The 259,455-nt window shown below is 42.2% G+C and overlaps 1 protein-coding gene across 1 annotated transcript; it reads right to left on the reverse strand.

The window, feature by feature from the left end:
* Positions 1-84,271: 84,271 nt before the first annotated feature.
* On the reverse strand, positions 84,272-233,285 carry LRRC1 (leucine rich repeat containing 1). Its single transcript, XM_055123441.1, has 14 exons — positions 233,029-233,285; positions 174,338-174,455; positions 143,354-143,432; positions 139,210-139,299; positions 120,592-120,648; positions 120,278-120,341; positions 119,550-119,624; positions 117,515-117,659; positions 114,251-114,369; positions 113,174-113,257; positions 103,154-103,269; positions 89,140-89,312; positions 87,606-87,742; positions 84,272-85,776 (listed from the first exon to the last, which is right to left on the reverse strand). The coding sequence occupies exons 1-14, from the start codon at positions 233,185-233,187 to the stop codon at positions 85,618-85,620; spliced, it is 1,575 nt and encodes a 524-aa protein (XP_054979416.1). The 5' UTR covers positions 233,188-233,285; the 3' UTR covers positions 84,272-85,617.
* Positions 233,286-259,455: the final 26,170 nt, after the last annotated feature.

Below are 259,455 nucleotides of genomic sequence, written 5' to 3' on the forward strand. Positions count from 1 at the left end.
GTTGGACTGCAGCTGGGGAGCCTCTGGAATCATCCTCGAAGTGCAGGGGACGGATGCTGAGGGTATCAACTCAAGGTCTCACATACACCAAATCTGTGGTCTACTATGTGAGTCACATCCATGAGCCCTGAAAGTAACTCTTAGGGGTACCCACTATGTTGGTGAACAGACTTTCATCAGCCAAGGCTGGCAAGCACCCTCCTTTGAAAAGTCACTATTAGCATCTGTCCCTTGGCCTGAGTCTGCGTTTTGCTCTGGTTTGATGTACCCCATAGCAAATGGCTGGGATTGCCTGGCAGACTGTTCTTCATCTTTAAACGCCTTTGGGAGCCAAAATAAAAGCAAACCAGAGTCATTTCTGGCTTGCAAGTCAGTTCCTGGCCACAGAGCAACAAGAATAAGAGCTTTCGCTTGATGATGTCGGCAGTGCACTCGGCGGCCTCGTGTGGCTGTGAGCTGACACGCAGAACAACCCTCCTCAATCAAGCTGTCCTGAGATCTCTCCTCTCCAGCACAAGCGTCATTATCACCAGTTCCGGGCAGGCACTTTGCAACGTTGCTATGGGAATTACACTGAGGATAATCACTTGTGAACCAGACACAGGCTTCAACAGCCTACTCCAGTCCAATGTTGCTTTTGCCCACTTAGAACACAATGCAGAGAAAGGGCAGAGCACGGGGTTCACAGGCTCGCCCCATCAATGGCCTCCCCCTCCCTCTCCAGCCAAGTCACTGCTCTCTCTGGTCATGCTGGCTAGAGACTCCTTTCCTTGCCTTTTTAGGTTTTCGTCCTGAAGTTGTCACTACTCTTTCCCATGCCTGTGAATCTGAACAAGGCTTTTCTAGGTCTGTTTTCCACCTGGAAGTGGGTCAGAGGGTGTAAAGCTAATAGGGATAATGACTGACTCCAAATTTCCATGCTACAAATTTTTGAAAACAAAATTTTAAGGACAAAACTCCAAAAATCCAACTTTTGTGGCCAGAAGTCCATGATATTGGAGATCTGTGTTCTCTCATGAATCAATCACCCTGAAATGATGTTTAAATTTAAGGGCAGGAGCAACAGTCAAGGGTTTAAGGCACTTGTTTTGCATGTGATTATACTCAGTTAGATCCTGGCACCTCCATGAGTGACCCTGGAGCACAGAGCCAGGAGTAAGCACAGTCAGGTATGGTCCAAACCCCTTCAAAATATTAAATTTTAAATCATCCATTAAATAACGTCAGATGTCCAGACAACAAAGAGTTTCAGATCTCAAGCCTCTAGCTGTGTCTTAAAGAACAGTCCATATAGCACTTTGGGTGTGGATCAGATAACAAGACTTTGCAAAAACCTAATTTTGGTTCTTCAAAAGTCCACTCAAAGGGGAAAAAAAAGAGGAAGAAGAAAAGAAATCTGGTTTAAAGGAAAACAGCCACAACGCCTCAGGTCTTCTGCTGGGAGAGACTGACACCTTGTGGCCGTCACTGTGCACCCATGCTAGAGAAGGAGCTCATGTCACAAGGTTCCAGCATCTTGGCACGTTTATCTAATCTAGAACTGCAGACTTATTTGGAAAGGAATTAAGACATAAATGCAAGAGAAGAGAAATAGGGAGAATGACAGCCTTATAAAACTGTTCTGAATATTATAATTTTAGCCTGAGCATGACACTCACTTCTTTTTAATTGTTTTGGGTTTGGGGCCACACCAGCCTGTGCTCAGGGCTGACTCCTGGCTCTGTGATTATATATCATTCCTGGCAGGGCTCAGTGGACCATATGAGATGCCAGGGATCAAACCCAGGATGGCTGAATGTAAAGTCAGTGCCTTAGCAGTGAACTTTCACTCTGGTCCCTTACTAATGGTGCCTATGGTTGCCTTCTACTAGATTAAGAAATGTATGCTTACTCCTAGCTTGCTAGGGAATTTTATATATTTCAACAATAAATCAATGTCTTAGTGATATTGATTATTCTATGTCTGATCAGGCTGGATCGATAGCACAGTCGGTTAGGTTTGCCTAGCACTCGGGCAACCCAGGTTTGATTCCTCCACCCCTCTCGGAAAGCCCAGCAAGTAACCAAGAGTATCCCACCTGCACAGCAGAGCCTGGCAAGCTACCCATGGTGCATTTGATATGCCAAAAACAGTAACAACAAGTCTCACAATGGAGATGTTACTGGTGTCCGCTTGAGCAAATTGATGAGGAACGGGATGACAGTGATACAGTGATGTCTGATCAGTTTTTTTCACATCCAGAGATTTTCATTGCACTTTTACTTATTATTGCAAACACTTAAGCACATCTATAATATTTTCTGATATAAATCCTTTCTTTGGATAGAACACTTTGTATTTACATAGGTTAAACTCATTTAGCAATCAATCATCACAATCTGAATTTTATTGATTTATTTTATGATAATTCCATTTGCCATTCCTTTCAGTTTTGTTTGGAGTTAGTAGTATGAAATAAATTTGTTATATATCTGCCAAAGGGGCTAGTTTGGGAAATCTGAGGACACTGGTGGAGGGAAGGGGACATTGATAGTGGGATTAGTATCAAAACATTGTGTGATTGAAACAACTCTATTACAAACAATTCTGTAAATTACATATTCCTAATACAAATTCCAGGAGCTTGGTCTTATAATCTCTGGATGTTGGCCATTGGTGGAATTACACGGCACCAGGGACAGTTTATGGGTGTGGCTGCCAAACTACTGGAAAATGGGGGGGTCTGGGTGGAGAAGGCCCAGTCCCAATCTTAACAGGCTTGGAGATCTCAGCCCTGGGTCCTGCACACTTGGGTTCCTCTGCCGGTCCCTTCATGCATGAGGCTCATCCAAATGTGTGGAGAGTGGCCTTGAGCATGGCTATGGCTGGGTTCCAGAGGTCTTCAACATCTAATAGCCTTGTTCTCCCTCTTGGAGAACCTGACAAGCTACCAAGAGTCTATTGCCCCCACGGGAGAGCCTTGCAAGCTCCCCATGACGTATTCATATCCCCAATACAGTAAGTATACATTACCTCTTGGAGAGCCTGGCCAGCTACTGAGAATATTCTGCCTGCACGGCAGAGCCTGGGAAGCTACCCGTGGCGTATTTGATATGCCAAAAACAGTAACGATAGGTCTCATTCCCCTGACCCTGAAAGAGCCTCCAGTTGTTGGGAAAAACAATAAGTAAGGAGAGGCTGCTAAAATCTCAGGGCTGAGTGTAATAGAGACTGGTGCCTGTTCAAGTAAATCGACGAACAACGGGATGATAGTAACACAGTGATACAGTCCATATATGTGTGTATATATATATACACACATTATATATGTATACACATATATATCACATATATAATTGTTTATATATATATATAATTTTATGTTCTTGCCCATGTTGAGCAGTTGGATTGTTTCCAAATCCTGGCTACTGTAAATAACTCTGCAATGAACATAGGCATGCGTGTATTCTTACAAATTAAATTTTCCATATTACTCAGTTTGATCGCAGATAGGAAAACTCATTTTAATATGATTTTTGTTTTGGGGTCACACTCAGCTGTGCTCAGGGGTTACTCCTGATTCTTCAATCAGAAATCACTCCTGGCAGTGCTTGGGGGACCATATGGGATGCCAGTGATCGAACTTGGGCCTGCTGTATGTAAAGCAAATGCTCTACCCACTGTACTATTACTCTAGCCCAGAAAACTCTTTTAAACTTTACTCATTGTGTATAAGATTATAATCTGTTAGTATTATATTCTTAGAGAAAATTAAGGTAGTGGACAATATGAGAGAAAATGATAAATATTAAGACAGGAAGATGAGAGAGAAGGAGAGAGAAAGAAGGGGAGAGGGGGGGAGAGGAGAGAGAGAGGAGAGAGAGAGAGAATGTGCAGAAGCTGATTCAGGCTTGCAGAGACAAATTCCAAAGCAGAAAGCTAGAGAAATCATGTTAGTAGCAGGAGGAAGGCCATTTCCTTTCCCTGCACAGCTGCTACACAAAGCCAGACACAATGATCCAGGAGTGTTTAAGGTCATTACTGGGTGACATATTTTGCTCCTCTGGCTGGTCTCTCAAACTGCAAGTTTTGTTTTTTGTGGCACCCCAAATCGAGATGGATTGTGACAAATGTGGAGCTATGTGTTCTCTACAGAGAAGAACAGACTTCCAAGGAAACACTGTCAAGAATTTAATTTACTATGTCTCGTGAACTCTTCCTAGCCCTTGCTTCCTAATAATTAGTTCTGCTACATACACAATTGGGAATTTTTTAAACTATACTTAATACTGGCAATAAACCAAACCTTAAAATAAAATGTATAATGTGATAGAAAGCATATTTCCTGTACTCTAACTTTTTCTACTTATTTGGGGTAGAAGTCATAAATCCAATCTTCTCCACACCCACTCACTTCCACTCATCTGCTGCTTATTTAATCAGGCTCTAATGTTTATCCATCAAAGGAGGATACCAGTGACCCACTCTGTCTCTTTGAGGGATCAAAAAAGATCCAATGATCTTTACAGTTTAAAAACTGTAAAGTTTCCTGAAAGATACTTTAAAAATATGAAATCACAAATAAACTCACCCTGGACAAATATGCCTGGACAAGCATGCCATGAAAAAGACAAAGTCACTTAGGAAAGACTGTTGAAAGCAGAGAAAGCATTCCATAGCAGCCCAGACCTGCCTCGAGTCTGGGAGAAATTTCTCAGAAACCCTGTGGGATGCCTGTGTAAAACCCTACTCTCGGGCTGTGTAAGCCCCTCATGCACGCGAGGATTACATGTGAAAGGATGTTTGCGGGCTCTCCAGGTGGCTCTCTCTTTTGCAACCTGCATTGGGTACTCTTGAGCCATTTCTCCACCCGGGACAGCTGTTGCCTTGGACCGACAAAGGAAAATTGAGAGCCAAGCTGGTTGCTGATTAGTTGCCGTTTATTCTATCTCTCGTCTCTCCCAGCTCTCTCCAACCCTCTTTCTCTCTGTGTGTTTCTATATCTCTCTAACTATACAATTCTTTCTTCCTGCTATATCTGTCTCTTCTCTCTCTCTCTCTCTCTCTCTGCTGTCTCTCTTCTTCTTCTTCTTCTCTCCTTCTCCTTCAATCTTTCCGGCAATCTTAATCAATCCCTTTCTCCCTGCAGCCACTCTTTTTTATCCTCTCACCATGCCTCCCAACCACACTTCCCCATGGGAAGCGCAATCAAAAATGTTTTTCCAGACTTCCCAACCACCTGCAGCCCACAAGAGCAAAACAGCCCTTTTAGGCTTATAGGGTGACTGTCCTGGGAACATCTTACCACAGACTCAAACTACAGTGATCAAGCCGGATCAATCATTCTTAACCCCAACAGGGTTCAAATCTAGTTATTACTTTTGGATCATGACAGAATTTGTCCATGACCAAGCTCTTAACTTATAGTTAAGTACTAGGGAACTTTGGCCAAGTCCATTTAGATGCAAGGGTAGCTCATAGCTCACTGGGTCCATCCAGTCCCTAGTCGGGACCCTGCTTTGGGAGATCTAGGAAGTGAGGTCAACAGAAGCTTAAGTCGAGAGAGCAGATGTCCAGGAGGTATATTATCTGGAGTCAATTAACTCCCAAGCCACAGGTTTGTCTTTTATCTCTCTTCCTGTCTCCATACAAAAAGCAATTGCTGGGCCAGAGCGATAATACAGTGGGGAGGGCGCTTGCCTTGCACGCAACCCCAGCATCCCATATGGTCCCCTGAGCACTGCCAGGATTAATTCCTGAGTGCAGAGCCAGGAGTAACCCCTGATCATTGCTGGGCGTGACCCAAAAAGAAAAAGCAATTGCTCTAAAGCTCTGAAATAACTAACCACACAAGGAACATTAAGGAGAAGAGAAAGACAATATTTACAAGTCAGAGTCTGACCAGGAGACAAAGGTAATTGACAGGTTGGGAGGGCAATCAATAAACACAAGCTCCCAGAGGCCAGGGAGGAAGGGTAAGCCAACGTTATCCTACAGATGCCTAGATATACCATTGGCAACAGACATGAAAGTTTGCTTTTGGGCTATGCAGATATTTGTCCTTTCTTCATTCGAGCAAGTTGTGCTTAGGTGGTCTGATTTCAAACTATTTTCAAATTACTATGGGAAAAATTGAATATGCCCTTCCACATGGTCCAAATGTGAATGAGAAGTGGCTTATTGGAGCTGTCAGAGAGAAACCAAGTAAGCCGCTGTTCTAAGTTCCTATCTTGATCCTGGGATGTGTCCCACTCATGCTCTTATGACTCAGGCCACAGAACAAGGATCCTGGAGAAAGTAAGAGGTTTTTCCCAGGCCCTGGAAACCTCTGGATCTCAAGTGAACATTTGATTCCACAGACACAGACGGCCATAGATTGAGGGGATGAATCACAGTGACCTCACCCAGTGAGATGTTTTTCCAGTTCTGTGGGATAACTCCGCTCCCACACATGACTGGGCGAGTTGTTTTAAAATCTGGAAGTTTGAGAACTACATACAATGTTAGTCTGAAGCTTAGAACAAATCCTAAAATGTTGTCTAAAAAATAAGAAGTTGGACAAGCAGTCTCTAAGAAGTTCCTTCCAAAATTATGCTATTGGGTTTTTCTTTCATTGATTAACTATGTAAAAAGTGGATCTAAACGTGAGTTCATGAACCTCAACAGAGGAGAAAAAATAGAGCTCTAAGACAATAGCACATGGGTTTCATTTATACTTTAGCATATCTTTTAAATTGAATGTTTTATGATATATAAAATAAAGGACTACCATATACAGTTAAATATTTTGTAGATTTGCAGGATACATTTAAAATATTCATTAATAAAATGCTTTATTCCCCACAAAAAAATACTTGAAGAACATGGAAAGATTATTCAGAGACCATATTGTCCAATTAGTTCATGTAAAAACCACGCATTGCCTGACAAGTTAATTAATAAATACTAAAGGCTTCCTTTAATCTCAAGTTTAGATCTGTCAAAGACTAAAACTAAAATTCTAGGATAGCATTCAGGTATCCAGCCCATGTCAGGGCTCCTTCCCAGAGTCGAGATTCTAACCAGACCCCAGGGCAGCCAGTTTTCATCCTTGACCTGCAGGGGACAGGAGTTGAGGCACACCGTGTGCACCCCAAGCTGCAACATTCTGGACACCCTCTGCTTATCCCATTCAGGTATCCGGACCACGTTAGGGCTCCTTCCCAGAGCAGTGGCTGCATTAGCGGCCTCAAGTTATACTCTCCCCTCCATATCCCATAAGAACCATAAGTTACCCTCTTAGTTGGAAATTTCACTAGGATAGCTTAACCACCAGAAACACATTAGCCAATAACCCATTAAACCCACCTCAATTAATACTGCATCATAAACAGAATAGTAACAGTGAGTGTGAAGGGCTAAGCCACATAGGTCACTATGGTAAAACAACGCAGAACCCCACCAAGCTTACTTATTGAAGAGGCTAGCCCAAAGACCCCAACAGCAATGAAGTGCTAGATAACCTTTCTGACAAGGAATTTGGAAGGCAGCTACTGAGGATGCTTAGGGAGCTAAAAGAAACAATGGAAAGCAATGCCAATAATATACAAGAGGATTCGAAGGTAGAAATGCAGAAAATGAAAACAAAATTACAAACGGAAATGTCAGACCTGAAAAACCTGGTAGGTGAATTTAAAAACTCAGTGGAAGGTCTCAGCAGCAGAGTAACAGCTGCTGAGGACAGAATCAATGAGCTCAAAGATAAAGTCCAGAGGCTCTCTAGACAAGAACAGAAAATGGAAAAGAGACTGACAATCCGGAAACAGATGGCAAAAGAAGATCGTGGTGAAGCCAAGAGGAGTAATATAAGAATTATTGGATTCCCAGAGGGACAGGAAGAAAACCCTGATGAAGAAGAAACTATCAAAGACATCATTGCTATGATGTTCCCAGAGCTTAAGAAAACATGTGACCACATTCAGGAGGCCTGAAGCTAGAAGAAATTCAAATAAAAATACCCGAAGACACATCCTGATCAAAACGACCAAAACCTTAGATAGAGACAAAATCCTGAAAGCAGCAACATCAAAGAAAGAAATTGCCTATCAAGGAGCATCTTTAAGATTCACAGCTGACTTGTCTGATGAAACCCTCATGGCCCAAAAACAGTTGTGGGATATAGAGAAAAAACTCAAAGAAATAAATGCCTCACAAAAAATACTTTGCCCAGCTAGACTCTCATTCAAAACAGAAGAAACAAAACTGTTTCACAGATAAACAACAGCTCAGGAACTTCATAGACTCAAAACCATGATTACAAGAACTGAATGGGCTACTTGAAGACAAGACAGGACCCTCAAATACACCAAATTTCAGCAGAAAAATGGGACAAAACCCCATAACAATAATCTCTCTCAACATCAATGGGCGAAACACACCAATTAAGGGGCTGGAGTGGTAGCACAGCCGTTTGCCTTGCAAGCGGCCGACCCGGGTTCAATTCCCAGCATCCCATACAGTCCCCTGAGCACCGCCAGGGGTGATTCCTGAGTGCAGAGCCAGGAGTAACCCCTGTGCATTGCTGGGTGTGATCCAAAAAGCAAAAGATAAATAAATAAACAAAAAAATAAATAAACACACTAATTAAAAGACAGAGTGCCAGGATGGATGGGAAAATTGAACCCAATATTCTGCTGCCTGCAAGAAACACATCTCAACAGTCAGAGCAAACACAGGCTCAAAGTCAAAGGCTGGAAAACAATCCTACAGGCAAACAACTCCCATTAAAAAAAATGGAGTAGCCATCCTAGTAACATTGATTTCAGACTGAAGAAAGTCACAAGAGACAGTGAAGGTCATTTCTTATTGATAAAAGGATCTGTACAACAGGAAGAACTTACAATACTAAATATATATGTACCTAATGAGGGACCAGCAAAGTATTTAAAACAACTACTCATATACTCGAAGAAAGACACTAATAGCAACACGATAGCAGTGGGGGACTTTAACACCGCTTTATTACCTCTTGATAGATCAACTAGACTCAAGCTTAGCAAGGATATACAGCATCTGAGGGAAGAAATGGAAGAAAGAGACTTAGTAGATATATGCAGGACACTTCATCCTCAAAAAGCTGAATACACAATCTTCTCAAGTGTGCATGGAACATTCTCCAAGATAGACCACATGCTGAGCCACAAAACATACCTTTATAAAATTAAGAAGATAGAGATTGTATCAATAATCTTCTCAGACTATGATGCACTGAAATTAGAAATAAATCACACACATAAACAGAAAACTAAATCAAACACCTAGAAATTAAATAGCTCACTATTGGACAATGAGTGGCTTAGAAAGAAAATAAAAGAGGAAATCAAAAGATTCCTGGAAACAAATGAAAATGAGGACAGGAGTTACCAAAATTATGGGACACAGCACAGGCTGTGTTAAGAGGAAAGTTTATAGCTCTACAAGCATTCCTCAGAAAGGAGGAGTGAGCCCACATGAGGAACCTAACCTCACAGCTTAAGAGCTTGGAGATGACCAACAAAAGGAGCCCAATCCGAACAGGAGGAAGGAAAATAATTGAACTCAGAACAGAAATTAACGACATGGAAACCAAAAAAAAAAAAAAATCCAAAAGATCAATGAAACCAAGAGCTAGTTCTTTGAGAAAATAAACAAGATCCATAAACCTCTAGCAAGACTCACCAAAAAAGGGAGAGAGAAAGCCCTAATAAACCAAATCAGAAATGAAAAAAGGGACACTACAACAGAAACTACAGAAATTCAAAGAATCCTCAGAGATTACTTTGAGAATCTTTATGCCAGGAAACATGAAAACCTTGAGGAAATGGATGAATTCCTAGATTCCTATAGCCTCCATAGGCTGAACCAGGAATACCTGGAATACCTGAACAGACCTATCATTATCAAGGAAATTTAAATGGTAATTAAAAAGTCTCCCCAAGCACAAAAGTCCTAGCCAGATGGATTCACCAGTGAATTCTTCCAAATCCTTAAAGAAGACTTATTCTCAAACCTCTTTAAGCTTTTCCAGAAAATTGAAGTATCAAAAACACTTCCAAACAGTTTCTATGAAGCAAATATCACCCTGATACCAAAAGTAGACAGAGATTGCACAAAGAAAGAGAATTAAAGACTGATATCCCTGATGAACACAGATGCAAAGATCCTCAACAAAATATTAGCAAATAGAATCTAACGACTCATCAAAAAGATCATATACCATGACCAACTAGGATTTATCCCAGGGATGCAAGGATGGTTTAACATTCGCAAGTCAATGAGCATAATTCATCATATCAATAAAAGAAATAATAAAAACCATATGATCATATCAATAGATGCAGAGACAGCATTTGAAACGACCCAGCACCCATTTATGATGAAAACTCTCAGCAAAATGGGCATCGAAGGAACTTTCCTCAATATAGTCAAAGCCATCTACCACAAGCCCACAGCAAGTATCGCTCTCAATGGGGAAAAACTAAAAGCCTTCCCTCTAAGATGGGGCACAAGACAAGGTTGCCCGCTTTCGCCACTCCTATTCAATATAGTACTGGAAGTTCTGGCCACAGCAGTTAGACAAGAAAAAGATATCAAGGGCATACAGATAGGAAAAGAAGAGGTCAAGTTATCACTGTTTTTAGATGATATGATACTATACTTAGAAAACCCTAAAGACTCTACAGAAATGCTTCTAGAAACAATAGGTCGATATAGTAAAGTGGCAGGCTACAAAATCAACACCCAAAAGTCCATGGCTTTCTTATATACAAATAATGGAAGAGAAGAAAGAGACATTTAAAAAAATCCTGTTCACAATGGTGCCTCAGAAAATCAAGTACCTTGGAATTAGCTTAACCAAAGAGGTGAAGGACCTATACAAGGAAAATTACAAAACACTACTTCAAGAAATAAAGGAGGACACTAGGAAATGGAGACACATCCTGCTCATGGATAGGGAGAATTAACATTATCAAAATGGCAATACTGCCCAAAGCACATACAAATTTCATGCAGTCCCTATCAGGATACCCATGACATTTTTCAAAGAAATAGACAAAACACTCCTGAAACTCATATGGAATAATAAACCCCCATGAATAGATAAAGCAATCCTTGGGAAAAAGAAGATGGGTGGCATCACCTTCTCCAACTTCAAACTCTACTACAAAGCAGTAGTAATTAAAAAAGCATAGTATTGGGCTAGAAACAGACCTGCATACCAATGGAACAGAGATGAGTATCCTGTATCCAAATATATGGCCACTTTATCTTTGACAAAGGAGCAAGAAATCTGAAGTGGAACAAGGAAAGCACCTTCAACAAGTGATGCTGGGAAAACTGGATAGCTACCTAAAAAAAATGAACTCTGACCTCTGTCTAATGACAGGCAAAAAGTTAGATCAAAGTGTATTAAAGACCTTAATATCAGACATGAATCTATAAGGTACATAAAGGAAAATGTAGGCAGAACTCTCCAAGACATTGAAGCTAAAAGCATCTTTAAGGATGAAACAGCACTGACCATGAAAGTGGAAGCAAACATAAGCAAATGGGACTACATCAAACTAAGAAGCTTCTGCACTTCAAAAGAAACAGTGACCAAAATACAGAAAGAGCCCACAGAATGGGAAGGAATATTTACCCAATATCCATCTGATAAGGGATTAATATCCAGGGTATATAAGACACTAGAAGAATTGTATAAGAAAAAGACCTCCAACCCCATCAAAAAATGGGGAGAAGAAATGAACAGAAGGTTCCTCAAAAAAGAAATACAAATGGCCAAAAGGCACATAAAAAAATGCTCCACATCGCTAGTCATCAGAGAGATGCAAATCAAAACAACAATGAGATATCATCTCACACCACAGAGACTGGCACACATTCAAAAGAGCAAAAGCAACCAGTGCTGGCATGGATGTGGGGAAAAAGGGATACTCTTTCACTGTTGGTGGGAATGCCAACTGGTCCAGCCTTTCTGGAAAACAATATGGACAGTCCTTCAAAAGCTAGAAATCAAGCTTCCATATGACCCTGCAATACCTCTTCTGGGAATATATCCCAAGGATGCAAAAAAGCACAGTCAAAATGACATCTGTACCTATATGTTCATTGCAGCACTGTTCACAATAGCCAAAATCTGGAAACAACCCAAGTGCCCTAGAACAGATGACTGGTTAAAGAAACTTTGGTACATCTACATAATGGAATACTACACAGCTGCTAGGAGAGATGAAGTCATGAAATTTACTTATAAATGGATAGACATGGAGAATATCATGCTAAGTGAAATGAGTCAAAAAGAGAGGGACAGACATAGAAGAACTGCACTCATTTGTGGAGTATAGAATAATATCACATGAAGCTGATACCCAAGGACAGTAGATACAAGGGCCAGGAGGGATGCCCCATAGCTGGAAGCCTACTTCATGAGCAGAGGAATCAATCAGGATGGGAGATGCATGCCAAAAGTAGATAATTGACCAAACATGATGACCTCTCAGTGTCTGTGTTGGAAGCCATAATGTCCCAAAGTTGAGAGATAGTAAGAGGAATATTGTCTGCCATGGAGGCAGGGGGAGGGTGAGAAAGAGGGGGGGTTATACCGGGGATATTGGTGGTGGGGAATGTGCACTGGTGGAGGGATGGGTGCTTGATCATTGTGTGATTATAACCCAAATATGAAAGCTTATAACTATTTCACAGTGATTCAATAAAGTTTAAGTAAATAAATAAATAAAAATAAAATTCTAGGACTTTTATCCTTAAAGTGACCAGTAAGATGGTGAAAAGGGCAAAATTTCCTGCCCCTATGCCAGTCTGTCTTCACCAGGGCTCCTCAGAAGCAGGGTGGGTTGAGTTTCTCTTCCCGCTCTAAGCAGAGCCCAAGCAGCTGAAATCCTCCAGAACCCAGCGCAGCCACGCTCAAATTCTCCAGAACCCAGCGCAGCCCTGCTCAAGGCCACTCTCCACATGCTCAGACGAGCCTCACACATGAAGAAACCAGCAGAGGAACCCAGTTACGCGGGACCCGTGTCTGAGATCTCCAAGCCTGCTTGGACTGCAACTGGGCCTCCTCACCCAGATCCCTAGTTTTCCAGCAGCTTGGCAGTCATACCCACACACTGCCCCCGTGCCATGAAATCTCATCAATGGCCAAGATCCAGAGACTATAAAAGAAAGCTCAAGCAGAGATTTCACAGTATTTCCTGAAGTGCATGGCTACATTCTCGGCCTCCTGACCTCTTATACTTTAGCCCACTGATATACCTAAAGCAGCACACATGTATTTGGTTTTAACATACTTGCTTGTATTCTCTTATATACAGGCTAAAATGGCTCCAGAATGAAATACAAAAACCTTCATACACTTCCCTCTTATTGTGGTGGGAAAATGCTAGCTGTTTGGGTGGGTGTTTGAATATTATCTGTAATGAACTATTGTGGACAACTTTATGAAAATGTATACAAATCGCAAAAAAAAAGAAAGATGGTAAAAGAGCAATAATACAATCAATCAGGTCTCAAGACAGAGCTAATCACACTTGGTCTAGTGGTCTTACAGACATTTGCAGGTAAGACATGAAGCAGCATGAAAAACTATGAAAATTAAAATGTCACATATTGACTCTCTGTGTATTCAATGAAATTCATATTCTGGAGGACTCAGGTGGTAGAGCACATGGGTTCAATGGCCCCCACCTCATGTTGCCCACACACCACCACCACCACATGTTATGGCATGGCAGCCCCTTAGAACCAAGTTACAGTTAGGTTACCCTTGAATCCAAAGTCTAGGAAATGCAAGAACTTGATCTTCAGAATGGCACATTCAAAAGCAGAGAAGTTAACAGGGTGACTACATCCTCATCACAGAGTGCAGCTCTGTCTGTGCTACCCTGATGCATCGAGGGAGTGCCAACAGGAGCATGGGGACACACCATAAGCTCAGACAGCAGGAAGAAACCTCTACCCTGTTACATGTATGACTTACTGTTATTGCATGATTCATTCTCTGGAAGGAGGCGCCCTGTAAAGGTGAGTCATCAGCAGAATCATATGAGCCAGGTCCTGAGATAGAGCCTTCCTGTGAGGCAAAAATGAACGCAGCATATCCCTTTTATTATATGAGTTTCACTTCAGAATTTTAAACAAATAAATATTACTTTTACATTTCTCTATGTACGTCTTTGGGTAGACTCAGACTCCAGAGCCATGATGCTCATTTCCTCCACATTCAGTGACCACAGTTGGAATGACTGAGTGGCCTGGACGTGAGTCACTGGGTAAATTGCTTGGTAGAAGCATTGTAAATTCCACTCCTCAGCTAGTTCCAGGGAAAACGCTAAAGGTGAATTGCAAAAGGTTTTCAAACTTGAACTTCAGTTAAGACAGGTAATTAGTACAAGTAATTTCAAACAGGAAATTTTTACTATTAATCGACTTTTTTTAACTTTTATAAAGGCTCTGTGATTTACAATACTGTAAATTTACAGTCCGGTTGTGATTTACAATATTGTGATTTTCCCTATGGATAATTATACCATTACCAGTGTGCCCACCACCCTCCTCCAATAACCCTAATTCCCCTTGCTTTTCATCAACCCTCCATCAGCTCAGTTGTGTGGATCCATTCTCCTGCTATTGCCTTTGGCACTTAGATGCTCCCTTGCTGTGTATCTTTAAGTCCCATGAGATTAATCTGTATCCCTTTCTTTGAGTTACTCAACATGGTATCATCTTAGCTCCATCCATTCCACTCTCTTAAAGGTCTATTACTAAATCCTGATTTGTATTACTAGCCTAAGAAACTCCTGCAGTATTTTTCCCATCTTCTGCTCATAATGTTGACAAACTATGTTTATTCAAAACACCCCACCATGTTACCAGCAAGGCAATCCATCGACCCACCACAGACAGGAAGGAAGGCAGCTGTCAAAACTGCTTGAATATTCTTCTAAATTAGAGCTTTGTCCTGTCAAATAGTCAGGACAAGTCTGCTCTAAAATATTGCCACATGCAGATATTTAAGTATTCTAAAACTTTAAAAGTCACAAGTGCCTTTAATTTGCATTATTTTCCTCTTATCCTAGATATAGGAAGCTGAGATTTCACATTCTCAAGAAAGTCACCAAACTAGGATGGGGGTAAACAGCTCCTGGGAGTAATTAAGAGTAATTAAGGGAGTCACCTGGCTGTTACCTTGACCCCTGTTCTGCCCACTTAAAAGCATCTCACGCCCAAAAACAGGCTACAAATCTAAACTACCTGGTTCCAAACCCTCATTTTCTCAGCTGAGAGCTATGTGACCTTTGCAGTCTTTGTAGCCTCTTGCTGTTTTAGTTTCAGTAGCTATTTTTATTTTTATTTTATTATTTTTTAAGCACCTATTTAAAAAAATTATTAAAGGGCCATGATCTACAAAATTGCTGATGGTTGAGTTTTAGGTATGCAATACTTCAACACCAATTGTTCCATCAGTGTTCCCAGGTTCCCTCCCACCCAGCCCCACTCCACTCCCACCGCCTGTCAGCTTGACAGGCACGTGACAAAGTTTCGGTGGTGGCCTCTGAGATCTCATATTTTCAGTGCCCTTGAGTCTGTACTTCAGGTGTTTGGCTCTCTGCTCATTCATATCACTGCTATAACTGAAGCCCTGATGCCTGTTCACCGGTACTTCTCATTCTCATCTCTGCCCCTGACGCCCTTGATCTCTTTCTTCTCTGTCTCCTCTCTAAATACTGGGGTCAAGAAATTGCTTATTTCCTGAGTCTCAGGCCAGGGCCGGTGCCAGCTCAAGCTCCGCCGAGATTCGACCCGGGTGGCCATGCCTTTGCACAGCCACTTTGCTGTTGAGTGAGCAGGATCCAGAGCCAGCTATATGACTTGGGGTTCCAGCGAGTGCTTGCAGCCATGTCTCCAGACTGTGAACTAAGCTTTTGCTACATGCTGCCCCAGGAAGGGAAATGACTCAATTTCCAATTTAAATCTCCCTGGACTTAATTACTAAAATACAGAAATCCTAAAACCGCGGTAGCGGCCGCGCAACTTTATATCTCTTCATTCTCATCAGTGGAAAACTAATTATCAAATATTTCCCTGTCAATAGGGCTGTATTCTTGGGGGATAAACTCCATCAAGAATAGTGAGTTCTGTGTTGAAACTCCAACAACAATAGTGAGTATTGTGTTGAAATATGGAATGTAATCAAGGTAAAGAGTAAAGGAAGTGAAAATTTTCAGTTATGCAGGGGGAGTGATTGTGGGGTGGGGCGTGGGATGTATACTGGTTTTTTTTTCTTTTTGGTGGTAGAATATAGGCACTGGTGAAAGGACGGGTGTTTGAGCATTGTAAAACTGAGACATAAGCCTGAGAACTTTGTAACTTTCCACATGGTGATTCAATAAAATGAATTTTTTTTTTAAAAAGAAATTGTCTATTTCCTTGCTAGACATTTTTTTCAGTCCTAGAGCGCAGCGCCACCTGGTGGTGTCCGAGATAATGCATTCAAGATGTTCGGGTACTTTGTAAAAAAATCAGCTCATGCGTTTCTAAATAAGCCACACGTGACATTAATTATTAATGGGAAAGTATAGCATTTGTAATTACGTTATTTCCTGCTGCTTCTTCCAGGCTCTTTTGGCCTCCCCCCTTGTAGGTGCGGTTACATTAAGTCTGCAGTCTTTCTTCATGGCTTCTCTCTGCCTGGCTGGCCTTGCTCCAGTTAGGAAAATCCCAACCTCCCTTTCAGACTTGTCTCATGGTCTGCCTTTTCTTTGTTTTGAGGGAGTGTTTTGGTTTTTCTTTGAGGCACTGTGACTTACAGTCCTGTTCCTGAGAGGGCTTCATGGATGTAAAACCACTGGCGTGCCCATCCCTTCCACTGCGGCCTGGTGCCTCTGTGCCAGCAGGGCAGATTCAGTTCTGTAGGCCAGTGTTCTTTTTTGTCGTCTCTGGCCCTTTGCTGCTATCTTCGTCTGATTCTTTTTACCACACATGTGAGGAACGCCACTCTGGTTCTGTTCCTCTCCTCTGACTGACTTCACTCAGGAGGGGATTTTAATCTTTTCCTGAACACCAACTATGACTTTGGGGATTTTTTTCCTTTTTTCTTTTTTTGGGTTGGGGATCACACTCAGAGGTGATCAGGGTTCATTCTTGGCTCCATGCTGATGAATCACTCTTGGCAGAGCCTGGGGAAACATTTGCATGTGCCAAGAATTGAACCCAGCTCAGTCATGTGCAAGGCAAGTGCCTTACCCATGCTACTATCTCTGTTCCATACATATTATATGCATATCCCTTAAAGCATTTGTCTCATTGATTTTTAATTATTTCTTTCAGATATATCTACATATTTTGCTAACTTCTAAAGGAATAGTGTCTGGAATAGTGCAGGTCTTAAAGCACCTGCCTTCGATCACTGGTCATGAGTTCAAATCCTTGGTGTCCCTCATGTGCTCAGAATAATCTTGGCAGCCATCTGCCATCTCTGACACCACAGATGCAAATTAAAATCATAACAATCAGAAAGATCAGGTGAATCACATATAATTTTTATATTTTCCAGTTGCCACATTAAAATTTAAGCAGGTAAAATGTATCTTAATAATCACTGTGACTGTCACTGTCATCTTGTTGTTCATTGATTTGCTCTAGTGGGTACCAGTAACGTCTCCATTGTGAGACTTGTTTTTACTGTTTTTGGCATATTGAATATGCCTTGGATAGCTTGCCAGGCTCTGCCATGTGGGCGGGATACTCTCGGTAGCTTGTCAGGCTTTCCGAGAGGGACAGAGGAATCAAACCAGGGTCAACTGCGTGCAAGGCAAACTCCCTACCTGCTGTGCTATCTCTCCAGTCCTTAATAATAAATCACATTAAATCCACTATATCCAAGTATTGTCATTTCCAAAATGATAACACTATTAAAGCTCCAGCGAGATAGTTCACATTATTCAATCTTCAAAATCCAGGATGTGTTTTATACTTATTACATAATTCAACTTAGCCATGTTTCAAAATACACAGTCATTATGTTACCAGTGTCAAAGACACAAGAAACATGGTTTATTCCACACTGCAGTTCAAAGGCAGAGTGTAAAGTTACACGCAACCCGGAGATTCTTCTTGCAGCGATTTATTGAGAAACCTTCTCATGCAAACGGAAAAGAAGACGAAGGAAGGAAGAGGAACCAGGGGGGAAACCACTAGCTAGGCAGCTTCCCTCCTTATATACCTCTCGCTGCTTGTTTACGCCCAAGTGTCTGCAGCTGATAGGCTAGTTACACCTTGTGGGCGTGACAGGACATCCTGTTTTTCAAAGCACGGTGAAATTAACAAGAACAGGTGTTGTTTATGAAGCACCCGGTCCTGTGGAGGCTCTCCACAGCAGAGTCTGGAAACTAGTGAACTTAGTAAATATACCATAAGAATGTCAGGGCCGAGAGATGGCACAGAGGGTAGGGTGCTTGCCTTGCCTGCAGCCAACCCATTTTGATTTTCAGCATCCAATATGGTCCCCTAAGCACCGCCAGAAGAGATTCCTGAGCACAGAGCCAGGAGTAACCCCTGAGAATTTTCAGGTGTGGGTCCAAAACAACAACAACAACAACAACAAAAAAAAAAAAGAATTTCCAAAAAGAATTACTTTAGGGGCCAGATAGTATAGGGGTTAGGATGCGACCTTGTAAAGTGTCTGATTCATTTTCTGGCACCACACAATCCCTAAAAGTCACATATGAGACCTTGGGGGTTCTCCCTCCCCCCAAGCATTGCCAGGTGTGGCCCTGGGGACCCCTAAATGCCTCTAGCTCTAGATAACTCCAGCACCATAGGACCAAGTGGCACCTCATCTTTCTGCCTCACACTAAGCTATCAGTTGTCCAAGAACTGGTAGAAGGGGCCCACAAGCATCTTGAGCACCACTTGGGAAGTAAAAAAAAATTTAAGTAAGAATGACAAGAAAAATGGCTTAAAGGGTTGGAGCACATGTTTGAATGCAGGAACTCTTCTGGTGCATTACCCAAACCTCATGGTTCCCTGAGGACCACTGAGTACTGCCTCTAAATAAGAAATGAATAAATCATTTAAGTTGACAGTGATGCTCCCTGGGAAATACTGTCCTTTGTATCATAAGCATTAGGGCCTGTGTAAATAAATATTTACAAAGAAGCCTCAAGCCAAGTATGTCCTGTAGATGAAAATAAAGAGCCTGGCAAATCTTACCAACTGACAATTTTTATTCTAAAATCTCTTTTTAGCAGTAAGTTTTATGCACATGTACTTCAATGTATTTAAATAATACTGTTAAAATTAGTCCTGTCAGACTCCTAATTATGCATCTCAATATCTTCTTATATTCTCGATTCATTTCTCACTTTATAAATGTCTTTCTTCTTTCAGCACAGTATATGCTTCAAAGGAAAAGACCACTTTTATTGACTCTTTAGGGCACATGGTTAACATCCTACGAACACATTTGTGAATTTGCAAACTTTAAAGAGCTTAGATCAATGAATATTTCATTGTTCTCTGGGTTAATGAATTTCAACTTTTAAAAATGTGCTTCAAAAACATGGAGTTCTTGGGTCTAGAGGGATAAAGTACTGAACCACCCTTTAAACTACAGATGTAAAGCATTTGCCTTGCATATACCCTGGTTCAACCCCAGGTGCCACATGCTCCCATGAGCACCATCTGGAGTGACCCCTGGTTACGGAACCAGGTGTAACCCCCAGCAATGCTGAGTATGACCTGAATCCTCCCCCAAACAAACAAACAAACAAATAAACAAAAAGCCCTGGGTGTTCGTCACTCTACATCTGTATGCTAAGTGTGTGGGTAGAGAACATTACAAAATAGGGGTCCCTGCTCAGAGTCTAATGCAGAGCAAGTTTCAAATTTAACCCCCAGTTCAAGAAGCATTCCTTACAGAATACTCCAGTGCTCAAGACTCGTGATGAAGAATGAGCAGTAATTCTGTCTCCCACATACTCCTTCTATGCACTTGAGTTTCCCAACAACCCAGGAAGGAGAAAGGCCAGGGAAGGTTCTGGTTCTCCTTCAAACACCTAGTAATTAAACATGCTATGAAGATCTAGGTAGTAAAAAGTAACCAAACTGATAGACAAAACTCAATGAGTGCCCCCAGACACACTTTCCACCAGTATGGCTCCACCTCTGACAGTGAAGCACTGCATTTTCCATGCCATGTGATTTTTAGCTTATGGAATTCTATTTACAATTGACTTCTGCTTATTTTTCCTTAAATTTTATCTGATGTGGTTAGTTCTTGGGATGGAGACAAAGCTGCCTCCTCCAGAATCCCAGGTAGGAAGACAACACAGAGTCCCAAAGAGTGGCCATCAGGGCATTTCTGTGGAATTTTCCTCTAACAACCTGTCTGTGAGGAACCCCTAAGTACACAGAAAAATTGTAGCAAGTCTCTCTTCCTACAACTGACACTTGGCTTCAAAAGGAAGGGAGAAAAAAAACAGAGGAAAGAGGAATTGCATTTTCAGGGATGGCCATTCAGCTGAAACTTCTAGAGTCAAGGCTGGTTAATTCTTATTTGCTGACATGCAGGCCTAATCTAAGTGTGCTTTTCACCCCCTACCAAGAACAGACAGAGGTGCACTGGCTCATTAAGCCTTCATTATTTTTTAGACTTTGATCTGGCAAAACTCTGTGAAATGACTAAACTCCACTGAGCGCGAGAGCTGAAACCAGCACGCTGGTTCACGCCTTAGTTTGTACTTTCAGTGGGTCGTGACTTCACCAGATCTGAGATTGAGGCTATCTTTGCATGAAAGAAAATTAGCTGTGTCATCTCAGGAAGGAAAAATTGGCTTCGTTCTCTGATTTGACTCAGAGACAGATGTTACAACACACCGCTTTCCCATTTACTGTGTGCTCCCTGAGCTGGAGGGAGAGTACAAGGGTTAAGACTTGCTTGTGTTGCTGATCTAATTCTGATCTCGGCAATTGTAGGATAACATAGCCACAAGGAGCTTAGGTTTATCCAACCTAAAGGTTTATCCAGTCACACCCATCAAGGTGCTCCCGAGTCACTACCACACACAGCCACAGTGGCTCCAGAGCACGGAACTCGGGCAGGGAGACAGAGCTGCCCAGAAAGCCCGTGAACACACACCCTTCGGTGTGCGTATTTTTTCAGGCAATGATGATTTTCTGAGCACAGCCAGGAGTGACCACTAAACCATTAGTACCCCCTCTGACCCCACCCCAAGCACCACTGGTGTGATCCAAAAGCATCCCCCAAAAGATATGATTTCTGCTTTCAGATACAGTTTCATTGGGGGAGTCAATACACATAGGTATGTGCATATGTAACAAATGAGAGTGAAACAATGATATAGAATCAATAAAGAGTGGCGAAGACAGCAGTTTCTCACGAGGAAAATTTGGATTAAAATCCTGGTTCTAACATTCTGAAAGTCAGGGTAAATTACTTAACCTTTTTAGATCTGTTTTTTGAGAATCGTCCATATTGTTTTCCAAAAGGGCTGAACCAGACGGCATACCCACCAGCAATGAAGGAGAGTCCCTTTCTCCCCACATCCTCGCCAACACCAGTTGCTTTTAGTTTTTTGGATGTGGGACAGTCTCTGTGGTGTGAGATGATATCTCATTGTTGTTTTGATCTGCATCTCCCTGATGATTAGTGATGTAGAGCATTTTCTCATGTGCCTCTTAGCCATTTGGATTTCTTCTTTGGGAAAGTTTCTGTTCATTTCATCACCCCCATTTTTTGATCAGGTTGACAGTTTTCTTCTTGTGGAGTTCAGCTAGTGCCTTGTATATCCCTGATATCCACCCCTTATCTGATGGGTATTGTGTAAATATTCTTTCCCATTCTGTAGACTGTCTTTGTACTTTCGTCACTGTTTCTTTTGAGGTGCAGAAGTTTCTTAGTTTAAGATAGTCCCATTTATTTATCTGTTTTCACTTGCAAAAAACCGGAGTGCCCAAAAAAAGATAAATGGTTAAAGAAACTTTGATACATCTACACAATGGAATACTATGCAGCTGTTCAGAGAGATGAAGTCATGAAATTTGCATATAAGTGGATCAACATGGAAAGTATCATGTTAAGTGAAATCAGCCAGAAAGAAAGAGACAGACATAGAAAGATCACACTCATCTGTGGAATATAAAGTAGCAGAATGGGACACTAACACCCAAGAGTAGTAGAGATAAGAACCAGAAGGTCTGCCCCACATCTTGGAAACTGGCCTCACATGCTGAGGAAAAAGGCAGTAGAGATAGAGAAGGGAACACATAGTAGAGAATTTTGGGAAGACGCACTCGGGTTGAAAGCTGCGTACCAAAAGTAGACTATAGACCGAACACAATGGCTGCTCAATACCTCTATTGCAAACTACAACATCCAACAGGAGAGAGAACAAAAGGGAATGCCCTGCCTCAGAGGCAAGGTGGGGTGGTGGGAGTTTGGGTGGGGGTGGTGGGAGGGATACTGGGAACATTGGTGGAGGAGAATGGGCACTGGTGGAGGGATGTAAACCAAATGCAAACATGAAAGTTCATAAGTTTGTAACTGTACCTCATGGTGATTCACTAATAAAAATTTTTTAAATAAAGAAAATAAAAATAATAAAAATTTTTTAAAAATAAGAATCACTTTTGGTAACGCTAGGGGGCAGTACAGAAATGGGATCAGATGTTGGTTGGCTTCTTGCAGGGCAAGCACCCTTCCAACTATACTACTGCTCCAGAACATCAATAACTACATTTAAGCCAAAATTAGGGACTGAAATGGCAAAAAGTACATAAAAAGTAACTAGTAAACAATTACTGAAGGCCAAGATAATAAGCATTCTATAAGAAAAAGTAGCACTGTAGCACTGTCTTCCCATTGTTCATCTATTTGCTCGGGCAGGCACCAGTAACATCTCCATTGTGAGACATGTTACTGTTTTTGATATATTGAATATGCCACAGGTAGCTTGCCAGGCTCTGCCACTCGGGCAGGATACTACTGGTAGCTTGCCGGGCTCTCCAAGAGGGGCAGAGAAACTGAACTTGGGTCGGCTGCGTGCAAAATAAACGCCCTACCCGCTATGCTATCACTCTAAGTAACCATGATGAATTAGTTAACCTAACAATCAGTAAAAATACTAACAGTTAATATTGATCTAACCAAATTTTTGTTCTAATTTATTTAAAGAATATAAAAATAGGGACTGGGATGATAGTGCAGTGGATAGGGTGCTTGCCTTCACACAGAAGACCCAGGTTCAATCCCTGGAATCCCATATTGTCTCCTCAGCATTGCTGGGTGTGACCCCAAAACAAAACAAAACAAAAATAAATATGAAAATACTAATTTGATTTGGTTTGCTGTTTTTGTTTTGGGTTGGTTGGTTGTTGCTGTTGGGGTTTTCATTTTCTTGTTTTTGTTTTAGAGGCACACCCAGCACTGTTTAGGGTTACTCCTGGTCTGCACTGAGAAATTACTGAGCAGTGCTTGGAGGACAATATTGGGTGCCAGGAATCAAATACAAGTCACCTATGGACAAGGCAAGCACCATATCTGCAGTACTATCTCTCCAGCCCCAAAATTACAAATCTGAAAAAATATCTGCACTTTCATATTCAAAGAATCCTTATTGACCAGAGTCAGAACATGGGATCATCCTAAATGTTCAGATGACTAACTAGATATAGCAGTGGTGACATATATACTCTATTGATAGTTGTCAGTAGTTTTCTTTTTTTTTTGGCTTTTGGGGTCACACCTGGTGATGCATAGGGGTTATTCCTGGATCATGTACTCAAGAATTACTCCTGGTGGTGCTCGGGAGACCATATGGGATGCTGGGAATCGAACCCGGGTTGGCCGTGTGCAAGGCAAACGCCCTACCCACTGTGCTATTGCTCCAGCCCCAGTACTTGTCAGTAATGTCTTAGAGATTAAAAGCTCCAAACATTTAGCAGTAACAAAGTTATGAGAGCCCAGTAAATCATAAATGTACTCTATAGAAATAAAAAATATTTCAAACTCAGCGCAGCTGGCTGGACGTGGCCACAGCTGACGAGGGAAGCTTGGGAAGCCAGGGGAGGCGCCATGTAGTTGCCAGGTTTCCCTGCAGACTTGAATGGTCTGATTTCTTAAAACTGTGCATGGATAGTTTGAAACTGTTTAAATAAAAATCACTCAGAATATAAAAAAATAATATATCCAGTTAAAAATACTGATCTGACTCCTTTAAAAAAATTTTTTATTGGGCTGGAGCGATAGCACAGTGGGTAGGGTGTTTGCCTTGCACGCGGCCCACCCAGGTTTGATTCCCATATCCCATATGGTCCCCCGAGCACTGCCAGGGGTAATTCTTGAGTGCATGATCCAGGAATAACCCCTGTGCATCTCCAGGTGTGACCCAAAAAGCCACTAGCCTAGCCCCCATTGCTTCTCATCTGTCGCTTCTCTTAACTCTTTTTAATATTTATATTCTTTCCACAAATAATTTTAGATGATGACTATATATACATACTATATGTTTATATACATATGTATATAGAGAGCTAAAACTTAAATACAAATATAGACATGAAAGCTTGTTACTATCTCACAGTGATTCAATAAAATTAAATATATATAGAAGGAAATAAAGCAGAAAAAAGAAGAACAAGATTACCAGATTCACAGTAACTTATCACCCTAGTGCCCCCACCCCTTAGAATTGTGGGGGATTGGTTTAATTTTGCTTTGTTTTACAGGGAGGAGATGGCTTTAACTCTTTCCAAATGTTAAAAAGGTGTCCTCTTATTTTGAAAAGCTGGAAACCACTGAACCAGAAAATTGTTTCTGACTCACAATTTCGAGCTCATCTACTTTGCAACAGTGAATCTATCTTGTTGATGCTCACACATCAGCTCTGCTGCTTCTCCCAAAAGAAAACCAAACTAAATCAAGTCCGTTATTTCTCCTGTACACCTGCAGGTGTTTTTGTGTTAATATATACACTCACATACAGAAGTGGAATGTCTGTGCTAAGGTCACTGATCCGTGTGAATTTCTATAAATGGAAATATCTGAGAGCCTGTTCCTCGGAGAAATAATCATTTCACATCTGGTATGCATTCTTCTTGTCTAAATAATAGATGCATATGTTTAGGAAACTGGTCACGATTGTGTGTGTGTGTGTGTGTGTGTGTGTGTGCATCTGACCTGGGTCACCACCAGAGACCTAGGCCAGCTAATCTGAGGATGTACTGCTGCTGTGTATCCAGAGGTGCTAGGGACCGGAAGGCCTGACCCCTCCTCTGCCCCACCATGCTCAGGGGCTTCCAAGCCTCCATCCAGCCATCCTGAAGACATGTAGGGTCAGGTTCAAAGTCATCTCAGGCCCAGTCTAAGAATTTTTTAAATAATATTCAATTTCCAGGTATACTATTAGCTCTAAATTATTAGTGTTCCGGTTCTTTGTACTTTCTCACATTTGCATTAATTGAACTAGAAGCTGAATCAACTGAGAATAATCCAGTCATGAATTTAAATAAGAAAATGCTTGGATTTTTATTGGTATCGCTGTTCTGTTGCTTTATTTTTCCAACGTGTATGTTTCCTTATAAATAGCTATAATTTATAGCTTGCTCATAGAACATTCACCAAAACATTAAGAAAGCTATTTGCTTTAGAAAATTGTAGGGGCCAGGGGCTGGAGCAACAGTACAGCTAGTAGGGCCTTTGCCTTGCACGCGGCTGACCCAGGTTTGATTCCCAGCATCCCATGTGGTCCTCTGAGCACTTCCAGGGGTGATTCCTGAGTGCAGAGCCAGGAGTAACCCCTGTGCCAGGTGTGACCAAAAAGAAAAAGAAATAAAATTGTAGGGGCCAAAGTGATAATACAGCAGGAAGGGTGCTTGCCTTGCATGTGGCTGAGCCCAGGTTCAATCCCCAGCACCATATATGGTCCTCCGGCCCCCAGGAGTAATCCCTGAGTGCAGGGTCTGGAGTAAACCCTGAGCACCAGCCCTAAAACCACCAGGAGAGGCCCCAAAGGAAAATAAAGCAAGCAAACAGACAAACAAAAATAGAAACGCATTTACTGGAAGAAAAGCATTTTGGAGGTGCATGTCTGAGTTTTCGATACCAGTGTATATCCAAGCAGTTATCCGAATACTGTCAAGTAGATATCTGAATACTGGCCTCTGAGCCTCTGGCCCAGAGTAATAGTGACGACATGCATTTTGCATATGTGGAAATCATTTTTAACCCAAGATAGAGCCGTTCCTGCCCAGGAGGCTTGTCTGCACACTAAGATTTAAGTAACTTTTGTATCCCCTTAACGTCCCCTTACCTAGAGGTACAGTACATCCAGTCAGCCGGTGGCCTAATGCCAAGCTAACTGTGAGCTCAATACTTATTTCCTTGCACCATCTCATCCCAAACAAGGCTGACTCTGTGATCTCAGCTAATTGCATATTTTTATTTGTCCTTTCTTCATTCCTTGTTCTTTATCCTACACAAACCTGCCTTCCACTTTATTTTTTTGTTTTCTGAAAAGCAGACCATCCAACACTGTAAAGTGTTAACATCTATATCACCTGAATTGTCTTCTTTGATTAATTTTTAACAATGATCCACATCTCAGAGTCTGTATTTAAAGTGAAGAAGACATATTCAGCCACTGACTGAGAGAGCTTGTGAATACAGAAAATCCCAAAAACCGAGGCCCAAAGAAAAGGAATGTTTCAAATTCATGTAAAGAAAAATTGCCAATGGCAGAGAGGCAGGAAGAAATGAAGAGTAAATCTGAGTAAACCTGGAGTAAACCCTGAGCATCAGCCCTAAGCACCACCAGAAGAGGCCCCAAAGGAAAAAAAGCAAGCAAACAGACAAACAAAGATAGAAACACATTTACTGAAAGAAAAGCATTTTGGAGGTGCATCCAGTTTTCGATACCAGTGTATATCCAAGTAGTTATCTGAGTACTGTCAAGTAGATATCTGAATACTGGCCTGCAAGTAGATATCTGAATACTGTTACCCTGCAAACAAAGAAAGTTTCCAAGTATTTTTTGTGAAGGGGTTCACAATAGATCACCACAAAATGAACCGCTTTAGTGTTATTTTTGGTTAAATACATTTTTGTGGATCATTCTGACCTAAAAACATCAAAGACCTAGCTGACTCAGAAGAATTTTCTACATCTACCTTAATTGCCAAAAAAGAACTCGGACAGCAGGCTTGTGCTGAAAGAGAGCCCTTACCAGAGATAACTGTTTTATCTGGAAGATTATTTGCACAGCATGGTACCTGATTGCCAAGCATACCTCCTCAAACATCTTGTGAATTACTCTCCTCCCCAACTCCCTTCTTTAGCTCAGGATGGTTAAAAAGACTCAATTGCCTGAGTGCCTTTGAAACTCATGTCTGTGTGGGTCTCCTGCACACAGATAATTGATTTTTTTCTTCAGTTAATCTGTTTTTGACAATTTAATTATAGGACCGGTCAAAGAAGGCAAAAGGGCAGGTGGGGAAAATTTCCCACCCCTTCATGTGAGAAAAAAAAGAAATGTCATTTCTTAAATTTGAAAAGGAGGAGGAGGAGGAAGAAGAGGATGAAGAGAAGGAGAAGGAGTAGAAGAAGGAGGAGGAGAAGGACGAGGGGGAGAGGAAGGAGGAGTAAGAAGAAATTATCACTATATCTGGCATATATATCAAGCACCTTAAGAAATGATGTTGATGATCGTGTTCTGAATAATTATGATACTTTCCATCAAAGCTAAGTACAGAATGGAAGTGAATAGATGGCTGTGCCCCTCAGTGTCAGCTCTCTGTGTGAGACAACAGGAGACCAAGTAAAATGTGGTTGGAGGCCACGCGGGGGAAGAGTGATACGTGCTGAATGTAGACTAGAGACTGAACACAATGGCCACTCAATACCTTTATTGCAAACAACAAGACCTAATTAGAGAGAGAGAACAAAAGGGAATACCCTGCCACAGTGGCAGGGTGGGGTGGGGGGTAGGTGGGATTGGGGGTGGGTGGGAGGGATGCTTGGTTTATTTGTGGTGGAGAATGAGCACTGGTGAAAGGATGGGTTCTCGAACTTTGTATGAGGAAAACATGAGCACAAAAATGTATAAATCTGTAACTGTACCTTCACGGTGATTCACTAATTAAAAAAAAAAAGGAACACCCTGCCACAGTGGCAGGGTGGGGTGGGGGAGATGGGATTGGGGGGTGGGAGGGATACTGGGTTTATTGGTGGTGGAGAATGGGCACTGGTGGAGGGATGGGTTCTCGAACATTGTATGAGGGAAACATGAGCACGAAAATGTATAAATCTGTAACTGTACCCTCACGGTGATTCACTAATTAAAAAATAAATAATTTTTTTTAAAAGGAGAGCAGAAGAGAGGAATGAAGGTTATTTGGACTATTATGACAGATGACTTAATTTATCCTTAAAGGAAAAGGGCGAAATGAGTGTTTATTTACTGGTTTTCAAAACAGCCTTACATCGTTTGTATCAATTTTTTTCTCCATTTTCCCCCCTGTAGTATCAATTTCTTAAAGCAGAATCAACAAGGCAGAAGCCACAAATTTTCTTTTATTGAAACATGTGGCCAGGTTGATGTCCCAAAAGTTTATGCCATTATACTTTGAACTGATTGACAAAACATAGTGTTGCCTGTTTTACATTCTAGCCAGTTTTATTATATTATACAAGAAGATCTGATTGACATTAAAAGTTTCATCATTTCTAAAATGGCAAATTAGCTCCCACTCTTTCTTGAAACTTCTACCTTTACTTTCCTCTTTTGCTTGATTTCTTCATTTCCAATCAGTATAAATTTTCTCCAAATTGAATAAGTATACTTCTATTCAAAATCATACAGTCAGATCTTGCGCGGGAAGGGAGATGTGTGCTGAAAGTAGACTAGAGACTGAACATGATGGCCACTCAATACCCCTATTGCAAACCACAACACCCAAAAGGAGAGAGAGAGAGAGAGAGAGAGAGAGAGAGAGAGAGAGAGAACAAATTGGAATGCCCTGTCACAGAGGCAGGGTGAGGTGGGGGGGATGGGATTGGGGGGTGGGAGGGATACTGGGTTCATTGGTGGTGGAAAATGGACACTGGTGGAGGGATGGGCTCTCAAACATTGAGGGAAACACAAGCACGAAAACGTGTAAATCTGTAACTGTACCCTCACGTTGACTCACTAATTTAAAAATAAATTTTTTAAAAATCATGCAGTCAGTGAAAATATATAATTTAAAGGAAAATGTGAACAAGATTGCTTTTAAAAATCATAACAAAGGCAGTGAACTAATCTAACTGCAATAACCAAGTATTCTGTCTCCCATTCTCCCTTTCACTACCTCATCTTTTGTTACTAAGGAATTAATAAAGTAACCAAAGAGAGTACTCTGTCTCTTTTCTTTTCTTCTCTCCCCTGTAGCTGGCTCACATTCTATTTTTCTGAGACCTAAAAGCTTTTGTAGAATTTCTCTTATTACTAAGGCACAAACAACTGGGATAAAAATAAAGTGACCTTATAAGTTACACCTGCATGCCTTTCTGAAAAGTTTCTATAACACTCATTAAGAAAATCATGTTTTCTCTATATTTGTTCTTTGAGATGACTAGAAGTTGTAAAATTTTAATAACAAGGGGGAAATCATCAATCCTTGCATATTTTATACTGACTTAATACAACTTGGGGATTGAAGGAGTCTTAATTACCAGGGGGTCCAAGTCTTTACCTAGAGATTCAGAGAAAAGAATCCAGAGCAAGCTCTATAGCCTACTCAAGATCTACAGCCAGTCAAGAGTAGATCTGAGGGTCACCATCTCCTGAGTCAGCCCCACTTATGTCCTTGTATCAGACAGATGCAGTGAGAGACACACACATATTCTGTGTGTAGATGGAGACAAATTTTCAGATATTAAAAGCACAAGACTAAGATTTAATTTTTAGAGACTGGAAATAATTAGTTTCCAAATATTTGGATCTGACTAAATCAACTATAGTGATAGTGTAAGTATGTGTTTAAACATACTCATCATGGCACATACACATGTGCATATACATGCATGTGTGTGCATGCACACACATCTCAATAGCCTATGAAGCCTGTTGACATCTGTGAGAATGCTTCTAAGTAGCAAGATAACAACATATTTGATCATAGATTGCTTTACCTTTAAGGACTGCTATATTTTCTTGTCACGTGGGTGTAGTTAATTCAGTGTCTCTGGAGATATGGCAGGCCTAATGCAAGCCTGCTGAAAGTAGCAATTGTGAAACTGTATACTTCCTGTAGGTCACAGTCCAAATCTTCTCTTTGTAGGTAGGTTCTTAAATTTCTCATTTAAAAAATTTCCAGGATTTTTTAAACAATTGGTGTTGACTTGTATAGACAAAAAATTACCAAGATGTGGTACTTCATTTGAACTGTAAGATAAAAAATAAATAATAGACAACTGCCAGACAGTGATAAATCAGAGTGATAACATTCACCTAACAATATTTAGTTCACATTGTCAGTGAAAAATATTCTAGGTGATAGGAAACCTCTCTAATCAATTATTTTCACTCTTGGCCATATTTACTCATGTACTTCCTTCTGACATTCAAAGTTGTCAACACTATAAACCTCATCTTATCTTGAAGAAAGATGCTTACACAAAGCTATTCCTTTAGAACAGTAAGTTTAAAAACTTATCACTGTATCATTGTCATCCCATTGTTCGTTGATTTACTTGAGCGGGCACCAACAACGTCTCTATTACACTCAGCCCTGATATTTTAGCAGCCTCTCCTCACTCATCTTTCCCAACGATTAGAGGTTCTTTCAGGGTCAGGGGAATGAAACCTATCATTACTGTTTTTGGCATATCGAATACGCCACGTGTAGCTTGCCAGGCTCTGCTGAGCGGGCAGGATACTCTCAGTAGCTTGCAGGCTCTCTGAGGGGTATGTATATATCTGTTACTATATTTGGGATATGAATACGCCACGGGGAGCTTGCCAGGCTCTCCAGAGCAGGCAATAGGCTCACGGTAGCTTGTCAGGATCTCCAAGAGGGAGAACTAGGCTATTTAATGTCCCACTCTCCACACGTTTGGACAAGCCTTACGCATGGGGGAGCCAGTAAAGGAACCCAGGTGTGCGGGACCGAGGCGAGATCTCCAAGGCTGCTCGGATCAGGACTGGGCCTCTTCCACCCAGATCCCCCATTTTCCAGTAAGCAATCACACCCAGAAACTGGCCCCAGTGCCATGTAATCCCATGATTGGCCAACATCCAGAGACTAAAACCAAGCTCCCGGAAGCTTGGTTTTATAACCAATAAAAATTTAAAACTTAATTTTTTAAAATAAGTATGCCCAAAAAAGGGTAAGCTGCTTGTAATTAGAACTAATTATTTAAATAAATCATTCAGAAAGGCCAAGAATGTGGCAGAGTGACTCAGCAATAAAGGCCTTGCATGTGTAAAGCACCTGGATTCAGTGTCAGGCACCACAATAAACAAATGAATAAATAAATAGGTAAATAATACAGAAAGTGATCCAGGGGGGTGCTGAGTCAAAATTTTGAACCTAGAGTTTCCAAAATAAAATATAATATGCTAAAGCAATCAATAAATAGTTGTATAGGCTAGGCAGTGATGAGAATAACAAATACTTTTAGGAAAAATATTTCTTTGGAAAACAGAAAAATATGTAATCACTATTTCACAAACAGCTTTATTTTGGAAAAACGTGTCCTAAATAAGAAGAAATACTATGTAAACAGGTGATAAAATTCGAATAAGATATTGCTGATTAAACCCTCAAAGTCAGTGTTTCTCAAGCATTTTCTTTGCTTTATTCCCTCCACACACAACCAAAGTCCGTTCAGCAAGTGTATTCTGATCATGGCCCCCTTCTAAACTTGTTCACTTCCTGTGATCTTCTATCTTACTGGTTACCCCCTATTCTCACGCTGTGTGCCCTCTGCGTATGTAATTCCCCTAGCATATTCTGGGGGTCCACAGGGGGACATAACCCTCTTGGTTGAGAAATATTGATCTAAGGTAAATTCCAGTAATAAACCAACCACTGGAAAGTCAAATCAATATTTTCTTAAACTTGAAGCCTAAAGAAGAGTGCACGGAATGATGTGCATGAATGTATTTTATCAAGGTAGTCTTAATGCCTCTGCACACAGATATTTTTGGCATCATTTCCCTGACAATTAAGAGATTTGATTAATCAGAGTATTTCAAGGCTATTTTTCCCCTCTTATAGCTCATTCCTGATGTGGTGAATGAAAAGTCCATTATCAAGTTCATCCACAAAAAAGTATTTCTTGATATTACCACTGCAACATTCTTTCAGACTCAAAAGGACCAGTCCTGAGAGGAGGCAATGAACCAATGTGCCCTACCATGAGTTAGGGGAAAGGACAACTCAAATCATGGATGATTAGCCATGCAATATGATCGTCTTCATACACATTATTTTGTACATGAACTAGAAACATTTTAGAGGTAATTATACAGCTAAAAGCAAAGAGTTTAAAATTAATCTCTGTTTAGAGTCTAGTATAGTCCATTTTAAAGGAAATATTCTCTTACATTCACATGTGGGAGCTCTATCTCCTTGGCATTTTGCTCTGGACTCATTCTTCCTTCCATTTTTCATTAGCTCAACTGAGCTTGTCAAAAATAAAATCACTATGAAAATGCTCCTCCCTTGTAATGAGCCCCATTGGGAAACTATGAGTTAGCTGTTATGAGATTTCAAAAACTGCTCATCCCTGCCCTGAGTAGCCAAATAGGTGAAAGAACTCCTCAGAATGAGTATCTAGATGCCACTGACTCAGCCCTAACTTCCAGTGGCATTGGGCATAGCTCAGGGCCCTTACAATGAAGTGCTTACAAATAGTAGTGCAGATGCCTAAAGTCTTTCCAATGCAAAAAACAAAAGAAAAAATAATATCTTGATTGCACACACACACACACACACACACACACACATGCGTGCACACCAATTTATTCATTCTGCCATTTTTCAGAAGCTATCTTTTAGAAATTGTCCTTCAAACCTGTAGGATATCATTGGTTTCTCCTTTCTCCCTTACTACAGAGAGCTTAAGTTTGTAGGGTTACACTCATTAAAGTTCCCTGAGGCACTTCCATTCCACTGTGTTTATCTGTAAACTCCTCTCTATGCTTTCTTCCCCAACCTGTCTATCGCCTTTTTCCCCTAATCAGACTCTGTTAAATTGTAAGGTCATATTTCTTAGAAATCTATGATTTTATATGTATGAGTGATATATAATACCCTTTCTCCTCTCCGTTTAATGCAGAGCTGCTAGCACACTTATAGAACATCTGAGGGGGGCAGGCATGGGGGGATACATTGAGGTAAGGACATAGGCATGATTGATCATTTACATAGCTAAAACATCTGGAAATTTACAAAGATAAAACTAGGAAATTTTCTTGGGCAGATAAACTTAAGGAGACACTCTGTCTCCCAGGGACATCTTCATTGCTTTTATCTTTCCCTCTAGTTGTATATGTTATCAATAGTTGCAGTTGTTTCGATAAACACAGTAAGAAACAAAGATCCCAACACTTAGTTCTCTGGGTTGAGAACAAGCAAGGCTTTTAACAGTTCTCTGGGCTCTGAGAGCAAGCACGGCTTTTACTGTAAATCCCAGACTCAGTCCTCAGGTCAGTTCAGTTTGTCCTTCACCATGGGGATCCTGTCTCTTAGGTTGCAACAGCTTGCATCAAGACCATGCATTTGTGCTTCATAGACTGTCCCATTTCAATGCCGGGTTGCTTTGCCACTTGCCCCAGATTCATCCCAGTTCCTCAGTGGGACATCCCTTTTGGGGTGTTAGGAACTACAGCAACCGAAGCATGAGTCAAGTAATTATGATGGCTGCCCAGGTGTTGGATAACAGTGGGTTGTCCTTGCTCCTCCCACAGTGAGCTTAGGCTTATTGAGTTACTCTTACAACAGTGCCCCTGAGGCACACCCAATTCCTTCAAGCACTAATAATCCTATATTGCTTTACTCTTTCCTTTATGTCACTTGCATTGTTTAGCAATGTCCTTTTTGTACAGATACAGGAAGACAGTTGGTGCTATGCTTTTGTAGCATGGAAATTAATTGACTCCAAATAATATTTACTCCTGAGCATCCATATTTACTTGACTTAAGCCTCAGTTGCCTTTAGTTCCTTGCAGTACAAAAGTAGGGCCCCTATGGAGGGACTGGATGAACCCAGAACAAGCTGTAAGCTACCCTACCATTGAAAGGAGATAAGCTAAACACCATAAGTTAAGAGCACGGTCATGGAACAAACTCTGTCATGACCCCAAAAGAAGTAACTGAATAAGGACCCTTCTAGGGTTAGGAAAGACTAACCTGGCCTGAGGACTGTAGTCTTGGATGTCCCCAGGAAAAGCCAAACTTTAAGCTTACTATATCTCTTACTGTGTTCATACAAAATGACTAGAAACATCATTAAGAAGTAAATTTACTATGATTGTTTAAATGAATTACCAGCTGAGGAAAGGAGAAAGCAATATACCCTTGGATGGAATCTTTAGCAGATCTCCTAGTAATCCTCAGATGAGATTTTGTCCTTGAGTTAATCTCCTAGAAATTCCCCTGAAGAAGTGGCTTTACCTCTGTTTATTGTTATGACAATGTTCAACCCCACTGATGTGTACCCCACCCTTCATGATTGCTATATAACTACACTGCAAGGGGAAAGAAGGGACTATGAGACCACGATAAGATAAGGAAGGGAATATAATGAAGGAGAGGACTTTGAGGTCTACTAGGAGACTAGGATGATGGAACTACATGACCAAGACTACAACCAAAACTACAACACGATTGTGCAGTAAGGGAGAGATCGGATTGCTCGGAGAAGACAGAAATAAACTAACTACCGACTAGCCTGGGGCCTTATTTCTCCGTTCCCCAGTCTTTTGTCCATCCATCCATCACCATGGGTGAGCCAGGGAAACAGCTCTCAGCCACTGAACGCTCAAGTCCCACTCACGTGCCACCATGCTTTTTCTTTGGAAACTCACACCTAACCTGAGCCATTGTTTTTACTACTGAAATGTGGGAAAATGTTAGTGATAGATCAGCATTGATGTCCACCCTAATACCAGCTGGTTCTCTATGCTTCCTTGGTGGAGTTAATATCCTCTGTTTGCATTCCTAGGAGATGTAGCTCAAAAGCAAGCAGTGTAGCTTTTTCCTTTAGAAGGATAAGACAGGCAGTGGCTCTGTTTGCAGCAGGGGTGCTGAGCTCATGCCAGGACTCTCCCAGCATGAGGACCAGCTGAAATTTAGCAGGATGGGAAGGAGTGTGGGGCCAGCAGGAGGGCCGTCTGGTGGAGAACAGCATTCATGAGGACATCCCAGGCCTGATTCTGGAAGGGGGAGCACAAATCTCAAAGTGCTTCTACTTCCATCCCCAGCATCTTAGAGAAACAGTGAATTTGGGCCCATTGTTTGAAATTTCTTTTATTTTGCAACAATTTCTGGAATCTTCCAGGCTATGTGTATAAATGTAATTGTATGAATCTGAGAGTGAGAGTCAGCTCCAGCACTGCCTTTGGAGATGCCGCTGAAATGTTTCATGCCAACCAATGGAAGGGCATATGCTGGTGAGAATGCCATGGCATGGAATTGCTTTAGGATATTCCCCTAAACAGATTTCTTACTACTTTCTTTTCCTGAGTGTGAGAGAGGCAAAGGGGGAGACAAATAGACAAACTACATGGATATGCATGACTTTTCTTTTATTTTTCTATTTAATAATTTATTGAATAATTTTTATTGGATAAGATAGACCATTACAAAGCTGTTCATAATGTGCCAACACCCATGCCTCAACCAGTGTACATTTTCCACCACAATGTCCCCTGTTTCCTCCCTCTTCCCCACTCCCCACTTAATGCCTGTCTCTATGGCAGGCACTTTTCTTTTCCTCTCTGTACTTTTGTGCAATATAGGTACTAAGAGGTCATTGTGTTTATTCAGGGCATTCAGTAATTTTACTGGGGAGGTAAGGCTGGTGTAGCTTTTTAATAGGGTGGCAGCTTTGGGGTGCGGACATCACTGCAGGCGCTTCCAGTATAGGGAAGTGGGGAGAGGCTGCCCAACCCAACTCCAAGAAAGTCTGAAGATTTCAGTCATAAAACTCACACATTTGAATTGTCAGTAGGGTCCATCCTGAGATGTAGAGCCTGGTTGGGGGCACGGCTGCTGTTTTAAATTATGAGAGCAAGCAGCTGGCAGAGGCACTGCGTGGTGGGCACCAGGCTAAACCCCCCCCCCCATTTACCCTGGTCTATTCAGCCTTGCATGGGTCAGAGATTAACTGTAGCTTTTGATCTCTTTCAGATTTATTATGGATCTCTGAAACACAGCCAATAAATGAGCTCGTATAGCTGAACCAGAGAAGAACTGTGGGCATGGCTCCCACTTACCTAACTTTTGGCTGTTTAATTTCTTGGGAAACTTGGTCCTGAGTTGTTTGGGTCTTTTTGGATATTAATCCTAAGTGTTTTAGGCTTCATCAGAGAATTGCCTCTTTCACCCTCCTAGAGAAGCTTATTGTGCCCTTGCTAGCATCCCTAATTTAGGTAAATCTTATCATTGCCCTTACTTTTGTATCTTACCTCTCATTGTCACAGTCCCCCAAGTCAGTCTTGATTATTTATAAGCCAAAACTTTCTGGTAATTCTAAACAGCTGGTCTCATCTCCATCCCTCTTCACAAAAGGTCAAAGAACCTGGGAATTTATAACCTGCGGGACAAATTTACACCTTAGCAAGAATTATCTCACACTGAAATTACATTCTGATAAAATAGACATACTAAAAACTTAAAAGTAAGATGCCCAAAACTAAAATAGTAGTTTTTTATAACTCATCTGACAGCTTGGAGTGGCATCAGAACCAGAACCAGATACAAGGCAGAACCAGCAGGGGAATAGTCTCTTTCCTGTATAACAAGTGTTTTGGAAACACCTGCTACTTCCCATGGGACTCCAAGTCCCTTGGTGTTTTGTAAGAGTAATCTGACTAAGCCACCAAGGTAAACAGAAGAAGAGGATGAAAAATACAAAGTACTGAGATGACTGAATGCACGTTCTCGATTATTTCAAGCAAAGGAAAGCTTCTCAGAGATTCACTGCTGAATTTGTCTACATAGTGACACAAAACTTAAATTTGAGGTAAAATTAGGTGAATGCCATTTCCAGAACTGGTGGAGCTGTGGCTCCCTTCTAAAACTTTTTCCCCTGTAACTAACAAGTGCATAAGCGTGCCTACCATTTCTGGTACCATTTTTTACTACCCAACAGGCACAGCAGATCCACGTCTAAAGAACCAGCAAAACAAGCACGCAGGCAGAAAGTATGCTGACCAGGGTACAGTAGGAAAGAATTTAATGCTCCTGTAGAAGCATAATTACTATTGAACAAATCAAAAATTGGGATTTCTTTTATATTTTTTTACAAATATGCCCTGGCTATTTTTAAAATAGAATGTTTTTAAATTTACTATTGGTTTACAATACTAGATAATTTCAGGAGTGCTGCTTTCTATGTCAAGTGTACCTCACCACATGTACCACCAAATATTCATGTTTTTCATCATCATTAAATTTATCTCCTCTGCCCATCCATCCCCCCATTGTCAATGTCAACCACTTTATTTTCTTTATATTCTAAGAGTTAATTTTATTGTTAATTAGCTTAGTTATATTCCATATACATGTGAAACCATTTCAACATGCATCTTTCACTTTATTTTGCTGAGAATTTTTACTTCAATGTCCATCTGCATGGTTATGAAAGTTATGATTCATTGAAAAGTTTTTAGAGGGCCAAATTTGGCCCAAAATACCCTCCACCAAAAAAAGTGTTTGTTTATTATTATGTTAAGTTTAATTAATTTTATTATTATGTTACTCTGTTAAGTTTATTTTAAGTTTAATTTATGTTAATAAATAATGTTATTCTGTTAAAATTTAATTTAAGTATATAAATTCATTTTCATCTATGATTCAGTCTTGCATATTTTAATTTGTATACATCTTGTGGTGATGGGGAATACTATAAACTCTTAAATGTATAGACCTCCTAATAGCTTAACCCTATCCTATAAGATACCATGTAAGAAGTTAGTGGTAGTTACCAGGGATAGAAAGACAACCTTCAAAGGAGAAAGTTCTTTCTCTAGGTGACTGGACAAAGACTTGCCCTTGAAGATCAGCCTATTCACCACATTCAGTTGTCTACTAGAAAATAAGTCTACAAAGCAATGAATCGGTGTGTTTAGTTTATTTCTATATATAAAACTAAAGCAGTGCTTGGAATACATCAAATGTATCGCAGTTCAACTTTACTGAAAGAATGAATGAATGAATGAATGAATGAATGAATGAATGAGGGACTGTACTATTCAGCTATTCCATAAACAATCCAGATTTATACTCCTACAGTTAATACTCCTCTCCCTAACACCCCCACCCCCGCTTTTTCTTTCTCTGTGAAACTTGGGCCAAATGTTACCTAATATCTGGTTACATTTTTCTTATTATTATCTCTCATATTATTCAGTATTTCTAAATCCAGAAGAGAATAGCCTTCCCATTCCTTCACTTTTTCCATCATGAAGTGAAATTATTTCCTCTTACCTTCCTCCACAGAGAGGATTGCTTTTAGGATTAAAATGTGCAATATTCAAAAGTGTTTAGAGTAATGCTTGACACACGCTAGAACAAAATGAATAGCTCTATATGTAATTACAGTAGTCAAGGTCAAAACTTTAATTACATTTCTTATTTACTTATTTTATTTATTTACTTATATATGTTTTGGGTATGTGATCATAAAGTATCATCAATATTATTAATAATAATTACATAGACCAGCACAGGTCTTGCAGGTAAACAGGGAAGCTACTGTCATTTCTTCCCTGTCAAAGAGGTTATTGAGTTTCAAAATACTAATCAAAATATAAAGGAGAGAGAGTAAAAGAACAATAATAACAGCAACAACAACTAGACAATCGAGAGTTGATCTGGAGCATCTAAGATCCAGGATGTTAGAGGAGACTTTAAATTCTCAGGGACTGTCCCTGGTACCATTTACATTTTTATTTAACTAAGGAGGAGGGCCTAGTCACTTCCTCCTCACTGCATGGTCCTTTGTAATGGAAGCATGACCAGAAAGAATTCCATTTCCTTTTCCCAGTTTCACTCCTTTCCCATTTAAGGTGCATCTTGTTGACTGATAATTCAGGAAAGTTGGCAAAATTATGCATTTTCTGGGTCCATTTCACCTAAACTGGTAATATAAATGTTTTGGAAACACAGCTGGACACTGTTGGTGGCAGACAAAGAGGAATGAATAAAGAGTTACCCTGAGTCTGCTCTGTGTTTGGTTTGGTATCAACAGTTGGGCACCAGAATCAAGCTACCAAGAGTTCAAACTCAGATTCCCACTTATTAAAGTTCTGGGATCCTGGGCAAGTTTCTCAATCTCTCAGAAACCCATGCCTTCTTACTATGAATTGAGAACAATAATTGTACTTATCTGTTAGGATTATTACAAATATCAATGTAGCCAATATTATTGGTGGGAATGCCGATTGGTCCAGCCTTTCTGGAAAACAATATGGACAGTCCTTCAAAAACTAGAAATTGAGCTTCCATATGACCCTGCAATACCACTTCTGGGAATATATCCCAAGGATTCAAAAAAGCACAGTCGAAATGACATGTGTACCTATATGTTCATTGCAGCACTGTTCACAATAGCCAAAATCTGGAAACAACCCAAGTGCCCTAGAACAGATGACTGGTTAAAGAAACTTTGGTACATCTACACAATGGAATACTATGCAATGGAATACTGTTGAGAGAGATGAAGTAATAAAATATGCTTGTCTCCATGGATAGACATGGGGAGTATCGTGCTAAGTGAAATGAGTCAGAAAGAGAGAGATAGACACAGAAGGACTGCACTCATTTGTGGAGTATAGAATAACATACATGAGGTTGACACCCAAGGACAATGGATACAAGGGCCAGAAGGATTTCCCCATATCTGGAAGCCTGCTTTATGAGCAGAGGGGAGAAGGCAACTGGAATGGAGAAGGGATCACTAAGAATATGATGACTGGAGGAATCAGTTGGGATGGGAGATGCATGCTGAAAGTAGGTAATGGACCAAACATGATGACCTGTCAGTGTCTATGTTAGAAGCCATAATGCCCAAAAGTAGAGAGAGATTGAGGAGAATATTGTCTGCCATGGAGGCAGGGAGAGGGTGGAAAAAAGGGGATATAACGGGAATATCAGTGGTGGGGAATGTGCACTCATGGAAGGATGGGAGTTTGATCATTGTGATATTATAACCCAAACATGAAAGCTTGTAACTATTTCACAATGATTCAATACAATTTTTTAAAAAGATCTGACTTGTAATACAAATAAAAAAAGAATAAAAATAAAAATAGAATATTACTGTTTAATAAAAAAGCTAAAGAAGACAGTATTTATGAAGGTCTTAGAATGATGTCTAATATGTAGTGAATGTTGCACATGTGTGTGCTATAATAAAGTGCACTGAATAGCATCTTTGGACTCAGGAATGAGCAATGGGATGACAATGACAATGACATATATAATTAGTTGTTCTCATATTTCACTACTTGAACTATTAATGGAGCAAGATGGGAGTGGGAAAGATGTGGGTTCTCACTCATCAGAGTCTCACAACCTTCCAGAGAGCAGATAGAGGAAAGGGGAGAAGGGAGAATAAAGTTTCTTTCAAGACCAAGTGTGGTTCATCCCTAAACAACATGAGTTTAACTCACTGTATGTGCCTACACCAATGTAGATTTTCTTCTAAACTGTTAATGTAAACTCGCAGTATCAATAAATACATACAGCACTATAAAAGTATTTTATCTTCTTTATAATTTCTTATTTTTTTCCAGCTTACTTTTACTTTATTGGAAGAATACAGTGTTTTATACATACACACATACACACATACAAATATATATATATATATACACACACATAAAAACTAGGAATTCCCTGTTATTGATAAGAATAGAAGAAGAGAAAAGCAGGAGTTCAGGAACTGTAAGAGTAGGTAGGGTGCTTGCAGAGAATGAGGTCAATCAAGGTTCAATCTCCCATGTGGTCCTCCAAGCACCACCAGAAGTAATTCCCAAGTGGAGGACCAGGACTGAGCCCTGAGCATTGCCCAAACACCAAAACAAAACAAAAAACCCAAACAATAAAGTGAGAGTCCAGTTCGGGAGGATCTGAGGTTAGGACAATAGCTCAAACGCCTGGAGCTATACCTGGCATGGAGGGGTCTTGGATTCAGTTCCCAGGACTGCCTCGTCCTCACATCAGCAAGGTGGCCCCAGGGGCCCCCATTTGGGTTAGAGCAGCACCAGGTAAAGGATGACTAAGATTGCTCCCAGAGTCCCTTGAGGAGTCAATCCCAAATTTGGGGGAGGAATAAAAGAGTACACATTGATTTTCCACTGTGCAATGGGTTAGTACCCCAATCTGCCTTTTCCTCAAGGGCCAACTGTATTTACCCATTTCCACTGACATGCTTGAAAATTTGAGATAATTCTTTACCCAGTATATGTAGCCTAAGTTAAAATATGGTTGAATGGTCACACCTACATACATGCACAACAAAGAGAGACGCCTGAGCTGCAGAAACCGGATTCTAGAGTCACTCCACATGACTTCAAGTGCTAAGCAGTGAGCTGAAAAAAGTATTTTCCACCTCCTTCACTGACAGAAAAAGGAGATAATCTGTTTCTGCCTGTCAAATTCTGTCTTGCCTCTCAGTAGACTGAGATATTTCTTATATTTTATTTATTATTTATTATATTTTATTTATTATTTATCAGCAACCTTTTCTTTTTCTGAAAATTATTAACTACAAGATCACAAATTTGTTAGTCAGGAATTAAAACACTTGTACAACCTCCAACTTCCAATATGCACCTTTTATTTAAAGAGGTTCGTGGCCTAAGCACTCAAAACTGAGTCTCAATGATTTATTTCTCATAAGGGTATAAAGAATCTGACCTTGTAGTCAAAAATCAGTAAACACAGTGGTGATACTCTGAGTGAAAAATCAGAAGAATGATAAGTCACAGAAGGAAACCCTAAACACTTTGAGTATTTGAACTAACATACTAAGTTGGAAATGGGCATATTAGAGATTCAAAGAAATAAAATAAAATTGAAAATGTGATGAAAGAACAAGTGATTATTCAAGTTCTGTAAAAAAGGACCAAATAGTTCTTCTGGAAATTCAATATATAGGTTGAATACATATGTTATAGATTACACTAGATATGGTTGATGAGAGACTGAACAAGGTGAAATTTGGACCTGAAGAAATTTTCCAGAAGGCATCATATAGAATGAATTGATTATTTTAATGGACAAAAAGTAAGGCAATATAATTCAGAAGAAGGTCGCTTGGAGAATGAGGAGGGACAATATTCTAGAATGATGACTTTTGAATGCTGAGGAAAGAATTTCTTCTAAGACCAGAAAACCCAATATAATACTGCAAAGCACCAGACTACAAAAATGACCTTAAATATTGCTCAGGGCAAGAGACTGTCTATAAGGAACATCCTGTTTATAGACTAGGCAGTCTAGAGACTGTCTCCAAGGAACATACAGTTTGACTAGCAGCTAATTCCTCACAGAGTAAGGAAACCAGTATCCTGTGGTATCATCAAAGAAGATAAAGAGAATCCAGAGCTAGGGGCTGGAGCGATAGAAACATCGGGTAGGGAGTTTGCCTTGCACACGGCCAACCCGAGATCGATCCCCAGCATCCCATATGGTCTCCCAAGCACCGCCAGGAGTAATTCCTGAGTGCAGAGCCAGGAGTAACACCTGTGCATCACCAGGTGTGACCGGAAAAGAAAAGAAAAGAAAAGAAAAGAAAAGAAAAGAAAAGAAAAGAAAAGAAAAGAAAAGAAAAGAAAAGAAAAGAAAAGAAAAGAAAAGAAAAGAAAAGAAAAGAAAAGAAAAGAAAAGAAAAGAAAAGAAAAGAAAATCCAGAACTAGCACAGGGGTTAAGTCACTTGCCTTGCATGTGGCAAACCCCAACCCGACTTCCTGGCACTGCATATGGTTCCCGTGAGCAGCCCCAGGAGTGGAATAGCGTTTTTACTCAGGTAGCTCTTAACTCTTACTTTGTTCAAGTGTATATATACCTAAATGTTAAGGGTCACGTTTTACATGACCCCAAGTATGTAGGTATTTAAGAATAGGAATATAGATCAAACTTTTATTAACAACAGAGCACAAGGTAATTTATCTTAAAACTTTTCAGACCGCCCACCCCCATTCAGTCACATGACCCCACTGTGGGTTGCCAACCATGGCTCTTCCAACGCCTCCTTCCTAGGGGACTTGTTAGCAAGCTCACCCACCACACTGACTGCCAGGTCAAACCTTTTCCTCTCTTTCCAGCTCAGCAGAGCAAATCCGCAGCTCTTGAGGAAAGGGGCAATGCTGGGAGGGAGACTATTGCTGGCCTTCTACCTGGTTCCCTCCTGATAGGACTGTCCACCCATTTTTCTTCAAAGATGCCCATCTGTGGCCACTAGGCGGAGCTGCAGCCCACAAGGATTTTACCTCTGAGACAGAAAAGGAACAGAGGTCAGCTAGTGGCCTGCCAGTGGTCAGACAGCTAGGGCTCCCTGGCACAACAAGCTTTCTTGTGGAAGGAATTCTTTGATGATATAGTCTAAAAATTAAATCAATAATTATAATCTTTTCACGAAGAACACAGAGTACCTACAGGATTACCTCTGCGGAGCAGGTCATTTGAAGTCTTTGTTCTCTCAAATAAAGGACAATAGGAAACACAGCTTGCTAAGGAAAAGCTTAAAAGGCATAACATAAAAGCTTAAATAATCTGCCCAATTAGTACATAGATTCACTGTGATTTGAGTCAAAATCCAAATGTATGTTTCTGTACATTGACAAGTTGCTTTGTGTTATTTTTATGATAAAAGAGTAGTGTATAAATCAACGTTCAGAGAAGCATGAATGTATACAGGCTTAAGTAGAGATGGAAAAATCTATTACAGGAAATCAGCTTGAATGATTTTACTTGACTGCAGAGACTAAGAAATCCAAACTTTAGGAGAGAAGATACATGTGACAGAACCCCAAAGGAACTAGCCCAGCTTTCCCTCTCGGGGAGAATTTTTCTCTCTCCTGGAGAAACCTCAGTTCTACGTGGAAATTCCTTCCAACAGATTAAATCTGTTTATCTGGGCTCCAGGGTAATCTGCATTACTTAAAATCAACTGATCAAAGGCGTTCACTACATCTGCAGTATTCCCTCATACAAACGGCTAGATTTCAGTTTGATCCTATAACGTGGATGGTCGCCTAAGTAAGTTGACAGATCACAAAAGTCATCACAAATAGACAAGACTTACAGCAGTTACAGAAAACCTGCAGGAGTTAAAGTTTATAGTAACATTAAGACTGGGTAGCAACATAACATGACATTGGGACACAAGAGAATGAACAACAGACTCACTGATATATGGGCACCTGAAAAATGACCCAGCAGATCAGTGAAGGAAAGGTAGATAGTAATTCAACAAACAGACCTAATCCTTCACCAAGGAGATGGGGAGCAGTGCCTCTCCCTCTATCTGATCTGTCACCCAGGGCTGAATCAGGAGTGCTGGAGTGCTGTCTCTACACCCCTGGAAAATATGCTCCAATGTGCTGGGTTGCATGCTGAGATTTCTTCCTGATTTATATTGGTGTGAAATATGTAAAAGATCTAGCGTAATGGCTAGATCCTGTTTGGATATGAAATATGTAAAGGGTCTAGCATAATGCACACATGCATGTACACACATTCCACGATGGTTAAGAAATTCAAACTTTTTTTTTCTTTTTATTTGGGGGTCATACCTGGCGATGCACAGGGGTCACTTCTGGCTCTACACTCAGGAATTACCCCTGGCGGTGCTCAGGGGATGCTGGGAATTGAATCCGGGTTCGCAGCATGCAAGGCAAATGCCCTACCCGCTGTGCTATCACTCCAGCCCCAAGAAATTCAAATTTTAATGAAAAAAATTTATTTAGAAGAGAACTGATTAATTAACTAAAATTAATTAATTAACTGATTAATTAAAGTAGAAGAAATTTTCTTTGGGCCATATAGATAGTATAGTGGTTAGGGCAATTGCCTTACACCTGGGTTTGATACCCAGACCAATATTATTGCCTGAGCATGTGACTCAAAAAAAAAAATAGAGAACAAAAAAGAGAGAGTGACGTATTTCTTCAGACAAACCATGAAAGAAAGCATTGCTTTATCTGACCACACTATTTTTTAAATGCATTCATTCTTTTTATCAAAAATGCCATAAAGAGAATGAAAAGAAAACATGCAAAATGGGAGAGCGCATTCGTAATACACCTTTTAAAAGACTAAAAAAAAGGGTTGGAGTGATTATACAGAAGTAAAGACTTGAAGAGCCAGAGAGAAGATATATCAGGTATGGCGTTTGTCTTGCATGTGGCTAATCTAAGTATGATATCCAGTACCACCAGGAGAGATCCCTGAGCACAGGACCGGGAGTAAGCCCCAAGTATTTTGGGGTGTGGCCCAAACACAAAGAAAAAAAAAAGAGCTGAAACTCTTGCTTGCATGCAGCCAATTCCCAATTCAATTCCTATTTTTTTTAACAAATAAATGTTTTTATTTATTTTTATTGATTTTTTGGTCACACCCAGCAATGCTCAGGGGTTACTCCTGGCGGTGCTCAGGGGACCATATGGGATGCCGGGGATTGAACCCAGGTCAGCCGCGTGCAAGGCAAACGCCCTACCCGCTGTGCTATCGCTCCAGCACCCCCAATTCAATTTCTGGCACTGCAGATGGTCTCCTGAGCACTGCCAGGAGTACTCCCTGAGCACAGAATTAGAAGGATCTCCTGAACTTCACTGGGTGCAACCTGCAACAATCCTTCCAAAAATAAATTGCAAAGAATTATGTAATAGGAAAAGAAAATTCTTTAAAACAGATGAACATAGGGACAGGAATTTCACAGAGAAGGAAGAAGAACACCTACAATTTCTATAAAAATGCCAATCTTATTCAGTTACAAAAATGCATATATCAGACAGCATAAAACCCCACAAATTACATTTCAGATATTATTTCGTACCCATTTGTAGTTTGATAAAACTGCAAGGTCTAATGGAACCCAACCGGAAGCCCAGCCTGCAAAGCACAGGCTCTTGCCCTTGAGCAGCTCTTCCGTTCCGCATGGTATTTTGATTTCTCATTTTATGCTCATTATCCTTTTTCAGGTACACATAACCTTGTGTCAATTGATATAAGACTAATTGTCGTCCAAGAAAGGGTACATTTTGACCAGCTGCAGCAGGGGTTGTGCTGTAGATGTGCTGTAGAGAGCGAGAGCGTACCTCTCTGCTCTCAGTGGATGGATGGGCCTCCCTCAAAGCGCGCGCGCGCGCGCACACACACACACACACACACACACACACACACACACACACGTGCGCACCCATTCCTGCTAGCTCACTCCTATGGAAACTGCTCTAAAAGCAGAGTCTGTTCCTAATCCAGGGCTTTCTCATTCTAATTTTCTCAAAACCAGTGTCCTTGGTCACACCCACTTGGCTGTGGAAGGAAGCCTTTCTGTGGCACAAACATACTTGCAGCCACCCCACTGAGACGTCACTGCCACGCCCACCCCTGCACCGCCTGCCCACACCTGTGCGCCTTCTGGCCTCTACCTGGGGCCTTTCTCCCTGTGCCTCCTGCCAGCAAGCGCTGCAGCTCCTGCTCTTGGAGGATCATTTATCCTCCGTGGCATTTTGGCTTTAAAAGGGAAGAGTTTTGGGGATACGTGGGGGCAGAGAATCGTTTACACTGGTGATGGGAGGGGTTGTTAAAATTATGTGCATGAGAAATCATTAACAGTACTGTATATCACAGAAATTTAGCAATAAAATCAATTAGAAACCTTTAATAAATAAAAATTTAAAGAAAAAATTATTTCAAATTCCATCCTCAGCATTCTATATGGTCCCCTGAGCCCAGGCAGATGTCATCCCTGAGTCCAGAGCCAGGAGTAAACCCTCAGCACAGCTGGGTGTGATTCAACCTGCAACTCTTGAAAAATGGGATGTCAAATCAAACTACTAAGTTCCACCCTGCCCCAACTATGACTATCACTATCATCCCGTTGTTCATCGATTTGCTCGAGTGGGCACCAGTAACGTCTCCATTGTAAGACTTGTTGTTACTGGTTTTTTTGCATATTGAATACACCACGGGGAGCTTGCCAGGCTCTGTCATGTGGGCGAGATACTCTCAGTAGCTTGGCAGGCTCTCCGAGAGGGACAGAGGAATCGAACCCAGGTCGGCCGCATACAAGGCTAACGCCATACCTGCTGTGCTATTGCTCCAGTCCATCCTGCCCCAACACTATCCAAAAGTCAGTCTTCTGAATCCTCTCAGAAGCTGAAAAGCATTTTTTATTTATTTATATGGAAAGTCCTTTACCTTTCTCAGACCAAAACAAAACCCAAAAAAAGAAAATAACAGTCTATTGAATCATAGCAAACTAGACACAAAACTAAAAATGAAACTCATACTAAGCTGGAATGATGGCATTAGTGCCAACTGCTCAAGTAGTTTCCAGGAAGTGGCCATGCCACTCTCTAGGAGATGCAGGGGCTGAGGGTCCCTGTTTCTGCCCCCAAACCAATCACAAATCCAAAACTGTATTTTCTGGCTACTGTTATAAAGGAAAATTCCCTCCATATTTCCTTTGGCTACTGAGAACTGATTCTAATGTAGATCTTTAATAGAAAACAAAGAGGTATAATGTGAACTTAACCTGGTCCTTTTTTTTTTTTTTGATTAGCCAAGTCATATATTATTCTAACGTTAAACTCTAAACAGACAGTAAGCCTCACAAAGTTACAATCCCAAAATGAATTTTCCTACATTGGGAGAGATGACAATGAGAATATCCTATATTTAGTTATTGGTAAGAAACTGTTGAAACAATGGATTATTTCAAGTTCTTCTTTCTTCATAACATTCAACAAATATGGCATTCCTTTAAAACAACTAGCGTAAACAATATATGGTTTATTAACATAGATGTCTACTAATGTAAAAAATCACAAGGGCGGCGCTCAAGGGAGAGGGAGATGTGATGTTGCGTCCTGTCATTCCTGTCATTCTGTTGTCCGAGGGCACTCCGGGCAGCTCTCTCTCGCATGCCTCTCACGTTGCCTCTCACATTGCCGCTCATGTTCGGTGTGCTCACGTTTGGTGCTCTCGAGCCACTGTGTACAGGACCGGATTGAAATGGCTCCTCCTTGTGCTCTGCTTCTGTGTGTGCTGCTGTGCTCTCTTCTGTCTGTCTCTCTGTCTCTGCCTCTGTAGTCTCTCCTTTGGTCTCTTTCGACCTCTCTCTCTGTCTCTGCTTCTGTGTCTTCTCTGTCCTTCTCCCGTGTTCTCTCGTGTGTCTCCTCTGTCTCTTTTCTCTTCTTCTTCTGTCTCCCTCAGTGCCCCCCAGTTTTAGTTCATATAGCAAATTAGATAGGGTGGTGACACAAAGGTGGGTTTAACATTAACAAATCAGCAAAGAAGGGTAAAACCATTTCTCGAGGAGATTAACAAAATCTTATCTAAGGATTTTTGATGAGATTACTAGGAGATCCGCTCAAGGGTGGAGTCCAAACAAGGGTGTGTCAGGGTGTGTCTCTTTTTTCCTTCCTCAGCTAGTAATCCACTTAAATAGTTATAGTAAATTTACTTCTAATATTTCTAGCAATGTCATTCTGTATGAGCACAGTAAGAGATATAAACTTAAAGTTTGGTTCTTCCTGAGGACATTCACTATATATTCCAGACCACAGTCCTCAGGACAGGTTAGTCTTCCTAACCCCAGCAGGGTCCTAGTCTCGTTGTTACTTTTGGATAATGACAGCATTTGTCTATGACCATGCACTCAACTTATGGTTGAGTATTGTGGCTCTCTGGCCTGGCCCATTTCGATGCCAGGGTAGCTCACAGCTTGCCCTTGGGTCCATTCCGTCCCTTGTTGGGACCTTGCTTTTTGGGTGCTAGGAACTAAGGGCAACTGAGTTGAGAAAGCAGATGCCCGGGAGTAAATATTATTGGAGTCAATCAGCTCCCAAGTTACAAAGCATAATATTAACTGTCTTCCTGTGTCCATACAGAAAGGCCATTGCTCTAAGATAAACTAAGTTCCCTGCGGCAAGGCTAAAAGGACAAACCCCATGTTATCCTACATACTAGAACTCTTAAATCATGAAATAAATTACAGGGATCACATTAAATAACAATTTCCGAAACATTATTTAGGACAATATAACATAGAAAATACTCTGATCAAAAAGAGACTAAAATAATTTTCCCAACATTATATTCTTGGTAAATATCTGAAAAAAGGTTATGAAATCCTCAGAAATCTAATTTCGAAGTTTCTATCCCAACTCTCTTTGAACCACAGTACCACAGTTATTTAATAATGTGATTAGATTATGCAGACAAGGAAAACATACATTTTCCTGCAACTCAACTGAATTCCTTGTAGGATACACCTCCTGACTTTAAAGTATTAGGCTTCAAACCTGAAAACTTTGTAACTGTTCTCACAGTGATTCAATAAAAAAGAAAGAAAGAAAGAAAGAAAGAAAGAAAGAAAGAAAGAAAGAAAGAAAGAAAGAAAGAAAGAAAGAAAGAAAGAAAGAAAGAAAGAAAGAAAGAAAGAAAGAAAAGTATAGGGAGACCATGAGGTGTAGACCAGCTTTCCTTAGGAAGATTTGGTCTTCGTGGCTGTATATACTATATTTCCGCAGATTCCCACAGTGCAGTGGATTTTCCAGAACTGTGTTTCCTTCTCATTCTGCACTGCAGAGCTGCAATGGAAAATAACAGAGTCCTCTTCTCAGAGACAGGTGATGTGTAGAAGCTATTCATAAAATACTAGTGCAGTGAGAAAACACTCTTCTTCACATTCTTGTGTTACCCTTTGTCACTCCAAGCAAATATCCTTCCATTCTCAAATTTTGTCACAGTTCAAAGGCACATTATTTTATCTTTTTCCTTTCCTTTAGTGAATGGACAGAAAAAAATCACTGGAATTTATCAATATTTCAGTTTTACAAGTTAAAAATATATGGGCAGGAAAAATGGTAATGGACTTATTGGACCATCCTGACGTGGGGAAATATAAGCATAAAGTGGCTTCTCTCCCCACTTCTCCAAGGTCCCTGATAGAAATTCAGGCAGTCCTTAAGATTTTCCCTGGTCATGACTGGAGAGTGTATGAGGTAAGGACATTTCTTGGCATATGATCCTGGTTCAAATTCCCAGCATTGCAAGTGGTCACATGAGCACTGCTAGGGATCACTCTTGAGCATAGAGCCATGGGCAGCCCCTGAGCACTGCTGGGTGTGCCCCCTCTGCAAGTATAAAAAAAAAAAGATTTTTCCTCCTCACTCATGGCTTTTGCAAATAGCCTCAGGAATACAAATTCCGAGTCTGAATGACCATCAGCTGTGAAGCTGGGCCTAATCTTCTTCATTCAGTCTGTCCTTCAAAGAAATCGCAGATCAGAGGGTTTCTCCTACCCTCTAGCTCCCTGATCCCTTCTCCCTGCCACCAGCCTGCTCACCTGTGTTAGTGCAGGAAAGCCCATGAGAAGAGGAGGCACTGTCTTCCCCACATGGCATCACTGTAAGGAACTTCCTGTACTCGAGATTGCACAGAGCTGATGGTTTCTGCTTCTCTCTTTGGTGCTTGTGTGGGTGTTTTGGCAATTCTGTCCCCCCCTTCAGATTGGACCTTCCTCCAGAACTTCTAACCCAGGATATACATCTCCATTCTGACTGGCTGCAAGAAACTGCAGGAATATAGGAGCCTCTTGAGCTTCTCCAGCCAAACCGAGCCCTCTTGAAACCAGGGGATCTCATGCAGGAGAAACCTGCATGCAGATCTCACCTGGATCTCAAGCAGGGAAAACCCATGACAAGGCCGAGTCTGGTCACCCAAGTTGATCCCCAAACAGCTCTCCTGTGTCTGCTGGCAGCTTTCTCAATGGGACCAGGACTGGGAAGGGGACAGTCGGCCTTCATCATGCTGATCTCAGAAGTAATCAGATTTATCTATCAGGGGTGGGAAGTACATTGAAACCCTCCAGGAGGACTTGGGAAAAGGAAAGATGTCTGCTTTCAGTGCTGGTGCGAGGAGGGAGGGACTCACGACCCACAGGCAACTCCAGCTATGTCTCCTCGTTTTCTAACCCTCCAACATTCCCCACTCTCGGTGCAGGTTAAAGATCAAGAAATCTTCAGTTCAATTCTGAGTCACTCATTTTTCTTACCTCCTGCACAAGTGAGGCCTGGCTCATAACTCACTCTAGGAGCTCTGGAGTCTCAGTGGCAGGTTCTGCTAAATAGCGCACCACAGGAGAGATGAAGATTTAGGGAGGTGACTCATGGGCTCAAGGCCAGGTCTGGCACCTGTGAGAACCCTAGTTGGATCCCTGGCACTGAAGGAATTTTTCAGCACCATCATGTGGGGCCCTAGTAGAGGGTTCCCTTCTTTGCCCCCATCAAGCTCTTCTAGAAATAGTTCTTGTTTAAAAAAAAAATAGTGAGGAGATTAGATGTGTGTGTAAAGCATAGCAGCTGGGCAAATCCTGAAAGAAAAGGAAAGCCAATAAGAGCATCCAAGCAGGAGGTGGCTGGGGCAGCAGGATTTCATGGAAAAACAGTACAGAACGTTGAGGCAGAACAGAGAGTGCACAGACAAGGACTTCACCAAGGCACACAAAGTGAGATTCAAGGGACAGGGTGTCACAACAGGTGGGATGTAAACACGATGGAGTAAGAGATAAACGGGCCTTGAGCAATAGCCTCCATCTGTTCTCACTCCTTGGCTCACTTGGAAGTGAAGTAGCCTAATCTGCTCCCTACTTTGTACATGTTCTATTCTCCTGGGTCAAGAGACGGATCTGGGAGGGATCAGAATGACCCTGTGTTGTTCCTGCCCACAAGAGTGTGTCTCGGGGAAGCAGGCATAAAGGGTTGGCTTGGCTAGAAGGTGAGCCCTGTCTGGGTCTGAGCTGTGACAGGGGGTGAGGACTTACCAGGGGGCCACAGTGAAAAGAGTAGCCAGAGGAGCTGGTCCACCAGAACATCTGGTCAGGCCCACTGTGGCTGCAGCTGAAGCCAAAGAGGCTGGTGGACAGCCGTGGGGGCTCAGATGTGCCCTGCTATGAATCATGAGCTAACTCAGAGCATTTGCTTCTTTCTTTGTTTTTAGCCATGTGGGGAGCGGGATGCTGGGCCACACCCAACTGTGCTCAGGCCTTACTCCTGCCTCTGTGCTCAGGGATCAGTCCCGGAGGCTCAGGGAACCTTATGTAGTACCGGGGATTGAATCCAGGTGGGCCGCGTGCAAGGCAAGCACCTTATCTGCTCTGCTATCATTCAGGCCCCTCACAGAGTTTTGAGATTAATCTTAGTTGTGATAGGAGATGAAGTGCAGGCTTCTGAGACTAGAAGCATCACCCTGTGAAGATTGCTGTCATCCCGGGCACAAATAGAGGACAGGGCAAAATTAAACTGCTTGCAAAACTGCTTGGATGAACACACCAGCTAGGAGACTAAATCAGCATGAACATCTCTATTTGTCACTTAGCACCCAAGAGCTCTAGGCAGAGTCCAACCACTACAGGGGGAAGGGGGCAAATCTGGACCACTTCCTGCCGAGTAAGTAGGTTTTTCTCCAAACCCTTCATCTATCTCTGTTCATTTAACTCTGCACACCTGCCTTCTCTCTATACCGTCCAGGCAAGTTGAATAGTCAAGGAACAACACAACTGAGTCGGGTGTTGGAACATTGTCTGACTAAACCCAATCATGAACAACTTTGTAACTGTGTGTCTCACTGTGATTCAATAAAAAACATAACTTTAAAAAATACGTCAGGAGCCTGAGAGGTAGTACAGCTGGTAAGGCACTTGCCACCTTAATTCCTGCCACTGGACCTTGCAAGGAGTGACCCCTGAGCACAGATCCCAGAGTAAGCCCTGAGCCAAGTGTAACCTAAAAACAAACCAAAAAAAGTATGACCAGAAAGGTCTAAATCATATACTCTCTAGTATTTACCGTTTACTATTTAACCGACCTCTAGGCTGAATAGATGTCTCTCAGCCTCAGGTCAGCTAGGGATCCAGGCAATAAAGGAGGTAGGCAGAGAGCTGGCACTTCTGTCATTTGACCCTGCATCTAGGTTAATGAAAGGGTCTCCATTACCCAACGGGGTGGGATGGAAGTACCAATGCAGCTGCTCTCAGGAGTTCAGTCTGATTCTTGTTGCTCTGTAGCTAAGAAAATAAAAAATAAAAAAATAAAACAAGAAATGTAGCCTCTCACCTCAGTCTGGGCCAGGATGCAGATTAAAATTCAGCCCTACTGCATTGCACTTCTTTTACAACACATGTATCCCTTTTGACATCTCTAAAACGAAGATTCATCTTGTTACCGTCAGCAGAAAATACAACTGAAGTTTGCACCTTTTTCCTAGAGATGATTTGCACCCATTTTTTTCCCCAGTCATTGCGGAGCATTCCCAGTATGAGACAACTGTCAATGAAATGTTTTCTTTGAGGGATGGAGAGATAGTACAGAGGTGGCTGCAGTAGAAACAATGATTTGAATCCCAGGCAAAAGATGGTTCTTGGGGTTACCCCTGGCTCTGCACTCAGGAATTACTCCTGGCGGTGCTCAGGGGACTATATGGGATGCTGGGAATCAAACCCAGATCGACCGCGTGCAGGGCCAGCACGCTACCTGCTGTGCTATCGCACCAGCCCCTACATGCATTTCTTGAATCTTCCTGGACATTAATTCTACCAAAGAACATCAAAACTATAACGATTTTGGTTCAGACCATGAGTCTTTCCATTGTGGCAAAAATTGATTTCTCTATCTAAATTCTGTTTATAAAACAATTCTATCCAAGAATCGAAGAGATAGTACACTTGAATGAACCTTGCATGAGGTTCATTCTGTACCCCATTGGGTTCTGAACCCTGCCAGGAGTGACTCTGGGTAAAGAGCCAGGAGTAAGACCTGAGAACTCCTGAGTGTGGCTCAAAACTTGTTTGTTTTTTAATTGTGTGCAAGTCAAATCAAAAGGTCCTCAAATAACCTTGCATGTGGAAGGTTCTGGGTTTGATTCTCAGTGGTGATTAAAGACAAACATTAAAAAGGGGAAACTCCAAACAATAATAGTGAGTTTTTTGTTTGAATGTAATCAAAGTAAAGAGAAAGTAAAGTGAAATTTATCAGTTACACGGGCAGAGTGGGGGGCTGGGGGGGGCAGGGGGATGAGGGTAGTTTTACTGTGGTTCTTGGTGGTGGAATATGTGCACTGGTGAAGGGAATGGGTGTTTGAGCATTATGTAACTGAGACTTAAGCCTGAAAGCTTTGTAACTTTCCACATGGTGATTCAATAAAAAAATAAAAATAAAAATAAATAAATAAAAATAAAAAATAAACAAAAAAAATGGTTCCCTGAGCACATAAGTGTGGCCCCTAAACCCAAAATTTGTATCACTTGTATCACTTGTCATCCCATTGTTCGTTTATTTGTTCGAGTGAGCGCCAGTAACATCTCCATTCATCCCTGTCCCGTGCTAGTATAGCCCAATGGCGTCTGTTCGCTCCAGGAACACGAAGAGCCTCAAACCATTCATTCAGGGTCTTGAAGAAGTCTGACCATCTCGTGGTTTTTGAATTCCCGTGGAATGCAGTTCATAACACCTCTAGTCCAGTGGTCATCTCTATATCGCATTCTGTGTCTGGCCCATCTGATTATTGATGCCTTGGCAAACAAGACAGCATCCCTGATTCTTGATCGTCGATGGAGGTTGGAACTCTGGATTCCTTCTCTCACTTGAGTGAAATGTGATACTCCAAGCATAGCTCTTTCAATTCCTCTTTGGAATACTTGAATAACATTCTTATCTGTTTTCGTAGGGCCCAGGTCTCTGAGGCGTATGTCAGTGCAAGAAGAATGGTGAAGTCGAAAAAATGTGCCCAGAGCTGGAGGTTCTTTGTCCTCTTAACGACTTCTTGGATGCTTTTGAAGGCGTTCCACGCTGCTCTCTTTCTCCTGCACAGTTCTGCCAGGTCATTTGTCAAGTTGAGTTCTCCACCTAGGTACATATAACTGATGCATTTGGAGATGTTCATTCCATTGAGGGCAATGGAACATCAGGAACTAGTCCATTTCTCATGAACATTGTTTTTGTGAGATTCAGCTACTGTCTGACCTTTCCACACTCACGGTTGAAGTTGGCCAGCATTTGTGCCTCTTGGCTGATATTTGGTGTTATGAGAATGATGTCATCAGCAAAGAGGAGGTGGTGTAGTTGTCTATCTTCACTCCCATTCTTTGCCATTCCAGTCATCACACGATGTTCTCGAGGGTGGCACTGAAGAGTTTCGGTGAAATTGTGTCGCCCTGCTGAACCCCTCTCTTTACATCGATGATCACTTCCCTGTAGAATGGTGAGATCCTGGTGGTGAATTTATAATATAGCTCACAGAGAACCCTGATGTACTGAGTTTGAATGACCTGCTTGGCTAGGGCTTCGATAACCGATTCAGTCTCAACAGAATCAAATGCCTTCTTAAAATCAATGAACGTTAGACAGAGCAGCATCTTAAACTCTCGGGAAACCTCAATGAGCTTGGTCACCATGTGGATATGGTCGATCGTGCTGAATCCTTTATGGAACTTAGATTGCTCACATGGTTGCCCTTCGTCTAGTGTTCTGCCAATCCTATTCAGGATGACTCGAGTGAATAACTCGTAGACAACAGACAAAAGGCAGATCGGGCGATAGTTGCCGATGTTGTGGATGTCTCCCTTCTTGTACATCAGGATGGTTCTGCTGATTTTCCATTGGGACAAAAACTTGCATTCGGACAGCCGAGCCAGTGTATTGATGAATACTGGCAGCAGATTCTTCAGGTGTTTGGGCCTGACCTTGTCTGGACTGGGTGCTGTATGTTTCTTTACAGATGAAATGGCGTGTTGAATTTTGGAAGGGAGAATGCTGGGAATGACATATCCATCCTGTGGAATTTGGTACGTGGGCAGGTGGATGTGGGTATCAAAGAGATCATAGAAGAAGTTGTGGATAATCTTTTCCATTGCCCTTCTGGGAGATGTGATAAATCCATAAGGGCATTGGAGTGCAGTCATCTTGGTCTTATAGTTGTCAAAGGACAGTCGGGTGTTGTGAATACTCTTCCAGCTTCTGCCACATCAGCCAACACTCCTGCTCTTCTCTCTTTGAGGTCTTTCTTTATTGTTTTCTGCACAATTTTGCGAGCTCGGATGTTAGCTTGTGATTGCCTGAGGCTCGCGCCAGACCACATTGGTGAATGAGCTCCAGAGTTTCCTTGTGGCTTTCTCTCTCTCAGAATTCCTCGCACAATCATGGAGGTGCTGAACCAATCAATCGTATTCCTCATCAATGTTGTCAACGACAGCATCTCCCCATATTACTGCAGTAGTGCTAAAGAGCTCCCAGTTGGTGGTCGCTCTGGGTGTTCTCTTCTTAAACTTTGCAGCCCTTTATCCCCACTCTATGAAGTAGAATTTCACACAAAGGAGATGGTGGTCTGATCTCGTTTGGAATTTTGGGATAACAGTGACATCGGTCAGGCAAAACCGTCAACTGAATATGATGTGGTCAATTTCATTGTGAAACTGTCCACCGGGAGACTCCCATGTCCAGCGTTTAGATTTGGCCTTCTGAAACTGTGAGCTACTGTGGATGGTCTTGCTTGACATGATCAACTCAGACAGGCACCCAGTTTGTTCCATTCTAGACCGTGGGTCCCAATGTGGTGTTCTTTGGATTACCTTCTAGGTCTTATCTTGACATTAAAATCACCGACAATGACCTTGTAGGAGGTGTGGTCTTCTTTATAGAACTTCTCCAGCTCCATGTAGAACTTCTCAATTTCTTCTTCATCGTAGTTGGATGTTGGTGTGTAGACGATGAAGATAGAAACTGCTGGAAAGGAGCCACATCTATTCAAATGCTTCGGGTTGTTACGCATTCGAATGAATCAATGCTCATGGCTAAGTTCATGTTGACAAGGACACCAACACCACCGACGCCTCTACTGTTGCATATTCCGAGGAACAGTTCTTTTCCAGTGTCAAAAACAGCATGATGTGTTCAATGCCTTCTTGTCTAGGTCTATCCAATGACATCATACTTGATCTTCCATGCTTGCTCCATCAGGTCCTCGATGGATGCTTCCAATGCCAGTGCACATGCTTCAAAAGTGCATACAGTCATTTTAGTACTTCATCGTTTTGGCAGCCTAGTTCCAAAACTAAAGAAATAAATGTTTTGCTTGAGATGTTTTAAAACCTCTCAGCACAGAGAACAGAAGGGAATGCCCTGCCACAGTGGCAGGGCGGGGTGGGGGGAGATGGGATCGGGGAGGGTGGGAGGGATGCTGGGTTTACTGGTGGTGGAGAATGGGCACTGGTGAAGGGATGGGTTCCCGAACTTTGTATGAGGGAAGCATAAGCACAAAAGTGTGTAAATCTGTAAATGTGCCCTCATGGTGATTCACGAATTAAAAATAAATAAATTAATTAAAAAAAAATAAAAAAAATAAAACCTCTCAGCACAGTTCATAATAGCTCCTCTTCAAATTCTCAAAGGAAATTGCCTCTTTTCTATTTGTCCTGGGGCAGAAAATTTGTAGGTTCTTCTAGCCACTTTGTAGGTGGGAGGCTCAAATATTACCCTGCCCTTCCCTGAGAGGCATAGCTTCTCTCACCCTCCTCTTTGGTTTTTGGACCACACTCAGCTGTTCTCAAGACTTATTCTTTGCTCTGCACTCAGAGGTCACTCCTGGCAGTGGTCAGGGAATCATATATGGTGCCAGGTATGGAACCCAGGTAGATTACATGCAAGGCAAATACCCTACCTGCTATATATCACTGTAGCCCTATAAAACATAGAGCTTTGATGCCAGCTGCCTTCTCTTATTTTCCAATTCTAGGATGCTTTTTCTCCTTTAGTGGTAAGCTCAAATATAATGCATCTATTTCTTCTTTGTGGATCTCATACTTAGAAGTATAACGCATTTTATAATGATGATGTCTTGCAATGGCCTGTAATATGGCAATAAAAGAAAAAGAAAATGAATATTACAGGCAGGTTAACTCTATTCCAGGGGTTAAAATATCCCTAGAAATTTGAAACTGGGAAAAAAGTGTAGCCCAGATTCTTCTCAGTATGAGCATTCAGTCATGTTGGAACAGCTGTTTTGAGGGGAACTATGGAGTGAGTTGGTGAGGTGAGAATTTGAGCCACTTAGCAGTGAACTCAGACCACACTACTGACACTCACTTAAGAGTGTCAGTGGGGTGGCAAGAGCTCATTCTGGTGTTGACTGGGTTAAACATGGCGGGCGGGGGGTGGCACAGGATGCTGCTCTAATCTGACTGAAGCCAGACATGTCAGCAACCATGTTTCTCCACCTTTCTTCCTCACAGACACACCTCTGAAGACTGGAGTAGACATCAGAGACTCCTCCTTGCTCCTCAGATAACTTATAAAATCTCTCCGCCTGGGTCTGTACTGTCCCTCAGACATACCATATTCTTTCTACTGGATATGAACCTGCAGAGCTCTTGGGGGAGAACACTCCAGACTGTCTGATAACACTATTGGGGCTTCCCAGTGTCCCAGAGGGAAGAGTCAGCACAGGTCCTCTGGAAGGGCTCTTGGAGGTCATGGTGCAGGCACTGAGAAGGAGGGTTACCTGACGAGCTCAGAAGGAACAGATGCCATCTTCCAAAGACCCATGAACCACTGATGCCAGCCCCAGCAGTCTCAAGACAAAACTCCATGCTCTGTCTATGACCTTGAACTTCTAACTCACTTTCCCAAGCTCTTATAAACCCAACCCATTTCCCCTAAATTAACCCTAGCTCCAACCTCAGAGTGGATTGGTTTTGTGAGACATGCATCCAACATCTCAATTTTCTAGTCCCTGATTTGAAAAATAAAGTTTTTTTCCTTGCATCAACTTTTTCTATTTTCTTTTCCTTTCTTCTTTCTCTTCTTTCTTCTCTTTCCTTTCTCTTTCTTTCTTTCTTTCTTTCTTTCTTTCTTTCTTTCTTTCTTTCTTTCTTTCTTTCTTTCTTTCTTTCTTTCTTTCTTCTTTCTTTCTTTCTTTCTTTCTTTCTTTCTTTCTTTCTTTCTTTCTTTCTTTCTTTCTTTCTTTCTTTCTTTTTCTGTTTATTTTTGTTGCTGTTTTTTTGTTTGTTTGGGGACCACATTAGGCAATCCTCAGTGGTCACTTCTAGCTCTTAGGAATTACTCATGGCCATGCATGGGGACTGTATAGGGTGCTGGGGATTGAACCCAGTTGTTTGCATTCAAAGCAAATATCCTACCCACTATACTATTGTTCTGGTATCCCCTTGGATCATCTCTTATCTTCTAAATATTTGCCTTCAGGTGATGAGCACCCAAGCTTGGATTTGGTCCCCTAGAATGTAAAATAGTAGATAGTCTATTTTACAGTAGGAGGGTCTTCAAATATTTGGTCTGTCCATGGTGGTCACACATCTAAGCACAGTCTTGAGAGTGAGGTGGTAAGGACGGCCTAGGATACAGTCACAAGGACAAAACTAAGGTGACATGGACAGAGGCAGTCATGATGGTAGAGGTGATGGTAAAGGTGTGTCCCTAATGTCTAGTTGGGACTGACTCATGAGACAGTGTGATCATGACCTGAACAGAAAGAAACCCCCACAAAAGACTTACTTTGGAGGAGTGAGCAGAGAAGATAAGCCCATGCAGATGCAGATTATGTTTGAGGGATCTGCTCATTAAAGCTAGAAGTAAAGGGTTCCAAAACGAATGGAAGAAACAGTTTTCTTTCTATGTTAAAACTGGTTTCTTAAACAGGCAATTAGGAATGAATGGACAGAGAAGAAGATCCCTATTGTGTGGGTACAAAAAATCATGTCAAAGTTAGCCAGTTGAAAATAAGCCTGACATCCCTGCCAACAGAATACAGTCCATGCTGAACAGCCAAATCTACTTTGTAAGTAAAAAGGTCCCCATGATGTCACCTTTCTTGACTCTCCTGGAAATCTGTCAGCTGCATCAATGGGACTCCAATTTCCCACTGTTGTTTTATCAAGTCTTCTCTTGGTCTTCAATCACCCTTCATTTCCTCTCTTGCAGTTTTCCTGCATTTCCCAGACATTAAATTTTTCTAATTCTTCTAGTTCCATGAGTGCATTCATGAGATACCCAGTTTCATGAATGAGCTCTGGAAAGAGACCTGTCAGCCTTGTCCAGTAATAGCCAGGTCTGACAGTTCCCAGCACACAACAGGAAGTCAGGAAATAGCAGTTGACAGATTGGCAGACTTTAGCAGGATGGTGAGGAGCTAAGCCCCGACTTGGACCTAGGTGAGACTTGGGAGTGCCAGGCAGCCTGGCACTCACCTGCAGAGCACCCACTGCTTCCAGGACTTGGCCCTTAGGTCTTACCTCTTACACAGTCTTCCCCCAAGATTCTCTGCCCTTTACTTTAGTCCTCTCTGTATTCCTCATGACTCTGAAATCCTTTTTAAAAATATCACATCAGTCCCTCTTACAAACAGCCTAAAGGCAGTTACATATCAGAGGAACTGTGTACTAAAAGGAGTAAGAACAGAGGCTGGAGAGAAATAGTTCAGAAGTGGGGACGGATGGCTTGCATGGAGCCAACCCAAAACAGCAGCCCCACATCTGAACTCTGAACCCCACCAGGAGTGTTCTCTGAGCACAAATCCAGGAGTAAGCCCTGAGAATAGCTGGGTATTACTCCCAACCAATAATCACTTTTATCACTTGTCATCCCGTTGCTCATTGATTTGCTTGAGAGGGCACCAGTAATGTCTCCATTCATCCCTGTCACATGCTAGTGTAGCCCATTGGCATCTGCTTGCCCCAAGAATATAAAAAGCCTCAAACCATTCATTCAGGGTCTTTACGAAGAAGTCTGACCATCTCATAGGTGGGTGGCCACGAGTTCTTTTGACGTCCCGTGGAATCCAGTCAGTAACATCTCTAGTACAGTGGTCATCTCCAAATCGCATTACATGTCTGGCCCATCTGATTTTTGATGCTTTGGCAAATGAGACAGAGGTCAGAACTTCGGACTTCATCTCTCACTTGAGTGAAATGTGATATTCCAAGCATAGCTCTTTCGATTCCCCTTTGGGATACCCGAATAGCGTTCTTATCCTGTTTTTGTAAGTCCCAGGTCTCTGAGGTGTATGTTAGTGCAAGAAGAGTGGTGGAGTTGAAAAGATGTGCCTGGAGCTGAAGATTCTTCATCTTCTTAACAACTTCTTCGACACTCTTGAAGGCAGTCCATGTGCTCTCTTCCTCCTGCACAGCTCAGGTGATAGGTTGTTCGTCATGTTGAGTTCTCGACCTAGGTACACATAACTGCTACATTCACAGATGTTCGTTCCATTGAGAGCTCATGGAACGTCAGAAACTAGTCTGTTTCTCATGAACATTGTTTTCATGAGGTGCAGCTGTAGTTCAACCTTTTCACTCACGGTTGAAGTCAGCCAGCATTTGTGCTGCTTGGCTAATGTTTGGTGTTATTAGAACGATGTCATCAGTTGAAGCGGAAGTGGTGTAGTTGCTGACTGTCTATCTTTACTCCCATTGCTTCCCATTACAGTCGTCATATGATATTCTCGAGGGTGGCACTGAAGAGTTTCGGTAAAATGGTGTCACCCTGCCGCCCTCTCTTTACGTCAATGATCACTTCCTTGTAGAATGGTGAGATCCTGGTGGTGAATCCGTAATACAGCTCATGGAGGATCCTGATATACTGAGTTTGAATGCCCTGCTTGGCTAGGGCTTCAATGACCACTTCAGTCTTAACAGAATCAAAGGCCTTGTTCGAATTAATGAATGTTAGACAGAGCAGCATCTTGAACGCTCGAGAAACCTCAATGAGCTTGGTCACCATGTGGATATGGTCGATCGTGCTGAATCCTCTTTGGAACCCGGCTTGCTCACATGGTTGCCCTTCGTCTAATATTCTGCCAATCCTATTCGGGATGATTCAAGTGAATAACTTGTAGATGACAGGCAACAGGTAGATCAGGCGATAGTTGCCGATGTTGTGGATGTCTCCCTTCTTGTACATCAGGATGGTTCTGCTGACTTTCCCTTGGGACAAAAACTTGCATTCAGACACGTAGCGTGTGAAGAGATGAGCCAGTGTATTGATGAGTACTGTCGGCAGATTCTTCAGATGTTCGGGTCTGACCTTGTCTGGACCAGGTGCTGTAAGCTTCTTTACCAACAAAATGGCATGTCGGATTTGGAAGGAAGAACGCTGGGAACAACTATCCATCCTGTGGAATTGGGTATGTGGGCAGGTGGGCATGGCTATCGAAGAGATCCGAGTTGAAGTCGTGGATAACCTTCTCCATTGCCCTTCTGGAAGATGTTTGTTGGTTATTATTGGTTATTATAATTGGTTGTTTTTTTTTTAATTCCCAACCAATAATAATAATCTAAAAATAAATCCATACCAGAAGAGTCACAATGACTTGAAAATTAAGACTACTGCTTTATCTGAGAGAAGTATCCAAAAGATTTATGTATCTCAAAATTCATATAATTCAGATTTTGTTTTTCCGTACAAATAAATTTGTTAGGGGACAAGTGTCCCTAGAAAGTTGAAACATACAAGCATCTTACTCTCAGGACCTTGTTAGGATGGTACTGATGGTTACAACCATGTCACCAACAATTTTCCTTTATCTATCTCAGGTTATACACAATTTGCTCAGCTAACTTAATGGTGCATCTGCTTATCAGCTACTTATATGATCTAAGCACCTACACTTAAGATTTACTCAGTTATAGGAAAAGTGTTTTTCTCCATTCTGCTGGAAGTTTCTGGTTCTTCCTTAGAATGTCTTATGTCTGTTTGATTTGGAGGCTTAAGTTTTCCAGCAAGACTCCAAACTGGAAAAGTTACATCTCTTGGCTATAAGATGTTTGCAAATGATCTTTGACTTTTTGGTCAGGGAAACTCCTGCCGTTCATTACATTAGTAACAGTATGATCATATGACTGGGGTAGCAGGCAGTTTTTTCTGACCACAAGATAACTTTTTCTCTGAAATATAAATAGCAGAAACATTCTAATCTGCAACTTAAAACACATTTTAAGGAGATTTTAATGGTTCAATTTTTTTATGCATAAAACAAGACAACTCTACAGAGCATTTGTCTGTAATGCACATGGCCACACGACCTCATATCTCTTCATTCTCAGCAATAGAAAACAAATTATCAAATGCTCCCTTTCCAGCAGGTCCGACTCTGGGGAGGGAAACTCCAAACAATAATAGTGAGTTTTTGTTTGAATGTAATCAAAGTAAAGAGAAATTAAAGTGAAATTTATCAGCTACACAGGTGGGGTGGGGGGTGGGGGGAGGTTTACTGTGGTTCTTGGTGGTGGAATATGTGCACTGGTGAAGGGATGGATGTTCGAGCATTATGTAACTGAAACTTAAGCCTGAAAGCTTTGTAACTTTCCACATGGTGATTCAATAATAATAAAAAACACACACACAAAATTACCCCCCTAGTGCAATCATATATTGATAATAATCATAGAGGCCTTTGCCTTTTGCAATATTTTAGCAAGATGGTATCTATTCCTTATTTCTCTGGACCATTTCTGGAAAAAAGCATATTGCAGGCATCAATCTTGCATTTTTTTTTAGTTAAGGAATGAAGAGACAGAAATTGCAGGAAATAAAAAAATGAGGTCATGCAACTATTTGTGGGATTTAGTAAAATTACTTTCAAATATGTTTCTAAAGTATGGTTGGGATGTGGCTCAGTGGTAGACTCACATGTCTATAGCTCTGGGTTTGACTCCCAGGAATAAAAATATAAATAAAATAAAATATTCATTAGGTGAGATCATCCATTCTTTTCCAGATCCTTATGAGTTTATTAGTAACTGTATCACCAGTAGTTTGTGTACTGATTTCACGAATCACAAAATCCTGTTGATCGTCGAGTGGCTTGAGCAGGCTCAGTAACCTCTACATTCTTCCTATCCCTGAGATTTTAGAAGCCTCTCTCTTCTCAGCCTTCCCAACGATGCCACATTGGAGGCTTTTTCAGGGTCAGGGGAATGAGATTCAGCTGGTTACTGGCTTTGGCATATAGATACACCAAGGGAAGCTTGCGAGGCTGTCCCATGTGGGCAGGAAGCTCTCAGTAGCTTGCGAGTTTCTCCCAGAGGGAAAAGTAGGTTATAGATATCGAGTGGCCGCAAAGCGGCCGGCTGTGTGCTTCTGGGAGCTTGCTTTTAAGTCTCTGGATGTTGGCCATTGATGGGATTACACACACCGGGGTTCCTCTGCCGGTACCTTCATGCATTAGGCCTGTCTGGATGTGTGGAGAGGGGCCTTGAGCATGGCTGTGGCTAGGTTCTGGTGGTCTTTGGCTGCCTGGAGCTCTGCTTGGGGCAGGGAGGGAAGCTGGAGCCCATCCCCTCCAAGGGGTCCCGGGGAAGACAGCCAGGCATGCGGGCAAGAGACTCTCTGCTGTGTACTGATTTGTGTACTGATTTAAGAGGTGAAAAATATAGGGGTCTCTATTGGAATAAAAAGTAGACTACAGAACTGAAAAAAAATACATATAGGATATGCTCCAGACTCCGAAGTAATATAGGGCTTTGGAGTCAGTAAGCTGTTTCATTAATAAATCAATGATTCCTAATTTTGGGTTGTGAGTTACACAAATAAAAATTGGATAAAAATTGCCCGAATTCCAGAAGATGAATCAAATAAAATTAAATTGATAGTCCCCAAATACCCTGAGTGTTTAGGCTCATTGAAGCAAATTCCATATTTGTGGGTGTGTGGTTGCACCCAGATCATATGTCTCACTCAGAGCTAGACACAGCACGGCCCAGTCATTGATGGACTATTTTTTTGGTTTTTTAAAATTAATTAATTTTTTAAAATTAATTTATTTTTTAATTAGTGAATCACTGTGAGGGTACAGTTACAGATTTATACATTTTTGTGCTCATGTTTCCCTCACACAAAGTTCGAGAACCCATCCCTTCACCAGTGCCCATTCTCCACCACACATAAACCCAGCATCCCTCCCACGCCCCCATCCCATCTCCACGCCCCCATCCCATCACCCTGCCACTGTGGCAGGGTATTCCCTTTTTTTCTCTCTCTATAATTAGGTGTTGTGGTTTGCAATAAAGGTGTTGAGTGGCCATTGTGTTCAGTCTCTAATCTACATTCAGCATGCATCACTCTTCCCCCACGTGGCCTCCAACCACATTTTACTTGGTGCTCCCTTCTCTATCTGAGTTGCCCTCTCCCCAGAATGTGAGGCCAGCTTCCAAGCCATGGAATCAACCTCCTGGTACTTATTTCTACTATTCTTGGGTGTTAGTCTCCTACTCGATAGACTGGTTTTGATTGCTGAATGTCTCCCTGGGAACAGACCTCCACTGAGGGGAGCTTTGCAGCTCAAGTATGAAGCTCTTTTCCTGGGGTTGCTACATCTAATTACAGGCTATGGGTATCAAGAGACCCTCCTTGCCTCATCTGGGTTCCCAAGTTCCCAGCTGGACAGGCTAAAGCTTGTGTTGCTACTGAACTGCCATTTGGTTCCTCCAGTCCAGGACAGCCCCCCTGCAGGTCAATCCATCTGCAGCTCAATTTCCCAGCCACTAACCTGGTAACAGTCAAGCCAAATCAGAAGAGTGAGTAGAGGCCCTCATAGAGTGACCAGAAAAACACTGATTCCACTCTCATGCAAAGAATGTGAAGAAAAGCTTTCTGGAGGCAGAAGTGAGAGTATGAAGCACCCGGAGAACAGAAACCACCGGTGGGGTTATACAACCCTCTTCAGTTGGCCTGAACTAAGGAGCTAGAAAGTTCAGACATGTTTGTCTTAGCTGTGCTTCTGGAAAATGCCCGGGTCCTATGGCTGACTCTGTTCTATATGGAATGCTGAGAAGCAGAGATGTTAGGTAGTCACTGGGTATGACATAACACTGTAATAAAGAAACTGAGTCCAACAAATTGTCCCGTGGCAGTAAAATAGGAACCCCCCACTCAAAACAGGCTTCATTGTCAGGGAGCCTATTCCCTGAGCCATTAATAGGGTGGAGGAATTCTACATGTGACTCTTACTTCATAACACTTTTCCTCAATAGTGATAAGAATCCTAAATTTTGTTTTCTACTGCAAAAATGAATTTCCACCATCAGCTTGACAATAAGCAAATTCCTTCCCTCTTCCTCATTAACAGTTTTCTTCCCCTCCCTCATGCCATCAGAGTTCACAACTGTCCTCTACATCCCATGTTTCCTTCCTTTCCCACCCTCACCCCAATACAACTTCTTACAGGTTGAACCATCCTAGAGATGTCAATCACCTGGTTAGACCCCACTCAGAGACTTCATTCCTCCTTGGCCATTTTCATTCAGCAGGACTCCTCCTGGCCCAGCTATAGGCCACTGGGCCAGAGGACATCTAACCTGGGGAACCAATCTGGAAATAGTACTGCAGTAACGTGCTTCTGTGTCTCTTTGCATCATTTCCACCCCATCTGATGTTTGATCTGAAGAGTTTTGCCAACACAGGCTTAGTTGCCACTGGAAGTTAAACAGGCCCAGTTCAAAAGCAAGTACTACACAGCTGGTACTGGCACTCTAATCATCCTATGGAAACCTCAGGTTTTAAAAAGAATTATAGTTTAGGTAATATGGTTACAATGCTGTTAAAGCTTATGATAGTGATGCCATAAGCTTTAATAGTCATTACACTCCATCACTACCAAAGTGCCCATGACCCTCCACCACTGTCCTTACGTCACCTATAGTCTGATCTTCATATCCCTCTACCTTTCTTCCCACTGTTCATTGATTCCATTGATAAATTTTGTATTCCAAGACACAAAAGTTGACATTATTCAATCTAGTCTATTCTTATTTCCTATCTCTGTATTCCACAGATAAGTGATATCATACAGTTTTTGGTTTTAATCCTATGACTTATTTTGCTTAACATGATACCCTCTAGTTCCATACATGTTGCAGTAAAGTGCATGATTTCATATTTTACATAATCACATTTATGCATTCATCTGTCATGGGACATTTGAATTGTTTCCACATCCCAGTTGTTACACTAAGCATAGATGAACATAGGTGAGCACATGCATCTTTTTGAATATGTTTGAGTTTTGTAAGATGAAGACATGCCAGGATGTCTTCACCAGAGCCCCCTCAGAGGGGAGCGGGTTGAGTCTCCGTCCCTGCCCCAAGCAGAGCCCCGGCAGAAAACCTCCAGAACCCAGATAGAGCCTTGCTCAAGGCCACTCTCCACATGCTTGGATGAGCCTCACCCGTGAAGGAACCGGCAGAGAACCCAGGTATGCAGGACCTGTGGCTGAGAACTCTAAACCTGCTAGGATCGGGACTGGGCCTCCTCCACCCAGGTCCCAGTTTTGCAGTAGCTTGGCAGTCACACCCACAAACTTCCCCCCAGACCCATATAATCTCATCAATGGCCAAGATCCACAGACTATATAACAAAGCTCTTGGGAGAGAGCGATGCAGAATCTCGCATGGCAGAGCCTGGCACGCTACCCGTGGAGTATTAGATATGTCAAAAACAGTAACAATAATGGCCCTTATTCCCGTGACCCTGAACGCGACAGGGATGAATGGAAATGTTACTGGTGCCTGCTCGAGCAAATCGATGAACAACAGGATGACAGTGATAGATTGATACAATGATGGGAGGTCTAGTCTTATTTCCTGATAAATCTCCATATTGTTTTCCATTGTTTGGAAGTGCTGAGAGTTCTGAGCATTAAAGAGTTCTGAGAATTAAAATGGAATTTTAACTCTGTATGTGTATGTATGCACTATGTAGGAACTAAACCTGGAAAATGCCTGTTGCACAACAACTCACTAGGTTAAACAGAGCTCTCCCTTCTTCTCATATTTATGATGAATCCAGTTGATTCCCCTGAGTGAGGGCAGGGCTTACCGACACACTCCTAACAAGAGAATCATTGGACCTTTACAATGGACCAAACCATTCTCATTAAACCCTCACTGAATAATTAGTTGCCTTTAATGCATCTCAGTTTTGCTCCTACTTTTGTTCTAGATTAACCTCTGGCCCATGAATTTCAACACAAAAAATAGTCTCTCTCAGTGCTGATCCAGTGCTTGTACCTGGCCAACATCATTTTCTGCAGGAGGTTTCTGAGCAGACGCGGGTATGGAGACAGCTTTTGAAGGATGCAGTATTAAGAAGGTGGTTGGGTTCACTTCAGGAAAACAAATGTAAGAGGAACAAAAGTCTAAAACTGATATATTTGGGATATAAAAATGGCAAAAATCAATGAAAATAGTTTTTAAAAAGTTTAAGGAGAAGCAGAACACAGGGGTCAAGGAAGGCAAAGGCCATTGGGATTCAAGTTGGAGACACTGATTCATTAGTCATTTGGTTATGACCAAAAAAATGGGAAAGACTGGACTTCATTGACTAGAGTGAAGGATAAGTACTGTGGCTGGGAATGCCTATTTCAGATGGAGCTATTCCCTACATCAAAGCTCCTTCTGCAGCTCTAGTAAATAGTGTGGGGCGAGCACTGGGATAAGCATTCCCACAAGGAGTTGGCTGACCACAGAGCCAGATGCAGCAGATTATCTTAAAAGGCAGGGACTGAATTGAAATGTCCACCAGGTTTTGCTAATATTTCAGAAATAATCTATTTTTACTCTTTATTTCTGGTATCAAATACAGAATATCACACATGAAAGGAAAATGTTCTACCAATAAGCCACATCACTGGCCCGATGGTGTTAATTATTTTGCAATATATAAATATATCAAATGAGCACATTGTGTGCCCCAGTGTATACTGTGTGCCAATTATATCTCAATAATGTTGGAATAAAATGTCCATTGGATAAAGCAATAAGGGCCTGCTGGGTAGAGAGGCATGTGAGGATCCAGAAGGGAAGAGAGGCAGAACAGAGTTCTTCCTTTCAGAAAACTTTGAAGAGAAGAAAAATAGAGATAGAGTCATGTGACATTGAGTATGTCACTCATTAATAGTGCATATGGTTGTTATCTACCAGACTAAGAAAGGTTAAAAAGTATAGTAATTAATCATCACAATTAACTTTTTATTGATATATTTTCTAATAATTTTAATTTCTTATCATTCTATTTGTCATTCCTTTAAGGCTTATTAGACCAAGTAATATGTAATATAATTTCTATATGCCTGCCATGGGACAGGGACATGGGTGGGGAGACTGATGTTGGAACATCTTATGCCTGAAACAACTCTATTATGAACAACTCTGTAAATCACAGTGTCTTAATAAAAAAGAAAATATAAGAAAAATAGTGAGAGAAGGGTATCTACCAGGAAAAAAATAGATCAAGTTTGATTGCCCATTTAGGATGGAACTTAAACAAATAGGGCCCAAGAAAGGATCTGAGGGCAAGCTCCTGTTCCCTGAAGGCTTTGAGAAGGATCCACAGGAGCCAAAAGTGGGGAAACAAAGCTGTGGATGGCAGGATTGAAGTGCAGCTGTCCCAGTGCAGACCAGCACAGCCCACTTGGGTTTTCCCTAACCACCACCTTTTGTGCCCCCACCCCAATAAGTAGATGGTATACTTTCTGCTGGCCAAAAAATATATTAGCTGGGATCAATGGACTGAAACAGAAACTAACAGAAACTCCAGTAAACTGTAAAATATCAAATCATATTTTAGATCTTGAGAGCCAGTTAGTCTCTGTACATAAATATAAGTGATCTTAGCTCTGTGCTAACAAAATTTGATTTTATAATAATAGCAAAGAGCCATAGTGTTAGGACTACAGTACTGCAATATTCTAGTGGGAGTAGAACCCAAAGACATCGATATAATTCTGAAATCAAATTACGGCTAAGAGAAGAGCTTCATTAAGAACAGCAATCACCAATGTGGGGACCAGGAGGCACTGCAGCATTTAGGGCTCACACTAAGCATGCGCCCAACCAGGGTTGGATTCTTGGCACCACATGGTCCCCCTAAGCATAACAGGATGCAGTCTGGAGGCCCCAAGCACCACAGAGTATGACCTGGAGGTCCCCAACACCACTGAGGCAGCCCAGGAATCTCAGGCTGCAGGACCCCAACAGCCTCAGGCCTCAGCCCCTGCATTTGAACCCTGTTCAAAATAAACACTGTATGCATATTTGGAAATGATGTGATAAAGATTAGTATTTCTCTTTAAATCTCTAGGAAAGTAGTTTTATTACATAGAAAGATTGCTCTAGACAATAAAGTAGTTTTTTTTAAAAAAAACTCAGTTATTATTGCTGGGGAGATGGCTCAGAGGGGTGGGAGCATGTCTTACAGGAGCAAGGCCCCAAGTTCAGTCCCCAGCCCTGCACACTCACACCCCAGCACTCAGCCCAGAGTTCTCACCACAGTGTACTAACACTGCTGCTTGCTGAGTGTAGTTGCTATAAAATAAGTAATAAAATAAACTGTATATACTCAGGTGTATTGATCAATATTGCCAAGGGACCATGCAGTATGGATAACAGAACCAGTATGGAGAACTCCCATGCTCTATCCCTTTGACCTCTCTCCCAAGTCCTGCAGGAAGATCCTCCTCATGATACAGGGAGGAGCCTGGGCTGAGGGGAAGTAATTCGAACTCAAGGCAGCTGAATGAAGCTTCCTGGCTTCCGCCTCCCAGGGAACAGAGATGATGGCAGTGCTGTCAGAGGAACCCATGTGAGGACTGAGATGCTGAGATGCTGGGAAAGAAAGATGGGAGCTTCCCACCTCCAGTCCAGGTGCAGTGACATGCTGTGGAACTGAGGGTCATGCACAGATCCACACATGAGCTGGTTCTGCTCCTGGGAAAATGGGGAGCATTTTCCCTTTTAGCCTGCCTGGACATCCCTTTTCCAGGGAAACAGCCTCCTTTTTGTTTTGTTTTGCTTTGCTTTTGGGGTCACACCCTCAATGCTTGGGGGTTACTTGTGGCTCTGTACTCAGGAATTACTCCTAGAGGTGCTCAGGGAACCATATGAGATGCTGGGGATTGAACTCAGGCCAGCTGTGTGCAACACAAACGTCCTAACCACTGTACTATTGCTCTGGCCCCAGCCTGTTTGTTTTGTTTTCCATCACTGGCTCTCCTCCCCTGAGCCACATTTGTTATGAATCGGGGCCTACCTGACCCAAGAGCTCACCACAAGGCTTTTCTACCTCCAGGTTGCACACATTTCAGACAGCAGGAAAAGAACTGGGGCCTCTGGAATACTAGCAGTGAGCTATGCCATCAAACCCACCCGACACTCTTGACATACTATCACCATTTTAGAGGTGAGATGACGGAGAGTTGGTGATGGTAAGAACCTCAACCTTCCATCTCAACAGGCCCATCCCCTCAGCTCCTGAACCTCTGCTTGCCGTCACACCCTACCAAGTGAGATTAGTTTCCAGCCTCCACGCCCAACCATTTCAGTTTCTGAAACATGCACTGCCCTGTGACAGCTCATCAAATTTCACTCTGCGCACACCTTCTATCACTGGGTAAAGAAGGGCAGGGAAAGTGAAGAGTAACTCTCAGTCCAATTTCTCAGAGAGTCCTGGTGGGGGCTAAGCACAAAGACTGGACCTCAGCATAGTGGTAGCACAGCAAACCCGGTGACACAACCACCAAGTTTAGTGAGTGAAAACAGTAACAGAAAGCTCAACCAGTTAATAAATCCTCAGAAAATGACTTCAGTGACACCATTGTGAAGATGTTTAATGAGCTCAGAGAAACAATGACGCAAGTAGTTGGCAAATCACAAGAAAGTATGAGTACTGAAATGAGAAAGCTCAAGTAGAAATGAAGAGCCTGAGAGGTGACATGAAAATTCAAGAGGTGGGGCTGGAGTGATAGCATAGTGGGTAGGGCATTTGCCTTTCACGTGGCCGACCCGGGTTCAAATCCCAGCGTCCCATATGGTCCCCTGAGCACCGCCAGGAGTAATTCCTGAGTGCAGAGCCAGGAGTGGCCCCTGTGCATCGCCAGGTGTGACCCAAAAACCAAAAAAAAAAAATTCAAGAGGAGCCTGAGCGTCAGAGGAACAGCAACTGAGAAAGTAATCAAGAAGCTTCAAGATGATATGGAAGAAACTGTTAGAAAACAACAATAGGTAGAAAATTGCCTGGAAAGAAACATATTCATTTCTTTCCTACCAGAGAACAGTGGGATCAGCTCAAGAGGACCGAATAAGAGCCATCAGAATTCCTGAAGAACAGAAAGGCAAATCCAAAAGTTAAAGAAATCACAGAAAAGAATTTCCCAACGTTGAGGAATAAAGGCTCCCAGATCAAGAGTCCCAGAGGGTCCCAGCCAAACATAGACTCCAGGACACGTTGTATTCAAGACAACAAACTCCAAAGATGAAGCAGCATGACCAATAAAAGGAACTTACATATGAAGGAAAACCCGTAAAACTCACAGAAGATCTACTTAATGAAACTCTATGAGATAGAAAAGAATGAAGGAATATAATACAAATATTCAATAAACTTAACACATCCCTGGTAATGTGGGATGTGTTAAGTTTACTGAATCTCTCTCCAGCTGGATTGTCCTTCTGATTTGAAGGGACAGCATAGAACTTTAGGGACAGGCAAGAGCCTGGGAAGTCATAGCCTTGAAACCAGTCTTGCGATAAGCATTTTTTTTGAAAGACAAGACAAACTCCTCAGCACTTGGCATTGAGTATGGCATCCACTCATGATACTTAGAGTGGCCCTCTACTACATAAAAAAAAGAGATGTTTACCCCATCATGGTAAGCTATTCTACACATTTGTAATAACAAATTAACATTTCATTTATATGGAAAGCTATATACCTGACCAGGTATTTTTTAAAACATCCATAGAGATGTTTATTACAATTCTTTATTGATTAAACAGTAGCTATAATATTTTCTAACAAAAAGCCAATATTCCCCTTTTAGGATAAAACACACTTTTATAATTCTATAGACCTACAGAATTATATAGACTTTTATAATTCTATAGACCTATTCAGATTCTCCACTTTCATAACTCTTACAGAATTTTACATTTCACTCTTACTGAATTTTACATTTGTAGGACTTATCTATTTCCTGTAAATCTTAAAATTTATTAGCACTGACTAAAAATAATACAATTTTTTTAAGTTTACATACCTGTAAAAGTATAGTTTTTGAAAAAAATTTTCCTTTACCAACTTATCACTGATTTACAGTTTTGTGCAGTTTAGCTCTATTCACCTATATGTATGTGCCCCCACCTCCACAATTGAAAAAAAGGGATTATCCCAAATATGAGATAAATTAGAAATAGTAAGGGAACAACAAAAGGTCAAACTCATCAGAACTGAAGTTTTCTCTCTATAGAACTGAGCTTACATAGGTGCGGTGGAGGCAGGAAGGGTCCTTGGGACACTTGTGGAGGAGGTAGTTTAAGTGTTGCTCTCTGGTGGTAGTTTAAGTGTTGCTGAAAGTAGACTAGAGACTGAACACGATGGCCACCCAGTACCTCTATTGCAAACCACAACATCCCAAAGGAGAGAGAGAACAAAAGGGAATGCCCTGCCACAGAGGCAGGGTGGGGTGGGGGAGATTGCGTTGGGGGGTGGGAGGGATACTGGGATCATCGGTGGTGAAGAATGGGCACTGGTGGAGAGATGTTCTCGAGCATTGTATGACTGAAACACAAGCACAGAAATATGTAAATCTGTAACCTAATCACCACCACATAATCCTCACACATGGGTTTTTTTTTTCAGTAATACCAGGATATTTTTTAAAAACAGATTTTACATAATGGTAGCACCCCACTGTGTTGCCAAAAAAAGTTGACATGAAAATATGTGATGAAAAGACTAGAAGCCACCTGTGTTGGCAGGGACATGGTGAGAATGCAGCCTCATTAACTGATGTGGGAACATCTGGTTCAAACTCTATAGAAAATAGTATGGATATTTCGCAAAGTAGGGATAGAGCTCTCACATGGCCCATTATTCAACTTATTGACTTCTCTCTGCAAAATTGAAAAAAACTTATGTGTACACCTATGTTAATTGTAGTGTCAAGGATAATAGGATATAGAAAGAACCCAAGTGTCCAGTGACAGGTGATGGCTAGAAAAGGTTATGATCTATTAATACAATGGAATAGTATGCAGCTATAAGAAAAGATGAAATCATGAAGCTTGCTGCAAAGTAGATAGAACTGGAGGATATCACGTTAAGTGACTTAATTAGAGACGGACAAATACCAGATGATCTCACTCCTCTGCAACTATAGAGGGACACAGAAACAGTATCAAATGATAAGAAGCCTTTCCCCTGGGTGACAGAGCTGAGATCACCAACTGTGTGGGGGAACGATGGGGGTGGGGGGAGGAGCTAGAGGTGACATAAGGACACTGGGGGAGGGTCAAAGGGCGCCAGGTGGTGGCAGTGAGACACAGTGAGTATACAGATCAAGATCACAAACATTAACACTGTTGAAAACAGGTGACCGAGACACTCAGCATTCAGTAGAAATAAATGCAAATGAATCTGCGATGATCAAGCAGTGACATGTGCACCCTCTGAGAAAGGCCGGGCCATGGAACCTCCATGAACCCCCTGGGGCAGTCTTGGAGGAAGAAGGGCAGCCAGGACCCAGGACACCTCAGGCAGCCCTGCAGCCAGGTCTTAGTGTTTTTATTTTTTAACTTTTTCAGGCAGCCCTACAGCCAGGTCTTAATATTTTTATTTTTAAACATTTTTTGGTATTGATTGAGGTACTCTGATATACAATACTGCTAATGATGGTCTTTAAAGAACAGCAGGAGTGACAGAGAGGAATCATGCATTGCCAGACGCCATTGCATCTCTTCTTCTCTAGACCTGTGGGTCATGCGGAATTGCTAGCCAGGAGCTGGGAATAGAAAGCTTGTCCCCCAGGGACAAAGCCTGGATTTTTAAAGAGCTGCCATCCCCTGTCACACCTACTTTTGGTGGACAACCACTCTGTGTGTGTGCGTGCGTGTGCACGTGTGTGGTGCCCTGCAGGGGGGTTTCGGGTTGCAGAGACAGGGGAGTTGCCAACCGGCAGCCTCTGGGAGGGTGGGGATGAACATTAAGCATATACCCCCTCTAACTGGTGGTTTTCTTTCATTCTCTACCTCTCCCAGGTGAAGGGTGGGAACAGGCGCCTGGGTGGACCCTACACACCCCCTGCCCAGCTGCCTCTAGGACAAAGGCAGGACAGGAGGACTCACCCTGTTCTTGGATGGCAGCGCTCCCCAAGCCTGCCCCACTGCCAAATGATTCAAACCAACAGCAGCCCCGACCCAGCAAACCCAGCCCACAGTCTGCTCTCGAAACTTCCCAAACCAACGCCGAAACTTGCCCCACCCAGGCTGCCTCTGGGCCAAGAAACAGGACAAAAATGCAGGGGGAACAGTCAAGGCCCAGACAAGTAGGTGTGCTGCTGTGTTTTACTAAGCTGTGCTGATCCAGGCTTAAACAAACAGGCACTCACACCTACAGCCAGGGAAGGGCAGGAAGCAGCCTCCAGGTGTGAGACTGTGTGCTCAGGACACTGGGAATCCACATGAGTGAGCACCCCGGGCCTCCCGGACAGCCCATGCTCTTCAGGTACTCAGAGCACACTCTGGCTTGGAGCCTTCTTGCCCAATGCCCTGGGAGCAGGTCGTGTGAAAGCCCCCGGAGAAGCAGCTATAGATCCTCACTTACACGGGATCTGAGTCAGGGGGGTGCTATTATGGCCTGGCTCAAGGTGGGTTTCTTTCATTTTTTATTTTGAGGACCACACCTGCCAGTACTAGTGGACTGTATGTATGAGTTACTGGGGATTGAACCCGGGTTGGTCACATGCAAGGCAATTGCCCTACCTGCTATACTATAGCTTCAGCCCATAAGCTGGGTTTCTTGATGTGGGATACTGTTTAGACTCTTCATTTTCTGCAACTAAGGCAGTTGTGGAGCCATTTTGTTTTATTAGTGAACCACCGTGAGGTATAGTTACAAACTTACAAACTTCCATGCTTACATTTCAGTCATACAATGGTCAAGTATCCCTCCCTCCATTTTCCACCACCAATGGTCCCAGCATCCCTCCCACCATCCCCTCCCCGGTCCCCCTCCCCCCACCCTGCCTCTGTGGCAGGGCATTCCCTTTTGCTCTCTCTCTCTCTCTCTCTCTCTCTCTCTCTCTCTCTCTCTCCTTTTGGGTGTTGTGGTTTGCAACAAAGGTACTGAGTGGCCATCATGTTCAATCTATAGTTTGCATTCAGGGTGCATCTCCCATCCCAAGCGGATCTCCTAGCACCATTTACTTGGTGACCCCTTCTCTATTTGAACTGCCCTTTCCCTTAGTATGTGAGGCCAGCTTCTAGGATGTGGAGTAATTCTCCCAATACTTATCTTTAATAATCTTGGGTGTTAGTCTCCCTTCTGTTACTTTATATTCCACAAATGAGTGCAATTTTTCTATGTTGGTCCCTCTCTTTCTGACTCATTTCGCTTAACATACTTTCCATGTTGATCCATCTATATGCAAATTTCATGACTTCATCTTTACTAACAGCTTCATAGTATTCCATTGTGTAGATGCACGAGAGTTTCTTTAGCCAGTCATCTGTTCTCGGGCACTCAGGTTTTTTCCAGATTCTGGGTATTGTAAACAGTGCTGCAATGAACATACAAGTGCAGATGTCATTTCTACCATACTTTTTTTGCATCTATGGGATATATTCCCAGGAGTGGTATTGCTGGGTCAAATGGGAGCTCAATTTCTAATCTTTTGAGAATCGTCCATACTGTTTTCCAAAAGGGCTGAATCAGTCGGCATTCCCATCAGCAGTGAAGGAGAGTCCCTTTCTCCCACATCCATGCCAACATCAGTTGCTTTTGTTCTTTTCGATGTGGGTCAGTCTCTGTGGTATGAGATGATATCTCATTGTTGTTTTGATATGCATCTTCCTGGTGATTAGAAATGAAGAGCATTTTTTCATGTGCTTTTTGGCCATTAAGATTTCTTCTTTGAGAAAGTTTCTGTTCATTTCATTGCCCCATTTTCTGATGGGGTTCGATGTTTTCTTTTTGTAGAGTCCAACCAGTGCCTTATAAATCCTTGATATCAACCCCTTATTGGATGGGTATTGGGTGAATATCCTTCCCCATTATGTTGATTGTCTTTGAATTCTGTTTGCTGTGTCTTTTGCAGTGCAGAAACTTCTCAGTTTGAGTTACTCTCATCTGTTTTTCTCTGCTTCCACTTGATTGGCCAGTGAAGTGTCCTCTTTAAAGATACCTTTAGCCTCGATGTCGTAGAGGGTTTTGCCGACCATGTTTTCAATGTACTTGATGGACTCTGGTCTGATGTTGAGGTCTTTAATCCATTTTGATCTGAGCTTTGTGCATGGTGTTAGGTAGAGATCTAAGCCCTTTTTTTTTTTTTTTTTTGCATGTAGCTGTCCAGTTTTGCCAGCACCATTTGTTAAAGAGGCTTTCCTTGCTTGTGGAGCCAATTTTGATTAAAATTAAACACTATTAAGTCAAACAAGTCCTTCATTCTTCTGTTTTCTGCTGCTGTTTTGATTGAAAAGTACAGCCTTATCTTCATTTGTCAAATACTTCATATCAAGAATTTCGAAAAGGAGGATCTGAAGTAATAAATCATGACTCACCTCCCTTAGCTCCCCCAGATGGCAGTAAGGTCAAGTTGCAGCACTACTGATTTTCCAAGTGCTCATTATCTGTCTTTTCTGAAGGGGTAAGCTATTCAAGGCAGTGAGGGTAAAGATCATACCTCGCTAATTAGCTCACTGCAGAGTAGCCTGCCAGTGCTGGGGACAGGCAGGAGCTCTCCCACATGGCTGGCGACAGAACTGTCGCTGTAGTTCAGATGGAAAAACATACTGGTTGCCCACTAATCAAATCATGTATTCTCTGTTTCTCGGGATCTGCATGTAGATTAGAATAAAGAATTTGAGAATGTTCCATGGCCCTGGCCACAGGACAACATGACATCAGGGGCTTGGTGGGAGGCTAGGAGGTGGACGGGCACAGACTTTGTTGCAGAACTAGAAGCAAAGGAGAGTTTGAGTCTGCACATACAGATAATTTCATTTAGTTGCAGGTCAATCCTGGTCCATACATAACCTAGACCTAAGCAGTTTCAGTAAATATAAACAGTCCCATCACCAGATCAATACAACTCTAAAGGTAATTAAGCGTTCAAAGGAGGGGAACAAAATAAAAATAAAGGAGGAATTGAAATGACAGACTCTAGCCAATGGAGATGGGACAGTGAATCCTTACTTCGTTATTTACTGCTTCGTCTCACTAAAGTTACTTAACAACTTGAATCTTTTGCAAAATGGAAATGCTACCTTGTACCTACTGGCGCAGCTCTGGAAAGGTGAGCCTGTGTTCATTTAACTATGGGTGTTATTTAGTCACACACAGCAGCCATTGGAATGACCATGGCACGGGACAGCTCTCTATCAGTTTAGACACTAGTGCTGACATGGAGGACCAGCCCCAACAGATTCTTGCCCAGTAAGAGCTAAGAGCTCTGGGCTAAAACTCAAGCACCTGGCCCATGTCAGGCACTACACACCCTCACCGTGTAAAATTACAGTCCTCTGGCCAACTGGCAGACACCAACACCCGGCTCCAACCTTCCACAGCCCGCTCCACAAAAGTAACCAGATCAGGTTCTTCTGGTTGGTTTCTCTTTCTCACCAGCTGTCAGCTTTTATTTAAGGGGTGGGGGGGCTAAGGAGAGAGAGAGAGAGAGAGAGAGAGAGAGAGAGAGAGAGAGAGAGAGAGAGAGCATCAGACCAAGGGCGTCTTCTCCACACTCCCTAAGCCAGACTGCATTTGTGTAGGCCAGCCTGGAGGTGTTTTTCTCCATGAAGGACCCATTTCTTAGATCTCCTCTCCTCTCCCGACATATAAAAGCCTCATTTTCCTTCAAGAGAAAGGAGATAGAGAAGAGTTGGAAAATGAGGAAGTTCTGTAACATGAAGATGGATCATAAAAAAACTAACAGTGAATGCAGCACAATAGGCCCAGACCTAGAAAACAGAACACGGGGCAAGGTGTGCGTGTGTATGTGTGTGTGTGTGTGTGTGTGTGTGTGTGTGCATGCTTGCACATGTGTGGATCAGTATGTAGAAACAGATGCTTTACTCAATGGTTTCAAGGTATCTTGGTAGAAAAAGCTTATCTTAGGGATACCAATGTAGGAAGGTGAATTACAATGTGGGTGTTACTTGGGAGGCCTTGCAGCCTTAGCATAAGTGGACCAGACAATTAATTTCCTTTGTCCATTTATTTAACCCAAGCATGTGTGTGTGTGTGGAGGGGGGGCACCAGAAGCGACTATATCAACTCTGTGAGAGAACACAGAGTCCCATCCTCCTGATGGGACTTGCTGACTTGGTGACAGGAGTTGCACAGTGACTAATAACTCGGCTGGGATAATAGCACTGACCACTCACTACTCTCCAAGGCCCTGAGTTTAATGCTTCCCATTTCATCCTCACACTAAACCTCTAAGAGATAGTACTGTGAAAAATCAATACTGCTGAAGAATGAGGGAGAGAGAAGAGGGAGAAAGGATAGCTTGTCCTCAACAGCATGACTTTGTGGCCCACTGGCAAACATCTGGAATCCCTTTTGGTTGTCACTACCCCTAGCTGCCACTAGCTTGCAGTGGCTTCAGTCAGGGGTGCTGCCAGACTTGCCACAATATGCATACTGCGTCCCACGACAACTATCAGCCCCAATGTCAACAGTGCAGAGACTGAGAAATTGCGATTAAATGGTTGTTGTTGTTTTTTTGTGGCCCACAGAGTAGTTTAAATTATATCATTCTGATTCGCCTTTATAAGATTTTAACTAGGTTATCAGCATACACTTTATTGCTGAGTCACATCCCAGCTCCAGCCATTTTATAGATGAAAATTTATACTTAATTATGGTAAATGTTTTTTGCTCACCACCATTTTAGTGAGGAAGCACCAGACACCCAGCGAGGTGAAGTACCTAACTCAGTCATTGGCAAGGCTGGGACTCAAAGGGACATGTCTGCAGAGTAATGGCCAGGCTGTCCCATCCCCCCCCAGCCTTTCACTTTCTTACATTAAGGGGTATTTGCTCTCTGCCTATTTTAGTGCTTTATAGGTGTCGACCCTGGGGTGCTCAGGGCACCCGGGGCTCCCCTTAGGCATTCTGGACTCATTCCAGTCCCTACCACATACTCTATAGTAAAATAGAAATGGAGCCATTTACAATGACTCTACACTGGTGGTGTTGGTCATGGTTGAACTGGGTGACAGGCACCTAGGGACCACACCAAAATTCTTACGTTTTGATCTTTTGAATTTCCTGTAAGTTTTGACTGTTTGTTGTTGTTGTTGTTGTTTTTTCTTTTTGGGTCACAGCCAGCAATGCACAGGGGTTACTCCTGGCTCTGCACTCAGGAATTACTCCTGGCGGTGCTCAGGGGACCATATAGGATGCCGGGAATTGAACTAGGGTCGGCCTTGTGCAAGGCAAATTCCCTACCGGCTGTGCTATCGCACCAGCCCGTTTTCTTTTGTTGTTTTTTTAAGTGGCTCTTTGGAAAGTTGTGTCGGGGTAAGTCAACACCAATTGCTGAAGTGAGATTTCAGCTCTGCACAGCTGTCCCTGAACTGTGGGATCCCCCATGGCCTCCCTTTACAAGCAGCTCCAGGCAGTCCCTCACGAGACCGTGGGTCACAGTGAGCTGTTCTGTCAACTTCCAGCAAAGAAAGGACTTTTTCTAGCCTCTGCTCATCCCAGAGTGAGTCTCCTGGGAGGGGGGGATTTCACACACCCAGGATGTGGGGGCTGCCTGGAAAGGTGGGTGCCACCATCTGTATCTCCTCACCCCAACAGCTGACAAGGTCGAGGTCAGAGAGAAAGGCTGGCTGGCATAGGACCGGCTCCCAGACTTTCCAGAGAAGAGCAAAAGGACAGGCAGGCACATTGTTCATCTTCTACCATCGCCAATGACATACTTGGGGTAATGATTTGACAGTGCTTAGGCATAATTTCCTTGCTAAAAAGGGGAAAGGGGCTGTACTAAAAAGCAGGCAACCAGGACACACAAAGATTTCCTGCTGTTACCTATCACTCCCACAAGACAAACTTGGGGCCACACCTCCCTCACCTCCCTCCCAAAGAAACAGCCAGAGCCCAGGTGGGCTGGGAGGGTGATGAGATAGGAGGTGAACATGCCATGAACATTCACCTGTTCCCATAGCAAAGGTCGCGGACTGTGAGCACCAGCCTCCAGAGTTAAGAGATCCTGAATGGGAGGCACCTGACGAGGAGGGAGCCTGGAATGGCTGATGGTTGCCAGGGTCTGTTTCATTGGTGTTTCCAAAACCCTTGGGGGATCCTGCGGCAAAGTGGGCAGGGGAAGAGGGAGAGACAACTGCCACACCCCAACTGAAGACAAACACACGGGGGTGGGAGGGGTGGGGAGTGGGGGCGATGCCGCCAGCAGGTCAAACTGAACCTAGGAGGTGAGAGGTGAGTGCATCAGCAGCCTGATAGTGCCTGCAGGCTCCCTGATACCCCAAATGCTGCTGTGTCTCTGTCAGACTCAAACAACTCAGGACCAAGTTTTCTGAGAAATTAAATGGCCAAAAGTTAGGTATGTGGGAGCCACACCCACCAACCACTTCCGGCTCAGTTATACATACTCGTTTATTGGCCTTTTTTCAGAGACTCATAAATCAATCTCGAAAGAGATCAAAAGCTGCAGTTAATCTTGGATCTGTGCAAGGCTGAACAGACCAGGGTAAACTGAAGTGGGGCTGTTCAGCCTGGTTCCTGCCCAAGCAACCCCCCCCCCAAGTTGCTTGCTCCCACAATCCAAAATTGCCACCATGCCTCTGTCTCAGGACAGACCCCACCTAGATATTAACCTGATGAAAATTCAAATAGTGGATTTTATGACTAAAATCTCCAGGCTTTCTGAGTTGGGGTAGGCTACCTTCCCCCACTTCCCTATACTCCTAGAAGCACTGGCAGTCATCCCCATGAACCAACTCCAGCTCCACCATGTAAGCTCTACTACTGGCCTTGCCGCAGAGACCCACAAACAAATCTTGAAAGAGACCAAAAGTCAGTTAATCTCAGTTATGTGCATGACCGAGTAAACGTGGGTAAATCGGAGTGGGGAAGGTTGGCCTGGTGCCCACCCAAGCAGAGCCTTAGCAGTCACTTGCTTTCACAATCCAAAATTGCCACCATACCCCTGGCCCGACTGCACTGTCTCAGGATGGACTTCACCAAAATATAATCTGCTGAAAATTCGGGTATGTGGGTTTTGTGGCTGAAATTCCAGGCTTTCTTGGAGTTGGAATGGGCTACTCTTCCCCCCCAACCTCCCTGTACTTCCAGAAGCCTCAGTAGTCCTGTCCACACCCCAAAGCTACCACTCTGTTAAAAAACTACTCCAGTCTTACTGTCCCAATAAAAATACTGAATGCCCTGAAAAAACACGATGACCTCTTAGTACTGCAAACTATAATGCACAAAAGGAGAGAACAAAGAAATGTGCCTGCCAAGAGACAGGATGGGTTGTAGCGGCGGGGAGGGGATGGTGGGGATGGTGGGAGGGAAACGGGAGCCAGTGGCAGTGGGAAATGTACACTGGTGGAGGGATGGGTGCTGGATCATTTTATGACTGAAACCCAATCATAAGCAGCTTTGCAATATTCTATCTCACGAATATTCAATAAAATAATTTTTAAAAAACCCACCCCCCCTCCCACAAACAAAAGGCCCCAACGGATCCAGGAGAATGTGAAGTAAAGAAAGCCGGAAGCAACAAAAAATAATTAAACATAAAGGTGCACGGACTCATAAAATCTCTCCCTCGACCCTCCCTCCACATAGGGTGTTCACTGTTATACTAAAAGTTTGACACCTGAGTAGTTAAGGGTAGGTTCCCATGAAAACAAACATAAATCCCTATGCAAGTTCTATTTCTTTTTTCACCATTAAATTAATGCTCCTTTTAAGAACTATGCTTGTCAAGGTGGCTGGCAGTGGGGTGGGGAGGAGGATGGGAGGAACTTGGGACACTGGTGGAGGGAGACTGGTGCTGGAACATCGAATGTCTAAAACTCAACATGAATAACCTTGTAGATCATGATGCTTTAATAAAATAAAATAAAAACAAAAAAAGAAAAACAATGTGCTTACCAGCTTATGTATTAATGGCATAATTTTCAGTCTTAAAAAGAAAATGCCAAAATTCTTACCGTGAAGGTGGGGGGTGGGGGTGGAAAGGGATATCCACAGGTTAGGGAACAGAGCTTAAAGCTGACTAACCAGAGGAGAGGTGGCTCCAAGGGCTGAATGTACGCTTCAGTGAGAGAGGACTGGGTTAGATCTGGCACTGAGTGGCCAGCCAGACACTGTGATGACCCTTACATAGAGCAGAGTAACCCCTAAACACTGCCAGGGGTGCAAAATCCCCAAACCTCCGAGGAACCAAAACCTGTCTTATGTATTACAGTTAATAAACATCTAAAAATATACACATATCTCCAAACAACCTGAAGGTAGAGTGAATTCAGTAACTGCAGAACAGCAAAAAAGGGAATTTGATTGGTTGATTGGAAGAAGGTTCTGAGAAGTCCAATTGAGCCCCAAATAAAGTTATAAGCCAGAGCCTAAGTTCTGTGATGTATAGGAGAGGGAGAAGAATTTGACTTCGCTCCAACCGCTACTTCAGATGTGGAAGAGAAAGAAGTTGTCAAAGAACTCAGCTACTGCTTTCATTGAAACATAAAAGGTGATAATTAATTTAGACAGCTGTATGGCTAATGACCAGGGTGACTTTATTTCCGGGAACAACAACAAAAAATAACACACATATAATAAGATGATTTTCCTAGACACCACAGTGACTGGCTTATTTCATTTCTATCTTATCACTTTATACGAAAAGAAAAAATCAACAGACACACACTAAAACATACCTTGTGGCCCCTTAAATTAGTGGATTTAAAATTAAAACTTGAAGCAATATTTTGTACACTTTGATTGAAACTCTATTTACAAATTAAATTGCACTTATGAAGATAGCAACATTTCTAATAGGTTGCTTTGATTTATTATGGTTTTTTTCATATCTTGATATAAAATTCAAAATGTTTTCTTCAATACAAATCACACTTTCTTTTTGCAGTACATAATTTATCACCTGAATTTCCAGAACCATTTATCTCTTGTGCTTTTCTGCTTTATTACATGTTACAAATGGCACATACCTCTCCAAGAAGATACAATCAACATCGCACTCAATGTAAGAGATTCATTCTTAAAGAGTTAATGGATAAGAAAAAAAAAACAGGAAAAAAACATTATCAGTCCAATCCTTTGGTTCATCTTTTTTTAAAAAATGAATTGATGAAATTCACAAACCAGAGGTTAACTTTTCTTTCGGGTTAAAAACAAAACTGACAAGTACATTGCTGAGTAAAATTCAACACTGCTTAAAAAGTACCACATTCCTCAACTTATATCACTGCTTAAGGACTCAACCATGTACAACTGTATTGACATGACTACAGGATACAGTAAGGCACAAGCGGATGGTACAAATAAAAACAAATACTTTAGGACTGGTACGTTCCTTTTCTGCACAAATGCTAAAATATGTACCGTTTTCAAGATAAAATAACAACAAAAAAACCTTTTTTGAGGGGGTTATGAAACTATCTATACAAAAATTTTAAATTTATACCATCTGAGCTGCCAAAAAAGGGTTTTAAAAAGTATTGACTTTTCCCCAGACATAAAACTTTCATCAATAGGTCCAAGAGATGTCCTATTGGTTCAGAATGTCCCAGCACTGGAGCGGGGCGGGAGGAGAACCAACATTGCCTTTCGAGTCTCTCCCTTACCCAACATAAGACAAAATGAAGGTCTGATGCTTACAGTAGTGTACGCTACTTCTCACCACCAGCTGCCATTAAGAAGGTGCCCAGGGCACCTGGTGAGCCCTGGTGTGCTGCCAGTGGGGCCCCAAGAGGAAGGCACTTCCACAGAGGGCGTGGGCCGCACCCCCGTGGCACCAGGCCAGGCTGCCCAGGCTCTGCCCGCCTGAGGCTCCTCCACAGCAGGGAAGACACGGGAGGTAAGACTTGAACGGTGAAACGCTACACAGATGTGGTCACTCGGTCAATGGCGTGATTGACCTCGTTTTTGTTGGAATCCAGTCCTTTAGCAGCATTCATGTCATTCCGCAAATTCTCCACTGTCTTTTTCATGTTCTTTAACTCCCCCGGGTGTGGTGTGGCTCGCCTTAGAAGTGTCCTCTGAAAAAACAAACAGGGTTAGCTTCCTCCCTCTTTCACACAAGTAGCCACAGCCGAAGGCCAGGGCCTTACCCTGTAAATCTCCCCTTACTCCAGATAAAGAGCTGGGGAGAAAGCTGCCCTGGGACCCCACATGCTGGCCGGTAGCTTACGGAGGATGGAAGTATTGCCTAGAAGTGATCTGGTGGGGGTAGTAGGGCTACTTTTGGAACATTTTAAAGTGTTTGAGATGAGTGGAAGATAAAAATAAAGTTCTGTTACTTGAACAGCAGGGACAAAAACCCACAAAAACCTTTCTAAGATATGGGATGTGGAGGAAGAAAAAGATAACGGGGCAAAAAAAAAAAAAAAACCCTCAATTAAAATCATTGTGATGTTCTACTATTACCCCAAGTGGTTTTGACTTCTTTCAACTCTGAGGCACTGGGAGATAAGAGAAGAGGAAGTCAGAATGATTTTCTTATTTGGCTGCTGTCTGTGCTACTTATGGTTCCATAAAGACAGTTCACATTCTCCTAATAAAGACCACAGTGCTGGAAGTAACTGGATATGGTCAATTATTATTTCGGGGGTGGTGCTAGGGATAAAACCCAGGACCTCACACGTGTAAAGCATGTGCTCTACTAGTGATTCACATCCCTGGCCATGGCAATTACATGTTATCGAACATGTTACATGTTTATCTACCATGAAATAACACTGACATCTTCTAAATTGCAAGTCTAAGAATTTCACAAGAAGCTAAAGCAGGTTAACAAAACACTGTGAGAGCAACTCAAGAGGCAATAAGTGACCGGTGATAAAATCCCACCCAGCAAGTCAGGAGGTCAGCAGTAAGAGTTATTGATATTCAAGTCACTTGGTCATGCCTGACTCCCATTTCACTCCACTATGTAAAAGCACATGTACCATGTTAGATAATCTCCTGCATGGTGACAGCTGGAATAACAATGACTGCAGACAAGACTTTAAAACCCACCTCTGTGGCCTGAGAACTGCAAAGACGCCCTCTAAATCCTGTTTATGACACGTCCGACTAGGTCAAGGAGTTTGAAGAAGCCAAAATAAGCTTATGGGAGGACTTGAAGAGTTTCCTCTGAATCCTAGAGGGGTTGATAGCTGTGGGACACTTTCAAGTATGGGTGGGAATGTGGGGTGGGGCAGTTTTCTCACATCTAGTCCTGACTACTGAATTACAACCTGGAAAGCGGCCTGCCAAAGACCGAAGCCCACAGTGGGATGATGTTGGTGTCCTAGTTTTATGAAGGAAAGAATTCAGGAGGCAAATCCATGAGGGATTGCCTAAGGTAACAACCTCGTATAGCAGTATGAGGGTGGTGGTGGCAAAGGAGAAAATTCATGATGAACAGCAAAATGTACAAAAACCCCACAAGTCTCTCAGCTACTATTAAGAAAACAGTGGTGGGGGAGGAGGCCCCCCAGTGGGGTTCTTGGAGGCCATGGGCCTTCCATCAGGCAGACTCAGTCTGGCCAAGTACTGCTGCATGACCCTTGAGCTTCTGAGCACTGTTTTGGAGGTAAAAATAAAAAGAACTGAGTGGATGTGTGGTGAGCCTGTCAGCTTCACACTCAGGAGTCCCCTGGTGAAAGGGGAGAAATAAAAATAGCAAACAGTGGAGGTGGACCTATCACACATATACAACAAACAAAAGAGTTTTTTAAATGAATCATAGAAGTTTTTTTGAAAACTGAAAGTAGAAGGCAAACATGAAATAGAACATCAAAGGCATCTATACATGATGCCTATTTTTAGTCAAAATTGATTTTAGTTTTGAATTTACATGAAGGCCAAGAGCCTCCTCCACTACCGTTTCATTGTCCTCTTCCTCCTTCTCATCTTCCAAGAACCGGATGGCGCTGACCCTGTGCACAGCACGCTCATTCCAGGCCTCGTCGGAGACGTCACTCACCAGGTTCTCCAGTGCCCCACAACGGGGCAGGTTCTCTGTGGGGAGGAGACCAGGGTCAATAGGAGCCTCGGCCAACCTGAACAGTTGCTGCATTTCCAGAGGCAAATCACAGGTGTGATCCCACAAGCAGAGGCTCAACTGCTCACTCTTGGCTTTAAAAAAACAAACTCCAGGGAGCCCAAATGATAGTGCAGCAGGGAGGGCACTTGCCTTGCATGTGACTGACCCAGGTTTGATCCCCAGCATCTCATATGGTCCCCCAAGCACCGCCAGGAGTGACCTCTGAGAATCTCTGGGTATGGCCCAAAACCTGAACTAAAAAAAATCTCAAAACAGACCATAGGGCCTGGGTTTCCCTTTGTTTTCAACAAAGTCTAATTTCATTTGAAAATCATATGAAGTATGTGTTACATGTATGTGTTCAACATTTCATTGCATAATGTCACTGCCACTTGGAAAATTTTTTCCTACTCTATGACTCCTGGTCATCACGGGGTACACATGCTGAATCAGGTAATCTTCTTAGGATCAAATTCGACCACTTTGTTTTCTGGAGTCTTAAATATTCATGGCTAAGGCTTGCAGGGAACTGTGGCCTCACCATACCCCTGTAGTTTTTTCATTAAAACCTGCTCTCAGCACATGACTTAAGGTAAAACAGTCTTATGTTATATTATTATCACTATTTTTACTTTTTCGAGAGGGGCAGAGGAATCGGAACTCGGGTCGGCCGCGTGCAAGACAAACGCCCTACCCACTGCGCTACTGAGAGAGTAACTCGCCCACACAGCAGAGCCTGGCAAGCTACCCGGGGCGTATTCAATATGCCAAAAACAGTAACAAGTCTCACAATAGAGACATTACTGGTGCCCACTCGAGCAAACTGATGAGCAATGGGATGACAGTGACAGTGTCAATGACAGATTTTTACTTTTAGGCCATACCCAGCGGTGCTCAGGGCATTTTCCTGGCTCAGTGCTCAGGGCTTACTACTATAGAGGCTGGGGGGGGGGGGTCATGTGGAGTGCTGGGGATCAAACATGGGTGAGCCGAGTTCAAAGCATGTACCCTGCTCACTATACTAACTCTGTAGCCTGTGTGTGTGTTAAATATACACAATAATGAGAAAATGTACAATGATTCACAAGAACTCACTGGCTTAAAAATAGTTTGCTGGTGGTATCCCACATGAATCCTCAAAGGAGTCAATGTATATTTTCAGCTTTAGCTATAACCCCAAGCCAAAAGTCTACTGAAGAAACTTCAAACACAACCCATGGATGTGGATGGCACTTACCCAGAGGAGACCCACAACAAGCTCACCGAGTGGGGGGGGGGTTCCCAATATGGATTAGACAAATGGCAACTGCCACGGGGAGTGAGTTTATGGATACACACTATCTCCTACTAATTCCCAAAATTAAAAATTCACCTTGGCAGGTAGGTTCAGAAGGCAGCTGAGGAAGTAAGACACAGGTTAGGATCTTCTCTCCTGTGGCCTGGTCTGTGTCCGTCTGGAACGTAAGCAGAGGCTGCGACTGGTTGTCAGATAACCACAGAGCCTTCAGCTTCAATGTGGTCAGGGATAAAGGCAAATGCAACAACCTAAGTGAAAAATATGAAGGAACAATAGAACACACTGCTTTTGTCTTGGTCTAGAGGATCTCAATTTAAAAGAGAAAGCTGGTGAGAGGGCGGCTGTGTGGTCAGCATCTTCAGGAAAGAACGGGGAGGCCTGAGTCCTGCCCACTTCAGAGGCAAAGGCCTCACTGGCTATAGGGCTGTAGAAGTCACAGGATCAACTAGTGTTTCCAGTGGTATCTTTTGGGACAGGATGAAGGAGCTTCCAGAGATGTGGAAGAGTTTAAGTTGCAGTGGAAAATAAATTTTATATTTATTTATTTTTCATGGACACTCTGCATTCTCAGGAGAGATTATTTTAGGCATCCTACTTTAAACCTTTATCTTTCAGTTTCAAGGTGCTCGCACTTCATTTCCTATGTGATAATTGATATCAATATCAGGTTGTTTCCCTTCCAAATGAGAAAGCACGTGTTAAAAGCCTTGAAATGATTATAATATGACATCTAAAGAGTCATATTATACATAAAGAGTGGGTTTTTTGCTATTGTTTTTGCTTGCACAAATATCTAACAACTGGCAGCAACCACCTATTATTTAAGTAGCACACGCGTAATTGGTATTTTGTCAAAGATTAATCCAATACAGTCATTTTCAACCAGGGGCAATTTTGCCCCAAGTGGACATCTGGCAATGTTTTTAGACATCTTTGGGGTAAGGGGAGCCCCGTTGATATCTAATGATTAGAGGTCATGGATATTGCTAGGCAGTTCTCAACAAGGCATGGGATAACTCTCCTAAAAAATAAGTATGTTGGGTGCTGGAGATGGTACAGTGAGGAGGATGTTTGCCTTGCAAGTAGACTACCCGGATTTGACCCCCCAGCATCCCATATAGTACCCTGAGCACCACCAGGAGTGATTCTGAGTACAGTCAGAGTAAGTCCTGACACTGCCAGTGTGGCTCCCCCCCAAAACTAGGCAGCCACAAATATTAACAGGCCAAGACAAAAACACTATTTTAATGAAAACCAATGATTTACACAAATCAAATTCACTTTGAAAACCACTAAGCCCCAGAGATTCCAGGACTTGAGGGTTTGAAGAGTTCAAAGTTCTATTTACTCAAGTATTTTCACTTTAAGGATGACTTGCAGCATGAATTTTATAAAAATGACTTCAGAGGGTAGATAACCATCACTTTTTGTTAACTACAACATAAGACACACTTCCTTAGATATCTGGCCCATTTATTCCAGAAGAAATTATATGACAGCATGGACTCGGGTTTATTTCCTTCATAAAATGATACACTTACCTCTGCTCAAGGCATGTGGGAAGCCTACCCATAGATTTACCCACAGATTAATCTGGCATTATCAGAATGTATACCATTTTATACGGACAGACCTCTGGAAACTAAGCGAGAATTTTACGTAGAGATATAAAGAGGGGCTGGAGTCCTAAATAGTAAAATTAATCTAAGTAAAATGTAAGCACAAAATGCTAAAGTTAATTTTAAAAAAGTAAAAAGGTAATAAAATCAGCATAGAGTATAACAAGAAACACATTATTAAGAAACTTCTCAGAACAATTACTGTGGTGCAAAATAATTGCAATGGGTTAGTTTTGGAAATAAGGACCTGTTTTCTGTTCCTCACAATCAGCCCAATAAAAGGTCTGTTGGTCCCACACAGGCACTGGGCAGAGTACAAAGACGGGCAGGAGTGGGGGTTAGGTTCTAAAGACACTGCAAAAATGTCTTTAGACAAACACCTAGGGTTACCGCTGAACTTATTATAACAGCCAAGATATGGAAACAACCCAAACACCTAACTACAGACAAATGGTCAAGGAGTTGTGTTTTATGTGCACAATGAAATACTGCTCTAAGAAAGAACAAGATCATGCAATTTGCCATGATGTGGATGGAGCTAGAGATCATGCTGAGTGAAGTCAGTCAGAAGGAAAGGAACAGACACACGATGATCTCTCTTCTATGTGGGACTTAACAATACACACCAAAGTACCAACAAAGGGCCAGAGGCGGCACAATGGAAGACCTGATCCACACAACAGAGGCAGGGAGGGGCTCAAAAAGGGAGGAGTCCTGATTCTCAAAAAACTAGAGGTTGAGCTTCCATTTGATCCAGCAATACCACTGCTGGGAATATATCTCAGAGAAGCAAAAAAGTATAGTCGAAATGACATCTGCACTTATATGTTCATCGCAGCACTGTTTACAATAGCCAGAATCTGGAAAAAACCTGAGTGCCCTAGAACAGATGACTGGCTGAAGAAACTTTAGTACTTCTATACAATGGAATACTATGCAGCTGTTAGAAAAAATGAGGTCATGAAGTTTGCATATAAGTGGATCAGCATGGAAAGTATCATGCTAAGTGAAATGAGTCAGAAAGAGAGAGACAGACATAGAAAGATTGCACTCATCTGTGGAATATAGAATAATAGAATAGGAGTCTAACACCCAAGAATAGTAGAAATAAGTACCAGGAGGCTGTCTCCATGGCTTGGAGGCTGGTCTCATTCTGGGCAACTCAGAGAAGGGAACACGAAGTAAAATGTGGTCGGAGGTCATTCGGGGGAAGGGTGACGTGTGCCGAATGTAGACTAGAGACTGAACACAATGGCGACTCAACACCTTTATTGCAAACCACAACACCTAATCAGAGAGAGAGAACAAAAGGGAATACCCTGCCATAGTGGCAGTGTGGGGTGGGGGGAGATGGGACTGGGGAGGGTGGGAGGGATGCTGGGTTTACTGGTGGTGGAGAATGGGCACTGGTGAAGGGATGGGTTCTCGAACTTTGTATGGGGGAAACATGAGCACAAAAATGTATAAATCTGTAACTGTACCCCCACGGTGATTCACTAATAAAAAATAAATTAAAAAAAAAAGGGAGGAGTCCTAGGGTCCTTGAGAGAGGGAGTGGTTACACAGATGATTGGTGTGGTGTTGGATTTATGTGCATGAGAAAACATTAATAGCATTGTAAACCAAAGAATCTCAAAATTAAATAAAATAAATACTACCCAATGAGAACTATATGTACTTGAGTCTCTGTGAAAAAGACTTGATACTAATGTGCTTCACTGAGTCATATTAGGTAAGAAGTACACATTTTTTTAACCCCTAGAGTCCATTCTGTATTGTGACAGCATACCATGAGAAGGACCACATAACGGGGCCCGTGGGGACATCAGACTCACAACACCCCTTATTCTGCAGTAGCAGTTCTTTCAGTGGGACCAAAAGTGAAATCTCCTGTGCTTATACAACCAATTATTTCTCCCACTGGCTGAAGTCTCTCATACAGTGGCCCCAAAGCAAAGAAGTTTATGTATTAAGTCAAGCACTGAGTGCTGTTCTTTATTTAGAAAAATATCTATAGGGACTAGAAAAATAGTGCAGGGGTTAAGACACCTGGCTTAATTTTAAGGCACTTAGCTGATTTGCTCCCATACATTGCACATGTTCCCAAGCACACCAGGAGTGACCCCTGAGCACAGAGCCAGGAGTAGTTTCTAAGCATGACCAGGTTGTGGTCCAACCCCACCATCCCACCAGAATAATCCCAACAAAACAGAGGGAAACTATCTGTAACATACCACACTATTAAATCTTCAAGTACATTGCCTTTTTACTTTACTGACCAAAAGGGCCATTTCTCTCGAAATCTTACTCCTATTTCTTTCTTAAAATAAGTTAACCTAACATCCACCAGAATGTCAGGTTTCAAGTCTTACACAAGTAATCTATAACCAGAATCCCTATTTTTCTTAGTCACAAAGGCATAAGGAAAAAAAAATCCAGATTTCAAAACTGGCACAAATTAGAGAGACTCAAACACGGTAAAACTAACTTCGACTAATAACTGGCTCCCCAGTTAATAGCTAAAGCCAGGTATAAGGCTAAACGGAGCATCCATAACAATTAACAACTTCTAAAGACAAATTGTATGGTAACAGCAAAAATAAGTGACCAGACTATACAGTGGTCTTATATTCACAAATAACCAAGTCATGTAACTTAAAGAATTATCTACAACACCTCTTCTGCAGAGAAATGAGACGGCCAGGCTTAGACATGAGCCACACAGGAGTAACTCAGAGGGCAGACAGCACAGAGCCAGGAGGAGTGAAGACTCACAAAGGCCCCTTCCTGCCCAGCACTCCCCGCCCAACCTCCACACAGATTCTGTAGAGAGCCGGTCTTCTCCCTGACTCTCTGCAACCCGGGCACAACACACATACACACACACACACAAACACACACATGCACACTCCCCACACACACACCCTCTGCTTCTCTTTGGTGAACCATCCTGCCCACACTCCCATTAGAATCTAGTTGCAAACCCAACTTCAAACTTTTCAAAATGTTTCAAGTTCTAAATATTAACAGAACATAATCTGTGGGGGAAAAAAAAAACAACATTAAACAGTACTAATGTAGCTAAAGGAATAAATTCCTTTACTGCCAATTTTCTACTTCTTTATAGGAACCGCTTTTAACATCTGGGTGTTTTTCATGAGTCTGAAACAGCACTGAGAACAGTATGTACTAGCTCTTCCCACAGAGGCACTCATTCCTTAACTGTAAGGCAACACTTCTGTGTTGCATTTTATCCTTTAATATCTAATCTGGGGGCTGGAGCAATAGCACAGCGGGTAGGGTATTTGTCTTGCATGTGGCCAACCCAAGTTCGATTCCCAGCATCCCATATGGTCCCCTGAGCACCGCTAGGAGTAATTCCTGAGTGCAAATCCAGGAGGTAACCCCTGTGCATTGTCGGGTGTGACCCAAAAAGCAATAATAATAATAATAATAATGATATCTAATCTCCCCCCTTTTTGAGAGAAAACTGACACATAATATTGTCCAATGCAATGATCTATGCTCTTACTGCAAAATGATCACTAGAAGAGGGTTCATCACCTCATAGAATTACCTATTTTTGAGCGAAAACATTTAAAACTAGTCTCTCTCAGAGACTTCCAGTATATATTCTTCTCTTCCCCTTCTGCCCAGCTTTTGTCTTTGTTACTGCAGTGACGAAGGGCCACACATATGCTTGGCCAGAGTACTCTCCCATCTACATGTTCTGCACGGTCTCAAACAGGGATTCTAGGACCCTGTAAGCATGTGTGGGTTGCACCAGGGATCAAGCTTGAGCCTTCACACTTGCAAGGCAGACACTTTTGCCACTGAGCAATCCCCGGACCCTGTGATACAGTATTCTTAATCACAGACACAACATTCAACATTAGATTCCTGGAATTTACTAATTTTCTAACTGGAAGTCACTTTGGACTAATGTTTCCCTATGTCCCCATTTCCTTGAGCTGGCAATCACAATCTGTTGTTTCCATGAGTCTGATTTCTGTTTTCAGGTTCCACAGATAAGTGAAAACTTAGTCTTCCTGTGTATGACTAGGTTTTCCACTTAATGTCTCAAGATTCATCCATGATGTTGTAAATGAAAGAGCATCATTTCCTTTGAAACGCTGGGGCCAGAATGATAATATAGCAGTAAGGCACTTGACTTACATGTGGACAGTCTAGATTTGGTCCCTGGCACCCCACATTGTCCCTCTAGCCTGCCAGAAGTAATCCTTGAGCATAAAGCCAGGAGTAAGCTCTGAACACTGTTGGGGCTGGCACAAAGAAAGAAAACAAATAAGCAAAAGAGAAAAACCAATGGAACTGCCGGATCATATAGTACAGTCCCATTTTTAAAAAATTTCTTGGGATGCCTCCATGCTATTTTCCATGGTGGTTGTACCAATATACATTTTTACTGACAATAACACAAGAATTTTGTCTTCTCCACATCCTTGCTAATATATACTCTCTCTTGCTTTGGTTTTGGTGGTAGGGTGAGTAAAAAGCACTGTAATAGGTATGAGGTTGTATCACTATTTTTAATAAGAATCAAAGGTATAAACTATTTCCTCACTGGAAGCCATTTTTCCCCCTAAGTATTGGTTCAACTAGGACTACAAAGAAGATCCTCACATAATCAAATTTAACTGGTGGGTTCTCTCATGGGAGAGCTGAAAAACTAAGGTAATGTGGACTTCTGTACCTTCTCTGCCGTTGTCACAGAAGGCTTGGTGCTTAGTTTTTCATTACATTTTTAGTCATCCATGCTATACCTTAACGTATCATACTTGTAAAAGCAAAGTATTTGGAAACTAATATTTAGTGTCCCTACTGTCATCTACTAGTTTTATATGCTTGAGAAAAGAGGCAGAAACTTCTGTGCAATAGGGTATGATTGCCCATGGTGTGGCATTTTTGTAGGCCAAATGGCTGACACAATAGCTTTTTTTTTATTAGTTTCTATGCTGAAACTTTAAATAAGTAGTAATTAAATATTTTAATAGCCTTATATTTGGTTATGAATCTATATATACCTGGAATAAATGACACACTTGGCTGACGCAGATGACAGCTATGTAACTCAATTTTTAAAATTTTTTTTTAATTTATTCTTTTATTGAATCACCATGTGGAAAGTTACAAAGCTTTCAGGTTTAAGTCTCAGTTAAACAATGCTCGAACACCCATCCCTTCACCAGTGCACATATTCCACCACCAAGAATCACAGTATACCTCCCCCCTCCCCCCCACCTCCCCGCCCCCCACCCCGCATGTGTAACTGGTAAATTTCACTTTACTTTCACTTTACTTTGATTACATTCAATATTTCAACAAAAAACTCACTATTATTGATTTGGAGTTTCTCCCCCCTAAAGTTGACCTGCCGAAAAGAAAGCATTTGATAATTTGTTTTCCATTGCTGAGAATGAAGAGATATGAGGTCAAGAGGCCACACTAGCAGCCACACGGGTATGGATTTCTGTATTTTAGAATTTTAGTAACTAAGTCCAGAGAAGTATCTGCCAGAAATTGCATCATTGTAAGCTTATACCTCTCAGATACTTTATATTCCACATATGAGTGCAATCTTTCTATATCTGTCTCTTTCTTTCTGACTCATTTCACTCAGCATGATACTTTCCATGTTGATCTACTTATATGCAAATTTCATGACTTCATGTTTTCTGACAGTTACATAGTATTCCATTGTATAGATATACCAGAGTTTCTTTAACCAGTCATCTGTTTTTGGGCACTCTGTTTTTTTCCATATTGTGGCTATTGTAAACAGTGCGGCAATGAACATAGAAATGCAGATGTCATCTCTACTATACCTTTTTGCCTCTCTGGGATATATTCCCAGGAGTGGTATTGCTGGGTCAAATGGAAGCTCAATTTCTAACTTTTTGAGAATCGTCCATATTGTTTTCCAAAAGGGCTGAACCAGTCGGCATTCCCACCAGCAGTGAAGGAGAGTCCCTTTCTCCCCACATCCACGCCAACACCTGTTGCTATTGTTTTTTGGGATATGGGCCAGTCTCTGTGGTGTGAGAAGATATCTCATTGTTGTTTTGATCTGCATCTCCCTGATGATTAGTGATGTTGAACATTTTCTCATGTGCCTCTGAGCCATTCGGATTTCTTCTTTGGGAAAGTTTCTGTTCATTCTATCACCCCATTTTTTGATTAAGTTGGCAGTTTTCTTCTTGTGGAGTTCAACCAGTGCATTGTATATCCTTGTTATCAACCCTTTATCGATGGGTCTGCGTAAATATCCTTTCCCATTCTGTAGACTGTCTTTGTATTTTGGTCACTGTTTCTTTTGAGGTGCAGAAGCTTCTTAGTTTGAGATAGTCCCATTTATTCATCTATGTTTTCACTTGCTTGGCCAGTGGCGTGTCAGCTTTGAAGATACCTTTGGCTTCAATGTCGTGGAGGGTTTTGCCGACCTTATCTTCAATGTACCTTAGGGATTCTGGTCTGATGTTGAGGTCTTTAATTCATTTTGATCTGACTTTTGTACAGGGTGACAGGTGGAGGTCTAAGCCCATTTTTTTGCATGTAGCTGTCCAATTTTGCCAGCACAATTTGTTAAGCATGCTTTCCTTGCTCAACTTCACATTTCTTGCTCCCTTATCAAAGATTAGACGATCATACATTTGGGGGTGTGTGTCAGAGTATTCAACCCTGTTCCACTGGTCTGCAGCTCTGCCTTTGTTCCAGTACCATGCTGTTTTAATGACTACCACTTTGTAGTACAGTTGGAAGCTGGGGAGGTTGATGCCTCCCATTTTCTTTTTCCCAAGAATTGCTTTAGATATTCGTGGGGGTTTATTGTTCCATTTGAATTTCAGGAGCGCTTGCTCCATTTCTTTGAAGAATGTCAAGGGTATCTTTATGGGGATCGCATTGAATTTGTACAATGCTTTGGGGAGTATTGCCATCTTGACAATATTAATTCTTCCAATCCATGAGCAGGGGATGTCTTTCCATTTCCTTGTGTCCTCTTTTATTTCCTGAAGTAGCGTTTTGTAGTTTTCATTATACAAGTCCTTTACCTCCTTTGTTAAGCTGATTCCGAGGTACTTGATTTTTTGAGGCGCAATTGTGAATGGGATTGCTTTTCTCATGTCACATTCTTCTCTCTCATTATTTGCATATAGGAAAGCCATGGACTTTTGGGTATTGATTCTGTAGCCTGCAACTTTACTATATGAGTCTATTGTTTCTAGGAGTTTCTTGGTAGAGGTTTTAGGGTTCTTTAGGTATAGTATCATATCATCTGCGAATAGTGAGAGCTTGATTTCTTCCTTTCCTACCTGAATGCCCTTAATATCTTTTTCATGCCTAATTGCTATTGCAAGTACTTCCAGTACTATATTGAACAGAAGTGGAGAGAGTGGGCAATCTTGTCTCATACCTGTTCTCAGAGGGAAGGCTCTTAGTTTTTTCCCATTGAGGACGATGCTTGCCGTAGGCTTGTGATAAACGGTTTTGACTATATTGAGGAAGGCCCCTTCTATACTCATTTTGGTGAGCATTTTCATTATAAACGGGTATTGGATCTTGTCAAATGCTTTCTCTGCATCTATTGATATGATTATATAATTTTTATCTTTTCTTTTGTTGATATGATGGATTATGTTGATTGATTTCCGGATGTTAAATCATCCTTGCATCCCTGGGATGAATCCCACTTGATCGTGGTGTATGATCTTTTTGATGAGTTGTTGAATTCTATTTGCTGATATTTTGTTGAGAATTTTAGCACCTGTGTTCATCAGGGATATTGGCCTGTAGTTTTCTTTTTTTGTGGTGTCTTTGTTTGCTTTTGGTATTAGGGAGATATGGTAACTCAATTTTTTTAACTGGGTTCTCACTACTCCAGTTCAATCATAATAAAGTTCAACTTTCCCTTCTTTTGAGAGACTTGGAGTATGAAGTCTTCATTCATGTGGAAAACATGTGAACAACAGAGCCATCTTTCTACTCAACAAACTGTGCTGTAAATTCCTATTCACCAGTATAGCAAGAAACAGGGATTAAAGTAATAGAATGGCCAGAAGGATCAGTCCAGTTTGGAAGCCTGACTCATGTGCTGGGGGAGAAAGCAGTTGGGATGGAGAAGGGACCACTGAGTTAAATGATGGTTGGAGGGATTTCTCAGGATGGGAGATGTGTGGCCTCTCAGTATCTGTATTGCAAACTATGATGCCCCAAAGTAGAGAGAAAGAAGGAAGGTGCCTGCTACAGAGGCAGGGGGTGAGATGGGGTGGCACGAGGGATACTGGGGACATTGGTGGTAGAAAATGCACACTGGTGAAGGGATGGGTGTTCGATCATTGTATGAATGAAAGTCAATCATGACAGCTTTGTAACTTTATCTTACAGTGATTCAATTAAAAAACTTAAAAAGAGACAAAACTCCAAAGAATCAAGATGTCCTATTAGGATTAGCTTTAAAAAGATAGGCACCCCCAAAACCCAGAACTCATCCCAATGCCAGCTAACCACTGCCATTTATTTAGTACTGCTGCCTGCAAACCATCAGCAAAAATAAAAACTGGGGGTTTGATGCCTGTAGGATAACATAGCCTCAGGTAGTTTAGGTTTATTGGGTTACTCCCGTTACAGTGCTCCTATTCCTCTGTTTATTTGTGGCTTCTTTCTTAGTGTTCTGTTGACTTGCAAATATTGTTTTTCTCTTCTCCTTGAGTCCTTTGCATAGTTTATTCAGACCAATGTCCTTTTTGTAATGGACACAGGAAGACTTAGCAAATGGTATGCTTTTTGTAACCTGGGAGTCATTTGACTCTACATGGTATTTTCCTCCTGGGCATCTGTTCTCTCGACCTAAGCTTCAGCTGCCCTTACTTCCTAGCACCCCCAAAAATAGGGTCCCGACGAGGGACGAGACGGACCCAGGGCAAGCGGTGAGTTGTGTGCTACCCTGGCATCGAGATGGGCCTGGCCAAAGTGCCTAATGCTTAACTATAAATTAAGAGCTTGATCATGGACAAATGCTGTCATGATCCAAACAGTGATAACTAGATTCGGACCCTGCTAGGGTGAGGAATGATTAATCTGGCCTGAGTGCTGTGGTCTGAGTCTGTGGCAAGATGTTGCCAGGAGAGCTGCCTTGCAAGCCTCAATGTATCTCTTGCTATGTCCATACAAAAATAACTAGTATTAAGATGTTAATAAGTGTTTGGACTAAGGAAAAGAAAAAATACCTTAAGAGTCAGGAAGGGCTTTGGAATGCCCTGCCCTCAGGAAGGGCTTTCTTATGTTGATTTTGCTACCAGCCTGGGTAGCCTAGAGGGAAGGTGGGAGAGACAAGTAGGAGGAGAGGTTGCAGTTGATCCAGAGAGAAGACGGAGCTGGGAGTGCGGGAGATGAGAAAGATGGAAGATTGAATAAACAGTAACTAATCAGCAACCAGCTTGGTCCTCGTTCTTTCTTCGCCTGTTCTTGGCCAAGGCTGTCCCGACCCAGCCCATATACAGCGGTTCCAGAGCACCGAACGCGGGTGGTGATATAGAGCTGCCCGGAGAGCCCGCAAGTGCACATGCCCCTCGGCGTGCCTTAGTTTTTTACAGGTGCCTGACCTGGGGACCAAGCTAATCGGTAACAGGGACACAGTCCTCCCAGCACTCTTTAGATTGATGGCATTTACCATTTAAAATCATTGCTAGAACAGATGACTGGTTAAAGAAACTTTGGTGTATCTACACAATGGAATACAACGCAACTGTTTGGAGAGGTGAAGTCATGAAATTTGTTTATAAATGGATAGACATGGAGAGTATCATGCTAAGTGAAATGAGTCAGGAAGAGAGAGACAGACACAGAAGGACTGTACTCATTTGTGGAGTATAGAATAACATCACATGAGGTTGACACCCAAGGACAGTATATAAGGGCCAGGAGGATTGACCCATAGCTGGAAGCCTGCTTCATGAGTGGAGGGGAGAAGGCAGGTGGAAGAGGGAAGGGATCACTAGGAAAATGATGGCTGGAGGAATCAGTCAGGATGGGAGATGTGTGCCGAAATGGACCATGATGACCTCTCAGTGTCTGTGTTGCAAGCCCAAAAGTAGAGAGAGAGTATGGGGAATATTGTCTGCCATGGAGGCAGGGAGAGAATGAGAAAGGGGGGAGTATATCGGGGATATTGGTGGTGGGGAATGTGCACTGGTGGAGGGATGGGTGTTTGATCATTGTGTGATTGTAACCCAAACATGAAAGCTTGTAACTATCTCACAGTGATTCAATGAAATCTAAAAAAAAAAAAAATCATTGCACACCTTCCCCCAGTTGAACAGACTTCTAACTGTATCACATTCAAAGCAATTATTTAATTCCCAGTGGAAATGAAGCTTGTGACCTGAGCTACTTCACAGTAGCTTGCTTTACATCTTGTAGAACAATAACTTCTAACATTTTCCTTCAGTGGGAAACTACTTATCAAGGCATTTGTCACATGCTGGCCGCAGTCAAGGCACCAACAGTCCCAGGACACATAAAGCATAGTAACTAACTTAAGGAAACTTTTAGGTTGTTTTTTTTTTTTTTTTTTTTGTGTGTGTGTGTGTGTGTGTGTGTGCATACCTGTAACTAGGGCATTTATCATCTGGGGCTGGAAGCCCTAAGTTTGGGGAGATTTTACAGAGGCTCAGAAAAAAAGGCAGCTTCTGGGGATGAGTACAAGCCTGAGAGACAGTACAGTGGGTGAGGAAGAGTCAACCCTGGCCTGAATCCCTGAGCACAAAGCCATGAGTAAATCCTGGGCATAGGTAGGTGTAGTGTGGTTCTGTCTCATTCCCCCACCCCCACCTGGATAAAAAAAAGAGCATGAGTAAAGAATATAAGTGGGAGATAGAGAAGAGACTCCAATGTGAAAGAAATAAAGCTTGAAGAGAAAAATTTTTGGACTGAGTCTCACTTGGCAATTCATAACTACACTTGGCAGGGAAGGGAAGTTTGTATAATCCCAGGAGGCTTAGGGTGACTGCTAAAGCCCATCGAGATTCCTCACTAAAATCTAGCTCCAGCTCATTCAAGCTCATTTTTTCAATGAGGAAACTAAGGCACATGATAACTTAACAAAAACCAGTTATGAAAGCTACGGTAACATGGGTCTCCCAGTTCTTCTTACACTCCTGTCCTGCTATTCTGGGAAGCATTTCACAGAAATGTCAACTTAAACTTCAATCTGTCCATCTGAGCAATGTAAAGATATATAGCAGCAAGGTGGCAACAAAGATCCGCAGGCAAAATAATGGGAGAACTGATCCCTGTGATTGACCTGGAGGGGGTGGGGTTTAAAAGGAGTGTTGGAAGCAATATAAAGTGAATTTGTCATGTGACTAAGGATGAAGGTTGGAGTTGGGAGGAAAACTGAGGACACTGGTGGAGAGAAGGTAACACTGGTGGTGTTAGAACACTGAACAACTGTATTATGAAAAACTTTGTAAATCATGGTGTTTTGATAAAAACCACTGCATCACTGTATCACTGCCATCTCGTTTGTCAATTTACTCGAGTGGGCACCAGTAAGGTCTCCATTTGTCCCAGCCCTGAGATTTTAGCAGCCTCTCTTTACTCGATTTCCCAACGATTGGAGGCTCTTTCAGGGTCAGGAGAATGAGACCTAGTTTTACTGTTTTTGGCATATCAAATGCACCACGGGTAGCTTGCCAGGCTCTGCCCGTGTGGGCGGGATACTCTCGGTAGCTTGCTGACCTCTCTGAGAGGTCCAGCCCCAGATGACATTTTTTATGTATATAAAAATATATATATGTAAAAATATATAATAGCATGGCTTTTTCTTTGGTTTTGGGGTCACACCTGGCAATGCACAGGGGTTACTCCTGGCTCGTGCATTCAGGAATTACTCAGGAATTACTCCTGGCGGTGCTCAGGGGACCATATGGGATGCTGGAATTCTAACCCGGGTCGGCCGCATACAAGGCAAACGCCCTACACACTGTGCTATCACTCCAGCCTCAGCATGTCTTTTTAAACTGTGGATAACAGAACTGAAAGAGGAGGTTCTGAAGAAAAATCTTGCAGTATTAAAAAGCTTCTGAACATACAATTGCACACAACAAATTCAAAATAAATGTGTAATGAATCCAAGATGTTTCTCATCCATATAACATGTCACATGGTTTTGGTTTCCCCCCCCCCTCCTTTTTTTTTTTTGAGCGAAAAGGGTCCCCAGGTGGGGAAAGTTTAAGAAATCCTGCTGCGGGGCACAGCCCCAGGCATTTGGTCAGCTCAGGCTCACTCACTGCAGCCGTGAGCTCATGGGTTCCCTGAGGCCTGGGCAGCTCCACTGATCAATACACACTCTGCAACACGGAGCGGAGGAGGAAAGCCAAGGAAGCAGCAGAGCATGTGAGGGTGGAAAGACATTTGTTCCTCATGAGCAAAGCAAACAGGAACATGCTTACCTATTTCCCGCCACGTCCAGGACGTGAAGCTCCACTGCCTGTGAGAGCTCTGCGGGTATCCGAGTTAGTCTGTTGTCACGAACACAGAACACAGTGAGGCTGCAGCAACCACCGATCTACAGTTGGGAATAAAAAGCATCGTTTAAATAGCTTCTGCTCAAGTTGGTAAGTTCACGCTCCATTGACAAATGCAAACTCCATTCCATTTTTATAAAAAATTAAATATGGTAAACACACACGCTGGTCTCAGTTATGACCTTCTTGTGGAAGTACACAAACTCACATCTCAGTCCTTGCCATATTTGATATTGTTATTAAAGCAGGCAATTCAAAGGAAATTGAGCTATTCAATGTGGAAGGAAGGAAGAAAGAGGAGGGAGGAAGGAGAAAGGGTAGGGGAGGGGAAGGAGGGGGATAAGTAGGAGGGGGAGGGGGAGGAAGTAGAAAAGGAAGAGGAGGAAAAGGAAGAGGAGGAGGATGAAGAGGAGAATGAGGAGGAGGAGAAAGAAGAGGCGGAGGAGAAAGAGGAGGAGGAGGAAGAGGAAGAGGAGGAGGAGGAGGAGGAGGAGGAGGAGAAAGAAGAATGAAGAAGAAGAAGGAGAACAAGAATTCAGTGATTCTCAAATAAACTGGCAGTGTTTTTTTTACAGAAGGGAACCTAACCAAGAGAGTAGAAAGATAACTCAACCCCAGACACAACCTCCTGCAGGACTCCATACAGTACTATATTCTTAGACTCGCCATCCTCACTAAAAATAAAGACTGGCACAGCCCATGAAGGAAACTACTGAGGTCTCTGTGACACAGGGAAAACTACTCCAGAGGCTCCCAGTTAGGGGACTTGAATTCCCAATGAAATCTAAATGTATTTTCTACCCTTTCCTATTTACATGTGTTTAATGAGTACATAGTATCTTTAAAAGCAGAAGGCATAATTATAAAATTGCAATGTAGTTATCTTCATGGGAAAGTTTGTTAAAATATAAAGGTTCTGTTTGTCAGAATTAATACAAAGATTCTGAAGTAATATATTTAACTGCAGTATTTACCCATGATGGGCTGGAGCGATAGCACAGTGGGTAGGGCATTTGCCTTGCATGCGGGTGACCTGGGTTCGATTCCTCCATCCCTCTCGGAGAGCCCAACAAGCTGCCAAGAGTATCCCGCCCACACGTCAGAACCTGGCAAGCTACCCATGGCGTATTCGGTATGCCAAAAATAGTAACAAGTCTCACAATTGAGACGTTACTGGTACCCACTCAAGCAAATTGATGAACAACTGGACGACAGTGCTACAGATTTGCCCATAATGAATGGTCAATAAAAGTAAGCAAGCATGTATACACAAACTCACATTTATCTCCAGCCATCTGGAAAACTTTCAGATATATAGAAAGGTGTTTAGATGGTACCTTTTATTTCTTTGTGTAGTCATTTTTATCCAATAAAACTGGTTCATTCATTCAAGATACAATATTGCTTAAACTTTTGGATTCCCTTTCCTTTCCATTAGTTTTTGGGCCACTCCTGGTGGTGCCCAGGGTCCACTCCTGGTGCAGAGCTTGGGGGTCACTACTGGCATTGTGAGGGGAAACGTGGTGAGAGGGATGGAATCCAGGCCCCCTGGCTACTGCCTGCACTTCAGCCCTTTGTATTATTACTCCTGTCCCAAAGGCACTATTTCTTATAGAAATGCCTTTCTTCTGTGTTTCTTAAGTTTATCCATCACACCGTATTAGCTAAACATTCTCTAAACTATAAAATACTCTCTGTAACTATCTAATAGCACAAACTATCATGTGAGGGATTCTAAGATGGCCTGACAAAAATGCTGTTTAATTTACACATAACTTCATATGTGTAATAAGCTGGGTCTCATTCCCCTGACCCTGAAAGAGCCTCCAATGCGGCATTGTTGGGAAGGTCGAGTAGAGAGAGGCTTCTAAAATCTCAGGGATAGGACAAATGGAGAGGTTACTGAGACCACTCGAGAAATTTGACGATCAACGGGATGATGATGATGATGACTTAATATAATCAGGGTGCTTGTCATACAGAGTGCACATCCTCCGTACTAACACGAGAAGCCTACATAACCAACATTTTTCTCAGGTAGGTGTTTATATACATTACATGCATTTGTTTGCCAATGAAAGGCAACTACTTATGATTTGCTTATATGTGTAGTAAGGGGGAAAATTTTCTTTTAGAGGAATCTTAAGAATAGGCTCTCATGTCTTGTGAATATGGGGCCTCAATTGATGCCCTAAAAGCATTTTGCAACAGGAACTTGTGTGGGGTGTAGAATTTCTCCCTTCCTTGAGAAAGAAAATCACTGATTTTACTCCAGTACCCTGGAATATCATGGAAAGAAAATAATATAAATCCCGATTGTTTTGAGGACATGATCAAATTCTTTGATAAATTTAAACGATCCTAACAAAGATCTTCTCATAGGAAGGGAATCCAAGTAGCCCCTCCTTACCCCTCTATAATCTTGCTCCTTGAGAGGGTTTGGGTTCACAGAGGGCTACTTGTAAACTCAGGGGAGGTCTTCCCTGTGACTGAGGTTTGATAGCTCTCAACACCGCTGGCCTGGTCTCACTTTACATGCCTGGTCTACTCGGTAAGAAAAGCTGGAAACGCCAGCTCCTCACTACGGGATGAGGCAGTGACTTCCCTCCTGCTCAGTGTGCAGTACCAACACTCAATCCTGACTTGAGCACTGTGTCATGAAGTGGTCCATTGTCCCAGTCACCTGTACGGTATCTGCTTAGGGCCTCATCCTATATTCCACGTGGACATTTTCGATTGTATTAGGTGCATGTAATATCTAATTGTAAAACAAAAACAAACAAACAAACAAACAAAAAAACTAACCAGAGCTTGTCGGGTAGGGTTCTAAATGTCAGAGTGATGAAAGTGACGGGCAGCAGGTTGGCACATTTGAAGTGTTTGCTGGGGGAAATGGACTGTTTACAATCTTTCTTTTCTCTCTCCTTTCCACTCTAATCTGCAGGGGTGGAAAGCAACTGTACTCAGAGCAGGCTGGGCACCTTGGGCTGTCAGCAAACTGACTTCCTGATCTCCACTGAGTGTAGTTCTTGGAAGGTTACGCCCTGCAGCAGGGAATGCCGGGATGCTTCAGTCCTCCTCAAAGGCACGCCCTGTCCCAGACTAACATTCAGAGTCCTCTTTCCAAATCAGCCAGGAAGGGATGGCTGGAACCTTGATTTTCAGAAAATGCTATTAAGCAGCCACACCCATAATTCGAAAGATACAGTTCTCTGTAGGATGTCAAAGGGGAATGCGGCACAACAAAGGGAGTGTCTGCTTTGAGATCATACAGATGTGGGATAGAACTTAGGGTCAGTCATGTGCTTTGTGGGTTCGGCCACATTACTTTAACCAAAAGTTAACTATAAGGATTATATGAGATGAAGCCACAAGTATAATTTAGCACTTATCATAGAACGTGGCTGATTGCTGCTGCCAAATAAATGCGGTTGATACTGTTTTTCTAAGAAGGGAAGTGAAAATTCCAACTCCAAAAGACTGGTACAATCAACACTCAAACGAGTGTGCAATCCGTGCTGATGCTGGCAAGCTCATCCAGGATCTACCTCAACATCTTTAAGGAATCTGTCTTCCTGACAGTATTTTAGTGTTAGAACATGCTCAGTACTGTATCATAGCTATCATTCACAAGCACTTTTGCCTTTCCTCTTGGGTCTGGGAGATATAGTTTACCAGTTCTTTAGTGGTCATGAGGATAAAATGTCTCCATGACTTAGAAATTCTGGGAAGCAGAGTAACAGTTTAAATAACTCATTACCAGTTATGTAGGAAGCTGATATTTTTAAACTCCCTTAAACCACATAATAGCACCTTCCCAGAATACAAGGGGTTGGACTTGGATTCTCTGAGAGTTACAGAATATAGCTGAGAATCGGGTTTAGCTTTTTATAGTGTTTCAGTTTTAGACTATACTGTCCTCAGTTGTTTGCTACTGATCTAATCCACCTCAAGGAGATGGGATCTGTAGATCAGTTAGAAAACCTTTTGTCAGGTCAGCTTGCAATCAGTATAAACTGTTTGCCTCTGACATAACACTAAAGAGTATAATTAGGCTGATTCAAATATTCAAAGAGAAATACTTTCTCTTTTGTCTGCTTCTGTGCTACTTTGTGAATGTCTACCTTAAGTGTAAGAGTCTTTTCATTTTCTTTCAGTATCTTCCTGGTAATACTATTTACAACATAACCAAACCCACATTTCACGCAAAAGGGAAAATATATAAAAAGTAAAATCTGGTCAAAATACAATCTGAATAGAAATTAATATGATGTATAATTTTATAAGACAAAGATTATTTTTGACCTTTCTCATCATCATCTGTGTCATATTAGTCAATGCTCCTTTCTTCATAAATATTCTGAAAATGTGGCTTTGGGATTCCCTGTTCTTTTGGCCACTGACATAAAAATGCCACCAACAGCTACAACATTCTACTTTTCTAATTGTATAAATATAACATACATTGACTGGAAAATAAAAAACATACACCTGTACACATGAAAGCACACTGGATATGTAACTCAAAACAAATTCTACTACAAAGAGATAAACAACATTAACAACGGTGAAGGTCCAATCTTTTGGTGTCATTTCCATGCATTTGTGATTTTAAAGATCAACTTTAACAAAAAATTCAGGCCAAATATGACATCAAGAACATTGCCCCATATTTTTACATTTCTAAAAAGATTTTATCAGCCACTTCATTCTATGGATTTATCATAAATTAAACAAATCACCCATATTAGACACTGCTGGTTAGTTCTTCCATTTCCTTGCTGTGTGATCTGGGACAAGTTACTTAATTTCTCTGTATTTTGGTTTCACAATCTGTTGGATATTGATGATAATTTACCTATCCCTCATAAAACTATTGTGAAAACATGACAAGAATAAACATGAAAGGCCTTGGCACTGTGCCCAGTATGGGGTGTGGCATGTTAGCTGCTCCTGTGTGTAATAAACTTCCTTGCTCATCATTATTTATGTATATCTATAATTCTCTATTAGAGATAAATTCTTGAAGTGGACTCACAGAATCGAGGCTTGCACATTTTGGAGGAAAGCGAACACTGGTGAAAGGATTGGTATTGGGGCATCGTACGTATGAAACTAAATCATGAATAACTTTGTAATACAGTTACTCAATAAAATATTTTTGAAAAATAAAGAAAAAAACTGAATCTCAAAAAAAAGACTTGCACACTTTTTATACTATTATCATAGTCCCTTTCAGAGAAGCCATAAGAATTTCTATATCCATGATAACAGACTTTTTCCTGTACTCTTGCCAATGTGTACTTTCTAAAGCTTTGAAATAGGTGAAAAAACTTTAAATTTTTGTGAATAATAGAGGAGCTAAAAATTTCCCACAATAGCCTTTTCTCTTTGTCCTTTCTATCAATTGATGCAATTATTCGGGATGGGGGTATGGAGTATAAAACTTGTTTTTATTTTTATCTACTCTCTGTTATCTTCTTTTTGATGCCCAAGAATAAGGGAAAACCTTCATTTGTGATGGAATATTACTCTGCTTCCCAGTTGCCCTCACCTCTCTGAAGGTCACAAACCTAATTTTCACATAGACAAGTTTATCAATTGCATCATCTTTACTGAATTATTTTCTCTCTCAAGTTTAGGAAAGTTCCTCCATACTGAAGTCCAAGGACAACAATGTTTTAATATTTTTAGGTATTAAATGATCTCTTTTTTAACTTGCCAATAATTTTATAATATAATTTTAGGATCTAATGAGGACTTACACTAAAACTCTTTTAAACTATAACAATAAAAACACAGAAAGTGACCCACTAATGAATATATCATTATGACAGATTTTTTTGCTTATTGTACAATTACATATAGGCAATTAATATTTACGGATGTCTGGTGAAGACAGGACTTGGTGACCTTCAAATCCTGTCCTGTCTTACTTGAATGGGTAACTGCAGATCAATTAGGGTCACTTAAGTTTTGACTAAATAGAAAGAAAAGATGGGGTTGGAGGGGTGGAGCGATAGGACTGCTGCTGGGTGCTTGCCTTGCATGCAAGCAGGAGTAACTCCTGACTGCAGAGCCAGAAGCCCTAAGCATCACTGGGTGTGCCTCCCACCACCCAAAAATAGAAAGAAAGAGAGAAAGAAAGGAAGAAAGAAAGAGAAGACTGGGCTTTAGCCTTTCTTCCAGCTAGACGCTCCTATATAATAGAGATATTTAAAGGTACAATTTACCTAAGGGATATTATTGGGTCTCTTACATCAGACCCATGCTCACATACAGGGTAGACCAATTCTGTCTAAGGAATCATATTGCAATACAGACCCTTCTTACTTCTTCCCTCCACCCAAAATGAGTTTTTTAGGAAGCCTCCTTTCCCAAAACATACACTTAAGCAACAGGATGAGAAATCAAAGACACAATCAGTGGCTTGAAAAAAAACAGGAGCATGCCATTTGTAGCAAATAAAACAAATCTAGTCTTTCCATTAGAATAGCATTATGCCCACAAACTTGAATACAGTAAAGACAGATGAGCTGCCAAATGAAGTCTTTTAGAATTTCTGAGTCACTTAAAATGTAATTTGCAGAACAGTATCCTTCGGAGAGAAAATAATCTGAACAAATCTGACAAACACATAATAAAAAAAGGTTCCATGCAGTCATTTTAGAACAACAACACTGAACTGAGAGGAAAATATCCAGTATTGCACAATGAAGAACACACAAAGCAGTCAGCTGATTTGAATCTTCATGCAATTAAGCGAAATGGAAGTCAGAGATGCAACTGTGGTCTGATTAATACTTACAAGTTAACAAGTTACCTGACTTTTCTAAAATTCCAAGCAGCTAACAATTAAAAAAACAAGAGACATTCGTTGATTTGCAAATGTTTACCACAAATAACACCACAGAACACAAACAGACTCTGTTATTGTGACCCACACAGTACAAACATTTTTCTCTTCAACCATTTTGGGAACAAAAAAAAAGCAAATACATGTTGCTACAGACTAAGGAACTGTGATATAAAACAGACAATATACACTACTACCAATTAAAAAAAAAACACAAAAATATAGGAAGAATAGCACACTATATCAAAGCAATGGCGGTATTAGCAAATAAAGTGAGTAAGATATTTAGCAGATAAAGTGAAGTTGGTCAGCATTTCAGTTTAGGTGCGTCATGCAAGTGACTTAGCTGTTCAAGAGGAAGAGATCAAGTTTTGAAAGGAAAGGAAACAATTGGTAAGATGCAGGGTTTGATCCAACAGTATCAAGCTGGGACACAGAGGGCTCAAACAAACACAGTCTCATGGCCTTCCCCACCTCTCGGCTGTCTCAGGACCTGCCACAGTCACTCAAGGCAGGATGGTGCACCCAAACCAATGTGACGCAGCTGAGGTCAGGAGGCTCTCAGTGGTTTGGCTGCCCTGTGCAATGGTCAGAGGCAAACACTCAACCATTTCTGCTGGGTTACCAAAGTGTGACCCATAGCAGAATTGGAGACATGTGCTTGGTGCTGTTCCTACTCTAGGAACTGAATGTGGGTGATGGTGGGGGGCGCAGAGTAGTGATGGCAGTGAGGAAAGACAGGATTCCTAAGTATCTAAACCCTCTCAGCCTGATGGAACAGCGAAGGAAAGTAGCGTCGTCTTTAGACCTATTGATAAAACTCTCAATGCCAGAAAAATCATTTGGATGACATAGAAAATGGGTAAAATGTGAAAGCTAAATAAAATGGTTTGGAGCTAAAAATATTTTCACAAAGCTTTCAGTTTTCACAGTCCAAAAGAAAGAAAAAAGCTGTTCCAGGATATTTATGCCATAGCTAGCACATAGTAGTTATAATCATCTAAACACAAACATTAAATCTTGAGAGAAGGATAACTGTGGTGATAGCTTTACCAAAAGCAGAGTCCTTGTCGAGAGGGGGTTATTCTGAAAGAACCAAAAAGGAAGGGGGCAGCTGGGGATGGGAAGTGAAGCTAACTGAGGGGTAACATGAGAAGTCAATTTGGCACTGATCTTTGCTTGGCATTCACCTTGGCAATATTCCTAAAATGTACCGATTTTTCTAGACTGCCCTCAAAAAACAACAACAAAAAGGAGAATCTGATCTTTCTGTACCAAACTGAGGTCCTTCTTGTCTTACAAGGTCACAACGTTAGAAATGGCCATGCTGACTGCTATACTTGAAGAGTTAAGCCTTTAATGGCCAGTGAAAGACACGTGAAGGTAGAAGTCGGGAGCTCGTCTCTGGAGCTTCCGTCTCTCCACTATGTGAGGAAAGCTACTCACTGGTCCATTCCCTCAGTCTTAAACTGAAGATCGCCTCGTGACCACAAGAGCTGTTCTGAGGTTTCAAGGGGTCAACAGACATAAAATTCCCTATGGCATTAGAAAGACAAAACAGTCTTTGTTTTCTACTTCTTTGTTTATATGCCCCATCTATCACCCAGCCTCATGTATGAGAAAACGCATTTCGAGCAGAGTAAAATTAGTGTACAGAAAATAGCAACTCTTGTGTTTTATTTCATTTAGAGATTTGGAACCAAAATGTCTTGATCAGTAACAAGATCTCTTGGTGGAGTCCCAGTATTTCTGAGATATCTCTCAGTTAGAAAACTGTTATTTACATGCTGATATTCAGATTAGGAAGATGTCAGAAGCCCTTGGCTTCCTAGGCAGCAGCTAGGTTATCCAAGGAAAAACCTGGGACACCCTAGGAAGAACACACTGGGCAAAGGAAAAGATACCAAGTTCAGGCCCCTCCAGAAATATACTAGGAAAACAAGAAGCCCTCATGGTCTGCTCTGAAGCTATTCCGAGAAAAGATGTCAGAAATGTCAGAATAGGCCATTCCAAAGGAAACTGCGCCTGGCCAGCGAGAATGTCACAGAACACAGAAGCCTTTTCATGTGTGGTCCTGAGGAAGGAAAGGGGGGCTCACCCCATCTCATGGATGCCCTCAGTATAGTTTTAAGCTAAGCTATAATGCTAATTTAAAAATCATGCTCAAGGCCAGAGTGACAGTACAGCATGTACATTTGACTTGCACAGGCTGACCTAAGTTCGGTCCTGGCACCCCACAGAGTCCCACGAGTCCACTGGAGTGATCCCTGAGTGCAGAGCCAGGAGGAAGTTCTGAGCATGTAACCCCAAAACCAAAACCAAACTAAATAAAAATAAAATTAAGAAAAATTAAGATTAAGTTCAGAATCTTGTCCAGTCAAGCCCTCCTGGATCTAAAGAGAAAGCTTTCTTTCTAACGCACTGGAAACTGGCTTATTTGATCTACAATGGGTTTCCTCACAGTTCCCCGCATTCCCTCCTCTTGACAAAGCTTAAATGCCTCTTGGTCTGCAAAGAGATGCTCAACAAGGGATGGCAACTCTTTCTCCCTTGAAGCATTGGCAAGAAAAATCCTAGGAATCCAGCTTTAGCTTTTATTTGACTTCCTCTATGAGAATGCCTTTGTGGAGAGTTCATTCACTCCTTCCCAGACATGAACACTGTCTAGTGTTCATATGCCCAGAAACAGGGTTGCTTCAAGATCCATTCTTACAATTCCCATGGTTCATGGGATAGTTTAATGTCAAAGTTATCTATTTCCTCTTGCAAACTAACTTCTGCCAATGATGCCTGTATGGTATATTGGTATCTTCTGTATGTTGAGCAGGAAACCTGAGTCTTTCTTCATCCAACTAAACAACCAATCAGTTCAGCTTTCCCAACAGGCTTACAGCCTTGCAGACCCACCTACTCTCTCGTTTTTGTTGCTCATTCATTCATTGATGTAATTCCTCCAACCATCTCTAGATTTATAAGGAAAGATCATTCTTCAAAAAGGTTCACATAAGTCCTTTAAAGTATATGACTTTTTTTTTTTAAATCTGGCGAATTATTTCAGTGAAATGATTTTTTTCCCTTAAAGTACATACCTCTTTTGGTAATGACACTAATTTATTTCTGTCTGCATTCAAGTTACTCAACTTCTTAAGTTTTCCAATGCTCTTAGGTAAGGCCTGTTAAAGGAACATTTTAATCATTAAGTTAATATACTGCTTGAAAAAGTGTGGCAAAACGGCTCTTTTCAAGGACCTAAGGAATAGAATTCCATCCAGTTTCCTCCCTACCCATGAAGGAAAAAAAAAAGGTAACAATAATTTTTGAATACCAGATATTTGCAAAGTTCACTCAGGGGATGTAGAATTAAATACTTAACATCTGTGTTGAAATGGTAGCGTGTTCCAGTGAAACAAAGCCAAAGGCACAGACCGGGGAATAAGAAACACCTAGCAAAGGAGGAGACTCTTCAGTCCCAGCAGGGGAGAATTCACATCCAGTCATTCTTTTCCTGATCGTGCCTTTGAGAACTGCACTGAGACTGTGGTTTAGATGACGATGGCACCCAAAGTGCTGGCTGCAGCTGGAAATCAGGACCCCCTCTGGGTGCAGGAGGCCCAGGAGAGTAGGAGGGAGGGCCGCCAGGGGAGCACAGGTCCCTCTGGGAACAGGCTACACCCATGGCTGGAGCGGGGAGTGTGTCTGTGAGACTCGCATGGAATCCAGGCTGAATAGCATGTTTGGTACTATAATGCTATTTGTAAGACTGAAACCTCAAACCACAGTAGGAAGATTCACTCCCTCCCATCGCTCCTGCCAGAGGAAGCCTCTGACTCCTTTTTGTCATTTTTTTCTTGATCAACTGGGCCAGAGGTTCAGTGGGAGCATCTGATAATGTGGTAGGGGCAGGGCGACTGCCAGCTTGTGCTGGGAGGTGGCTCCTGTCAGTGCTCAGTTTCCATTGCAGTGGCAGCAATGGAAACTTGGTCCCAGTACACAAAGCATGTGCTCAGCCTGTTGAGATGTCATGCTTCACAAGTTCTTTTTAAAGATGTAACACAGGGAAATTTCCCTTCAGTCCACCCAAATTATAAGCAGACTCTCCTTGGAAAGTCTTTTTTGACAGAGAGAGCACAGGATAAATAGGCATTTGAAATGCACATGCCACTCACCAGGAGCCGATTTTCTGTAAGAACCAATTCAGTGAGGCTTTCACAGTCCCCAACAGTGTCAGGCAATTGTGAGAGTCTGTTCTGATCCACCTTCAAGATTGACAGTTTCTTTAGTTTTCCTATAAAGGCATTATTTAAACTCATTAGACATAGTTGTTTTCCAATCATCACTTGATCCTTCCTATCTGCTGTTTGTGTGTATGTGTGTGTGTGTTTTAATCAGCTATTCATTCCCCCACCCCCACCCCGTACAACCAGCTTTCACATTTTGAAATCACAATCTCACTTAGATCACTAAGACTAGGGTTAAAATAATTTGCACAGAGCATGAAAAACAGCCAGCAATTAGAAGCAAATCATTTTAAAAGTCACTACCTAAAAATAGCCTATTTAAGGCCTGAGCATTTAAAGAAAAAGCAAAAGGCTCTCAAGGGCTCTTTAAGAACAGTAGCTATTTCTTGTACAAAAAAAAGGGACTCTCTTTACTTAAGAAGTCTTTAACACATTACTTGAAAATCTTACTCCTGGAATAGGCAGCATACTTACTAAAAGCCAAACCAGTAAAGTGCAGCTTATCATCCATGAAGGAAAATGATTCAGTGGTGGGTCTGATCATCTAGTATTTCTGTCTGTGTAGAAGGAGGCAGTCAACTCTGGAAAGACTTCTACTCCTTTACTGGGGCAGGCACCAGTCCTGGGTGTGACTGAGCATCTCAGAGCCTGACAAGGGGAGGGAAATCCTCATCTTTCCCAGGTTTACTGTAAAGTATGATTTGAGAGTCTGAGCCTAGAAGCAGACGTTGCCTGGTACCCACTGTGGGCAGCAGGCAGGTGGGCATGTTCCATCAGAGCACCCTCATGAAATCAGCTAACTGTCTCTACCTCTACCGTACAATGAAAGCCCCAAACTGCAGGATGGGAGATGCTGGGAGCATTATCAGGTCTTATGTGCAGTACAGGGGAGGAGAGAGGCACTTATCCCAAAGCTCTCTCATCATCAGTAACCAAGTCACACTGTCCCCTTGGGCTTCTCCCACCTTGCTCACACTAGGTAGAGGCTGGCATTCCCAGCAATGCTCAATTACCACAGCCCGGGCACACCTCCCTGCAAAAGAAGTCCACCACAGAAACTCAAAGTTGTGCTCAATCCTGTGAGCTTTTCTCTCACCTCTTCTGAAAGGTACTCCCTTTCTTCCTACTGAGCTTCAACTGATTTGCAGCAGAGTTTTTACACATTCCCCACCTCCATCTTTTTTCCCTCCCACACCGTCTCTTTCCCTGAGGTAAATTTTCTGTTATCAAGTCCATTGGTCCATTCTTATTTTTGTTTGGCCTGTTCATCAATTCTATGTCATTATGCTACACATGTAAACTCTTTTCTCCTGGCTTATTTTCTTATTTTCTCCTGACACTTAATTCCCTAGAGCGACTTCTATTTTTTTTTTTTTATGAATGGTAGAATTTCACCTGTGTTTTGTTTTGTTTCAAACAGCTTCATAGTTTGCTGTTGTAAAATGTAATTTGTCTTCATTATCCAAATCACCCACATTGTTTGCTTCCATATTTTAGCTACTGTAAATAATGCCACAACAAATACTTAAGTAGATATAACTTTCTACCAGTTTGTGCTGGTAGAGGTCATGAGGACCACTCATCAAGCCCAGGCCCTCCTGCATGTAGCCTAATACTTGCTGCTCTGGATGTAAACCATTTTCACAGGTTTATGGTGGTATACCATTGTGATCTTAATTAGAATTTTCCTGGTGTTCATAACGATAAGTAGTTTTTCATATATATGCTTATTGACCAACTGTAAATCCTCTCTGGACAAAAGATTTTTAGATCTTCTGTCTACTTCTTGTCTCAGTTATTTCTCTTAAACTGTATGCATCCTTTATATTCTTTGACTACTAACCCCTTTATCTGATGTAGGTGGGCACTTTGTTGCTTTCATACTTGTTTTCATAAATGCTCTGTCCAGATTTTTGTTTGAAAATATTCACTTCGTAGATTTGGAAAGTGTTCTGTTCATATTCTCTTTTAATATATAAAATCTTTTACTTTTAATGTAGTCCGATTACTTTCATTTCCCTTGAACTAGGGTATAATAAACCTATTTAAAGCACTTTAAAAAAAATCAAATTGAAGTCATTGGCTGAGATAGTACAGGGGTTAAAGCACTTACCTTGCACAGGACTAACCCCAGCTCAAGTCCCTAAGCACCTCCAGGCATAAGCCCTTAGTACTGCCAGGGTATGACCTCAATGGCCATGTCCAAAATACATAAATTGAGGTTCACAATCTTTTATTTCATATGTAATAAATGTACTCCACAGCCATCTCATGTCTCCTACTTCCTTTTCTAAGTAAAACTCAACCTCAATTCCTACAATTGCTTCCACTGAATATTTCTACGAACAATCAAATTCACCATCAATTTTCTAACCATATTTTGTCAAAATTCAATGTCTATCTCCTGCAGAGTAGCTATTATCTACTTTCTCTTTCATCTCAACTACATAACAGAAAAGAAGTAGTCCTCTGTCCCAACTATGCAGTGTCCCCGACTATTAAAAACCCTTTTAAACCCTTTTAAAACTTCTTTTGATGTTTCAGAAAGCATCAAACATAGAAATCCTATGTCAACTATATGGTTAAATAGTTTCTGACCATTTCAAACTAGTTTTGCCATGGTAAAGCTGCAAATTCACATCTATTTGTGTCTTCTCTGTTTCCATTTGTTTTCTCACCTTGGACTTAATTCCTTTATGGTAAATAAAACAATCTGAACTGTTTCTTTTATACTTTGCTTTTTAAGTAAATAGCATAGAATGGTTTAAGTAAAGATAATTCCCAGCATACTACAAAGGTCTCAATTTAACACAGTCCTCCCTAAATCATGCAATCAGGTCTATTCAGGATGTCAATTAGAAATTTCTTAGTGACTATGCATAAGCCTGAACCTCATTTTATTAGTGTACTAAATCCTATTAAAATCACTGACAAATTGTAGATGAAGTAGATATGAGTCAACACTTAAAGCAGAAACACCTAAAACTGCCACTGAACCAAGACAACAAATACTTGCTTACAGAGAAACTTAAATAGTAATGAAAATTTTCTGCACGCGTGATTTGAAAACACACAGAGCAGCAAAAGAGTCTCCTGTCCTACACCTAAGATTGGTGACCAAAGGATCCGAGTTCAGTCCAAAGGCTCCAGACAACACCTAGCACCTACAGTGGTCAGTGTTTCAATACGTACCGATGCCATCTGGAATCACTTCTAGTAAGTTCTGGGAAATGACTAAATCTGTTAGTGAAGTCAGGCCACTAATTTCTTCAGGAAGTCTTTCCAACCTGTTTTCAGAGACATCTAAGCATAGCAGGTTCTTCAGATTTCCTATTTCCTACATCAGTGACAAAGAAATACAAACTCAGGCATTAAAGCAGTAAAGAGAAATTTGCTACAGTGATTATTTTGGGAGCTGTGGGGGGCAATCAAATCTCAATGTAGTCCAAAGGATACTTCTGTACCATATACCTACATATGAAGATTGGAATAAATTTTCAGACTCCCTTCCAATGAAAATGGGAAACTATGAATCACAGACACAGAGCTCAGAGGGATGCAAAACCCTCCAAATTTCAGAAAAGCAGAAGTTATTCTCACTGAATAAGAAGAGACCGGCACCAAGAATGAATAAATGACTACTAGGTCACACAATAAGAAAAAAGAAGACTAGTCTCTAGTCCCTGAAATTTAGTAGAGCATCACTTCAAGGCACACAATGTCAGCAAGCCACCTGCTTTTCATCTCCCAGGACAAGCAGCACTTTTTACAAGGAACATCATTGTGATCCTTAGCAAAACAGAACTTAGAGACCCACAAAAACCTCTACCATTAATAGCAATACAGAAGAGAAACGTGGTTTTTTTGAAGGAAAGCAGTTTGTCTGGAAATGGGGAAAGTAGTATTTTGATGAATTACTTGACATTAGTAAAGTTAGTATTTTCTATTATCTCCTCTCTTAATCTCTACTTTCCATTCCCAACGGCACTATCATAAATTCCTGTTTACCCTCTCATCCAAGCCCTTTGCTCTGTCTACTCAAATCAGAGCCCAGTAGGCCTCAGTCTAATCTGTGCTTCTGCACTTTCCCTCCTGGAAACTCAGCTAGTACTAGTTAAGGACTCACATAACCTACTCAAAAGGAGACAATTCATGGCTCCCTGATGTCTGAGTATAAATTCTTCAATCTATATTTAATCTGGCTGATATATTCTTGCCAGCTTCTCTCCTGCCTCATATGCATCCTATAACCCCATTCCTGCATTTCCTATCTTTAGGACTCCAAAATACATTTCTATTCCTTTACAGGACACAGACTATTTTTGTTCTACTTTCTTCATGAATTTCCTTTAACAATGTCTTGGACTCCTTTTTATTGTGCCATCAATGAACACATACACAAAAAGTTCCAATTACATGAGATTGTTGAGTGTGTTTATTCTGGTTTAATAGCCATTTATATGAGAAGCAAATGTGATTTTTAAATATCCATTTAATCTAGAACCACTGGAGTTTTGTGTGTAGAATGAGGCATTTGCACATTATTTATTTGTATCATAAAAAGTATTCTGGCTTTGAGGATACCAAAGAGATGCCTACTTATGTGGGTGCTACTTGCTTGCATAGATTTCTTGTCAACTTAGCCAGAAGGCAGATTGTTTGCTAAGACTCCAAAAGCTGTCTGTGTACTTAGAAGCCTACATACAATAAAACATTTCATTTGGAACTTGGTTCTCACATGGTAGCTATATGAAAAACCGAACACCATGACGTGCCAGCAAAAACCATAAGCATTACTTGGAAAAAGACAAGAAATAAAAGCCTGTAACATTTTTTGTATCAACTATTCCTGGGAAAAATGTGGTCAAAATTATCCTAGAGTACTTGGCACACCACAAAGAGTGGCAGAAATGTATATCATCAGAATCACGAGGCCTGGCAATTTATGAATTTGCTGGCTTGAACTAAGCCATATGGGCAGCAAAGATGAAATAAAATACAGACTTCAAGAACTAAAGGATATATTTACTATCTTCAGAAATGGTGGGTTGAGGTTTTCAATTTTTCTATGGCAAACAGAGCATGATGAATGCTCAATATTCATTTCCAAATGGGCTTTTTTCAACTAATATTTTTGGCATTCAAGATCTTTGTTACATGGAATCTTATGGATGCTGAACATGATTTTATAATGGGAGAAGAGAAGACAAGGTAAAGTACCACTTACCTGAGGTAATTCTGACAACTGATTTCCATCCAACCAGAGATCCTTTAGATGTAGGAGAGCTCCAATGGACTCTGGCTAAACAAACAAACAAACAAATCATGTTATGCTAACAAAGGTTTGACTTTCAGTTTCCTATGAAAATAGAAAGACTTCTGGAGCCAGAGAAATGGCTCAATGGTGGAGCACAGGCTTTGCATGCAAGAGGCCAAAATACTGAGGAGAATGTTTGCTCAAACTTCTCCAATATCAGACTTTTTTCCTAAAAAGCCCCAACTTTCCCAGGAGTGACAGTTATTTCTGCTTATGCCCACCATCTGCAGTCCTGCCCCTCCTTCTCCCTCCCTTCCCCTCTCTCTCTGCTCTCCCTCTTCCTCTCCCTCTCTTTCTTTTCTCTACTCTTTCTCTCCATCTCTCTTCTCTCTCTCCTTCTCCCTCCTCTGCCTCTCCCTCTCCTTCTCCCTCTCTCTCTCTCTCTCTGTTGTTGGTGCCAGGGATGGAATCCAGGTCCATGCATGTAAGGTACATGCTAGAACCCATGTTCATGCATGTAAGGTAAGTGCTTTTCACTGCTGAGTCACATCTCTAGCCCTGAACTTTCTATAATTCTCTCAAGCTGTCTTTGTAGAAATACCAGTTCATAACAATCACTAACAACCCACCCGCCCATCCAAATATTCTGTGATTATAACTTGACAAAGTTAATTCAAATCTCTCCTTAGTGCACTTACCAAATTATATATTTCATTGTTTCCTAAATCAAGTTCTTCTAGTCTCCGTAGCTGAGCAAGAGAACTATATAAGGGAGAGAAAAAGGAGCTCTTAGAACTTAGAATTGCTGAGCAGAATGGTGTTCTCACTTGGTCTGGTTTCCAAAAATAAATTCCCTTTAGATGTTATGGTAGTAAATACCGCACATGAAGTGTTAGTAAGATAATATCCCCCAATCTTTTCAAAAGTCACCATTTATTTTGGACAAATTTTCTTTTTTAATGCTAAATTAATTTAGCCCAAGACCCTCTTAAAAATTTTCCCAGAAACTCACTCAGGAAGACATGTAAGAAGATTCTCTCTTAGTTCCAGTGAAGCCAGGTTATAAAGACTAGAAATGAAGAGGGAAAAAACTGTAAGGAAAAATTCCTGAGACTCTTCTTACTGCCGTCTCCCCATATATACACATGCTTCCTAAAACTTGCTTAGGAAAGTATATGTGACCACCAGCCCCCAGCCATAAAAAAAAACCAACATAATCTCTGCCTTCCAAGTTTTAATATTAAAATTTTAAATGTAGTGTCATCATTTTAAGGCACCCTCATTTGAATAAAGGACAACTTCTGAAACACAATACATCTTCTGGACATTAGGATGTGTTATTGCCATAAAAAGTCATGTCTTGAGTCTCATGGACATATTCTTCACTTCAGAGTGCTTCCTCAAACCTCAGTGAGAGCCAATCTCTAACAAAAAGGGTGCTCAGAGTTCAAAAAGCTAAAGTGTACTACACAAGATTGAAAGTCACAAAGCAAGTGGAAGAAGTACCATAGAAGGAACTGTCTGTCAGGTGCATCAGGGATAATGTAGAAATGTACCTTACAAATGCTGGGAACACAAGCCTTAATTGGTCAGACAATTATGATAATGTGGCCTGTATTCCTCTCACAACCTAGAATGGTTCTCTTCAGATTTTTCTGCCTCTTGGGTAAAATGCACATCTACTAGAAGCACAGTGAAATGAGTGAGATGATATTCTCCCAGCCAATTATCTGGCTTGAATTTTGATAGGTAATAGAAATCCTGCATCTCCAGAAACCTCAAATATCCAAATGATGTTAGCACTGACCAGACACCTGATATGAAGTATTACTTATCTATTCCCCAAGCCAGCGTTGTACCAATCTGTACCAAGAGAATATTTCAGATTTTGCTGATATCACTGTGATAACATCCAAATTTGGAGTACTTTTATTTGTGAGTTCACAGAATACAAGGAATCAGTGAGACATTACCCAAATATTCTAATCAACCTTTATCCCCTATTCTTCTTCCAACTAATACCCAGAATAATGAACACAATGAATACTAACAAAGTTGGCTTCATAACATTCAAAAATGTAGGAACAGTATACACACGCTACTGTTCCTCTAAATCAATATATGTTACAAATAAATATTACATATTTCATACCAACATTTTTCAAAAACTATACAACCAGGTACTTTTCCAAGTCTGTGTTTATACAGAAAAAAAAACAGCAATAGGAAGGAATGAAAGGTGAGAAAACTACTGCCCATTTATCTACTTTCATTTCTTTTTAAAAAAATATTGTAATTGAGGTGTCAAAGTTTACAATACTACTGAAATAAACCAATCTTCTTTATCCACACCAAGGACACTTAGACATTTATAGGTGTGGTCATTTTAAAATTATGATCAACACTTAGAAATCATCTTTAAACTTCATCCTGAGACTAAAAGGCATAGGCCACAATTGCCATAAGCAAATAATGCAAAATGCCAAGAGACTGGTGGACATACATAACTTAATAGTAGTGTCAAGTTGATTAAATGCAACATCCCTGTTATGCTAAATTCCAGATACAACATCCTGCCAAGTTAAAGGGTTCTAACTTCAGAACCCTTTTCATTAGGAACTTATTAAGCTATTCCTGACATTAATAAGTTATTATTCATATCATTTAAGATTTTGAGTTTGAAAAGTTGTGAAAATACCTACTTTTTTGTTATTTCCCACTGTATATCCACATTCATATCCACATTCTACGTTTTAACCAATAGAAAAAACATGGATATGTAGGAGGCGAAAAAATATTTCTGCAACCTTTCAAAACTGAGAAAGTAATTCAATGACAGATGACATTTCCTCATCTTTGCCTGCTGAGTTGTCACCTATGGATTGTACATGGAGTCTGAGACCACAGGTCTAAGCCTCGGGGATAAAACCCTACCATATCCCTTACTACCTTGCTGGATTAGCTCAGCTGAGGCACTTCACCACTGAAGCACCGTCTCACACAAAATGAATGTGAGATTGTGTGTGTGTGTGTGTGTGTGTGTGTGTGTGTGTGTACACTTGGGGGAGAGGGTATGGCAATTAAAATGTACTGGATTTTTGCTTCAAGTTAACACACACCAGTTTGAGCCTTATTTCCTTGAGGCATCTCCCATGTTTCGACAACAGCCCTGCACAGAAATACAGCTACATGATAACATCCATCACAGACGTTGTCCTCGAGACAGAAAACCACCTCGGAGGACAGGCTTTCAGAGGCTGAAATGTTGGTGCCAGCCAACTGCTACCTGAACACCCAATGGACGAAGAACAGAAAGCAAAGAATCAACTTTGACCACAGGCAGCCCCAACTCCTGCCTGTGGTCTTTAGGGCACAGTCTTGACTGGTCACTCCATTTTAAAATTTTATTTTGAAGGGAAGGTGCATACTCTGAAGTGCTCAGGGCTTACTCTTGGCTCTGAATTTAGGGACCACTCCTAGCAGGGCTTAGGGAACTTACGGGATTCTGGGATGGAAGCTAGTTGGCCTAACCGCTATACGAGGCGTCTGGGGAATCTGCTTTGTTAATCACTAGCTTCTGCCATCCCTTACTCTTTGGGTGAGTCAACTCAATCAAGCCAATTTAGTGAATATGTAATTCATTTAATAAATGTGTGAAACAAAATATTCAGTAAGAAGCTTTTCTCCCAACTCTGCTTTATGTTTTTATTTGGGAGCCATACGTAGGGATGCTGGGGGACTGTATGGGATGCTGAGGATCAGCCACGTGCAAGGCAAGCACCTTCCCTCCTGGACTGTGACTCTAGCTCTTCTCCCAACTCTGAACCTTGTTCATCCATGCCGATCTATCTCATACTTCTTAAAAAATTACTTATGCATTTTCTCCGCGCCCGCACCCCCAGAATGACTGACGAAGAGGAAGGAGCTGCTTGGGACACCAGCAGCCCACCAGCAACCTGCAGTATGTGACTTGAGAGTTTCCGCCAGGTCCCCCGTGTGGAAATCTCTCTCTCTCTCCTTCAACTTTTTCCCTGGACTTTAGACAGAAACCCAAAACCGCGAGGCCGCGACTTAGTATCAGCAATATGTAATGGTTCCTTCTTAATGGGTCGGACTTTTGTGGGTGATCCTAACAAGAATAGTAAGTATTTTGTTGAAATATTGAAGGCAATCAAAATGGTAGCCATCTCTCTAGACTGAACTAAGCTATATCCCCACGCCGGCTGAGAAGAAATATCCTTCTTTCTCGGGAAGAAACGTGGTGTGGTGTCAAACATAGTGTGATGTCCATTAAGCAAACAGACCTGGTGGCGTGGGAATGGGAAATAAGGGGAAAAATTAGGTACATGGACCAGCGGGACGCTGGTGGTATCTCGAGCCGGAGCCGATATCAGCGCAAGACCTTTGGTTCCAGAAACTGCTTGCAGACACTCTACTAGACTATCAACTAAGCCAGAGCCCCACGCCGGCTGATGACGGGAAATAATCATCCTCTTCGGTTTTTTTCCCTTTGTCAGACAGCGTGGCGATTACTAAACAGGCGTGAACTCGGTGGCGCGGGGCAAGGGGGAAAAAGAAAAGTTATGTAACAAACAGCAGGATTTAATATCTCTATATTCTTAGCAATGGAGAACTATCAAATGCCTCATCGGCAATAGGACTGTCTTTTTCTTTTTGGGGGGAAACCCCAGCAACGGTAGTGAGTTGTGTGTTGAAACATGGAATGTAATCGAGATAAGCGTAAATGTAGTGAAACTTATCACGTACAAGGGTGGGGACTAGGGAGGTGGGAGGGGGCGGCAGATATACTGGGGGGGTTGGTGATGGAAGATGGGCACTGGTGAAGGGAAGGGTGTTTGAATATTGTATAACTGACATAATCCTGAGAACTTTGTAACCCTCCACTTGGTGATTCAAAAAAAAAAAAATTACTTATGCATCCAGACTTTTCCCTTATGCAGAAACAACATGCATGCGTGCAATCTACTTTCTGAAGGGCAAGGGAGTGCCCTATCCACGCCTGGCACTTTGCTCTCATTAATTCTCTGTACAGTATCTCACTGTCTACATGCAAGACTTAATTTTCTTTAATAAACTCTCTATTATTACATATTTTGTCCTTTAATTTCTGGGTAACTGCATTTCTATATAGTACTGCCAGCATGATGTCATCCTACTACCAAAAAATTTTATTTTTTAATCCTCCCTGCAACTCCTACCACTTTTACCACCAAGTGAGGTTTAAAAAATCCCAACAACTAATAAGCTCCAAGCAGAAAAAAAAATGTGTTGAAGCATTTAGTCTTGTCACACAAATGCTTACTGTCTCTCACACTAAATGCTTTAATGTTCTTTATAGCAGGGACAAAAGCCATACTCTTTTGTAAGTCAGAACGTAGGCCAACTGTATTTTTAGGATTCTATTTCAGGGACTGGATGAGTGGTTACTTTAAAAAAATTTACATCTGTTCTCTACTACAGTTCAAAAAAAAAAAGCTTTTTAAACCACTTATATATTTTTCCCCATTTACTATCCAACTCCATAAAAAAATAAAGAATAAATTAAGGACTAAACTAAGGTAGCAAGGGCAAACAAACGACAGCACAACATAAAATTCTTAAAACGTAAGATCTATAAATATTCATGGCAACAATAAATTTAGTAAGAAAAATTGTTGGGTCTTGGGAGTTTGTTTACACATATTTAGTAGTTCATGTTTTTCAAAACCAAATTAATTTTTAAGAAAACTTCTGTTTAGAAATTCTATTACAGTAGTGGCTTTGATTTGGAATTTTTCTTAAAAGCCATTGGAGGAAAAAAAGATTTTTAAAAACAAGTAGATAATTTATGATAAAAATTTCAAAACATCAAAAAATAAATCAAATACAGCAACAGTTTTTTAAAAGATTTATTCTTATTGGGCTGGACAAATAGCACAGTGGGTAGGGTATTTGCTTTGGCCAATCCAGGTTCAATTCCTCTGTCCCTCTCGAACAGCCCAGCAAGCTACCTAGAGTATCTCGCCCGCACAGCAGAGCCAGGCAAGCTATCCCTGGAGTAGGAGATATGCCAAAAACAGTAACAACAACTCCAACTCTTACAATGGAGATATTACTGGTGCCCACTCGAGCAAATCGATGAGCAACGGGGGGGGGGGTTGGCGGCGGGGGGGGGGACAGTGGCAGTGAAACAGTGAAACAGTGATATTCTTATTTCACAACACATATGCCTATTACATCATCAGCCTAACATTAGGCCTTATTTTCAGAGGTCATTATCAATTACCTTAAGCCTATTAAATTAAGATCACCAGTCCCAAAGGCATCGAACACAAAATCAGACCCATTTCTTACTTGAATCTGCTAGAGATCTCAGGGCCTATTTGCCTTACTTCTACTACAAACAATCATATATAAATGTTTATTGACTGACATTTAATGACTGACAATCATTTGGGCTCTTTGTCAGTCCATTATATATGTTCCCTTTCCTTTATGAAGGATCTATTTTGAAGGGGAAATTTGATAAAACATACTAGAGATGTTTAGATATATTTAGGCTTTCTTTTTGGAGGATGGGAGAGGATTAGCAGTTTCTCTAAGGGCAAAAGATATGGAAACTCAAGAGATAAATAAAAAAAAATAAAGACATAACAGCATGCTCCCAGACAAAAGATGGGCTTCCAGATCCTTACTGTGAATTCCCGCTGAGGTTTTCATAGTTTCCCAAGCTTCACCTCCCTCCACACCTCCACACCACCTAATGTTATGGAAGTTCTGGCTTTGTGTACCTGCCTTACCACAAGGTGCAAGTAACTGAGACAAAATGATCTTAGCAAACCAGAGTTTCCTCTCATAGGTGATGAGGTCTATCATCTTTCACCTGGACCAGCTTTAAGGATGCCCAAGGCCTAATCTACTTTCAATTTTTGATTAAATATAATACACACACTATAAAAATCTACCATTTTTTTTCTTTTTTGAGAGTGTAGGGTAATGAATCCAGGTGTCATATATGCAAGGTAAAATCTACCCTTTTGATGCACAGAAAGCAGTGTTCTTTTAGTATTCATAAGATTGCACACACGTTTAATTCTAGAAAAATTTCATCATTACAAAAAATAAATCTGATCTCCATTGAAGTCGTTTTTATTCTTACCCTGCCCCAAATGCTCCCATAGCCACTAATCCATTTCTTTTTTCTAATGATTTGTTTATACTGGGATTTCATATAAAATGCAGTGATACGGGGCCACAGAGTGTACAGGGGCTAAAAAACTTTTCTTACCCAGAGCTGACACCGGTTCAACCCCGACCCACCTGGTCCTTTGAGCATTCGTAGGAGCAACACTGAAGGACCACTGGGTATGATTCAAACAGCTCCCCACAAACAAACCAGACAAATAAAATTTTTAACTAAATGATAAAATTTTAAATTGGAATGATACAACATGGGGCCTTTTTGTATCTGAGTGCAACATATTGTCAAGTTTCATCCACACTCTTTGCGGGGAACAAGTAATATTCCAGCAGATAGATAATAACGCAATCTACTGATTTACCAGCTCATAAAAATTTGTTTCTATCTTTTGCTTTCACAAACAACTATATGAACACTCATGCACAAGTCTTAGTGTAGGCATGCTTTCAACTCTCTGGGGGATATAACTAGACATGGAATTACTAGGTCACATATTAACTATGTTCAACTTTTAGAAAAAGTGTTCTCAAATAAGGCACTACATTATCTTACATTTCCAGCAATAATATTATGCAGGAGGATATCAAATTTTCCACAATTTCACCAAGATTTGATAAATTGTCTTTTTTTTTAGTATCTTCCTGGTGAGTATGAAGTGGTATTTTACAGTAGTATTGATTTACATTTCCATGATGACTAATAATGCTGAACATCTTTTCATATGCTTTTGTTATCTGTATACCTTTTTTGACAAAATGTCTAACAATTCCTTTACTCAATGCCATCAAAGGAGGGAAGTCAGGAGAGGTGAATGAAGAGGCAAACTGGGAGTGACACAGAGGCATTGGTGGACAGTTGCAAGCACAATAGTGGTGTTAAGACTTGGTAACTGTGTACATCAAAACAATAAACATTAGCACCTCTATAATCTGTGATCTAAACTACAGTAAGGGAATTTCATGAAACCTTTTAAAGAAGCTAAAATAAAATCTCCTGCTCATTTTAAATGAGGTTTTCTTTTTATTACTGAGTTATCATCACTCTTTATATTCTGAAATCTATCTTTATTAGATTTATAATTACCCTGTAGGTTATATTATTACTTCTTACCAGTGTCCTTCAATAAATGCACTAAGCTTTTTAATTTTAATGAAGTACTATTTATCGATTATTTCCCCTTCCTAACATGGGTTTTTAGTGTCATAGCTAAGGAAACACTGCTTGATTTGATATTATGAACAGCTACATCTATTTCTTTTACGGGTTTTTCAGTTTGGGCTGTGTTATTCAGGACTTTAATTCACTTGTGGTTAATGTTTGTATGTGTTATGGGGTAGAAGTGTAATTTTAATCTTTTGGAAATAGATAAATGGAATTGTTTCCTTAAGGAACCTTTAGATATAAAATCATGTCAATCTGTAATTTTAGAAAAATAAAAAAATCAATATGTGATTTATTTAAATAGAAACTGATACAACTGGATCTTAAGACATATGTTTCCAGTATTAAAATATTGGAAGACAAAGTTACTCATTGTACCAGTATCGGAAGTTTCCCTAAAGTAAAACTATCCTACTTTTCAGTATCAACATTGCAAATCACAATGACCAAAGGAGAGAGAGACAGAGAAGAAAATCGCCTGCTTTAGAGGTAGACAAGAGTGGGAATTGGGGGTGATGGCAGGGAACCTGGGGACATCAGTGCTAGGAAATGTACACTGGTGGAGGGATGGGTGTTGGAACACTGTATGACTGAAACCCAGTCATAAACAGCTTTGTAATAGTCTATCTCAAAGTGATTCAATAAAAAAGATTAAAAAAATAATAAGGCTGTCCAACTGAAAAAAAAAGTAAGATTATCCTTCCTGGTTATATCAGTAGCTTTCCCAACTGCTGTATTTGTTTTGTTTGATTTGGGGGGAAAGGGGCATACCTGGCACATATAGTCATTTGTTGCGGGGACTATATGTGATGCCCAGGATCAAACCTGGGGCAACCACCTACCTGCATGGCAAGTGTCCTACCTACTGTGTTTTCGATCCAGTCCTAAAGTATTTGTATGCTATTTTTTTTGGGGGGGGGAGTGTGGGGGAAGTAAGGGTGGGGATCAACACTCAGTAATACTCAGGGCTTACTACTGGCTCTGCACTCAGGGATCACTTCTGGTGTAGCTTAGAGGGCCATATAGGGTTCACTGCACATGAGACAAGCATTCTTAATTAATGAAGTTTTTAAAAGATGACTTATCTAGGTACTGTTTCCAAAGCCTAACTGAAAAATCAATTTTCTTAGTATAGCTCTCTTAAAGTCAATCACACATTTGGAAATTTACTAAGAGCCTCTCCAGAACACTCCCCTCCTCAAATGCTCCCTTCCAGATTAACTTGGCAGCTTCAGTGACAGATGAAGTCATTTACTCAAAATTCTCTATAAAGAATTTAAAGAGAGGGGCTGGAGCGATAGCACAGTGGGTAGGGCATTTGCCTTGCACGCGGCCAACCCGGGTTCGATCCCCAGCATCCCATATGGTCCCTTGAGCGCTGCCAGGAGTAATTCCTGAGTGCAGAGCCAGGAGTAACCCCTGTGCATGGCCGGGTGTGACCCAAAAAGAAAAAAAAAAAAGAATTTAAAGAGATATTCTAAAAAGTCAAATTTTGAGGCCAGAAAAATAGTATAGGGGTTTGCTCTCAGCCAGCCTTGGTTTGATCCTCCTCATACTGCATATGGTCCCTGAGCAGAGTGAGGAATAAATCTTGACCAATGCCAGGTATTCCCCTCCCATCCCACCCCACCCCACCCCACCCCACCCCACCACCAAAATAGTGTAAATACGAAAAAAAAAATTCATGAAATAGAAAATTCAGGCCACATGTTTATTCTAAGATTTCACAGAGTAAAAAAATACAGCTATTTCATCACAGAAACTGAGTTCCAGTCCCACTCCTCCCACCCACTGCGGCACAAAACCGGGCAGATCATTTGTTCGCACTGTACAAACAAAGCTAATGAAATGCCGAATGTTCAGTGCTGACTTCTGAGGTGTGGGTGTGCTGAGAGACAGGTGATGTACCTGCACACCACTAAACGCGGCTCCCACTGGGCAGGTCAGCAGCACCTCACCTTAGCTTAATTCCATTCGTGCCATGAAAATGAATCCAACTACTCTCACTGATCACTGGAATAACTCTGAGCTTTGGATAACAAAAGCAGAAAAGGATATATGATAAATGTCAGAACTATTATTAAAAGGATGATGCTCACCAGTTTTTCTAGTAAGGCATTTTCCTCTAATGGTTCCATACACTGGGAAAATTAGGCAAAACCAACCCACAATTCATCTTCATTAGAAAGTTTTTTTCATCAGCACAACAAAAAGTTCTCACAGTTGTTTCTTTGTATCAACTGTTTGTAGAAACTAGAGTGGATAGCAGTAAGCTTTTCAAAAAGTGACTGCAGAAAACAGGCTCTCTCGAGGTCCTAGCACTAAGCTCCCAGAACCTCACTGGATTACCCTACCATCTTAGAGGCAAGCAGTGCAAAGGAGACGATGCTGTGTACCTCATCAAACATATGTTTCATATTTAAGGCAAGCGATGATGAGGTGGGTAAAAGCGCTGAGTTTAAACATAAGACTGCCACTCTTCCAGGATACAAGTTCACACACCAATGACATTCACCCAAATATGGAACAAATAGATTTCTGTGTATAGAGACAAAGGACTGAAAATGCTTTAATGTGTGGGCAAGTAAACAGCAGGACAGGTAACGCTGCATTTTGGAACCTATTTCCCCTCTTCTGATCATTGGGTAGGCTTGAGCCAAAATATAGTAAAACCTCAGTCATCAAAAGAGAAATTAACTTTGAAGCTTAGGGCGAGGCTGGTGTACAACAGAAAATTACAAAAGAAAATTACAAAAGAAAATTTTAAGTTCACTTTCATGAAAGGTTTGGAAGCTTTCTGCTCAGTTTGAGCAGACTGGGGTGCTGGGGGAAGGTCTGTGTCACATGATGAACTCGGAAATGAGATACTACGACCACAAGACCCTTAACAATTACTACATCAAGCATCTGAAATAGTGGTCTCCAAGCTAACTTGAAAATATTTGTAGCAGGCCTTTTTGAGGCAAATATCAAATGTAGTAACAAAAATCCAGTAATTGTGCTCCACTGGTACAAACAGGGACCAGCAAACCTATCAGAGATTGAGTCTCACTCCACAGTACTCTAGAGATTTCTAGAGGAATCCCAAGATGTTCACAAAAGAAGTGAGAGAATAACTCGTCCCAAGCTTCCCTGGTTTTCAAACATTGTATTCTAGAATGCTAGCTTCACATATCCAAAAGTACATATTCATAAATACACATACAGGACCTATGTGCATGTACCTATGGATAAAACAGACATGAATTATATAAAATTTAAATGTAAGAGATTAAAAACAAATGAATATTTTTAAAGCATTTTATTCAAGTGACAAAAATCTTTTTACTTCTCATTGAGAGAAATGGAAAAAAAATGCTTTACTGTTTATCGAAACTTTTTTTTTTTATATGTGGGGACAAAACAATTTGCTTCTACATTGTTTTGACAGCTGGTGTAGTGCTTTTATAGATGAAACTAAGATAGAGAAAAAGGATCATCACCAAATTATCTGGATCCAAGAACCATATCCATCTGCTCAATTTATTGAATCATTTTACTAAAGAAATTCTTCTGATTATGAAGTTATCTTTGTTAAAATTAAAGATTAAAGCCCTGAATTTGGCTGATAAATTATTACTTTCCCCAAGATTAAATACCTGTTCATGAAGACTGATTATCAGAAAGCACTGTGTTATAAAATATTTTTTTTAATTTGAAATTGAAATGAACCCAGCGACTGACCCACTGACAGATGACGGATTAAGGATACTGTGGTATCTACATATTCAATGGACTATTACTCTGCCATTGAAAAAAGGTACTGGAGAAAAAAAATGGAAGGAACTTGAGGTGACTATATTAAATAAGGAGGGTTTCACTTATGTATGGAATAACTATTTAAGATATTTATTTCATTCAAAATACTTCAAATAAACTGGCAAAGAACAACAAAGCTACATGCAGTTAAGATAATGACGGGAACAATATGACAATGAGTTGAAATGATTTGCTGGACAAGAACTGAAGACTGGAAGTAGGTAAAGGGACAGAATGATTACCTTTCAGTACCTATATTGCAAATCATAATGCTCAAAGGGACACAGACAGAGACAGAGATAGAGACAGAGAAGAAAAGTGCCCATGGTAGACGCAGACTGGCAGGGGTGGGAGGGAAACTGGGGACACTGGTGGTGGGAAATGTACCCTGGTGGAGGGAGGGGTGTTGGAACATTGTATGACTGAAAACCATTCATAAACAACTTTGTAACTGTGTATGTCATGGTGATTCAACTAAAAACAAACAAGCAAAGCTAACTGCTGCACCCTGGTTTCCAGGGAAGAGGGATGGGAGATGAAGAGAGAACAGAATAGAGGATTTCTATGGTGGGAGAGCACTGAACGGCATTGGTGGGATGGTGGTGAGTCCTATACAATATAGCCGATGAAGCTATACCCTTGCAACTCAAAAGTTTGTTGAGTCAATGATAATCAATAAACTAGGAAGAAGAGCAGAAAGTTGCAAACTTAAAAGATAACTGGGTAGTTTTGAAAAATTCACAAAGGTGAGTCAGTTCCTCATTTAGTACTGAGCATGACCTTTACTTTGAAGGGCTGAACAACGTGCTGATGATGTGTCATCACAAATGAAATTAGTGAGCATTGGACACTTGTATTTGAGGAAAAGAAAAGATGTGAATTTTTCAGAGGTGGCCAGTATGCCTTGGGTGGTTCCAAAGATGTCCATGATCATTCCATATCACAACACAAAATAAAGTGAATGTTCTACTAGCTAGGAAACATGCTTTATCCCACAGCAACCACACAAATGGGAACAAGCTCTCCGGCACCTGGGCGGCAATGCTGGGAGATTCTGCTTTCCTCCACACTTTCCACAAGCCTACGGTCCTACTTCCGCAGCAGCAACACTGAGCATGGGGGAACGCAGGGAAGCAGCAGCAAACGCACAGGAGATCTGTAGAGTGTTTGACATCTGAGAGACACAGCACGCTCAGCAGTGGCTAAATACCATATGAACTGCTAGTTCAAGGGGTCTGGTTTCAACACTGTCTGGCACTCTGTGCCTTCCCCAGGACACCTCATCTTTGCAAGCGGGGCTTTCATCAGCTGCTGTGATACAAGGCAAGTGCCATGTGGAAAAGGAAATGAGGTGGGCATTCAAGAAGCTGAGTAGTGCACGAGAAGTACCTACAACCCACAGTAAATAATTGGGAACATTTAGGAATAAAAGTATATATTCAACTTGTCCATCCTAGTCATCACCAGGGCATGTCCTGGTTGGGAAGTCACCTCAGGATGGATATCGGGAGGCATGGGATAGTCTCCAGTTGCTGAATTTTGGGAATGCAAAACTAAGTGGGAAACCGATTGCTCCTGGGGTGCTTGCTTTGAATCTTCTGAGCAATAGCTCTATTAAGTCTTCTTGGTAACCATGTGTAAAAGGCTGAAGATGGTTTTGAGACACTGAGTGATACAGTTTTAAATTGCCTTCAGGATGGATATCAGGTACAGTCAAGTACAGATTGTTCTAAGAGGAATAGTCATTCCTGGGATGATTCATATAACTACTAGGACAGATGTTGGGCTGCAGCAATAGCACAGCGGGTAGGGCATTTGCCTTGCACGCAGCCGACCTGGGTTCAATTTCTCCGCCCCTCTCGGAGAGGCTGGCAAGGTACCGAGAGTATCTTGTCCGCACGGCAGAGCCTAGCAAGCTACCCGTGGCATATTCGATATGCCAAAAACAGTAACAACTAGTCTCACAATGGAGACATTATTGGTGTCCGATTGAGCAAATCGATGAGCAACAGGATGACAGTGAGACAGTGATTCCTCCAACTTATAGGTATGACTTTTTCAAGCCGATTTTTTTTTCCGGAAAAAAATATTAAGTAGTTCAACCGGTTTAACATAAGAACTGTAGGGTGGGCTGGAGACAGAAGAGGGTTTAAGATGCTTTTCTTGCACGTGGCTAACCCGTTTGATCCCTAGCACTACATATAGTCCCCTGAGCACCACTAGGAGTGACCTCTGAGCGCTGCTAGAATAAATCATTGTTTGAGATCACTGGCATACTAAGAAAAAGTGACTGAGCCCTAAGGGTTCCAGTTAACGACTGTACCAGAACAATGGCAGGGTAGAAAATTCAGATTTGGGGCCAGCAGAGGACGGGCTAAGAGGATGGATGTTCACAGAGCCTCCGATTTTGCAAACCTGGAGTCCGCTTGTCCTTTCCTTCTGTCTCACCGCTCCTTAGCGACCAAATCCACAAGAAACTCCACTCCAGAACCCACAAATATTCCAGTAGGACATATCATTCAAGTGGGCATTTCATGTCCTTTTCACATTTTTGTGAATAAAAAACATTGGTGCCTTGTTCACAAAACCAGGCCATATAAGCTGCTTGCTTACTAAATATTTGGTTAGTTAAATATGTACAAAGAAATAATTTGAGGATTTTTTGGTGAGCTGAAAAATATTTTCATGAGCCAATTTCATTTGTTTCAAAAAAATGCTTTGTTTAGAGTTTAGCAAGCTGGGTGCAGGGGTGCTCTGGCCAGGCAGCTGCCTTGCTGTGTCAAGCTCAGAATGCAAGGTCCAGGACTGCCCCAAACCTCCAATGGCAATCCCTGGCATTATTGGGTTCGAGCCCTAGCACCACAAATGTGACCCTCCATGGTACACCACATCCAGCATGTGCATTCCATGGACATTCTAAGAAGCGGGACCCCAACATCATCATGACAGTAAGACAGAGGCTGCTCATGCGTATCTGCCATCTCCATAATTGTTTCCAGAGCTTCTTCAGGTCTCGGACACAGAGGTGCCCAATTTTCTCCAAAGAAGAGTTTGGTTCTTTGATTGTTTCCTTCTTTCAAAAGAAAATGAGGTGTCATTAGAGTGTGTAAATCTTAAACCCAATAGGTAGAAATAGAAATCTACCAAGAGGTAGAAATAGTTCCTGGATATTGTGATAATGATGATCAAAATCCTGTTTTCAGAAACGTTCCTGTCTACTTGTCCTGTAACTGGACAAACTGACGCAGTAAGAATCAATTGATTCACTTATCTGACTCTGCCCCACCACAACCACCACATGTTCTTACTTCCTGGGTAACTATTCACTGCAGGGTTCAAGTCCAAGTGGTATTTTATTTTGGAAGCAATCACTATACATAAAGCCATAATTGTACTGTAAGCTGATTGAGTTTACAACAAGAACAAGACCAAAACAATACTTTTATTATTGATATAATATATATACAAGAAATCCTAAACACTGTTATTCTGGCATAACAGAAATAGAAGTTAATGGAAAAGGATGTAATAATAACTATTGTAATTTATTTTTAAATGATTATTAAATACCACTCTCTTTTAAAGCCCTGAATGGGGAATGAATTGGACACTCTGGTTTAAGAAGATACTTTTCTATGAATGCATTACACCTTTTTAAGAAAAATCATGGATCAGGAACAGAAGGCAGTGGTAGGCTGAGAAAGACCGGAAGGTACCAGGAAATTAGATTCCAGATACCCTGAGGAGCAGAAGGAAGCATCAGTTTGGGTAGTTAAATGACTTATCTATTAACAAGAAATACATAAACATGATACAGCAAAGTGAAGTTTAAGAGCACAAAACCTGTATTCAAATGTGGCTTCCTCTGCAACTAATCCCACAAAATCAGGGGATACTAGAGTTAGGGTTTCTGCTTCTAGTTTCGTACTCCCAAGGGGTAAGGAACATGTTATCTGCAAGTCTAGTGGCACAGTGCTAAGATACTAGTGTGCAGAAAGAAAACTATGAACTCATTCACTGAAACCAAATCAGCTAGCTGCCTTCTGCCTGCACAGAAGGGCAGGGAAGGTGGGAAAATGTCTGTTAAACATATCAATATATTTTGTGGGCCTGAGAGAAAGGACAGAGGTTAAGGTGCTTGCTTACAAGTGGCCAGCCCTTGTTTGATCCTTAGCACTGCATACGGTCCCCTGAGCATCACCAGCAATAATCCCTGAGCACGGAACTAAAATTTGTGACCCTAGAAAAAGACAAGTACCTATGGAACTAAGATGTTTGGGTTTAAGGAGGTATCGGGCATGGTATAAAATAAATAAGTAAATAAATAAATAAATTATAAAATATAAAATAAAATATAAAAAATAAAAAATTTTAAAAATAAAATAAGTACAAAATTCAAAAGGAAAAATCAGGAGGCCAGAACAATAGTATAGTGGATGAAGTTCTTGTCTTACAGGAGGCTGACCTGGGTTCAATCCCAAGCACCCCATATGGTCCTCTGAGTCCTGCCAGGATTGATTCCTGAGCACACAGCCAGGAGTAAGCCCTGAGCACAGCTAAGAGTGAACAAAAGGAAATCAGATCCCTGGATAGTCAACAGATACATCAGAAAGTGTTTCTCTTTAATCATTTTTGTTCTGTGAAACTTATTTTACAGAGAATTTCAGCATTCTTTAGGACTTGGGAAAGAATGCTATGATACTCTCTACTATGGGCACAATGCCTTTTCTGTGCTGTGAATGAAGACACCTGACACTATTTCATGCATTGGCTCTTAAACCACAAAAGAAAATATAAGTATATTTAAAAAGTTCATCATAAATTTTAGGTCTGTTTGTAAGGGGAGCTGAATATGTATATTCCCTGGAAACCCTCATTCTTGGAATGGGATTTTCTCTGGAATCATGCTTTTTTGATTTGACGTGATTTTTTTGGGGGGTAAGGGTAGCCATTGGTTTGAAAGAAACAACTGATGTGTATAGCAGTTATAATGATCTTAGCAACTTGTCCTGTCTCATCTCTTGCTATGCTGGTTCTCAGCATCACACACCTTGTGATTTTTGCAAGAAATTCATTAGAAAGTATGCTTCAAAATTACCTGGAGGGAAAGAGTTCTGGAAATAGACACGCAATATGCTGTCTACTGTGAAAATATGAAGAAGGCTGACAAAAGACACAATAATATCTTATCTAAATCTTCCTGAAGGAACATCTTTTCCAGAATCAAAGCTCAGGGCTAACTTTGCTTCTGGGAAATAGAAATAAGGCTGTTAAGTGATTTAAAAAAAACATTAACACTCTTTAATTATCTTCCCAGTGGGAACTTTTTGTACTTTACATACACATTCTGTGTGTGTAGAAGGAAGTAAAGTAAATACATATTAAAGTACAATTTTCATGAGAAATTGGTTTCACAGTCATGTTGCTAACCTTACAAATAAAGTTTTAAGTAATGAAAGTGTTGATCTTTGTCTTTTCACCCTGTAATACCTTAGGTCTAGAGTTGAAAGCTGTCTTTAAACTTCTGTTGCTGCTGTTTTAGGGCCACACCTGGCAAAGATCAGAGCTTACTCTTGCCTCTGTGCTTCCGGGTGGGGCTCAAGGGACCAAATTTGGTACCAGGGATCAAACCCAGGTCAGCTATATACGATGCAAGCATCTTACACACTATACTATATTTCTCTGGCCCCTGTTTCTTAAATATTTTAAATATATAGTGGCCAAAAAGGTCTCAATAATGGTGCTGGCTTCAAAGTGAACTTTAAACATTTTTTAGAATTTGCCTAAAGGTCAGAATGGGCTGAACACAATCAACTGGTACAGTGACTAAGACTGCAAATCAGGGGTAGACCCAAGAACACTCAGTAGGAGCTGACCAACTTGGAAAATGGTTTTCTTTCTTTGAGGGGCTCTTTCTTATTGCAATATTATTAATGGTATCTAAAAATCAATGCATTTTGAGTTGGGGCAAAAGAAGCATTTTAATCTAAAGGTTTTCAGGTTGTTTGATTTTCAGAAAAATATTGGGCTTTATTTCTGCTACTGACCCTTTCTTTAGATGTTATCATGTTTTCACTGCATTAAAGCTATACCTTGAAACTCTGAATTGAGTTGCTCTTCTTTATACCTTGAAGTATTGCAATAAATGCAAGGCTTCTTTTGGTCTGATTATACAGCTTCAAGTTTTGACCATACACTGTTTCACCTTTTATTCTTATAATAAAATTTTCAAAAATCATTAAGTTTTTGAATTTCATTTAAAACATCTGTAGGAGAATATAACAGAATACTAAATCTGAAGCTAACAATAATTTTTGTGTATATGTTTTAGTACATAATGTATACTTTATATCTTCACATAACTCAACACAGATTCAAAGTAAGAAAATGTACTGAGATTAAAAAACATCAATGACAACATTGCATCTCTCTGGGAACAAATACCTCTTCAGAACAGACATCGACCAGATTCACTGCAGTTCTCAAAAAGAGAAAAGAAAAAGCTATTAAGTAAGTGTCTGAGAACTCAGGCAGGACAGGAAAATGCAAGGGAAATCCTTTATGATGGCTAATGAATAGTGGCCTACCAACCAGTGTAGACTGTTAGACTTGCCAAGCTGGTCTATAACTTTACATGGTTAATATTAAGCATGAGCCATGAGCCTGCTGTAATACACTGAGTCCTGGAGGTATGGAAAAAGTCTGCTAAGACACCTCAACTGAATCACAGGTTGAGAACATTAAGAACATTGAGAACATCACAGATTTGTAACCAAACATTAATTTAGCAGTATACGGCTTCTTCAAAGATTTATTTCTTGCCATGGCTGTCCTCTAAACCAGAGGTGTGGTATGGAAAAAGGCTCATCCCATTTTCACCTTCTCCCAACTCTACCCAGCTCTCCCAACTCCAATTCCTCACTCCCTGTTTTCAGGGCACAACTCATCAATAACAGTCAGAAATAACAAAATAACGACTGTTTAGGGACAAAATGGAGTCCTAGGATGGGGGAGGGAGGCTCTGCTGTAGCTGGCTTTAAAATTAATGAGATTTTGGTTTTGAACAGTACTTTTTAACCACCTGTACAATCCATGGAATTCACCAGTTTAAAGAGAGGTTCCAAACCCAGCAAATCAGGTTTCTTACTGAACAGTGTTAGCACCCTTTATCACTTTATCACTGTCATCCCATTGCTCATCATTTGCTCAAGCGGTCACCAATAATGTCTCCATTGTGAGACTTCTTGTTACTGTTTTTGGCATATTGAAGCACCCTTTATAGCTATTATATTTAGAGGTGACTGGATGTGAAAATATGAGAGGCTGGCTATTTATCTTGAGGGGAGGTAATGAAGACAGGGTAAGTGGTTTTCGGAGTGAAAACACAAGAGCTCCAAGAAGGAGAGAGGTGAAGCTGATGATATCAATGCCCTTTTACCCTGAAAACACACACGGGACATGAAAACTTACTTGCCAATATTTTCAGGCAGGGACTGCAATGAGATGTCATTTACAGAAAGACATGTCAAATTCTGTAATTCAGGAAAGCTTTCTGGTAATCTAAAACAAACAGACAAAGATTAATTACAAAAGAAAAGTGTATCATAGTCCATACTAAATGTTAATAGAATCATTTCTTTCAATACGCTAATTAATATAACTTCCTAAAATTCTATGACATACGACAATTTTTTGTTTATTTCAGGGTCATCCTTGGTGATGTTTAAGGACTCGGAAGTGCTGGGGATTGAACCGAGGGCTCTGGCATGCAAAGCAGCGTTTTCAATCACTGGTCTGCAGAAATCCCCTGCTAGTCCATGAAAAAGTGACTGAACTACTATGTCAGGCACATGTAAAATATGCAGCGTCAGTAACCGGACCAGTCATTGAGACATGGCAAGTCTGTCTTATCTCCTATTTGAGCCGTTTATTCATAAGGAAATAAAACAAAGGCAATCCAAATAGAAGGCTGGTGGTGAATAACATGGCAAATTCCCAGTGATAGGGTGATTAAGAAAGAAAGGGGGTACATATCAAATGAATAATAAAAAGGAGGAAATGTTCTAAGAACCGTGTATGCACACTGAAAATAAAAATGATGGAGTTGTTGTAGCTAAAAGTACACAGAAGTGAAAATACAATGATTATCGCAAAAATAAAGGCAAATTTTAACCCACAAGATTATAAAAGACAGATGCTCAAAATATTTCTTCCCAGAACAAATCTTTGGATTTCTTAGAACTGATCAGGCTTGCTACTTTCAGAACATTTTTCTTTTGATTTAAGATGCCAATCATATTAATTCATTATGTTTTACCATATTCTATATAATTTTTGTTTTTCCCTTAGATTCTACAGAATATTTCAAATATTTCAAAATAAAATTATTGTTTAAAAATGACAAAGTTTGTGTTCAGTATTTCCATGGTTATTAGTATTTAGGAAGGGAGAAAAAGCTAACTGAAGGCAAAAAGATTTCCACATGCCCAATACAGTGATAGTCCATGCACACAAACATGCTCAGAGAGTCAACAGAAAACAGGCCTTATTTCTTTCAGGGTTGGAAATGGATAGAGGTGATCTAAAGATAAGTCTCTAAATTAGATTCTTTCCAGGTTTCTTTTAAAAAAAAAACTAATCCTTCATTATTGTTTGATACATTTAATACAGGTAATTCCAAGCTTGAAAGACAAATCCAGGCCTGCTAGACAAGAGTATTAACAGGGATTTCCATAATCGCTGAAATATGTCTTAAGAACCTTTTGCAAAGTTCTTTGACAAGGAGACCACTTCTATAACCTAACAGAATAAGATGTTTGACTTACAATTAACAGGATGCACCTATCTGTTTTGAGTTATTAAAAGGAACTACATCAATTTTATAAGCTTGAAACTAGCAATTCTTTTAATTATAAAAAAAAATCATTCTGAGTGCATTATTTTTTTTTTTCAATTGGTTACAAACATTACCAGTTACCATAGACTATGAAGCACAGACCAAAACCTGAGAAGAAGGAATCCTAGTGTGAAATGACACCCAGAGGTTTCCTGGTCTCAAAAAAAAGGTCACTTCACCTATTCAAGTTTCTGTTTCTTTAGCTATAAGACAAGTAGGCTAAGCAAAATAATTTTTAAAGTGTCATCCAGTCACTGAGATAGTTTAACATGTCTGCCAATTAGAATAACTTTCATTTAAGAAACCTGTCAAGTATGAGGCCAGGGTACAAAATGAGCAAAACTTCACACAGTATGTCCTAGTCAAGAGAGTTCTGAGACAAAGTAGATGCATCCACAGATGTCAAGAAAGGAAAGCGTAAGAAGCAGAAAAGGACACTAGGCAGCCGATGGTCTACAAACAGGCACAGGAGCAGCACAATGAGCAGCTGCCAGACATTGCAAGGGGCCGTCAGAAAGGGTGGCCTGGCTTAGACCAGGCCAAGGATGCCTGATTGCTAACTCTGTTTACTCCCGAAATTAAAGTGACAGCACGGATGGAATTTGAGGTGGTTAAGTCTGGCAGTTAAAGACAACTGCCAGATAACTTCAATCACTTGTGGAATATAAATAACCAAAGCAAACAATGTGCAAACCTACACAACACACACAATAAACATTTCACAACACAATCTCACTCAGAAAAACACAATCTCTTTCAGAAAAGTGAAAAACTGATGGTGCTGTAAAGTGTAAACAAACCTTCATAACACAATCTCTCTAGGGCTATGAAAGTAAGGTGGTTGCCAGAGAAAGGGGATAGAGGTATGGGGGGATTCTTGAGGACAGTGAGACAGCACTGGAACTTTGGTGGTGGGTATAGCAAGGTTTTTATAGGAGTGAAGCTGTACTCTCAAAATGTCATGATATGGAAAACCCAGAATAAACCAGGAAAATTCTATTTTAATGGTTAAAAACAGTCTATTAAGAGGAAAGCAAGGTGTTGAAAATAAGCTTACTAGACTTAAATTTCTCGTAACAGTGAATGCTGTTAATACAGTGAAGTTCAAATGAGAAAAATTAGGAATATATTCAGCATATTTGTAATATATTTACTTATTGAAACTAAGGAGTTTATTTATGGGAGACACAAAACTTTTAAAAAAGCATTCCCCAGAATCCACAGATTAGAGCGTCCAAGCAATTTTGAACTGGCTGAAATAAATCTCCAAATTTTAACCTCAATTTTCCTTGGTCCTTAAAAAAATAAATAAATAAGAAGGGGAGGAAAGGGGAAAGGGTGGGCAGGGGTAGGGGGCGAGGAAAGGAATGGAAAGGAAGGGGAAAGGCAAGCAGGAATAAAGGAGCGGAGTGTCGGGAGAAAGAAAAGAGAAAGGGGAAAGAGAAGGGGGAAAGGGGAGGAGTGAAAGGAGGAAGGAGAAGTGAAAGGAAGAAGGGGAAGAGAAAGAGGAAGGGAAAGGGGAAGGAAAAAGGAAGGGGAAGGAGGGGAAGGGAGAAGGAAGGTGAGAAGGGGAGGAAAGAGGGACAGAAGAGCAGCTCTTCCTGAGGCTGCATACATAGCAGTCTTGAGGAAACTTAGAAACTAACCCAGAGACCTCCAGAACACAGTGCCACGGCAGTCCCTGCATGGCCATGGAAGCAACTTATTCCTCCTAGGGACGCAGGCCCCTGGGAGGCCAGCAGCCAGCAGGTGTGCCTGGCAGTGTGTTGCATCATCTCAACACAGGAAGGACAAAAGTGGAGCCAATACTAAATGGTGAGAGGTGGCTCTGACCCAAAGAAATCCTCCCAGCTATTAGAAAAGTCATGGTGTTGGTAAAGTTTAAAAACTCAAAGTGGGAGGACGGGGGTGGGGAGGGCAGAGAGATAGTCCAGGAACTATCTGCCTGATCCTGCTTAGGTCCCCTGCACCACATCCGGTCCCTGAACACCACCAGGACTGATCCCTGAGCACAGAGCCAGGAGGAAGCCCTGATGAGCAGTCCTAGTTTGCCTCCGCCAATAAATAAATAAGATAAAACAACCGAAATGGGCATTAAAGAGAAAGCTGAGATAGTAAATACGTTTCAGTACTGGACTCAAGAAAAAAGCTCTGATAGGACTTTTCTTTTCTTTTTTTTTTTTTTTTTTTGCTTTTTTGGGTCACACCTGGCGATGCACAGGGGTTACTCCTGGCTCTGCACTCAGGAATTACCCCTGGTGGTGCTCAGGGGACCATATGGGATGCTGGGATTTGAACCCGGGTCGGCCGCGTGCAAGGCAAACGCCCTACCCGCTGTGCTATCTCTCCAGCCCCTGATAGGACTTTTCTTATGGAGCAATGTCCCTGGCAAATTTATCACTCAGAAGTTAATCATATCACAAGACATTGACACATCTATTTCTCACATTTATCAGAGAAATTACCTCAGAAGTGTGCTGCTCATTTCTGTTTTGAATACATATTACTCACAACTGCTAACAACATTCTTTTGATGGTCCGTGGCGCACCTTTCATTGCTCATTGCTATCTGTAAGAACATCGCGTGGACCCGGTCAGTCATGACAAAGACAGCCGGCCACCTGGGTCCCTCCAACATGCTTAATTGGCTATAATCTTAGACTGGTTCTCAAAAAAGAAATCCTTAGTACGAAAAAAGAAAAAAAGTCAAACAGTTACCTGGTCAGTGGGTTTCCACTGAAGTCAGCGACCTGGAGTGCTTTACAGAATGAGATGCTTTCTGGAATTTCGGGAATATCTGTAAAAGTAGAAGGGAAACCATTTACCACCACTGTTAACAGCTTCCCCCGCCCGCACCATCATTTTCTCAAAGTGAGCAACACTTAAGTAGCCCAGTCAAGTAACCTCTGCTTAAGATGAACCAGAGTCCTAAGAGAATTATCTGGGAAGTGTTACCTCTATTCAAACCTGACAAAGATTTCAAAGTCTTTATATTTACTTAATCGAAGGTATGTTAACAGAAGTACCTTAAAAGAAGAGTTTGCAAAAACAATTATGACTAATCCTCATCACCATTCTAAAAGTCAATGGCAGAGAGAGGTTGCAATTCCCATTAGGCTTTTTTCTCTTAAATTTTCATGTGGCTGTACTAGTACAAACTATTTCAGAATATACTTTTTTAAATTACGCATTTTCTTCTAGTTATAAACATAACTATTTGGAAAACAAAATTCAAAGAAGAATCTAAAAACCACCAACACTTTCATCAACCAGAGATAACATTTGATTCTGGTATTTCTTTTTCTTAGCTGTCACTCATATGTGCATACACACAGAGTGTGCATGTATGAGTATATGAATAAACTCCATTTCAAATATAATCTATAGTAGGTTCCTGCCTGTTTTTTTTAACTTTACATTACTTCACAAAAATTTTCCCTGCTATTATTTTTCCAAATAGTGTGCCATTCTTATACCAAAATAGACCACTGTGTATTTTTTCATACTTCACTTAATCAATCCCCTGCTGCTGGACATTTAGGTTGTTTCCAAGTTCCTGATGTTATAATTATATTGATGTCCACTTTTGATTATTTCTTTAGGCTAAGTTCCCAGAAATGTAATTACTATGTCAAAGGTATTAACATCTCTCTAGCACTTATTAACTATGGCTAAATTGCCCTAGAGGGGGGTAAGTTATACCTATTTATACATCCATCAGCCTCTGCACGGTTTTCAATTCAACATCTCTCTGTCTCCTTTGTTTCTCTTCAAATTTTTTTTTATGTCAGGAAACCCAGACAGTGCTGGGGTGGGGGCAGGGAAGACAATGTTGGGGATCAAATTCAGGGACCCACACATGCTAGAAATGTGATCAACTACTTGAGCAATCTCCCTGAGTTTGCATCTCTTCATTTTTAATATGTACTTTTAAAAAGTCAATGTCATAGGCAAAGTAGCCTGGCAATGCTTTGTTGTATATCTCTTTTGTCACTAAGGAGGATTAAGAGCTTTCCCCACATTTATTGGCCACTAAATACTATGACTTTGAATAACCAAAATGGTTACTTTAAAATGCTCTTTCTCTTGGTACAAAAGCCTGAGTTTATAGCTCTTTATTATAGCCATAAAAGGTTAGTTTATAACAGTCCATCTTAAGAACATTTGGATATGTTAACACTAAGAAAAGCTAAAATAAGGGCTAGATCGATAGCACAGCGGGTAGGGTGTTTGCCCTGCATGCGGTCGAACCGGGTTCGATTCCCAGCATCCCATATGGTTCCCTGAACACTGCCAGGAGTAATTCCTGAGTACAGAGCCAGGAGTAACCCCTGTGCATCGCCAGGTGTGACCCAAAAAGCAAAAAGAAAAAAAAAAAAAGAAAACACAAGATAAAATAGAAAAGGTTCTTCTGGTTCTATGCTCTTTCTCTCATCAGTTCGACAAATGCCTGCTGAGCCCATGTATATTAATGTTTCTAAAGTGGGGGTGGGGGGCAGGGAGAAAGAAAACAAGAAAGGAGGGAAAATGGAAGCCCTGGCTTAGCCACAATCAAGTAACAGAATCAAACTTTACTCAAATTTAAAAGCTCAAAATATTCAAATATGTGGTTACATTATCTTCACTCATATTCTCTGCCTTGCACGGTCATGCAGATTGTAAATAACATACACTGTGATCCCAGCTTCAAATCTGTATAATGAATATCTAGCTTTTCAGCGAGAAGTTATGCAGAGTTGAGTTTGGAAGAGGTTTGTAAAACACACAAACATTTGTAGGCCCCGCAGTACAAATACACCCATTACAACTTTAAATCTTGCCAAAAATCATTTTCATTTCCATTACGGAAGATGTACTCTTGAGGCTCAGAGAGAGGAAGGCTGTAGCCGCTGGAGGTCTGCTTCACTGAGTGCCAGTCTGGCACTCCCCTGTACCATCCATGGGCAAGACGGAATGAACAGAGCTCGATTCTCTCAGGGCCGCATTCTTACCCAGCAGCACCCCAGTGAGGGCGCTGGCCTCATTCTGGAAGGGGCTGGCCAGCTCTGCGCCCTGGGCAGTCCCTCTTCTCCCACCACTGCAGGGCCTGGGAAGGAGTTTGTTTTCATAAGACTGAGGTCCAGTCACCTCACACATGCCAAGGAAGAAGACAGAATTAAGATTTAATAAAAAGTACATTACAGTGGCTTTCTGTTCTACCAAGAGAGAGAGAAGACATATATGTCAGTTAGGCAGAAGCCCTTACTTTCTCTATCTTTGATGCTTGGAAAGATGGACAAACCAAAGGAACACAGGAATAGCAGATGTAGGAAGCTCTGGCCCACACTGCTGAGATATGTAGGGGTCCAAGGATAACAACAGCAACTGCCAGGCAACACGCTGTTTCAGTGCAGGAGCTGACTAAAAGGTTTCGTGTACAGAGAGTTACTCAGACTAAACTGATGGTTACAAAAGACTTTGGATGTAAAGATTAAGATTTTTGGATAAAGACTGCAAGTCCTGATGACTGGTTTGGCTTAGGAAAGTTACAATACACACACACACACACACACACACACACACACACAGAAGGGAACATCCTTTTATTCTCAAATACCAAGCAAAATGCCATCTCCTTGGGGTCTCCTTCTGGGGCCCAAGTTTAGATTTGCTTCCTCCATTCTCAGGTTCACCTTTGTAAGATCCTTGTAAGACCTGTCAGGCTTGGGATTCAATAATGGCTTGTTGAAGGAGATCACCCTTGAGAATGCTGAGCTCACTGGGAAGAAAGACCACATTAGCACTGTTTGCTGCATTCCCTAAGTTGGCAGAGCATTAAGCACAGAGTCAATGGGTTCTGAGCAGTACATAAATGAGAAACTGACACTTCCAGGTTTCACTCAGGACAAGTCCTTCCTTCTGTTGAGTCATGAAACACCTCCACTGGCTAAAAATTACTTCCACTGTACCAGTGAAAAAAGTGCTTAGTCCCAGTTCTCTTTCAAGAAATAGTAAAATTTTACATGTGTGCATGGTCATAAAATTAACATGGCATGTATATGCATACATACATTCACACATGCACAAATGGGTAGGTATGCTCTTTCCCAATGAGGCTGGGCTGACTTTGTACCATTACAGATTCTACTTTGAATTCTTTCGAACCTCCTCTCTAACCACTCATATTCAATTCCCAATCCTTCTCACAGGTGCCTGCTCCCTCTCCCTCTCTTTCTCCCTCTCTCTTTCCCTCTCCCCCATTCCACTTATCACTATCAAGTTAGTCCTAGACGCATTTTTTTTCTTTTTGGGTCACATCGAGCGATGCTCAGGGGTTACTCCTGGCTTTGCACTCAGGAACTACTCCTGGTGGTGCTTAGGGGACCATATGGGATGCCGGGGATCGAACCCAGGTTGGCCACATGCAAGGCAAATGCCCTACTCGCTGTACTACTGCTCTGGCCCCTGGCTGCAATTATCTTTTTTATTTTTTTATTATTATATTTTTATTTTATTGAATCACTGAGAGATAGTTACAAGCTTTCATGTTTGGGTTACAATCACACAATAATTAAACACCCATCCCTCCACCAGTGCACATTCCCCACCACCAATATCCCCAGTATACAACAGATGACTGGTTAAAGAAACTTTGGTACATCTACACAATGGAATACTATGCAGCTGTTAGGAGAGATGACATCATGAAATCTGCTTATCTCCATGGACAGACATGAAGAGTATCATGCTAAGTGAAATGAGTCAGAAAGAGAGGGACAGACATAGAGGGACTGCACTCATTTGTGGAGTATAAAATAACATCACATGAGGCTGACACCCAAAGACAGTAGATACAAGGGTCAGAGAGGATTGCCCCACTAGCTGGAAGACTGCTTCATGAGCAGAGGGGAGAAGGCAGATGGAATAGAGAAGGGATCACTAAGAAAATGATGGCTGAGGAATCAGTTGGGATGGGAGATGTGTGCCGAAAGTAGATAATGGACCAAACACGATGACCTCTCAGTGTCTGTGTCTGGCCTCAATTATCTCGATGACTCCATGGAGCCAGGGGTCAAACTGAGATAAAACTCTTTCTTAGTTTCTTCACCTATCTGATTCATTCGCCATCATATTAGACAGTCATAAGAATGATATGGAGTTCTTTTCCAAGTCTACAAGGTTTGTGTCCCTAGGCAAACAATTAAGTCTACCCGTACCCTAATTTTCTTATCTATGAAACACATCACAGGCAGATTATTTTTAAATAATGCCAGCATATCATACCTGGGCATCTGCAGAAGTTCAGAGAAGGGAGAACACTAGACAAAGGAAGATTCTCTTTCATGCCATGGTCACTCCAACAGATGCGCAAGCATGAATGTGACTTTTGGAAGCAATGGGGCATCCTAGGTAAATTGTGATTGACAGTATAATTTGTCTTAAACTTCAGGATTCCATCTGAGAGTATCTGGAGAGGTTACAAAGTTATCTTGTAAGCCTATACCAAGTGCCATGTGGAGCATTTTAAAAATGAATTTGCTAGACAAGGAGTTTCTTTTTCTAAAAAGGAGGCAAATCCTGATTCCAATTTAAGGGTATGAATAAAGGGACATAAAAAAAGGTTTGTGGCTCACCTATTTAAACTTTTCATTAATGGAGGGAGGCGGGAACAGACAAGATAGCTCAGCGGGCTGAGCGCGTGCTTTCCCAACAGGAGGCCCAGCTCAATGCCCTGTAGAGGGTCTCCGCACACCAGAAGTATTCCTTGAGCACAAGTATGGCCCCACATCCGTTCCAAAACCCAAATACTGGTTAGGGATAAGTGAAGAGGATCATTATTTTCCACTGAAAATCAAATAATTAGACATAGTTGTACTTTATAAAAATATTAAATCTTGGGGTCAAAGTAAGACAGCAGTTTAAGCACTTGACTTGCGCGTAGCTGACCCCAGTCTGTTCTCTGGTTCCATATATGATTCACAGAATCAGTACTGCCAAGAGTGATTCCTAAGCAAAGAGTCAAGAGGAAGCCCTAAACATTGCCAGTAATGGCCTCAAAACCAAACCAAACCAAATGATTCTGGGTCTGGGTAAGGCACTTGCCTTGCATATAGCCAACTGGGCACTTTCATCACACTGCCAGGAGTGATCTTGAGCACAGAGCCAGGAGTAAGCTCTCAGCACAACTGGGTGTGGCCCAAAGAACAGCCTCACTGCACTCAGAAACCTTCACCCACTGCACCTTCGTCTCACTTACGTAGGCTAGACAAACCACCACGGCACCTGAGCCTTACTGAGCTTTCTGAGTATCAGGAAAACAGTCCTGAGCTCAAGAGCTTACACGGCCTCCAGGCAAGGAGGTGAGGACTTGGCCCTGGACTCCCTCCACACCTGCTCTATTTCCAACCCGTGTCACTTTGTCTTGTAAAAGAATGAATGAGGCCAGGCGGGAGAGATGACTCCACGGGCTGGTACATGCTCTGCTGGCAGGGAGCCCAGGTCCAAACCTCCACACCACTACATGGTGCTCTGAGCCCTGAGAACTGCCAAGTTTGCCCCCGTTGTTGTTTGTTCGCTTGCTACTTTAAAGCAGAAGAAAGGAGTGGGGTCAGGAGAAACTTCACAGCCCTTGTCACTGCTGCTGAGAGGCCCACCTGAGCCACTTCTCTCAGTCCCCAGCCATGCAGAAGGAGCGCCCGTCTGTATGAGCTGGTTCTTTACTCTCTGGTTAAATTAAATAATTCTATTTTCAGAGAGACAGAATAAAAATAACAAAGAAGAGATTTATGGTATGTATGTGGGAGTCACCCCTGGTGGAATTCAGAGGATACCAAGCTCTATGCTTGGGGTCAGTTTGGGAGTGCTCAGGGGTCTTCTTCATGGTAATGAAGACTGAGCCAGGGTTGGCTGCAGACCAGGGAAGTGCCTTGATACCAGCACTAATCTCTCTGCTCTCTGGGTGACATTTAACTTAATTCCATGGCACGGTTCATCTTTCCCAATTGATTATGACTTCGTTTTGAAATTGAATAAAATACTTAGTTAAGTTCCGAATATTTAAGGGTTTCATAAGTATCTCTCACTTTTTTTGGGGGGGTCACACCTAGCAATACTCCTGTCTCTGCACTCAGAAATTACTCCTGGCGGTGCTCAGGGGACCATATGGGATACTGGGAATCGAACCCAGGTCAGCTGCATGCAAGGCAAACACCCTACCCGCTGTGCTATCACTCCAGCTCCATAATTATCTCCTGCTTAACACAGATCCCACAAAAGAAAAAAACTGCAGTAAGCATAACTGACAAAAAAACAATAAAAGAAGTCATAAATTTTCAATGAGATCTCTAGGTTGCCAGCTGCCCAATATTTCGCCCTCCTGGGGAGCACTTGCTCAAAGGTATGTATGAAACCTTCTGCCAACCTTTTGTCCCCTAGAGATGAGTCTCACTTAGCTCAGGGATCATATCTCTTGTTCCCATTGCCTTCCTTTACTGAGATAGTGAGCAATAATGACATACCACACTGGGCCTGGAATCAGAAGACATATCCCAGGGCCAGTATCCCTACATAACAGAGCTGTAAACTTCAATTGTTCTGTTTCCTCGTGAGTGAGGTTTTTGCATGCTCTGACTCATTCACCAAGCAAGACAAGGGGTGCTCAAGAGGCCTGGGGCCCCCTGGGAATTCCAGCCAAGCAGGCCAGCAGTTCAATGCAAGGGCCTGAGGCGACAGTGCTGCTTGGCTGCTGTGGGGCCGGAGATGGCCAAGTCACAGGGAAGTGGTGGGGGCTTTCAGAAACACACCAGTGGTGTTCAGGGGGGGTCCTGTGGTGCAGAGAATTGAACCTGGGCCAGCTACGTGCAAGGCCAGCACCCTAATGCTTGCTCTCTCTCAGATCCCTAATGAATATTCTTGTTCACACTTGGCTCTTCAAATGCTAATGCTACTCTCAGGAGGCCTGTGCACCCTGACCTGTGCTGGCCAAGGCCACTGTGCTGGCGTGTGCGAGCAGGGCTCCGCGCTTCCGTCTGCCTCTCAGCTCAGGAAGACTGTGACAGGGCGGCTGGAGAGTCAGACAGGACGAGCTCTGCATGTGATGGAGCGTACCCGGTAACCGAGGAGATACACATGGACAGACAGGGAGGGAAAACTCACGGGCCCGAGACCCCGAGCCACCCCTGGCCACCAAGGAGGTCGAAGGGAAGCCGGAGGAAGCAAGCGAAGCTCCTACTATGGGAGTAGGCAGAGGGAAGAGGTGTGGGTGCAGAGCTGAGGAGCTCAGCGAGAGCTTCACGGAGGCGACCCGGCAGGAAGGGAGCCCAAGCCTACTTGGAATTCACTTTTGTCTCTGAGATGACACAAAGCCGGTAGTTTGAGGGGTAGCCAAACCTCAGAGGCTGAGGAACCAATGGATAAACAGGAGGCAGAGGGTATAGAGGAGGGCCGTGTGAGGCTGTAGCTGCCGAGCGGGAGTCAGAGACACCCTTCACTGTTGGCAAGAGAAGTGAAGAGCTGATGCAGTTTTCTGAACATGCAGCCACATTTGTTTGTTGAAAGGGACTGACTGCTATTAGGACAGAGGCTTGTCTGTCTATTTTGACTGCCATTTGTCGTAACTGGGAAGGGGTATGGTTGGAGTAGGAGTGCTGAAATCTCTGTCTTTTATTAAATGGTAACCATTTTTCTTAATCAAAATAAAAAGGTTATAAGCCTGTGTCAGAGTTTCAGTCACAGAAATATATCCCACTGCAGGTTTCTCAGACAAGTAAGGCAGGTATGCCTTTCAAACCACCAACAATAGAGAAGGGGGTTTGTAGCTTGAAGAGAAACACAAGGGAGCGTGGCGGGGGGGAGGGTCCTGCAATAGTGCAGCAGTTAAGGTGCTTGCCTGGCACGTGGCCCACCTGGTCTGTTCCTGGATGGTTCCTTGAACTCTGCCAGGAGTAAGCCTTGAGCACTGCCAGGTGTGCCACCCCCAAAAAACTGCAAAACAAAATCAATTTTAAAAAAATAGGAAAAAAGGAAAATTCACTTTGGTAGGAGGGAGGAGTTTGAAAATCTGTATTGTGTGCAGAGGCACCGAGAAGTGAGTGGACCGGAAGAACCTGCAGAAGCTGACTCCCACCTACGCTCGGGTGGCCAAAGGCAAAGTGAATATGTTCAGCATGAGGGGGGATTTGGAGTTTGAAGCTGGGAGAATCTTGGCTCCAAGGAAGGAAGAGAAGGTGGCAAGAGGACAAGAAAGTCTAAACACTGACAGCAGTCTTTTGGGATGAGATCTGCCAATTCACAGCAGAGGCAAATTGTAGGATAACATTTGTTTGTCCTTTCTGCCTTGCTACAGGGATCTTAGGTTTACTGGGTTACTCCCATCATAGTGCTCCCACTGCTCTGTGTTTGTTTGTAACTGCTTTCTTTTTTTCTCAAGTCCTTTGCATGGTTAGTTACTTCAGAGCAATTACTTTTTGTATGGACACAGAAAGACAGTTAAAAAGACAAGGCTATAACTTGGAAGTTAATTGACTCCAGATAATATTTACTCCGGGACATCTGTTCTCTCAACTTAAGCTCCGTTGCCCTTACTTCCTAGCACCCCAAAAGCAGGGTTCTGACGAGGGACTGGATGGACCTAGGGCAAGCGTGAGCTACATTGGCATTGAAATGGGCCTGGCCAAAGCACCGTAATAGTTATCTGTAAGTTAAGAGCATGGTCATGGACAAATTCTGTCATGATCCAAAAAGTAACATCTAAATTAGGACCCTGCTAGGGTTAGGAAAGACTAATCTGACCTGAGCACTATATATATAGTCTGAGTCTATAGCGAGATGTACCCAAGAGAGCCACCCTCCAAGCCTAATGTATCTCTTACTGTGTCCATACAAAACAACTAATGTTAAGAAGTAGAGTTAAGATGTTAACTAAATTACTGGATTAAGGAGAAGAGAAAAACAATATTTACAAGCTAACAGAGTTTGATTAGGAGATAAAGGTGATTGACCGATTGGGGAAATAGAGCACAGAGAAAGAGGTTACAAATAAACACAGGAGTGGGAGCACTGTGATGGGAGTAACCCAATAAACCTAAGCTCCCTGTGGCAAGGCAGAAAGGACAAACCAATGTTACCCTACCAGCAAATGACAAAGATCCTACGGTCTCAGACAGGAAATAAAAGAGACCACAGTAAAAAATAGTCTCAGCAAAAAAACCAAACAAACAATAAACAAACAAAAAACACTGTATCTACCAGCCAGTGGTGCAAGGAGAGGGCAGGGTGGTCACGTAGGCATGGAGTGTAGGAGCCGATTCATGTATGAAAACCATGAATCAAGGCCTGGCCAAAGGCAGGATTCAACCACCCCAGGGAATTCCATGATGCACAGGGAAGAAAGCACGCGTGCTTGGAGAAAGAGACGCTGACAGGTTGTAGTAAAATGCTGAATGTTGTGACTCTGGGCACACTTGGTACTTCGTGTTGCTTCATTTAGAATTATTTACTACTTGGGTAAAACAAGGTCCTTGTGTGCCAAGCAGGCTGGCTGAGGAAGACAGTCTGAGGATTGCGCTGCAGGCTGCCTGACTCAACCCTGCTTAAAAATATCTGGGATTGTCAAACAAGACTAAATATGAATGCACGATCCAAGACTGCATTTGCTGCCACAGCTGTTCCCCCAGGGGGTGCAGGGAAAGAGAGGATGCTAAACGGAGGGTTTCTGCAAAGGCTTCATCTCATTTATCATATTATTCCAGTGCCCACAGACCCACCCAGGAGTCAGCCAGCCTCGTAGACAAGGACATAAGAAAGCCCCAACAGCCTTCCCAGGGCTTGTGAAGGGAGTGAGCTGGGCCAGCTCAAAAGGGTGGACAGAGAAACCTTTGTCCATGTTCTACTTTGGGTACTTGTGCTAAGCACAAAACTTTCCTAGTCTGGGAGGCTTTCACCTAACTCCAGCCACAATTACCAATATAACCTTTAACATCTCAGTTTTTCCTCCTCCCCAGCAGAGTTGGTTAAAACACAAACATATCTTAAGAAAAAACAAAACACAAAACACGTCTTTCGGTAAAAGATCCTAATTAAAATTCACATACATACACAAAAATCTGGCACCGAGTAAAATACCAAACAACCAAAAAAAAAAAAATAGAAAGCACTGAACTTCTTATAAAACAATGCGAACAGTTTGGCATTCTTTTTAATGACCCACCTCCCACAATACATGACTCTGACTGATGGTAAAGCTATAACTAAACATCCAAAACTAAAACCCAAAAGAGAAAAGTATTCACATCCATCAACTATTATAACACTGAATCAAAATTAGTTCATTTAAATGCTTCTCAATAATATGCACACAACAAAAACATCACAACTGGTATTAATATCAAAATTCTCTTAGGGTAATGACATTTGCAATCTTTTGATACAAAAATAAAGTCTCTCATCTTCCCTAGACCCCAAGAATCTTAAACTCCTCTGACGTCAAGTTCACCCCTGCAGCTAGGTGAGACCCACGGTTTAGGTGAAGAGTAAAGGGCCTGGCTTCATGTTGCCTTGGGAAATGTACCAAGGATGCTCAGTGTTAGACTACATGATCTTTGATGCATTAAGCCCGCCCTAGATTCTATCCCTGGCACCATGAAACATCAAGGGATGTTTCATTCCCATCAGAATTTGTGTTTCTTGACAGCTGGGGTATATATCCCGCTAAACTCCATGTTGGCCTCCCATATTCCCAACCACGCGCAGGGCTTGTCCCCTGATGGACTCTACTGCAGGCACAGTCCTAATGCTAGGGAACAGATTGTTCAAACACCTAGGAAAATTCTCTTAGAAATCGGTCCACTGAAGAGATGAGAGGATAGAGGGCGCAGTGACAAGCCATCTGGTTGGTTCGCCACAGCTCTTGGCAGTTTTTCCCAGCATACTACTTCAGGTCTAGTAAGATCAGAGTAGCCCCAAAGTTGAGGACAGGAGAACTGTCCCAAGCACTTGATGGAAGAGCTGACCCCACTCCTAGGGTTCTGGGTCATCAGGTTTTCAGGCACCAGAGAAGGGCTCTGTGTTGCAAGCCAGCCCTCCTCAGTGACATGCAGACAAGAGGACCTTTAGGCTGGCTCAAATCCATGAGACGTTTCATAGGTTTGCCTCAGTTCTGACTGTAGAGCCGAAACACCCGAGCCCACCATCCCCTGCGAATGCAGTGAAGCAGTCAGGATGGCAAGTGGGCAGTATTTTGTTCAGAAACCCCCTTCTAACCTAACAGGCACCAAATGAGACCACTGTTGACGGCCTGCTGCTGGCCATCCTCGAGTGGTATCTGGCTCCACCCACCATCTGCCTACACAGTAAGGCTATTTCAGCTTCTTGACTGAAGCAAAGGCAACAGTTAAGGAAGGGCTGCCCCGCTGGTTTTGTTAGACTGCCTCAGCTGGAAGGTGAAACAGCTGTGTAACAAGGGAAAGCTGCTTTGTTGTTGAGTTGAAGATGGGAAGGAGTGGCAGAAGGAGCTGGTAAGCAGCAAGTGGAACTACTTAAATGCCACCTCCTGTTCTTCAATAAATGTTTTTAAATCAGCTCTGTTCTTTTCCATTTTAAAATAAAACCTAGAGGAAAAATAAATCCCAGCATCTGCACTTAGAATTCAGTGGATGATGTGACATCCATGTTGAGGATCCCTCACCTGTAACATAAAGCAATGCTCTCCCACCTCTCTATGCCTGCAGACTGACCGCATCAGTCTGTGGGTCAGTGGAAGAACGCTAATGAAATGTCCATTTAGTCTACAGTACTTCCTACAAAGAAAGGTGTTAAACTAGAAAGCAAAACAAAGATATTCTTTAAGAAGTTCAAAAACATAGTTGCAATATTTAAAGAAATGCTGTAGGAGCTGAAAAATCACAGTTTGTCAATGATTTCATAAGAGGGTATGAAATAATGCCTTAAACTTCTTGAAATGAAGCATCAGAACGTCAAAGAATTCATCATATGAGGCATGCAGATATAGTTTTCTGATGCTGCCAATGGAGGAATGTCCCTAAGTTCTTAGAATTATAATGACCATTACTCATAATTCACTGTTTTGAGAAAAAAATGCAAAACTAGTGCTATCTTTGGCATTAGGGAAAATTATAGGAAATTCAGGACTGAGAATCAAACATTACGTTTCAGCTAAATTTCATGCCGCAGGTGATAAATAATAGCAAGTTAGGGCAGGGCCAGGGAGAATCTGGAAGTGGGCATGGTAATTAGTAACTTCCACTGAATATATAATATCCAGGGGTTCTACTAAGAAGTGACACTGTCTTGTGGTCCTTAATACATGTGGAGTGACTGGTCTGAAATGCAGAGCCTATTCCTCTGGCCTCACAGTCTCCTCCCCCACCAACTCAAGTTTAGGTCAAGAAAAGTAAGAGAGAAGGTAATGAGCCTGTTTCCTTTTGCACTTTTTTTTTGAGATATAATGTGGGTTATCATAATGGATCTTTACATTTTAAAACTAGGAAGAAACATATTCTGAACTTTAGTAACTGTTCCATAAACAAAGGTGACAAAAGCTCATGCCTAATATTAGTTAGCTTGACTCCATTAGGAAGCATTTAGTTTCTGTGGGGTGTTTTTTGGAGGTAAGAAGTGACAACCGGCAGTTCCCAGGCTTACTCCTGGCTCTCTGCTCAGGAGTCACTACTCCTGGACTGTGGTGTTGGGAATTTAACCTGGGTGGCTAAATGCAGGCAAACCCCACACTCACTGTAGAAGTTCTTCAGCTCTCTGTTAGATTATTATATAATAATAATCCAAACTTAAATTAGTTTTCCTGAAGATGAAACACAATATAGGATCCTGCTCTGAAATCTGATTACACAGTGGGTAAGGTGGGGAAAGATCTTTTTTTCCTTTTTTTTCAGACTCTTGTGTAAAAGATCCCACAGTCCACAGTGGAGTAACTCTACTTCAGGAGAAGAAAGACCATATTTTAAAGTCTAAATTCCCAGGTGCAAAGACGCCTGCTTGTATCAGTTCTGAAAACCCATTTATCCTATGATTGATGATTGGTAGAACATGTTGATTTGCTGACCTTAGTCATCTTTCCCCACTTCCTTTTTTGCACCTACCACTATAGTTTTTCTCATATGGTCTGAGCCGCTCTGAGGGTAACTATAACTAAGTGTTTCCCAAAGTGGGTGAATCCCCCACAGCCCCTCCTCAGTGGGTGAGGGATGCCCTGAAACTATCTAGGAGAGGCTAAAGTAACCTCAGATGCACTATTCACTTACAGTAAATTTGCAGGTACATGCTTAGTGACTTGTTTTGTTTTGTTTTTCAGAAAAGGGGGTGGTAAGCCAAATAAGCTTGGGAACCTCTGCTGTAGCTTGTCATCTCTCCTTCTGCCACAGCGGTGACAACATACTGTGTACAGACATGCACAGAAAGTGCAATGCAAGTTAGAAGGTCCAATGTACTTTTTATGTAAGGACTCAAAACACATTGTAAACATCACACTTCTGTGGCAGTGCTAAGCCTGACATGTCTAATCTTTTCTCTGTTACTCAACTTTCAGTTTCTAAGCAGATTAACTTTATCCACACAATGTGTCTCTAGGCCAAGTATCGGAGCTGCAGACCCAGGATTTTGTCGCAGTACAGCAACATCTATTTAATATGGGTATTTGCGAATCAAAAAATTGATTCATTTCTCACTCAGTTCTCTTGTATGCTGTTTCTCTCTGAAATTACAAGGGAAGGAATGGAAGCAAAGTCCCAAAGCCAAGCCTATGAGTTCCCCTCCCCTAGTCATTTATTGGCTCATTGATCCCATTATGTGACTCACAGCTTGACTGCATAGGGCGGATTAGGTGGCAGAAGGTGAGGAGGCAAAGGTGAGTAAGGGGCAGTGTCTGCCAGCTGTTCTCATAGTCAGTGAGGCAGAAAGGTATAAACACGGAGCCCCTTCTAGGGCGGCCCCTGCATGGCTAACTTCACCAGGCAGGGAGGTTAGAAACAAGAAGGCTATGACTTCTTCCCAGCCCCCACCAATTTTCCGCAGTGACCATTTATGACTAGTGTAACTTCTTAATCCCAAGGCGAAATAGACTTTCTAACATAATGGGGTAAATGCAATTCTAAAGGATCTTGCAAACATTATCTGTCAGTTGTCTTCAACACTTATTCCAGAATTAAGCATCTAAAATATTTACTCTGGTCCCAGACATAGCTCAGAGAGATTTTTGTGTTACCGTCACCTTTGCTTCCTGGGTCTGCACAGCTGTAACAGCAGCAATGCCTGGACAGCTCACTCCCACTCTAGACACTGAGCAAACTTGCACATACCATGACCAGAGAGTAATGGGACCCTGTCATTAATCAGATCACGATTAGCTGTCCAAGATACACACCACCCTCATAATCACCCATGTCCTTTAGAACTGGCCGACCCAGCAGGAAATAGTGATGGCCTGTGTTTCCTCCAGAAAACGGCGATTACAAGTATTTTCCAGCCACTGCCATCCTGTAACTTCTCAAAGACAGTCAAGGTAAAAGCATAAAACAGCAAGCAGAGGGTGCCATAAACCACTTTTGATACTGCATTTACTGCCAAAGATGAACTTCCAAAATGAAAACTTTTCCATTCACCTTTATTTACTCACTTTCTGCCCCATTTTACACTGCAGTCTTTCTGGACGTGCTTCCGTCTGCACCGTGGCTGGTTTTCCTGTTTCCATCTGGTCCTTGCCAGGCTTTTTCTCAAGTCTCTATCCACCAGTCCTTCCATGGTGACTCTCCCAGGCTGAGCCTTTGTTTGTTTGTTTGTTTTGTTTTGTAGCGTGGGGGCCACACCCAGCTGTGCTCAGGCCTTACTCCTGACTGCACTCAGGGATCACTGCAGGTAGGGCACATACAAGGCAGTGCTCCACCCACTGTACGATTGCTCTAGCCCTCCTGTTGTTGTTTCATTTGTTGCTCTGTTTTCAGACTGGGCCATTCACCTTTGTGCTTCTTCACCGGTGCCACCTTCATCTCTCCAGCCCCTGGGGTCAGTCATCTCTGTGCGTTTCATCACACTGCCCTGCCACTCTACTTCCTGCACTGCGGGTTAAGACCTCATGCAGAGTGAGACTCTTACAAGCAGCCTTCTTCCTCTGCTCTCCCTGCAGCAGGGGTACTCTGCAGCCTCTTCTGCCCTTGCACCATCCCATGTCCTTTCAGGGGTTATGTGACCTATCGTGCCTGTAGTTTCAGTGGTCCCAAACCTTCATTTCCTGTTCAAATTTCTCTCCTCAGTCATATACTCATCTGCAGCCTCCGACAGAATGTCTTCTCTGTGGATAACACAACAGCTTCTCCCCCACAGAGAAACTCCTATCGCCCTCCCAGGTCTGATCCTATCTTAGTGCCTCCCATCTCCTCTGATTTAAAGTGGAAATTTGGTCCAGACGCAACCAGGGCCCTCTCCACCCCCCATCCAGCAGGTTATCCGCTGCCACCCCCAGGCCTGCCTGGCATCTTTTCTCCTACTCCTACATTTCTCATACAGATCCATTCCACTCAACACAGAGACTTGCCCTCCATTCACCACCGTAATTAACTCCCTGCTCCCTACCAGCACCACAGACATGCGGGCCAGGCTCCAGCTAGGAACTCTCCTGCTTCTGCAGCTCCCCAAGGTGTTTTCAAGAAAATGCTCCATAGTGAAGTATGTAAGTCCTTCGTCACCTTGCTACCATCTACCTCTCTGGCTTTATCTCTTGCCAGGGGCTCCCGTAGCATCCTGCATTTCCCGCATCCACTGAGCCATTTCAAGCACTCAGTCATGCCCTTCTACTACTGCATCAGCCCAGAGATGTCCTCCTCCTGCTTCTCTCACTCTGCCTGTTACTCATTCCTGGGAACTAGAGTTAAGTGTCATCTTTCCCTGCTCAAACTCCTCGCTCCCTTAGGAATGATGAAGGTCTCCTGCCAGTGCTCATTCCAGCACATGCTCAGGCAAGTTCGTCCAATCCTGTCATCACAGATGGAGTGGGTCTCTCACCCTTGTGTCCGACACCCCGGCCACTGCCCTGCCATCTCTTACCTCTATCTAGTTCTTAGCACAGAACTCAAATACCTGATGCTTGTGAAGTATTTCAGAAATGAATAAAACACATTCTAAAACATATTCATTCCTCTGAGTGTTAAAAACAGATAAAGGGATATACCAGACAGTTTCAGTATCTGTATTGCAAACCACAATACCCAAAAGGGGAGAAGGAGAAGGAGAGGGAGAGAGAGATGGAGATGGAAAGGGAGAGATGGGGGTGATGGGAGGGAATCTGGGGACACTGCACTGGTGCTGGGAAATGTGCACTGGTGAAGGGATGGGTGTTGGAACACTATATGACTGAAATCTAATAATGAACAGCTTTGTGAGGTTCTGTCTCACAGTGATTCAATTTTTTAAAATCTTAAAAATAAATAAATAAAATAACTTTCCTGCCTCTAGGTCCTTTATCTCAGGGAAATGCATATTCTAGCCCAGACCTCACTAGCACTTTGTTGGACATTTCCTAATGAAATTAGACTGCCTTAATTTAGAACACTTCTTTGAGTTTATCCCTTCCCATTTGGAACCCTAAGGATGGTCAGAACAGTTGTTGGAACAGCAATGGGGGATTTTGAAGACAAGAATAAATTTGACTGGCAGTAGGAAAAGGCTCCAAGGGACCAAAGCACCTGCTCAGAAAATGCAGGTTACCAACAGGGAAAAGATGGCTCTGCCATGCTCCAGCCTGTCAACCTTGAAGGCTGATGAATCTGCAATAAAAGCTAAAGGCTTGAAGTAGAAGAGCAGTTGTGCTTCTTCTGACTGTCAACATACAGAGTCCCTGAACAGAGCCTGGATCTAAAATGTAAGGAAGCAGGGAAGGATGGGTGGAGCAGGGAGTGCTCCCGAAGACTGTGATAAAGCACATTTCTATGGCATTTGTCTTAACTTAGGTCTCGGAATGGCCCAGGCACCAGCCATGCCGTGTCCCAGTCCCAGCTGGAAACGAGTTCAACAGACCACAGAGTTGACTGTCCTATCTACATTAAACAAGGAAGTGAGGGGCACCTGTGACCCTGTAAGTTCCCCCAGGTGCCTGCAGAAAATCTGCACCACGTAGGCCCTTCTCCTACCCCTCAGGTTCCCTCACACTGGGCCGCCTTTTGTTTGAGCGCAGGTCAAGTTACTGGCACTGGGCCCTTCCATTTCTAACTTGCTTCAAGCCACTTACTTGTTCATCATGACTTGCCACTCACTGGCCCACTACATGGAAGGGGTCCTATTTTTTTTAACAATTTGAAATACAGTCAAACAAAGGTTGAACAACAAAGTTAAATACTTCGAGATATCACCTCTTAATGGGTAATGGTACTTTTACCAAGCAAGCACCTTCACAAACAGAACATCTATTACGTAAACACAGAACTGACTGTACCTCACGGTACATGAAACTACTGAGCATTTCTTGATGCCTGGCCTGCTTCTGCCCACATTCTCCCCATCTGTACTCTCTAACTACATGGCCCTAGGGGCTCACTGCACCTCCCAGACTTATTCCAACAAAAGAATCCTCCTCAGGATGAGACTTCTAAACTGCTTACTCACCTCTTTCTTCACTCCAACTGGTTGACTTTTAAGTTACCACATCCCTCAAGAAATCCCTGTCTTGTCAGTTACCCTATATGAGCACCACTTCTGAACCTCTGTAGCTTGCCACTGACGTTAAGTCACTGATCTGTTCATGTTTTCTGGAAAGTCAAAGAGGAAATTTCAAGGAGGTAATTCATTTGCCTCTTGAAACAGTTCAACAATGATGGTATAGAATTTTTCATAACCTACTGTAGCACCGTCATCCCATTGCGCATCAATTTGCTCGAGTGGGCACCAGTAACATCTCCATTGTGAGACTTGTTATTACTGCTTTTGGCATATCAAATATGCCACAGACAGCTTGCCAGGTTCTGCCCTGTGGGCAGGATACTCTCGGTAGCTTGCCGGGCTCTCCGATAGGAACAAAGGAATCAAACCTGGGTCACTGCATGCAAGGCAAATGCCCAACCTGCTGTGCTATCGCTCATAACCTACATTAGTTAAATAAATAAAATAAATATTTAATGCAAAACTCCAGTTTTTCTTTTTTTATTAAAAACCAGTAATGAAATGGGAAAAAAATAAAAGAAAAAATGTTAATGATGATTACTTATGTGTAGGAAAATACAAAATGTTTATATTGGGGGTGGGAGGAAGAACGATAATTTGAATCTAAGAACCTATATGGTGAAATGATCACCACACCATGTCTAGTTAACAGCTGTCAAAATACAAATGTTCTTTCTTATGATGGGGACTTTTAAAAATCTATTTCCTTAGCAACTCTTAAATATTCAGACACAGTGTCTGAATACAGTCACTGTGCTACATGTTACATCTCCATGACTTACATATGAGACTGATTTTCTCATACATAAAAAGAGGATACAAGCTGACTTCCTGGAGATGATTCAAGGATTAAATGGGATGATAAACAAGAAGCACTTCATTCTCTCAGCTGGAACACAACCAGCACCAACTGCATCATCGAAATTGGAAAAGAAGTCATCCACATACTTCATGTTTCGACTCTTCACAATGTGCTCTTGCCTGTATTCTCAGGGACAGGTAAAAGGTAATTCATTTTGTCCGTAGCAAGAACAAAAAAGAAAAGAAAAAACCCAACACTACCAAAGCAGAAATACTCAATTTTGCAAAGAAGAATTTCAAGGAGAAAGTTTGTTGGTGGATTTCCTGTTTGCTGCAGGCAGAGCTTCACACAGTACACTGGGTGAGATGACCCTGTGTGGGCTGGCCAGGTGAGTCATTCAGCTACCAGACATCTGGTCAGAGAAGGCCACGGGGAAATCTGCTGCACTAGAAAAATCTACCTGGGGGAGAGAGCAGTGGTAAAGCTCATGGAACTAGGCAGGTCAGCATGTCTCTCTTCGGTGTCCCCAACAGAATTCAGAGCCCAGGCCTAGTGACTGGAGAACACACAGTCCCTGATTAAAGAACAGGAGATCTGTTCCCCACAGTGGTTGCCCAGGACGCCAGCCCTGTCCCCAGGAAACAGGCCTCTGCGCAGTTCTACTCACCTCTCGCAAAGTTCCCAGGAGGGCTCAGTTCGGGGCTCTCCTGTTCTGTGTGCAATGTGCCAATCTTCTGTCATGGTGACCTTTTGCCAAGGCTGGCCCAACAACCCTCTTAGAAGTGTTCACTGTGGGTTTACTGAGAAAGTCCTGTTCTTTCACTGAAATACTCTAAGTGAAATAAATTCAGTGAAATCCATTTCTGGCCAAACAAGAAGCACTGACCACCTCTAAAGCTGCGCCATTTTTACCAGTGGCTGAAGTCCACCACCAGGTATATTTTTGAGATTAAATGTGTGAGGGTGATTTTCTCCTGTCTTTGTCTCCAAATTCAGAGTACCTAAGACACAAAGTTGTCTACACTATTGCTCCTGAATATAGGTGAAACCAATCAGTCCTCCCTTTAACCACTGTAACTATGAACTAAAAAGAACTATAAGTTCTTCTCCTCTGGGTTTCTTATGTTTTGCTTCAGCACATGTTGTGTGTGACCTGGGACACATCACAACTTCTTCAAGCCTTAGTCTGTCTCATCAGCCATCCTGAGGCACTTCTGCCTCTCTCTTCAGATCGGCTAAAGAATTGGACAAACCCACACCACTCTGGGAACTGGGGATGGGGAAGAAGCCCCCTTGCTCCTCTTTCACCAGGCCCAGGGTCCATAGCCTACAGCTTCTTCTTCCCACAGTCCTCACTCCAAGCTGTACAGAACGCAGACAGGACAAACCGGTAGCACTAATGCTGAGTGTAGGCAAGTATAGCCACCACTCCAGGCCACCCTGCAGAGCCACAATTCCACTGAGTTGAGATCCATGCTGCTTTCCCCTCCACCTCACAGATGAAGAGATGGAGGCACAGAGCAGTTATGAAACGAAATCAAGAGGGTGAAAGTCATTTAAATCCACAGAGCCTAGAGCAGTGTTTCTCAACCTGGACCCCCAGGGTATACTACGACATCCAGAGATGAAAATTACATAAATAGGGTGGGGCCATGGCATGAGACTAGGGGGCCAACCTCAAGGTCAGGGAGGGTCACAGGAAGGAAAAAGGTAGGAACAGGACCATAGTCCCAAAGGACTATGCTCAAACTACTGCTCAAACACCCCGCTTCTTAAATTTATGGGGCTGCATAACTGAACAAGGAGTCAAAAAAAAAAAAAGTGCAACAGTCAAAGGTTTCTGAAAACTCACAACAACCAAAAACTGACTGAAAATTAAAAATCGTCCATGGCACAAACCCAAGATGCTTTTGGCAGCTCTGGCCTCTCTCACCTTTCTCAGGAGAATGATGTGGAAAGTATAGGCTTCACCTGGCTTCCCTGGGAAGGATCATTCTCAGAAAAGAGCAAAAGTCCCATCCTGAAGCAAGTGCTTCAAATATTCCTCAAACAGAAAACTAATGTTCACACTATATATGTGTGTGTATATATATATATATATATATATATATATATATATATATATATATTTGCTTTTTGGGTCACACCCCGCAATGCACAGGTGTTACTCCTGGCTCTGCAGTCAGGAATTACCCCTGGCGGTGCTCAGGGGGCCATATGGGATGCTGGGAATTGAACCCGGGTCGGCCTGTGCAAGGCAAACGCCCTCCCTGCTGTGCTATCGCTCCAGCCCCTACACTATATTTTAAACTGGTTTCTAAAAAGTCAAATTCCGAAGCGTCCACACACTGCAAAGACTTGATGCAATGAATAAGCTAGTGGCCATCAACCTAGTCATCTTTTCTGGGTTTATACATTTAGAAGCAGCTCTAGAAAGGTAACTCCAGCTTCTCTGGGCATCTGAATTTTCCACCCATCAGAAAGCTGTGACTCTGCAACATCACGGGCACAACACTGAATAGTGTACTAGTGTACGTGTGTGTGTGTGTGTGTGTGTGTGTGTGTGTGTGTTTAGCTGGCCGGCAGGTGATGGGTGATACAAAAACACGCAATTCCAACTGATGTTCACCAGACTTCTTGAAGAGAGCTCACTGCATCTCCAAACCCCTTCTGGTGAAGCTGGAGACATAAAAGTGACCAGGAGAAAAGGGATGGAACTGAAGCACACTGCTTCTTGGCACATCCCATAAAGAGAGCCTGTGTGCAATCCCCTATATTCCCTCCCTTCCACAAGGCCCCCCATGAGGAGGATTTAGGGCTGCAGTGACCAGAACCCCACGGCCCACTACATTCGCCGCCTTCACCCCCCGGCCCCCCACCCTGCCCACCAGCAGGTGAGTACTGACTGCTGATCACAGGGCTGTGAGCCTGGGTGATCTGGGCACTGTCTCAACAGTCTACCTGGACTAATGCTGAGAGCTGAGCACGCACCTGACAAAGCTAATCTTTTACAGCTGATTAACAGCTATACCGTAACAAAAGACCCCCACTACAAGGCACAGTTTCAGTTCTCACTGTTACATACTATGTACGTAATGGATTATTGGTGACTCTTAAAATTGGCTGTAAGTAACTAATAAGCACTGAGATTTACATATTCAAGATATGCTGACTCCACAAATCTGTGACCAACATTTCTCTAAAAGGTTCCAAAAACAATGCCACTCAGCTGATCCTCATAAAGGCTCTCCAAATATACAACTGAAGCACAAAAACTGTTTTAAAACGACCTGATTTCAGTTCCAAACCCAAAATGCCCTTCCTGTCCTTCAAGTTTAATCAGCCGCACTGTGCTGAAACCTCAGCCCTGTGCATTTCCTCCGAGGAAAGCTGTGGCTCTTCTTCATTCCCTACAAATGCCCATAACTTTGCTTCCTCATAGTGATGGGGATTCAGTAAAAAAGCCTTTCTGAAATACAGTAGACACTCAAGAAATAAGGCTTGAAGCAAAAATAACAATAATGAAGTTCATAACCATATACATGTTTCAAAGGCTATGATTCCAGGTTTTTTCAGAGACAGAATTCAAATTCATAATCCATTCATTATTAGCTCTAGACAGGCATATCAGGCTGAGTATTCAACATTTCCAGGGCAAGTTTAAAAATCAAATCATCCCTATATATAAGCCTCCAAGTGCAGTTCTTAGCACCACGTGCTTATTCCGCCTTTCCTCATAGCTCCCCACCCTTCCAAAGCCAGGTCTCAGAGTAGCATACCACTCGAAAAAGATGGTACCCTGCCTGCAGCTTCGTGCAGGCTCCACATCCCCCTCCACCTTACACAAATACACACACACACACACACACACACACACACACACACACACACACACACACCAGGCCAGATCACACAGCAAAACAGGTCAGCACACAACTAAAGGCAGAAATATGCTGCTCATTGATCATCATATTTGGAGTCAGAAGTCATTACTCTGAGTCCTATGTACAGTGCCCAATTAAAAATCACATTAAAAAAAGCTTAGGGTTTCATTGCATTTCAGGAGAATCCAGTGCCACTGTCTTTGCTTCTGTGGCCTACTCAGTTCAGGTACAACCACCAATACTCTGGAAAAAATTCAGCAATATAGCAGAGAATAGCATGTGAAGACTGGATGAATGAGCGAGTGGGGAGAAGGGGCGGTGGAGGGGGAAAACACAGGTAAGACAAGAGGCTACTTGAAATAGACAAAACATTTCATGAATCAGGAATTGAGTAAAGAGCTGACCTAAAAAAAAAAAAATTCAGAGGTGTTGATCTGAGATTCAGAAAGCTACCATTTCTATTATAAAGGTATAAACAAAAGAAATGGAAAAGGCAAGATCAAAAGCTATAAAAAGCCTATACCTTATCCAGGGCAGACAATTTTTGAAGAGGAAATGAACAATACTGACATGAATGAAGAGTAATAATGGTTCAGAACTGTTTTTTAAATTGCTATCTGAGTCAGATTTTGACTAATGTATGATTTATGGCATCCTATTTTACTTACCTAAGTTGGCAATTAAATATATTTTTTTTTAATTCTAAAAACCTCATGTGCTGAAAATCCATGCATGGCCAGAGACTGCCCACCCACCCTTGCACTTACTTGACAAATATGAGTTCATAAGAAAGCAAAAGGCAACTGAAGAGCAAGTCATGAGCAGCACCAGGAGCGCAGCATGTGCAGAGGAAGCAGAGGAAGCCTGAGGACCAGCACGGTCACTCAGAGGCTGGACACGGGTGAGATACTTGGGTTCGTTATCCTCTGTCCACTCACAAAACCCTGATCAGTGTCGTTGTTCTGCAGCTGCGGGTTTGTCTGCCAAAATCTAAAATCAACCCTCTAAAAGTAACCTGACGTAACCTCTAGTCATGGTGCATCTAAATACGCCCCCAAAATGCTCATTTTGGCAAACAGCAGTAAATCCAGGCTGCCTAGAGTTACTTCTGTTTAGTTTTGAAGAGTTAGCTTTTTGTGGGGGACAGGGGAGCAGGAGAAAATGACGACAGACACCCACAGAGATGAGACTGAAGCCAGTTTTTACTCATACGAACTTCAGACTTGACACAGTCAAGCCATTGTGAGCTTCTTTTCTGCTGCCTAGTCTGGGTCCCAGTGCAGTGCTCTGTTTATCAGCACACTGGGCCTGAGTCTGCACCTGGGGTAAGAGCTCCCTGGTCGGGCCCGAGTCTGCACCTGGGGTGAGGGCTCCCTGGTCTGGGCCCTTGCAGCTGCTTCTTGAGCACTTGGTATCAGAGCCAGCACCGTTTCCATGTCACTATCCCTGACAGAAGTCCCAGGGCACCTCTGTACTTACTTTAAGCTTGGGAAGTGAGAGGACAAGTGATTTCAGCCCAGAACTTGCTTCTTTGCCTTTACATTCAGGATTTTCTAATCTTGAGGACTTTTTCCATTTGAAATTTCACCTTTCTTTTGTAAGCAAGAGGACTTAATTTACACACACACACATACACACACACACACACAAAAAAAAAAAAAAACCAGACTTTCCTTATACTCCCATTTTAATTCAGATAATAATAATGACTCTTAAAGTGGAGGTGGAAAGCAATTAGGCGTTTCAGGTTTTTCTAATCACATTCCCATACTACAGAGGTTTTGTAGGGGTTTTGATTTTTTTTTTTTTTTTGCACTACTTAATGCTGAAGATGTAGCGAAATCTAAAGACTGAAAATACTCTTTAAAGTATATCTTCAAATGATCTTTTAAGTGGGAGGACTGTCACCCAGGCAGCGTTAAGGGGGTCGAGGGTCTGCTCCCAGTTGAGCAGGCCAGATGGTTCAATCATGTGCTGACCCAGAAAAAATGGCACTGCCTGACCCAGCTGTGACCAGGGAACAGTCAGTCTGCATGGTGTGCACTCTGCCCTGTGAGCTAGCTCCCGGACCTTTCCTGCTGCTTGGGAATATGAACACCAATGACTTACTTAGCTCATAAAGCTAAAAATTCATCACAACTTACTGTTCTCCACTGTAATTCTTGCAATAAGACCTGGCTCAGATTGTCTTTAAACCTCTTTCAAAGCTTGCAGGATAGAGATACACAAACGAATCTTGGACCCGAGCAACTTGCTGCAGAGATGGCGTAGGACTTTGCAACAGGCCTTCTCTGCTGGGCTGCTCCAGATGGCGGCAGGTGTTGTCCCTCCTCCTGCCCTCTAAGATCTCCGGCGGTTGCCATTTTCTAGAAGCCAGTGAGAAGCTCCAGGTACGAGTCATGGTGACAGCAAATCCCAAGTCTCGAGGGACAGGGGAGGAGTGGACCCTTCTCCTTCCCCTGCCCCAATGGGACGCCGAGATGACGCCACACCTGCCCAGTCTACTTAAGCTCCCACACGGCCACGATCCAGAGACCCACAAAAGAATCTCCGTATACTCCTAGACTGTGAACTAAGCTATGGCCCCATGCAGTCCCGGGAGGAACTCTCCCCCTTTGTCCCTAGGCCTTTTCCCTTTTGTGGCAGCATGGTGACCGCCACGTTCAGAACCAATTGGACAGAGAGGTAGGTGCCTTCAGTGATGGGCCGCATGGGGAATCTCGAGATGGCCGGGGGGGGGGGGGGGGCAGAACCGGTCCTGCCCAAATGAGACCCCGAGCGGCCACCCACGAACAGCTCCTCCACTCCTGAACAGCCAAGATCCCAGAGGCACACAAACCAATCTCGGAATGTAGCAGCTGTTGGCAGAAATAACTCTGGACTAAATACCAGAATCCCAAAACTGGGCGGCCGCTTTCGCAACCGTGCAACATGTGCTCTTTGTTATCGACAATAGAAAACATACGATCTAACCTGCCATTCCAACAGGTCTGACTGTTGGGGGAAACCTCCAAATAATGATAGTGAGTTTCCTGTCAAAAATTGAATGTAATCAAAGTAAGGAGAGAGTACAGTGAAAATCATCCACCACACAGGCAGAGGGGGAGCACGAGCGGGGGTATGCTGAGCTTCTTGGTGGTGGAACATGTGCAATGGTGAAGGGATGGGTGTTTGATTATTGTATGACTGAGACTTGATCCTAAAAGCCCTGTAACTGTTCTCATGGTGACTCAATTAAAAAATAATTAATTAATTAAAAAAAAAAGAATCTCGGACCCAAGCAACTTGCTGAAGCGATTTCTTCAGATCCTAATTATTAAAATCTTAGAATTCCTAGACCATGTGGCTGCTCTTGTGGCTGCACGACATTACATTATATTATATCCATAACAAGCAATACAAAACACACTATGCAGCATTGCATTTTCAGCAGGTATGAGGGGTGGTAGGACTGGTCTCGAAATATCGAAGGTGACTAAAGTAGAGAAAGAGTATTTTGCAAATTGCCTGCCACACAGGCGGGGGAGGAGTGTGGAATGGGGGGTGGGGGGGATACTGGGGATTTTGGTGGTGGAAAATGTGCACTGATGAAGGGATGGGTGTTTGATGGCCCGTATGATTGAAGTTCAAATATGAAAGTTTTGTTACTGTACCTCATAGTGAATTAATAAAATAATAATAATAATAATAATAATAATAATAATAATAAGCTTACAGGATATTATCTGGCATGTGCTTGGACCAATAGTTTCACTTTTTTTTTTTTTAAAACAATGAATGGTTTAAAAATCCATTCAGGAGGGGGACAAATAGTACAGCAGGTAGGGCGTTTGCCTTGCATGTAGTCAACCTAGGTTTGTCCCTGGCACCCTATATGGTTCCCTGAGCCCTGCCAGAAGTGATCCCTGAGTGCACAGCTGTAAGCCCTAAGCACTGTTTGGAGTGACCCTCCCAAAAAAGCAAATAACAAAAAATTCTAAACACTGAAAAAATAATGCTCAAGCTCAGCAGCACTCAGCTCAGGCCTGACTGCTCCGTGCTCGGGTCCTGTCAGGGCAGTTTTCTATTATTGATCTCAGTCTTTAAAATCAACTTTTTACATTCACTTCAAATCATCTCTAGTAGTGTTGGTGGTATGTTACACTTGGGGAAAAACTGAACTAAACGGATAACAACATAGGACTGTGATGTAAGTCAAATTACAACATACACTATAAAACTCAAATTACTTGCCCTTCAGGCAGGATTCATTACACATTAAGAAAGTTGCCCTAGATTCTTGGATAGCAAATTGCCTATGAGGTTCATCCTCTCCTCACACACCTGGAGATCATTTCCTCACACAGCCAAGAATCAGGAGTAGAGAAAAGGAAGTGTAGGGACTTGAGCACACGTGTATCGCCCCAGAAAACTCATGTAGACCTGAATTTGAAGCCTGCGAACTCCTTGGACAGTATTTCAACAGTACCTGCAGATGCTGATGCCCTGTACTCCAGCCACATGTTAATCTATGTTTATTCACACACATTTTAGCCATTTGTCTGATCAAAAGATAATCCTAGCAACAAGATTCATTCAAATTTGATAAGCATTGCCCAACAGATCTGAGGAATCTGATCACCAACTTTCTGTCTTCCCCCTTCCCTGGTCAAGCAATGCTCTCTAGGAAGTCAGGAAATGAGAAAGCCAATCACAATGCTACAGTACTGGGCACAAATTTAAAGGAACATATCATGACCCTGGAGGGGGACAACGGGAGATTCAGAAGTTCGTGAAGGCTTCCAAACCCAAGTTACATCTTCCCCATGCCTGCAGCCAGACAGAGAGAAACTCATGCAACCTCTCAGGCCACAGACCTTGGGACTTTACTGAGAAAATCCACATTAACTAGAACTTTAACCAGAAAGAGAGAAGAGAGGGAGGGAAGCAGGGAGGATGAAGAGGGTGAAGGAAAATGAGAGAGAAGTGGAGAAGAGGGAAAGCAAATACAGAGATTTGCCTGACTTGCAGGTAACTTGAGCCCCACGCTCCTGTTGGTTATTGTAAATAACAACCTTATTTGATTGTCATCTGTGCAGTTTTTCATGCTCAAAGCCCATCCCCTGCTCTCATATCATTTACTGCCTCTCTCCCTTTCTCTCTCTCTCTCCTCTTTGCTCTATAGAGCCACAGAAAGGCTGTGAAAAATGGGTTATTAACTACCCCAGTGCCCTAGCACTGCTAAAAGGGCCTGATAAGAATGCACAGGACATAAAATCCTTCACAAGCATCCGACATCTGCAGAGAACTAAATGAGGAAATGAGAAAGAGGAAAGTGTCCAAGTGGGAGAAAGCTCTGAGCTCTAACCCAGCCCTGGGTGACAGCTGCGCTGCTATGCCAGCAAGCTGGAACGGCAGAGCCGGCTGTCCTCTTTCTAGCAATGTGTGTCTGGACCAAAACGTGGGCAGTGACAAAACAGGCAGCAGGAGATGCCGACTTCCCACAGAGCCCTCCATCCCGCCGGAGTGGGCACTTCCGAGTCGCCAGCTCTCAGCATCCTGCACGATCAAAGCCAACACAGCTCTTCTCTTGCCAGCTTTTCCTGACTCCCACTATTTTCCCTTTGGATGACGATTTCAAAGTGACTATTTTTTTTTCTCCAGACTGTGTGACCATTTTGCAGAGTCATGGTGCCTCTTTGCAGAGTGAACAGTCACTCTTTATAACTGTGGTAACAGCTTAGATAAGAGACAGTAGTTTCGATTACAGTGTACTAGACAGGCACAATAACTGCCTTAGAGGCAGTTCTGTGTCTCTCTTCAACAAAAGAGAAACTGCCCATCAGCAAGTTCTGGACTGAGGGGCGGGGCCATGTTCGGTCTGCACTGCTTGCTTCCCCTGTCGAGAAGCAGCCAATTCTCAAGGCCTATATTTGGCTTAAAATATATACTGTGGGTTGGAGCGATGGTACAGGAGGTAAAGCGATTTCCTGGCATGCAGCCAACCCTGATTCCATCCCTACCACCACATACGGTTAGTCCCCCAAATACTATCATGAGTGACCCCTAAGCACTGCTTGGTGTGGCCCTAAAAGCCTCCCCCACCAAAAACTTATGCTGGGTCAGACTGGGGAGATAACTTGCTTGAGTGCAAGTTGGAAAGAAGGAGACTAGAGCTGGATGCCCAGAACCTCATGTTCTCCCCAGCACTACCAAGAACACCCCCTGAGCACTGAGCCAGGAACAGCATATTGGGTATAGCCCCACCCCCAAATAAAACAAAAACAAGTATACTGGATTAACCATTCCACACCTGGAAAATTTTCAATGGCCAACAGCTGTCACAGCAGAGGAAGAAGACAAAAAGGGCATCAATATAACCATAACCACCACCAACAATACCCGCCTTCCAAAAAACACAAACAAACAAATTGAATCTAAATAGGCCAGGTTTAAGAAAGCCAGTCAGAGAGAGAGAAAAGCAGAGTACCTATAAACAGAAAATGACAAGAAGCAAGTCAGATGCGTGGAACTCCCCAAAATGGTATCAGACGTAGGCTCAGTCTCCATGCATTTGGAATTCTAATCCACCCCCAACCCTTAGTATCAAACCCCTTTCACCTAAGAAGGCACCTAAACCTCCTGCAAGCAAATAAAATAAAATAAGACAACCCCCTCACCCAAATACCTTTCATTTACTTTTCCCAGCAGTCTCAAAGTTGAACATAATTCTCACAAAAAACGAAAGTAGAGCCTCTGTCAAGGACACATGGCAGGGCTGAAAGATCGTTTCTGGTGGGCTATGACAGAGGACAGCAACTTAAAGGCTGGTCCCAGTAGGAAGTCACGGCACTTTTCACTGTGCTCTCAATTAAGTGCTGATGTTCACTGCTGCCTTCTAGCAGTGATCCATGGCAGAAAGTTACAATCTGCACTTTCAGGCTGCTGTGAAAGCCTTCAGTCAGAGAGATGAAGACCTGAGATTCACTGAAGAGAAACTGAAGGTACTTATGTAGGAAAGTTAAAAAAAAGAAAATAGAAAAAAGAAACAAATCTGAAATCTGAGGGACAGAAAAGGACAACCATCTAAATAATTTAGAGTGTAAAGTGTGCTGTAGGCTGAGGAAATTATGCCAGTGTCCTTGCAAAAACTTAATTCCATCACTGCAGGCAAGACCCAGGGCCGCTGGGAATGACCACTTTAAATGAAAGTAATTAATCAACTATGCTGAGCAAGTAGGAGTGCAGATCCACTAGGGAGCCCTGGAAGGGCCATAAAACACAAGGTGAAACCAAGGTAGCCACTGGAAAGAGAAAGGTTAAATAGGATATAAATACTCTTACCCAGTGTCAGCACCTTTATACGGAAGTCTGAGAAATCAAAATAAAACTCACAAATATCCCTCAAAACTCAAGTGAGCAGAATCACCAGTGGCCTAATTAGAACTAAATTATCTGAAAGAAGCTATCTCACCCCGCAAGCAGGTCTATTCACTGCAGAGACAGATTCTCATAGGAGCACAGATTCACTTTGGGTAAGTGAGGTACAGCCAGGAGAAACTGTTCCCCAAGAGAAGCATCTGCTCACCTCAGTGGCTCCCAGTTCCACCAAGTGACCATACCACCAGCATTCAAAGTCACATTCATGAAACTGAGTGGCAGAGCTCCATGATTTTCCAGCCAACTCTGACCAAACCAATTTTGAACCAGACTGAGGGTTGTTTTTTTTTTTTTTTAATTTTATTGAATCACCATGAGATAGTTACAAGCTTTCATGTTTGGGTTACAATCTCACAATGATCAAACACCCATCCCTCCACCACTGCATATTCCCCACCACCAATATCCCGGGTATACCCCCCCTTTCCCACCCTCCCACTGCCTCCATGGCAGAGAATATTCCCATACTCTCTCTCTACTTTTGGTACTATGGCTTGCAACACAGACACTTAGAGGTCCATTATCTACTTTCGGCATGCATCTTCCATCCTGACTGATTCCTCCAGCTATCATTTTCTTAGTGATCCCTTCTCCATCTGCCTTCTCGCCTTCGCTCGTGAAGCAGTCTTCCAGCTATGGGACAATCCTCCTGTCCTTGGGTGTCAGCCTCATGTGATGTTATGAGGCAGACTGAGTTGACTTTGATAAAATTACTGCCTAAAAACTGAAAAATGTCAATTTTTTGAATTATAAAGTAATTAACTTTGGGGGCAAAAACCTTTTTGTTAATTGAGTTAGTCAATACTGGTATGAATTTCATCCCCAAAATATTTTTAGCTTTCTCACAACCAACAGGAAAAGAACCTCCAGTAGCACTTACCCAGTTCTAATTACTATAAATTGCCCCCCAACACCAGAAGAGACAAGTCTTTCTCTTACCATTTCGGGACACATCAAGTTCCACCAGTTGCATGAAATTTGCTATTTCTGGAGGGAGCCGCTGTATCTCATTATCACTAAGTCCAAGCTTTCGTAACTTGACTAGCTGGAAAAATTGCTGAAAGAAAAACAAATAGTTTCATGTAAGTCTCACATATATCTGCAACTTCAACTCTTTGCTCAATAAGAAACTGAAGACAGTGTCTTTTCAAAATTAATGAGGCCCCAGAACAGAGACAGCACAGGAGTTAAGGTGTTTCCTTTGTATGCACAGGACCCAGGTTTGATTCTGGACTCACACAGGTTCCCCTTAATAGAGTCTGGAGTAGACCCTAAGCAACTCTGGGCGTGGCCCACCATTACAAGCTCCATCCCAGCCCACCCAAAAAAAAAAAAAAAAGAAAATTAACGAGGACATCACCAATGTCAATTTCCTATTTCTACATTTATTCATGTGAAGAAGTTACCATTGAGATGAGCTGAGACAGGGAATATCTATACTTTTGTACTATTTTTTCACGTCTATTTACATTATCTCAAAATCAAAAGTTTTTAAAAAGTATTTTAAAAATTACCACAAGACTTGTAATTATTCCTTAAACCATTCATTAGATTTTTCTACTAAGGGAAGTTGATGCTACATCCACAATGTTAAACAAACATGTAAACATTCAGGTGAAATGTTGGGCTTTTCTAGATTTTGTTTATTGAATCACTGTGAGACAGGCCCTTACAAAACTGTTCATGGTTGGGTTTCAGTCATACCGTGCTCCAACACCCATCCCTCCATCAGTGAACATTTCCCAGCACCAGTGTCCTTAGTTTCCCTGTAATCAACCCTACCACATCCCCTCCAGCAGAAGCAGACACCTTTCTCTCTTCCCTTCTCTCCCCCATGCTCTCTCCCCCTCTTTCTTCCTCTTTCTCTCACTCCCTCCCTGCCTCCCTCCCCCCTCCCTCTGGCATTGTGGTTTGCAATACAGGTTTCTGAAAGGTTACCAGGTATATCCCTTTACCTACTTTCAAGACTCAGTTCTTGTCCAGCGTGATTATTTCCAACTATTATCGTCTACTGGTCCCTTCTTTATCTTACCTACACAAGTGAAATGTGTTTTAAAGACATTTTTTTAAATGATCAGCAGTGACTTAGACAATTTCTAAGTATACCATAAATGTATGGAGGAGAGAAATAATATTTGGTCGATCAAAAAAAAAAAAAGTGTTGGGTACTTCCACTAATCACTGAGTACCTTTTCCTCACACTTTTTAAGGGCTTTACTAAAATGACAAACAAAAAATGGAAAGATGGATATCAATTTGAAAATATGGAACTAATGTCTGAAGAAAATAAAAAATAAGAGGAGACAATCAAAAATAGTGTGAAAAATAGCATGATATGCCACAAAATCCTTGAAGCTAGAAAACAGAGGAACAGGGATAAGAACAGAATCCTAACACAACTAAGGTTAGCTGGAGGGCAGGGGGCGGGGAGAGGGGAGGAAAGAGAGACAGAGAAGACAGAGACAGAGACAGAGAGACAAAGTAATAGAAAATTAGGTCAAGGTACCTGTGGAGGAAAGTGACTGGTCAAAAATGTACACAAAGCTCAGAACCTCTTCTCTAGCCTGGTGCTGGCCAGGCAGGAGACTGGGAAAGATGGCCCTGGGGACAGGTGACTCCACAGGCAACAGAGGGCAGGGAAGAGCAAGATGCCCATTGGAAAATACCCTCTTCTGGCTGCAGCCAGGCTCCAGGTCAGGCCCACAGCATGATGGGACAAGGGTCTGGTTCTGTGTGCCACCAAGCACACAGAGCTTTTGGTCTTTCCTTTCCCATTCTCATCCCCTTCACTCCTTCCTTTGTCTGGCTCTTTCATTTAAACAAGGCCACATTTCTCCAGACAACACTAGAGGAAAATTCCTAACAAGCAAGAAGGCGATGGGGGGGGGGGGGGGGGGCGGGGGGGACGGCACACTTATGGAAAGGCGGGAATATATATATAAACACATATACATATGTGTGTGTAGACTGTATACGAGGGAACAAACTCATCAGCCCCAAAGCAAAATAAAATACCCTTAGAGAAAAAAGAGAAGATGAAGCAACATAATGGCATTTTTTTTAAGTTCCAGAAAAGAAATAAACTCTTATAAATGGAAAATACTGTAGTTTCAATATAATAATCTAAAATGGGATGAAGGATAACTTTAATAAAATCCCTAAGAATGTACAATGAGAAGATAATGAGATGGAGAAGTGGTGGGAAAGTTAGAAGATTAGAGCTATCAGCATTATATCCAGTTAAATGCCATTCCAAACAAATACTGAGGAGTATGCACCATTAGCTTGAAATGGTCAATAAAATGAATGAAAAAGACATATACCGAAGAATACTACGGAATTTTGCAACTCCAGAAATAAGGAGACTTTCAACATTTTGTGGAAAAGGTGTTCACAGCAGGCCCTGGGACTCAGAATGGCACTGCACTCACCACCCTTAAATATAAGGCAACAGAGAGAGAGGGCTGGAGAGCTCAGTGGGCTGACCTGAGGGGTGGGCGGTCTCAGCACTGAGTATGGTCCCTGGGAGCAGCAGACCCTGCATACCAACAGTGTCTCCAAACCCATCCATCCACTGCCACTCAAAACAGGCAGCAATACTGTCACGATTCCAAGAAACAGTATTTCCAGACTAAAATTGGATACCCAAACAATTCGTGGGGTATGATAGCAAGAATAAAGTCATTTTCAGATGTGCATCATCTCAAAATATGTATCCTAATCCTTTTCTCAGAAAACCATCAAAATGCGCAAGAGGACCTAAAGGGCATATGTAAGATCCCAAAATGAGAGAAAAAAATGGAGAAGAAAGAAAACTTTCAAGATAAAGGAGAGAGACAGAGAGCGAGAGACAGAAAGAGAGACAGAGAGAGAGACAGAGAGAGAGAGAATTCCAAGACTCCAGCTAAACCAAGGTTCCTAAGAGCAATCAGCCCACACCACAGAAAAGAAAAAGATTCCCAAAGGGAATGCTTGGAAAACCAGTATGTAAATAAAAATATATCTAAGAGATCATTTGATGTGTTTGGAAGCATTGAGAAGACAGACTTAGTAATAGCTTACAAATAATAGAGAAAGCAAAGAAAGCAACAACAACAACAAAATTGGGGAGGGACATGAAAAGTGTAAAAAATATATAATCATACATTTAAAATTTGGACATAGTCATTTACATACTGATAAAAATCTATCTTTATATTATGTTAATATTGAGCACGGGAGGGGGAACTGTTTGGTGCTAAAGACTCATCTTTCATAGAATGGAGACAAAGAATTTATAAAAGGGTGTTACATGTGAAAAATCAAGATATAAAAGCAAGACATCCAGCAATGTGGGGACAAATATCAGTAAAAATAGGAATTAGTGAATTTTAACTACTATTTGCATACATTAATTTGCTAAAAATTAGAAATAGATTAGAGAGGGAAAAAAGTGTCTACCAAATACAGGGTGTTCCAAATTAGATGCTAACATTTATTAAGCTCCATCTTTTATTGATGAGAGAACTATATACTAAAGTAACAAAAAAGAAAGAGCCATACTTCAAAAATCAGTTGGTGAAACGCAAAAAATAAAGTTTTCAAGTCCTTAACAACAATAATTCTGGACATCTGTTCTTGTAACATAATTTAAAATAAACCAAACTGCACAAAATGTTTTTGTACTATTATCAACAAAGATCAGGAAAAAAACATGGAGGAACATGCATATCAAAATAAAGGAAATGATTAGCATATTATTAAAAAACTAAATATCAAATACATAACAAAAATGAATAGAATTTCAAACAGAATTGAAAAGAAAAATAAAATTGCAGGTACACTGTGTATAAAAGCAAAAATTGATGTTGACAGGAAGAAAACGAGAAGGAGATGAATAATGCTAGGTGATAAGAAAAGTACATAAGCTTTAAATTACCTTTCAACCCAAAAACTTTTTCATAAAATGAGCTACCAGTCTCACCAAATGAATGCTGCCAATTAGCTATAGATGATAATGAAAGTACTCAATTAAAAAACTTATCCTTTGGATTTCTTTAATCACAGAGTTGAGATTAAGTTTTCTTAAGGAAAGTATTGAAATTTCTTTCTATTGATTATACTAAAGCACTAGCTGACACAAAAACTATTCAAAACAACCACATATCTGAATAATTGTGCTTATGCCAATTGTTCAAAGAGTCTGACAGTTCCATAAAGCATCAATGTGTTTACTCAAGCATAAAACGCTCACTTTGTTTTTCAATAATGGCATAATAGGACCAGCACAAAAACCATCTCAAGTCCATACATTCGGGGACCATTCAGAAACAAGAAATCAAGTCAGAAAGGTACTTAGCTCTATGGTGAACAATGAGTTTGTCTGTCTGTAAAAGTGACAGCCTTCAAATCCCCACACCCAGTAGAAATCTTAGCAACAAGCAAATTTAAATTTTGTTCCACATGTTAAAAGGATCTTCAGAGAGAGCCTGTTACAAACAGTAGTTTATCCAACTTGGGAAGCACATACTAGATGTGAAAACAACCCTATCTGACAGGATCCCCAAATGAAAACAGTAATTCCTCAAATCTTTCTCTCATTATCCTGATAGTACCTTAATTTGGCATCCAAATGGTGTCCAAATGCTTTAAATGAATGACTTCTTCCTAAATTTAACACAACGCAGGTGAAAGGAAACTCATCTCAAATTTTCAACTCCCTCAGGTGGGGGTGGGGGACTGTAGAACTCAACTAGCTGTGCCACCTCTGCCTATTTTATGGGATCAGTCTGGGCACAAGTAGAACCATTCCTATAGCTGTTTTGGCAGGGTGCCTCTGGGCAGAGCGGTCACGTGAAGGAACACACAGACACCATTATTCCACACTGACCCACTTAGAGCACATTCTGTAGAACTTCATCCTAAGAAACACAAGCCATCTTTGATGGTTTGTTGCACCCTACTCTTCTTGTAGCCAACATCATTTTTATTTTTTTTATTAGTGAGTCACCATGAGTTACAGTTACAAACTTATGAACTTTTATGTTTGCATTTTGTTTACATTCCTCCACCAGTGCCCAGTCCGCTCCACCAATGTTCCCAGTATCCCTCCCACCCTCCCACCCCATCTCCACGCCCCCCCACACACACACCCCACCTCTGTGGCAGGGCATTTCCTTTTGTTTTTTCTCTCCTTTGGGTGTTGTGGTTTGCAACAGAGGCACTTCGTAGCCATCGTGTTTGGTCTATATTCGATTTTCAGCACGTATCTCCCATCCCGTGCAGGTCCTCAAACCACACTTTACCTGGTGTTCCCTTCTCTATGCGAGCTGTCCCTTCCTCAAGCATGTGAGACCAGCTTCCAAGCCTTGGAGCCACTCTCCTGGTACCTATCTCTACTATTCTTGGGTGTTAGTCTCCTATTCTGTTATTTTATATTCCACATATGAGTGCAAACTTTCTATGTCTGTCTCTCTCTTTCTGACTCATTTTACTTAGCATGATACTTTCCACTAATATGCAAAGGTCATGACTTCATAAAATCAATACCCAAAAATCCATGGCCTTCCTATACGCAAATAACGAGACAGAGGAAAGTGACATAAAAAAAATCCCATTCACAATCGTGCCCCAGAAAATCAAGTACCTCGAAATCAGCCTAACTAAGGAGGTCAAGGATCTCTACAAAGAAAACTACAAAACGCTAATCAATGAAATAAAATAGGACATGAGGAAATGGAAACATATTCCCTGCTCATGGATAGGAAGAATGAACATTGTCAAAACGCCAATACTCCCCAAAGCACTGTACAAATTCAATGCGATCCCTATAAGGATACCCATGAAAAACTCCAAAGAAATGAAGCAAACACTCCTGAAATTCATATGGAACAATAAACACCCACGAATAGCTAAAGCAATTCTTGGGAAAAGGATGATGGGAAGCATCACCCTCCCCAACCTCAAACTCTACTATAAATCAGTAATAATCAAAACAGCATGATACTGGTCCAAAGGCAGATTCGCAGACCAATGGAACAGGGTGGAATATCCCTACACACAACTCCAATTGTATGAACATCTAATCTTTGATAAGGGAGCAAGAAATGTGAAGTGGAACAAAAAAAGCCTCTTCAACAAATGATGCTGGTATAACTGGACAACCACTTGCAAAAATATGGGTTTAGATCTCGACCTATCACCATGCACAAAATTCAGATCAAAATGGATTAAAGACCTCAACATCAGACCAGAATCCATAAGGTACACTGAAGACAAGGTTGGCAAAACTCTCCACCACATTGAAGCTAATGGTATATTCAAAGATGACATGCCACTGACCAACCAAGTGGAAACAGAGGTAAACAAATGGGACTATATTAAACTAAGAAGCTTCTGCCCCGCAAAAGATACAGTGACAAAAATACAAAGATAATCTATGGATTCTTTGATTTCATGGAGTAGTGTTTTGTAGTTTTCTTTGTAGAGAACTTTTACTTCCTTGGTTAAGCTGATTCCGAGGTACTTGATTTTCTGGGGCACGATTGTGAATGGGATTGCTTTTTTCATGTCCCTTTCCTCTGCCTCATTGTTTGCATATATGAAGGCCATGGATTTTTGGGTATTGATTTTGTAGCCTGCAACTTTACTGTATAAATCTATTGTTTCTCTGAGTTTCTTAGTAGAGGCTTTAGGCTTCTCTAGGTATAGTATATTATAGTCTGCAAATAGTGAGAGTTTGATTTCTTCCTTTCCTATCTGGATGCCCTTAATCTCTTTTTCTTGTCTAATAGCTATCACAAGTACTTCCAGTACTATATTGAAGAGGAGTGGTGAGAGTGAGCATCCTTGTCTTGTGCCTGATCTCAGAGGAAAGGCCCTTAGTTTTTCCCCCGCTGAGGACAATGCTTGCCGTGGGCTTGTGATAGATGGCTTCGATTATCTTGAGGAAAGTTCCTTCAAACCCCATTTTGGTGAGGGTTTTCATCATGAAAGGATGTTGGATCTTGTCAAATGCTTTCTCTGCATCTATTGATATGATCATATGGTTTTTATCTTTACTTTTGTTGATATGGTGGATTATGTTGATTGATTTCCTAATGTTAAACCATCCTTGCATCCCCAGGATGAATCCCACTTAGTCGTGATGTATGATCTTTTTGATGAGTTGTTGGATCCTATTTGCTAGTATTTTGTTGAGGATCTTCGCATCGGTGTTCATCAGGGATATTGGTCTGTAATTTTCTTTCTTAGTGGTGTCTTTGTTTGCTTTTGGTATTAGGGAGATGTGTGCTTCATAGAAACTGTTTGGGAGAGTTCCTGTTTTTACCCTGCTCATGGATAGGGAGAATCAATGTTGTCAAAATGGCAATACTCCCCAAAGCATTATACAGATTCAACGCGATCCCTATAAGGATACCCAGGACATTCTTCAAAGAAATGGATCAAGCAATCCTAAATTTCATATGGAACAACAAACGTCCAAGGATAGCTAAAACAATTCTTGGGAAAAAGACGATGGGAGGCATCACCCTCCCCAACCTCAAACTTTACTACAAAGCGGTAACAATTAAAACAGCATGGTACTGGAACAAAGGCAGAGCCGGAGACCAATGGAACAGGGTGGAATATCCCTACACACAACCCCAAATGTATGATCATCTAATCTTTGATAAGGGAGCAAGAGATGTGAAGTGGAGCAAGGAAAGTCTCTTTAACATATGGTGCTGGCACAACTGGACAACCACATGCAAAAAAAAATGGGTTTAGACCTTGACCTGACACCATGCACAAAAATCAGATCAAAATGGATTAAAGACCTCAACATTAGACCACAAACCATAAGGTACATTGAAGACAAGGTCGGCAAAACCCTCCACGATATTGAAGATAAAGGTATCTTCAAAGGTGGCACGGAACTAAGCAATCTAGTAAAAACAGAGATCAACAAATGGGACTACATTAAACTAAAAAGCTTCTGCACCGCAAAAGATACAGTGACCAGAATACAAAGACTATCCACAGAATGGGAAAGGATATTTACACAATACCCATCAGATAAGGGGTTGATATCAATGGTATATAAAGCACTGGTGGAACTCTACAAGAAGAAAACATCCAACCCCATCAAAAAATGGGGCGAAGAAATGAACAGAAACTTTACCAAGGAAGAAATACGAATGGCCAAAAGGCACATGAAAAAGTGCTCTACATCACTAAGCATCAGAGAGATGCAGATCAAAACAACCACGAGATACCACCTTACACCACAGAGACTAGCACACATCCAAAAGAACAAAAGCAACTGCTGTTGGAGAGGATGTGGGGAGAACGGGACCCTTCTACACTGCTGGTGGGAGCGACTGGTTCAGCCCTTCTGGAAAACAATATGGACAACTCTCAAAAAATTAGAGGTTGAGCTCCCATTTGACCCAGCAATACCACTGCTGGGAATATATCCCAGAGAAGCAAAAAAGTATAATGGAAACGACATCTGCACATGTATATTCATCACAGCACTGTTTACAATAGCCAGAATCTGGAAAAAACCCGAATGCCCTAGAACGGATGACTGGCTGAAGAAACTTTGGTACATCTATACAATGGAATACTATGCAGCTGTTAGAAAAAAGGAGGTCATGAATTTTGTATTTAAGTGGATCGGCATGAAAAGTTTCATGCTAAGTGAAATGAGTCAGAAAGAGAGAGACAGACGTAGAAAGATTGCACTCATCTGTGGAATATAGAATAACAGAGTGGGAGACTAACACCCAAGAATTGTAGAAATAAGTACCAGGAGGTTGACTCCATGGCTTGGAAGCCGGCCTCACATTCTGGGGAAAGGGCAACTCAAAGAAGGGATCACCAACTATAATGTAGTTGAAGGCCATGTCGGGGAAGGGAGTTGCGGGCTGAATGAGGGCTAGAGACTGAGCACAGTGGCCACTCAACACCTTTATTGCAAACCACAACAGCTAATTAGAGAGAGAGAACAGAAAGGAATGCCCTGCCACAGTGGCAGGGTGGGGTGGGGGGAGATGGGATTGGGGAGGGTGGGAGGGAGCCTGGGTTTACTGGTGTTGGAGAATGGGCACTGGTGAAGGGATGGGTTCCCGAACTTTGTATGAGGGAAGCATAAGCACAAAAGTGTATAAATCTGTAACTGTACCCTCACAGTGATTCACTAATTAAAAATAAATAATTTTTTAAAAAAAGATAATCTGTGGAATGGGAAAGAATATTCACCTAATACCCATCAGATAAGGAGTTGATATCAAGGATATACAAGGCACTGGTTGGAATCTACAAGAAGAAAACATCTAACCCCATCAAAAAATGGGGCAATGAAATGAACAGAAATTTTCTCAAGGAAGAAATACGAATGGGAAAAAGGCACATGAAAAAATGCTCTTCATCACTAATCATCAGAGAGATGCAGATCAAAACAACTATGAGATTCCACCTCACAACACAGAGACTGGCATACATCCAAAAGAACAAAAGCAACTGCTGTTGGCATGGATGTGGGGAGAAAGGGACCCTCTTAAACTGCTGGTGGGAATGCCGACTGGTTCAGCCCTTTTGGAAAACAGTATGGTCGCTTCTCAAAAAATTAGAAATTGAGCTCCCATTAGACCCAGCAATACCACTTCTGGGAATATAGCCCAGAGAGGCAAAAAAGTACAGTCAAAATGACATCTGCACTCGAATGTTCATTGCAGCACTGTTTACAATAGCCAGAATCTGGAAAAATACCGGAGTGCCCGAGAACAGATGACTGGTTAAAGAAACTTTGGTATATCTACACAATGTAATACTATGCTGCCACCATCATTTTTAACAGTCTATAAACTGGCTGAACAATTCCCCCCCCCCTTCATTTCTGAAACATTGTGACTCCTGGCAGAGCTTGTAGGACCACATGGGGTGAAAAGAATAAAATTCAGATTGGCTACATGAAAGGCAAGCACCTTACCAGTTGTCCCATTTCTCTGGCCCTGAATGTTTTTTAGTTTTAGACTACTTACTACTCAGGAAACACAATACAAAACTGTTAAGCCAAGATATCACCTTCTTTAACTTGTAATAATGTAAAGCATTACATCTGGAGGAAGACAAGGAATCACCATGACCCAAATATTATCACTAACAATAATGTGACTGGCTGGCAACCTTTAGTAAGGAATTCTCTATGCTTGGCAGTTAACTAACAGTTTTACATGGACTGCAAACTTTCATCATCTCGATGTCACACAATGCTGCAACCTATTAGTTAGCCTTTGCCTCATAACAAACTACCCAAAACCTATTTTTAAGAAGCATTTAAAAATTAAGTCTCTGGGGGCTGGAGTGATAGCACAGCAGGGAGGGCGTTTGCCTTGCACGTGGCCAACCCGGGTTCGATTCCCAGCATCCCATATGGTTCCCTGAGCACCGCCAGGGATAATTCCTGATGGCAGAGCCAGGAGTGACCCCTGTGCATCGCCGGGTGTGACCCAAAAAGCAAAAAAAAATAAAAAATAAAAAATAAATAAAAATTAAGTCTCACATTTCTGTAGGATGCCTGGACATTTCTTCAGCTACTTTCACCTAAGCTGATTTATGCAACTACATTCATCTAAAGAGCTCAAAGGTTTGGAAATGCCATCCTGGCTTCCCTCCTATCAGTCTAGCAATTATTACCAGGCTCAGCAGAAACTCTTCCTTTCTCCATAAGACTTCTAGTGCTCTTCCTTATGAGAGTGACTTCCTTACAGGAAGCTCTCCCAGCAGCACTCAAAAGTGACAAAGGAAGAGATTATAAGGACTCTAAGGGCCAACACCTTAAAATTTGCATAATATCCTTTCCATCACATCAAGAAGGTGGAGAAATGGTTGGCACTGGCAAATGGAAGGAACAGCAGAAATTACACTGAGGAAGAGTAATGGAATGGGAGAAATCTGGTACATTAAACGACCTATCACAGAATGAGGCTGAAGTCTCCAGCATGCAGAGGACATAGTAAATCTAGTTTATCCCAGAAAAAAAAAAATCTATGATTGATCACAGACTAATGACTCTTCTAAGAGACAATCTAAAACTATAACCATATAATGAAGTCATTTTGGCTAAGATACAATTTTTGGATTCACGATATATTTTGATATGTGATAAAGAGGGAGAAAATAAAGAAATAATCACAGAATGGTGAGGGGATTCACTGGGTGCAATACACCCAAAAATTGATTTTAAAGGTTTTTTAGCAAATTTTCAAAAATATAAACTATGAATGAAGTGTTAAAAAAATTTAATTCCATTTTTAAAAATCATGTTTTGGGAAAGATGTGTGGAAAAGGAATGAGACTGGGTGGATTCCTCCTCTGGTCCTCTTTCTGAATAAAAATAACCCATGACTGTAGAGCTATTTTCAATTCTAAAACTTTTTAACTTTTAAAAACCTACTGTGTACTATAAGAGAACAAAATATGGGGCTGGAGCTATAGTACAAGTGGGTAGGGCATTTACCCTGCATGCAGATGACCCGGGTTCGATTCCCAGCATCCCATATGGTCCCTCCAGCACAGCCAGTAGTGATTCCTGAGTGCAGAGCATCACTGGGTGTGACCCAAAAAGCCAAAAAAGAGAGAGAGAAAAGAACAAAATACTACTAGCACACAATCTAATAAGCATTGGGTTAGAAATATGCATAAAAATGAAAGACAGTGAATTAGTGGCTGCCTAGGAAATGGGGAATGACTGCTAATAGAATAAGAATTTTTAGGGGGTGATAAAAATGCTCTAAAATACTCTTCATATCCATCCATTTATAAACAAATTTCATTACTTCATATTTCCTAATAGCTGCATAGTATTCCACTGTGAAGATGTATCATAGTTTCTTTATCCTGGCATCTGCTCTCAGGCATTCAGGTTGTTTTCAGATTTTGGCTATTGTGAACAGTGCCACAATGAACATACAAGTACAGATGTCATTTTTGCTGTGTTCTTGCACCCCAGGGGTACATTCCCAGAAGTGGTACTGCTGGGTTAAATGGGAGCTCAATTTCTAATTCCCAACTGTTTTCAAAAACAGGCTGGAACAGTCGGCATTCCACCAACAATAAATGAGAGTCCCTTTCTCCCCACATCTGCGTAGCTCTGATTGATCTTATTCTTTCTGATGTTCTCCGTGGTGTAAGGTAATATCTCATTGTTATTTTGTTTTGCATCTCTCTGATGATTAGTGATGTAGATGCTAAGTGAAATAAGTCAGAAGGAGTAGAACAGACATAGAATGACTGCACTCATTTATGAGATAAAAGAAAAAAAATCCCACAGTATGAGACTAACACTCACTATGAAAGGTCCATGGTTAGAAGCCTGTCTCAAGGGCTGTGGGAGAGGACAGTTGGAATAGAGAAGGGACCATCATGACAATGATGGCTGGAAGGGATTGCTCTGGATGGGAGATGTGCGCTAAAGTGGGCAAAGGACCAAACATGATGGCCTTGCAGTATTTGTATTGCACACCATAATACCCAAAAGGAAAGAGAGAAAGAGAGAGAGACAGAGACAGAGACAGAGACAGAGAGAAAAACATGCAATAGAGGCAGGCTGGGGGGTGGGCATGGCAGGAGGGATAGGGGGATACTGGTGGTAGGAAACGTACACTGGTGGAGGAATGACTGTTGGAACATTGACTGAAACTCCATCATGAAAGCTTTTAACTACAAAAAGAAGACATCCAACCCCATCAGAAAATGGGGCAATGATATGAACAGAAACCTTCTCAAAGACAATATCCAAATGGCCAAAAGGCACATGAAAAAATGTTCTTCATCACTAATCATCAGGGAGATGCAGATCAAAACAATGAGGTATCATCTCACACCACAGAGACTGGCCCACATCCAAAAGAACAAAAGTAACTGGGGTGCAGATGTGGAAAGAAAGAGACCCACCTTCACTGCTGGTGGGAATGCTGACTGGTTCAGCCCTTTTGGAAAACAGTATGGACGATTCTCAAAAAATTAGAAATTGAGCTTCCATTTGACCCAGCAATACCACTTCTGGGAATATATCCTGGAGAGGCAAAAGAGTATAGTAGAAATGACATCTGCACTTCTATGTTCATTGCAGCACTGTTTACAATAGCCAAAATCTGGAAAACACCCGAGTGCCCAAGAACAGATGACTGGTTAAAGAAACTCTGGTACATTTACACAATGGAATACTATGCAGCTGTTAGAAAAGATGAAGTCATGAAATTAGCATATAAGTGGATGAACATGAAAAGTATCATGTTAAGTGAAATGAGTCAGAAAGAGAGACAGACACAGAAAGATAGCACTCATCTGTGGAATATAAAGTAACAAGATGGGAGACTAACACCCAAGAATAGCAGAGTTAAGGACCAGGAGGTTTACTTCATGGCTTGGAAGCCAGCCTCAAATGCTGGGGGAAAAGGCAGCTCAGATAGAGAAGGGAACACCAAGTAAAGGGTGTTTGGAGGACCTGCTCAGGTTGGGAGATGCGTGACAGAGAGAAGACAATGGCCACTCAATGCCTCTATTGCAAACTACAATACCCAAAAGGAAAGAGAGAACAAAAGGAAATGCCCTTCCACAGAGGCGGGGTGGGGGTGGTGGGAGGGATACTTGGATCATTGGTGGTAGAGAATGGGTACTGGTTAAGGGATGGGTACTCGATCATTGTATGACTGAAACACAAGCAAGAAAGTTTGTAAGTCTGTAACTGTACCTCACGGCGATTCACTAATTTAAAAAAAAAAACCACCTTTGTAACTGTATCTCTCAGGGATTCAATAAAAAAATAAATAAAAATAAAATAAATCCCGCCCACATGGGCAGAGCCATGGCATGTTCGATATGCCAAAAACAGTAACAATAGGTCTCATTTCCCTGACCCTGAAAGTGCCTCCAATTGTTGGGAAAGACAAGTAAGGAGAGGATGCTAAAATCTCAGGGCTGGGAGGAATGGAGATGTTACTGGTGCCTGCTTGAGTAAATCGACAAACAACGGGATGACAGTTTTACACTAAAAAAGTGCTTTAAAATATGATTGTGGTAATGGCTACAAAACTCTGAAAATACTAAAAAAAATTACTGAATCATGCATTTACATAGGCATGCTGCATGTACATGAACTCTACCTCAAAGTGTCAAGTCATGCACAGAATTGGCAAATATTAATGAAGAAGGAACCCCTTCAGCAATAAAAGATAAACTAGGAACACAATAATTATTTCATTGGATACCTATATGCATCGGTAAGATTAAGGTGGTTTTTTTTAATCCCCTGTCAATAGATGAGGAAACTGAGGTTCAGCAATATTCAGTAGCTTTCCTGACACTACTCCTGGTTGACAGCATTAAGGAAAAATTCAAAGCATGGTGAAAAGATGATGGTATAATGAGTTCTCAGATAACCAGGTGGCAATGAAAAAAAAATTTATGAAACTATCCTAATGTAAAATAAAGTCACAGAAGAGGAGGAATTCTTTCTGAGAAAAGGGTAACTTACAGACCTGTGCCAATGAGGTCCAATCAGGTCCACCCTGATTCACTGGCTGAGAGGAAGAAAAGCACAGGTCAGTGCAGCCTGCATGTAATGCTGCTACCAACTTGATTTAAATTTCTGAAAGAAAAGCCATCTAAACATATAAGAAAACACATCGAATGCTAAAGAATCATGGGCACTAAGACATAACCACAGGTACAGCCTCAGACATTGGGAAGGCAGAAGAGAAGGAAAAGCTATGAACAAAACTTTGATTCACATTTACAATATGACAAAGGGAAGGCAGAGGAGCATGTAAGGAAACTGCTCTTGGTCTTAATAGAGACGGCATCATCCCAACAGCAAGACAGTCTGGTGAAATTCGAAAGACTAACACTGGGTAATAACTGGCAATTCAAAATTTTTTAATTTCAAAATTCAAAATTTTAAACACTTTTAGTTAGGAAAAGAACAGAGTTCAGGGACCGAAGAGATAGAACAGTAGGTAGAGTGTTTGCCTTTCATGCAGCCAACCAAGGTTCAATCCCCAACATCCCATATGGTCCCCTGGGCACCACCAGGAGTAATTCCTAAACACAGGAGCAAGAGTAATCCCTAAACATCACTGGGTGTACCCTCCAGACAAATCAAGAGCACCTAAATAAACTAAATTGAACATCTATTTGGCTTCTTAGAAGAACTTTTTTTTCTTTTTGGGGGTATGTAAAGTGGTTATATCCCCATCCTTTCATGGTTTGTTTAAAGATACAGTAGACTAAAGTTTGAAGACAAAAAAAAAAAAAGAGTCCTTTAGATTAAAAAGAATCTTTGTTTTTCTGTGGTACAAAATATAAGTGCCCCAAAGTTGAATGATCCTTAGTATCCTTGGTATAAGTTCTTTTATTCTCAAGAGATTTATATTTAAAAGTAGACTTTCACAAAATTCTTCTTGCCTCTTTAAAAAAAATAGATTGTGGTATATTTGCAGTCTTACTTTTTTTTCATAAGCCATGAATACACATGTATTTGTCATACTATTACATTTGCTCCAGAAACATTTTTTAATGATTATTAGACTCATTCATATCTTGAATTTATTATGTTGTGTTTGCGGACCAATCTTCCTCATACTCATGTTTCAGTTTTTTTTTTTCCCATTCTCATAACTGACTTCTCTCTGCGCTATGCCAACTACTCCCTAGGTTTATCAATCCATTTTCCTTTTCCTTCCATTTCCAAGTTTTGCCCTCTTATTGCATTCTCACTGAGGGTACAACCGAATCTATTTTACTATGTTGTTTGGGGGCCCTATCCTGCTGTGCTCAGAGATTTTTCCTGGCTCTGCATTCAGGGATCATGCCTGGTGGGTCTGGGAGACCATATAGGTTGCTGGGGTTTTAACCTGGTCCACTGCATGCTAAGCAAATGCCCTAGCTGCTGCACTATCTCTCTGGCCCCAGTCATGTATTTTAAAACAGGACTGTAATAATGCTAAATTTTCCACACAATGTACTCAGGAAAGCTTCACATGACTCAAATGGAATAAAATTTTAATTGGTGGACACCTTGTCATTGAGTCAACGCAGCTAACCCCATTACCCAAGCAGCAGCAGTAACAAGAGCTACAGGAAAGAAAAAAATTTGCCTGCTACCTACAGCTTTCTGCAGTGAAGGAAAAGATGTTGAAACAAGATGGAGTACTAAACTCTCCTGAGACATCCAGGATCTGACATAAGACAGGTGTGTCAGTAATTAAAATCCAAACCTGAAGATGGAAATCCTAATAAATGAGGCAGGAAATGCTGGGAAGGGATAATATGTGTCTTGTCCTCAAAAACCACAGCTGTTAGTCCCCTTCAGGTTAAAAAAGTCAATGAGGCTGCTTATGGTCAGTCACGCCATACTAATTACATCAAAGGTTCCTTTCAGACATCAAATAAGAATGGGATATTGTGAGAAACTGTGTGAGACTGTTTCTGAATTTTCACAGCAAGTACCCCAATGTTTTTATATCTGTGTCTCTGAAGTGACAGGCTCAGCTGAAAAATAGGGGTCTGATTCGGGCTTACCACAGAGGAACAGAATACCTGCCTGAGAATTTTTCTAATCTGAAATAATAAATGAAACATGCCCTAGCCAAAGACGGATCCTCCCATAAGAAAGGAAAAATGGAGAAATCACAACACAGATTTAAAAGATTAACCCTAGTTACCAGATTAGGATCATTCAGGAATGATTCATAATCTGCTAAAGCTGTATTTAATGGCATTTTCGATTAAAAAAATTGTTTAAGTAAAAGGGGAAAGAAATGGACTTTGCCTCTTATTCCGGGTAGTGTTGAAGACAATCAAATGGTTTTATAACTGTTATCAAGAGACCATGAAGGGTGGGGAAGAGCTGGACTAGCCAGTTAACAGAACCTGAAGGGCCAGACTCTAGCACGGAGCTGCAGGGCTAAGCCCTACTGCCACTGAATGGTAGTCAGGATGGTACTATACTTATTTTGGAGTGTGTTCCAAGAAGTTGCCAAAGCACTTTTCCAAAAGAGCAGGAACTGCACTATTAAACAGTAGTATGGAATAAATACCAAAGAACAAATGATCACAACCACAAGTATACCCATAAGCTCCCCAGTAATCTAAACAGGCAACTTGTCCTTGCAGAGATGGACAGTGGGGAGCTGCGGTGGCGGGTACAGAAAACAGCACTGGCACCAGCAGGCATGTGGAAACAAAATGAGAACCACAGAACTTAATAGTGAGAAAGGCGTAATCGTTTCAAACATTCACAAGAGCATCAACATATTTTTTGGCATTTCTATAATCACATTTTAAGACAACAGTTATACAACCTAGTAACTTGAGTATGAGCATGCCTTTCTAAACACCAATTTGCATTCCAGAGTGTTTGTAACTCCTGTGAGGGAGGTGTTTTATCTTCAAAACAGATTCCCTCTCATATTTAAATGTCTCACACACACTAAATTCACACATTTTCCCCTGGACAAGCACAAGAAAGACTGGAAAAAAAACAGGGTAGATTCCCTAGCAACTCACAAACAGTTGTGTAAAAACAAAATGGAGCTCATGCTGAACATTACATTTTAGCTCCACAAACTGAAACTAAATATTAAATTCTAATATTAATCGAGAGGAAGAACCACAAAGACAAGGCCAAATTTTGAAGACTTTCTGATTCGTCCTACTGTTTAAGGGACAAGACAAACCATGGGTGCCTTGACAGTCACTTCAAATTAAATGCTGAAGTCTAGCGTCTGCTGTCTTTGTGAAGAGGAAAGGTACAGCTCTCCCAGAATCACTTTTTTCCGATGTCCTTTTTGACATTCTTCACATTTTATTTTTACTGTTTACCGCAGCCCAGGTAAGAGGCCGCACTGACTGACACTCCTCACCTTCATTTCATCTCAGGGGGGATACAGCATGGTGCTGGCCACACAAGCAGCTTCTGCACTCACTAACCTCTAAAGGTGGGGTTCTTTCATTGCAGACTCATTCTCCAAAGAAGTTCTGACCGAATTCCTATAGTGCGGACTTTAGACAATTATAAACTAAGTACTCAGTATATGCCTTCCTTGGTGACAGGATCCAAAAAAATATTCACAAGAAAGGGAATGTAGAAATCCTTTAGATACTCCAAAACATGAGTCCCCAAGTATGAAATCTGCCAGCATTCTTTTAAAGCCTGTAATTCCCTGAAAGAAGCCAGAGCCCCCACATGTCCAGACAAACTGATACGGGCCACTCCCTTTAAGCTCCAGGATCACTTTCTGAGATTGCACTGTGCCCCCAATGGCTTCTATACTATCACTATTTTCCAGCCGAGTATCGGCTTTTACCTATGTGGATACAATAAAAGGAAACAAGACCATCCGCCTATCCATGCTCTGGCTCATGCCATCCTATCATTGCATGGCATGTCCTGAGAACTGCCTCCTTATGTTCTCTGGAAAGCACTTTCCAAAGTCTAGCACCAAAGACTTATCAAAAGAACTACTAAGTAAGCAAGGTTTCAGACACATGTAAGAAAACTATTTAAAATTCAAAGATAACAATAAGAGACTTCCAAAGTCAAATTTCAAAAGACCTTCTCAACCCTTTACTCTTTAGAAAAACAGGTAAGTAATGATGAACATTGTCTCCTAAGCCAGACACCAGGTGGGAGTCCTGCATGTATGCACTCATTTCATCTCACATCTAAGATAAGCTGTTCCTCCCATCTCATCAATAAGGAAACGGAAGCATAGAAGCCACAAAGGCTGTATGCCTGGGACACATTTACCAGGTGCTCAGCACGGCCAAGATTCACATTCACATCTGAAGTCCCTACCTGCTATTACAAAGAACAGGGGAAGGAAGCATTCTGCAGTCTAAAGTAGGCAAGCCCAGCTCCTATGCCTACTGGCTGGTTGTGTGATCTGATATAATTCCACTTCTCTGTATCTGCACACAAAGAAAGGGGGGGGGGTTGCAATAATAGTTCCCATCCCTCAAGAACTGCAGGGACAACTATATGAGAAGACAAATCTTAAGAGCAGAGTCTGGCATGTGAGCCATGTTTAAGAAATGTTACCTGTATGTTACCTATATGTTTCACCACATAACACACCACTGTGTGCATCCAAACTATTAAACTTTTCAAGTGTAAGAACTTTAGACTCTATTATTCGACGTTGCTGTCCTCGGAGTGTATAGCTTAGGATGATTTTAAGGGCTAAGCAAGAATATTGCAGATATATTTTAAGATGCAGCTTTTAAGAGTGGACTACAGAAGAAAGTGCATTGTTCAGAGACTGCTGGGACCAGATACTCTAAAGGTCTCAGGAAGAGGCTAATTTACAAATCCTATAATCCACAGTCAAACCAAGTACCCAAGCTATAACCCAACACAAACAAAAGCAAAAATACCCCTCAAAAGAAGTATTCAACACTAACTAAATCATCAAAAATAAGTAATGCAAGGAGAAATAAAAGCATGAAAGGGCTGGAAGATTTCAAGGAAGCTAGTAGCTAAGTAATCTAGAGGAGTGTAAACTCCTTAGAGTGGGTACAAGTGAGGCCCAGTAGAAACAGAAGGTGGGAGGAACCAGCTGGGAGGCCTGCCTGAGAAAGGAAAGGGCTGGAGGTATGACAAGAGACAGTCCAGGAACCATGACACCTGTCTTGCCTGTGGTCCAGCCTGGTTCAATACCTGGCACCACACTGTCCCCAGAGCACTGCTAGATGCAGGTCTGGTGGACCCTAAACATCTCCAAGTACAACCCTGAGCACGGCTGAGCTGGTCTGATCCCCAGCACTGCAGCATTCTCTTGGGCCCATGCACTTAATCGCTGGGAGTGGTCCCTGGGCCCCCTGGACTCCACTCAGGCTCCAATAAACAACAGGGAATGAAGGACCCTGGCTCAGAACGTCTGCCTGGCAAGCACACACCAAGAGTTCGATCTCCAGTGCTACCACATGTACTGAGCCCAACACGGGAAGCCCTGCTGTGGGAGCCTAGCGATTCTGCCAGCTCTGCCACTTGGTGCCCCCAGGAGAGTTTCAGCTGCACCACTTAGGGCATGTGTGGACACTACAGCCACAGGACCACAACCCCCAAGACACTCCAAAAGCCACTGAGCTAAGCACAGAATGAATATGTGCACAGCTATCAGAGAGTGCTACCCCTGCAAGCACCTCAACCAAGCCTGCATGTAACCCTCCCTCACCCACTGGAACCAAAACAGTAAGGAGGGGAATGGGAACGCGGATTAAAATGACAAGAGAAAGCTTACAAACAAAATACACCACACCGTTTAGGGTTAGCAGGCGCCCCAGGGGCACCACCTGGCTCAGAGCCCACAGGAAAGGCCATGTCAGGTGGGTGGGGGGAAACTTCCTGTGTGTCCTGACGCTGCAAATAACCTGCAACCAGGCCTCGAGCACCTAAGATGGCAAGTGGACTCCACTAAATAGCCAGCTTAGTTCCAGCACCAGCAGCCTTGGATACTAATTAGGAAGCAGGAAGGAAAATAGGTGAGACAAATTACCTGTGTTTCTTTTTCCTGACCTTTGAACTGAGTGCTTCCAACTCCCAAGTGGGTTATATTCCAAGCCTTCCTTTGTAGGTCAGGGCTGGAAACTCAAGAGGGATTTCCTCCAGAAGGCATTTCCGCATGCATTACATGTTGTGATTAATCCATAGGCAAGCCTTTAACAGTCTACTCCACCCTCCTGGTTACAGATTTGTCTTGCCCAAAGCTTTTCAATGGCTGTCCTCTGGGTGCAAGACAGAACAAAGTATACTCCCTTTGCTGCCCAGAATCCAGGGCACTCCTAGCTGGGGCATCGTCAAATAGCATCATGGACATTTTTGTAGGCTTCGGCAGCCTTTCACCCCTGGTTCCAGCAACAGTGAAACCCATGAACAACCAGTAGACACTGTGATCTTTAAAAGTGCCAGGGAAGGTACCAGAGCCACACCTTCGGCCCCACAGACCACCCCGGGCCCTTTCCAAAGATTGTGTACTAACTGTGCTCAATATTCCCAACCTCGAATCCCGTATCTTACAGCTTGTGAGCGCCAGGTTCCAGACCTAGGGAACAATTCACGAGTGCCATGCCTTTACAATAGTCTTTCCTCAGACTTTCAACATTACCCTCATCCTCAAATGACACAACTTCCAGAAGTCCTCACCAAATTGCTCGGGCAAAATCACATCTGCTTCTCAAAAGCTTACTCTCTGCTCCTTCACAACATCAACGAGCCACCGTAATAAGCTACATCCTAACCTCCATCACAACCCACAGAACACCACGGTCCTGCGGCAGGAGGAACCTTGACATGCAGCCAGCCAGGGAAGAATGTACTACTCTTTTTATTAAAATGTAACCAGTTATGTGGATTCCTAAGCAGTTATACGGATTCCTGTACCTCACTTCAGACTGGATCAAGCTAACTCTGAGTAGCAGGGCTGGAGACTCTAGTAACAAGTACTCCCAGCTTATTCTCTGGATCAAGTGAGTCACTGGGCCCTAGTTTGATCACTAGATCTCCAAACCTAGAGTCACCCAGAAGAATACATCTAGTATAGTCTGTGTGAGAAAGATTCGGAGTTAGCAACCAGTTATCTCAACAGTTTAGGAAACATGGTGACAACAGTGCTGCCATTTATGGTACTGATGCACAGAGTCAGTGCACTCCCACCACCAAAGTGCCCAAGAACCTCCGCCACTGTCCCAGTGGCACCTCTACTTTGCCTCTTCATTCCCATCACCATCTCACCATTTCATCCCCTGCTGAGTAATTGTTATGATCCAAAGCCACGGGTTTGTCATCCTCCAACAAGGTTTATTCCCTTGTTTTTTCCCCTGCAGTCCTTTAACTGTTTCCTCCCCCTCTTCCCTTTGATTTCCATCCCTCACTGTTGCTGCACTGTGCCAGGGATCACACACCTGCTTGCCGTGTCAAGGATCACATGGCAGAGCTGGGAACTTGCACTGGCCCATGCTGGGGATTCACTGCCTCACACAAGTCAAGCAGTAGGTCAGTGAGCCACATCCCCAAGTCCCTATCTATGAATTCATAACAAGGCAGCACAGTTCCCAAGAGGGTGCAAATTGATGGTGCTTAAAATGACTTAGTGATTACAATGGTTTGTGGTCTGTGATGTGCAAACTTAATGATGAAAAGTACAACTGCCCACACCCACCCCAAAATGTCTGAAAAGACTTCTGGGATGAGGAAAGGGGAGAGAATAAAAACAAGGTTGAGGGAACACTGGGTTAAAGTGAACAAAGCAAAGACGTAATTTTCCTTGGCACTTAGGAAGACTTCTTCTCAAGCCCACACACTCATCCTCTAAGGGCTCTGTCCTAAGTGGAGGGCAGGCTGAACAGGACACAGTGTGCGTCTTGGGGCCTGGCGAGGCATGGGCACCTTCAGAGTTGTGTCCTTTCTCAAACACAAGCCTTTCATGTAACTCCGGAGATACTGTTGGCAGTTCTCTGTCTCCTCTTGTGACCCTGAATCAGGGTTTTGGTGGAGTACTTAAAGCAGATGTGAAAGGACAGGAGAGATTCCTTATGTCCCAAACATAAATGAAAACAAGACCCTAGGTTTTAAGGTGTGATCTCCTTAGGAATGAAATTAAAAATTAAAGTCAGGGCCAAAGTGACAGGACAGCAGGGAGGGCATTTGCCTTGCAAGCAGCCAACCTGAGTACCATCTGTGCCCCATCTGGTCCCCGAAGCCCCGCCAAGAGTGATCCCTGAGTACAGCACAGGAGTAAGCCCTGGGTGTGCTGGGTATGGCGCCCTCCCGCTGCTGGTGCATTTCCCAGCAGTCTCTCCTACCAGGGTCAGCTGGGTAGTGTGGAGCCGCACAGGAGAGAGTGGCGAGCACCTGGGAGGAAACAGACTGCGCCCACAGAAGCACTGGTGCACGCAGGGTGCTGGAGGCAAGGGCAGGGAATGGACACCATGAACTAGTATGAGCTTTTGCCATGAGGCGAAAGCAGAGAGGAAGAGAGTCTGTGCCATTTCCAGGCTTGAAAAATCCCACAGGACACTCGGGCAGTACATTTTCAAATGCACAGGAGCCAGCAATAACCAGAGAAGAAAGGTGACAGAACAGACACAGCCTAGTCTATTCTAGACAAAATATTATAAATAAATAGAAATTATTATTATTATTATTATTATTAGGACTAAAATTGACTTACAGGTTACCCGGTCAAGTTCCTAAAAGCTAGCCATTCTCCCTTCCCCCAACCCCCACCATAAGAGTTCCTAGTCTGTTTCAGAAGTTTCTCTGCTGGCTGTGCTCCACCCATAAGGGGTATGGAGCTTGTGTGTGTATGTGTGTGTGTGTGTGTGTGTGTGTGTGTGTGTGTGTGTGTGCTGTGGGGATGGGGGTGAAGGGGCGCACTGTGGCAGCTAGTTTCTAAAGGTGATCCTGATATGCAGTCAAACCAGGGAGGCACCACTGGGGAAACTGGTTTCCTAGCTCTGGCCAGCAGAGAAAAGTACAGATTCAATGGAATCAGCTCCCTTCTTCCTGCCCCCCTGAGGTCTTCCAGCTCCTTGCTAACAACTCACAATGTCCACATGTGGGCATGCCACAATTCCTAGGGCCACTGGCCCCTAAATTTCCTTTTCTGAAACCACAGGGTAGGATGAGAGGTCCCTGCGACCCTGACTTTCCAGACACAAAATGCACACACAGAACACCGACAGGCTCCCAGGGCCAGCATGACAGGACAGCAGGGAGGGCGTTTGCCTTGCATGTGGCCAACCTGGATTCAATTCCCAGCATCTCGTGTGGACCCCTGAGCACCACCAGGAGTGATTCCTGACTGCAGAGTCAGGAGTAACTCCTGAGCATTGCCAGGTGTGGACCCCAAAACCAAACAAAAACACTTTGTGAGGCTCCTATGATTTGACTGCCAGGTTCCTGTGTTAATTTTCAACCCTGGAACTGTAGAAAGAGCCCCCAGAAGAGAACAGGAAGAGGCCAACATGGCAATTGGGGTTCAACTGAAAGCAATGACTAGCTGCCCAAATTAGCAGGTTTCTACATGATTACATGTTGAGGTAAGGAGGCCAACTTTTAGAACCTGGTCATTTCTCCAGGATTCCTTCCTTTACACAGACCCATAAAGCTTGACATCCAAAGCACATTCCTCCCTTCTGCAAAGTCAAGATTCAGGACTGACTGTCATTGTGAAAGGTTTGATGAACCACCTAAACATCTCAAGAAAATTGCATGTTCTCTCCCAGGTAGGGTGGCCAGGGTAACAGCAGTACTGTCCAAGGCACTGGGGCACTCTTAGTACAGAGTAACAGTACAGAAGACTAGTGATGCAACTTGGTCAGAGCCCAGGAAGAACAAAAAATTCGTAAGAGCTGCAAAAAATTGTCAAATGCTCTACAACTATTTGAAAACATGTGATGTGCTACAAGAATCACACTGGCTCAATATGGCCCAGTAGCAGGAAAAACAAGAAAAATGTAAAGCAAGAAAAATGTTCCTTTATACACAGAAGCAATATGCGACCCTGTGGGGTCGGGGGGAGAATGAATACAGGTCCGGATAATTCGTCTGTATGTTTTTATGAAGGGCACTGACAAATGATGGTTAGCTGATCTAGAAAGTGTCTCCAAGAGAAGGTGATTCTACGAGTTCAAGTTCCATGCACGTTCTTCCTCCCACTCAGAATTGACCTAGGTTCTTAGATAACAATTTGTGATACACATTTGGCCTGTAATTAACTGGAATCAAGTGCAGTGTTTGTAAAAAGCAATCTACTGGCATCCGAAACAGAACATAATTAGAACATAATGTCACATCCCTGATGGAAAGAGACAAAGGAAACTGTGACTGTGTCAGGTTGGAGATACATTGCACAACTTCCCATGAGTACTGGAGGGAAGGAGTAAAGTCAAGCCTGCCAGTGTTATCAACTGGACTTTTTCACAGGGACACAGGATATACTCACTATGTAAGATTCTATTATAAAAAATATGTATATCCCCCCACACACATCTTCTTCAATCACAAGCATTTTGTTATTATTGTTGTTGGTTGGGGCTGCTTACTCCTGGCTCTGTGCTCAGGATCACCTCTGGCAGGGACACTATGGAGTGCGGGGGATCAAGGCCAGAGTAAGCTGCATGTGACTATGTGTAAAGCACTGTATGATCTCTCTGGTCCACAAACAACTTTCAAATATGGGATTTCCACTGGTCTCTGTCAATATTTTCCATGCTAATGGGCACTTCTTACTCTCCTTTTAGAGTTCACACAGAAGGTCTCACAGATGAGAACAGCACTGTGGTGGGATGACAGGCCCAAGTGACTCCTCAGCACAAGACAGTGAAGCCAGGGGTTTCCCTCTGGTGTGATCACATGAGGGGCAGGGGAGATGGAGACCCAGGAAAGCATTAGGGTTCTAACTTGGGGAGACACATCGGAGCATAACAGGTACTTGTGGTGGCTGAGTTGAAAGAGTCTGAGGAAGCATCTCCAACAGCTCCCCGACTCAAAGCCCTCCTCCAGGACAGCAACCCACTAATCAGAAGGCTGTCATATCTCCCAGGAATGTGACAGGGCCTAAATGTTCAAAGAACAAGCAGTCAGGGAAAATGAACTTCTTCGTGGAGCTTATACCATGAGGACCTAGATGGGAACAAACAGAGTGACCAAGAGTTCAGTGAGCAGTCACTGAAATTTCAATACTTTGGCAGCAACAGACAAAGTGGTCCTCTGACTGATAATCCTGAGTCAACCAACAGCTCCACTGTCCACGAGTCAAGCAGGAACTGGCCCTCTGCCCAGGAACCAATAGAGCATGTGATACTGGCCCTCTCTGGCCACCTTCAGAGGACAGACTTGCTCGACTCCAAGTCACTTACCTAGGGGGATGACGGAAGTGCCAGAAAGGTTCTGGGCTCTCCAAATGCCAGAGCTATCCTCCTAGGTTAGATGACAGCCATGCTGAAGGAATAAATGTGACCTCGTCTCTCCCTGACGTCCTCGGTTCACAAATGGATTCTTCATGCAAATATACTTTCCCTGGCTTGTGTGTCTTGATTTCAGTGGTGCCTGTCTGTTCAAACACTAAAGAGGCCAGCTGAACCCATGTGCCTTGACCTCTCTCTCTCTCTCTCTCTCTCTCTCTCTCTCTCTCTCTGGCATCTGAGCCCTTGCTGCTGCTGTGCTCTCCCCAATTCCTCTACAATTTTCCCTCCCTCAATTGCTATGTTCTTCTTGTCAAGGGTCTGTATTCCGTACTAGCCACATGACACTTGAACAGTGGATAAGCTGTTCTTATAGGACCTAGAAATATTCATCTGGGGTAAGTACAAAGTGAAACAATTTCTTAACACGTAACAAATAAAGCAATTATATATTCTTTAACAGGTTTTATTTCAAAACAATCACCGACGAGGTACAAATACTTTCTGACTGGCCCCATTCAAAACAGAAGAGAACAGAATGCTCTCTCAATGTTATTTTAAAAATAAATAAATATGTCTAGCATTAGAAAACCAAGCATTGACTTTGTCATCTTTCCAGTCAGCCATACATGGCAGCACGAATAACATGGGTCAGACAGGTTACTAAAAGAGAGAAAAAAGTGCCCCTTTTGTTAGTACTGGGATCTACACAGAATCTCTGACATCCATGCAACAGGAGAGAGGAGGACTTAGAAAAGCAAGTGATTACTTCCCAGATAAGTGGGATGGGCGATCCAACAGTCTTAGAGTAAAGGAGAATACAAAATGGAGGAGTACAACCATCAACTAATTACACGCAACAGACGTGCCCAAAGGAGGCTCAAGTGACAGCCATGACAGAAGCCCTGAGCCAGCCAACTCTGCCCTTAGGTTGAGGAGCCATGATGTTGAGTCCAGGCACCCTCAGAAATGTGTGGATTTTAGGGCAGGAATGATGATACAGTGGGGTGGGTGCTTGTCCCGCACATGGCCCACCCAGGTTCAATCCCGTCATCCCATAATGTCCCTCAAGCCTGTCAGGAGTTATTCTTGAGTACAGAGCCTCAGTAAACCCTGAGCATTGCTAGGTGTGGCCCCCAAAACAGAAACAACAACAAAAACTATAAATTTCGAGATCAAAAAGGGAAAAAAAAAGGAGAATATTATAACAAATCCACTGTGGATCATACTATATCCATCAGTCATAAACTCAAACTGGTAACGTTATGGAGAAAGGGGCCAGGACAGCAAAGGGCCTGGGCCAGGGCTGAGGAGAGGAGAGTCCTGCCCAGCTCTGCCTCACAGGACAGGCAGCCCTCAGGAATGACAAGCTGCTCGAGGCTCAAGGCAAACATGCCAGGGCCCACAGGCCACAATGACGATTCCTGGCAGCAACACTAACAATTTTCTGCAGTGAAAGCTGAAGAGCAAACTCTACATATCACAGTGGGAGCCAGAGAAAGGGAAAAATAATGTTCACTTTCAGTTGTTCCAAGAAGGCATGATGCGGGTGATAGATGCTTAATTGTTCTCACACAGCATAAAAACAAACTGTGACACCTGAGGAACATACAAGTCAACTGTTTCCTGAGGAGCTGCTTCTGTGTGGCTGTGTCTGTGGGAAACCGAGCAGCAGCAACCACACAGCCCTCTAATAACGCACTGACAGTCTAGCTTCTAGAGTGTCACATCGCTCTTGTTTGTGGGAGAAGGCAGCAGAGAGACAGGAGTGGAGTTTACAGCACATGCCCTGAATGCAGAGGACCCAAGTTTGATCTCTGGTATCACAGAGTGTGCTGAGCATTGCCAGCTGCAGCCCAAAGACTCCTGAGCACTGCTTGATGCTTCCTCCAGCCCTGGTATTGAACCTTCCAGACTCAATGGCTGAGAACTTGTAGCAATAGGACCCTCTGAGCACCACTTGGAGGAAAATATATACACATATATAAAATATATGCATGCATATATACATATATAATATACAAACATATATATTTTTTAAAGCAAGGTATTTCACTACACATGTACATCAATGCCTTCCCGTTTTCCTATAACCATGACTAATTTGCAGAATCTTTTAACAACATCTGGAGCATACCACAGAAGATACTGACACCTCATGGTATCATGGACAAATAGGAGAGACACAGGCTGAAGCAGATTTAAAATCCCATTCACACTACTCAGTATTTATTGAGTTTAAGATACTGACATTGACCTCTATACATAAACTCTGTTCAAAGCTCTGTGCAACTGTTTACAATAGCCACAATATGGAAAAAAAGAGTGCCCAAAAACAGAAATGACTGGTTAAAGAAACTCTGGTATATCTACACAATGGAATACTACATAGCTGTCAGAAAACATGAAGTCATAAAATTTGCATATAAGTGGATCAACATGGAAAGTATCATGCTGAGTGAAATGAGTCAGAAAGAGACAGACATAGAAAGATTGCACTCATATGTGGAATATAAAGTAGCTGAGAGGTACAAGCTTACAATGATGCAATTTCTGGCAGATATTTCTCTGGACTTAGTTACTAAAATACTAAAATACAGAAATCCAAACCCGTGTGGCTGCTAGTGTGGCCTCTCGACCTCATATCTCTTCATTCTCAGCAATGGAAAACAAATTATCAAATACTTTCTTTTCAGCAGGTCGACTTTAGGGGGGAGAAACTCCAGATCAATAATAGTGAGTTTTTTGTTGAAATATTGAATGTAATCAAAGTAAAGTGAAAGTAAAGTGAAATTTACCAGTTACACATGCGGGGTGGGGGACTGGGGAGGTGGAGGGGAGGAGGAGGTATACTGTGATTCTTGGTGTTGAATATGTGCACTGGTGAAGGGATGGGTGTTCGAGCATTATATAACTGAGACTCAACCTGAAAGCTTTGAAACTTTCCACCTGGTGAATCAATAAAAGAATAAACTTTAAAAAGAAAAAAAAGCTCTGTGCAAGATTCTTTATCCAAAACGACGCAGCTTACCCTAGAGCAAGGCTGTAGGAGAGAAGATTTTCTGTTTTATAGCAAGGAAAGAATAAAGATGGAAGTTCAAAAAGGTTAAGTAATTTGCTAAAGATCAACAATAAGGAAAGAGAGAAGCAGATGTCTAAATTCAGTCCCCAGTTCCTACCTTCTTTCCAGCTGATGACATAATATTTTCCTTTCTGGAGATCTTGAAACTAGTATGAAGAGGGTGGAAAAAGATCTCTCAACAGCAATTTCAGTAGAGCCAATGAGATTAAATTTTGCCACTAGAAATGTTAAGTGCTGTCTTTGGATACAAAAAAGCTCAAATTCTGTACAGAACAGCGGAGATTTGGCCTGAAGGCAGCACGTGAGAACAAAGACCTGGGCATGATTTCAAATGTGAAGCTCAATGTGAGTCCAAGAGTTCTCAAATACACACATCTAGCCACCCTGGCTAAGCTGCAACTCAGGATGAATCCAGCAATGACACATTCGCCAAAGGAAGATACCAGAATGAGAGCAGTGTGGATCCTGGCTGATACAGCTCCTTTGTGGAGCGCCACATTTTTAAAAGGATTTGAGTGAAATGCACAGGAGCCTAACTAAGCACGACAAACAAACTACAAGTTTTCATTGAAAGCGGAACCATACACAGCATCCCTTTAAAGCTGTGTAGACAGTGTTTCTTAACTAGAGGCTATGCAGCCCCCTGTGTGCTCCCAGAATATTCCCAGAAGAGGGCTGCAGGTTCGGGCACAGCAGAACAGCACAGCACATACATCACTGCCTTGCACACAGCTGATCCAAGTTCAACCCCCGGCACACCTCCTGGTCCTTCAAGCATCACAAGAGAGATCCCTGAGCTCAGAGTTGGAAGTAAGCCCTGAGCACCACCAAGGTGTGGCCCCCAAACAAACAAAAAAAAAAATTAATATTCCTAGAGGGCCACAGGTGAAGCTCACGTTAATTGAAGGGTGAGAGGGCCAGGAATATAGCACAAGTATGGAGGTAACTAGTTGGACAGGGGAGAAGGGGGACAGAAGAGAGGGAAAAACAAAAAGGCTGAAAGGAAACCATGATCAGAAAAGGGCTGAGAACGTAGGTCTAGGCCAGAGAAAAAAACTGGCACCTTTCCTTATCACTTGACATCTCTTTGGAGTGGAAGCTAAGGTTTTAGGCTGCTTTATGGATTCTACTCACAGCACTGCAGAGGTATTCCCCAGGGCTTATTCTACATCCTCCCGGGAAACCTTGATACACCCCTAGGAAGAGAGGGGAGGGCCCTGCTTCAGGTCTCAAGGCCCTGCTTCAGGTCTCAAGGCCCCTATGGCCCCCCTCGGCCCCCTTCTCCCAGTTCTGGATCTGCCAGAAGCCTAAGTCTCAGGAAGAATCAGAAGATAAATGTGAAGGTAAACAAAGGGGTGGGCTGAGATGCAGGCCCAAAAGATACTCGGATGCCACTGCTCCAAAAGGCCTTCACATTCTCAGCCTTCACATTTCAACCTCCTTCATTCCATCTCTGCCACTGGATTTACCTGCCTGGCCAGACATTCCAGCTTTCATCGAACCCTTCACTATCTCTCATTCCCCTGGGCCCCCACCCCAAGCAGCTCTCAGCAATTACTTTTTTTCCCCTTTCCTAATCTGACAAGAGTTTTCGTCCAGGCTCAGATCATTCTCACATATCAGTGGTGGCCATTTCTCTGAGCTGTCCATCGAGGTGCAGCAAACTGTGGAGTCCCCCATGGTCCTGCACTCTTATCGACTAGCAAAGTCAGTGTCCTCCCTGATGACTGCAAAGCCAAACTCGCATGCGGTTCCAAAGCACTCAGCTACTCCACATGCGTTCTTTGCTCTGCCTTCAGTGACTCAGACCCCAACAGAGGAAAAGCACTTATGCCATGAGATTAAGCACGGATTTATGCCATTTTCTAAAAGTGCAAAGGAAGATTTGGGGAATTATTTCAATGATCCTAGTGCCTACCCCAGAAAAGATTCAAGAGCATACTTTCAAAATGAAGTTTATTTAGAAAACTACGTTTTAAATTTAACTCCTCCCTCCCAAACCACATTGCATGCTCATATCACACCACACACACACACACACATACACACACACACACATATACACACACGGAGAAATTGTGTAGAAATAAGACTCTGTAGGGACTAGAGAGAAGGTACAGCAAGAGAATTCTTGACTTGCACCTGGGTGACCCGGGTTCAGCACCCTGAGTTTAGCCAAAAATGATTCCTGAGCAGCAACGGGTGTGACCCCGCCAAAAAAAAGTACGACGTTGTCTGGAAGTCTATCTGCACAGTTCTTTTCTTCCATAAAAACCCAATCAACAGCGACCCTGACAACTACTGACAGACACTCTCCCTCTCCACAGGCTGCACCAGTCACGCTGCATATGCTTCACATTTCTCTGCCAGGCCTTCACTTTATTTCCTTCTCCTTTTTTTTCCCCATTCCTTTTACTTTTATCAACTCCCTTTCTCCAACCACAAAAATGCATTAATAAAAACCCTTCAATGTATATCCTGATGCACTGGTACTTCTAATTTTACAACAGAATGCCAGAACTGGAATTGCTGGACTAGATTTTCAGCTTAAGTCAAGACTACTGGCATATCTTCCAAAAGAGCCGGTCCACTCATAGGGCCCCACCTCTACGCTGCTGTATCCCCACAGGAGGACTGCTTGCAAGATAATTTGGAGCAAAGCCTACACAGACAGAGAGTAGCTCTGGAAAGAGACAAAGCAATGTGGTGCATTCCTCTGAAGGGAAGTTAGGTGCAGGAAAGGGACAGGAAGGACAGTGACTTTCACTGAATGCACATTTTCACTGGGATGTCTTGATGTTTTACCACATTAACCATTCAAAATACAAAATGCTCTAAAATATTTGTAGATATTTCAAAAAAAAAGAAAGTCTCCAAGCAGCAGAGTCATAGCTACAGTGACAGAGCCTATACCTGGCATATGCCTTGCCTAAGTTTGCTCCCAGGTGCCAATCACATGGTTCACCCAGCACTGCTGGGTGTGGTCCCAGGGTTCACTGAACATTGCCCAAGTGTCCCTTAAGTCCCCCGTATCAGCTGGGTGTGGCGTCCATGAAAAACGAAAACCAACAATCCCATGTTTACTTCATGCAGTTAAATGATGTGAACCTGAAGTGATAGAATTTGGTTGGAACTTAGATTCTAGGGATACAAATTGAAGGCAGACCTTTCCTTCAAGGAATTCAGAGTCCATATCTGTGTGCTGGGCATTCACCATGGCCTGTGGCAGCCAGGAGGCTAGAGCTCACTTAGAAGCTGCTCTCCCGCTGGAAACCTCAGGGGGGCTCCGGGGGCCATTCTTCTGCCTCTCTAAACAATGTGGGTATTTTGAATAACAAATACAAGCTCCTACCAACTTTTTCACTTGTAACACTTATCCCACTGTTCGTAGAATTGTTAAAGCAGGTGCCAGTAACATCTCCATTCGACCTTGTCACATACTAGTGTAGTCCAATGGCGTCTGCTAACTCCAGGAACACGAAGCCCCTCAAACCATTCATTCAGAATCATGACAAAGAAGTCTGACCATCTTGTAGGTGGGTGGCCACGCGGTCTTTCGACGTCCTGTGGAATCCAGTCAGTAACAGCTCTAGTCCAGCGGTTATCTCTAATCGCATTGTGTCCGGCCCATCTGATTTTCGACACTTTGGCAAATGAGAGAGCGTCCCTGATTCTTGATCGTCAACAGAGGTCAGAACTCTGGATTCCTTCTTTCCCTTGAGTAAAACGTGATATTCGAAGCATAGCTCTTTTGATTCCTCTTTGGGATACTTGAATAGCATTCTCATCCTGTTTTCATATAGCCCAGGTCTCTGAGGCACATGTTAGTGCAGGAAGAAGGGTGGAGTCGAAAAGATGTGCCTGGAACCGGAGGTTTTTCGTACTCTTAACCACTTCTTCGATGCTCTTGAAGGCATTCCACACCGCTCTCTTCCTCCTGCACAGTTCAGGTACCAGGTCATTTGTCATGTTGTGTTCTCGACTTAGGTACACATAACTGCTGCATTTGGAGATGTTTGTTCTGTTGAGGGCAAATGGAACATCAGGAAGTAGTCCATTTCTCATGAACATTGTCTTCGTGAGATTCAGCTGCAGTCTGACCTTTCCACACTCACGGTTGAAGTTGGCCAGCATTTGTGCCGCTTGGCTGATAATTGGTGTCCTGAGAACTATGTCATCAGCGAAGCAGAGGTGGTGTAGTTGCTGACCGTCTAACTTTACTCCCATTCTTTGCCATTCCAGTCATCACATGATGTTCTGAAGTGGCACTGAAGAGTTTCGGTGAAATGGTGTCACCCTGCCGAACCCCTCTCTTTACATCGATGATCACTTCTTTGTAGAATGGTGAGATCCTGGTGTAAATCCGTAATATAGCTCGTCGAGGATCCTGATGTACTGAGTTTGAACACCCTGTTTGGCTAAGGCTTCGATGACCACTTCAGTCTCAAAAGAATCAAAGGCCTTATTTAAATCAATGAATATTAGACAGAGTGGCATCTTGAACTCTTGTGAAACCTCAATGAGCTTGGTCACCATGTGGATATCGTCAGTCGTGCTGAATCCTTTTCGGAACCCGGCTTGCTCGCATGCTTGTCCTTCGTCTAGTGTTCTGCCAATTCTATTCAGGATGACTCGAGTGAATAACTTGTAGACAACAGACAATAGGCAGATTGGCGATAGTCTCCAATGTCGTGGATGTCTCCTTTCTTGTGCAACAGGACAGCGAGGTCATGGATCTCTCCCTTCTTGTGCAACAGGACAGTCCTGCTGGTTTTCCATTGGGATGGAACCTTGCATTCATAAAGGGAGTGTGTGAAGGGCCAAGTCAGTGTTTTGACGAGTACTGCCGGCAGATTCTTCAGCTATTCGGGTCTGACCTTGTCTGAACTGAGTGCTGTACACTTCTTTTCTTTTTTTTTTTTATTAGTGAATCACCATGAGGTACAGTTACAAACTTATGAACTTTTGTATTTGCATTTCAGTCATACAGTGACCATTTACCCATCCCTCCACCGATGCCCGTTCTCCTCCACCAGTAACCCTCCCACCACCCCACCCTGTCTCTGTGGCAGGGCATTCCCTTTTGTTCTCTCTCCTTTTGGGTGTTGTAGTTTGCAATAGAGGTATTGAGTGGCCTTCATGTTTGGTCCATGGTCTACTTTCGGCACGCATCTTTCAACCCAAATTTGTTCTCACAATATCCTCTACTTGGTGTTCCCTTCTCTATCTCAGTTTCCTTTTCTCCCAATATGTGAGGGCAGTTTCCAAGCTGTGGGGCTGACCTCCTGGTCCTTATCTCTACTACTCCCGGGTGTTAGTCTCCCACTCTGTTACTTTATATTCCACAGATGAGTGCGATCTTTCTGTTACTGACGAAATGGCGTGTCGGATTTCAGAAGGAAGAACGCTGGGAACAACATATCCATCCTGCAGAATTTGGTATGTGGGCAGGTGGACATGGCTATCAAAGAGATCAGAGTAGAAGTCGTGGAAAACCTTTTTCATTGCCCTTCTGGAAGATGTGATAGATCCATCAGGACGTTGGAGGGCAATCATCTTGGTCTTATAGCTGGCGAAGGACAGGCATGTGTGGTGAATATTTTTCCCAGCTTCTGCCACATCAGCCAACACTGTGCTCTTCTCTCTTTGAGGTCTTCCTTTATCACTTCTCTGCACAGCTTTGCGAGCTCAGACGTTAGCTTGTGATTGCCTGAGGCTTGCACCAGACCTCATTGGTGAATGAGCTTGAGAGTTTCCAACTTTTTAATTTCTGTATTTGTCAAGTTTTCTAAAATAAGCATGAATAACATTCCCACAAACAGGAGCAAAAAAGAGTACCCTCACAAAAACCAATCACCAAAGTCAAAAATTACAGCTTGCCAAATGATTTGGATTAGCTAAAAAGTCTCTTGTAGTCATTAAATATCTGACTATCTTCTGCCTCAGCTATTAACATAAAATCAGTAAGCTAAAGTGCTTTGAAAGGCCAAGAGCACAGGGCTTTCTAGAAAGCATTCAGACTACTTCAGAACACTTGGCAGGGAGCAGGACCCAGAGGGCAGAATGAGGAAAATTTAGGTTTAGCACCTCAGTGATCTCAACAAATCCATATCAACCTAAAACCCCCAAGATCAAAGCTATTTCCCAGCAAAGAAGAGGAGGGTACCTGGAGACCCGAGACGGAGAGTCACCGAGAGTGGAGCCTCATCACACAGCAGAAACGGCTGGTGGGAAGAAATTTCTTTTTCTTTTTTCCGGTTGATTGTTCTTTGCCCCGTCATTCACTCTGTGGCTGTTGTTGCAGTAATTGAGGGTAGGGATGGGAGGGCCTCACGCCGCTCAGCTGTGACGCTCACTGTCCCACACTTTTAGTCGTGGGGCTCCTGTGCCATGGTGAGCCAGAAAACACACGATCTATCATGGTTCTGGGGATCACAAACGTCAGTGCCCCCGGACTGCACTAGCTCGTGAGGCAGTGCTGGTGACCAAAATTCACAGCCTCATGCATGCCTGCGAGGCAGCGGCTCCACCACTGAGTCATCTCAGCAGGTTTGGGAAGAGGTTTCTTCGAGTCAGATGCACCTTTTATCCAACACCCCAGTTTTACGAACCTATACTTAGAACACTGGAAGGCAGAAGAAGGAAGAAACAGGGGTTGGAGTTCCTGGCAGGGGTCATCCATCACCCTGCTGAGTTCTTAACAACTTGTTAGTGACTCAATACTGGATCTCATTTTCCAAAGAAACAGACCTGAGAGCAAATTTCTTAGGAGAACTCCACCCACTCCTGGAAAACTGCTGAGCTAGCTAGGAGTGGAGACAACTCGGAGTGCTTCTCACTGACAAACAGATCCTGACCCTGCAGCTCCGCCTCTGACTGCAAGTCATCAACCCACTCCGGACAGACAGAAAGCACCCTGCAGACCTTTCACAGCATAGTTATCTGGGGCCACACAAGCTGCCAGTTCTGCTGATTCTGACACCAGCCTCCCTTTCCACCCACCTGAGCAGGAGTTCCCCAACCACCACCCATGTCTGAGACTACAGCAGCCTACTGGCTCTTAGGCTCTGGCAATCTTGAACCCAGGCTGACTGCCCTATGAGAGCTCAGGAGAGAAATGCCCCTGGGCAGCAGTGAATAAATATGTCTGGTTACCAATCAGGCTCTCTCAAACACAGATGTCCCCCACCCCCAACCCCCCATACTATCTGCTCTCTCAATCTCCTGGACACTCAGGCTCAGGTGGAATAGCAGACATAACAGGGGAATGGAGAAATTCATGCACACGTATGATCAAGAAAACAACCTAGAAAGCACCCCCACTATGACAGAGCTATGCCAGTCACCTCAAGACGTCAAAGCAATAACTTCTTCACCGATGCTCATGGAGGCGCTGGTGGAAGAGAAAGTATTAAGCTTAAGCTTAAGAAGTGTACAAAGAGAAGCCATAAAGCTAAAGAATATAGCAGCTGCTGCACCACACACACACACACACACACACACACACACACACACACACAGAGAGAGAGAACAGGACTGGACTCAACAGCAGAATGGAAAAAGATTGAAAATCAAATTAGTACGATCAAATTGGGAAACTGTGGAAACCATCCAAAAGATGAATATGAAAACATTAAAAACAATGAAGGAGGCGGGGGCTGGAGCGACAGTACAGAGGATAGGGCATTTGCCTGGGCATTTGCCTTGCATGCAGCCAACCTGGGTTCAATTCCCAGCATCCCATATGGTCCCCCAAGCACTGCCAGGAGTCATTCCTGAGTACAAAGCCAGGAGTAACCCCTGTGCATCACCAGGTGTGACCCAAAAAGCAAAATAAAAACAATGAAGGAAATTTGTGGTCTATACAGGATAATATTGAAGAAATAAACATTCATATCACCAGGGTTCCAGAAGAAAGGGATTATTCATATCTGAAGAAATAATAGCTGAGAACTTCTCGAAGATGAGAAGCAGCTTAGTCTTCCAGACTCAAGAAATTCAGAGTTACAAACTAAAGCCAAAAAAGATGCACGCCATGTGCATTATAATTGAACTGTCCAAAATAAAGCTGAAGAATGCAGTAAGAGAGACACAAAGACTCACATATAATATAAGAACATTCATAATACCATCAGCAGATTTCTCTACAAGCTCCACAGACCAGAGGCATTGGCATGAAGTATAAAACATGATAAAGGGAAAAACCTCCAATCCAGAATACCCTACCTTGCCCAGCTCAGTGATCACCCACATTTTAAGGACAAATAAGACCAAGACCTTCTCAGAAAAACTGAGTTAACAGAGCTTATTGTCCCAACATCAACCATCCAGGAAATAGTTAAAGAACTTTACAAAAGGAAAAAACTCCCACTTGGAACTAGGAAGATAAATAAAAGTCACAAAATGTGAAGGAAAATGCGAGTAATAACAGGAACTGTATTTCCAAGTTTACAGTTTCTCTCCTTGTTATTGCCATTATTTTACAGGTTTTGTTCATTTCAGACCTTGTATTTTATTATTTGAAAATTTATACTTGGTTCTCTTTTAAAAGATCTTATTTCGGGGCTGAAGCAATAGTACAGCGGGTAGGGCATTTGCCTTGCACGAGGCCGACCCAGGTTCGATTCCCCACATCCCATATGGTCTTTTGAGCACTGCCAGGGGTGACCCCTGAGTGCAGAGCCAAGAGTAACCCCCTGTGCATTGCCAGGTGTCACCCCAAAAAAAGCAAAATAAATAAATAAATGAATAAATAAATAAATAAATAAATAAAAGATCTTATTTCTGTTGAGATTTCACATGTATTAATGTATTTATTAACATTTTTTACAGATTTTGTTGTTGCTTAGTTCAACATTTGCTCCAAATATTAACCAAAAAGGGTTGGTTACTATTTTTTTCTCTTTTGATAAAGGGTCATGATGCCCTAACTCTTCTTTTATTGAATAATTTTGTGTTGTACCCCAGATACTTTACAAATTTCATCTGGAATTTACATTACTCTTCTGGAAAATAAAAAAATTAAGCTGTCAGGCAATATAAATCAGATATTATCTGTATCTATTATAAGGTAGTTAGATACTTCCCACCTTTCAGTGGTGATCTCTTAGAAAATATAACTCTTTAATAATGAATTTTCTTTTTATTGTAATTTAGGACTAACCTTTCATTTGATATGCCATACTATTGAAATTTTAAGTATTATTTTGTTACCTTTATCCTTTATTATCTCTATAGCGATGTTGCTTTTCACCTTCATTATACTGATTATATTTGAAGTTGCTTATTTTTTAATCTGATAAACTTCCCAAAGATATCTCAGTTTTATTCATCTTAAATGAGTTTCGGGGCCAGGGAGATAATATAGTGAGTAAGGCACTAAGTGACTTACCAGCTGACACGAGTTTGATCCCTGGCACTCTATAGTGCCCCAGAGCCTTGCCAGGAGTGATTCCTGATCACAGAGCTAGCAGTAAGCCCTGGGCACAGAGGTGTATGGCCTTCCAAAATAAGAACAAACAATAAAAGTGTTGCTATCCATTAATATAAATAAAAGTAGGCTACATTACACGCATCTATGGAGCTAGAGGTACAGCTGGTAGTTGCAGAAGTGGTACTGAGGGGATCAGGACCAGACCTTCGAGAGGAGGACAGCACTCTGTTGACCATCGTGCTGCTTACAGAAAGGTTCACTTTGTGAGTTGTTTCTTAATGATGCAACCACATTACTATATGTAGCTCTTACTGGCATGCATCAGCAAGAGTCAACTCAAACACTGTGTAAAAGCATTCACAACTAACAGAGGAGGAATCAGAAAGAAGGATGCTTGGTGGTGTCTGTTATTCTTCATGAAGTTACTTGCAAACAAAGTATTCAATTTACAAAGTGTCCTAGAACATATGTTAAATCCTTTAAAAGGTGTTTTAATGCACAATTTGAATATCTTATTGCAATAAAGCAATATTTAAAAGCAAAGACTACAAGTCTGGTTCTTTTTAGATTATGGTAACTCAGAATGAACACAGAAGGCTTTCTGGTGACTTCTATAATCTCCAGGTATTTTGCTTTTCCATCCCCATGATTTTTCTTTCCCTGTGTTGTGTCTGTCTGTGCGTGTGGTTACTGTTGTTGTATCCATAAAATTTGAGATCCTGGTGAAAGATATAACAAGGGAATCAAGTCATAAAGTATATGTATATATTCTGTCAAGTACTAAATACAGAATTATTACTACATTTCGAGAATACACAGACTCAATATCTATCTTTTAGTCCAAGCCTCAATTATTACATATATAATGAGGCCAAGAATGGGGAAACATACCAAACAAGAAAATACAAGAGCCCTTTGGTACCATGCTCACCACAATTTATATGCTAAAAATACCTAAGAAATAACCAAGTGTCAAAGGCATTAAAGAATAAAATCTTTCATCTAAAAACCGCTTCAAAAACTAGAATTACATTAGACATACTTCCAAGTATTTGACAGAAGAGCACACATTATAAAAGCAACACTTTCAATTAAAATTTTAAATGATTAGCAGGAAAAGAATGTAGAGTTATTCCACTTCAAAAGTTACAAAGGGGAGATGAAAACTAACAGCAGCAACATGCTTGGGTACTTGTTAAACCTGATTATATCCTGGATACAGGAAGTGTTTTGTTTTGACAGCAACATGGGCCAAAATCAAGGCCTTATTCCTCAGTGCTTGCATTACAAATAAAAATAAAACACTCTGTAAAAACTGGCCTGTCAGTCCTCCAGGAAGATAAAGCACACTGATCCAAACAAGAAGTTTCACAGGTACAACTGTCTACACAAGTGAACTCTGAGTAGGTGTGTTTGTGGACACAGCAGAAAGGAGAACTTCACCCAGGTCTGTCCATTGCAAAAAGAAAAAAAAAAAAGAACGTCCCAATTTTCCTGGAGGCACAAAACAAAGGAGAGACCAGCTCACAGACTGCAGAATCCCAGGGCCTTGCTAACACTATCATGTTGCAGTGAACTGAGAGAAAGCCCTATCAGAGGCAGGCCTGAGATACAGTTCCAGTGTGCATATGAGCATGCTTTTCTATACACACACAGACACAGACACACACACACACCCCACACACACACACACGAGACACAGAGACATCATTAAGATAGGAGGAGGGGTGGGGAGCAGCAAATCAAATCACAGCCAGTTAAGTCGACTGTGGTAGACTCTCATGAACCAGGAAAAAGCCATATGGTATTATCTGGAAGAAATGAGAACCAATCATCCAGGTACCCCACATAAGACAGGATCTTGAGAGGGAAAGCAAAGTTACATTCCAATAGTAGATAAAAATATGCATCTACACCAGAGAGTGGAGGTTGCATACCGTACTGCACCAGCCTCCCCTGATACTATCACCACATTCAGGATGAGAAAACAGAGGCTCTGAGGTGTTGAGCAACTTTGCAAGATCATGGAACCTGGGAACTGGAGGGTGGTGGACAAAGGCAAGACAAAAGCGAAGTTCACTTAACCACTGAGCCCACTATATCCAGTGCTTGTCGAAATGGGCCCCAAGGATCGCCAGCAATACTGACCAGGGACACTCAGTGGGGCTGCAGATAGATGTGGTCCACATACCACCTCTAACCCCACCTGATAAATCATAGTCCCTGCAGGTGGAGCCCAGATATCGTACTCTGAAACACCCTGGGTTGTTCATTCTTTCATATGTATACAAGTGCCTGAATTGTGTGTGTGCTGCTCAATACGCATGCAAGCATTCAACCACGTGCAAATCAGTGTTTAATATCACTCAGGGCACCCATATGTCACTGGTTCTTGAGTTTCCTGAACTCAAGGGCCAGAAAGACAGTGATGTGGGTCTCAAAGTCTATTCTAGCATTTCCAAGACCAGTTGAAACTGTACCCTTTTCTCCAAAAGATAAACTGAGGATCTAACTAAAACGCCTTGGGAAGTGGGACATTTTAACTATAGTGCAGGGGGGAAAATATCTCCAACATCATGCTGAAACAGGGAATAATAGGTGACAACGCCAAGTAGGTCACACTGCTCACAGATCTAAGCATTGACTATAGAGACCCTCCTCCAAGACTCACTGCAGACCAGCAGTGTCTGGGCTTCGTGCTACAGTGGGAGACTATGCAATTTACAAGATGGATCCATAACCTTATTCTTTAGGCTGAATTCTTAGCCTGTCTCGAACATCCAAGGTACTTTAGCAAAGGGACAAAATTTTTCAAATACCACGCGATGGTAAAACATGTAGGGTCTAGACAGTGTTAAAATTTTAAGTAAAACTCACAAATTAATTAATTAAGTGGAAGGAATGCATGAACTTGATGTGCTAGTGCCCAAGTTTCAATAACTGTAGTCAAAACTATATTAATTCAAGAGTTATTTCGCTGAGTCTGAAAACTTAGGGGAGAGGGGAAATGGTTTTTACTTTTTGAAGATTTCTTGACTTCATTTTATAGTACTTTGGCATGGGTTGTATTTATTTCCAAAATGGTATTTTTGTTTCTCTTGGCAAGTTTCATTGTGAGTTTTCTAATTATGAAGCAAAATGGCCTTTTCCCACCATGCTTTACAGGACAGAATTTAAAATTTATGTGAGTATTATGTCAAAAAGTGGATCTACTGAGAAAGTAACTGGCCTTTCTGAGCCAATTTTCCCAGCTTTTGTAATCATCTGTTTAAGAAAAAAAATTATACCCAGGAAAAAAATGAAAAGAACATATGTACTTATGAAACAATGAAAAAGGCCAGGGAGATAACTCAGGGGGCCAGAGGAGTGTGCATGCATGGGTTCCTGAATGATAGCTAGTACCAAAATTACTTGGAGCACCACCAGGTGTGGTCCAAGTAGCCCCAAACACCACTGAGCCTGTTCAGCACAGCAGTGCTAGGTCTCGGCACTGAAAGCCTGCCCTGAGTCACTGAGCATCACTGGGGTGGACCCCGAGCACTGCTCGGGAGCCACCTCTACCTACCCCCCAAACACACACACACACACACACACACACACACACACACACACACACACACACACACACACATCTAAGGAAACAGTATGCATTTTCACCAAAATAATTTTTAAAACCCTTTAATCCACATCAATTAATTCAAGCAGTACTCTATAAGAAAATTAACTGGAGCTAGAGAGTTAAATTCAGAAATAAGAACAGAGAAAAATGATATGGGGAAGGGGAAAGGCTGTGAAGAAGCCAAAGAGGAAGGATGAATCAAAAACCAAATAAATGGTGGGGAAATAAGAAGATCCTACAGAGAGAAAAGGAAAAGTGCAGCAGTTTCAAAAGGAACTAGCAAAAAAAAAAAAAAGATTATCACGATCTGCAGTCCACTTAAGCCAAGGGTTCAGATTACTATCATTTTCTATTAGCTCTTGCTGAAAAAAGTAATTAGCTAGTTAGCTCTGAATCTCTCACACCTCCATGCTCCAAACAGCGTGAGAGGACACGGGAAATAAGGCAGTGCCAAGACTCTGGGATCCAATTTCCACCTCCTGCCACAGTTTTAGGAACTGTCAAGGTGTTTGCAGAGCAGATGGTGCAAACGGGCAGCCCACATGGCCCAATCTAAGCTATATGTTGGGTACTCAGGAATTTTTGAAATTTCTGAGCATGATGTCAACACCAAAAAATCAGGTTTCACATAACAAGGACTTTGAGGCTGGAGGGCAGGGGGTAGGAAGGAAGCTGGCCCAAGGCAGGAGCAACTGGCCTACAGTCCACCCAGCTGATGAGGTCCTGTACAAGCTCCTTCTGCTACAGGTCTGTCCACATCTAGACCTCAAATTCTGTGGCACATGTGCCCTTCCACAGACATCCAAATGTCCTATGCAATGTGGGAGGCAGGGTTGAGGGAGACGAGGGGTGGGGGAAGGGCTGGGGTACAGGGTATGGATCAAGACTCACAGTCTGGGACTTCCTTAGGGCTGAGGACTTTCACCCAACCTATACATCCCATCCACTCCCAGCCCACACCCCGGAATACTGACCTCACCCCGATGGTCCCTCCTGTGCACCTTCAGTTACAGTGTTTGGGGGCTGCCATGCCCAAGGCCTACATACAGACCAGCCACTGCCTTGTGGGGTTCCCTTCTTTCTCTGCCTAAACAGCAACAGCATCCTCAGCTGCCCTTCAACCTGCCACCTGCTCTCCTCTAAGGGAAACCAACATCCCCAGTGCACCTTTCTTGATCCCTCCAGTTCCAGGGGAGTGCTCTGGAGGAAGACCACCAGCTAGGAAGCCTGACAACAATGATATTCTGGTCAGTGTGGCTGACATCCCTTCACCAAAGCCAAGCTCTTAAACCCAGCATTCAAGGCCACAAACATACGCCACTGACACCGTCTCCTTATAGTTCATGCCTCCAATAACACTACTCTGCGGTGGCCCCTGACATCAAGAACAAGGTCAAGGGTTCTTGACCCACAAGAACCCTTAGCTGCCAACACCATAACTTAGGCCTAAGGGCGAGGGAGGGATATGGCCTGAGTGACACAGCATACAGCTAGCCTAGGCAAGGCCCAGTGTCGATCCTGGGCACTACATGGACCTCTAAACACAACTGGGTCTAGGTCCAAAAAAAAAAAAAAAACAGAACAAAAGACAGGCCCCTCATAATCTGCTAGTGTCTGACACCACCACTAAATTCTGACAGCTTAAACACAGGCCTGTCACCTCAGTATCCCCTAGGCCTTTGGATGCAAAGGAACCAGATGCACATGAGCGGCAAGGGGGTCTAAAGGCTGCCACCTGGCTAGGTCTGCCAGACTAGACTATGGCATGGAAAAGCATCTGCCTGGAGAAGCTGACAGACCTGGACCTCATTCCAGCTGGTTGTGACTACCCGAGTGACCGCAGACAAGCACCCAGCCTCAGATTTTCTCATCTGTTAAAAGAAGACTTTTTAAAAACATCATCCTGTGTTGAATCAAAAGGAGAGCCAAAGGCAATCCTGGTGAGCTCCCTCATGGTATGTGCGGTAAGGCCGGCTGGCACGCTGGCAGGCAGTCACAGCTACTGGCCCTGTCAATGGGCATGGGCTCATTCCACCCTCCCAGGTGTGGGCAATTCGATTTGACTCCTCACTAACAACACCTTTCTAAGAGGCAAGTGAAAGAAAAACCTTCCTTCACTCAACGTGACTAAAGCCAGGTTCATCATCTGGATTATTGCAGACCGAGGACCTGCATGGGGGAACTGCACAGAGTAAGGCGCTGAGCCAGGAAGTGCAGACAGAAACCCCCACTGCATCCATCCTGCCTTGTCAGGACACAGGTGGCTCAAAGCACACTCACCATCCTAAGGCACTAAAATGGGGGTTAGATACAATGAGAACTGGGTCTTTATGTCTCTGAGCCTTTTTCTTGGCATTTCCTGCCAATCAGGCAGTGAGTTCACCATTGTCTGGGGCAGCAACTCCTCAGATGTCAAACTGAGGGAGACAGACAAGACCTTGAAACCTGACCTTGAGAAAGGGCTTGAGAGAGGGAGCCTTGGGGAAGCACAGAGACAGGGGCCTCACCCAGGAAGGGCACCTACATTGGATGGGAACCAGAGCACAGTGATCCACAGGAGTATGTGAAACATGACCTCAGAGATCTAACAAGTTCAAAAAAGTGTATTCGGGCTGGCGATGTTATTCAGTGGTAAAGAGTACACCTCACATGTGTGAGACCTTGGGTTCAATCCCTGGCACCAGTTTCTTTTATTTCTTTTATTTTAAAGAAGTAAAGGGGATAGAGAGTTAGTAGGGGGGCTAAAGCTTGCCTTAAATGAGCTGACCTGAGTTCCATCCCAGGCATTACATATAGTCCCCCAGACCCAGCTAGGAGTCATCCCTAAGCACAGAGCCAGGAGTAAGTGCACAAAAGCCCAAAAAAAGAAAAAGAAAATGTCAATCTGATTATGATCTTTATACCTTATTTCTAATGTTTTTATTATCTCACACATAGAATAAAATCTATAGGAAAATTACATGTACAAGCCCCTCTTTTCAAAGAATACTTGAAAACAAAATATGCTCGCGATTTTTTCTGAGCAGATGATACTTTCTGGCAAAAGAGGGCGGGTGGGGAGAAGAAAAGACCCATAGGGTTGAACCAGAGCCCAAAGATGTGCTACTCGCAGCTGGGGATAAGGCGAGGCCTCGAGCAGCCGGCTGGTACTGCCTCTTCTGCCGCCGCACACCATGCCCCTTCCCAAACCCGATTCTGTCCCTTGCCTCCCCACCTCCCAGTGTGTGAGGAAGCCAGTGAAAGGGCAGGCCCTGTGAGTCAGTCTATTCCTTTCTTTAGGATGCCACTGAGGAGCTTCAGAGGGGAGAGGCCCAGCAAGTCGCAAGGGGCCCCAGCACCGCCTGCCAATTACACGACCCTAAAACCACCTTCCTTCAGCCTTCCAGAGCTGGGAGATCAGGAAATGCCGCCTAAAAGCCAGGTGTAAGTGCAGCCAAGAGGGCTCCAAGGGCAGGGCCCTCTACAGGGAGACAGCACCAGCGAACAGGAATCACAGACACTCCCTGATCTTGACTTAACCCTGAAAACTGAAATTAAACAGACTTATAGGGATAGGAGAAAGCATGAAAACTAGGGTGTGTGGTTGGAAAGTGCCTGATGTGGGTTCGATTCCCAGCACCAGACAATCCTCCAAGCACTGTTGGGTGCAGCCCTGAGGCCCCCTGCACTCCCAGGTGACTTCAGGAACCCATGGCACTGCAGGGCCTAAGTAGTCCTGCATCCGTGGGTCCCTGATCTGAACCAATGACCTAGCTGGGAGTCCCACAGAAAACCAATAATCTGCAATATGTAAATCTCAAGTACTATACAAACTACATCTCATAGGCAGTAACTTTATCCCTCTGTTCTATGTTATAGAGATGATCTTCTTCAACAATAAGCTAGTGAGGAGGAGTGGGAAATGGGAGGATGGAAAATTTGGGACCAGACTGTCTTTGCTCTTAGCCTCTTCTATGTATCTCAGAATCACACAGTTATCTGAGATGTGGGTCACATGTAGTACCCCGCACCCCCCACCTTTTCTTCCCATTTTAGAACTGTAACATACTATTAGGTAGGTTCTGTCTGTTGTAAAACATATATTTTTCTATTAACCTGGTCGTATTAGCATCCATTTATAGCACCACTGGAATATGTGTGGCTCCAAAAAACACTTCAGGACCCCTTTATAATATTGGCCTTTATCATACTGACTTCTACAGCAATTACTGTCTCATAAGCTAATCACTTGATATCATACTTTGAGAACAGAGACAAATAGGGTAGGAAGTGAATAAGTATGAGTGGAATTATAATGGAGATGCTGCAACAATAAAACCAGTGCTCATTATGTTCGGGAGGCCTCCCATCATTTTCCCAAATGAGGGGTGGGGGGGAGGACTTACACTTCAGGAGTAGGGACACAGCTATAAGCTACTTCTTGAAGGTAAGAAACTCAGCACAAAAGCATGGGTGTCACTGATGTTCTCTGTAAGATTGTTTCAATGAGCACATTAAAATTTGGTGGGCTGGTTGCTGAAATGGTATTTCAGGTCAATACTCTTTTTCTTAACCATGCCCAGATAACTCCAATGTCATGGTGTCCTTCCTTTCCCTTTTGCAGAACAGACCAAACTCAGTGTAGACAACACGTTCTCCCCATGTCTGACTCTGAGAAAGGATGGCCCAGAGACCAGGAGCCCTGGCTCTCGAACCAGACTATAGGTCTACAGGTCTGCAACTTACTAAGTGTGCGTGATCTTAGCAAGTCAACGCATCCTTCCATGCCCCCAAGTCCTTCATAGTAAACTAAAGATACCAGTGACAAATTACACGATGGATGTCATGAAGGCTAAATGGAAAGTATTCTAGAACCAAAGAGATAGTATCACTTGAATCACTTAGTTGGTGAAAAGAGATTAGTACCAGGGCTAAAACATGGTACTAGCTAGCCCTTATCAGAATTTCTAGCCCCTGATATTGACCCCAAGCAATCCAAGGGTCACAAGGCACAGAGCCAAGAATTTTGAGTACTGTTGGTTACAGCTTAAAATCAATGAAAAAAGTGGGAAGTGTTGGGGCCAGCATGACTTTGCACACAGGTTTGGTCCCCAACACCACACAGTTCCCTGAGCACAGAACCAGGAGTGGCCCCTTTATTCCACCTGTGTGGTCCAAAAAAAAAAAAAAAGAATTAATAATAATACACGAATAGGAGTGTTTAGATAATTTCAAGACATGCTGCTCAAGGGGCTAGAGCAACAGTACAACGGGTAGGGCATTTGCCTTGCATGAGGCTGACGTGGGTTCAATCCCTGGCATACCATAGGGCCCCCCAAGCACTTCTACGAGTAATTCCTGAGTGCAGAGCCAGGAGTAAACCCCTGAGTATCGCTGGGTGTGACCCAAAAAAAAGAAAAAAAAAGAAAAAGACATGGTGCTCAAAAAACAATTACTCTCTTTATTATAATGATCACTGCCCAGGCTTCCTCAACTAAATTCTAGGTCAATTAAAAACTTCAGACAAATAGCAAACTCAAGTGCATACTAGTTTCTACCCCAGTAAAACAGCTCAGTGATCCTGCCCATTGAAAAACCAAATAACTATATCCACTGCAACAGCAGAACTTATTTGCTTTACCCTAAGATAAAATCTCTTTACTTACTGCTATCTCCTTAAATCCTATCAACGTCAGCTCTTTACTGGAACCTTTCCATAAAAATTCTCCTCTCCTGGTCTCTCATCCACGCCCATAAATTCTTCACCTCTGCAGACCAATCTCTAACTCAGAGGCCAAGTGAACTTTCTAAATCAGCTTTCTTCAACCTTTTTATGCCTGCAGACTAAGGCCTGTCCTGCATATTGGTCCACAGACCAGCAACTATAACCAAGATGGCAGAACCATTGGTTTCAACCTTCCTGCACCCACAGACAGGCAGGTGAAGACCATGTTCCTAAGCCAGGTGTCTTTAGGCTTATGATCCTCTATCTTTAATTTATGAGGGAGGGCAAGGGAATCCAAACACTCAACCAGGGCCTCTGAGGCCAGACATACGTGAGCTCCACCATCATCCTCACCTTGATTTCCTGTTCTCCTCCATCATGCTCTTGGCTCCTCCTGCACTAGCCTCTTCTCTGCCGACAACATGGCCAAGTTCATTCATCTTCAGTCGCAGCAAACTTCACTCAGCTCCCTTATTCACATCAGTAGAATGTCACCTCCTCAAAAAGCCCTCAGAGCACTAGCTAGAAACCTCCACTTATCATTCTCAAACTATTTTTCCCAGTTTTGTTTCCTTCCATGCTTTGCTGTAGAATTCTAATTTGCTTATCCATTTTCTGGCTATCTCCCTTACCTTGAATGAAACCTTCCTATAGACGAGGCAAGCTATCTGCCCCCTTAGAGAGAGCAGGACACAGGCAGCAAACACTAAGGAAATGGAGAAAGAGAATAGGAAAAGCTCTATCCTCCACTACTGATTGGGCATTTCTGAACAGTTCCCATCCCTCAATGGTCAGGGAAGCCCAAACCCAACACCGAATCAGAAGCCATATAATCAGGGGACTAAGGAGTTGTAGCCTTTGAGCCTAAAACATTCTATGTACAGTCACTCCAGCATGATACTAACCCACATTCTATTTTTTTAAACAGAACTTTTTTTTTAGGGTCTACTTTTTTAGGGTCACTGGGGCCAATATCTAGCAGATTTGGGGATCAAGGCCTCCATATGTTAAGCACATGACCTAACTTGAATTACCTCCCTGCTCCCATCAAAATTACTCTCAACATTAGCCTCCAACACGAAGTTTTGCAAAATATAATTTCTCAGGTACTCAACCCAAGGTAAAGCTTCAAACGATAACCTCTGAACTGCTTGGGTTCACTTGATAAACAGATATAAAATCACAGCTAAGTTGGCCATTGTACTTTGTTTCTAAAAGTTGGAAAAATGCAATTGACATAGGGGGCAAAATTTAGTATTCAAAGATAAGTGCATGCATCTGTCTTAACTCCCCCCAGAAAACTGCTGATTGGACTGTGTTAATTGATTCTGGAAATCATCAACTGACCACAAGAGGATAAGTATGTGGAACAGCCTTCCCATATTATCAAAGTCTTGATGATAATGATTAAGCCTTCCACTAAATCTCACTCAGTAAACTCATGCAGCCTGGGAACAACCAATGCATGGCACTTCTAAGGGTAGCCCTGTGGCAGTTAAGTCATCAAATTATCATACAAGGAGGTCAGAACTCACAAGAACCTTGAACATCACTTATACTGCCATCCCTTTATCGCTCAGATAAGGACCATTCACCATTCTGGAGATGATGAGATCTGTGAGTGCAAACTCACAGTGCTTCTTGCATGGGCAAGAAGCCAGGGCTGACCTAAGACCAGGGCTACGTCCACTCTACCATGATGCTATCCTCACAAGTAAGGGATTGCAGAGAGCCCAGTGAGAAGGCTCTCTAAACCAGTCTGGTTCAAACCCATTTGCTAACTCCATTCCTGGACAGAGTGGAAAACTTTGCCAAGGATGCTATTCAAAGGGGAGTTAAATGTCTGTTGTCTGTCACTCACCCTGTTAGGCAGAAAGAGCATAAAGAAAACCTGTCATTTTAAGGAACTCCATTTGCTGGGGAATAGAAGTTACAAAGAGGTGAGCGTAATGACACTGATGTCCACACGGACTATAGAAGAGGTAAGGGACACCTTCCCAGAGATACATAATCTCCTCAGTCAGACCCATGGGATAAAGATCAGTAAACCAATGAGGCAAATAAGTAGAGAAATAGTAACTCAGTGGACAGAATAGCAAAAATGAAGACTGGGAAGCATGAAATGTTCCATGGGCATCTGACGGCAGCTATTACTGAAGACCAGGGTTCGGGTTTGAGAGGGATGAGAGACAGGTAAACAGAGGACAAACAACTCCAGATTGTACTATGCAGGTTTGAAAACCACTGCAGCAAAAGCCACATCCCATTTGTGTTTTTGAAAGATCTCTCCAATCAAATAGAGTCTGAAAGAGGTAAGAGAAGGAATCCTGGGGCGGGGTGGAGGGGGTGGGGAACAAGAATGATGCTTCCTGACCTCCCTCATTCCACACAGGGCCCTGCTGAGCTATCACCCAGCCTGAAAGTCTCTGCTGTCTGCACCACGCCCTTCCCCACCTATCTGAAGGTCAGACAGTAGGACTTTGACCATTCTTCAGTAGGTGAAACCAATAGGATCTCACTCTGAAAGTCAGGGTTCTGCTTTCCAGATGTTCCAAGAAAGCCACCTCCTGAGCCCCACAGCAGCCTCTGAGAAACAGCATGAGGAATCCCACGGCCCTAAACCTCTCTCCCTCACTAGCGTACAGGATACTTGGGGAAAGACTTGTAGGTCAATCTTAGTTCCAGAGGTCTGGGACAAATACCTGATTGCTGGAGAAGGCCTCAGGGCAAGTCACAGGGATACAGGAGCAATGGAAACAGACCCAGACTATAGGCCTAATTTTCCAGCCTTCTAGAATGATGATGGGAACTGGAGATACATGGTCTACACCTTCATTTTCCTTCTACAAATCACTCTGCTCTTTGGACCTTTGTTCTCTTCACCGTAAAGTGAGTTTATTTCTATTATCTCTAGGCTTCCATCCCACCCTAATTTTCAAATTCCTTTACAACCCCAGTGACATGTATTAAAATTTATAAAATGAATATCCTTTCATCCAGAAATGATGCTTCTTGTAACTTAGCTTAAAGAAACAACTGCAGAGGTGTATACAAAAGAACATGAATAAGGGCATTTAATCAAGCATGACTGCCAAAAAATGGGAACTATTTAAACATCCAGCAATGAGAATAGTTAAATAAAGTCATCCTAGCAAAACCAATATAACAGGATACTACAGCATTAATGCTAAAATGCATCTCCATATACTGATATGGATGTTGTCCAAGATACATTCAAACTAGTAAATATAGCTTTTAAAAAATAAGCAAGCAGCAACTCATATAGCAGAAATCTCTTTCATTAGTAATACACAACAATATGTGAAAAAATATGTAACAATAAGTTCTGATATTGTTAACAGCTGGTATCATTTCAAGGGAATCAAGAAAAATATTACTAGTTTTATTCTTTAAATTTCTTTAAGCATTCATCATACACTCCTAATATTAAAGAGCCAAGTCTATCTCCACAGACGGTCCAAAGTCAGGCACATCCCAAACACCTATATAAGTCTCATTGAGCTTAGCATCTTCAACATCAAATTAGGCATCAGAACTCCAAGTCCCTTCCCATCCCAACAAGCTCAAAAGCCACATTCTGGCCTTCACTGCTGCCGTCTCACTTGCTCCATTCCAAAGATTCTCCCACAAGTCAGCTGATTGTGCTTCCTGATGATCTTCCCCAAGAAATGGGCAAGGAGGATAAAAGATTTCCTTTTTCCTTTTCCAGGATGGTAAACGGGAGACATTCAGAAACGGTCCAGCATTTGACACACCACCCTCTCCTAAGTCAGTCCATGGCAACAGACATACCTTTACACCAAAAAATATTGGAAAGGCACCGAAATCCACCTATGGTGCATGCCCAAGCCAATTTCTAGAAGTTCCACCATGAGCTCTAGAGTTCTTAAGTTTAGACCAAAAACACATGTCCACAAAGTTTCTGGAAGGTCCCTGCACACTTAGTGTGTCCATGACAGGGTCAAGCATGTTTTCTTAACTGAGCAGCAAAAGGCCCAGTCAAAGTGTTGAAAGCACAAGCAGAGTCAGAACACAAAATGCAGGAAAAGTTACAAAAAATTCAAGAAATGAAGCTTTTATTTTTGGTGACTTTTTTTAAAAAAAGAAAGGTGACTTGAGCAGTCAGGTAGAGAGAGGGTCTCCATCTGGCCATATCACTCAGAATCAGCCAGCAACATGCTTAATTAGGTGTGACACTGCCTTCCACCCATCATGTGACAAACCCACTCATTCTTAAAGTTCTTGGACACAGAAATGCTGAAGTTCTTCCAACTGAGTCAAACTCTCTGGAATCTAGGAGTTACAGCCTAGATAAGAAGTTACAGCCTTCAAAATAATGAGAAGAAAAAATGTTTAAGACTCCAATCTTACTTCCAGGAGTTTGAACTATTCTCTCTCTCCCTCTCTTCTCACATAAATATAAACACACACACACACACACACACACACACACACACACACACACACACACACACACACACACACACACACCCTCATTAACTCTTTTGAAACACCACATGCAATGGTAAACTACCATTGCTGTTCACTAAATAATACCCAAAAGAAAGTAAATGGATACCTAGAAGTTTCTTCCATGCATCTTCTCTAAGATCTGGACCATAATCTACCTCATCATGTCTCATAACGACCTCACGAAGAAAAGAGCAAACGTGTTCAGTGACGTGCTCTGGGTAGAAATCTAGAGAGGCAAACTTTCCCTTAGAACAGCTTCTCAACTGGGAGACCACGGGGCCTTGATGAGTCCCCAGGATGTCGCAACGGGGCCACAGGTGGAAATCATGAAGTGGGGGGCCGGCATGAAACTAGGAGGAGTGGGCACAGCAAAGGAACAAGGTCATAAGGGAAAAGGTTGAGGAACTCTGCCTTAGACTTCTGTGAACTAAGAGAGGAGCCTGCAAAGCTCCTTGGATCCTCACCTCCAAATACACAACCTCTGTTCCAACACAGCGAGATCAGGGTTGGGATTTCTGTCTTCATTGCAAAGAAATGTTTTCACTGCTATTTCTGATCATGTATAAATAGCAACTGGCCCCCCAGATTTCAAGTCTATGAAAGAATCTTTTTAAAGAAAATTTCAAATATCTACTGATCCCAGCACAAGACTTGCAAATTCTGGCAAATAAGGAATGTACTAGGAAGGCTACAAGAATGGTTCCTAATGCCCTGCCCCTTCTGGCAGGAAGACCCTAGAAGGTGAGAGGAGAAACTGTAGATGCAGGTTCCTTTTGCAATTTTACCATCTTTAATGCATGACTCAACTCTGTCAACTCTAGAAGAATCTAATAAGTGAATACTTTTACTTTCTCGCGAAAACTTCAGCTACTTTAATGTAAGACATTCCAGCAGCAAATTTACCCTCGAATAAAACTGTCCAAACTAATCTCTTAAAGTATCAGCAGAGGATGCTGGAACAGAGGGCCGGGCAAATTATACAACATAGAACTCAACAACTGAAGTCTCAGGCTTGTCAGTCTCATTGAGAGTACATTCCTATAAACTCGATGACCCCATATACAAAATTCTTCCCATTCACAAAACAGCTGGCAGTCCATCTTTGCCCTCAGTCAATGCCTCCATACAAAGCTTGCCATGCCTCAGCAATTTACAGGTTTACTGCAAATACAACCCTCAGTCAAAGAAAATAACCACAAAACAGGTAAATCCTTGATACTCAGTGCCCACAAGTATTTAAAAATGCCTTGGATGGTCATGAAGGGAGCACAGCAAAAAGAGCACTGGATCTGAGGGCAGGAAGCAATGGTGTTTTAAAGGAGCTACTTCCCTGTTCATCCCCAGAAATATTTCCCTGTCTCCTCTGACTTAGACCCTCCACAATAGGTTCCTGACTGGTTTTCCTCTCTACTGCTCTGGAATCTTCCTCCTCAAGCAAAAATCTAATTGCATTGCACCTCTTCTTACAGTCTTTGCACCACTTCTGCCTATAGAACACATTTATAAAATCACAAGGTCCTTCTAGGACACGGCCCCATGGCCTTCTCCAATCACCCCCTTCATCTTAGGCCTCCCTCATTCCAGCAGGCTGCTTCCAAGAACTGACTTCTCACCATATGCTTTTGCCCTTCTTCAAGGTCAGCTGTCAGCATCTCTAAAGCCTTGCACTCAGACAATAAACTTCTGATTCGGTCCTGATCTTGTGCAGAGCCCACTTCCTGAGTGTAACACTGGCAAACACCACACATCCAGGTGGGCTCCCCAGCAGACAGATGGGGCTAGACACAAATGCTTCATCCAAAAAGACCTTGGCCAAGTTTCTCATAAGCCACTTAAATAATTTTCTTAAGAGTCAGTTTTTTAGGCCTCAGCTTCGCACTTGCAAAGCTGAAATTTCAATGGCTATATTGGGTTGCTTTGGGAGATAAGTCAGGAGTCAAGGGCATAAGGCCCCACTCCTACCCCATCTCTAAGTACCTCCAGGTATTGCCCTGTAGTACACCAGCATCCCATCTCCTATTCTACCACTGAACCCTCTGAGTGTTCCTGGAAGTTGCCCCTAGCCTCCTCACTCCTTAGGGGTTCCCTTCCCCACCACCACCACAAATCAGTTATTCAGTTTAAGAAGTTAATTTATATAGAGATTTAATACAATGTTTGGAGTTCAGTAAAACCTCAGTCAGTATTAACTATTATAATTATTATTAACAAGTAGCAGGTAGTTAATGTTTCTAAATCAAAGAGTCTAATCTCCACTAACCTGGACCAAATTACAACATCTCTCTATCTGTTTCCTCATCTATAATGTGCAGGGGGAGAATTAGGAAAGAGACAAGAGGAAAAAAGAAAAGAGGGAGCTGGACAAACATACACAACAATTAGAAAACAATTAAGGACAAAACTATGTAATAACAGAATATATGAAAAATGAGAACTATTTCCCAGACCTGAGAAATGTGTGAATCACCATGATAAAGAAAAAAGGCTCCTCTTGTCCTCCTTCTGAGGCTCCACCTCACATTATTTTTATTATAATATTATTTAAGAATGTCCAAACAGAAAACTAGGTCTCTCTACTTGGCCTTTGTTCTTATAAAACTATAAGGTAAAACAATCTGAAAGTCGGAATAAAACCAATAAAAGAGAACTCAATGTTAATTTAACATGACAGATGATGGTGGTGCAATTTTACAGCCATCAAATGGCTTCTCACAACATATTAAATCCCACACTACCATGGGGCAGATTCCTCATAATTCGATGTGCCTATACAACCATGGGCTCTGTGACCCCTTCAACTATTCATCACTCTTCTCAAACAAGCTGCCACGAAATCTTTGTTCACGCAACTTCAGTCATCTGACATGATTTCAGGAGTAGTTCCCTGTCTCAACTTGCCCCTGGAAGTTAAACAAATGAGTGACTGGTCAAACATGGGGCACCATCACCTGATGGCACTATTCATGCATAAAGCCACCCAGAGCCTAGCTTCTAAAACTGTGGGGGCATGGACCCATATGGGGGCACAAAAACTGTAAAAGTTTTGTTTTAAAATTTCCTACTAGTTGAGGCTGGTGAGATACATAGTACAGCAGAAGGTGAGAAAATACAATGCAATGTTGTTAAGCTAAGAGGGTTTGATGGCACTCATTTAAAAAATACGCATTACCCACTAGACAGGGCACTGGACTGGTACTAGAGAGATCACAGAAAAAAGCACACACCTAAAGGCATTTGAGAGTGAGTGGCACAATGAGAAGAGAAGACTGATGTCAAAGCCATTGAGAAGACAGAGGGGTGCCTAAGACCTTGAAGGGAAAGACAAAATGAGTTCCCTCACACAGATGGATCTTAACTTCTGATGTCACCTCTATCTTGAATACGCAAGTTGGGAAAGGGTCAGTGGATCCACTATCAAACCTGGACCAGATTCAAGGTCACTGCTGGAAACCATCCCCGTGAGGATCTCCCCAGACAGAACCACTACTGAGGCTGGTGGTGCAGGTTTGGTTAACAAATAACATTACATTTTCCACTGATGAGTGGGATGACGGCCGTGGTGCCCACTCCTGCCAATGCTTTGGTTTTGATACAACCACATCTTGTATCAAAAACAGTGGTCTCTCCCATGGCAAGGAAGCATAACCTTCCTCATGCTCTAAATGCCCGGCAACTAGCAAATAATGCAAACTCAATAAATGTTTGGCTGAGGTCAGTTTTAAAGAAATGAGTCAGCTAGGAGGGGGCTAAATAAGTAAAGATTTAAGAGGTGTGAAAAGCTGAAAAGGTCGGATTCTGGCTAGTGTTTAAGCTGTAAATGGACAGCTGAACAGAGGCAGAGATCTGGAATTCTACCTGTAACCAACTAGAAAAGTCTTCGGTTCCTGAAAACCCTCAATATGTCAAATGCAGGGCTGGAACAAATGGGGAGGTCACAGATATTTCAAAGTAAGTGATACTTTGCATTATGCTGGATTGGGAGGAAGTGGGAGATATCTTAGCTGTGGGAGGAAACAGTGAAAGCTTCTCCTCTGGGAAATTTTATTCAGGGGCATCTTTTGCTTCCAAATTGTCACTGTCACTGTCACTGTCATCCCGTTGCTCATCAATTTGCTTGAGCGGGCACCAATAACGCCTCCATTTTGAGACTTGTACTGTTTTTGGCATATTGCTCTCAGTAGCTTGCCGGGCTCTCCGAGAGGGGCAGAGGAATAGAACCTGGGTTGGCCGTGTACAAGACAAACACCCTACTGCTATGCTATCATTCCAGCCCAAATTGTAGAAAGAAGAATATGCAGCCAAGTATGTCTACTACCACAAGAAGCTGGGCAGTTTGTCAGGAGAGAGACCGCTATGGTGGGGCAGAGAAGAGACAGAGCAGAGAGGACGTGGTAAGGACAAGGGTGAGCAGAGCAAATGAGCTATACAGATGTCAGAAGTGGAACAAGAAAAGACTTTATGTGAATAAAAGACATGTTTTCAAGGCAGTCATTGGTGCTGGCTTGTACACTGTCAGATACAGAGTGAGTCGGGGTGATACAGATTTTACACAACCTCAAAACTAGACAACTAATTTAAGAGCTATAAGAGCAATATTTATTCCCAAGACCACATCCAGCTTTAGAAAAGTTTATTTACCATATTGACAGAGTGCTATCAGCTGTGTTTTGAGTTTCTGAGACATTTACATTTAGGATCAGCAGAAATGCCTGACACTTCCAAAACCCATAATTTCCCATACCAAGTTGAATTCCCCAACATTACAAGAAAATCCACAGAAGGCCAAAGGCAGTGAAAAGCCAATGCAGTCCAAGGAAACCTTCAAATTCTGCAAAACAAAGGAAAACAGCAGAGAGAGCACTGAAAAGCTTCTAACTGAAATGCCTTTTTACTCAATCTTTAATAACTTCCTTTCAAAGCATCAAATAATATACTCTATATAGTTGGCACCAGCAAAAAGCCTAAGAAACATACATCTTTCCAAGACAAATATTTTTACAGAAGGTGAAGGCCAGACAAAAACATGTGTTTGAAAACAACTAAAAATAATAACTGGATGGAACTGGGTGGTTTTTCTGCTTCTAACTAAATAAAGCATTAAAGCGTGGAGGGAAGGCTTTGTCATATCCCAATAAGGTCAATCTTGGTGATTACACAGTGCAAAACCATCCAATCAACTGCACATCACCACAGAAAGCTAACCAAAGTTGAACGCGGCCACTTGAAAGGTGGAGAAAAATACGTTTGTAAAATACAGCATTTTAAAAGATTATCAGAGGAGGAGAACAGATCAGGTCATCCCAAACACGAAAGAACACTGTCTGGAAAACGTTTCTCTGACGATGCTGTGGCTTTGGGTGAGCTGAGGGACGACCAAGAAGTTTGGGATCCAGAGCTCAGTTCTAAATCGCTCAAATCCATCAGTCCTTCTCCTCTCCTAATCTCTGCAGTACATCATCCGGCCTTGCCCTACCTCCTTCCAAGTCACCCAAGCCAAGTTGCCAAGTTTTCCCAGGCAAGCTGGCAGGTGAAAAGTTCGCAATCCTGGGCGTGTCCCTCCTCCCCCTCCCCCGCGCGTGCAAGCACCATCAGCAGGTGTCCTTGGCAAGTCCGTCCCGGGCCCCTCCACTAAAGCACAGTCAGGATGTGTCCTTGACAGGTGAGGCCGCGGCGGCGGCGGCGGGACTGATTTACATCAACAGCTCGGTAACGCATCACTTGCAAGGGTGGAAGCCAGCTGGGTGAACGCGCCCTGGGAGAGAGGCGGCTGCACGGCCGGCCTGGGGAGCGGGGGACCGCGCCGCCGCCTCCCGCCGCTCCCCGCACGCAACAGGTCCGAGCAGGCCGGCCGGCCCCGAGCGGTGGGCACCCGGGCCACCTGCCCACAGCTCCCAGGCTGGCGGGGCGAGCTCGGCTCCCGCCCCCTCCACCCACGCCCCGGCGGGCCAGGTTCCAGCGCTCCCGGGGCTCGGGCCGGCGCGATAAGGCCGGGAGCGCATTCCTCCCCAGATGCCCAGATAGGCGCCGGCGAGCGCGCCGCCGCCGCTCCCGCGACCCGCGCTGCGGGGCTGGCGGGCGGGCCCGGGCGGGGCAGCGCGCGCCGCGTCCCGTCGCTTCCAGCCGGGCAAGCTCCCAGCCACCTGGTCTCTCACCTGCCCGGGCACCAGCGCCAGGCGCGTACCTACACGACTTCCCCGCCCAGCACCTTTCCCCAACCGCACCAAGCTCCAGAGAGGACTTGGGAAAAGCACCCCCAAGCCCCAGTCGCTCCGCGCGACAATGTCAGGGAACTTTCCGGGGCGGGAGCGGAGGAAGCGGCAGGTGGACGCGCGCGGGAGGCTCCCAGGAGCCCGCGGACACGCACCTCGGGCAGCTCGCGGAGCTGGTTGGCGTCCAGCAGCAGCTCCTCCAGGCTGCGCGCGTAGCGGTAGATGTCGTCGGGGACGCAGACGAGCGAGCAGTGGCGCTTGTCGATGGTCTCCACATGACGGTTGCACCGCCACAGGGGCATGCAGTGGAACATCGCCGCCGCGCTCCGCCGCCCGAGACGGCCCGGGAATTCGGGCGGGAGCCGCCGCCGCCGCGTCCCGCGCCCCCGCCCGCCGCCGCGTCCGTGCCCGCCGCCCGCGCCCGCTTCCGACTGCGGCCCCGCGCACTGGGCATGCGCGGCCACGGGCGCGCGCCGAGGGCGGCTCCCGGCCCGGGGGATGCTCCGGGTTTTCCCGGCGACCTGGAGCCGCCCAGCACCGAGCCGCCGGCTGGGGGCGGAGGCCGCTCGGGTCCCCGCGGCCCTGCCTGCCGCGCGGGGGGCTCGGGCACTCGGGGCTCCGGCACTCGGGAGGCCGCCGAGCGACTCCGAGTTGTGCGTGCGCCCGGCCCGCGCTCCTCTCCTCGCTCCCCTTCCCCAAAACAACTTTCTCTTCCGGGGTCAGGTTGGACCGCCCCCGAGCTCACCTAGCGCACCCCGGGCCGCAGCCTCCGGGAACGGGGCGGGCGGAGTCGCTTCCGCGCCCGCCGCCGCCTTCGGCGCGCGCAGCAGCCCCGCCGCGGGGAGCCCGGCCGCCGGGGGCGCGCCCCTGGGCTACCTGCGGAGCGCCCCTGTGGCCGTCGGAAACCCCGCCCTCAAAGCTGAGGGCTCGGGGCCGGCTAGGGTCCCGTGGACGTGCTTGCACTCCTCGGGAGACCACAAGCGTAAAACTAGCTGACATGGGTAAGTTTCCGAGCCCGTGGCGGCAGCCGGCTGTTGGCACCCCCCGCAGTCGGGCTAGTGAGCGGGTGGGCTGCCTGCCTGCTAAGCATCCTTCATCGGGGTCCTGCGTTCCCTCCTCCTACACCCAATCCTGGACTGCAGCCAAGAAGAAATAGCCAGGGAGGACTCTGGAATTAAGGCGTGATCTCCACCGTTTCTTTGCGCCCCTTTTGATTCAGGCTGGAGGACTAGAGCCAGAACCTGAACTCCGCACCGCCCCACTCCTCTTTCTCATCTCACTTAGCATACTCCTTCAAATAACTAAACTGGCTCTTACACAAACTTCTTGATAAATGTTTGGTACCAGATCAAAACCAATCAGAACCAATCGCATAAATACAATTTTTGCCAGGTTACTCAGATCCTCCTTCCAGCTCCCATTTCTCCCACTACCACCCCAGTCCTCACATCTTCTTCTCTTTCAAGTGTCCTCAAAGTAAAAGATTCCATTTGAAATTTGCTGTAACACCGGCCTTGTTTTCCTCTCCATCCCCTGCCCCGTCTTCTGCAGTCGTTGAAATTAAAATGTGCTGCCACGGATCCATCCACGTTTCTACAGAAGCCTAAACCCAGAGCATGCTCAGAGGTCAAGGCAAATTTAGTTCGACTTGTCCAAGGTATCTGTGGTTGCAGTCTCCATTCAGTTCTAACTACAGGAAACGGTTTCCCCGAAGTATCCTTTCAGATGTACCGAGAGGGCACTGAAAAGATAGTTCAGTGGTCTCACGTGCTTAGACAAGACTCTTGAGTTCAATCCCCTATCCCCAAGCCACATCCACCCACCACCAGTAACTGCCAAAAAGAATTTAGTAGGAGAGCTTTTTCCTTCCCAAGCATTGAGATTGAATCTGATTGCCTATCTTGTTCCTGACATTTGTTCCAGCAGCATTATCTCCATATAGCACTTAGAGTCCTTCCTAAATTCCATTGACTTGTCCATCTTACTCTGACTTTTGTTTGTCTTGGTTTGATGTCCACATTCTTGGGAAAGACTACCTGGACCTTGCTCCTTAACCCTGCTCCCTGATTCAACCTTGCATTCCAGAAACTCATTTTGTGCTGCCCCTAGTGGAAAACTATATTCCTAACTCATCTTGAAGGGCAAAAATTACTTTTTCAGGTTTTCCAACCTTTAACATTTATAAAATCCTAGCTACCCTTTTCTTAATCTTCTATTAACTTCCAGAGACTGTCACACTAAGTTATGTTGATAAACACTAAATGTGCTTTAAGTGTATGATTTTTTTTTAATTTTCATGCCTTAATCCGCATTCCCTTTGTCCACCTCTCTAGGATGCTGACAGTTCTACATTAAGATTATTTTTCTATCATCTTAATCCCAAGAAAAGTGTGTCGATGTACTCTTGAATAGCAGGTACTGTCTTTATAGATTCCTGCAACTACCATTGCCATACAGACAATATATGAGCAGCAATCTTGTGTTGAGTTAGTTATATGGGAAGTCAACATCTAAATTTTTGGCTTTCCTAGTTTCCAAAGATCTGCCAAGGATCTGAAACATAAGCTAGGTAAGGGGCGGGGGAGCACCTTATGAACAGAAAATAGGGAACGTACTCCTCATCCTGAAGAGTTTTGTGGTCTCAGTTCTAACTACTCAGTTTCCCTACTCCTATAATTTCAAGTTTTTTTTCCCATTAGTTCACCTTAAATCAAAGAAAATTTGAAAATTTCAAATACTAAATTAATTTCTTGTGGAAATGGTATCATTCATTTCATTTTGAACCATTTCTCACAGACTTTGGAGCCTAAAGAGGGTCAGTTTGGAGCTCTGGCTCTTCACCAAATAGTGTTGCAGAATTGAACAATAAATTTAGCTTTCATTTTATTATTTTAAACTGGGGCTTCCCTGCATTATTTAGTACATCTGTGGCCACTTCCATGCTCAATCAGGTCTGTTGTACTCAACTCCTAGTGGAGTTGGGAATTGAATTAAGAGCCTCAAACATACTAGACATGTTATTAGACACTTGTGTGATATTTTCCATCCAACTTGACTTTTCTAACCCCCAGTTTTGTCATATGAGGACAGTGTGCATGGGCTATTATTACGAGTAATTAAGATGATGTACAGGGCCAGAGCAATAGTACAGTGGGTAAGGCATTTGTTTTTCACACTGCCAACGCAGGTTTCCTCCCCATATAGTCCCCCGAGTCTGCCAGGATTGATCCCTGAACAGAAAGCCAGGAGTAATCCCTAAACATTGCTGGTATAATTCAAAAAACCAAAAATAAGTAAGATAATGGATATAAAATACTTAAGTGTGTCAAACAAATATCAGTTCACCCAAGAAATGTTCCTCCTACATCTCTCAACCAGCTTTCAGGATGACTCCCAACCTCCCTACTTATGGTCTCTGTAAACACTTTCTATCTTTTTGTCACAGATTGCTCTGTAGAAGCCAGCAGCCAAATTGAGCAGTTCCATGAAAAGGTCCTCATGACAAGTGGAACTGGGACAGCTGACAAGAGCCTTCCTGTTGTCAGACCTCCCTCAATAAATAACAAGGAACAGGAATCATCCTGGAAACAAATCCCCAGCCACAGTCAAGTCATGAACTAGCTATAGCAGGGAAATGCTGAACAGCGACCTGGTGACAGACTCAGGACCCAAGTTGCTCCCGCTTTTCAACTGTCAAATACTACAGAAAACAATAAGTGCTTGTTATTTTAACCTGCTAACATTTAAGGTAATTTGTTACATAGTAAAAGATAACTAATGATACAATGTACCAGACAAGTTAATTTTAAACTTTTAGCATGTGATTTTTAAAGTGGAAACACTACCACTGCTCCATTGGAAGACAAAGTAGAAGCACTAGGAGCCAGAGAGATAATACAGGGGTTAAGGGACTTCCTTCACACACAACCAACCTGGCTTGATCCCAAGAATTCCATTTGGTCCCCTGAGTGCTGAAAGGAGTGTTCCCTGAACATCACCAGGTGTGGCCCCAAAACAAAACAAAACAAAACAAAAGTAGAACAATTGACAATCCCAAGTGTAGCTGAAAACATGGAGTAACTGTGATACAAGCATTTCTTGGAGGAGTGTATCACTGTCATCCATTGCTCATCGATATGCTTGAGCAGGCACCAGTAACGTCTCCATTGTGAGACTTGTTACTGTTTTGGCATATTGAATACACCACGGGTAGCTTGCCAGGCTTCACTTTGGGGAGGAGTGTAAACTGGTGAAAACACATTGAAAGAATGTGTTTCACATTGAAGAATGAAGTCAAAACATTGAAGAATGATTTGAAAATTCCTTCTACACTTGTGAACTCTGACCATCGTGCCATTCCTCCCTTATTTGAAAATGGGTGAGAGAGAGAGAGAGAGAGAGCGAGAGAGAGAGAGTACAGCAGGGAGGGAATTTCCTTGCATGTGGCCAACTCAGGTTGGATCCCTAGCACTGCATATAATCCCCTGAATCCCTCCAGCAGTGACTCCTGAGCACAGAGCCAGAAGTAATCCATGAGCACAACGAGATGTGTCCCCCAAGACAACAATAGCCAAAAAACTAGACTTTGTAAACATATGTTGATAGCAATTTGGTTAATAGGCAAAAGTTTAAAACCACATATTAACAATTTAGAATATTCAACAATAAAAAAGAACAAATGATAATACAAAAGAGATGGTCTGCTTGATAATATTCCATAATATCCTTAAAACTATATTTGCTCTTTTGCATTGCTTTCTTCCTACTTATCTGATTGGATGAATTCCACTGGTCTATCTTTAAATTTACTGCTCTATGGTTCTTTGAGAAAATAAACAAGATTGATAAACCACTAGCAAGACTCACAAAGATAGAGAGAGAGAGAACCCTAATAAACCAAATCAGAAATGAAAAGGGGGACATCAAAACAGAAACCAAGGAAATTCAAAAGATCATCAGAGATTACTTTGAAAGTCTGTATGGCATAAAACAAGAGAACCTAGAAGAAATGGATTAATTCCTGGATTTCTATAACCTCCCAAGACTGAACCAAGAAGATTTGAATAGACCTATAACTGAATAGATCTATAACTATCAAGGAAATTGAAACTGTAATAAAAAAAAATCTTCCCAAAAACAAAAACCCAGGTCCAGATGGGTTCACTAGTGAATTCTTCCAAACATTTCAAGAGAACTTGTTGCCAGTTAGTTTGAAGCTTTTCCAGGAAATTAAAGAAACAGAAACACTCCCAAACAGTTTCTATGAGACACATATCACCCTAATACCAAAAGCAAACAGAGACACCACAAAAAAAAAAGAAAGAAACTTACAGGCTGATATCCCTGATGAACAAGGATGTGAAGATCCTCAATAAAATATTAGCAAATAGAATCCAACAACTCATCAAAAAGATCATACACCATGACCAAGTGGGATTCATCTTGGAGATGCAAGAATGGTTTATATTCAGAAATCAATCAACATAATCCATCATATCAATAAAAGAAAAGAACCATATGATCATATCAATAGATGCAGAGAAAGCATTTGACAAGATCCAGCACCTGTTTATGATGAAAACTCTCACCAAAATGGGTATTGAAGGAGCTTTCCTCACTATTGTCAAAGTCATCTACCACAAGCACATGGCAAGCATCATCCTCAATGGGGAAAACTAAGAGCCTCCCCTCTAAGATCAGGGACAAGACAAGGATGCCCACTCTCGCCACTTCTGTTCAATATAGTACTGGAAGTACTTGCAATAGCGGTTAGGCAAGAGAAAGATATATTAAGGGCATCCAGATAGGAAAGAAAGAAATCAGGCTTTCACTATTTTCAGATAATGTGACGCTATATTATATACTATAAACAGGTTGTGTTTCCCTTCCCCCCCCCACCAAGAGTCTTGACAGTTGAAGACCACCGGAACCCAGCCACGGCCATGCTCAGGGCCACTCTCCACACGTTTGGATGAGCCTCATGCATGGGGAAGCCAGTGGAGGAACCCAGGTGTGTGGGACCTGCAGCTGAGATTTCCAAGGCTGTTCAGATGGGGACTGGGCCTCTTCCACCCAGATCCCCCATTTTCCAATTTTCCAGTAGCTAGACAGTCACACCCAGAGAATGCCCCAGCACCGTGTAATCCCATCAACAGCCAACATCCAGAGACTATAAAACCAAGCTCCCTGAAGCTCACAGCCGAGTGACATCTAATAGTCTATTTCTCCCTCTTGGAGAACCTGACAAGCTACTGGGAATCCATAGCCCACTTGGGAGAGCCTGGCAAGCTCCCTGTGGCATATTTATCTCCAAAATACTGTAACAGATATCTCTTGGAGAGCCTGGCAAGCTACCGAGAGTATTCTGCCCCCACATGGCAGAACCTGGCAAGCTACCTGTGGTGTATTTGATATGCCAAAAACAGTAACAATAGGTCTCATTTCCCTGACCCTGAAAGAACATCCAATCGTTGGGAAAGACGAGTAAGGAGAGGCTGCTAAGATCTGAGGGCTGAGTGTAATAGAGATGTCACTGGTGCCTGCTCGAGTAAATCGACGAACGATGGGATGACAGTGGTACAGTGATGATACTATATTTAGAGAACCCTAAAGCCTCTGCCAAGAGGCTCCTAGAAACAATAGACTTGTATAGTAAAGTCACACGCTATAAAATCAAAACCCAAAAAGCCATGGCTTTCCTATACACAAATAATGAGAGAGAAGAAAGTGATACGAAAAAAGCAATCTAATGCACAATTATGCCTGAGAAAATCAAGTACCTCAGAATCAGCTTAACTAAGCAGGTGAAAACTTGTACAAAGAACTTGTACAGAGACCTGTACAAAGAAAACTACAAAATGCTACTTCAGAAATAAAAAAGGACATGAGAAAATGGAAACACATCCCCTGCTCATATGGATTGGGAGAACTAGCATTGTCAAAATGGTAATCCTCCCCAAAGCATTATACAGATTCAATATGATCCCTATAAAGGTAACCATGACATTCTTCAAAGAAATTGATCAAACACTCCTGAAATTCATATGGAACAACAAACTCCACGAATAGCTAAAGCAATTCTTGGGCAAAAGAAGATGGGAGGCATCACCTTCCCCAACCTCAAACTCTGCTACAAAGTGGTAATAATTAAAAAAGCATGTATTGGAACAAAGGCAGAGGTGCAGAACAATGGAACGGGGTTAAATATCCTTACATACACCCTCAAACATATGATCATCTAATCTTTGATGATGGAGCAAGAAATGTGAAATGGAGCAAGGAAAGCCTCATTAACAAATGGTACTGGCAAAACTGGACAGCTACATGCAAATTAATGGGCTCAGACCTCTACCTAACACCATGCACAAAAGTCAGATCAAAATGGATTAAAAACCTCATTCTCAAGGAGGAAATACAAATAGCTAAAAGGCACATGGAAAAATGCTCTTCATCACTAATCATCAGGGAGATGCAGATCAAAACAACTATGAGATACCACCTCACACCACAGAGAATGGCTCATATCCAAAAGAACAAAAATAACCGCTGTTGGTGTGGTTGTGGGGGGAAAGGAACCCTCCTACACTGCTGGTGGGAATGCCGACTGGTTCAGCCCTTTTGGAAAACAATATGGTCGCTTCTCAAAAAATTATAAATCAAGCTCCCATTTGACCCAGCAATACTGCTCTTGGGAATATACCCCAGAGAAGCAAAAAAGTATAGTCAAAATGACATCTGCACCTGTATGTTCATCGCAGCACAGTTTACAATATCCAGAATCTGGAAAAAAAAACAAATGCCCGAGAACAGATGACTGGCTAAAAAAACTTTGGTACATCTACACAATGGAATATTATGCAGCTGTTAGAAAGCATGAAGTCATGAAATTTGTATATAAGTGGATCAACACGGAAAGTATCATGCTGAGTGAAATGAGTCTGAAAGAGACAGACACAGAAAGATTGCACTCATATGTGGAATATAAAGTAGCAGAGAGGTACGAGCTAGCAATGATGCAACCTCTGGCAGAAAGCCCTCTGGACTTAGTCACTAAAATACTAAAATACAGAAATCTAGAACCTCGAGGCCGCTACTGTGGCTACACGACCTCATATCTCTTCATTCTCAGCAATGGAAAACAAATTATCAAATGCTTCCTTTCCAGCAGGTCCGACTCTGGGGGGGAGGGGAAACTCCAAACAATAATAGTGAGTTTTTTTGTTTGTGTGTAATCAAAGTAAAGAGAAAGTAAAGTGAAATTTATCAGCTACACAGGTGGGGTGGGGGGCTGGGGGCAGGGGGTGTGGGGAGGGAGGTTTACTTGGTGGTGGAATATTGTACTGGTGAAGGGATGGGTGTTCAAGCATTATGTAACTGAGACTTAAGCCTGAAAGCTTTGTAACTTTCCACATGGTGATTCAATAAAAATATTTAAAATATAAAAAATAAAAAAACCTCAACATCAGACCAGAATTCATAAGTACATTGAAGGTCAGCAAAACCCTCCACAACATTGAAGTTAAAGATATCTTCAAAAATGAAGCGCCACTGACCAAGCAAGTGGAAACAGAGATAAACAAATAGGACTATCTTAAACTAAGAAGCTTATGTACCTCAAAAGAAGCAGTGACCAGAATACAAAGACAGTCTACAGGATGGGAAAGGATATTTACCCATACTCATCTGATAGCGGGTTAATATAAAGGATATACAAGGCACTGGTTGAACTGCACAAGAAGAAAACACCCAACTCCATCAGAAAATGGGTCAATGAAATAATCAGAAACTTTCTCAAAGAAGAAATCTGAATGGCCAAAAGGCACATGGAAAAATGCTCTTCATCACTAATCATCAGGGAGATGCAGATCAAAACAACAATGAGGTGTCATCTCACACCACAGAGACTGGCCCACATCCAAAAGAACAAAAGCAACCTGTGTTGGCGTGGATGTGGGGAGAAACAGACTTTCCTTCACTGCTGGTGGGAATGCTGACTGGTTCAGCCCTTTCGGAAAACAGTATAGATGCTTCTCAAAAAAATTAGAAATTGAGCTCCCATTTGAGCCAGCATAACCACTTTCAGGAATATGTACCGGAGATGCAAAAATTTCAGTAGAAATGATATTGCACTTATATGCTTATAGCGGCACTATTTATAATAAACAGAATTTGGAAAAAATGAGTGGCCAAAAACAGATGACTGGTTAAAGAAACTTTGGTACATCTACACAATGGAATACTATGCAGCTGTTAGAAAAGATGAAGTCATGAAATTTGCATATAAGTGGATCAACATGGAGAGTATCATGCTAAGTGAAATGAGTCAGAGGGAGGACAGACAGAATGACTGCACTCATTTGTGAAATGTAAAGTAACGTAATGGGAGACTAACACCCAAGTATAGGTGTTATACTTGAGATAAGGGCCAGGAGGATCGCTCCATGGCTTGGAAGCCAGCCTCACATGCTGGGGGAAAAAGGCAGCTCAGATAGAGAAGGAAACACCAAGTAAATGATGCTTGGAGGGCTCATTCAGTATGGGAGATGTGTGCCAAAAGTAGACTATGGACCAAATATGATGGCCACTTAGTACCTGTCTTGCAAACCATAAAACCCCAAAATAGAGAGAGATAAAAAGGGAATGTGCCTGCCACAGAGGCAGGGGGGTGATGGGGGGGGTGGCGGGAGGGATACTGGGAACATTGGTGGTGGAGAACGGGCCTGGTAGAGGGATGGGTACTCGATCATTGTATGACTGAAAAAAAATCACGAAAGTTTGTAAATCTGTAACAGTACCTCATGGTGATTCATTTAAAAATTTTTAAAAATAAATAAATCTACTGCTCTACTATTATTCTACTTTATCTAGTCTGATGTAGAAACCTCTAAAGTTTTATATTCTTTAGCTCTGTGACATCAATTTGCTACTTTCTTTTATTATCTTTTGTTGCCACTGTTATTTTGCAGCACTTAGATGTAGCCCAAGGCCTCAGCAGTGCAAGATAAATGTGCTGCTGAGTTAATCATCTGTCCTCTATCTGTTGCTTTCTTAGAACTTCTTCTATATCTTTATTGAAATTCTTACTTTGTTCATGACTTGTTCTTCTGACTCTGATTTTTGTTGGGGGATCACACCCAGAAATGCTAAAGGCTAGTCCTAGCTCTTTGTTTAGGGTCACTCCAGTGGTACCCAGGGGAACATTAAGTTTCAGAGATTAAGCTCAGGCCTCCGGCAAAGGGTTAACTCAGTCAACTAAAATATCTCTTAGACCCTCTCTTGACCCCAATTTCAAACATCTATCTGGTAACTTACCTATCTCCTCTTAATTAAGATCTGTTTCTGAAATTTTAGCTTCTATTTCATTTGGAAAATCTCTCTTCTTCTTCTTTCTCCTCCTCTTCCTCCTCCTCCTCCTCCTCCTCCTCCTCTTCCTCCTCCTCCTCCTCTTCCTCCTCCTCCTCCTCTTCCTCCTCCTCCTCTTCCTTCTTCTTCTTCTTCTTCTTCTTCTTCTTCTTCTTCTTCTTCTTCTTCTTCTTCTTCTTCTTCTTCTTCTTCTTCTTCTTCTTCCTCCTCCTCCTCCTCCTCCTCCTCCTCCTCCTCCTCCTCCTCCTCCACCTCCACCTCCTCCTCTTCCCTCTCTGTTTGCTTTTGTACTTTGTTTAGATATTTAGATATTTAGATCTTGATTAAGTGATCTCACGTAAGAGATAAACCTTTTACTATTCATCTTAACCCAAATTTTCATCTTCCAGGCCTCTGTGATTTTTCTACGCCACGTTTTTTGTTCTTAGTAGCTCACAACAATTGTGAGTATGCCAAAAGTTGTTTTGATGTGGGTTTTTTTTATCACTTTCCTTATGTGTAATAGTTGCTTGGCTAATTTCCTAATTTTTTTAGAAAAAAATTGCTGATTTAATTACATTTTGTGCTTCTGGTGAAGACTCCAAAAGGAATTGAGATCAGGAGCCCCCTATGTTGCCAAGTTGGATTAGAAAGATTTCTTCAAGGAAAGTCAATACATTTCCAAGCTGACAATTACAAAATAATTTTAACTGTTTGAGTACCAGATAGATTTTTTCATTCCCCAATTTTATTACCAAGATAAGAAGGAGGGTCCAGGAAATAGCTCAATGGACTGTAGCGAATGCTTTTGCACTCAGGAGCTCTCTGTTCAATCCCCAGCACTGCACAATTCCCCCAAGCACTGAAGCAGGAGTAGTTCCAGAGCACTGCTATGTGTATAACCCAAACAAAATAAAACTATAAGAAAGATATGTACCATAATGTTTAGACTTTATTCTATCATAGCCCTTCACTCCAGAAACCAGTAGATGCTTCCTCAATTTTAACCCATTCTTACTATTTCCATTAGTGACAAATCAACTAACAAACCCTCTTCATTGTCAATTATTTCCCATTTCCTCCTACAATACACAAGAGAGAAAATTTTCAGAGTATCATCCTGTTATAGAACTTTTATTGTCTCACAGTGTATAACTTATAAATACACCTTTATTTCTATTTATTCTAACAATAACTTGAAAAATATACAAACAAAATGATTACAATGAAAGTGTATTTGTTTTTAGAGTAAAACTGCTATTGGAATAGGCTAAATCAGTTCATAAGAATGCATTTACTAAAGAAAGACATACCTGTCTTTCTTTAGTAAAAATCAAAGTATGAGTATGCCTAATATTATAACAAAGTGATAACGCAGGAGCTGAGGTTTGGAGCACCAGATCACTTTAAATTTCTGCCCATGGATCAGGTAGCCAATCAGAACATATAATGGGATGACTGGGAATGGGATTTGGCAGCAGGTTAAAGGAAGCCCCCAGCCTCTATCTATGTGTCTCTGTCTCTGTCTTTCTGTCTCTGTCTCTGTCTCTCCCTGTCTCTGTCTCTCTGTCTCTGTATCTCTGTCTCTGTCTCTCTCTGTCTCTCTATACCTGTCTCCCAATTCCTCCCTGAGCAGCATTCTTTCTTTGGGCTCATCCCTCTTCCGGGCAGGGCTGTGCTCCCAGAAACATGGTCCAGTACAGGCAGACCGCATAGACCCAAGTAGGGGCAGACAGGACACAGGAGTCTCACCCATACACACATGGCCACGGCCAGAGACTAGGAAATCCAGGAAAGGACAGCAGAAACTGCTGGGGTACAGCTGGGAGGCCCAGAGACAGGTACAGAGCACAGGGATGTTGCCATGTCCATAGCCAGAGACAGGGGAAACCCGTACACGGATAGAGAAAGTAGAACAGGGACAGGACTTAGCCATCATACATGTGAGGCAAATGGACTACAGGGTACAAGACAGGAAAGTCGTTCAGAGGACTGAGCAGCGTGGACCTGGTCATCATCCATGATAAAATAGAGGCCTAGACATCTGAGGAGGGACCCAGACCCAACTACCTTTATCTGTACAATAAATTCTAACTTTTCATCTACCTAGTTTTGTGTGAAAATCTTTCATATAATTCTCAAGAACTTGCCAGTGCAGAAAAATCCACTTTAACCCTAACAAAAGGAAAAGAGGAGAGGATTCTGTTGCTTTTTTTTCTAAAGAATTTACTGAAACACTTAAATGGACCATTAATGCATTGGAATTGAATTTGGTATGAGAGCATAAAATTTCCGATGCTAGAAAACAAAGAACAGAAGTCTACAAAATCCAGTGATACTCAAATATCTCTGGGGGGAAGAAAGACAATCATTCCAAAGAATCATTCCAAAGATCTACAAAGCCAGACCACTCTAGAAACAGTGCGGATAGAGGATTAACTGGAAAGATCAATCAGTTTTGTTTGTTTGTTTGTTTCTGGAGCCACACCTGGTGATGTTCAGGGACTTTTCCTGGTTTTGTACTCAGGAATTACTTCTAAAGGTGCTTGGGGAACCATGTGCGATGCCATAGGTTGAACCTTGGTTTGCCGCATTCAAGGAAAGTGCCTTACTGCTGTACTACCTCTAGCTTCAGAATCACTAAGTTTTAAGTAAGGCATTTCAATTCATATCAGCTTTACTTGGGACCACGTTTTACTCATTACAGTATCTCAGGCACCTAGAATATTACTTAGCAGATTCAATATGGAAATACTCAAAAGCATCTTTATCTTGTATTTTGAAAAAATGCCATTTTTAATCTCAAGGTCCTAAAACAACACAATGATTCCTCACTAAGGTCTTTCCTAAGTTTTCAGAAACTAACAGAAAAATGCCTATTGAAAATATGTCCTTACATAATGTAGATTTATTTTGTGCCAATCAAGTTTATCTATTCTTTTTGGGGGCTATGGGAATGATCATATTTTTCAATGTTTGAAGTGAAATAGAAAATGAAAAATTTCACATTTGTAAGTAGAAGTGTAAGACTATTCTCTCTGTGAAGTCAAGTTACTAATAAATAAGTCTAATAATAAATTCAGTGAGTTTCAATCCCGCTTCTTCAGCAAAATAACACTGGACTTCATGGTATTAACTCTTGTGTCTGTTTCTCGTCTCCAGCCAAAGCAGGTGAGAAGAATGGATAAAATTCCTGGCAAATCATTCTATAAAGACGGATTCTTTTTCAATATATTCTGTCAGTATAGCTCTTAGAAAAGCAAACTGTACAAAGTTCAATTATAAGTAAATGACCATATCAGTTTTTCAATTTGTAAATATTTTCTCCTTTGTATTCATAGCCAGTACAACACTATTTTCTAACTATCCCCTTTTCTCTCCTTCCCAATGCAACTAACATCATTAAATCTCCTTGCCTCAGAATATTGTCCTGTCCATTTCCCCATCTTTTCTGCCTTAAAATATTGTCCTCTTCAATTCCAAATCCTTTCTGCCTTATTCCTCATCCTTCCCTTTCTTCGCCTATTTACTTGGCTCCTCATTTCTCTCCACATTAAAGAATGATTCAAAATCTGAATTTAGCTTTAACATAATTATTTGCAGTCACGTACAGCCCAATAATTAAATACTATCTCTAACAAAGTACAGCGAGTAAGTTATAGAAATAAAGGAACTCAAAAGTTCAAGTCTTCATTGTTAAATCTACCTTTGTAGTCTCCAAGCAGATTCATTTCTGGGGAAATGCATGATTCAGTATCTATATAATAAAATCCTAAGACCTATGATACATATTTAACATAACGATATAATACACCTATTTATATTTTTATAGTTACATCACATTTTAATGATCATATCTCTTTTCAATCTAAATTTGTTTGATCTATTTCATCCTCTCTTGGGAAATTAACTCACCTAGGCATAATATGACTAAGGGAAGCAAGCAGGAAAAAACAAAGTTAAGGAAAAAAGGAACCATAAGCATCTACTGGGAGGATACTCCACGCTGGAGATGTAACTGCAGCACACTGGGAATAAAAAACAAGTTACCACCCAAATATGAATTGGTGGGGTATTTTTATTTCTTTGGAACTGCATACGTGATCTTTGACACTTCCTAAGGAAGGAAGTTGGAGTATGTATGTGCCTATTTGTGTGTGTGCATACATGCACGTATATAGATTAAAAAATTGGAAAAGTACCAATGAGACAAAGTGGTTTTTAAGAAAGAGCCAACACATCCAATTTGGGTACCCCACCCGTATCGGAGCTCCTTCCCGGAGCTGCAGGACTGGCTGGACCCCAGGGCAGTTTGATTTCGTCCTTGATCTCTGGGGAACGGGAATTGAGGCACACCACACACACCCAAAACTGCAACGTTTCAGGCACCCTCTGCTCATCCCATTCAGGTACCCAGCCAGTGTCAGGGCCCCTTCCCAGAGCCACCAGTGGCCGCGAGTTATTCTCCCCACTCCATATTCCATAAGAACCATAAGTTACCCTCTTAGTTGGAACTTTCACTAGGATAGCTTAACCACCAGAAACACATTAGCCAATAGCTCTTTAAGCCCATCTCAATTAATACTGCATCATAAGCAGAATAGTAAGAGTGAGTCTGAAGGGCTAAACTACACAGGTCACAATGGTAAAGCAACACAGAAAGCCACCAAGCCTACTTATTGAAGAGGTTAGACCAGAATACCCCAAGAGTAATGAAGTGTTAGACAACCTCTCTGACAAGGAATTTTGAAGGGAGCTACTGAGGATGCTTAGGGAGCTAAAAGAAACAGTGGAAAACAACGCCAATAAAATACAAGAGGATTTGAAGGGAAAAATGCGGAAAATGCAAACAAAATTACAAACGGAAATGTCAGACCTGAAAAACCTGGTAGGCAAATTGAAAAACTCAGTGGAAGGCCTCAGCAGCAGAGTAACAGCTGCTGAGGACAGAATCAGTGAGCTTGAATATGAAGTCCAGAGACTCTCCCAGAAAAGAGTAGAAAATGGAAAAGAGACTGACAATCCAGGAACAGATGACAAGAGAAGATCGTGATGAAGCCAAAAGGAAAAATATAAGAATTATTGGAGTTCCAGAGGGACAAGAAATAAAGCCTGATGAAGAAGAAACTATCAATGACATCATTGCTATGATACTCCCAGAGCTGAAGAAAACATGTGAACACATTCAGGGGGCCCAAAGGGTATCAGCTAGAATAAATCCAAATAAAAACACCCTAACACACACCCTGATCAAAATGACCAAAACCTTAGATAGAGAAAAAAATCCTGAAAGCAGGAAGATCAAAGAAATAAATTGCCTATAAAGGAGCATCCTTAAGATTCACAGCTGACTTGTCTAATGGAACCCTCACGGCATAAAACAGTGGTGTGATATAGTGAAAAAACTCAATGAAATAAATGCCTCAAAAAAAATACTTTACCCAGCTAGACTCATTCATAACAGAAGGAACAACACTCAGTTTCACAGATAAACAACAGCTCAGGGACTTCATAGACTCAAAACCATGGTTACAAGAACAACTGAATGGCCTACTTGAAGACAAGACAGGATCCTCAAATACACCAAATTTCAGTAGAAAAATGGGACCAAAACCCCATAACAATAATCTCTCTCAACATCAATGGGCTAACCACACCAAATAAAAGACACAGAGTTGCAGGATGGATTAGAAAATTGAGCCCAACATTCTGCTGCCTGCAAGAAACACATCTCAACAGTCATAGCAAACACAGGCTCAAAGTCAATGGCTGGAAAACTGTCCTACAGGCAAAAAACTCCCATAAAATACCTAGGGTAGCCATCCTAGTATCAGACCACATTGATTTCAGACTGAAGAAGGCCACAAGAGACAGGGAAGGTCATTTCTTATTGATAAAGGGACCTGTACAACAGGAAGAACTTACAATACTAAATATATATGCACCTAATGAGGGACCAGCAAAGTATTTAAAACAACTACTCATAGACTCAAAGAAAGACATCGATAGCAACACAATACTGGTGGCAGACTTCAACACAGCTTTATCACCTCTTGATAGATCAACCGGACTCAAGCTTAGCAAGGACATACTTCATCTGAGGCAAGAAATGGAAGAAAGGGACTTAGTAGATATATAAAGGACACTTCATCCTCAAAAACCTGAATACACAATCTTCTCAAGTGGGCATGAAACATTCTCCAAGATAGACCACATGCTGAGCCACAAAACATACCTCCATAAAATTATGAATATAGAGATTGTATCAATGATCTTCTGAGACCAGGATGTGCTGAAATTAGAAATAAATCACACACACAAACACAAAACTAAATCAAAACCTGGAAATTAAACAGCTCACTAATTGACAACGAGTGGCTTAGAAAGGAAATCAAAGAGGAAATCAAAGATTCCTGGAAATGAATGAAAATAAGGACACGAGTTACCAAAACTTATGGGACACAGCACAAGCTGTGCTAAGAGAAAAGTTTAAAGCTCTACAAGCATTCCTCAGGAAAGAGGAGTGAGCCCACATAAGTAACCTAACCTCACAGCTTGAGAGCTTGGAGAAGGACCAACAAAAGGAGCTCAATCTGAATAGGAGGAAGGAAATAATAAAACCCAGAGCAGAAATTAATGAGATGGAAACGCAAAAAAACAATCTGAAAGATCAATGTAGATCAGTAGATTCTTGAGAAAATAAGCAAGATCCATAAGCCTCTAGCAAGACTCACAAAAAAAAGGAGAGAGAAAACCCTAATATAAACCGAATCAGAAATGAAAAGGGGGACATTACAATAGAAACTACAGAAATTCAAAGGATCCTCAGAGATTACTTTGAGAATCTTTATGCCACGAAACAAGAAAACCTTGAGGAAATGGATGAATTCCTAGATTCCTATAGCCTCCCAAGGCTGAACCAAGAAGACCTGGAATACCTGAACAGATCTATCACCATCAAGGAAATTGAAATGGTAATAAAAAGTCTCCCCAAGCACAAAAGTCCTAGCCAGATGGATTCACTAGTGAATTCTTCCAAACCTTTTAAGAGGACTTACTCCCAATCCTCTTTAAGCTTTTCCAAGAAATTGAAGTATCAAAAACACTTCCAAACAGTTTCTATGAAGCAAATATCACCCTGATACCAAAAGCAGACAGAGATTGCACAAAGAAAGAGAATTGCAGATCAATATCCCTAATAAACACAGATGCAAAGATCCTCAACAAAATATTAGCGAATAGAATCCAACAACTCATCAAAAAAATCATACCAAGTAGCCATGACCAAGTAGGATTCAACCCAAGGCTGCAAGGATGGTTTAACATTCGCAAGTCAATCAACATAATTCATCATATCACTGTCACGGTCATCCCGTTGCTCATCGATTTGTTCAAGCGGGCACCAGTAACGTCTCTCATTGAGAGATTTATTGTTACTTTTTTTGTCATATCCAATACACATGGGTAGCTTGCCAGGCTCTGCCGTGCAGGCTCCATACTCTCGGTAGCTTGCCAGACTCTCCTAGAGGGGCAGAGGAATTGAACACAGGTCGGCCAAGTGAAAGGCAAATGCCCAACCACTGTGCTATCGTTCCAGCCCATTCATCATATAAATAAAAGAAATATTAAAAACCATATGACCATATCAATAGATGCATAGAAAGCATCTGAGAAGATCCAGCACCCATTTATAATGAAAACTCTCAACAAAATGGGCATTGAAGGAACTTTCCTCAGTATAGTCAAAGCCAACTACCACAAGCCCACAGCAAGTATCATTCTCAATGGGGAAAAACTAAAAGCCTTCTCTCTAATATTGGGCATAACATAAGGTTGCCCGCTTTTGCCACTCCTATTCAATATAATACTGGAAGTCCTGGCCATAGCAATTAGACAAGAAAAAGATATCAAGGGCATACAGATAGGAAAAGAAGAGGTCAAGCTATCACTATTTGCAGACGATATGATACTATACTTAGAAAACCCAAAAGACTATACAGAAAAGCTCCTAGAAACAATAGGTCAATATAGTAAAGTGGCAGGCTACAAAATCAACACCCAAAAGTCCATGACTATCTTATACACAAATAGTGGAAGAGCAGAAAGAGACATTTAAAAAACAATCTTGTTCACAATAGCACCTCAAAAAATCAAGTACCTTGAAATCAGCTTAACCAAAGAGGTGAAGGACCTATACAAGGAAAATTACAAAACACTACTTCAAGAAATAAAAGAGGACACTAGGAAATAGAGACACAACCCCTGCTCATGGATAGGGAGAATCAACATTATCAAAATGGCAATACTGCCCAAAGCGCTATACAAATTTAATGCAGCCATATCATGATACCCATGACATTTTTCAAAGAAATAGACAAAACACTCCTGAAATTTATATGGAACAATAACCCTCCATGAATAGCTGAAGCAATCCTTGGCAAAAAGAAGATGGGTGCCATCACCTTCCCCAACTTCAAACTCCACTACAAAGCAGTAGTAATTAAAACAGCATGGTATTGGGCTAGAAACAGACCTGCAGACCAATGGAACAGAGTTGAATATCATGTCACAAACCCCCAAATATATGGTCACTTAATCTTTGCAAAGGAGCAAGAAATCTGAAGTGGAACAAGGAAAGTCTCTTCAACAAGCACTGCTGGGAAAATTGGATAGCTACCTGCAAAAAATGAACTCTGACCTCTGTCTAATGCCAGGCACAAAAGTCAGATCAGATCAAAGTGTATTAAAGACCTCAGTATCATACATGAATCTATAAGATACATAGAGAAAAATGCAGGCAGAACGCTCCAAGACATTGTAGCTGAAAGCATCTTAAGGATGAAACAGCACTGACCATGCAAGTGGAAACAAACATAAAGAAATGGGACTACATCTAACTAAGAAGCTTCTGCACTTCAAAAGAAACGTGACCAAACTACATAAAGGGCCCACAGAATGGGAAAGAATATTTACCCAGTACCCATCTGATAAGGGATTAATATCTAGAATATACAAGAATAAAACCTCTAACCCCATCAAAAAATGGGGAGAAGAAATGAACAGAAGTTTCCTCAAAAAAGAAATACAAAAGGCCAAAAGGCACATGAAAAAATGCTCCACATTGCTAGTCATCAGGGAGATGCAAATCAAAACAGCAATGAGATATCATCTCACACCACAGAGACTGGCACACATTCAAAAGAACAAAAGCAACCAGTGCTGGTGTGGATGTAGGGGAAAAGGGATGTTATTTCACTGTTGGTGGGAATGCCGACTGGTCCAGCCTTTCTGGAAAACAATATGGACAGTCCTTCAAAAACTAGAAATTGAACACCCACATGACCCCGCAATACCACTTCTGGGAGTATATCCCGAAGATGCAAAAGAGCACAGTAGAAATGACATCTGTACCTATATATTCACTGCGGCACTGTTCACAATAACCCAAATCTGGAAACAACCAAGTGCCATAGAACAGATGACTGGTTAAAGAAACTTTGGTACATCTACACAATGGAATACAATGCAGCTGTTAGGAGAGATGAAGTCATGAAGTTTGCTTATAAATGTATGGACATTGAGAGTATTATGCTAAGTGAAATGAGTCAGAAAGAGACGGACAGACACAGAAGGACTGCACTCATTTGTGGAGTATAGAATAACATAACATGAGGCTGACACCCAAGGACAGTAGATACAAGGGCCAGGAGGATTGCCCCATAGCTGGAAGCCTGCTTCATGAGTGGAGGGGAGAAAGCAGGTGGAATAGATAAAGGATCACTAAGAAAATGATGGCTGATGGCTGGAGGAATCAGTTGGGATTGGAGATGTGTGCTGTTAGTAGATAATGGACAAAACATGATGACCTCTCAGTGTCTGTGTTGCAAGCCATAATGTCCAAAGTAGAGAGAGAGTATGGGGACTATTGTCTGCCATGGAGGCAGGGGTAGCGTGGGAAAGGGGGGTTATACCGGGATATTGATGGTGGGGAATGTGCACTGGTGGAGGGATGGGTGTTTGATCATTGTGTGATTGTAACCCAAACATGAAAGCTTGTAACTATCTCACAGTGATTCAATAACATTTTAAAAAGAAAAGAAAGGGAAAAGAGAAAGAGCCAATTCAGAGAAAAACTAATTATGCAAGATTAAAAATAAAAAGGGGTAATTTGTAAAATCACACAAATTATTATTTTGTGGAGTACTTTGACGGGCTGGAGCAATAGCACAGCAGGTAGGGCGTTTGTACTGAAGCGATAGCACACTGGGTAGGGTGTTTGCCTTGCACGTGGCTGACCTGGGTTTGATTCTTCCATCCTTCTTGGAGAGCCTGGTAACCTACTGAGAGTATCCCGCCCGGTAGAGCCTGAGAAACTACCCGTGGCGTATTCGATATGCCAAAAACACTAACAACAAGTCTCACAATGGAGACATTACTGGTGCCAGCTCAAGCAAATCGATGAGCAATGGGACGATAGTGCTGCAGTGCTACTTTGAATACTATTACTTGTACAGTTACTCACCAATGTTTAGGTTTCCAACATGTACACCAACATGTACATTTTGTACATTATTTACATTATGTACATGTAATGTACATTATTTACATTACAAGCCAACATGTACATTACTACATGTACATTATTTGCATGTTGCCTACAACTTTTTTTTTTTTTACTTTTTGGGTCATACCCGGCAATACACAGGGGTTACTCCTGGCTCTGCACTCAGGAAATACTCCTGGCGGTGCTCGGGGGACCATATGGGATGCTGGGAATCGAACCCGGGTTGGCCGCATGCAAGGCAAATGCCCTACCCGCTGTGCTATCACTCCAGCCCCTGCCTACAACTTTTTTTCCACAAAGCCATAAAATATAATCAGATGTATCACAACCCTCATTCCAGCTCTTTAAGACTCAAGGTTTAGGCAACACCAAGAGGTGCTTGGGCTTATTCCTGGCTCTGTGTTTGGGTGTAATTCCTGGCAGTTCTTGGGGAAAGGGATTCAATGCCATGAACTGAACAAGGGTTGGCTGCATGCAAAGCAAGTGCATTACCTACTGTACAATGTGTCTCTTTGACCCACTCTAAGGCCATAAAAATAGACTCTTACATGGTCGCAATGATCTCCACAATTTATCTTTTGTACATCTTAAATATCTGCTTCTAATAAATAGTAAAACAGCAAAAATAACTAGATGCTGCTTCCAAGATTCTGTAATGAAAGGAGCATGGCCTCCATCATGGACGTTTTGTCTTACTTTCAACTGGAGTGGAGTACTTATTCAGAGAGAAACAGGCTGCCATGTTCTGAGATAGCTCTGTGGGGAAAAACATCCAGATGAATAAACTTGGAAGCACATCACCAAAAGCATATCAACAGTCACATAATTGAGCTTGGAAACAGCTATATTTTTCCAAAGTTGAATCTTGAGATGGGCTCAGTGCAAGCTTACAACAAGACTACTATGTTGTGGAAAAAAAAGAGATCAGCTCAGCTGTGCCCAGACACCTGACCCAGAGAAACTTTGATACAGTCTCTATTCTTTTCGGCAGCAACATTTGGTATAACTTGTTATGCAGTAATAGAGATCTAATAGAAACATAAGCAGTGACACATTATATAGCTGCAGCTCTGTATAAGGCACACCTCTGGGAAAGTCATATGAAATTAATGTAGGCAGAATTTGTAGAGGACAGAGATGGGGAAAGAAGACAAGTAGACACAAGGCAGGTACCTTATAGACACATTTTAGGTTTTTCTCATAACCCCATAACCGGTATCATTCTCCCCAATTTACACATTGGTTACCTAAAATGCAGAAGGATTGAATAATTTGACCAACTCTATGCCTTTAATAAACAACATAGATCAAATCCAGTCTCTCCCTATCTCTTCCTCTTCTTTCCCTGCCAACTGCAATGAAACACTAATTGCAGTGACAAAGAAAAGAAATACTTCCTGACACTGGTTGTATAAAATGTTCTGATGGAAACTTTCAGATATAGAACTCTCATTTTGTGTGCTGAGAGCTGATAGGCAGACAGTGTGGGCATGTGAAGAGAGTAACTGCTTGTTAAGTAAGAAGCAGATAGGAGGAAACCACCCCAAGGAAGGAATTGCATTAGAGATAACCAGTCTCTCTGTTTCCCTGGGTTTGTGAGGATAAGGGGTTAGTTAGGCTCTGTACACATTGACATGGGGTCAGACTAACTCACTGACTGGGTGACTTGGACAAGTTACTTCTCATTAGCATAGTTTTCTTATCTGTTCTTCAATGAGGCAGTGCAGGTGTATTGCTTTGCAGAGTTGGGTATATAGTTAATGTATAGTCATAATTCATAATCTTATTCTTATTGCTTTAAGTATGATTTTTCATTTAAAATATGTAATTACTTGCACTAACATTTATAATTATTTGTCAGAGTGATATTTTCATGAGAGGGAGACATAATTTCCCTAAAAATGATTGGGCAAGTAATAAGAGATAGCGACTATGAGGATAGGAAAAGCATAATTTTCTTTAAAAGGATAGTGCTTATGAGATAATTATATGAGGTAAATGAACTGCACTGAGAGCAGAGGCAGAGAAAGATACCATCTTGTGACTCACTTCCTAGGAAGCAAAGATTGTATGTTTTATTCATTTTCTCTACTTTTTCTTAGCCAAAAGCCAATAAGCAATGTGTTTTATTGATTTTCTTACTGTCATAGCAGCATCATGTCTATGGTCATTCAGTGTATATACAATGAGCTCATTCTCTCCTCCATTAACTTCACTATTTGCATGATCATGTTTTCATATCCACCTAAATGCACTGTGTAGCTCATATTATAAAAAGGCAAGGGTGGCGAACACGTGCAATGTAAAATAAAGCTACATCTACATCAAAATATGACTATATTGGGAGTGTGTTAACTGCTTGGACACATTAGAGGGAGAACCTTGTCTAAAAGGAGGGTATTGCATTACTTTATCTCAGATGATCAGCAAGGTTTTGAATCTAGAAGGCAGAATTCATGATACTGAAGCTGACAGTAGTGCATACCCTCAAAGCCCATCCTTGTCAGAGTCTCTTGTCACTCTTACTGAGATATTGAATGTGAGAGAGAAAAGGAATAAGATTAGGTATTAGGTAGTATCAGTGTGCTTCATGAACTTTGAAAGTGTCAAGGTTGTGATTTCATTTGTAAGTTAAAATATGTTCTAAGGAACTATTTCTTAGGAAGGAAGAATCACTTGTAATCACTTGTCATCCCATTGTTCATCCATTTACTTGAGCGGGCATCAGTAAAGTCTCCATTTATTCCTGTCATGTGCTAATGTAGCCCAATGGCATCTGCACGTTCCAGGAACACGAAGAGCCTCAAACCGTTCACTCAGGGTCTTAACGAAGAAGTCCAACCATCTTGTGGGTGGGTGACCGGGTGTTATTTGACGTTTCGTGGAATCCAGTCAGTAATGGCTCTAGTCCAGCGGTCATCTCTAAATAGCATTGTGTGTCCGGCCCATCTGATTTTCAACACTTTGGCAAATGAGGCAGCATCCCTGATCTTCGATTGGCAATGGAGGTCAGAACTCTGGATTCCTTCTCTCACTTCAGTGAAGTGTGATACTCCAAGCATAGCTCTTTTGATTCCTCTTTGGGATACCTGAATAGCGTTCTCATCCTGTGTTCGTAGGGCCCAAATCTCTGAGGCATATGTTAGTGCAGGAAGAACAGTGGAGTGAAAAAGATGTGCCCAGAGCTGGAGGTTCTTTGTCCTTTTAACCACTTCTTTGACACTCTTGAAGGCGTTCCATGCTGCTCTCTTCCTCCTGCACAGCTCTGGTGCCAGGTCATTGATCATATTAAGTTCTCAACCTTGGTACACATAGCTGCTGCTTTTGAAGATGTTCGTTACACTGAGAGCAAATGCAACGTTAGGGAATAGTCCATTTCTCATGAATATTGTCTTCGTGAGATTCAGCTGCAGTCTGACCTTTCCACACACATGGTTGAAGTTGGTCAGCATTCGTGCCACTTGGGTAATGTTTGGTGTTATGAGAACGATGTCATCAGCAAAGCAGAGGTGGTGTAGTTGCCGAATGTCTATCTTCACTCCCATTTTTTCCCATTCTAGTTATCACATGATGTTCTCGAGGGTGGCATTAAAGAGTTTCAGTGAAATGGTGTCACCCTGCTAAACCCCTCTTTTTATATCGATTATCACTTCCTTGTAAAATGGCGAGATCCTGGTGGTGAATCTGTAATACAACTCATGGAGAATCCTGATGTACTGAGTTTGAATGCCCTGTTTGGCTAGGGCTTCGATGACCGCTTCAGTCTCAACAGAATCAAAGGCTTTCTTTAAATCAATGAACCATGGATGGTCTTGCTTGACATGATGAACTCAGACAGTCTCTCACACTGTTCCATTCTAGGCCATGGGTCCTGATGTGGAGTTCTTTGGGCAACCTTCTCAGTCCTATCTTGGTGTTAAAATCACTGACAGTGATCTTGTAGAAGGTTGTGTTCTTTATAGAACTTCTCCAGCTCCATGTAGAACTTCTCAATTTCTTCTTCATCGTAGTTGGATGTTGGTGCGTAGATGATGAAGATAGAAACTGCCAGCAAAGAGCCACATCTATTCAAGCATAAGGGTCCGATTTAGGTTGGTAGGCATTCGAATGAATCAATGCTCATGGTCAAGTTTATGTCGATGAGTACACCAACACCACCAACACCTCTTATTAAGAAACAGTTCTTCTCCAGTGTCATAAAGGAAGGAAGAATAGGCTTCCAGAATTTCCAAACTTGCTGTTCTTATTACATTAATCAGTTTGATCTCCCTATATTTTCAGGAATATCCAGAATTTCTGGGATCGAAGTTAGGTCCTGAGATAGATAGAGAGAGAGAGAGTGAGAGAGAGGGGGGGAGAGAGAGAGGGAGGGAGGGAGGAAGGGAGGGAGGGAGGGAGGGAGGGAGAGAGAGGGAGAGAAAGAGAGAGAGGAGAGAGAGAGAGAGAGAAAACATGTGTACCCTGGACTCCTCACTTTCTTCACCATTGTCCTAAGTCCTAAGGTTGATGGACTATGGTACTGGGTTGAGTTTGTTTTTTGTTTTGTGTTGACTTTCCTTTCATTCTCCTTCTTCCTTTTTCTTTCTTTCTTTCTTTCTTTCTTTCTTTCTTTCTTTCTTTCTTTCTTTCTTTCTTTCTTTCTTTCTTTCTTTCTTTCTCTTCTTTCTTTCTTTTTTTCTTTCTTTCTTATTTCTTTCTTCCTTTCTTCCTTCCTTCCTTCCTTTCTTTCTTTCTTTCTTTCTTTCTTTCTTTCTTTCTTTCTTTCTTTTCTTTCTCTCTTCCTTCCTTTCTCCTTCCTTTCTCTCTTCCTTCCTTCCTTCCTTCCTTCCTTCCTTCCTTCCTTTCTTTCTTTCTTTCTTTCTTTCTTTCTTTCTTTCTTTCTTTCTTCTTTCTTTCTTTCTTTCTTTCTTTCTTTCTTTCTTTCATCCTTCCTTCCTTTCTTTCTCTCTCCCTTCCTTCCTTCCTTCCTTCCTTTCGTTTTCTTTATTTCTTTCCTTCTTTCTTTCTCTTTCTTTCTTCTTTCTTTCTTTCTTTCTTTCTTTCTTTCTTTCTTTCTTTCTTCCTTCCCTTCCTTCCTCCCTCCCTTCCTTCCTTTTTCTTTCTTTCTTTCTTTCTTTCTTTTCTTTCTTCTTTCTTTCTTTCTTTCTTTCTTCTTTCTTTCTTTCTTCTTTCTTTCTTCCTTTCTTTCTCTCTCTCCCTTCCTTCCTTCCTTCCTTCCTTTTTTCTTTCTTTCTTTCTTTTCTTTCTTTCTTTCTTTCTTTCTTTCTTTCTTTCTTTCTTTCTTTCTTTCTTTCTTCTTCTTTCTCTCTCCCTTCCTTCCTTTCTTCCTTTCTTTCTTTCTTTTCTTTCTTTCTTTCTTTCTTTCTTTCTTTCTTTCTTTCTTTCTTTCTTTCTTTCTTCCTTCCTTTCTTTCTCTCTCCCTTCCTTCCTTCCTTCCTTCCTTCCTTCCTTCCTTCCTTCCTTCCTTCCTTCCTTCTTTCGTTTTCTTTATTTCTTTCCTTCTTTCTTTCTCTTTTCTTTCTTTCTTTCTTTCTTTCTTTCTTCTTTCTTTCTTTCTTTCTTTCTTTCTTTCTTTCTTTCTTTCTTTCTTTCTCTCTCCCTTCCTTCCTTCCTCCCTCCCTTCCTTCCTTTCTCTCTCTCTTTCTTTCTTTCTTTCTTTTCTTTCTTTCTTTCTTTC

This window comes from Sorex araneus, chromosome X (assembly GCF_027595985.1).
Source record: "Sorex araneus isolate mSorAra2 chromosome X, mSorAra2.pri, whole genome shotgun sequence".
NCBI classification, from domain to species: Eukaryota; Metazoa; Chordata; class Mammalia; order Eulipotyphla; family Soricidae; genus Sorex; species Sorex araneus.

Excerpts from the sequence above, each read along its gene's own strand:
- LRRC1 (XM_055123441.1), bottom strand. The coding sequence starts at position 233,187 with ATGTTCCACTGCATGCCCCTGTGGCGGTGCAACCGTCATGTGGAGACC. Across the intron at positions 120,649-139,209 it reads CTGCCTGAAAATATTGGCAA|TCTTTATAACCTGGCTTCAC; the intron begins GTAAGTTTTCAT and ends CTTCATTTCTAG. Across the intron at positions 85,777-87,605 it reads AGGAAGAGGACAATGAAACG|AGGACACTTCTAAGGCGAGC; the intron begins GTAGTGGAGGAG and ends TTGTTTTTTCAG.